Below are 263,663 nucleotides of genomic sequence, written 5' to 3'. Positions count from 1 at the left end.
CAAATCATACATTAATTCTCATAAAAAGAACAGGAGTACTTGTGGCACCTTAGAGATTAACAAATTTGTTAGTCTCTAAGGTGCCACAAGTACTCATGTTCTTTTTGCGGATACAGACTAACACGGCTGCTACTCTGAAACCTGTCATTAATTCTCATAGTACATTATAAAATCCAGCTTCTACATCTGTAGGGTTGGGGTGAAGGGCTCCCAACTCTGGGCTCCAGGAGTCTCCCCAGGAAGGCACTCCTGCTCCTTTTGCCCCAGCTGACTGGAGTTTCCTCCCTTTTAAAGGCCTTCTCCTCCCACATGACTGACAGGTCTGGAGGGGTGGGACTAGCCCTGCCCCCAGGCATCTTGGCATCCACCTCACCAATGTGGGGTCTATACACCCTATCAGTCCCATTTAGCAAGCCACTGCTAGTCTACTGTAGGGTTGCCACCCATCCAGGTTTTACCCAGATGGGTCTGGTTATTGGCGTCTGTGTTTGGATGCCTTTTAGGGTTGCCGGGTGTCCAGTTTTGGGGACCTGGCAACACTAAGTGGCACCTGAACCAAAAGCCCAGTTACTGCAGGACATGGGGAGATGCCAGGTCATTAACCCGTGCCAGCCCCTGATCAGCCAGGGCTACCTCCTACATGCAAGGTGATGGGGGGGGGAGAGAGAGAGGAGCAAGAGATGTGGGCAAGGCCTTGGGAGAAGAGGTGGAACAGGGGCGGGGCCCGAGGAAGAGGCAGGACAGGGTGTAGGGCTTCGGGAATCCAGTTACCAGCAATTAGAAAGGTGGTAACCCTAGTCTATTGCGATACTATAAAAAGCAATATACGAGGACTTTGCCATCCCTACACGAGACCTTTGTCATTATCTTTTAACTATTTGCATGCATGTGATGTGGATTTATATCAACAACCGGCAAGCTGTTTTAGACAGATGAGTCTCAGTAAGTGCTACCTTGGGACAACAGAATACATGAGACAAGTAGTTTCTAGGATCCAAATCGGCTACTTTAATATCACTGTAGAAAGCTAGTAATGTCAAAAATAAAGATGAGGTAACAGTTCACATTGATGTTTAAGTAGCTAACCTAATTCCAACTCTTTATAAACTGATGTTCTTTTCAAATGTGTTTAAGAAAATTAAAGTGTTCAGTAAAAAGATTAGCTTTTCAGTGACAAATCCATCTAGAAGTACATTGAGCTACTTTGATGGAACAAATTTATTTTAGGCCAAATTCTTCAAAGCGGAGTAGCCACTTTGCAATTCACTGCAAGTATAATCCAGTCTCAAAGCTATCTTAACCAGACAAAGGAAGATCACCCCAATGTAGTGGTGATCCTTTTGTGGCATATAATAGATGGAGGGGCTCTTGGGGCCTCTTATCCCTGTACACACACACACACACACACCCATGCTGCAGGTGTAGCAGGAAGAAGGGGTGTTATTGCAGGAGAAGGTGAAGATGTCCTTCCATCATGATCCTCTGCTGCATCTTCAGCCCCTTGAGACCGTTGCTGCCAAAGTACAGTAAGTCAGAGTAGTCCCGTACAGAACAGCAGGAAGATACAGGAGGATGCAAAACTGAGCTTTAAACCAGATTTGCATGAGCACACACACCACTCTCCATTACCAATGCCTTGTGCAGTTGAGTTACACCCCAGGGTCTGCCCATTTATGTGGAAATTAAGTGTCTCTTTAGAAAGGACACAACGGTAATACATGGTTTTAATGCATCCAGGTATCTTACTGGTAATGCTCAGTTCCTGTTTCACTTTGTATTTGTAGTCCTTGTTCCCATGTAGCTGCTAAAATACAGCCATTCAATAATTTTTACCTTTCTTTAATTAAAATTCTTCTTTTAAAAACCTAATTAATTTCTCATTGTTTTAAGATCCAAGGGTTTTAAATCTGTGTTCACCAGGACTAATTGGTGAGGGTATACTCTCGAGCCTACACAGGAAAGGGGTGTAAGGACTTGGGGGGGGGGTGAGGAATTAGTCTCAAATCTGCCCAGAAAATGGCGGGGGGTTAGAAACTTGGGAAATCTTTGGGGAAAAGCAAAGTTCCAAGTGGCTCTCCCCTAAAATTTAAAATACACTTGGTGGTGGCAGCTTACTGTAAACCTAAGCTGGTAAATAAGCTTACGGGGCTTTCATGCGGGTCCCCACATCTGTACCCTAAAGTTCAGAGTGGGGAAGGAACCTTGACATGGTGGTAGCGGTGGGATCATTTTAAACCAAAAGCCAGTAAAAAAAAAAATCTCTCCTTTTTAGCTGCTTAGAAAGCAGAGCTAAAGGTAGATGCAAATCTTATCTCTCTCTGCCTAAAGGCAGAGGTGTTAAGATTTTTTAACAAGGGTCTTTGTTAATGAAAGGTTTCAAGCTGTGAGCAAGCAGCTAGCAAAAGGAATTTACAAGCTGAATTGGTTTTTTTTTCCTTTTGTAACTCTCGGGTATAGCTAGCTTAGAACGGCTAAACACTAAATGCTGTGAAAGCCTCTGTTAACTAAGCAGCCCTGAGCTGACTGCAACCCAGTTTCAGTAAACTGCAGAGAGGGTGTAACCCAGCAGAAGAAAGCAAAAAAATAACTACCAGTGAAGCAGCTAACAAACTAAAGCTGGCTAAACTAAAAGCAACAAAGAAAAAAAACAAACATAAAAAACAAATAAACTAAAACAATTAAAAATTAATGCCAAAAAAAAAAAAAAAGCCAGGAAAAAAACTGCCCACAAAAAAGCTATAAAGAAAAAAAAAGCATAAACTGTCGTGTTTCTCAGCAAAAAAACTGTCTAAAAAAAAAAGCCACTGGTCAATCAGCAAAAGAAAATGCTACGCCATTGTATACGCGCTAAAAAAGCTACGCCCATACGTTTGGGAACGGTGTTTCCAACTACAAACCAACCATGCTGCACTAAAGTGGCTTCATACCGCCAAGAAAAATAACAAAAAACTTCTTCGGTAAAGTTTAGCTCTCCAAAATTTTAAATACAACACATTTCAAAAGCTTCTAACGAAGTGGCTAATGCACTCTCCCGTAAAAGTTTCCCAAAATCAACTGGTTAAAAATTGTTCTTAAAATGTAAAACATTGTTAGTTTTTATATAATCAGTAGTATGTCTAAAGGTGCATGTGTCTTATTAACTCTGTTTTCTCCTAAAGCTCCAGGAAAAAATCACAGCCAGTGTAAAACCGGCTATCCAACACTATCTGTAATTTGGGGGACGTGTCATAACTATAAAGGAAAGGGTAACAACCCTCCTGTGTACAATACTATAAAATCCCTCCTGGCCAAAAACACCAAAAGCCTTTTACCTGTAAAGGGTTAAGAAGCTCAGGTAACCTGGCTAACACCTAACCCAAAGAACCAATAAGGGGACAAAATACTTTCAAATCTTGGTGGGGGGGAGGCTTTTGTTTGTGTGCTCGTTATTTTGGGGGGTGTTCGCTCTTGGAACTAAAAGGAGCCAGACATCAATCCATGCTCTCCAAATCTTTCTAAACAAGTCTCTCATATTTCAAACTTGTAAGTAACAGCCAGGCAAGGCGTGTTAGTTTTATCTTTGTTTTCTCAACTTGTAAATGTTCCTTTTGCTAAAGGGTTTACCTCTGTTTGCTGTAACTTTAAACCTAAGGCTAGAGGGAATTCCTCTGGACTCTTTAAATCTGATTACTCTGTAAAGTTATTTTCCATCCTAATTTTACAAAAATAATATTTACCTTTCTTTAATTAAAATTCTTCTTTTAAAAACCTAATTAATTTTTCATTGTTTTAAAATCCAAGGGTTTTAAATCTGTGTTCACCAGGACTAATTGGTAAGGGTATACTCTCAAGCCTACACAAAAAAGGGGTGTAAGGACTTGGGAGGGGGAGAAATTAGTCTCAAATCTGCCCAAAAAAGGGAGGGGTTAAAAACCTGGGAAATCTTTGGGGAAAAGCGAAGTTCCAAGTGGCTCTCCCCTAAAATTTAAAACACACTTGGTGGTGGCAGCTTACTGTAAACCTAAGCTGGTAAATAAGCTTAGGGGGCTTTCATGCGGGTCCCCACATCTGTACCCTAAATTTCAAAGTGGGGAAGGAACCTTAACACGGTACAAGAAGCAGGTAGGTAGATGGTTCCTTAAACTTTTTCACTTCTTAGCAATGTGCAAGAACATCCCAGTTATGCAGTTCAGTAGCACCAAGACTATCTTGTAAAGCTTAGAATGTGAGGCAAATTAAAAAGATGGAACTGAAAGTAATGTGTTGAAGTTAAACTTTACACTTTCACCGTAATGTGAAAAACACACCACTTACACCTACATAAAGTCAGTCAACCATTTAGTGAATACACTGCCTAGCATTACGAGTTATTTCCTTTTATGGATTTAATGAGGAAGACAATGTTATTCAGCAAGCCCAGTCTTGGGGAATGGAAACTAGCGAAAAGGCAACCCGGGTGACCATGCAGGATGCAATTTCACTCTTCAAACCCTACTGATTCAACTTTGTATTGTGCAATACAGCCAAGCCAGTGTATTCCATGGACAGCTAGCCCTAAATTCTACAGTACCCTTGGAGCAGCACACTGGAAAGTGTGGTAGCGTTATTTAATTTTTTAAAAATAATAATAATAAAAAAAAATCAGTACAGTAGCCCATGCTACTCCTTTGGTGGTTTGAGGGGCTGGGGAAGAGAGAGATGGGACTTTCAAGGCATCTACGGAGGGAGTTCTGTGCTTGTACAGTGCTAAGCACAAGGTCCACGATTGGAGTTCCAAGGCATATTTCATTCTTTTTTTAAAAAAAAATCCTCTACTTTTAAATTTAAATGAAACTGCCACACATTTTCTAGTCTACTGCAAAAGGGTGCTGAAGAACTCAAGGAGCTTATTACATTGTTTCCACTGAGGGGAGCAGCAGTGAAGTAATTAATAATGTTGTCATCTTTAGGGGAACTAGCATAACATATGTCAATATTATAGCTCAGGGGTGGGCAAACTACGGCCCGTGGGCTGCTTCCAGCCCGTCAGACATTGTTATCCAGCCCTCAAGCTCCCATCATCCAATTCATTAACCACAGATCATACTTTCCTTAATTTTAATAAATCAGTTTTTTTTTTAAACATTTTGATAAGAAAAAAGTTTATGTATGCAGCATATTTACGGTACTTTTATTAATAAATATTTGAATTCTGTTTGTGCCTTTTTGATTGACTTTGAATTTCCATTCAAATAAAGTTTACACAAATTACAAGTTAAACAATCAAATAAATTCATCATGCACCATTTTCTAACATAATAAATGTAAAAAGAATAATAAATGTATATTAAGCTACATAATTGCTTAAATAATTGTGTATAATAGTGTATCCTCCTGGTTTGCAACAAGAAGCCACAAATTTAGAAGAATGAAGTCATGTCATCGCAATGGGAAATGGAGTGAATGAAGATGGAGGAGGAGAAGAAAACAGGGTTTAGGAAAAACAGGAGAAAAAGAGTAAGCATCCTCCATCTGGCAGGATGGAGGTGCTGCTTCCAGAGAATCCACATCAGAAAATGGCAAGAAATTCAGTTTTCCCATGATCAATGTCAGTTTTCTCACCTTGGGATAAAAAAAAGTGACAAGTAAATTTTGTACTTTTTAATTTAATTGAACTATAAAGGTTTTCCTTTTGGCTCTAAATATACTTCCCAATTAAGGACCAAGGTTTTGCCACTTTTACAATGCATAGTACTGCTGCTGCATTACTACATGTGCAGTCCCGCTGACTGACTGCAAGGAGCTGTTTGCAGAGCGAGGTGCTACTCACTATGATCGAGTGGCAGAATCTGACCCTAGGAATTTTAACACTTTCTTCCCCCAGCAGTGGATCTATGGAATCAACCTCCCCACCTACCATTCCAATCCCACAAACTACATCTAGGATTTTAAGTAGTGCAGAAGAGTCAGTTCTATAGTTATTTTCTGCCTCTTCGCCCCGCCCTTCCCTCTTATTTCTGTATGAATGTGCTGCAATGCCAGCCCAACAGTACCTACTGAGGCAGGCAGGTTTATGAGGAAAGGAAAACTAATCCATTATTCCTCCCGTCACTCTGATTTGACATCACCCTCAGCTCAATAAGGCTTTTTTGAAAAATCGTCCCCAATATTTTCAGCCTAAGTGCTCCTTCTCAACCACAAGTGGTCTCTGCAAAACAGGGTTGAGATGCTTGCTTTGCTGCTATTCACGTTCTCAGAATAAAGAGGACTTCAGTTTCTAAATCTCAGCAATGGTGGTGCTAGGTCAGCATTTAAGGAGGATCAATTAATTGACTTTCAGGAGTGCCTTTCAGTTCCTTTGCTGTGGCTATTCAATGAAGTTCAGGTGCCTTCCTTGAAATGCTATTGCTGCTTTGGAGCCCTTGCTGGAAAGTAAACCACAATATAGGAAACTGATGCAGTTGCCCTACCTAGGTCTTTCTTCTTGATGACATAAGTTCTACACCGTTAAGTCTGAAGCTAAGAATGACACACATTAAGTGCTAAAAGGGTGCATGGTGCTCTGTAATGTATAGGAGAGCTATGCCAAACAAGTAACAGCGTCCCTATTCCACTTCTTAAAAGCACAAGGTGGTTCTACTTATTATTGTATATATACAGAGAATGGTAATTATCGACATAGAGTGGAATAGGTGGAAGAGGATCTTTAGAAATTCTGTAAGGAAGTAGAGAATGAGAATTTGATAAACAAGGATGTTCCAGTTGTACAGCATAAATGTCAAAGGAGTCTCACAAAGTCAGGCATGGGCAAAGAAAAAAATAAGGGAGAGGTTAGGAGAGAAATCTGGGTAAGGTGTAGTGATTTGAACTGGATACAGTAGAGCAGTGGTTCCCAAACTTGTTCCGCTGCTTGTGCAGGGAAAGCCCCTACTTGTGCAGGGAAAGCTGCTGGAAGCGGCAGCCAGTACGTCCAGTGATGAGCTGCCAAAATATTAACAACCAGTTCCCTCCTCCTCACTCCACGAGGGGGTTGTGCCCCCCTCTGCCCCCCAGGACTCCTGCCTCATCCAACCCCCCATGTTCCTTGACACCCCACCCCCGGGACCCCTGCCCCATCCACCCCCCTTCCCTGTCCCCTAACTGCCCCCTGCCGCCCCATCCAACCCCTCCTCTCATTCCTGATGGCCCCCCGGGACCCCTGCCCCATCCAACCACCCCTTCTCCCTGTCCCCTGACCACCCCCGGAACCCCTGCCTCTGACTGCTCCCCACCGCCCCATCCAATACTCCTGCTCCTTCCTGACTGCCCCCTAGGACACTTGCCCCCATTCAATTCCCCTGTTCCCTGCCCTCTGACCGCCCCGAGTCCCGACCCTAATCCACCCCCCCGCCCTCTATCCAACACCCCCTCTCTGCCCCCCTTACCGCGCTGCCTGGAGATGGGGGCCGTGCCGCCCGGAGTCAGTGCCGGGAGCCGCGGGCGCCGGGCCAGAGTTGGGGGCTGGGCCAGAGCCGTGGGCAGTCCTGGAGTCGGGGCCAGGGCCGATGCCGCTGTCCGGCCTGAAATCGGGGGCCGGCCCGGAGTCGGGGTCCGGGCCGGAGCCACTGGCTGGGCCGGGCCGAAGTTGGGGGCCGGGGGCAGGAGCCGCGGGCCAGCCCAGAGCATCTGGTCGGCCTGGAGTCGCGGCCGGGCCAGAGCCGCTGGCCGGGCCGAAGTTGGGGGCTGGAGCCGCGGGCCAGCCCAGAGCCGCTGGCCGGCCCAAATGCAGGGGCCAGCCCGGAGTCGGGAGCCGCTAGCCGGCCCGGATTCAGGGCCGGTGCCGCCCGGAGCCACGCAGCGCCTGAAGCCCTCCTCGCGCCCCCTGCCCCAGATCACCTGCAGGAAGCTGCTGCTTCCTTCTCAGCCCTCCCAGGCTTCCCGCGCTAACAGCTGATTCGCGGGAAGCCGGGAGGGGGAGACTTCACGGGAGGAGGCAGAGGCGGAGCCGGAGCCAGGTGAGCTGGGGCCGAGGGCAGGGCAGGGAGCTGCTGGAGCTTTTGTTAAATTTAAAAGCCCTTTTAGAACCGGGACAACCAGTTCTAAAAGTGCTTCTAAATTTAACAACCAGTTCCCGCGAACCGGTGGGAACTGGCTCCAGCTCACCACTGAGTACGTCCCTTGGCCCGCGCCGCTTCCAGCAGCTCCCATTGGCCTGGAGCAGTGAACCGCGGCCACTGGGAGCCGCGATCGGCCGAACCTGCGGCCGTGGCAGGTAAACAAACCGGCCCAGCCCGCCAGGGGCTTTCCCTGCACAAGCGGCGGAACAAGTTTGGGAACCACTGCAGTAGAGGAATGTAGATACCGGTATATAGTACTTGGAATTAAAGAGGAGTGTCTTGAAGGCAAGTGGCATAGAACTGGGATGATTGTAAATATATTTTACTTTGATTCACTTCTCATTTTTCTGAGCTGGACAATGTCTCAAATTAGAGCTACCACTATGTCAGTCTAGCACTTTTCATTAACACTAAAATCACTCTTCAGTGAACTGCAACTGCAGAATTCTTGCAAGAAACTGATTTACAGATCTTCAGATTTATACTACCTTCCCAGCCACGATAGCTAGATACAACAGCCTTTGGTTTATCATGTAAATGTATATTCATTATTTAACCTTCTAGTGAAAAATCTGCTCAGAATGGATTCTGCACAATGAAAAATGGAGAAACATGTTCCACTGGAATCAATTTATGACCACTGCTTTAATGCTGTTCTATTCATTTACAAGCAGAGTTCTAAATTATACAGTTCAGTTTATAATTCAACCCACAACTTTGGAGTTTTATAGCACTTTAAAGCAATCTCCAAGTTACTTCTCAGAGGTGAAAAAGGATTCGAACTCCCATCAGGCATGTGCACTGATGCAAATACTCTATTAATCATTTAAGGGAAGGATGGTTTTGTGGCACATCACTAGGAGACGGCAGCAGTATGGGCTCTATTCAAAGCTGTATCACATACTTTCTGGATGAGCAAAGGTAATTCATTAACCCCATAGTTCTCTTTCCCAATCTGTAAAGATAAATTACCTACCTCATGTTAAAGCTGAATGTTTAGTTCACCAATGACACCCATTGCAAATAATCCAGATCTTAACCCAAATCACAAACCAGAGATCTTCAAAGATTGGGAGACCCATGGAATACACACAGTTGGCCAGCTATTCAGTAAAGAAACTTTTCTAACTTATTTAGAAATCAAAAGTAACTTGAACTGGCCCACTCTCCCCTAGTACCAGTACTTTCAAATCAGGCACTGTGTCTCTCAATTTTCTAGAAACCTGTTTTATACAGAAAGCTATCATCATATAAATCAGTTACTTTTTTTTTTTTTTTTTTGGTTTCCTAATCTGGTCAATTAGGAAACAAAACAAAAAAAAGTAACTCATTTATATCCATCTTAGCAGACAGCTTTCCTAACCCACCCCCCCCCCCCACCCCACCCCAAAACAAGTGTCCATGTATCACACACTGGGAAAAGGATGCAGATAGAAAAATTACACTAGAAGAATGGGGATTGATCTGGAAAAGAGCATCAGCAACCTCAGTCTGTAGTACAATAAAAGAAAAATTCTTTAAGATACTGTTTCAATGGTACCTCACACCAGACAGGTTAAAAAATATAGAGAGATTGAATGCAGAAAAATGTTTAAGAAATTGTGGTGAAAGAGGAGATTTTATGCATATATGGTGGACATGTCCAGCCATAAGAAAATATTGGGATGCAATCCGGAAGCAAAAGCATAAATTGTTGGATATTTATTACCAAATGATCCTTTGGTAATCCTCCTGGGGCTTCCTAGTGAAAATGGTCACACAAAAGGAAATGAAGAATTAATCTCTCATCTGCTAGTAGCTGCTTGGCTACTGGTTCAAAAAAATATGGGAGGCTGTAATTATGGAAAAATTAAGACATCAGTTATGTACCAGCAAAACAGCGGACAGATAGATACTTAGACATTTGGTTACCTTTTATTCAGTACTCAGAAAAAGTACATTCATCTGCCTAAATAAATAAATAAATAAATAAAAAGGGCAGCATGCCTGTCTTTTTTTTTTTTTTTTTTTTTTAATAACATCTGACAGCCATATCTGGCCTGTTAAGTGTGTGTGTATAGAGATTTCACTTAACTTAATAAAAATCACTGGAAACAACAAAGGTGTTGTAATGATACTCATTCTGTAATATCGTAACACCCTGTTAAATAGAAAGATCCGATGACTGTATTTCTGTGTAATGTCTCTAAACAAAAGAGAACTGTTGTAATGATTGTTTTGTTTCTGATATTTACATGACAAAGATTTGTAAACGTGTTAAAACTTCCTACATAAATAGTTAAAGAAAAGCTGAATGTTTGAAGTGCATTGAGACTATCTGATGGAAGTCCTTACTATTTGCCCCAGAATTATGTAATACGCTAAAGCAGTTATAGTAAGAAACCAAATATGAACAGTGCATGTTTTCAATAAATACTAAAAGCAAAAACAGTTTAAAGAACTGGAGTTGTCATTTAATTTGAAAGCCTTTCACTTTGAGATTGAGTGTACTAAATATTCACATTATGTTGCTTTTTACTTCTAGGCAGGCTAGGAAACTGTTACTACACTACCACTAATACAAGCGGACAGCCAAATTGCCATGTTTCAACGTATGCCTGATAACTAGATTATGCTTGATGCTCAATCTAATTCTTAAACAAGTCTCAAACCGTTTCTCTATTGTACATCATTGACCTTTGGAACCCAGAGTTTAAAAAAACCTGGATTTGGTTATAAATTAAGTAAATGTGATGGACACAAATGTTACTGTAGATTAATTGCAATGGAAAAGGGTGAATGTATTATAAAGTCCTCTATTGCAAAACATTCCTAGCACATAGTCCTTTGCTTTGTCAAACAGCTTTAACATGATAGTGCACATGCATCTCAATTATAGTGAAGCTAAATTTGCAAAGTAGAATTATTTTAAACCATTACAAGTTAAGAAAGGAATCTGTTTCTGTACAATACTTCAGAATGGTACAGCTTTCCCATTTTGTTCAGCAAAGACTCATGACCCCTTTAGCAAGTAGTGAAATCAATCGCTCTTAGTATCAACTATCAAAACACAAACGGAGGCAAAAAATTTTGTTGAGTAAGTTACTCAGTCACAGCAGCCAAAAATTCATTAATAGACAGAACCACACTGCAGAGATTCTTATCTTCAGCTGCATTATTCATAAAAAGCATTAAAAAGAATCAGTGATATATTTCAACATTTCCTGGTTAGTCTTGGGTTAAGTGCACAGCATATAAATAGCTCACCCAAAATGACAATGAAGGATATTAAAAATGAGTTCTTACCTGTTGAACTGATTACCCCAATTCTTGCTTTACAAGCACCAACAAGTAGGAATTTTATTCACAGTTCCTACAACAACCGGGTGGAGCTACTTGTTAATCACAGCCTTCAAAACTTTTCTTCAGAATACAGCAATAATTTCAAGGAAACTGGTTAAGCAACAACCAGATAAGCTGCTGGCACAGCTCCACAGAGAACGCTAGCTGCTTATGCCCACAGAATGGCAATAACTCTGATGGAATGGGCTTCAGCTGCTGGCAGGCTTGCAATGCAGTAGGTTCATAAGCTTCTCAGATGCTCTCTGTCTCCAGGAGGAAGTCCTTCTAGATCAGACGCTTCTCTAAACTCATGAACAAGAAAAAGTTTATCAACCACCCATTTGTTTTATTTATTTTTTTAAAATAGCTAGATAGATTCTTCAGATAGTTTTAAATGACCTTTTTACATCAAATTCTGGATTCTTCTCTTTAAGAAACATTTGGGTGCAACATTGGTAGTAAAACATCATGACAGAGAGAAAAGGCAGTGCCACATCAGCCAGGAATGTTGGCACAATGCTTCATGTCACCGTATCTTTGTGGAAAACTAGGTCACTAGCCACTTGTCTCAGCAGATATAGGACTTCATAATGATGCGTTGATCACAATTGCACTTTAAATTGCAATAGGGGTCCTGACAATTACTCTTAGTGGAGTACATAATACTGAGGCACAATAGCAAATCTGTACATAAGTTTGCAATAAGGTTCCATTATAGGTTTTATATTTAGATACACATCCCTATAACTATGGCTAGATACAATTGGTTTGGCCTCAATGTTACATTTACTCTGAAGGCTAAATATGCAGGAAGTTTTTTTGTTTTTGTTTTTTAAATAGAAAAATGTTAAGAATTTCATACACTTTTTCAAATTAAGATCATTAATAAAATGTTTATCACAATTTCTTTCTGTCCCTCTGGCACCAAAATGGCTTGTTATTACCCATTCAAGCTTTCCACACAGTTACATTTCTTTGAACTCATGCAAAGGTCATATATGAAGGAGAGAGATTATGACTATTGCTGGACAAGATTTTTCAGCCAAAACTTTTTTTTGATGAAAAATGCATTCAGGTTGACTGAAACATTTCACAAATTCATGTCAATTTTGATTAATTATTTCAGAGAAAAGGAAGAAATGTAGGAAATATCTAATTGGGGGTTCATTTTAACTGAACTATTTTTTTCGGGCTAGATTCACAACACCAAGGAGGAGGTGATAATAGCAGTGCCGCCCCCACCCCACTGTAGTTAGGGCACTCAGTCACCTGGGATGTGGGAGATCCAGATTTGAATTCCGCTCTGGAGTGAGGACTGGAATCCAGGTTTTCCCCCTTCCCATCCCAGGTGAGTGTTCTTATCACTGGGCTATAGGGTGTTCTGGGGGTGGGTCTCTCTCAGGCTAGGTCTACACTACCCGCCTGAATCGGCGGGTAGAAATCGATCTCTCGGGGATCGAATTATCGTGTCTCGTCGGGACGCAACAATCGATCCCCGAATCGACGCTCTTACTCCACCAGCGGAGATAGGAGTAAGCGCCGTCGACGGGGAGCCGCGGAGGTCGATTTTGCCGCCGTCCTCACAGCGGGGTAAGTCGGCTCCGATACGTCGAATTCAGCTACGCTATTTGCGTAGCTGAATTTGCGTATCTTAAATCGACCCCCCCCCGTAGTGAAGACCTGCCCTTAGTCTCTCCTGTTGAAGTTCATTGTGGGTGGGAAAGAGAGAGAGAGACAGAGAGAGAGAGTGTATCTTTATTGCCTGGTGGTTAGGGGACCCACTGGGGGGACACCCAGGTTCCAGTCCCTGGTCCAATACATATTTACACAAGTGGAACAGCTTCAACAGGAGAGACTGAGAGCCATGGCCAATAGTTCGTTCGTTAGGGCACTCACCAGAAAGAGGAGAAACCTGGGTACAAACCCCTGCTCCTGGGCTGGGATTCACCCCTGATTCTCCCACATCCCAGATGGCATTCGTACCTTGGTTTTGTGCACGCCAGAGGTGCCTAAGCCTCTTGTGAATAGAGCACTGTGCTTTTATCTTAAAAAAACAGTTTTAAATAGCCACACACACAAACAATATTTGGCAAGCAAAATGTTTTGTTCAACATGAAATTTTTTTTTTAACTTTTCAATCAGCTGAAAATTAAAAAAAAAAAAAAACACACATTCAGTTCAGGTCAACCTGAAACAGAAACTTTCTGGAAAAGCTAGCAAATCAGTCAGTTATTTGCACAGCTCTAGTTATGACTATGGCAGTGGTTCCCAAACTTGTTCCGCCGCTTGTGCGGGGAAGGCCCCTGGCGGGCCGGGCTGGTTTGTTTACCTGCCACGTCCACAGGCTCGGCAGATCGCGGCTCCCAGTGGCCACGGTTCGCTACTCCAGGCCAACACTGGGAGCCGCGATCGGCCAAACCTGCGGACGTGGCAGGTAAACAAACCAGCCCGGCCCGCCAGGGGCTTTCTCTGCACAAGTAGCAGAACAAGTTTGGGAACCACTGGACTATAGGATTAGGCATTCTGATGCATCTAACACTAATGTTAGAGAGAATATAGGAGTGGTTTGCCCTCTAGTGGATAATCAGTAGTCCTTATTCACTGTTTAAAATTACTCCTTCAGGGCTGTGAAATAACTGTTACAGGAAGAAAAGAAAAAAAAAAAAAAACACATCTCTCTCCTGCTCCCCTAAACATCATTTCACTTGTTTCCTAATTAGTTGCTTCATTTAAGTCACTCAGAGTTCTAGGGGAGTGTATTAAAGTTCGGCTCCCTCTACACACAAATTGCATTGATTTAATTACATTAATTTCTAAATGGATTTAGGTAAAATCAGTGGGGCTTGTAGAGCCCAGATTGGAGCACTCAAGTTGCCAGCAGCCCAGTAGATGGGGAAGGTTTCCTCTGGTGGGCACAGACAAGGGTCTCATGCTGTAAGCAGGGGGTAGTGATTCTTTCCAGACCCATCAGGTAACCCCAAAAACTGTCACAGCTGGAGACTCAGAAAAACGTCTGATTGTTTGGAAGATTCTTCACATTTTGAAGCTGCCTCCCCACAGTGCTCTCTTCTAATCTGTGAGCTTCTAGTATATGGTGCAAAGTTTGGTTTAAAATCAGGCGGCATAAGGAATACATAATCTGCAGTATCCCCGATTGGGGGTAAAAGGTTGATGGGTCAAAGTACAGGCATTGAGATATGAGGGTATGAAGTCCATATACTGGCTATGTACGGGTGTGGAGTATAATGAGTAGATATAATGATGAGGATGGATTGACCCTCATTTGGTGAGATTTAATGTTCAGGGAGTTTATGGTTCCAGTAATTCTCTACAGATTTGTCACCAAGATCAAGGTCTGCAGTGAAAAGACAGCAAGGCCTGTGTGCTGGACTTGTGTGTAGAAGCCGATTCATAAATATTCAGTGTAGTGTATTATATGGTGTCATCTTACATCCTTCCCAAGGGCAAAAAATCTTCTGAAACAATGAAGGCTTGGGCTCATAACCAGTGGCTGCAGAACTTTTGGATGCGCAAGTCCACATTTCTGCATCTGTGTGCAAAACTCACCAAAATAAAAGCTGCACTGACAATGGAAAAGAAAAAAAAATTGCACTATGGGGATATGCAACAACCGATTCTTATTGGTCAATCAGTGGTCTCTCTCCTAAACCAAGGTGGACTGGATTTCTTTAATGTAAGTAGTCACAACATATTGTTAAAGCTCATTTTATGCTCAATGCTGTGTTAAGATCTCTGCAGTCACAGATAATAACGGTCTTCTTGGGGAATCAGGGCACAGTATCCAGTCTGCAAGACACACACACACACACACACACACACACACTCCGCTTGAACAAAACCCCATCCCTCCCGTTTTGCAACCATCCCCCAGAGGAAGCAGACCGTGAGTGTTTTTGACCACAAACCCCATCCCTCCCGTTTTGCAACCATCCCCCAGAGGAAGCAGACCATGAGTGTTTTCGACCACAAACCCCATCCCTCCCGTTTTGCAACCATCCCCCAGAGGAAGCAGACCGTGAGTGTTTTCGACCACAAACCCCATCCCTCCCGTTTTGCAACCATCCCCCTGAGGAAGCAGACCGTGAGTGTTTTCGACCACAAACCCCATCCCTCCCGTTTTGCAACCACCCCCCAGAGGAAGCAGACCGTGAGTGTTTTCGACCACAAACCCCATCCCTCCCGTTTTGCCACCATCCCCCAGAGGAAGCAGACCGTGAGTGTTTTCGACCACAAACCCCCTCCCTCCCGTTTTGCCACCATCCCCCAGAGGAAGCAGACCGTGAGTGTTTTCGACCACAAACCCCATCCCTCCCGTTTTGCAACCATCCCCAGAGGAAGCAGACCGTGAGTGTTTTCGACCACAAACCCCATCCCTCCCGTTTTGCAACCATCCCCAGAGGAAGCAGACCGTGAGTGTTTTCAACCACAAACCCCATCCCTCCCGTTTTGCAACCATCCCCCAGAGGAAGCAGACCGTGAGTGTTTTCGACCACAAACCCCATCCCTCCCGTTTTGCAACCATCCCTGGACCAGTGACAGGTGCATGAGCAGCCAAGTCATTGGAAATAAGCAAGGAGGAAGCCAGTGGAAAAAATGAAAGGGGCCACTCTGGTCTCACCTTGGGCTCAGGGGCATGCTCCGTTCCCCCAAACCCTACCTTCCTTTTCACAAATTCAATGAAAGGGGCCACTCTGGTCAGGAAGCAGATCGGGATTGTTTTTGACCACATACCCCATCCCTCCTGATTCGCAACCCCATGGACAGGCGGTAGCAAGTTAACAAACTGTTTCACAAACTGTCACGTTGCATGGCAGAAACCGCACCCAGTTGCAAAACGGGAGGGTTGCATTTCGTGTTGTTACACCGGCACATCCCTGCAGCCCTGGGGGCGGGGTGTCGCCACGCGCTGCCCCCGCCCCGAGCGCCAAGCCACTGCCAGAGGGGCGTGCAGGTCGCTTTCAGGAGCTGGCGCCACCCGAGGTAAGCGCCAACCCCTTGACTACCTCCTGCACCCCAACCCCCTGCCCTATCCCAGAGCCTGCACCCCACTTCTAAACTCCTTCCCGGAGCCCAAGCCCTCACCCCTCCCACTCCCAAACTCCCTCCCAGAGCCCGACCCTCACCCCTCCCGCACCCAAACTCCCTCCCAGAGCCCGAACCCCCTCCCGCATCCCTACCCCTGCCCCATCCCAGAGCCCACACAGCACTCATAAACTCCTTCCCAGAGCCCAAGCCCTCACCCCTCTCAAACTCCCTCCCAGAGCCCGATCCTTCCTGCACCCATCCTCCCAGAGCCTGAACCCCCTCCCGCATCCCTACCCCTGCTCCATCCCAGAGCCTGCCACCCACACCTAAACTCCCTCCCAGAGCCCGACCCCTCCCGCACCTAAACTCCCTCCCAGAGCCTGAACCCCCTCCCAGAGCCTTAGGCGGGGGGTGGGGGTGGGGAGAGAGACTTGGACCCTTTCTGGGCACCACCAAAAATTATCCAAACCTGCCGCCTCTGCCTGGCTGTGGAAGGCTGCGAGCCCCTGCAATGCCCACGGGAGCCGCAAATCCACCCGCCCGCCCGCCCGCAAGCAAGAAGGGGGCGAACCCCGCTGCTCCCTTCCCGGCGTGCAGAGCCGCCGCGAGGCCAGGCGCCCGGCAGGCAGCAGCCCACACTCCTACAAGCCGCAGTACTCACCATCTCCCGAGTGTGGGGGGCGGGGGAGGAGAAACCCCTGTCACACGCACCCCGCGAACAGTCTCCACCAATCACAGCCAGAGCAACACCCTGAGGGCGGGGAGGCACAAAGGCAGCACTCACTTTAAACAGCTGACCCCAAGCTAGGCTCTTGCAGTTCGTATCCAGCAGGGAGCAGCAGGACCGCAGCATCCTATAGCAAACTGGCGGGGTCACAAATTTTGTAAACGAATCTGTGTATTTGCACCCTGTTTTATTTGTGGCTGTAATTCTGCTGGATGCCTTGGGAGCTGGGACGGGGGGAAATGTGCAATGCAATGCGAGCCGTTCTGCACTGCACAACTTGTTTGTGTTTTGCTACTCCATGGGAAAATGGAGGCCCCTCTGTTTTCATTCAGGTCACTGAAGAGTTATTACTCCAGTCTCTTCATGCACTGCTTTGCCAGCAGTCACTTCCCCTTTTTACTTCTTAAAGGAACCGCATTGGAAAGAACTGAATAGCTGATATGTCCGCAAATATGTGAATTTTAAAAGACCAGTTAAAAATCATGTAGCTTTTTTTTTTACCAAAACTTAGTACTCACAATAAGGACAATATTATTGCAAATGGAAAAAATAAATAAATTCAAGCTTACTTTAGCACAGAGGTCTCAAACTCAAATGACCATGAGGGCCGCATGAGGACTAGTGCATTGGCCCGAGGGCCGCATCACTGACACCCACCCCTTGCTGCCCCTGGGTGCGGCAGGGGGTTGGGGTGCAGGGTGTGGCAGGGGGCTCAGGGCAGGGAGTTGGGGTGCAGGAGGGTGTGGGATGTGGCAGGGGGTTGGAGTGCAGGAGGGGTGCGGGGTGTGATGGGGGCTCAGGGCAGTGAGTTGAGGTACAGGAGGTGTGCAGGGTACGGCAGGGGGCTCAGGGCAGGGAATTGGGGTATGGGGTGCAGGAGGGGTGAGGGGTGCGGCAGGGGGCTCAGGGCAGGGAGTTGGGGTGAGGGGTGCAGCAGGGGGTTGGGGTACAGGGTGCGGCAGGGGGCTCAGGGCAGGGAGTTGGGGTGCAGGAGGGGTGAGGGGTGCAGCAGGGGGTTGGGGTGTGGCAGGGGGCTCAGGGCAGGGAGTTGGGGTGTGGGATGTGGCAGGGGGCTCCGGATAGGGGGTTGAGGTGCAGGGTGCGGGCTCTGGCCCGGCGCCGCTTACCTAGAGCGGCTCTGGGGTGGCAGCACAGAGCCTGCCCTGGCCCCGCTCCGCTCTGCTCCACTCCAGGAAGCAGCCGGAGTCCCGGGGGGAATGGCGCCATGTGCTGCTCTTGCTCCTCCAGGTACTTCCCCCAAAGCTCCCATTGGCCGCGGTTACCCCCAAAAATACAAGTCCAAATGTAGTTATGGTCAGGGCCATCTCCAGGCACCAGCTTGGCAAGCAGGTGCTTGGGGCGGCCACTCCGGAGAGGGACGGCAGGTCCAGCTATTTGGCGGCAATTCGGCGGACGGTCCCTCACTCCCGCTCGGAGCAAAGGACCTCCCGCCGAATTGCCGCCGCAGATCGCGATCACGATCACGGCTTTTTTTTTTTTTTTTTTTGGCTGCTTGGGGCGGCCAAAACCCTGGAGCCGGCCCTGGTTATGGTTACTCGTTCACCTTTGGAGCTTCTGGCCATAGGGCTTGCACAAGAAAATACCAGGCAGAAATAGAAACTTAAAGGAAATGCGACAACTTGTCAAGTCAGTCTGCAGCTTAGGAGTTCTTCTGGACTTCTCACTGATGTTGAGTTCTCACACAGCAGCATTCATTGGAAATGGATTTACTGTCTCTGACTAGCTAAGAGACTGGAGCCCATCCTTGCTGCTGCTGCTGACCTGTCCTTGGTAATACAAGGCTGGTTCAGCAATAGCATTTCAATGTCCCTGGGCCTGAAAGTATTAGCCCTTAGACAACTACAGAATACAGTAGCTTGCATTCACAACCACATCACCCTTTATTGTGCTCATTCCACTGGCTTCCCATAGCTCAAGTTTAAGGTCTCGGTCCTTTATTTTAAGGTGCTCAGATATCATGGCCTGGGCCCAGGATAGGTAAAAGATCAATTTACACTCTGGGTCCTTGGCAGCTCCCAATAACTGGCACAATAGAATTGTCTAGTGCAAAGATGAATCTCACCCCTGCTGCAAATAGAGCCTTTTAAGGGCAGGTCTGAGACTGTGGAACTCATTCCATGGGAACTAAGCATTACTTTAGAACTCACCACTGTTTGGTACAGATCTTCTTTTTCCATGGCTTCACAAAAACAGAACAGAATATCATCTCAAAACACACAAATTTCCTCAGGAGGAGGAGGGGTATGGAGAAGGAACCACACATGACAAATGTCAGGCACTTTGTTTAACTCATTCTTGAAAGATGCTTAGATATTATAGTGATGGATATACGATAAGAACCTGAATTGAACCAAATGTAAAAGATCATTTTGGAAAGAAAAGGGAGGAAAGTGTACAGCTAATTTGAGGATCTGGTCAGAGCTGTCCTGATCATCCCTGTGTTACTATTTCTTATTGACTCACTCTGTAAACAACAGCTCCACCGACAATTACAAAACACATACAATGTTTGTTATTTAGAAGGGAGTGGAAGGTTATCCCACCATGTTTACTAACTTCCCACCTCAGTACTGCAGCCACATTTGTTTAAATACAAACTATAGTTTTCAGCATCCATTGTATTTTAATTCATGTTATCACAGGGTCACAGAGAAAAACTAGATGGGAAGGGAGAAAGTGTATGTGTTTAACAGCCAAGACTGTTATTGTGGCTGAGATTTGTTTAGCTGTTGCTTGAAGGGTAAGTTTGGCTATAATTGAAAGCTAAAAACTACTGACCGATGGACGTAAGAACCACACTTCTCTAAAATGTTACCCTATCTCAATGAACTTATTGGATTTTGCACTGCAGCTTCTTGAAAGTGTTGTTACACATCAACAATGGGGCCTGTTTCACTGTATGAGGAACACTGCTCTAAGGCATACTGAAAATAGAACACCTAAAAATTGCTACAGTCTAGAGTGTATTATAATTGTAGGGTAAATAGTTTGGTGAAAAACAAGGTCAATATTTTATGTCTCATTGAGAAACAATACTAGTATGCTACTCAAAACAAAAAATAGCAACAACAACAACAACAACTTCTATTCAGCTCTGATTGGGAGTTTTGGTTGATTTAACCTTCCTGTGACTGGATTGGCTGGTTCTTGAGCATCCTGGACAACAACTGGGTTAAATTTCTTATTACTACATTGGTCCTTTCCTGATAATCCTCCTGGGTCTTGCCTAATTCTTTCTCAAAGACCAAAATAAGATGGATAATTTTATTGCCCTCTGTGACCAAATTCACCCCTGTATTCACACGCTACACACTATTCTCTTTGTACAAAATATGCCTTGTGAGGTATCATTTGAAAAATAATAACTCACTGGTCAGTAATATCATGGGGAAATATGTATAGCAACATTGTATGTAAAGATATGAACATAAGCTGAAATTATGACTGAAATGTGTTTACCAGACAAGTTTGGGGAAGGGGTAAACCTGTTTCTCCAAGACAAAGGACAGGATGATTCATCCAGCCAGATGTCATCAAAGTTGATTGGCAATCACCAGTCAAGTGACCTTCCTTTGGCAATGGAGGGAAGAAGGAACAGATCAATCTGTGTAAGCAGAGTCTGGATGAGCTCTCCCCTGACATCTAGTGGTGAGCTGTGGGAAAAAAAACTTCAGAAGCTGATCTCGTTTGCATGGACACACCCACCCTGCCTAGGTGCTCAGCACGATGGGACTGCTTGCCCAAATGATCACTTGTGGCTGGTGTTGGATCCCCAGTCTCCTGCAGGAGTAATAAAGGGTTGTTATCCTTGTTGTGTGAACCGAGGGCAGCAGAACTGTACCTGGCATACCCCAATGGAGGGACTCACCCTCAACTGAATAGCACTCACTAGGCAGGAGACATGTGTTCCTAAGCGCAATGAGTTGAGAAAGGGCGGTGGTGATTGTTTGACTCTTTTCATGGCATAATAAAAGAGCTAATTTAGACTCAATTGAGAGACTTGTTATATGCTCCAGAGCTGAAATCACTGATATCTAGATCTAACTCAGGGGTCTCAAACACGTGGCCCGCAAGCCCCTTGCAGCCCCCTGCCCTCCCCCAGTGTTTACCAGAGCGGCCGGACGAGCACCGGGAGCAGGGCAGGCTGCCTGCCTGCCCTGCGCAGCTCCGGGAAGAGGCTGGAACGTGGGGAAGGGGGGGCGGAGGGGCTGTGTGTGGCTGTTACTTTAGGCAGTGCCCCCAGCAGCTCCCATTGGCCGGGAATGGGGAACCACGGCCAATGGGAGCTGCTGGAGGTGGTGCCTCAAGCAACAGAAATGCACAGCCCCTCCGCCCCCCCTTCCCCATGTTCCAGCCTCTTGCGGGAGCAGGGCAGACAGGCAGGCAGGCAGGGAGCCTGCCCTGTCCCCGGTACGTGCCGGGCTGGATCCTGCCCCCCGAAACCCTCCTGCAGCTGAACCCCCTGCTGCACCCCGACCCCCTGCCATACCCTGCACCCCTCCTGCACTCTGACTCCCTGCCTCACCCTGCACCCCTCCTGCACCCCAACTCCCTGCCCTGAGCCCCCACCACACCCCACACCCCTCTTGCACCCCCTGGGGGCAAGGAGGGGGCAGAGTTGGGGTGGGGATTTCGGGGGAGGGGTTGGAATGGGGGCAGGGAAGGGGTGGGAAGAGGCGGGACAGGGAAGGGGCCTCATGGAAGGGGTGGAGTGGGGGCAGGGCTGAGGGCGGCATGGGGGAGGTGTCAGTAATGCGGCCCTTGGGCCAATGTACTAGTCCTCATGTGGCCCTCATGGGTCATTTGAGTTTGAGACCCCTGATCTAACTATTAGATCTACTTTGGGACAGTGTCTATATTGCAAGAAACTGCCCAGTGTGCACCAGCAGTGAGGCTTTCCCACTAACAGCTGAAATCACTGAGAGCTGTATTAAGTGTGTGTGGGGGGGGCTGAAGACATCTTGGTGAGTGGGCAGCTGGTGGAGAGGTGTGGGAAGCGGCTAGGTGGCTGGTGGAGAGGCATGGCAAGCAGCCAGCAGAGAAACTGGTGGAGAGGGCCAGAGCAGAGCCCCACAGAGGCGTGGCAATCGGCTGTTGTGGTGACAAGCAAGTGCCTGAGCAGTGCAGCATGTAAAGTGCCTCCTTATAAATTGCCTAGGGAGGTTGTGGAATCTCCGTCTCTGGAGATATTTAAGAGTAGGTTAGATAAATGTCTATCAGGGATGGTCTAGACAGTATTTGGTCCTGCCATGCGGGCAGGGGACTGGACTCGATGACCTCTCGAGGTCCCTTCCAGTCCTAGAATCTATGAATCTATGAATTATCCTCCCTCCCCCGCCTTCCACACAGCGTGAGAGATGAACTCTGCGGATGAACCTCTGAACTCTGGGGCTGCACTGGCCAAGGACAGCAACTGTGAGTGGGGTACAAAGAAGGGACGGGCACATTAAAGGTACTTTTGGGTTGCTAGATTTAAGACCCTGAGGCGAAAAGGACCCTGCCCAACTTACTTGGGGGTGGGTCTTTTGCTCATGGTTTGTGTTTATGAGCCCTAGTAGCAGGGTTTTCCCAAATGAATGCTGAGTTAATTCCTGCCTTTTATTAAAAGTTTTTGCTACACTCAGACTCTGTGCTTGTGAGAGGGGAAGTATTGCCTCTTGGAGGCTCCCAAGGGGTGGTGTGTAATTGTCCCCGGTCACTGGGTTGGGGCTTGAGCTGGTTTTGTGTTGTATTGTTGAAAAGGAACCCCTAGATACTGAACCCAGCTCTTGTTGCTGCTGGCTTCACCTGGCAGAAGGGTCACATCTGCATTTTAGCAAACAACAGCATAGAACTTCTTTCACTAGGAGACTCCATGTCTCCATCCTCACAGCTGGAAGGAACTTTATCTAGGGGTAACCCTCGGGAAAATGCATTTCTAAGGGTGAGTAAACGATAAAAGTAAGGGGCAAAAACAGCCCACTGTTATCATTTTTCTCTTCCAGTTTTTTTCCCCTCTCTCTCTCTCTTTCACCTAAGAAGACAAAGGAACCATCCTTTTGACTTTGGGAGTGATCCCAACATGAAAATTTGGTTAGCAGTGTTGCTGGGAACATGTGGTAAGGATTTTACCTTGAACCAAGTCTAGTTTGTTATGTTTTAGCTACCAGAAAGTGTTTTATCTTTATTTCTCTTGTAACCATATCTCACCTTACTGCCTATATTTGTACTTACTTAAACTCTCTCTCTTTGTAGTTAAACAAACTTGTTTTATTCTTTAATCTAAACTAATCCAGTGTTGTGTTTAAACTGAATTGTTTGGTAACTCCAATTAAAGTAGCAAAAAGGGCCAAATGATCTCTAATACCTGAACTGTCCAGGAGAGGGTTGGACAGTTCAAAACACACCTTTTAGGGGGAAATCTGGGACTGGGAGTGTGTTGGGATCACCCTGCAAGTGGTAACCAAGGCTGATGGAAGCCAGAGTGTGACTGGAATGTTGCTGATACGCTGGAGCTATACATAGACACTCAGGGTGTGACCTGTATGCTGTTTGGTCCAGGTTGAGAGCTACAGCAGCAAAGCATTGTGAGGCATCCAAAGTTGCAGGGCAGGTGGTAACACAACCCCTCACTAATCTAGATTGCACCACACAAAGTGATGCCCTCCTTATGTCTAGTCCACATTCATCCCTTTGTATGTTCAAACATCACATATCGTCATGGCCTCTCTATTTCCAATTACAGCTAAAAGCTTGACTCTCATAGTACATAGCCAGAGGTTACCCAGCTTCACTAAAACTTTTTATTGGCCCTGGGCTTGGCTTGGTTCAGTCTTGGATAGTATTGATGAGTTGGGCCCAACAGGTGCCTTGCTTAGGTAATCCATGAGCAAGGTGGGATTTCTTCTCCTACATTGCCGGGGTAGAAGAAAACTTATTTTCTGCTCTGGTGGATCTTCCTCATCCTTGGTTTCCTATGCTCCATCATTTGGGTTTGCCTGGATTGTTTCTTCCTTTATTCCAGCCCAGAAAGCCATAACCAGCTCTTATGCAAGAACACTTTCTTTATGTGATGTGATATATCCAAAACCAATAAAACCATTTCCCCCAGGTGCTTTGGTACAGGGCATGGAACCTCCTAGACATGTCTGTCCATTTTACTGCTCTTTCCTTTAGATTTTATGGGGCAACACACCCAGATCAAGTCCCTGGACCAAAATGGGTTACATGACCCTGTATTGATGCTTCTTCTGGAGAAGGAATTCTTCTCTTATGTGCTTACAGGCAAAGTATGCATTTTATTCAATGGGGTTCCATCAAATTATCCTCTAATAGCCATCTGTCTGACAACAGCTTTCTAATGCCCATAGTTCTCTCCAAATACCTGAACAGCAGGCATGTACCTTTTTCCATTGTCTGATATACCATCACCAAGATAGGTAAGTGCACATCCTGGACTCATGATTCCCCTGCATTAACAGATACAGCTGCATCTCCATTGTGTCCTGTTAAGTTATAATGCTTCACTATCACTGTAATAATCCATAAGAGATGCCATTTACAAGGAAATACAGTAGTCCAATTAATTGGATGTCATCATCCCTTAGGGAATCATGTTTACAACTGAGTTGAATGTTAATGTTCAGCATTCCATATTCTAAAAATGTCAAAAGAGCCATCGAATAATCTCAGTAGCTACTCCTCTGATGCCATGTCAGAGATAAATATTAATTTGTGGGATATACATACAAGCAGTTGCCCTACAAAAACCACTTCAAATAATGTAAAATCTATCTCAGCATCCCATATTCAATAAATCCATGCACAGATCATGATATAATGATAATGTGAAATACCCAGTCAAATATCCAGTTAAAATTCATTAAATTTTGTACTTACAGGTACCTAAGGACAAATCAGTTAAGACAGTTTTGATAATGGCTGCTTGTGACAGAAACATTCATTTATCTTTAGATGCCTATAAGTATAAATTAAATAAGCATTTACTGATATTAATTTGCCTGCATATGGGTTTGACTGTTCATTAGCATATGAAGTGACTGTTGCTCATAAATGCGGTGTGCACAAGGCAGTATACTAGATGAGAAGGTTTTCTATCCAGCCTGACTACGGATGTAATTGGTCATACGTTAGCAAGATTGGCAACTAAATATCCACTCCTGCTCCAATTGAAGTCTATGGGAGTTAGCTACTGGGGGAGGGATAGCTCAGTGGTTTGAGCATTGGCCTGCTAAACCCAGGGTTGAGAGTTCAATCCTTGAGGGGGCCGCTTAGCGGTCTAGGGCAAAAATCAGTACTTGGTCCTGCTAGTGAAGGCAGGGGGCTGGACTTGATGACCTTTCAAGGTCCCTTCCAGTTCTAGGAGATAGGATATCTCCATTATTTAAATAAAATCAATAGGAGCAGGATTTGGCCCTGTATCACAAAGAAAAAAAGAATTCAGGACTCATTTAGTTACTAATGCTCTGCTTTCCCCATAATACAGACAAACAATATAAAAGATAATTTTAATATGGGGAAAGAACATTTCATTTTATCAGAACAAAAACAATAAGGACTCTAATTTCATTTCATCATGCAAACATAGCCACCATTGATATTCATAAGAGTTAAGAAGCCTAGGGATAGGAAAATGGACCCCTGATTGTGGTAAAACGTTTTAAGAAAATTCTCTGGAGCTTTATAATAACCACAGAAAGTATGTATTCTTCTTTTCCAGTGGGAGAGGAGTTTGTTCTGCATCCACAAAGAGTCCTATAACATTATTCTTGATATAAACCTAGAGTTTGTAGGACAGAATCACTTCACAACCACATTTATAATCCCCCCTCCTTCCAGCTCATAAAGTGTCACACAGCCTTTTTATTTACAGCCTTTTTATGTATTTTATGTTTAATTTAATGTGCAATTTCAGGATCACATCATTTGAGGCACTCACCTCTAACAAATGTTACTAGAATTTGCATTTTACTAAATGCTTTTGCATGTTTCAGAATGTCAGTATGATAGTGAGTGTCGGGGTATGCTCATTCTCTAACAGCACTAAGTTGGTGTATATTATTTTTGATTACCCACCGAGAAGTATTTTTATTTAAAAAACCAGCACTGAGTATTTTGACCTTTGAGAACCAGAAACATTTGTCCCTCCTAATTTATTTTATCTCCCCACTAGTACATAAAACTATATTGATGTTGTCTTGTGGCATCACAATTTTTATTGTGTTACAGTGAGAGAGAAACCATAGGTAAAATCTTGGCCTCATTGAAGTCGATGGCAAAACTCCCATTGACTTCAGTGGAGCCAGGATTTCACTCTAAATAATTAGGGACAAATCTGGCAAACTACTGTTGAGACAGATCCTTTGAGGAGCTGAGCATGCCCAACTGGAATTTAAGATGTACAACATTCTGCAATATACCAAGTACCAGCTGAACAAGTGAAGTTTTTCCTGAGTAAAAATCCTGGATCTCAGGGTTTTATATATGGTCAGTATTTTAAAAAAACAATAAAACAACAACTGGAAGACCTTTTATAGCCTATAGAATTTCTATTTAAGTATGTTCAAATTCAGGTACTTTATTGTACATATCTTATTTAAGACGCTGAAGTTAAACCAATGCATAAATTTAAGTTCAAGTGGTTCCATTATAAACAAATCAATTGCATAAATCAATATGCAAAATTATTTTAAAGACAGCCTTTCACACTGGGGCAGATCTACAAGAGAACATTTATTTAAAATAAAAACATGAACAGCAGCTTTCTTCTGTAGTAATTTTCTGTATCTCCCTTGCTATTGTTGCAGCTATTTGTGTCTCATTACGAAAATTCAACCCCACAACCAGAGCTGGGAGAATAGAGAGAAAAAATTATTCTTAAGCATTTACTTCTAAATACACACTTTGATTGTCTGTGCACATTTAATTGCCAAAAGCAAATTAAAAGTGCCGTAAAGTTTTGTTTTTGCAAACATTTGCAGAAAGTAAATTTCAAGACTATTGCTGAAATAAAATGTCTTTTGGGCAGAAGCAGAATTAATTTGTAAAGGTTTATTCCATGTGACTTAGGTAGCCAATCATACTATTTGACTGTTGAATTGTGCATACTGAATATTTTAAAGAATATTTGCAGTGAACAGTTGGCAAACAAATCCATAGACTAAAATTTGTTTGGAAAAAGAATACAGTGAGGAAATTGGAATGGCAAATAAATTAATAAAAATCTTAGTATGTTTGCAGACAATTCACAAACAGGAAGAAGGCTATAATGACTGAACAGTTCACCCAACTCTGCTGTCAAACAAGTGCCTTCTCCTGTTATAATGAGAGCATAAAGCGGAGGCTTTGATATCACTGTATTGTCATGGTAATTGTGATGCCATGAATTCAGCATGATGACTTCACCGTTGGTTCAAGTAGGAGGAAATTATGGATTGTGGGAGAAAGGCTTAATTTAAATGTCAGTATAGATAATTGGCCAAAGGTCAAGAAAAATTATGCATAACACATGACATGTAAATGTATTGCATTATTTAAGTGTGATCTATCTGAAAATTTTCCCACATAAAAATCCCTCTTCAGTATCCCTATGCAACATATTTCATGATTAGTGTGCTTAGCACTATCAAGAGAATTAAAACCTTACAGAAATGGAGATTGAATGCCATGAAGTACTGCACCTCCCCTCCCCACACAGACCATAATGTGCAGTGATGGTATTGTTTTTGACAATCTTAGCAGAAAGGCTAGGACTAATTGGATATACAAACTTCTCTCTCACACCAAAATGTGGTTCTTTCAGGTCAGAAAAAAGGTACATTGGAAGGGTGGTATGGGGAAAATTGTACTTTCCTTGTTCATGATGTACTGGTCTGATTCCTGTTCTGTTGAAAAACAGAAGACTTCGCTACTCAGAATTATTAATGTTCATAAACACTATATGTGAAATCCTGGCTCCACTGAAGTCAGTGGCAAAACTCCCCTCAATGGAGGCAGGATTTCACTCTAAGTGCCCGATCTAACCCTCATTAAAATAATTGATTATTTATTAAGTATTGTTTATGAATCACTTAGTCACTATAAAATTACATAAAATATTTTTGAATCAGTCACCTTTGTATGATATTTTTCACTTAGGCCCTGATTCAGCAAGAACTTTAAGCAGGTGTCCCATTGTAAGCACACAAGTAGTCCCATTGAGGTATGTACTTAAGTATCTTATTGAACAGGAGTCATAGGCCCAGATCCTCAAAGATATTTAGGTGCCTGACTTCCATTGATCCCTCTGAAGATCTGGCCTTAGTTCGCTTTAAGGGCTTCATCTCTGGAACCAGAGAGTTTCTGGTCTTTTCTTGCAGAGAAAGCTCTATCTTTTGAGATAAACAAGCCACCCTCAAATCAATTTGAATTTTAAAAATTATGTTTACTTGAATGGGACTTTTGCAGATGAAATGACAGTAGGATGGAACCAGTCTGAATGCTGTTACAGTACTTGTAATTAGGGCCTTCTTTGGGAAGAAGTAAAAAATAGCATGAAAAATTAACTTTTTTTTCCTGCTTCTCATCAAAAAAATGTCGACAAAAATGTTTTGACTCCTTCTGCTCATAATGTATTTGGTGCCAGTATATCAAAATGCATTAATTATTAATATTGGTTTTGTTCTACTACCCAAGAACCCTAATCCAGGATCAGAGAGCCCCATTATACTAACTGCTCTACAAACAAACAACACAAGAACAGTCAGTGCCCCAAAGAGCTCACAATCTAAGGTTTAGTCAAAACCTGACATGTACATAAAGACAAAAAAAGAGACGAAAGATGGAAGAACATGGTTATATGAAAGGCAGGAGTGCATGGGGTATATAAACCCCATATGGGGCAGACAGGGTTAAAGACAGTGCTAGGTCCAGGAAGCCCCACAGAACATACTCGAATTGCAGAAGCTCAGAAGGAGGGAGGTTGGGGAGGACAGACCTACTCTGAAGGCTCGTGACAGGGGTGCTGAAGAAGCCTCCAGGAGGGAGGAAGACTATAAACTGAGCCTGGCTGGTGCTGCTGGTTTGGTTACCTTTTCTCTTTCTTCTCACCTTATCTGGGACTGAGAGCAGGGAGAGAAAAGCAGCAGTAAGAAATGATGCAGAGAGAGTAACTCAGAAGCAGAGGTGAAAGTAAGCTGGTACGGTCAGGTACGGCGTACCGGCAAGAGCCGGTATGCCGTGCCGGACTGGACTGGCTTCTCTGGCGGTGATTTAAAGGGCTCAGGGCTTCAGCCACTGCGGGAAGACCCGGGCCCTTTAAATCACCACCAGAGCTCCGGCAGCCAGGCTTGGGCGGGGATTTAAAGGTCCCGGAGCTCCAGCCCCTGAGGGGAGCCCCAGACCCTTTAAAGCGCCGCCCAAGCCCTGCTGCTGGAGCTCTGGAGGCGCTTTAAAGGGCCCGAAGCTCCCCGCAGTGGCAGGAGCACCGGGCCCTTTAAATCCCCACCGGAGCCCTGCCGGGGTAGCGGCGGCAGGGCTCCCGCGGTGATTTAAAGGGCCCGGAGCGCCGCAGTAACCGGAGCCCCAGGCCCTTTAATTCGCCCCTGAGCTCCCAGCCGCCTCTGCAGCTGGTAGCTCTGGGGTGATATAATTTTAAATCTTAAATCCCACAGCTGAAGCCCCGGGGCCTTTCAATCTTGAAAGGCCCCGCCTCTTCTGGCTGAGGCCATGCCCCGCTCAGGACTCCGGTATACTGGTAAGTCCTTTAAGTTACTTTCACCCCTGACTGCACCTCTGATTAAAGGAGAATCAGGACTGTAAGACCAATCCATCAGGAGGGGATACTAGGTGTGCTAACCACTAAGATACCTCACCCCCAAGGTCTCTATTACAAGTAGAAGAATGATGTGGGTGTATTAGTTGATCACTGGATGACTATGAGCCACCAATGTGATGTGTCTGTAAAAAAGGCTAATGCAGTCCTAGGATGCATCAGGCAAGGTATTTGCACTAGAGAAATGGAACTGTTAGTACCGTTATACAAGGAACTGGTGAGACCTCATCTGTAATACTATGTGGAGTTCTGGTCTCCCATGTTTAAGAAAGATGAATTCAAACCGGAACTGGTGCAGAGAAGGGCTACTAGGATGATCCAAGGAATGGAAAACCTACCTTATGGAACAAGACTCAAAGAGCTTGGCTTTTTTAGCCTAACCAAAAGAAGGCTGCGGAGAGATATGATTGCTCTTTATAAATTCATCAGAGGGATACCAGGGAGGGAGAGGAGTTATTAAAGTTAAGTTCCAATGTGGACACAAGAACAAATGGATATAAACTGGCCATCAACAAGTTTATGCTTGAAATTAGACGAAGGTTTCTAACCATCAGAGGAGTGAAGTTCTGGAACAGCCTTCCAAGGGGAGCAGTGGGGCTTCAAGACTAAGCTTGATACGTGTTTAGAGGGGATGGTATGATGAGACCACCTACCAGAGCTGTCCCTAGGGGGCCCCGCGCTTTGGGGGACCCCATGGTGGCCAGCCCAAATTGCCATACCCTAGGGACGGCTCTGTGTGTGTGTCGGGTGGGGGGGTGCTAGGCTGGCCCAGTGGGGGTGGGTTAGGACACGGGGGGCCAGACTGGCCCGGAGGGTTAGCAGGGGGCCTGGAACCAGCAATGGGGGTCGGGCCCTCACTCACCGGCGGGAAGTGGCAGCAGCAACCCCAGCCTGCCCCACTTTGCCCCGCCCACTCCCAGTGTCACTTGAAGTCTGTAAGTCTATGAGTCTACAAGTGGTCTCTATAGCTAGATCAATAACGTCAAACAGTACTGGCGGAGTTAGTAGTTATCTAATATCTCTAGGCTTGCCTTCAATTAAAGGAGGAGGGACAAAAATAGAAGTTCACTGATTCTTTATTTTTGGAGAGGAGACAGGGAGAGACTGTTTCATCACACACAGTCCTGAACTGCATCTATACCTGCTGCTGTAAGCTACTGTGACTCACATAATTTATTCATACCTGAATACAGTATGCATCTGCTGTTTACTGATGTTTTGGTGCATTTTACTCATTAAAGCTTGTGCTCATAATGAGTAAAGCTTCCAATTTCTGCGGAGTATACAAATGTTGGTTATATATTACTTATGAAGGTCTCTTCCTCATTCCCCACACATAACATCAAAGGTTGAATAATGTGTTTCCTGCCTTTCATGTTAAGCAATATAAACATCAAAAGATGGATTAGTGTTTTATGTCTTTGACAACACTTAATCATTGTGTCAAATGTCACAATCTTCTTATGCATGGTGTTTATATTTTTATTCCTATAAGCAAAGCAGTTGGCCAAATTTTTTATTATTATTTGTATAGTCAGACCCAAACATTTTCAAGTTAAGCAAAATATTTACTCTCAGCCTGAGATTGTGGGTCAAGTTTCATTCTGGGAGAAACTTGTTTAGCTAGGTTATGAAAATTCCAGTTATTAATGTATATTATGTCATTGCTACTTTACTATAATAACTTCAGTGGACTAGATTCAGCCTAGAGTAAATCTGCGTTCTACCAGCACAATCCCACATTCTAGCCTCCTGTAATTAATTGGAAAGGATCCCATGGATATGGCTATGGAGGTGCAAAGTGGCTTGCCCCTGCAGGCCATCGGAGCCCAAAATATGAGTAGCAAGTGAGTGAGAGAGGAGGCCAGGGCTGCCTTGATCCAACACATCCTCTTCGCCCTCTGTTGCCAATCACCCTGTGGGACCCCTTAGAAAGTAAACAGCTTCCCTCTCACAGAAACCCAAAAGAAAGAAGATGACAATTCAAGTGCTTGGTTTCCTTGGGTGAATTCCCTGAGGTTCAGGGGGCCAGGCCCACATAGGGATTCATAAATTGTACCTCTTTGCACCTGCATTGGTAAATCCAGTCCAGCTTCAAGATTATCACAGTAGTAAAGGGTGGAATTTTACCTACCTAGCTAATAACATATTTCCTTTTAATCCATGCCTGTATGAATGTAGACATTGTTTTTGGCAACTCTAAATAAAGGTGATCTTTGGGTGGAGCAATAAAAGAGATAAGCTCGAATAAGAGGCCTTTGAGTCAGCAATACCATTGTCTACTTTGTACAAATTATAATAAGAGCTAGTTAGTATTAAATATGTGATAAGCTTTATTGTAAAAAGGGAAGAAAACAATGTAGGCTGTTGAGAAAAAGAAATATATTCTTGCCCCTCTCCTTTGTGTGACAGTAGCACTTCAGAAGCTGAAGTCAGTATTGTGGCCTGTTGTCTGGGTAATCTCCAAACATAGATCCTGCAAATACATAGGTGCATAATTTTATTTACATGAGGAGTTCCACTAAAGTCAGTGGGACTACACATAGGGGCTAAGTCATGGAGGTCTGCAGGATTGGTACCTTAAAATGAAAGAGAGCCCCTATCCCAAAGAGTTTATAATTAGGACTGGGCAGAAAATGGTTTTCCCAACCCACAAGGACAAAATCAGGACAAAAAGTTGATCTCAAAAAACTTTAGTGAATTGACAAACCAAAACACAAATGGGTCAATTGAAATGTTTTGATAATTTTGAAACAGTGCATTTTGATTTTGGCCTTTTTTCTTTTATTGGTATTAATAAAGTTATAGTCCTAAACTAATTAATTTTGAACCAAAAAATGAAACTATTCATTGACAATTTATAAGTTTTTTGAGTAGGAAAACTTACTGAAACTGACCCTTTCCTATTAACAGTTTCAGTTTTGACAAATAGGTATTTTTCAGAAAAAAACGTTTTGAGAATTTCCAAACAATATCTATTTATAATTCTGCAGTTGAATTCATGTGGTTGAACCCCTGCACCTGTGGGTAGTATTATTTAAATAATCTCTGATAAGTCCTGGCAGACTTTGTACTACACAGATTTTAGTAAAAACCTTTGGGACTCTCTTTTATTTTTCCCTTTTGTTTGCAAAGAGAAAATCAATTAACAATAAAAATCTTTGTTAACAATAAGTTACGGTTGCTTGGTGTGGAGCTCAAAAGCTTGTCTTTCACCAACATAAATTGGTCAATAAAAGATATTAACTCACCCATCTTGTCTCTCTCAATTAAATAAAGGTACAGAAATTCTTGGAATTTAATCATTTACTTCAATGAAAGCAGAGTATGGCCAACATTGAATGCTTCAAGAAATCCCACCTGTGTGGAAAATAAGCTTTCAGATCATCTTCATGCATAATACATAAGCAAAAAAGGTTGATCTTTTTCTATTGCAGGTCACTATTAATGTTGATGATAGTGTCTCTGTAACAGGCTTTACTGCTGAGTAACCCTAAATTGAGAAGCTGAAACTCTTTATAACGATGCAGAGTAAATTAGTACCCTCATACTGGCAGGTGGCTTCATTTAGCACCAATCAGGATAGGAGTGGGAACTTTTATCAAGAGCAGAGAGTACTAGGATACAGGAAGTTTAGATACATGGAAAATTTAGGCATAGTCAATCTCAAGAAGAAAAGTTAGATTGAGGTTTATGTTTTATTGCAGTTATCTGAGTACCTGATAAAAACAAAACCCAGGAATGGTTAAGTTTGGACTATATGCAGTGTATGCATACTGTGGAGCAGGATGGAATCTGCTTACAAGCTCTTTAAAATAACATTTGGAACTGTACTGTAGAACATGGAGTGCAGTTTGCTCTTCTGTTTTTTTTTTAAGTTTGTGTCTCCTTTGATCTAATACTTTCTAAACGTCACAGTCTTACATACGCTTTTAAATTGAATAAAGAGGTTATCATGTCTTGGAGTGTGAAATAGCTCTTTTAATCTACTGGACATTTCCTTGAACTGTATTAATTTAATTTTGAACATTGTTGGAATGGATATGACATAGCCTCACATCTGCTGTATCACAAATTTCAACAATTTCTTAACCTTCAAAATCACACTATTTCATAACCAGACCTGTCAAGTCTCATTGATTTTGGAGAGAGACTCCCTCATTTGAGTTATTTTGAAGACAGTTATTGGAATATTTCACTCTTATAAGAAATAACTTTGCTGTGTATCTCTCAATGAGACCTTTACAATCCCACTCTTAAAAAATGTAACTCTTTCCTCACTTACAGTTAAACCTGGACAAATAATTTATTCATTGTCAATTTTAAATTGTGTTCTTTGCAAAGTGTCTGAACAAATTATGAATTTCTTGAATTAATTCATTATTTTCATTATTTGCCTAATTACGCCTGGTCTATAGCTCATCGATGAGCAATTCATCACGAAGATTCAAAATCCAAGTTGTCTTGACTTTTTTTTTTTTTTTTGGTATGGCAAAAGTAGAACAGTGAAAGGAGCAACATGACAACAGTTGGATCTTAAGGTCTCTTATCCAGTCTAGAGCAGAGGGGGTACCCAGGTGAATGGCTGCAACACCTCCAGGATGAGCATAAATTGGGCAATCATCCGGGATGTGTCCAACAGTTTGCCGCACGCCACAGTCACAGTTCGGCGATTCCCTCACTTTCAATCTATGGAGTAAGTGTGAGCTTACTGTTGGGTGCGGATACGGATTAGTCCATATGCATCATGGGGAGGAGAAGTCTGGCACTTGCACATTTGGGTCATCAATTAGATTTTTGTTTGGTATGTCAGCAGCCGCCCAGGCTTCAGATCATCTTCTGTGAACATCCTTATCTTCCACAAGGAGGGCTGTGTGATGACACCAGAAAGGTTTTCTTGATTTTTAGTTGGTGGTGAGGGGGTGTTCTAGGTCATGGTGTGGAGTGGTAGCGTGAGGGAGGAGATGATAACCTGCTTGTGGTCTCCCCTGCTACGTGCATAAGCACAACAAATGTCATCAAAGTGGTAACCAAATGTCTGGAAAAGGCCTTCTGGTCAGCAAAGCAATGGCAAAAATGGTTGTCTTGACTGAACACAGATCACATGTATCTCTCTCTTCCCTGACTGGAATCTTAGAATAAGATTTCTGGTGTGATTACTCACAGATAGAAAAAAAAGTTCACTTTCCATTAATATTCTTCAACATCTGCTTAAAATGTATTAGTTTCATTAACATTCCTGTAAGTAAACCTGATCACTAGACTATTCACAGAAAGTAAATACTAATCGTATGTGAACACAGAGAGTGCAAATTAATTTATAATTGTGAACAAATATTCAGAGGAAAATGTTTGTAGTGTTCATCCAGCTCTATTCAAATTGCCACAGGTTGGGAACTCTTGTGTAATTCACTTTATTACTTTCTTTCTGGATGGTAAATTTGCAAGACTACCTCTCTGTGTCTCACCTATTCCCTTGTATTGCAGATTCTGTCAGGTTTTTTTTTTTTTTTTGGGTGAGGGTGGGGGGCAGACACTGGATCAGAAGACAAAGCGTGAAGGGAGAAGGACACCAGAATACATATGAGGAGTAGATACCACTGCAAAGCACTACACACCCCTTCAGTGAACACTATTATAATCTTGATATTTACCACTCCTATACCATGAGTTCTCAAACTGGGGTCATAATCCCCCGGGGGTTGAAAACGGGTGTCAAGGGTGCACAAGAACCTCTTCCCTTCTCATTTTACTCCCGGACTTTAAATTTTACATTGTGAGACACCAGCAGCCAAAATGTTTGACAAATAACCAAAATGTGGAACACCTATATTTTATGTGTAACACCATAATTTACAGATAATGGTTTGTAATAATAAAACCTGCTTTAAAGTTTGTTTTCTCACTGTGTGGATTAAATAAAACATTTAAAAATAAGAGAGAACTGGAAATAAAAATTCTATCACGTGCAACCAGAAAGTTCCCTGACATGGATCATCAGCAGAGTTTGAAAGCTGAATTTTCAGATCCCTAGCTTCGACCACTACCACTATAGGAATGACTATTATTGGTTATGTGGTCTAGCTACTAGTGGTTGGAGGTTGACAAACATTTTGCCAGAAGTCACACAACTATTCAGTAGAAAGTTGTAGGATATTGGAGTTCTGGTTCCTATCCCTGACTCTGGGAGGGGGGTGTGATGTAATGATGAGAGGATTTTGAAAGCATATATATTGGGCTCATTTATTCTGAAAGCCAGTATGGCTGGGAGGATAAGATCTATGTTATGTAAGAGATTTGAACTCTAGTCCTAAGACAACGGCTCTGTTTATAAAATGGAGGAGGCCTTCTCATACCCATTCTATGACTACAAGGACTTGGTAAGTAATAAGGACTGTGAAATGCATGGAAATTTAAAGAGAAGCTAGAATAGATGAGATCTAAACTCACGATTTCCTTCTAGCTCAATGGATTTTCCTTTAGGCTACAGGGTATTTGGCTAATAAGTCTCTTTCTCTCCAGCAGTAGAATACTGCCTGCCTTCCTAGTGCAGCAAAATAGGCAGCATGATCCAGCAGAATATGGAATATGCTGCAAAATCCAATACATGTGAGAGGCTGGAAAAAAGGTTTGGGGGAAATGGTTGAGAACCACTGTTCTATCCCATGATATCTGGGGCATTTCCTATGCTTAGGATGGGTGACATTATAGTAAATGTAGCTGCCACAGGCAATCAATCTTAAGATTTTAATGGTACCCACTGTATTGTGTTCTGTACAGATGGAAAGGAAAGGTATCAGAGAACACAAAACAATGAAAGACAAAGAGGGGGCAGAGAAGGAAGAGTTTTGTAAGAGAAAAAGAAAGTCAGGCACCTTGAAGAAAGGTAAGACAAACACTAGACAGGAGGAGAGAGAGGACAAGAAACAGAAAAAGGAAAAAATTTGCTCCCCATTTGGAATCTCACTGAAGTTATTCAGGGTGTCTGCATTGTATTGCCTAGCCCTAGTTAAAAAAGGGGAGCGGACAGACAAGGTGATGGCAGCTCAGGATGGGCGCGCGGGGGAAGGGGAGACTCCAAGCCAACGTGCACTGCAGGAGCTTAGCAGATACAACTGCTACATGAGCCACCCGGGAACAAAGACGATCCTTAATCGCCGCCCCCCCGGGGGTCTTCCCATGTTCCCGGCTGGAGCAGTGAGTACTCAACAGGCACCACCCTGCCCGCTCCTGCACGGGGCAGGGCTGGGGACGCGCGCCCCGGCTCCCCCCGGCAGGCGGAAGGTGGCCCGCGTTTGGCACCTGGAGGAAGGAGCCGCCCAGTGCCAGGCAGCGGCAGGAGTATCGGCAGCGGGCGCTGGCTGCTTCCCCGGGCTTCCTTCCTTCCCGCCTCGGGCTGCGCGCCTCAGACCCACCCTGCCTCAGCCAGGGGCTGTCAGCCCGGCTCCGCGCTCCTTCCTTTGTGTGCGCGAGGGGGGCTGAGCCCGGCTGTCAGCGCTGCCCGGCAGGAGGCGGAGGCGCGGGGCGGGAGGACGGAGCTTGCGGAGGCGGCTCTGGGCACGGCCACAAGGGAACCCCCCGCGCCCCAGGCGGAGAGGAGGCAACTGGAAGCGCCGCGGGGCCTTTTCCCTGCCCTGCTGCCGAGCGGCGTCCGCCAGCTGCACTCAGCAGCAGAGCCCTGCGACGCCTGAGCGGCGCGCAGCCAAGCCACCGGCCGCAGCTCGCTCGCTGGCTGAACAGGAAGCGCAGCCCCGGTGGCGGCTGCTGCTTCGCACCGTGCGGCTCCCGCACTTGGCAATGGGCTGGGGGCAGCGGCGGCAGCCGGCCAGCAGCAGGAGCAGAAGCCGGAGTCGCAGCGGGGCTAGGAGCTAAGGAGGGAGGATGGCAGCGTCCAGTAACTCCAGTTTGTCCGGCTCCTCGGTTTCCTCCGGTAAGTTTCTCCCACCATCCCCGTCTTTCGGTTGCTCGGCAGGAACCTCCCGCCCCCGGCTCAGCAGCCCTCGGGTGCTGCCGCTTTGCAGCGCTTCGATGCAGCTGTTGCCTTTAGTTTGTTTTCATTTGCCAGGGCGAATGTGTGTCTAGTCCCCCGCCCCATCGCCTGCCTGCCAGCCGAAGAGGGGAGCGGGGGAAGGCTGCTGCTGCGGCCAGTGTTTTCCTTTCACTTCGCAGGCAGCGAAAGGAAAGGGGGAAAGCAAGGAGCGGGATGGACACACACGTTGGTCCTGGCTGGCTGCCTCGGTGCTGCGAGGCAGAGCGACGGCGCCTCCCGCGGGTAGCGCGGCCGCGTGAAAAGTCAGGGACCCCCCAAATCCTCCAGCAGGGATGGGACGCTGCGCCCGAGAGTAAAGGAGCAGCTAAGGGGCCTCCCGCTCCTGCCTCGCCTCGGTTTGTTTCAGCGGTTGTTCCGAGTCAGGAACGTACCTGCGCTTTGGCACTCGCCGTGCAACAGGGACTAGTCAGGTCAGCTCCCTGCTCAGGCAACGGGGTCAATGGGGCCACATTGGCAGCCCCTCTTTCTGGGCTTTTTCATGTCCCTGTGAGCGAGGTTTGACGGGAATGGGGTAGGACTTCCCCGATCTCCCCCTGGGTTCGTGGTAATGCCTTTGGATTATTGTGAAAGGCGGATTTGTCATTATTTCTTTATAGTGTGGTAGTGCCCGACAGGTCCTCGGCCCTTCTGAAATGCAGAGGAAGACGAAAGTCTTTGCCCCAAAGAGTTTGCAATATACAAATTACCAACTGAGACTTTAAAGAGCCTGGTTGCTTCTTTCCTGGAGTTCATGGGTTCTCAACCTTGGAGGTTGGGAAAAGGTTTCAGAAGATCATGACCCCCCACCCGCCTTTTTTAATGGCTAGATGGGGGCGGGGGTGTCTTTGAAACTCGGAAAGGTTGTGATCCACTGCTGTAGTTGATCATTTGGTCTAGTGAAGTAGCAGAACTGAGAATGATACAAAAGTAGTACCATTGCTTCTGTCAGTATGACAGTTTTCTAATCACAACAGCATAGCAGGAAAAGAATTCCTTCATACTTTCTTCTTAGCTCATTGAATCTTTATACTGACAAATCTTTAAATTGTGGTTGACAAGAAATTGGAAATAAACCATGTCATGGTAATTAAGAGAGAGAAACATTTAGGGGTAAATGTACTCACTGTACTTGTGGTTTGGTGCTTATGCTCTTTACTCTAAAATATTTTAAAAACCAGAGCCAAAATTCAAGCACTTATTCTAACAGTGAGAGAGATTTTCCAAAGACAGAAAATTTCTTTAGCATGAAAGCTCTTCAAGGCAGGGACTATCTTCTGCTCTGTGTTTGTGCAGAGCCTAGCACAATGGGGCCCAGTTCTTGTTAGCCCTTAGGCACTACCTTAATAAACATGATTAATAATAACAGTCATCAATTATTGGGAGTGGACCACAGCCACCCTGACTGAATTGGCCTTCAACACTGGTTTTCCACTTGTAAGGTAACTCTTCATGTGCCAATATATATTTATGCCTGTACTGTATCTGCAATTTTCACTCCATGCATCTGAAGAAGTGGGTTTTTTACCCACGAAAGCTTATGCCCAGATAAATCTGTCAGTCTTTAAGGTGCCACCGGACTCCTCATTGTTTTTAAATTCATTAAAATAATTAAGCTGTTTTCCACTCTAGTGAGAACTATAAATACTTAGCAATAAATATACTTAACTATGATGATAAACATGATAATTATATATTCCTGTGATGTGTAAAGATGGACTAGTGTGTATCTGTATAACTATATGATATACGTCACCACTTTCATAAAATAATTTACTATCTTTCACTTTCACACCTTAACGCCTTAGGTTGTTATTTTTTGTGTGAAAAGCAACAGAGGGTCCTGTGGCACCTTTAAGACTAACAGAAGTATTGGGAGCATAAGCTTTCATGGGTAAGAACCTCACTTCTTCAGATGCAAGTCTTAAAGGTGCCACAGGACCCACTGTTGCTTTTTACAGATTCAGACTAACACGGCTACCCCTCTGATACTATTTTTTTGTGGTTATAGTTTAAACAAAATTATTTTTTTCTGTCGTCTTGGGTTTTTTTTTTGGTTTTTTTTTTAAAGCCAAGGTTCCTACATACAGTAAAGTGCTCAATATTAGCAGCCCCATCATATCTGACTGTGTGGAGCCACATTTTGGCTCTCTGTGGTTTCAGTTCTCAGAACTCAGCAAGTCTTAGAGCACTTCTTTAATGTCATCTAACCACATATGCTTGGTTTTAACTTTACTCCGATAGAATTATATTTGTCTTCAACTTACCAAGATGAAGTCTTGCAAATGATATATAATTATTATTATACTCAGCGGAAGTGGGCAGGTTATATTATGTTCTAGTAATGGAAGAGGAAATGTAGTCTAGTGGTGATAGCAGAATGCTAGGGGACAAGACTCCTAGCTTTACCAGTGACTTGCTGTTTAACCTTAAGTGAGTCATATAACATCTCTGGCTCGGTTACCTAGCTCTAAAATAAATATATACACTAACCTACCTCACAGGAAAGTTCAAAGTTTAAATAAATTAGTGTTTGTGAAGTGGTTTGAGATTTACCCTAGCACTAGGATAAAATATATGTGCAATTCTAGGTGAATCAGTGTTTGTCTACATTAGGGATTTTCCTGTTGGTTGCTACACTGGTGCAACCCTTCCGAGTAGATGTACTGTGCCAGATGGATACCAGATTCTGGCCAACCTCCGAACAGTTGTTCGGTTGGAGAGAAGGCTTAAGTAGCTTCCTTTCCCAAGAACCTCTGAATGATGGATGCTCTGAAATTTCCATCAAGAATTTGTCCAGCCTGTGCTGTGTGAGCACGCAAGCAAGGGCTGGCCAAAATCTGGTCCATGGGTGGTATTGCATGTTTACAGAGTGGTAATAGTGGAAATTACTGCTAGAAGGATAGATGGGAAGATAAGTTTGCCTTTTTAACATAAATTTTGATGGGACAATTTCCTGCTTTTCTGACCTGCACTTCTAAGGCTAGGTCTACAGTACCCGCCTGAATCGGCGGGTAGAAATCGACCTCTCGGGGATCGAATTATCGCGTCTCGTCGGGACGCGACAATCGATCCCCGAATCGACGCTCTTACTCCACCAGCGGAGGTGGGAGGAAGCGCCATCGACGGGAAGCCGCGGAGGTCGATTTTGCCACCGTCCTTACAGCGGGGTAAGTCGGCTGCGATACGTCGAATTCAGATACGCTATTCGCGTAGCTGAATTTGCGTATCTTAAATCAACCCCCCCCTGTAGTGAAGACCTGCCCTTAGAACATTGCTAGTTCTGTTCCTCAGTGGGTGCCAAACTCTGGGTAAAGAGCTGTCAAGCTGAGCATGGATCAGTTGTAGAGATAACGTAGTTTACGTTCAGCTCTGAGGAAAAAAGTACTTTATACGCACCAGCTCCCGAAGCCTAAGGACACCTGACTGCACTTGACCATCTGCAGTGTAACATTTTCTCTTTCCTATACCTCCATTGCTTGTTAGAGAGAAGTGTAAAATACTGGCTCAAGTACGTTTTGTGTGAAGAAGCTGCAAAAGAATTTTACTATTTAGACATTTTGTGAGCCCTGTTATGCTTTCTGATCTATTCTGTTAGCTTCTATCCACTTCATTAGGAATTGTCGGTCAAAAACATAATTTGGTCTTCTTTAAACAGTCAAACAGTCATTATAAACTTGCTTTACAAACATTAATGAATTAGTACTCGTAACACTGCTGTTGTTTTACCGATGGGGAAACTGAAGTAGAGTGGCATAACCAGGGCTGCAGAGGGACGTAGTTTTAGAGCCATAGTTAGAACTCAGAAGTTCTTTGGTTCCTAGTTCTTTGCTTTAACAATTAGAGAACACCTCTCTTTCTCTTACAGAGAATTAACATTCCCTAATATTGGTCTCCTGTAGTGCTACTGTCATGTTACTAATTATAGTCTCAATATTGTTGGATACTTGCTTGGGGCCTGATCCACTACTACTGAAGTTAATCAGAGTCTTTTCATTGACTTCAGTGGGAACTGGATCAAGCCTTTAATGTAGAAGAGTGGGTGGAAATGGAGACTATTTGTGCTGTATTTCCTCAAATTCTATGTCACTAGGATCTGAGAATTGTATACGCTGCTCTTTAGGTCAATTTTTTGGAAGTACTTAAGTCCCATTGAAAGTTAGTGTGACTTGTGCACTTTTGAAAATGTGGATTATTAGTCACAAAAGACAGCATTTTCAAAAGTGTTTGAGGTAAATGGATAGAGCTATGTGAAAAGGAGGATAGTGGTATTAAGCAGTTCCAGTCAATATTCTTTTCTGCAGCCTTGGTGGATCTGCACAGCATATGGAGTGTTGAAATTACAATTACTTCCATTGTGAATGCCTTCCTAGCTTCCCAGCAAATCTCCCATTCAAAGCACCCAGGTGAACTGCTGCTTTATACCATTCCCGCTCCTGCACCTGCTCTCCTCAGGAGTACTGATTCATTCACTATCATCAGCACCTTTTCTTCCCCTCATCACACCATCCCCTGCTTAGGTTGGCTCCTACTTTTACATTTCATCCTCCTTTCTCTCCTGCCCACTCTCCGCTCCCACTCATGGTCTCTGCATCTCAACTTACTAACCCCTATTCTAACTCCTGGTCTTCCCCTCCCAACTCAACACCCCCATCCCATGGTCTTCCCCCCTCCTGGTCTTCCCTTCCTACAAACCATCTACACCTCCCACTTCATCTCGCAGTACTGTCCTTCCTGCTCTCCCCCAGTTGTACAGGTGGCTGAAGCTTTGTTTATACCTGATGAAGTGCCAGCTCCATTCTCACTTTCTATGGGACACAATTTCCATGGTGTGTGAGCATCAGGTGAAGAGAACTCCATGTTTCCTTTTCCCTGTGGGCTTCCACTCCTCTGTATTTGATCACACATGGATCCTGTCCCAGAAGAATATTTTGCACTATGCTTGTTACTTATCAGCAAGAGGGTATTGCCAGCAAGAGGCTCAGACATGTTAATTTTAATAACTTTTATTAAAATACAGTTGATATATTTAAAAATGTTTCTCATTCTGTGTATATTCAGAATGCTTTGCTGAACAAAACTGGTTATACTTTCCTTTTTTGAAATGAATGAGTAAACTTAGTTTGTTTCTTTTCTTATTTACAAATGTTAAAATACTAGTCTTAATTTTTTTTTATCCATCCTGAAGTTTGGAATAAATATCTTAAAGTATCATTGGCCAGTGGTCCTTCATTAATTAACAATGAAATGTATGATTTATAAAAACAATTCTTGTAATAAATCTAAAAGGGTCAAAGGCTATTTTTATAAGCAAACTGATATATTTTGTATAAAGACAGTCTGATTGCAAACTAGGTGGTTTTACATATAGTGTGCTTTGTGAAAAGGGTGGGAAGGGGGAGACCTAGCAAATAAAGAAGAATATCAGGCAATTCCAGTAACTTAACAAGGTCAAAATAAAATATTAAAGAATAATGACTCCCTGGGGGGCCATGAAGGTGCTAAGATGTGAAATAGGCATATATTGTAAAAATGAAAGTCAACATAAGCTGATTTTAATTAAGATGCTAGCAAGTGAAAAGAAATGAAGTTGGTATTGAACACATATTCAGCAAGATTTTAATAGGGAAAAAGATTAGTGAGTGAATGTAGGTTTATTCTTAGTGATGTAATAGAGATAATGTTATGAAAATGGAACATGAAAATTAGATATTCTGCTGATAAAGTGCTACTTTTGATTGTAAAATAGGTAGTAAAATTCATTTCTCCCTTTTCTCTGTGCAGTGCTTCTGCTAACCGTAGGGTTTAATCTTGACTTTAAGCTTACAAGTCATTTGTCATCTGTGTTTGAGAGACTGACGAACCTGTAATTCAAGAAAAAATACAATAAAAATTCAAAAGAAAAAAGGCCCAAGTGTCTATCATGATCTAATGACAAATCTAAAATTTACTTACTAACTGTATTGATTGCTGACTACTGAGGATTAATATTAATTAGGTAGCTGTTACAAGCATCTCTGCATTAGAATTTAGTTTGTATTTATTTGCTGAATAGAAAAAGTCCATTTTTCTTCATGATCAACTTGTCTCAAAGACATATGCTTAGACTCAGACGTCCAATGTTTCACTCTGTCGTTATGATGAGCATTTTGGATCCCTGTTAAATTGACGAGGTTCTTACCTTCTGTTTGTCTGGTTCTAGGGAGGTTTAGATGTGCCAGAACTCCAAGGGATTATAAGGGACTCTTGAGAGTGAGACCTTCTGCACTACCACATACGTCACTCATACATGGTTTTGCCCATGCTGTTTTTCAAAAGGATTTTTTCCCCCAGTAAACTGGTTTATGTCAGTCTTAAACTGGAATGTTTTAGCTAAAGATTTAGTTAGAAAACATGTTAACAATTGTTTAAAAACAAACAAACAAAAATGTTCCTTATTCTGAAGGGCAATGATGACAATATTTTTCTTTCTGCTCTTTATGTGCTGGCAGAAAATGTTCTCATGCTGGGGGGCCAGTCTGTTGTTCCTCAGTGTCTCGTGCTTTTGTAGAAGAGAAGAACTAGGAGAATTATATCTTCAGGAGAACTATATATTAAGAAATGCCACATAAATATTGCATGAAAAAGCTTTTGTTGCGGAAAAATGTAACAGGATTTGTACTAAAAGCTATAAATCTATAATTTCATATACATCACTTTCTGTACAGGTGTATTAACAATTCATCTGAGAATTATATACAGCAGCTAGCGTAAATGCATACTTTTAGCTTCTATGAATAATAATCCATTCTTGCACTCTTTTTCTGACCTTTGATTATGAGAATATAAATTTGAGTTTTGCATTTAGAGATGGTTGTTACTAACTATGAATCATACATAGTTCAGCAACAATAGTTTCATCACCTTGTTTTACTCGGCAATAATCCAGTTCCTGAGGTGGGAGAATTAGCAGTTTATTCCTGGTACAAGGGAATTAGTGTTGCAATACAGTGCTACAGTAACATTGGTGTGCTTTAAAGTTTGCAGGTAATATATTAGTACGTGACAATATGGACTCCTGCCTTTGGTAAGGTAAATACAATAGAAAAGATTTTAAAATTTAGGAGAATTTGAAGGTGTAGGGTGCTGTCTCACTGCATTGACTTTATTAAAAGGTAATATTAAGATTATCCTCAGAACAGACCATTTTTTCATTGAGCTGATGTTATCAGACATTCTGATTCGCCTTGGTCAAGATAGCTTACTTGTAGCATAATAACAGATAATATAACAAATGCTAGCTGAGCGCCTGTCCGATGATGGGGTGTAATCAATAAATCAAATGCCAACCCCTGTTACTCTGTGTCAAGACAGATTTCTTCATGTCAATCTCTAAGTTGTTACAAACTATTTTCGTGTTGTTATTGCACCTTGCCATCTCCTCAGCTCCCATTTAAGCATTGATGTTCTTAACTCCTAGAAATTGTGGTAAAATACAATTCTGTGTTTTGCTACCAAAAGAAGGAAATGGAATGGTGGAAATGGTAGAGAACACCATTTGCTGACCCTCATTTGCCACCTTATCTGGCTTTCTTAAGGAAAGGCATGCTCAGCTGAGCGGCTGGAAGTAAACTGCCTTTTTTGGTTTTAAAAAAATGACTTGTTGATCATGCCAGTCACTCACCAATGGACTAATTTGAAAATCCCAAAACACTTAGGTCCCTCTCCTGCAAACACTTATGCATATGTTTAACTTCACTCATATAAGTAGTCCCATTGAAGTCAATTTAATGTAAATTCCTTAATACCACACCTTACTGAGCATTGTGAAAGGGAAGTAAGGCTGAAAGATGGAAGGCTGGTCAGAATAGGTGGGCGGAATTAAAACGGATTGGTTGCTCTTAATTGAGTATTTTTGTGCCTTTCAGTATGTGTGTGTTTTTAAATTGAAGCATTTTGCCTGAGAATAAGGTATATGACAGTTTTGTGTAACTAAAAACAACCAGTAGGCCAATAAACAACTAGCTAAATATCTCGTTTTGGGGAGATTTTGATAATGTTTATTCTCTGTCATTTAAGCTTTAAAAATTCTGATGTCATTTGTAGTATGGAGAAGAGTGAGTGTAGGTGTAAAAGAAAAGCCTGTGTTTCTCATGACATATGTGACGTTTAACCTTCCACTAATGCCAGCAGCAAGTGATGTATGGTAAATCTATCAAAGATGGAATTTTTTGTGTAACTGTTTATAAATTTTTTTCTTGTATATGTTTTGATCATAGCAGTGTGCTTGTGTATCAATTACTTTTGTTATTTCAACTTTAAACATATCTTTATCTGCATATTTAATGTAGGTTGCAGTGTAAGAATGAATTAGGAAATTACAATATTTTGACATATTGAAAGATTTTTTGGTTACTCATTCGGGCTCTTTTCAAGGCACATAAGGGAACAGAACAACACTTATCTTGCAGACGTGCTGGGAGGGATCAAGTGAAGGGCAGAGACCTCTGTACAGTATGTTTCCTGGTGTTGTGTGGTTCTTATGCAGAAACACAATGTATTAAGGGAGGTGTGGTCTGCTGGAAAGTGATGGGAGTCAGTCTCTTTAATGTGGAAAATTTCCCTTTAAAAGACATGGAATTTGTTGAAATATTTTTCTGCTCCTCTGAGCTGTACTGAATCAACCTGAAAGCCAAATGGACCACTTCAGAGATGTCATATGAGCACAACTGACAGGGGGAAGACAGTGGCAGCACAGTGACAAGCCAGCCATTTTCAGCATTTCCAAGGTGTCCAGATGACAGGAGAAAACAATTTGTTTACCTGTATACTGCTGAAGTTCTGCAGGATTTCCATTGTGATTTCCTGCAAGTCTCAGGCCTGTTGTGGGGATATGAGGCTATGTCTCCTGTCACTACTGCGTGTCCAGCAGGCCAGTCTCACTAAAGGGAGCATGCAATGAATCCTTAAGAGTGCTGATTGTCTTTCAGATGAAACCTGCACAATTGTGCCTCTGTATGTAGGAAGGGGAGGATATATCCTTGTTACTATTTTTAAATACACGTAATCATATGTAACATATTTTTGCATAATTTATTATGCTCTATTGGTAGTTTAAAAGGCCATAGATATACTGCAATATTTTCACTTGATATTAATATAGGATAAGATTCTGTCTTCCATATTGACACAGAGGTACATGACAATGGCAGATTATTTATGCCTGTATTCTGGCTGGCAATGCCTCTCCCTCTTCTCCCCCCCCATACATATTATTCCAGTTAGCAGGGCCAAGCACAAGGGGGGGCAAGCAGGGGCACAGAGCTCCTCCAGCCCTGGGGCCATGGCAGGGACACAGAACATGCCCCTCCAAAAGTGGTCAAATTTAAATTCCTGCGCATGTCCCTGCCAGTCAGAAAGAAATATAATCTCTGTGTTGTGTAAAGTACATAGTTGTTATTGCTGGGTCAGGTAGTATGCACATACAACAAATGGGCAAGCCCTGCCACAATATAGTCAACAGACCCTGAAATATGGAAAATGTTCTTGGGATTGAAATGTGGGATTTAGAAGTTCTGTCTTGCAGATCACACAACATACTTTGTAGTATAGACAATACTATAGTATGTAATATAGAATAGCCTTGTGGTTAAAGTGGGGGGCCGGGAGTGCTCAGCTTCCTATTCCTAAGTCTGCAACTCACTTGGTGTGCCCTTGAAAAAGTTACTTAACCTCTCTCTGCCTCCATTTCAACCCGAAGCGTAGAAAAAATCATAATAGGCCCCTCCAAATAATGATATATGCTTACAAATCATTAAATAAATGAACAGATGTTGTGTTATTTTCACTTGCATTTAAGTGCACTCAAGTGACTTTTTCAAGCTTTTTTCCCCCAATCATGAGGGCTAAAAACTTACTGTATTTTTAAAATGAAAGCAGAAATTTTCATGTAATCACAGGTTTCAGAGTAGCAGCCATGTTAGTCTGTATCCACAAAAAGAACAGGAGTACTTGTGGCACCTTAGAGACTAACAAATTTATTTGAGCATAAGTTTTCATAGCCCACGAAAGCTTATGCTCAAATCAATTTGTTAGTCTCTAAGGTGCCACAAGTACTCCTGTTCTTTACTTGAAATCCTGTGATTACATGAAATCACAGCTGGGACTTTAAGAAAAATACTAAATATTGCAAGACCTGTAATAAAAATCACAGGAGTTGCCAATACCTCATGGAAAATTATATTTACATATATCCTCTGGAAAATTATATTTACATATTTCACAGAGGTGTTGTGAAGCTTATTAATTGTAAGCGGTTTTGTGTGTGTGTGTGTGTGTGTGTGTGAGAGAGAGAGAGAAAAACCTTATATGAGTGCACACTGTTAGGGCATGACCTACAAAGTGTTGAGTTACTTCTGCTCCCAATGAGGCTGAGGCGGTAACTCAGTTGTTTGTAGGATTGGGAACATATTTATCTATTTTTATACAATCACCATCATAGTAGTATCTACTGTTGTTAAGGGCCAAACTATATTAGGTTTTATGGTGAACCAAAAAGGGAATACACCTCTACCCCGATATAACGCTGTCCTCGGGAGCCAAAAAATCTTACCGCTTTATAGGTGAAACCACGTTATATCGAACTTGCTTTGATCCGCCGGAGTGCGCAGCCCCGCCCCCCCGGAGCACTGCTTTACCGCATTCTATCCGAATTCGTGTTATATCGGGGTAGAGGTGTACTGATACATAATACATTCAATATTTTTTGTATTCACACTATGTGGATGAAGAATAAACCAGTTCCTCTAATAATGCATTTTCAAGAATTATGCACAACATTTAAATTATACGTAATTTGTATAAATGTTTGCTCACTGAAAAAGCAGGGTTTTTTTTCTTCCCATTTCCAGGCAGGCAGACTGAGATGATGGACAGCTTTTAGTGACATGCTGTTTTTATTCTACAGTTTTATTTTGAAATTCGAAACCTCTGGTTAGGCTGGGTTTTTTTTACTGATCAAACCAGTTACTGGGGAAATTAAAGTATACTGCACCCTAGAATGTCTTTACATAAATTTGAGCCTACTGAAGATTAAGTATTTTGATTTCAAGCTTCCTTTAGCTATGAAAGTATGAATTTGACGTATTAGTGGATAGTGTAATTTTTCGTTCAAGCTCAGTGGATAACAGTAAATGATTGGACATGATTTAAACAAGGATGGCTGCCTTGGATAAAACTTTAAAGCTTTGGATCAAGAATGCTTGAGGCTAGGAGAAAAATTAAAGACATGGAAATGGTGATAGATGGGCATGCTTCCCCCCCCCCTTTTCTTTTTGCTGAATACTATGAATAGTTCTAAAGATGGAATACCTTTGAGAAATCAAACAGATGAACTGGAAAACAATCTAGATTAGTAAATGTCAGGTTAGTTGGAGTCCAAGAAATTACGTAGAAAAAGGAGGTGAGATTTTATTTAATGCAATAGGAAGGTGAGGAGAATACATAATTTTCAATTCTCTTACAAAGTGGTGTGGTGAGTCAGACAACAATATTTAACAGAGGTAGATTTATAGACATTTTTAAATGATAGACTCTGGTCACCAGTTTAGTAGCAGCTGAGTATATGTGAGTGAGAGAGAGAAAGTGAAGTCTTAAACCTAAATATACACATGGATTAATATATTACTGAATGTTGTGTTAGTGTAGTCACACAACCTTGTGCTCTGATCCCATCGGATCTTGCTGGGTGAGTACATGAGTGTGAGACCTCCAAAGAACACCTAACGGCTGCAGGAAATTGTGTTGATAGTTTAGTTTAGTATGTGCTCTTCTTCCCTCTGATTGAACCAACGTAGTGTTAGGGGATGCTGATCTGCTGGAGGAAGATGCATTCTTTTGAATGAGATTTTAAAGAGACTTAAGAATCCTATAGCACTCTTGAAAGAGTGGAGGGTTATAATTCGGTGTCTTTCAAAATTCCAACTCGAGCAATTACACTCTGCTTGTTTAAATTCCACTTGAGAAGGCAGAGGGAATAGGTATTCTTCACAAACTGTTGTGTAGTGTCGATGTGCACTGCTAACACTGTTGATGTTGCATTGTTTTAACTCAGAAGTGCCTGTATTTAAATTCTGGATTAAATGATCCAGTATCGCCAACTCCAAGTGTGGTGGTGGTGGTGGTGGTGTGTGTGTGTGTGTGTGTGTGTGTGTGTGTGTGTGTGTGTGTGTGTGTTTTTAATTGCAGATTCTCCTCATAAGATGAGTTTTAAAATGAATGCTTTCACGCAACCAAATTTGGTTTGTTTTCAGCCATTTTTTTTCTCCATTCACTTCTTTATCCTCCTTCTCCCAGTGAAAGACTACTCAATACCTCGCTAGCCTCTGGTGGCACAGATTCTGATTTCAGTTATACTAATGTAAGCCTGGAGTAACTTCACTGAGGTAACTACTCATAATCTGATGCTGTCATTCCTTGATCAGTTTTTTTTCTGATAGACATTTCAGAACATATTAGTTGCTTGGTATCTATTCAAGGTAGTTTGATGCTGTTAATTTCTGACACTATTAAAGTACCATGTGGAGTGACAGCTGCTGAGGTAACAACTTGTGGTTCTTTTACTCTTTGAAAAGCAAAGTATTGTAGACATGCAAAACCTTTGCAAATGAGCAAGGACATATGAGTCCGAAATTTGCATATTTTCTTGTTTTAACGAAAGTATATATTCATGGGGGAATATTATCTCATTTGCAGATACTGAGTCAACAAAAAATATTTGAAACTTTTTTGCATATCTCTAATATTTTTGTTAGCTTCTGAATATTTTCTTTCCAACTCCCCTACCTTGCCATATGGAATAGAACTTTGAGAAATATGTTTCCAATCAGAGAAGCTCTCTGATAAACTCTGTAGTTACTTCAGTTTACTATATCGCATAATTGTCTTAGGAGCTGCATAGTCTATGTAAATACAGGCATTGGCCCTCATTTGATCTTGCTTACACTTGAATAAAACCAAAGTAAATCCTTGGAAGTCCACAAATGAAGTAATTAAAATCCACTTAGTCATATCTAAATACTGGTAACATCATAGCAGAATTTTCAGAAGCCTTCTTGATCCATCGCTAACTTTGCACACTCAGCAGTTGACCTCTCAGTGATCTGCTGCACACCATCTATCCATCTCCTTGCTGATCATCCCCTTACTATGATGTCCCACCACTGTTCTTTTTCTGATAACATTCATCAGGTGTACAGATGAAAATAACCTCATGTGACCAACATGCATAAGTTTGTACCTGTTGATTTCCGAGAGCAAAGTCTGCCTCGTGCCAATATTTCTAATATAAGGATTAGTCTTCTTTTCCATCCAGAGGATACAAAAGAGTCTTCACCAACTTCACATCTTAAATGTATTAATTTCCCAAGATTCACATTCATAAGTCGGTATGGAAAAAATTAAGCTTTTTACCAGTTGAACCTATGTACCTTTCAAGATGGCACAGTTTTCCCACACTTTCATATGGGAGGCTATGGCTGAGCGAGCCATCCCTAGTCATCTTCTGATTTCTTTGGAGCAGTCTTCTTGGTTGTGTTTGGTCCAAAAACTACAGAAGGGAAAAACTAGTGTATGTGATATCAGGCTCAAGGTCACTTTACAAAAAAATTGGATGAGAGGGAGTTATTTTAAAGCCAAACACACAAATTTGACCAGTCTATCCTGACCTCCAAAAATCAAATATATAGTCTTTAAAATCTATACTCCAGGAGCCAAGTTCTCTTTTGGGAACTTCATTTGAGTTAACAGATCTATTCTGATACTCCTGTTTCTCCCCAGGGTGGGGGGGAGAAGCCAAGTGAGACTTAGGCCTGATATAATTTTCTTTCAAATCAATGAATATTTCTACTGGGACTTCAGTGGGAGTTGGATAAGGCTCTTAGTTGCATTCTTGTGAGCATAAGTTTTATGTATGCTATCATTAACTAGGTCACCTTGTACTAACCTAATGGGCTTTTATATTCTTTCAGTGTGACACGCGATGAGGTTAAGGGGAAAATGTCTACACTAATCTTTAAATAAATGCACAACCAATTACCCATTTTACTTTTGAGTGTCAAACCCTTGTACACTTTTGTTTCAAAATGTATTTGAACATAAATATTTAGATGATATGTTATAATCTACTGGTTACATATGATGAGATTCTTTATTTTATTTTTTGTTTTGCCATTGACGTTGTACACGACTGTGGCCAGATCACAGTTGCTACCCTTTTAGTGCTCTGGTTCCTCGAATTGTAAATCTGAGTAGAAGATCTTTGTTAGATAATTGTGTTTTTCTATTGAGATTCCCTAGCAATAGTACACTGTGACAGTCTGATTCTTATTTACACTCGGGTACCTTTACATCACTCTGGCAGTGTAAAGGTGCCTTAAAGTCGTTGTTATAATTTATTACTTCACACTGCCAGGATGGTGGAAAGGGGCATTCATGTAAATGAGAATCAGGCCCCCAAGTGTTTAATTTAAATGAGAATTAGTAGTCTATTGTATACAATATATACACTCTCTCTCTCTCTCTCTCTCTCTCTCTGTTTGAATTTTCCTTTGGACACTTTTGATTTTTCTTTCATTAAAATATTCAGGGAAACATCAATTCTTTTGTATGCAGTTAGCTGTATGGAGCAGATTGGGCTTGGTGCACTATTGGAAAGTGGGGGAAGGGCGTGTGCTCCCATGCCTTGCATCCAAACCAGACCAGGCTCAGTCTTGGTCCTTGCACTCCCTGCCTGCGTCAGTGCTTGACATCCAAAAGTGGTATTGAGAGGCAGGCTGGAGTGCAGTTCTAACTAGCAAAGCTGGCCCAGCACAGTGCACCTGTAAAATGAGATTGCAGACATTACATTTTCCCTGCTTTCCAAAGCAATTGTGCAGACAGTGCCTCTTTTTGTGTGCTACTGCTGGAACCCCATTTTCCACCCATGAACTGTGGCTAAAAGCCATAGGTTATGTTATGTGTGACAACGGGTTCACTTAAATATTACTTTTCGAAGGTTTTACTGGTTCTACCCATATTCCCCATTTTATATGTATACAATTTTCAATCTGTAGAAACATTTAGTGTGTGTCCACTATTGATGAGGATAGAGTGAGAGAGTTTAGCAGAAAGAATAATTTGTACATGTAGGAATTGGGAAATCATACCAGAGTTTTTCAGATTCTAAACTAGCAATATTATGATAGACTCTGGAGGAAATCTTCAATAAACTCATATCATGTCTAGTTAGCGCCTTTTAAATAAAAGTGTAGACATGTGTAATAGTGTGTTCATAGGGCCAGGCAGTCTAGTGGTTGGCATGCCTGACTTTCGGTCCCTTGCTTCCCTGGCTGAGATGCCTCAGTTCTTAAGGAGGTGTGGGAGGGGATCTCTCCATCTCCACTGGGTCCCAGCCCAGGGCCCTATGTGAAGCAATGCCAGTAGGTTTCAGAGTAGCAGCCGTGTTAGTCTGTATCCGCAAAAATAACAATTTGTTAATGCCAGTAGGGTCTTCATAGCAGAGTCTATGTCCACTGCCCTATGCTACTTCCTATCTCTGTCTCTAAGTTTGGGGCATGGCCCCCATAGTCCAAACAGTCTGTAGTGGTTTGCTTGAGTACTGTCTCCTTGTGGACATTTTGCAGCATTCTGTCGCGGCCTCAGGTCCCTCTGGGCAATTTGGATGTAAGATTGGAGGGGCTTAACCCTGCAATGTTTCTAAAGTTAAATCACGTGGTTCACTCACTACTGGGTGCTCCTCAGTCCTCTCAGCAATCTCCCTCCGTCAGGGATGCAGTGTTTTTTCCCCACTGGCTATCCGGTGCCTTGTGATGCTCCCCTCATATACGGAGGGAGCTAAGTCCTGCCTCTTCATCAGTTAGCCCAGAACTGAGCCAGGTTTTCTCCTTTTCTTCCCCTTCCAGGCCTGGCATTGGCTGCAAGTCAATTCTAGTCAAAAGCTAGTTTATAGCGGGGTGGAACTAGCTGGGCCCATAGGCTCTCTTTAACCCTTTTCATGTTGGTGTAAATTTTCTGTTCTTCATCATAATATTATTATGTATTGATTCATTTTTATCAGATACTTATGGTAAATATTAAGTCCATAAATATCAATTGTAGTTAATTTTATAACCAAGCAAACTTTGCCCTCCATCCTTTGCCTCTGTAGTAATCTCCTGTAAAGAATTTATAATGGATAGACCATACAGTAGATTCTGGAAATAGAAAACAAAGTTGAAGCAGGTTTCCCATTGTGAGATCTTATTTGATCAGAGGAAGAAATTGAAAAAGGTTATCCCTCAATTGCTACTCAGCAAGGCAACACTACATTTATTTCTTTTTTAAATCTAGCTAAGATTGCTTTTGTGTCCAAGCAATCTCTGAAGCTTGCTCTCGAGTTTGGTTTACTTTTAGGTCTTTGGAACTCTAAGATGATTCTATTAGTATGATATTCTACTTATCCTGTATTGTTAGAAATATTATTCAGAGTTGAGGGTGGGTGTCGAGATTTAATGTTTTTCTTGGAAGCATGAGACCCCCTCTCTTAACATACAGATTATTGCCATATCGATTGCTAAGGCTTCAGCAATCAGATCAGTGTCTATTAATAAAGGCCTTTAATCAGCATGGCACCTACATAGTCTAAATAAGTTTGGTAAGGTATTAGAGGATTGTTATTTAAGTGCTCTAAATGTATCCATATATACAAGCTTATAGACATTTAAACATTTTGAGGATTTTAGATCAGGATGCATCTATTGTTTGTGTGTAGTTTATTACCTGACAATTTATAAAACAGTCACAGTGGTGCTCAAAAAGAAGAAAATAGTAAGCCATTTAAAAATATTGTAATTCAGTGGAGAGAAAAATTTCTCCGATACCAACTCATCAAAAGATTAAACTTAAAACACATTCTTTGTGAAAATCAGAATGATACCATTTAAACAGGAAGTGATTGCATAATTAATATGTACCCAGAGTCCTCTGCCATCTGATCCACCATACTTAAATCTTCATGATTTACCACTGGGGGCAAGAAACACACACTTTTTGAAACCTCTTTAAAAACCAGAAACATTTACCTAAAATTAAAACTTCAGCTGTCTTTATGTTTCCACAATTGGTTTCCGTTCTAACTTGCATTCCCTTATAACTTTCTGAAACTTTCATCTTTTCAGCTGTTGTTCACAGAATTGGTCTTTGCCAGAAGATGAATTTTGGTTTCAATGCCTCTAGAACGCCAACCGATTCAAGGAAAAAGAGGGAAAATACATTGTTAAATTATCTTAAGAATTTTACTGTTGCGTAGATTAAAAGAACCTGAATTTTTCAAGCAATACTGTAGTCGTCGTCTTTTTTTTTTTTTTTTTTTATCCATTTTGAAACAGAGGACCAAAAATTACAGTGTTCTGTGAGCTATAATTTTTTTCACAAAGTGGAAAAAAGCAAGATAATCAGAATGAGGTACTTGTAAAAAATTGGGGTTCATCTAATATGGGAACAACATACACATACTTTTAAAACCTGTCAATAGTTCAACAAAATTTAAGTTTCTGGGTTCAAGATGATCTGGAATGGCTTGATGGAATGAACTGGGGCACATGCTAGGCTTTCTTTCTAAATCTGATACATTCTCCACTTTGATTCAGTGAGCCATTTTTCATGCTCTTGATCCCTGAAAAAAGAACTGCTTACGACAGTAGCAGGACGGACATAAAATGGCCAGTTGGATTTTATAGGGAGAAGGAACTTAAGAGACTGCATAGATATTAACTATTTAGGTCTTTTGGAAATAGAGAGAATTCAAAAATAAACTTAAAAAACAAAAAAAGTGAATAATGAAATGTCTTCCAGAAAACATTTTGGTAGACCAGTAAAAATATTTTCAGGGTTAGTAAACTTTCTTGGGAATTGGTTCTGGAAAATAGACAGATTTTGATCTTGTCACCAGGCCATTCTACCTGGTCTGTGCTTGCATTTGCTGTTGCTTCAGTTTTCCCTCTTGGGTGCCTCAATAATCCCACAAAAGGTGGTCTCTGTACAGTAAACCAAAGGTCAAAATGAAAACAAAACGCCCTTTGGCGACTGTGCCCTCTGACCAGGTCTCTCAGAATCCTGAATAAAGCCTGACACCACAACACAATGTTCATGGACTCAGGTTTGCCATTGTCTTGGGGACGGGGTTCCTCTTCAATACTAGTCTCTTGATTCTCCTTTATCTCAGTAGCAACTCCCAGGGCATTTCTGCCTGGAGTCTATCCCTGCTTGTTTGCATGCAGCCACTTCCAGAGCTTTCTACCTGGAGTCTTTCTTACTCCAGAAGAGGATCCAAGACCTCCTTTCTCTGGGCCCTTCCACAAAACCTTGCCTACCTTATGACTCTCCCCGTTACCCTGAATGCCTTCCCTTAGCATCTCTCTTATGATTCAGATGCTAGATTTTCTAGAGCTGTAAATGCTAGTTTATATACAAGAGAGAGCACACTGTCTAGTTCTGATTTAAGTTTTATATTTTTAAAAAAAAATTGCAATTGGAGGCAGAGACATAGGTGAAATAACATCAATGCTAACAACATTTGTGGCTAATCCAAGAAAACTGGTAAAGGAGGTGCTTTCAGTCGACTCAGTTGTCAGCAATTTCTGGACACGCTGAACAAACTTTAGGTCCCAATGACTTCAATTTAAAGTTCTTGCATTCCATGTTTGCATCTTGCAGGGGCTATAATTTTAGCATTTTAAAACGATTTTTGTTAAGTAAGATGATTAACTACTTAAGTCTCCTATTCATTTGTAAGATAGCAGCTCTTAAACAAAACAACTTCTATGGACAAGTCTGACATTACCACACGTTTAATTGATAAGGGAATTAAAGCACTTCACTGACTAGAATTCAGCATAAAAGGAATTTTGGGGTTAACTGCAGCCATAGTTTTTCAGCATACAGTAAGATCATGCAACAGGTTAATAGGGGAAGCAAGAAAGACTTGTATCTTCTTTGAACTACAGAGGGGGTTGTAAGTAGGCAGAATTTTGGGTAATTGGCAAGGATATTGCAGTTAACACCTCTTGTGTAAAAGGGGTCATGAAATCTTTAGTGGTTCAAAGTGTTCTGTGCCTCTGTTTTATGTTTTGCTCAAAAGATTGACACATCCAGCAACACAGTGCCCTCTAATATCATGTTGTGACACTGGTTCAGTAATAAGTCAGAAGGAAAATACCACCTACTGAATCACCACCAATCCACGGACACTGGCTGGCTTGTCTTTCATAATTTCCCATCCAAATGCTCACCAGGACCAACTATTATTATTTCTTGATACTTGGCAAGGTCAATGTTCATGGTGTTATGGCTGCATGAATAAGGTAGTATTAACTATAATATTGGAGGTAAAAGTATCTAGCAAAGTACTCCATCTATATAAGTTTTTAGTGGCTCATGCTTCAAAACAGAAATATGTATTTATAAAAATTGCAGTACAGCATATATTTCCAGGATACCAGATTGTAACCTCAACATTTGAATTAAAAGCATGGATACTCAGGCACTGTAGTTCATAAATGTATGTAAACATACTCATATTTTGGCAAAACATCCACTTAGAGGGTGTAGGGTATTCCAGGGAGATTTTTTTTATTACTCTGAAAATAATTTTATATATATTTGTGGAACATTTTATTATTATTTTGCAATTTCTGTAAAGTGCTGTAGGGCTTTTCACTAATGTCTTGAATCTGATCATTAGACCTGTGGAAAGCTGCAAGCCTGGCCTGATGTTATCTCCCCATAATAACGCCACCAGGGTATTATTTTGTTACATTGTTTAGTACAGGAAACTGCTTTGCCTTTCATCTATAATTCTAGCCTTTTTAAATGTTTTGTTTTGAAGTCATGTTAGTTTTGAAATATCTATTAAAAGGGATAAGGTTATAATCAAATATTTCTTGGTAGCCTGTATTTTTCAGTTAGTTCTCTCGTGTGAACTTTTGCTTTAGTTACACGCACTGTATGTTCAAGTGTGGTTATGGTCAGAAAAGTAACAACATAAAAATAGCACCTTTTTTCTCAGCAGATTGTTCTGTGTTTCTTCAAGTCACGTCTACAGTTTTTACTGATTATTATCTGAAGTTTTACACTAACACTAGCACTAATGAGCCAATTCAGGTATGTAAAAGTGAATTTAGGTCTGTTCTGTTTGCATTGAAAACGAAATAGTCAGCCATTGTGAAATGCAGAACCTTTGTTACTGGTGATGGTGGAAGAGGCAGAAAGAACAGAGAGAGTTTGTCTTTCAGATTCCAGTTTGAGTTATCTCCTGATTTGCTTACTGAACATAGTTGATTTGGAAGTAATTAAGAATAAATATAGATGCTTTATTATTATTAAAATGGCATTAGATAATAGTAATATTTTTATAGCTCATTGTGGGTGAAATTATGGCTTCACTGAAGTCAGTGGCAAAACTCCCATTGACTACCATGGAGCCAGGATTTCACCTAAAATATTCAAAGCATTGTTTTACTTAATTAATTTCACAAGTCCCCTGTAAGCTGGGTGGGTAAGTACTATTACCCTCGGGTTACAAACTGAGATAGGAAGATGAGGTGACTTGCTCAGTGCCACACATGAATCAGCTGTGGCGCTAGGATTATAACTCCCGACCTAATGACTCAATCTTGTGCTCATTCCTGCATACTACACTGTCTTTGAGAGAGTAACTTTTCACAGTGTAAATGCGTGTTTTCTGGCTTGTTTATTTTTCTTGACCTTTTCATTTTATCATGGACTTCCCTAACATTATTTTTTCTAGTTAATTTACAGCCGTTCTATTTCTGACTAACAGATATACTCTCATCCTTTTATGGCTATAACCGAGAACACTTTTAAATCATTCTCCTTATTGAGTTGGCTGCCTTCTCGCTGCAAGATGTGAGCATCTTTATCCTTTCACTTTTGTACAGTTACATTTAACAAATGTAGTTTCATTGCTCTGGTATCACCTTTTCCTTAAAACTTTATAAACTTTTGTTTTGTTGAGTAATTCTTTTCTGAAAATAACATTACTTATATTAAATCTATTTTCACATAGTTAATGTTATCAATGTGTAAATATTTGTTGAAGCACTTTCCTTCATATAGAAATAAGAATTTACCCAATGTCTGTATAGACTTATTTTTATAGTGCTGTAAATTGCAGACAATTCAGTTGTATAATGTGAAATTCATAGACATGGTTTGGTTCTACATTGTATCCTGTACAAGAGCCTCAGTTATTCTTATAACAAAGATATCGTAACAATGGTGGAAGTGGCAGCTCCATCCAGTATCTTCACTGTGTCAATGGAAACTAATAATTTATCTTTAAAAAATTCCTAATTATTTCTCCAACCTATGTCTTGCCCTACGAGCTCTCAATTTTAATGTCCTACAGTCTCCTCTATCAAATAATGGGGTTTTTTTTGGTTTGGTTTTGTTTTTTTTGAGCATACTGTCATATTATTGTGGTTTAATAGGTATTAATTGCTTTTTTGAGGAAGGAGGTTTAGCATATCCAATGCTCTGAGGTACCTCTTTTTTCCCCCTGCCCCATGCTCAAGTCCCTGTTCTTTATCAATCTTTCCCTCAAAGGATAAATGACCAGGGTCTCCCTTTAGAGCCAATCAGCCTTTCTTGTTAATTGGCATGAGGGTTGCTATTCAGTAAAATAAGGTACTCCCTTCTCCAAGGAAGAAACATAATGATCTGCAACAGTTTCGGATGCCTTTGGGGTGAGAGATCTGAATAAAGTTTTGAACATAGGTTTCTGTGTGTAGTACAAAATACTACTACCAAGCCATTCCTGCATGAGTGTTTCTAGCATTGTATTTCTCACACATATAGCATGGTTGTGCTATAGTATGGAGTTTTAATTCATTATATGCAAATATTAAAATCTGAACATCAGTTGTTTTCCAATAAACATTGTAATTAGAGATGGGCCAAAAGTGAAAACTTGATCCTGAACATTTTTGAGTTCTGGAGGCATTCAGATTTGAATCCCTGGCTACAAACCTTCCCCAGCCATTTTGAACCTAGGTCAGATCCAAAACCAAGAAGGGCCTGTCTCCTGATTCCAGTTGGGTTGCAGCCAGAATCTCAGGAGGTCAGCCATTTTTACAACATTTCAGCCAAAGGTGGTATAAATCTCATGAAAACAGACAATTCTGTGAGATTTCTGCCATTAAAGATAGGGGAAGTCTCTCATGATAAGCTGTTTTCACAAGTTTTCTGCCACTTTGGGCTCTTATCTTTTAATCATAATTTGGCCTCAAACCTGAACCTTCATTTAAAACTAATACAGATGAGTATTCAAACACCCCCTTGTCCTATCTCTAATTTTAACATGATGACACTACTAGTACGTTACTTTTCAAAAGGATAGGAAGAGGGAGAACAGAGCAAAAGCAGCCATCTGTGACCTGCTTTTTATATTTATAATATAATGAATTTTATGACCATTCTCTCACCTCTATGCCCTCTGTAACAGACTGAGTCCTAACCATGATAATCAACCACATATGTGGAGAGTGAGATGATGCTCAGTGTGATAGTCTGCCGTCTCCTTTCAGCCTGATGAATGCTGCACAGAGGACCTATAATGTTTAAAAACTGGGAAGCACTTACCAAATCTGTGGGCTATTCCAGAGTCACATGCAGGGCTGTGAAAACCCCTGGGATTGGTACCATTTCCTTACTTAGAATCATAGAACTGGAAGGGACCTCGAGAGGTCATCTAGTTCAGTCCCCTGCACTCATGGCAGGACTAAGTATTATCTAAACCATCCCTGACACAGGTGTTTGTCTAACCTGCTCTTAAAAATCTCCAAGGATGGAGATTCCACAATCTCCCTAGGCAATTTATTCCAGTGCTTAACCACCCTGAAGTTTTTCCTAATGTCCAACCTAAACCTCCCTTGCTGCAATTTAAGCCCATTGCTTCTTGTCCTGTCCTCAGAGTTTAAGAACAATTTTTCTCCCTCCTCCTTGTAACAACCTTTTATGTACTTGAAAACTGTTATCATGTCCCCTCTGTCTTCTCTTTTCCAGATTAAAGAAACCCAATTTTTTCAATCTTCCATCATAGGTCATGTTTTCTAGACCTTTAATCATTTTTGTTGCTCTTCTCTGGACTTTCTCCAGTTTGTCCACATCTTTCCTGAAATGTGGCACCCAGAACTGGACACAACACTCCAGTTGAGGCCTAATCAGCGTGGAGTAGAGTGGAAGAATTACTTCTCGTGTCTTACTTACAACACTCTTGCTAATACATCCCAGTATGATGTTTGCTTTTTTTGCAACAGTGTTACACTGTTGACTCATATTTAGCTTGCGATCCACTATGACCTCCAGATCCCTTTCCACAGTACTGCTTCGTAGGCAGTCATTTCCCATTTTGTAGGTGTGCAACTGATTGTTCCTTCCTAAGTGGAGTACTTTGCATTTGTCCTTATTGAATTTCATCCTGTTTACTTCATACCATTTCTCCAGTTTGTCCAGATCATTTTGAATTTTAATCCTCCAAAGCGCTTGCAACCCCTCCCAGCTTGGTATCCTCCGCAGATTGAATTGCATTGAATACAAAATAGGAGTTTAAGTTCCTCAGTTACACTTGCTAATGCCACTGACTATAGTAGGTTTGCATGGGCGTAAAAGGAGGAAGAATTTGACCTCAACCGTATGTATTCCTCAAAATGTAGGGAAAGCATCCAGATAGTGTTGTCCCACAAACTTATACAGGATCGTTTTAGGGGTCAAGGCAAAGATGCCACATTTATTATTAATCTGTAACTATTAGCAAATACCTCAATGCTTATACACATACACTCACACACACACACACCCACACACCAAAATGTTCTGCAGCTGCTGGATAGTTACCAGTCCTGATTGTAGTTTGAGTTCGCAGCTTGGGATCGGAGCTCGTGGCAGCTAACTGGCCAGGAAAGCTGAGCACGAGGAGGAGCCGGGTCTCTGTCGGGCACCCACCGATGCTCCTTGATGTTGATAGCAGAACTTTACCCAAAGTCTCTCATCTCACCCTTCCTTTTTTATAGGAGTTTAGTTTGGATTCAAAGTCTCTAGGTCTTGCTGTGTCACGCCGCCTCTGGGTTTGGTGCTTGATCACCCGTCAATTGCAGGCGTGACTGTCAGCCTGGGACCTGGCTTTGATCTTCCTTCTGTTGTTTCTTTTTAGGGTGGATGCTTCTTGCATGAGTTAGGGCTGTTGTCTAGTTCTTCAGCCATTGGTATTTGAACTTTATCTCATCAGGACAGGCTGGTGCTGGAGGTTGATTCTATCACCCATGCATCCCTCATTCACACATCTCAACTAGACTAATAAAATTACAGCAGGGTTTGCAAAAATGAAGGTTGCAGCAAGCCCTTACAAAATGGAGTAAGCGTTTTAAAATGGGGTTTGAATTACAATATGGCACAGAAGTTACAATGTAGGAAAAATGGCAAGTGTAATGAAAGTTACAAGGTAGGCAAAATGGCAGGTGTTATGAAATGGTGAACAGAAGTTACAATGGTACAGGATAACTAAAAACAATTTCATTCATGAGTCCTACAATAGGCACAGTCTTTAGATCCAGCATTCCCTCAATAGATTACAAAAATATTAGCCAAAATATTACAGAAGTTGATAACAGGCTTCATTCCAAAATTGTGAGTAATCATTTAAATCCAAGTGTACTTGATTTTTGTGGAGAAATGTAATGTTATTGGAAAACCATTTACATTCATTCTCACTCTTTCTAAATTGTGAACGGGCCAGATGGCGCTGTGCTATATATGAGGAAAGCAATAATTGCAGCTCTGAAAATGAATGACTGCTTTTGGTGGCATGACACCAGTTTTATATGAAAATGAGCCCCAGTTTATTGACTGAAGCATGCACAGCGAAACCACGGCACAGGGAAAGAGGGGAGTGCACTTGTGTGTCTGCTTCTCCCTCCTGTTATTCTTTATGTATTTTAACAAATGTCTTATGTAAATAAGAACCATTAAAGACATGTATTTGTTTTCTGCTGACGTGTCAGAAAATCCCCCCATCTCCTCCCAACCATTTTAGAAATTTGACGGTTTTGTTTCATTACTCCTGCTCACAAGTTGTACCTTTTGGTAATTTGGTAAAAAGTGTTGTATAGGTTTCTTCTCTGCATTTTCAAGGATATAACCCCTCATCAATGGTGACTGGTGCCCATAAATAAGGGCTGGGGCTGGAAGTTAGATACCACCCTCTGCCCCACACCAATTATTTCTGACCCCACACATGCAATCATTTCTGATCTCCCAAATAAAATCAACCTGCTAAAGTATTTACTCCCCCTGTAAATAAATTCTGCTCCCCCAGCTCCTCTGCTGTAATTCCCACCTCTGCTCCTACTTAGCGTGAGCAGGCACCCACCCTCTAGAAACTCTATTTCCTACCTTCCCAGGTGACAGGCTCCGTCCCCTTTAATATTCCTCCCCATGTCACAGGTTCCCTGTTGCTCCCACAGGTCATAGCTTCCCCCTTCTTCCCATTTCCCCTCCTTCGTCAGAGGGCCCTAACTTCTGTCTCCTTGAAATTAAGACTGGCCAGCTACTCACTCCGTCTGCCTCAGCTTTCCCCTGCTTAGGGCTTTGGTACTGCGCCTGAAGTAAGGGTGGAGCTCTTCCCTGAGGCTTCCCATCCTCTTTGAGGCTTTCCTGTTTCACAGAGGCTTGGAAAGGCAGGCTGTGAGCACGTGCAGTTCAGTCCTGCTCTGTACTTTCAGTGGAAGGATGAGTTCTCATGGAAGTTAGGCTTCCACCAGCCCTGCCTGGCCCTGACTGCACTCAATGGTGCATTTGTGCTGCAGGTGGGAGTGTGACTGCAGCACTTGTATGCATATCTGAGCTGGCTTTAGTCTAGCTAGCTCAGGTACCAATAGCAGTGAAGAAGTGGCAGCATGGACTTCAGCACAACTTAGCTGTTCAAGTAAGTACCAGGGGCCGTGACGGGCTTGTACAGCCTATGCTGCTGTGGCTTCCCGGCTGTTGGTACCTGAGATAGCTTGATCAAGCTACCTCAGCTACCTCTACATGTGCTGCAGTCACACACTACCCAACTACAATGTAGACACACCGTATGGTGTTGCACTGAAGGGCTAGAATCTGCCATTTCCTAATCCTTTCCCTGACACACCCCGGCTGTTCTATCCTTTGTGCTGTGCAAAACGAGGGAAAAAAGAAAGGCATATCTTGCAGAAAGATATTTGTTTGTTTAGAGAGAGAGAGAAAAAGAAGAGGGGATTTAATATATGGGACTAAGCCCCGTTCATCCCTCAGGACCAGGCACCACGGTTAGGCCATTTGATCTTCAGGATGTAACTTTTATTAAATTAACGTTAATCAAATTGGGTGAAATTGTGCAGTAACAATTTCAATTTGGGAGAGGCTATAAGCCTTATTTTTCATGGTTTTGCAAGTTTTATGTAAAAGCTAATTTTTAAAATATATTTTACAAACAGCCAAAACAAAAGTAAAATATACCTCTAACTTGAACAACTTGATATGCATCACAAGTTGTTCATCTTTTTCTCTTGTTACTTTTTTCAGAAGTTAGTCTAATTTTTAAACTATTATAATCTTAATTTGCTTGATTTAGCAGTTTGAACTACAGAATTGAACTGTGTATTGTAATGTGACCAAACAGTAGAGTTTACTATATGGGTAGATTTGGAATACTCTGTTTTAGATTATATGGGGAAAATGCTCTATATGGGACTTTTCTGTAAAGAAGTCAACCTTCTGATAAAATTATTCAGGTGTATTAAGACTTTATTTAACTTGGGTTCCAAGTGACCAATCTTATCTATAGCTGAAAGGCAACACTGAAAATTTGAGTCACAGGCCTTCTGTTTGGCCAGTGTCACAGTGTTACATTAGCAAACAAGTTTTAATCTCATGGTTGTCTGCTGCAGGGAGAAATTAGTTTTTGAGTTTTAACCTTAAAAGCAGAACTCCTGCTGAAAAGTTATTTTGTTGGCCATATTTAGAAATATGTCATGAAGAAAAGAAGATGTTTAATTAATATAATACTTATGAAATATGTAAAACACCTCCATGCTGATTATGACAGTGTAGATGTCTCTAATTATTGTGGGTAGAATTCAGCAGGTGAAATACACTGTATAGCAAGATTGCCAAAAACAGATGTAAGTAACATTAAATTTCACTGATGAGGCGGGTTGTGAATATGCAAATCTAGTGTTAGCTTATCTATTCCTCCTGGTGGTAATACAGTAATGCGAAGAAGTTAGGAGACATGATGTAGCAGGAAAAGAATAATAATTAGTACTTGGCGTGTTTCGGCTGAGGATCAAAGTGTTTTGTGAATATTAAGTGTTTAGATGGCCACATTAGAAATGCTGATAAACAGTGTTATTACAGACAGACAGACTGAGGCACAGAAATGTTTAGTGATCTATGTGAGGCAGTGGAAGTGTACAGCAGAGCCAGGAATGAAACCCACATTTCCTGACTCCCAGTCCTATCCCTTAACTACAAGATCAATAAGATGTTGCTGATTTAAAAAAAAAAAAAAGTGTGTGCCTGATAAAAATAATAGCTAAGCTCATGCAAAGGTGCTGTAAAGCCACCCAAACATGATCAGGGTGCAGGTAAAAGCACCCCTCCTCCACCTTCCCTCTTTCTTAAAATCTTTAAATGCACCATATTCTATAAACCATCCTCCGCAAACTCCCTCTCTCTCACACAGTTATATGCACGCGCACAAATATATATACACACACACATTAGGGAGCCCACAAAGAAGCTGTTGTGTTCTAGGAAACAGGAACACCTTCTTCCAGGAAGTAGCCCTGATATATGTACACTACTCGTGGAGTAGATAAGCAGTAGGGCATAATTTGGGAAGCATTCTGTACATGTGGCTTCAGCAGCATCATGAAGATCAGTTTCTGACAAAGGAAGCATCAGTGGGCATGTAGATGTAGGACAGATGCATCTGCAGGTGGAGATGATGAGTTGTCATCTTGCCTTGGTTGCCAGACCAATGCCATAGCTTGTCATAGCTCTGACATTTGCTATGTCAGGCAGTGCTTTCTCTGAGGACATTGCCTCATGAGTTTCTCTGGTGTGTGTGTATGTACATGATGGCAACTCTACCTTGCATCAGAGCTTCAAATATTAAAATTGTTGGGTTTTTTTATTCCTGCAAGTAGGAGTTGAAATATTAAAAATACATTATTGTATGCCAGATCTCTCCCAATAAAGGCTGCCATAGGTTTTTATTTTGTTATGAAAATAATTAAAAAGTTTATTAAATACCAGGTTATTGCATCTGGCAGTCTTTAGAAACTGGAGTATGAATATGAATTTTAGCATGTGTGTCTATTTGAGCTGTGCAATATTTTTACATGAATTTAGCTGCAAGTGGAGACACCAGTTAGTTCAATAAACAGACATCACTATACGATGCCTTAAGAGGGAATAAAGAAAACAAAGGCAGCTGTATGTACTTATAATAACACCTTCATTGATATCAGTATTATTTTGAGTGTCCTTTATCTACATTACTAAAATTAGATTAGGTCTCCATTACTAAAATTAGACGGGTGATTCATTGGATTAGAAGTGCATTTTCTGATCCTTAAATGAATGAAAGGGGACCTCTTTTGATAAATCTGTAATAGAATTAAGTGTTCTATATCACATCTCCTGAAATCTTACGGATAGAATATTAACTTTGTTATATCCACCAGATTAAAGAACATATCAAAAGATGTGGCTGGGACAGGATTTTCTGAACTGGAGTTAGTTGGGGAAATAAGAGACATTACTCAGATAACCTTTGTTTTCATGTCACACATTGAATCCTGTATTGGACTCCGTCCTGCAGTTCTTATACAGGCAAAACTTCCACTGATTTCAGAAGTTTTGTCTATTTAGGCCTTGACCCTGCAACATGCTGAGTACTTAGGACATTGATTTAGGTGGGACTACTCTAATGCTCAAAGTTAAACTGTGCTTCAGTCCTTTGCTTGGTTGGAGCCAGAGTGCAATTTCAGTATTGGCCTCTTAAGGTATTTCTACACTGCCGCTTTGGTCGACAGACTTGTGCTAGCGAGGTTTGAGCTAGCATGCTAAAAATAGTCCAAGCCACAAGGTCCGCACTGCTAGTTTTAATATGCTAGCTCGAGTCTATCTACCTGGGCTGGGAGAGTTGCTCCCAACTGCAGTGTAGACACACTCTTAGGAACTGCAGATCTGGGTCCATTTTCAGGAATTTTACACACTCACAGGATGCATTCATTACAACAGACCATATATGCGTGATACAGTATGTGCACACATTTAAAACATTTTTTACATTACTGTTCCTCTGCAAATGTCATTTCATAGTTGAGTCATGCCCTAATTCTTCTCTGTTTGGCTATCTGGAACATAGATGCAGAGCAAATCCCCAGGAAAGATTTTACAGAAAAAAGGTCTTACCCCAGCATCTGTACGGGAGCAGTGTCTCCTGTCTTAGTTTGCTGTCTCTTCTACCATGCCAAAATAAAAACAAAGAGATATTTCCTTGATTCTCTCTCCATTTGCTACCACCATTGTAATGGTCACCATTTGGGTTAGAGGGTAGAGTGCATGGCCTCGTCTCATATTTTGCTGTAAGTTTTACTCTGTTAATTGGTCTGTTGGTCATAGGGATAGGACCAGCACTCAGTCTTCCTCCCTAGGACCAAGTGGGGTTATATTTAGCATGAGAAAGAAATTGTGTGTTCCATGGGCTTTCATGTAACTGGGTCATCAAGCTTGAGCTGTGTTGCTAACAGCTCTCAAATTATTATTTTAGCATTATGCAATGCATGCTATGTAGTGCAAGCCAGTAACTTTCACATCTGTTGTATTGCATTTTACACAATGTAAATTGTGACACATATATTTCAAAATAAAATTTTATTTACAGTTCTCATGACTGAACCTTCTTTTATTGGTGGCTGTCACCAGGTGAGCTGGCCTTTAATGGGGGTTGGGCTCAGCTTCAGGAGTAACTTGAGCTAACCGTTTGTAATGAAGACCCAGCCCTTCAGTTACCTTCTCCTGTCACATGATTCTGGAATTTATTGCTGCCACCTGGGGAGGTGGGGTAAACTTGGTGCAGGTGGGCTAACACTGCGGGGAGTCCGTGCAATGAATATGCAAGCCTCCATGCTGTGAAGCACCCATCCAAGGAAGAGGCTTTGACTTGGAGAGGAGGAGGAAAGGGGCAGGTGGATCAGAGTTAACATGCATGTCTAGCCAACCCATCCTGTGGAGGGGTCAGAGAAATAGTGGCCACAGGGTTTATTATATCCTAAGGCTGTAGTAGTGGCTGTGGAGTAGCTCTGCTAGTGCTCTGTGACCTGATGTGAGGAGAACTTCATTCCCTGCCGCTGGACCTAACAGTCAGACTAGTTAGGCTATGTGCTGAGAAGAGGATTTGCTCCTTAAGAATTATTTTTTTTTCTTATTAGCGTTTAAATATAGCATTTTAACTAATTAAGCCCCATAACCATATCATCATACCCATTTTATAGATGCGCTTACTGAGGCACATACCCTGTAGCCAAGGAACAAAAGTGAATCTATGATAGAACCAAGAAAAGAATCAAGGAGTGCAGATCACTAGAGACATCAATGCTTCCTCAGAAGAAGGCACAGAAAAGACAGGTTTTGAATTAAAAATGTTATTTTAAATATGATTTTCAGTTTATATGTATGGTAGGAAGCACTGCTTTCTTTCAAACTTGGATTTGTGGGCTGGGTAATATGAGTGCAATTTTCTGTTTTAAAAGAAAAAACACTGCACTTTCTAAAATGCATGTTTCACAATATGTATCGTTGAAAAATTAATTCCATTTAACTTCATTGAAAGAAATTTGAGGATCTGATGGTGTAATAAATGTCTGAAGTGTAGTTCTCTTCCAAATACAGTTAAATTCAAATTCAATCTTCTTTCTCTTGTTATATCTGGAAAAGTTTGACAGCTGAACCAGGTATTTCTAAGTCATCCTTTTTCACATATTAACTTTTTCTGTTACAATAGATTGGACTACAATAGAAAATTTTCTAAGTTTCTATTTTATTATTATGACAAAAATTACTAAATATTTCTAATGTAATAAGTGCTAATATTACAGGATTGTACATATGTTAAAAGTGGGGAAGATTTATACCTCACTTTCAACATACTGCTGTTAAACTTGCAATACGTTTCTGTTTGTCAGTGACAAAGTTCAAAATGAATAATGTCCACTGGCGAACTAGAATATACCTTTCTAATTTGTAGAAGGGTAGGGTAACTCTTCCCTGGAAAAGTATTTTGAGAATATGTGTTGCCTGGTACAACTCATGAATCCCAGAAGCATGAAGTTGCTCTTTGGAAGTACAGTAAATATTTGAGATTGGAATAAAAGCCATTTCAGGCAGATATGGATTAGCTGTATCTAGAGCAGGGAAGAATTCCACTAGATGCACCTTGCCCTTCTCCTTCAGTTTGAATATTGGTCAATGTAGCACATAGTTAAACACTTAATTATGTAAATTTTAGGGGAAAGGAGAGGTATGTTTGCCATACTTAATTATATTACATGGAAATCTGCATGCCTGGCTTGTGCACACATGTTGAACATAGGGAACCTGTATGACAGCTTTTCATTATGAAACATGCAGACTGTTGATCATGCTACAATACTTAAAGTCATATTCATCCCTGGTATAATTGCTTTAGCGTCAGTAAGTTGCAGCAGGGATGACTTTGGTCCAATGCACCAAATTCAGCTCTTGAATACACTCGCACAACACCACTAACTTGATCTTTGCATAAACACTACAAAAACTTCCTGCATAATAATAATAATAATTAATGGAGATATCCCATCTCCTAGAACTGGAAGGGACCTTGAAAGGTCATCGAGTCCAGCCCCCTGCCTTCACTAGCAGGACCAAGTACTGATTTTGCCCCAGATCCCCAAGTGGCCCCCTCAAGGATTGAACTCACAACCCTGGGTTTAGCAGGCCAATGCTCAAACCACTGAGCTATCCCTCCCCCCCATAAACATAAGGATCAATAAAGATTCCACTGATGATGTCTTGACATAAGCATTGGAAAATATTTCTGCAAATGGACTTTTTACTCTTAAAAGATAGCTTTTAAAAATAGATACGTTATTTATATTTTCCGATGCTTGGTGAAATGATAAAATGGATGCTGGATTGCTTTCCTTTAGTATCATCTAGCACAGGAACAGATTGTAATTAATCTTTATGTTGGATGTCTATGCAGGGGTGGTGTCTAGGTAGATGTTAGATGTCTGTGAAGATGTCTAGGCAGGGATGGTGTCCTTAGCCTCTGTTTGCCAGAAGTTGGGAATGTGTGATGGGATGGATCACTTGGTGATTGCCTGTTTTGTTCTTTGCCTCTGGGGGCACCTGGCATTGGCCGCTGTCGGAAGACAGGATACTGGGCTAGATGGACCTTTGATCTGACCCAGTATGGCCGTTCTTATGTTCTTATTATAAAGTGGTGGTTCTTCGTGTAAAAGGCAGTTAAAGACTCACAGATCTAGTTTATTTCAGTAAACTTCTGTAAGTTCTGGTTCTTTGGTTCTAACTTAATTACAAAGGGTCCATGCAACCCAAGCATTGGGAGATTGTCCATGGAGCATGGGTCTTGGGGGGAAAAAAAACAGTTAACCCTTTGCCAATTCAGTAACTGGACAGCTGTTGCAGTTAGATAGTATAGTGATGTACTTGTTGCTATGTTTGTTTATCTTCCATCACAACTTCTGCTATTGTTTAGATTTGTGTTTTTAGTTAGTCATAAAATAGTTATTTTTCCAAGCAGGATTGTTCCTTAGGGTAGAGTCTGTGATCATCCCACCATAAACATTTTGCCTATTACAGAGACATGAACAGACACACACGTAAGGCAGTGTTTGACATATAGAAATCCATTTCAGCACAAAAAACTATTAAAGTCACTGAATCCCAGAGGCCAAAAACCATTAAAGAATGATAAAATGTTGCATAACACTTTTAAAACCAAACCCAGGGTTTCATTTCTAACTAGCATATTTGAGGCAAGGCGTTTTTCATGCTAGAACCTGTGGATAGAATTAACAGAAGAGGTAATAGCACTTGAGCAATGTACATGCTAATTTCAAAATGCTTGAAGCTTATTCCTTTTTCTTCCTTGCTAAGTCTTCTCAGCTGATTAGTGATAAATCACTTTTGAGCTGGTGCACAGGGGAGGGTGGTACAAAAGTAAATGAAAGAACTGCAGGCTGATTTACTGGCTTAGTCCGCCAACACATCTGATGTACTGCCATTAGCTACCTTGAGTCTGGAGTTCAGAGTGGCACTTGTCAATGACTTTCCAAAAGGATATGAGGTTCATTTTTCATGATGATGATAGTGGTGACAGCACAAGCAATGGAGACCAGAAGGGAAATAGAGCAACCTCTTTGTGCCTCTTTCAAAGAGGGAAATATGATTTACAGATACTAGATGCAGTGATATTTAGTAGTTAATGAATAACTACACATTGCATTGCCCCTAATCAAAGATTGGAACCATATTTTGAAAGCAGAGATCTGGGGAGCAATCATCCAGACTGCCTTCACCCAAACTCTGTGCTGCATACCTCTCTCTCTGTGAGGAGCTCTTGTGTTATGCAAGAATTCTTGTCCTATTTTACTGGAAAGGTCAAATCTGAATTATCTTCCTGGGCCTGAGGAAACAGGTCAGAACACAAAGCAAGAACTGTTCTGTCTCCCTTGTTGGTGTTTGGCACAAACTGAGGCTCTGGAAACATTGAGACCACTATATGTGAAACCGACCCTTGGCTAGTGAAGAGGACTGGTGTCCAAGGTCATTAGTGCTTTTTTTCAGAGAGGGCAGCCACAATGTACCGTGCAACAGCCTGCTGTTCTCAGTTGGAGCTGGGCAAGATTTTTTTCAGCCAAAACTTTTTTTGTTGTTGCAAAAACCAAGGTGCTCCGATCCTCATTTAAGCAAGTAACAAATCCTGCCAGAGCTGATGCAGTGTAGTGTTGATTGCATCAAGTAGCGATGATATCCTTTTATAATGTTCGACATTGTTAGAACACCCATTTCCAGGCAAATCGTTAATTTAATCTGCTTGTGAAAGAAAGATTCCATGGCTGGGGGAGATCTTGGGAAGGTGGAGACTTGCCCACACTCATTCTCATATGGGTAATAAGACATTTTTTATGCCACTAGTCTTTGTGCTTTAAATTTTGCAGTATGTTAGTATTGGATGGCATTGTGTATGCTGTTTGCTGATTGTATTTTTCCCTATCCAAGGATGAATTTGACTGTGAAAGTAGAATTTTCGTTATGTTAGTATACCATTTAGGAAGAATCCCTGCAGGTGTAGTTTTATAATACTTTTACCAGACACTGTTGCTTTGCTGAACTAAAATATAAATATAATTTAGTTTGTGTCAGAGTTAGACTCTTCCTAGATAGGTAAGATTGTTTTCAGCTAAAGATATATGAAGTCAGTTTTTAATTACATAGACAAAATTGGATCAGAGCAAATACAACATTTTTTCTTATTTTATATTTAGTATAGTACTTCTTGGAATATAGTGGCCAAATTTATTTCTGAGTACGAAAATTTGTACCTTTCAGAGCAAAAAGTTAGTATATACTTTTATTAATGGAGAAACATTTCTGTAAAAGCATGAAATAGGTAAATCATCAAAGCATAATTTATACCAAACTAAGAAAAATCTCCAAGGGGATAGAATGTGAAGAATTCCCAACACAGAGAGTGGAAATCAAGAGAAGCCCGATCTATGTGATTTCAGTTTTTAGTTATTTATACAAGTTATAGGAAATAGGCTATGCTAATAAGGAAGTCAGCCTTTGAAGTACAAAGCATATGCAAATGTAGGAACCAAAATATGGAGTTTGGAATATAATTAAATGAACAGAAGAAATATTGAGAGTGCAGAAATATTTGTGTGAATCCAGATGGCCCACTTTAGCTGTACAGTAAATCCTATTTAGAAGAATTACTGATGGGAAAAAATGAACTTTTGAGGTATGATTTCTCTGTCCCAAATCACTTTTATTCCTCTGGATTATAATTGCAGTTGTTAAAACAATATAGCAAGTTATTTCAGTTCAGGGATGGATCTAAAGGGTGACATTGTTGCCAAATGCTGAGCTCCCTACTGCTTATGTAAATCAAAGGGGTGCAGCACTTGGCTTGCAACCCTTAGATCTAAGCAAGCACAGCTGGCTGTGGAACTACTCTGAATTCGTTAGCTCTGCTCCTTCCCAGCTCCTCTTCTCTTCTCATCATGAGACCGCTCCTCCTCAACATCAGTGCTGAGCCCCTTAGAGGATGAGTGAAAGAGGAGGAAGAGTGGAGGGAATAAAGAAACCAGGAGAATGGAAGAGAGAAATAGTTAGAAATATTTGCGGAAGGGGAAGAGACAGGAGGAGGAGAGAGGGGGAATTGAGACACTTATAGAAAGGGAGATATAGAGAAGTGGAGGGAGGAAAAGAGCTGAAGATGAAAATGACTCAGTGAGAGAGAGGAGAGACGAAAGTAAATGAAAAAGCAAGAAATGAGGTATAACTTTAAGGCTAAAAACTTTTTATGCTTGTCCTCAAAGTTCACAGCAGACCTTACTAGTTTATTTACTTACTGAACCTTCCCTTTAAATCTGCCTGTGCTTCAGCTCAGGGTTTTTTTTTTTTAAAGATTTTTTTTCCCCCCAGGCTTAGGCCCACTCCCACACTACTTGCTCTTGTGAATAGTCCCAGTGACATGAATAAAGGTAGTGAGTAAATGTGAGGAAAAGTTGCAGGATTGAGCACTTAGGCTCTGATCCTGCAAACTGTTTTGCATGTGAGTAGTGCCGCTCACACGAGGAGTCCCATTGATGGGACTGTTCACAGGAGCGAGTGCTGTAGGATTGGGCCCTAACACTAGTAAGCATGAAAAGTCTACAAAAAATCAACTGATGATGCTCCATAGGACTACTTATATGAGTTAAGTTATTCCCATGCCCAAATGTTTGCAGCATTAGGCCCTAAGTCAGCAGTGGGCAAACTTTGTGGCCTGAGGGCCACATTGGGGTTCCAAAACTGTGCGGCGGGCTGGGTAGGGAAGGCTGTGCCTCCCCAAACAGCCTGGCCCCTGCCCCCATCCACCCCCTCCCACTTCCCGCCCCCTGACTGCCGCCCTCAGAACCACCCACCCATCCAACCCCCCCTGCTCCTTGTCCCCTGACTACCCCCTCTTGGGACTCCCCACCCCTAACCGCCCCCAAGGGACCCCACCCCCTATTGAACCCCCCCGCTCCCTGTCCCCTGACTGCCGCGACCCCTATCCACACCCCCGCCCCCTGACAGGCCCCCTGGGACTCCCACGCCTATCCAACCCCCCCTGCTCCCCATCCCCCCCAGAACCTCTGCCTCATCCAACCCCCCCCCCCGCTCCTTGTCCTGTGACTGCCCCCTGGGACCTCCTGCCCCTTACTCAACCCCCCCCCTCCCGCTCTCCGCCCCCTTACCATACTGCTCAGAGCAGCATGTCTGGCAGCCATGCCGCCTGGCCGGAGCCAGTCACACCGTCGTGCTGCCTGGCAGGAGCTTGCTGGCCAGAGCACTGGCAGCACAGCGAGCTGAGGCTGCGGGGGAGGAGTGACAGCAGGGGAGGGGCCGGGGGTTAGTTTCCCCGGCCGGGAGCAAAAGGGCCAGGCAGGACGGTAGTTTGCCCACCTCTGCCCTAAGTAATGGTTCCAACTTGTCACCAGACTCTGCCATTGGATGCAAACACATGGTTTCCGTCTTCTTTAGTGGATGACACATGCAAGCACCTGAAGGCAGAATTTGGTGGTAGGCTTTTAAGGTAACACCTAAGTGAGGTGATTAGGCTAGCAAAGCAATAGATTTTTATCTTTGGGGTAGTGTAGCTTAGGGGAGGAGTGGTCTTTGCAACTGGATGGCTGTGCATTGGTTTACACTGTAAACTTTTTTTTTGTAAGATAGTAGAGACTAGAAAAAAATATTAAATGAAACCTTATCCTTCTGAAAAGGGATATATGAATAAAATACCTTGTCAATTTTTAACCCTTACACTGTAAGTGTGTTCCTTTTTATTTCATTTGCTCAGTAAAATAAAATCTTTTAAAAACAAAATTGAAACATCTCTGGAGATGTTTAAGAGTAGGTTAGATAAATGTCTATCAGGGATGGTCTAGACAGTATTTGGTCCTGCCATGCGGGCAGGGGACTGGACTCGATGACCTCTCTAGGTCCCTTACAGTCCTAGAATCTATGAAACAGATTGAGCAGTAAATGTCTCACTTGCAGGTGTCTTACTAGAATTTAGAGATATAAACCTCAAAGGGAAAAGAATCTTCAAAACGATGTCATGTTTAATTAGCTGATTACAAGCATTTGACCTCCAGAAGAATAGAAAGCTCCACATTCATAATCCTGGAAAAACTTCATAAGGTGTAACAAGAATGTAGATTTAAGAATAAAAAGCTGAATCTCAGGTACTAGCTGAACTAAATCTTTAATAACACTGAGGGCAATTTCATGAAATGTTACTATCAAAATGACTAAATCATTCTGATTTTCATTACTAAATGTCTGCTCTGAATTCTCAGTGGTTAAACACTTTGAAACACGTGCTGCGTTTGTTCTTTACTGCCCAGTTACTTTAATGCTTCTGTGCTAAGGAAATTGTATAAAAGTTCACTCCCACATACTTGCAGTCCCCTTGCAGTACATTCAGTTTGTTTGCATCCTGTTTTGTTAAACAGATAATGATTAAACACATTTTCAAAGGAGTACAGCACTTTCACAGAGGCTCTTACTGCTGCACAGTGGTCTTTGAAGATCCAGCATTTTAGCTCTGTTGAAAGAGATTTTAAAATATTTCCATACTTCCTGTTATTGACAAGTATTTGGGTTTAGTTGTTTCTTTTACTACTACTGATTATTTTGTATCATCATATGGCCCAAAGGCCCCAGTTAGGATCCGGAATCTCTTGTGATAGGCACTGTACAAACACCCAGGGAGGCACATTTCCTGCCTCAGTGAACCTGCTTTGTGCTTAGTCTGTCCTCAGAGATACATAAGTGCACAGACAGCTTTCAGAGGCCAAAAGTGAACACCTTGGATCCATGAACATGAACAGGCTGTGTTTAAAGAAGATTATGCTCCTTATGAAATGAACTTGTCTCTGTCTGTAGTCTCATCTTCACAGACAGAAGAGTGTGGAGTGCACAGTATGTTTTTAAATGGGCACATTTCTATTGAGAAAAATTGACTGGAATATTCTCCCTCACATAATCTGTGTATTAGTACTCTTCAGACCAAATTCTTTCCAGATGCTACAGTGCTATTTAGAATCTATTATGAAGTCACAAGGAATATGGGATTGGGCCCTTTCTGTGTTTGTTTTTTGTTGCAAATATGAAGCATGTAAAATAAAGTTGAACAGGGCTTTAACTAACAGAGAACACTTGTGGACTGAAAAGCCATAGCAATTTCTTGATATTTACAGCCATAATATCTAGAATGGGGTTGGAGAAGAGTTGTAGTGGTTTTGCTGGTTTGAGCTTGCTACACAGTCCAAAGACCTAGGTTTATTCCTTGGTCTTACCTTTATTGTCTGAAAGTCTACAACCTTTAGTAAAAATAGTTTCGGTTAATTTTATAAAGCATCATGATGCTATATTAAATTAATAAATAAGACAAATATAATTACTTCTGGGGATATTTGTCTTTCAGAGTGTGCTTTTTAAAAAACATTAAAAAAAATATCCCGGAGAAAAATGAACTAGTGTTGACACACATTAATAAATTAGATTTTTGTGGGAAATACTTTTATGTCACACAGCCTCAGTTCCAAAGATGCACCCTGAAGCTAATAGGAAGCCAGTGTAGATCCTGGAGAACTAGTGTAATATGTTCTTTGTGGTGGTTACTGCCTATAAGGTAGGTAGTAACATTCTGTACCTTTCAAATGGTGGATGCAATAATCCGGTCCAGAAGTGATAAAGGCTGTAAGAAGCCTGAATCCAAATGAAATTGTTATAATTTTCTTGTCAGATACTGGTGAAATATGCGCTTGTATCACTTGGGGTTCCAGAGCAGATGTGGGTGCAAGAGCACTCTGGAAATGTTTGCTTGGTGGACAACTCCCTTCACCAGTGGGGCATCCGCTTCTCTTCAATACCTTCAAGATTTGTACACCAATTCACTTGCACTAGCACTGTTGTGTTCAAATGGTGCTTTGGTCAGCTAACTTTCAGCAAACATGCAATCTCAAATAGGCACGGGGAGTGCACAGGTACAGCACCATTTGAGTCTGGTGAAAATAAAACATTTGGTGACATATTCTAGCTCCTGCTCTATCTAGCACTAGGCGAATGGAGAGCTGGCTTAAAGAGCCAGCTTGGGATTCACCTTGGATGGGTGAATCCAAGGTGAATCCCCAGGTGGTGTAAAACTGGCATAGCCGGCTCTATGCCACCTTTTCCTGCTACTTCCCCCATGTAGTGGACAGGAGGATGCATAACTGCACCACGCTGGTTCCAGGGGTCCTGGCCTAATGGAATGACCCTTGCAAGGGGGGGTTTCCACTGGTGCAGGATAGAACAAACCTGAGACTGCTCTAGTTTAGTCAATAAAAAGATTCACACATTTTTTTTCTTTGTGGGGGTAGTTAGTATAGGCTTTAAATAGTAATTTAGAATTATTAAAGAGTTGAATGTTTATTATGTTTTTTATATCTTATCTCCTCCTCATTCTGCAAGAAAGATATCTCACAATATGCCACTATGCCTAAGCCTATCAAGAATCAGGAGGTAAGAGACTGTTAGTCACCCAATCCTGCAGAGGATAAAGCTCGGCCCACCACCTGCAGTTCGCATATTTCCAAAGTCAATAACCCAAACTCAAAGAAGAGATTGGCAGTCTCACTTGATATAGAGGTGAATGACTGACTTTCTAACCATGTAGTTCTTGGTGCGTGTAGTCGTATTAGCACAACTATAGTGCATCTTTCTGACAGGATGGGCAAAATCATGACGAATCAAATTCCTGGTGAATTGTTTTCCCTTACTGGATGTTAGAGTGAAAAGTTCACTTCTCTTCCTGAGTTGAAAGCTTAAAAATACAGGTAAGCTGAACTATGATTATTTAGACAAAACTGGGTCAAGCAAACTCTGGTTTTAGTCTCCTCATATGGTGTGGCTGAGGTAGTCAGCTTGGAGTTATTATATTAATCCCTAATTGTTATGCAGTGAAAGGAATGCTGCTTATAATAGACTGACTTCAAATTTCCTACATGTTTCCTATACAATCAGCATTTACATTTAAGTCTATAATTTGTTCTTTAATGTCTGTATTAAGGAAGCATGACATAACTGTACTGACTCTCTGAGATTAGAAGTGCAGAGTGAGTATAAATGTATTGTGAAAGAAACCACCCCATAAACTTTGCAGACTAGTAATTAATTTTTTTTTCTATTGTGCTGCCTATGCTTTAATTTACTCTGCACATGAAGGATTTTTTTTATTAAGGAAGCTTGAATCTAAAGGTAATGAAACAGTTGCCACTACAACATGATTGTTTTGAGAGATGCTCTGAAGGTTGATACCCCCAAATTTTACCTAGTAGTCATTTATTTTTATGGACTTGATCCAGTTTAGACCTGCCTCTAATTCTGCTGGCTTCAAAGCTTCCTGTGCCCAACCATCACCTTGTTCTGCCCTTTCTCCTCAGGCTGCATGGCTGCTTGAGACTGCTCTTTATTTATAGGTTGGAATATCATAATGCTGATTTCTGTATTCCACAGCCATTCAAGACTTTTTTCCACATTTATGAGAATGAGGTTAGGGACACAGCGCGAAGGGTCAGTGATGGTGGAAGGAAAGTACCCACTGTGATCATAGGCCTATGTCTGTGAAGGGGGGCAACATCACCTACAGTTATGAGAAGGAGCCACCCAAACCAACAACTTGGATAGTGGGAGAGCATTCCTACTAATTTAAAGTATCTAAAATGTAGATAGTTTAAAACAAATATCAAATCCAAATATTATTCTCACTCAAGCAGAGTGAAATTGACTAGCAGTCCAATCTTAAATGCTGGTGCTGAGTGTCAGAGATCTGAATTTTAGTGACTCTTAAGGGGGTATGTTGCATGTGTACACAGAGTAAACCAAACAAGGAAACAAAACTTTAGGGATTGGAATGTGAGAGGAAGAACTCCAGTCTGGGGAAGAACGGTGATGTGTGAATGGCAACCCTTGCCCAGCTCAGATAAGTGTTGGTTGGTGAAAGGTGCAGATATTGCATCCATAAACTGATGGCATTATACCTCTAGATAGGGAGGCTCAAATATATTGCGAGTGATGTTACTGGTGCAGCCAGTGGAAAAATAAAAACTTCATGGAACAGTTTGCAAAAGTAAGTGATTTGGGATGCCTCCATTTTTGGGTGACCAATGTGAGACATCATAAAAGGGTCTGATTTTCAGAGTGAGAATGCTCAAGTGTTTTTGAAAATCAGGCCCCTTTAAGGCAGAGGTCCCCAAACTGTGGGGCACACCCCCCTGGGGGGGGGCACAGAGGAGAGTTCGGGGGAGGGATGTGGTGGGCCCTGGGCCAGCCTCCATGGGGTGCAGGGAAGGAGCACCACCCAGCCCTGCTCTGCTCCCTGCTCTGCTCCAGCCCCGCCCCCAGCCATGGCCCCAGCTCCCAGCCCTGGTCCTGGCCCCAGCTACTGGCCCGGGTCCCGGCCCCGCCCTCAGCCCTTGGTGGTGGCTCTGTTCCTGTCCCTGTCCCCTCACCCTCCCCCAGATTCGGCCCCAGACTCAGCCCCCTTACCGCTATCCACCACCACCCCTGATCCACAGCTCTGCTCCTGGCCCTGTGGGGGGGAAGGGGGGTCAGAAGTGTGGGACAAGCGTAAGGGATGGGTGCGCAACCCTGAAAAGTTTGGGGACAACTGCTTTAAAGTATCTTTATTTGGCATCCAAAAATTGAGGCATTCAGAATCACTGACTGCTCTTGAAAATGTGGCCTAAATACTCAACTGGTAGGGAATTCATGGCACTGTTTATATTAATTAGTATTTTAAAAATACTTTGAGATCTCCTGTGAAATACAAAGTGTTATCATTATGCTGATGTTTATACCAAAAAAGAACTTAGAAGAAAAATGCCGCATTGGTGTAAAAGTGCAACATTTGTGTTTAATTAAATAAGAAAAGGTTAATTTATTTACAACCTAATGTTGTTTTGGAAGGAGTTGCACACTTTGTTCTTTTCTATTTGGTTCCAGGTTTTAATTAATATAGAAAAACCTGCAATATTTTTGACTCAAATTTCTGTGGTGGTTCTTTAGCTTATTCCCTCACATGATGCTTGGAGGGTCACACTTTAAAGAATGGGACAGAGCAGCTATACAGATCTGGTTGGAGAGGGCACCTTTTAAGCTTGTGCATGCTTATCATGTGCTTCCCTGTCAGAAGAGGAGGATTATGGCAACTCATAACAATGAGTCACCTGGATGACAGGTTAAATGCAGGTTTAGGCATGAATATGCCAAGGGTGGATAGTGGGAGAGCATATGCTTCTAACAGGTGGTCAAGACTAAAGACAATATCAAATTATTTGGGTAGATAAAAGATGGTGCATTGAACACTATCACCAGCGAGGACAAATATAGTGCTTCCTTGGCTGGGTAACCCCCATGATCAAGGAAAATCCAGTTGTTTGGAAGATCGTTTATGTGTGGGGTTTACATTTAGAGAAGAGATGGTCAAACAGTTAAGTCCTACCCTAGGACTTGAGAGACCTGGGATCAGCTCCCTGCTCTGCCACAGAGTTCCGGTGTGACCTCAGGCAAGTCACTTAGCCACTTTGGGCCTCAGTTCTCCATCTGTAAATTGGGGCTAATAATACTTCCTACTTCATAGGAGTGTTGAGAATAAATATAATAAAGATTATCAAGATGGTCAGATACTATGGTGATGGGGCCAGATAAGTTCAAGTTGCAGTTGATAAAGGGAAGGTGACCACCTGAAGATGCTCTAGAAGAGATACTGGCAATTACATGCAGGTGAGCCTAACTTCACTATTGGGCAAATTGGTAGAAACTATAGTAAATAACAAAATTATCAGGTGCATAGTTAAACATGATTTTTGGGGGGAAGAGTCAACACTACTTTTGTAAAGGGAAGTCATGCCTCATCAATTTGTTTAGAATTCTTTGAGGGCATCAACAAGGGGAATCCAGTGGCTATCGTGTTCTTGGATTTTCAAAAAGCCTTTGACAAGGTCCCTCACCAAAGGCTCTTAAAGAAACTAAGTAGCCATAGGATAAGAGGGAAGGTCCTCTCATTGACCAGTAACTGGTTAAAAGACCAGAAAACAAGGCTAAGAATAAATGGTCAGTTTTCACAATGGAGACAGGTTAACAGTGGGGTCCACCAAGGACTTGTAGTGGGACATGTGCTGATCAACATATTCACAAATAATCTGGAAAAAGGGGTAAACAGTGAAGTGGGAATTTTTGTAGCTGATACAAAATTATTCAAGATAGCTAAGGCCAAGGCAGACTGTGAGGAGTTACAGGAGGATTGCACAAAACTGGATGACTGGGCAACAAAATGGCAGATAAAATTCACTGTTAAGTGCAAAGTAATGCATGCTGGAAAAAATTATCCCAACTATATATATACAATGATGGGTTCTAAATTAGGGGTTACCACCCATGAAAGATCTGAGTTACCATGGAAAGTTGTCTGAAAACTTCCATTCAGTGTGCAGCAGTGGTCAAAAAGGATAACAGTATGATAGGAACTATTAGGAAAGGGATAGAAAATAAGACAAAATATCATAATGCTGCTATATAAATCCATGGTGCACCTGCATCTTGAATACTGTAGCCAGTTCAGGTCACCCCATCTCAAAAAGGATATAGCGGAACTGGAAAAGATCTGGAGAAGTGCTCATTTTGAAAAGGATGATTTTCAGCATATAGGGCTCTTGTGGGATCATGAGGTTCTCCTACAAGCTAATGGGCACTCTCAACTTCCTTTGATTTCAGTGGAAACTAAGGGTACTTAGCTCCTCCCAGCACTGAACTTTCTATGTATAAGTACAGAGATGTTTCTATTTCCTATTACAGTACTCAGAGCTTCCACAGGGGTCCGAATGACAAAATACACAGTATGTTGAGCTTTTTTTCCTCTATCCGACATCTGCCGTCTTTGCCTTGTTTGACCCTTTTTAAAAAGCAATTCTTTTTAAAAGCCAAGAAGAGGCAACCCAGCTAAGCAAAAAATCCCTTCTGACATCTGCACTGCTGCTAACAAAGAGAATTTAGCCTTCCCCATGATGGGATCATTGCTTTCATTGATTTGCACTCAAAACTCCCATCACCTTCAATGGAAGCTTTTGCATATAGGGATTGCAAGTTCAGGTCCAAGAGTTAGCCTACAATAAAAACATATGCTCACTTGTTATCCATTTGTTCCTGAAATCCTTTTACTTTGGAAGAAAACAAAATAGAAACAAAGGGTAACATTTTCAAAAGCACTGAGTTGGCCTAACTTTGTGCCCATTAAAAAATAAGGCCAATGTCGAGTGCTTTTGAAAATCTCACCCAAAAACACTGCAATACTCAGAAAGCAAAAGAGTTTTGGGGAAAAAAGTCACTAAACTCATAGCCTAGTACTGAAAAAAAATTTAGTCCTTTAAAATGCCATTGTTCAATCAATGTTGTTGTTTTTATAAAAAGCAACAATCATTTTGTGAAAATAACAGGAGTACTTGTGGCACCTTAGAGACTAACAAATTTATTAGAGCATAAGCTTTCGTGGGCTACAACCCACTTCTTCGGATGCATATAGAGTGAACCATATATTGAGGAGATATATATACACACACATACAGAGAGCATGAACAGGTGGGAGTTGTCTTACCAACTCTGAGAGGCCAATTAAGTAAGAGAAAAAAAACTTTTGAAGTGATAATCAAGATGGCTCAGTACAGACAGTTTGATAAGAAGCAAGTGTGAAAATACTTACAAGGGGAGATAGATTCAATGTTTGTAATGGCTCAGCCATTCCCAATCCCTATTTAGCCCTGAGTTGATTGTGTCTAGTTTGCATATCAATTCCAGCTCAGCAGTCTCTCTTTGGAGTCTGTTTTTGAAGTTTTTCTGTTTTAAGATAGCCACCCGCAGGTCTGTCAAAGAATGGCCAGACAGGTTAAAGTGTTCTCCCACTGGTTTTTGAGTATTATGATTCCTGATGTCAGATTTGTGTCCATTAATTCTTTTGCGTAGAGACTGTCCGGTTTGGCCAATGTACATGGCAGAGGGGCATTGCTGGCACATGATGGCATATATCACATTGGTAGATGTGCAGGTGAACGAGCCACTGATGGTATGGCTGATGTGATTAGGCCCTATGATGGTGTCACTTGAATAGATATGTGGACAGAGTTGGCATCGGGCTTTGTTACAGGGATAGGTTCCTGGGTCAGTGTTTTTGTTCAGTGATGTGTGGTTGCTGGTGAGTATTTGCTTTAGGTTGGGGGGTTGTCTGTAAGCGAGGACAGGTCTGTCTCCCAAGATCTGTGAGAGTAAAGGATCAACACGGCTGCTACTCTGAAACCAATCATTTTGTGAGTTTCACTTGTGTATTTTGCCCTTCCTCTGTTGGCTCTGCAGTAGTGTTTAACTAAAAGCTTTTCTAGCGCTGTGCTGATACTAAACAATTATGTCAGTGAACAAACAAAAGTGTTCTGTCAAGATAAGATGCTTACAGTACAAACAGAAGACATTGTTAAATAGAAATAGGTTTAGGTCCAATTTTTAGACATGGGCACAAATATGTGAGCTGAACTTGTTACTTGAGAATATTAAATAGGACTTTTTGAACCCAAGCGATGCTATTTGATCTGGACATTCTAGTCATAGAGTTTCGTCATGATCATCTAGTCTGACCATGTGTATCACAGACCATTAAATTTCACCCAGTTATCCCTGCATTGAGCCCAATAACTTGGTTGTCTAAAGTATAACTTAAGTTTTAGCAAAACACATCTTCCAGAAAGGCATCCAATCTTGTTTTGAAGACAGCAAGAGATGGAGAATTCACCACCTCTTTTGGTAGGTTTGTTCCAATGGATCATCACCTGCACTGTTAAACTGTGCCAAATCTCTAATTTGAACATGGCTGGCTTCAGCTTCCAGACATGGCCATAAAACAGGAGCCATTCTCTACAAAATTAAAGACCCCTTTTCGTGTCGGTATTTTTCTCTCCATGAAGGTACTTAGACCCTGTAATTAAGTCACCTCTCAATCTTCTTTTTTGATAAGCTAAAAAAAAAAATAAAAAAAATGGCACTCTTCGAGTCTCTCTCAGTAAGGCATTCTCTCCAGCTTTCAAATAATTTTTGTGGCTCTTTTACTGCACCCTCTTTACTTTTTCGTAGGGCTGTTGATTAATCGCAGTTAACTCATGCGATTAACTCAAAAAAATTAATCGTGATTAAAAAAATTAATCACGATTAATCGCAGTTTTAATCATACTGTTAAACAATAGAATGCCAATTTATATTTATTAAATATTTTGGATGTTTTTCTACAATTTCATATATATTGTATTCTGTGTTGTAATTGAAATCAAAGTGTGTATTATTTTTATTACAAATATTTGCACTGTAAAAATGATAAACAAAAGAAATAGTATTTTTCAGTTTACTCTCATACAAGGTAGTGCACGCTCTTTGTCATGAAAGTGCAGCTTACAAATGTAGATTTTTTGTTTTTGTTCCATAACTGCACTCAAAAACAAAACAACGTAAAACTTCAGCGCCTACAAATCCACTCAGTCCTACTTCTTGTTCAGTAAATTGCTAAGCCAAACAAGTTTGTTTATATTTACAGGAGATAATGCTGCCCTCTTCTTATTTACAATGTCACCAGAAAGTGAGACGAGGTCTTTGCATGGCACTTTTGTAGCCGGCGTTGCAAGGTATTTACATGCCAGATATGCTAAACATTCGTATGCCCCTTCCATGCTTCGGCCACCATTCCAGAGGACATGCTTCCATGCTGATGATGCTCGTTTAAAAAAAAAAAAGTGTTAATTAAATTTTGTGACTGAACTCGTTGGGGAGAATTGCTCTGTTTTACCCTCATTCTGCCACATATTTCATGTTATAGCAGTCTCAGACGATGACTCAGCACATGTTGTTCATTTTAAGAACACTTTCACTGCAGATTTCACAAACCGCAAAGAAGGTACCAATGTGAGATTTCTAAAGATAGCTACAGAACTCGACCCAAGGTTTAAGAATCTGAAGTGCCTTCCAAAATCTGAGAGGAGCGAGGTTTGGTGCATGCTTTCAGAAGCCTTAAAAGAGCAACACTCCGATGAGGAAACTACAGAACCCGAACCATCAAAAAACAAAATCAACCTTCCGCTGATGGCATCTGACTCTGATAATTAAATTGAACATGCGTCGGTCCACACTGCTTTGGATTGTTATCGAGCAGAACCTGTCATCAGCATGAACGCACTTCATCATGAACGGAGGTTGAAGCATGAAGTGACACATGAATCTTTACTTTAGCGCATTTGGCACGTAAATATCTTGCAATGCCGGCTACAACAGTACTGTGAGATCGCTTGTTCTCACTTTCAGGTGACGTAAACAAGAAGCGGGCAGCATTATCTCCTGCAAATGTAAACAAACTTGTTTGTCTGAGTAATTGGCTGAACAAGAAGTAGGACTGTGTGGACTTGCAGGCTCTAAAATTTTACATTGTTTTATTTTTTAATTAAGTTTTTTTTTGTACATAGTTCTACATTTGTAAGGCCAACTTTCATGATAAAGAGATTGCACTATAGTACTTGTATTAGGTGAATTGAAAAATACTATTTCTTTTGTTTTTTACAGTGCAAATACTTGTAATCAAAAATAAATATAAAGTGAGCGCTTTACACTTTGTATTCTGTGTTATAATTGAAATCAATATATTTGAAAATGTAGAAAACATCCAAAAATATTTAAATAAATGGTATTCTATTATTGCTTAATTGCGCAATTAATCGCGATTAATATTTTTAATCGCTTGACAGCCCTACTTTTTCAACACCCTTTTTAAAATGCAGACACCAGGATTTGAGGCCATATTCTAGTATTGGTCTCACCAATGCCATATATGGAGGTAAAATCACCTCCTTACTCATATTCGTGACTCCCTTGTTTATTGATCCAAGGGTCACATTAGCTCTTTTTGCCACAGTATCAAACTGAGAGCTCATGCCGATTTCCTTGTCCAGTATGACCCCTAAATCCTTTTCAGAGTTACTGCTTTCAAGTGTCTAGTCTCCCAATTTTTATGTATAGCTTATATTCCTTGTTCCTAAATGTATAACTTTGAATTGGCTGTATGAAAATGCAGTTTGCTTGAATGGGCCCAAGTGATCCACATTGCTTTGTATGACTGCCCCGTCCTACGCATTATTTACCATTTCGCTAATCTTCATGTTATCGGCGGGGTTATTCAGGAGTGATTTTATATTTGCATCCAAATCATTGTTGAAAATGTTGAATAGTGTCGGGCATAGCACTGATTCCTGCCGAACCCCCCTAGAAACACCCTCACTGAATGATGATTCCCCATTGATAGCTACTTGGAGATCTGTCAGACAGTTCTTAGTCCTATTAAGGTCTCCATATTTGAATATTTTTTCCCTTTCAGCTTCATCTACATTCAAACCACAGTGAAAAAAATAATTCACAGAAGAAAAAAATATGTCAGTGCTTCTTGAGTGAGTATTACCGACAGCAGAAAGGCTGGTATTCCATTGTGACTCCTTTTTGCTGCTCTGGCTATGTTAAACACCCCTATCCCCATTCCTACTCAAGAGGACTCTGGCTGGCATACTGCCAGTAGAATAGCTCTGTACTGAGTGCCCTCACAGATCATAGCAAAAGACACATGCTAAGGTATGACTAGGGACAGAGAGAGGTGCAGCTGGAATGCAATTATTCTTTGCTGTGGAATGACACTTAATTGGCCATTTCAGCAGAGTGTTAAGTTAGAACAGGCCTGAGGCTGCTGTAACGTTCATTGCAGATGACCTGGCCCCCAGATGGCCTAAGAACAGAGTGATGCACAAGGCTTAAAGGCAACTTTGCACTTCTATGTCCTATGCCAAGCACAGCTCAGCTGGAGTGGAGAACTGGATCCAGAGAAGTAAATAAACTACTGCTACTTCTCTATACTTCATGCTTAATTTTCACCTGTCGTGAACGGATGTGGCAACTACAGAGTTTGTGTTGGAAGATGGTCTAGTTTTACTGTAAAAATAACGAGGAGTCCTTGTGGCACGTTAGAGACTAACACATTTATTTGGACATAAGCTTTCGTGGGCTAAAACCCACTTCATCAGATGGATGGAGTGAAAAATACAGAAAGCAGTATAAATATTACAGCACATGAAAAGATGGGAGTTGCCTTACCAAGTGCTAATTAGGCCAATTCAATTAAGGTGGAAGTGTAATCTGTAATCTGTATCATGCCCAATCTTACAAAGCAGCTGCTTGTGATCATGGTTCATGTGTGGCTCACAACAGATATTCATCCTTATACCTACTCCAGCATCAATACATTGAAATAACTTACCCATGCTTACTTCCAACAGCAGGGAAAAAAGCTCTCATGAAAGCTTTGCTAAATAGGGCTAACAGCCCATTGTATGTTGATACATTGTTGATGATTTAGGCCCAATAATGTGTAGTGCTGAGAGTCCTCAATTCCCATGGAAGTCAATAAGAGTTGAGGACCCTTCTGCATCTTTCAGGATTTGACATTTAAACTGTAGACTGAAACAGCATAGCCTAGTGGATAAGGCATTAGATAGAGAGCCAGGTGACCTGGGTTCTAGTCCCAGCTTTGTTGCTGACTTGCCATGTGACCATGGGCAACCACTTCACTTCTTTGTGCCTCTGTTTCCCTTTCCATATTTTGCCTGTCTTATTTACAATGTAAACTCCTTTAAAAAAAAAAAATGTTACATTAGCTACCATCCAGTCATATGGTACAGAGGCTGGTTACGTACGATAGTTAGTAGTTCTATAATTTCATATTTGAGTTCCTTCAGAACTCTTGGGTGAATACCATCAGGTTTTGGTGACTTATTACTGTTTAGTTTATACGTTTGTTCTAAAACCTCTTCTGTTGACTCAGCAATTTGTCTACCAAAAAGACTAGCTCTGATGTGGGGATCTCCCTTACAACCTCTGCAGTCAAGACCAATGCAAAGAATTCATTTAGCTTCCCTGCAATGGCCATGTCTTCCTGGACTGCTCCTTTAACAACTTTGTTGTCTAGTGACCCCGCTGTCTGTTTGGCAGGCTTCCTGCTTCTAATATACTTAAAGAATTACTGTTCGTTTTTGCATCTTTCCTAAGTTACTTCTCAAATTCCTTCTTGGCCTGTCTTCTTATACTTTTACATTTTACTTGCCAGAGTTTGTGATCCTTCCTATTTTCCTCATTAGGATTTAAGTTCCAAAATTTAAACCATCATTTTTTTGCCTCTAATGACCTCTACTATGCTGTTGTTTAGCCCTGGGGGCATTCTTTTGGTCCTCCTCCTGTCTTCTTTTTTAATTTGGGGTATACATTTAGTCTGATCCTCTATTATGGTGTATTTAAGTAGTCTCCATGCTGCTTGCATACATTTTATTCTTGTGACTGCTCGTTTTAATTTCCTTCTACCTAGCATCTTCATGCTTGTGTAGTTTCCCTTTTTAAAGTTAAATGTTACTGTGATGGGTTTTTTTGGAAATTTCCCCCCTACATTTAATTACATTATGGTCACTAACTAGAGCTAGACCTCTTGGTAATATCTCTTGGACGAGATTCTGTGCTCACTTGGGACTAAATCAAGAATTACCTCTCCCCTTGTGGGTTCCGGGAATAGTAAACAGTCATTTATGGTATCTAGAAATTTTCTCTCTGCATCAAGCCTTGAGATGACATCTACCCAGTCAGTCTGAGGATAGTTCACGTCCCCCATTATTATTGTGTTTTTGTCATTTTAGTTTCTCTGATCTCCCTGAGCATTTCAGCATCACCATCCCGGTCAGGTGATCAGTAGTATATTCCTTCTGCTATATTCTTCATGCATGGAATTTCTGTCCATAGAGATTTTATGGTAGTTTGATTAATTTAAGGTTTTCACCTTATTTGACTCTGCTTTTTTTTTTTTTTTTTTTTAAACATGTAGTCCCGCTCCCCGACCAGTTCAACCTGCCCTGTCACACCTATGTATTTTCTACCCTGGTGTTACCATGTCCCATTGATTATCTTCATTCGACCAAGTTTCCACAATACCTGTTATATCAATATCCTCATTTAATGCCTCGTTTAGTTTCCTTTAAGGAGCCAGCACTTCTGGGGGACTGGAAACTAACTGGACCACATACTGAGCTCTGTACTTCTGTTTGTTCTCCTTCCCCATTGTAGTGGAACAAGCCAAAGGCTGATAGATACTCCTATAAAAAGACCCTCTTGGGAGCCACAAAAGGGAAGCTCTGCTAGGGATTCAGTAAGAGAAAGGGGCTCAGTTTAGATGGCTCATTGTGGTATCTGCAAGCCCACACAAGAGCCAAGCCTCCTTTAGAAACATCTCTGTGAGGGTGAGTCCATCTTTCTCATCTCTTGGGAAACAAGTCAGACAATCTTCACCAACCAATGACTCTTCGGGGTAAAATCAAACAGCCCCTGAAGAAGAAAAAGAAAAACTCATAACACAAAAAAGAAATGCTTTTCCCTGCCGCCTCTCTGGGATATTGCTTTATTATGCTGGCTTCTGGTTGCCAGCCCTGCCCCAAACAGCAGTTAACTTGGTGGTTTGCCCTATAGGGAGGCGAGTAGCCTTCCATCCAGAAGAAGCTTTTTTCTGTCTTGTGCAGCTTGTTTCTCATCCTTCCTCCTAATTGCTCAGAAGAGGGGGTTTTTAAAGGTCATCAGCAGCCTCTAATTGGACTTAGGTGTCTCTAGTTATATTGAGGTAACCTCTTTTCAGTTCATAGGGAAAAAGGCCTTCACCATTCTAGGGCTGTGATATACACCTACTTTCCACTACTCTCTTATAGCTGTCAGGTCTGACTTTGTCACAAGAGTCAGTACTAAAGAAAATACGTGTTAATGGGCATAAACCAAATGTTGCCATACATCATAGATTCAATTACACTTGGTAGCATTTGGGGTAAATAAACTTGTTTTAAAGGATCTAAATAGGGAGTAAATACAAAAGTGAGAATTCCATTCTACTGGATAGATTTAACATTGTCTAGAAATTACATTGACATGACAGACTAGCAGTTTCAACTTTCTTGCAATTTCATGTTGGGGATGTGTGGTGTGGTTTTTTTGTTTTTGTTTTTTAAATAAGCTAGCATTCATTGCTTGGAGAAAATGCACCCAGTACTGACCAAGATACTACTACTACCTTGAGTGTTACCAATTAAGAGTACACTGCTGAATATCTTCATTGTTCAGAACTGGTAGTGGTGATCTGCAGAAAGATTTCAAATAACTAAGGAACTGAATTTTAAAACAACATTAAGAAGTTTCAGGAAATGGAAGGTGACTACACATGCAGAAAATGCAAGTGCATACCAAGGTGAATGCTGGTGCACACTCATAAGTCTGCTTTCACTTTTTAAAAATTTGGCCCTAAGGGTCTGACTCAAACTGGCAAAAAACAATAACCAGAGTAAACACTATGATTTCTATCTTTAACTTCTCAATTCTGCTACTGCACCCAATATGTTAGGAAAAGGCATTCGCTGTTCACATTTACTAATGTGTTTAACTTGAATACAGTAAGTCACATTAACACTGGAGTTTCATACTCAATTTGCTAGCTTTTGTAGAGTTAAAGGAGGCCTTTAATCTTCACTTAACATTCCCGTAACATCTGTATACTTTTGAATGAGCTGAGTCATTATCTATCAAATGTTGCTCACAAGGGAAGCTTCTTCAACTCAGGATATAGAAACTAAAACATGGTTTCCTGTCTGTGTGTCAAAAGAAGTCACTTTAATTATTTACATTTCTGTTACCATTTCCTACCTTTGTTTTAAATATGTTTGAACTGAATTAAGTACAGTTCTAAAGATACATTTTGAACAGTTTTATACAACAGCCAATTGTCAATTTTTAAATATGACCCAGATAAGTTCTTCACTGAACACGTTGCTAGATATTTAAGGCAAAATTCTGCTATCAGAGACAGCCTGTGGAACTGTTCTGCATATTTTCCATTCTGCCTCCTTGCAGATCTACTTTTGATGTCAGTGGGTAAACTTTGCTTGCGTAGGAACTGCAGAATATGCAGCAGAGATTGTACATCGTGTATTGGAAACAATTTTGCCTTTGACTAGAAACAGCAAAAAACAAACAAACGAACAAAAAGCCGCCCCTCCACCCCCCTTACATGTAGTCTAACTACATGTTAGACTACATTCTCAGGGGATGTTACTGAACTTTCCAAATGACTATTTATGAACAGATTATTTTTCCAAAGTACTCTTATTATTGATCTTTTTAAATAAATAATAAGAGTACTTTGGAAAAATAATCTGTTCATAAATAATCTTCTTTCCTAAGCATATTGAAGACCAAATCTTGCACTGAGGTGAAATCAATTGTATTCAAATGCATATATCTAGCGACAGAATTTAGCCAAAACCTGTTACCACTGAAATCAGTGGCTAAACACCTAAATGAACAGGCTTTGGTCCTACAAGATTCTATTTGCCATCAACATTCCTTAAATTAATTTGTGAATCTACAATACTTGTGCCATATTATTTCACATCAGTATTTCAAACATGTCTAAGAACACAAATCCAGCTCTGAGCTATATAGTTACAGGGAGGGTGCGTGTGAGAGATGTCTATTACTCCTGTGCAAATATTGGAGCAGGATCTCTTCATAGCAGTGTAAATGACCACTAGTGTGTCCTCTTTATATATTTATGCACAACAGTATTGCTGTCAAACCAGCCATTCTTTCAAATAACTGAAGATTTCAATGATCTGTCCAGTAGCCATTTCACTTTTTCATTTCACGAAGGCCCGCATCTTCCGTTCAATGTACAGCTAGAATATCAGACTCCGTGCTGGAGAAGCAAGCAGATGGAATCTCCCTCCAATCCTTTCTCACCTACACCTACCAGTTCTGCAGCTCAAATGTACCCTCTGTGTCCTTAAGGAACGTCCCACAAAGGGATAAGTACAGGAAGAGTCATTTAGCAGTGGATCCCTGGGAACGCTTTGATCCATCCTTTGTGTGTTAGTACACAAGGAGCCACCATTGTACTGAGCTCTGTGCTGGCATATGGGAGAGGCAAGCACACACCTTGGTGACACCTTGCCCACAAATCCTACACAGCACAGCAGAACCAGTTCCACTGGAAGGGGCCCTCCTTTCTTCCTCTCTCCCATCCCTGTGGGGGAAAGGATAGGATTTGCCCCAAGACGGCGAACATATATTAGGCATTTAGTTAAATGTTTGATAATAAGGAGTAAGTAATTGATTTCAGGCCTAAATTATACTACATTCTGCCCTCACAACTTGCACAACCCCAAAGCCAATGGAGATGTATGAGATGAGGGTGGGGTAAATTAGTACAGAATTTGCCTGAGTCACTAAATTAAACCACCAAAGGAATAAGTGTTGCATTTTAGATACTGCCATAAAGATCCTCTGTTATCCGGTAATTGCAAAAGCCGGGTGGGTTTGTATCAATATGTACCTACGTACTGATGTAGGCAGGTGTAAATGACTTCCCTCTGCAAATACATGTCAGCTTCACCTTGTTTCTCTGGCCGATTCAAGAAGCCACTGTCACTGCTGCTTGTACTCCTCTGGAGCTTCTACCATGGAAGGGGCGATTTAAAATCCTGTGGGGTATTTATAGGAGTCATGTCACTGGTGCTGCTCAGGGAATGTACTAAGCACTGCACCCTTTGGTGGCTTCCAGTGGGCTTTCTTCCTTGGAGGCTGTCTGCCAGTGTTATACTTCAGAAGTCAACATAGACTTCAGGCTAAATTTAATTAATTATCTGCTACAGTGCAGTAGCTTTTAGAAGCATTTACACTTCCTGGCATTTTGTCCTCAGCATCTACATTTAGTGAATTCTTGACCCACAGTGGAAGATTCTTGTTAAACAGCCTTAATCCTACTTTATCTATTTTAAGTTTTTATCTAGCATCTATCACCATGGTATCTAAGTGTGCTTGAAACGAAAGAGCACAAAAGTCCAGTGCAAAAGATGTTCTTCTCTCTTTCTCTCTTCAGGGGAGAGGGGTGTTGAAGATACAGTCTTCTCAAGATTTACATCATTTCAGTCAACCACTTCTGAAGGTGTATCTCAAACAGGTTACGAGAAAGCATTCGCCTCCATATCCCTGATAGCTGTATGATATACACCGCTACCTCGATATAACACTACCCGATATAACATGAATTCAGATATAACGTGGTAAAGCAGTGCTCTGGGGGGGTGTGTGTGTGTGTGGATCAAAGCAAGTTCAATATAACGCGGTTTCACCTATAACGCAGTAAGATTTTTTGGCTCCCAAGGACAGCGTTATATCGAGGTAGAGGTGTATTGTCTAATCTATTTCACTGTGCACACGAGTACTATATATTATAGAATTGTAATGTAAAGTTGGGCCTATTACTCTGAGCCTGATTCACCACTGCACTACTTCATTTTACCCCAGTCTAACTCTTGATTTCAATGGAGTAACACTTGCATGAAACTGGAGTACCATGGTTGTAAATCAGCAGCAGGGTGCCATGTGTACCTTTCATTTGAAAGGATGCTAATGGCATCGGATCACATTTTGATGCTTAAAAGTAAGGACTCTCGTTACTCAGTAGTACTGAATGCCACTAAGTAAAAATAATGCAGCCACTTCTTGATTGTTCCAGGCAGATGTCGGGATGGAGTTCATTTTGTTTTATGCCTGGGGAGATTTCTTGAGGGCAGGGCCGGCTCCAGCGTTTTTGCCGCTCCAAGCTTCGTTCTTCGGCGGCAATTCAGCGGCAGGTCCCTCCCTCCAAGAGGGACAGAGGGACCCACCGCAGAATTGCCGCCGAAGAGACGGACGTGCCGCCCCTTTCGGTTGGCCGCCCCAAGCACCTGCTTGCTGCGCTGGTGCCTGGAGCCGGCCCTGCTTGAGGGATATTTATAGTGTCTTGTGGGTCTGTTTTATCCTGTAGATTCTAGTGGGGGTTGTGATTTAGCTGTTCTGTTTTAGGGAGGGAAGAATCTTTTAACTGTCTCTGATGTATTTGATTCAAATGCATTTGGTTTCAGGTTCCTTTTATTCATAACTAGATATTACTGATGTTTCCATATTATTTAATATTTATTGCACCACTTTCAAGTCAAACTTTTGGCATCTCCGGTTTTCTCTATAATGCATTTAGTGTCCCTGATATGTCATCTGCAAAAATGACAGAACAACAAATATACACTGTTTCATTCAGTGTATCTGCTTGAACAAGAAACACAATGTATTCCTGGATTAATTCTATTACCGGAATGCCCAGAAAGAAATGTTGACCTTGACCTTTTAAAATTATTCCGTTTACCCAGTATGTCATCAGTGTGTAAAGTCTATTGCACAATTGTATTTCAGAATTATGTCTCTTAAGATGATATCTCAAAGGTCACCAGGCACTTCTCAAAAGATTTTTCAGTGACAAGTTGTTTACAAGATAAAATACCAAAGCCATAAATGAATAATGAATAGAGATAGAATTGAATTCATAATAATTGTGTTTAAAAAAAAAAAAGTGTGTGTGTGAAGATGACTTTTTTGTATTTAAAAAGAAAAAAAATGCATCAGATGAAAAACTAAAGTGACATACAGACATGTAGTGAAGCAAGTTGAGAATTCTGTTCTTGAATCGAAGATAATCTTCTCTTCTGCAGCAATCTCTCCTATCCCTGTGATTCTTTTCTCTTTCTTAGGTGCTTTGTCCTTGCCATGAAGGATTCACCACCTCCCTTAACTTTATGAAAAATCCTCAGGTGTCCTACAAGGGTTAAATCCTTTCTCCCTCTCTTTGGGCCTGTATTGCATCACTCCCCATTTCAGATGAGCAGGGCTGAATGTAACTCGGAGGTTGTGACAGGGGACGCTCACCTCCTGAGTGCCTCCTGGCAGCTGGGTGTGGTATTGCAATCTTTCCCCCCACTCCTGTATTCACCCTATAGGTTGCTGACCTCACTAGGCAGGTCTTCAGTGGCTCAGCCCACCAGACAAGTCACAGCCTTTCTAGGAAGGCCTGGAGGACCCACCTTCATTGCTCCTTTCCTGGGGCGGGGTGTTGTAGGACCATGGGGACTCCAGTAGGGGGCCATGAAGGGCCTACACAGTGTTTCCCAACCTTTTTGCTACCAGGGACTGGCTTGCTGCCTTCCTAAACTGTGTCAGGGAAATCTCAGGGACTGATGCTGGTCCATGGACTGGTCACTGAGAAACACTGCCCAGCACACCCTGTCAAAGAGCCCCACAATGCTGTTTGTTAATCATAAGGTGTTTAAACCTTCACTCAGCAACCTCCATCCCCCAAGAGATTAAGTGGCATTTTTCCAGGTAAATTTCTTCAGTGCAGACAAGATCTAGACTTTGAAGTTTAAATATTATTGTGGTGAATAGGTTTAAGGATAGCAGACTTCATACTTTATTGAGGTGAAAAAGAGAAAATGCTTTTCATGCATCATCAGGACATCAGTAAAGGTACTGCACTTACACAATGGTATTGGACTTCAGTAGTGTGGTACAATGAACGCCGAGGTCCTTATCCAGGCCCACTGGCATCAATGGATTCATTGATTTCAGTGGAGCTGGACCATGGCTTGAGAACATAATTGGAAGACAGTTATGTTGCACAGGTATAGCTGAGGGCTTAATTTGACCTGCAGCATCTAACTACTAGATGATGCATGAGAAGGGAAGATACTCACTTTGAATTTGCAGGGCTGGCAGTTAATTTCTCTACGGGGAGATGGAGAAAACTTGCTATGGAATCTGTGAGATGCAATATACAGCGAACTCGACAATACCAGTTTCAGGTCACTTGTCAGACTAGAACTGTGCTTTAAATTTAACAGGATTGAACAGTTCTGTGAGAAGTTGCTGACAACTTTTCCAGTGTGATGTTACATATTCTGTTCGACTCCAATTTAGTCCTCTGATGGCGTTAGAATCTGCTATCTAAGCCAGTACATTAATGTTCATTTGTCTAATCAGTACTATACAGTAGGATCTAATAAATCTTGATTTAGTTTAAAATCAGAAGGTGATGTTTTGAACGTGAAATTGCCATACTTTTTATTAGAATATTGATGTTTAAAGGAGTAGTGCACTTCAGCCAAAAAATAAGTACTGTCAAGTAGTTAGTCATTTTATTTCATTGAACAGAAGTGGTGGGCTTGTTTGAAGGCATTTTAATTACCGGTAATTGGTTTGTTTGACTAGTGAAAAGGCTACTTAAAGCAATACTAGCCTTCAATGTAAGGTAGATGTAGTAGGGTGAAAAGGTACAGCTCAGGGTCTGAGTTTAAAGCCACGAAGGTGAGCAGCCTAATGGCAATAAGTATATGTGCTGAAATGTTTGCAAGATCAGGCCCTAAGACAAACCATTTCAGCATGATGGCCAAGCGCATGATTTAAAAAATATCAAGGGGCCATAATAAACAGTTAGTGGCAGATTGCCTACCCTGACTTGCTGACAGGCAGCGTTAGGGAAGCAGAAACCATATGAAAGTCTCCTACTAGGTTTTAACCCAGCATTCAGAAGTCCCCAGTGGGCATAGATCTTGCACAGCCACCTCCTTACACCTTCCTCTGTGCAGCCCTGGCAAAGGCACAGCACCTACACAAAGGTATGGGACTTCAGTGATGTTTGTACAATGAGCACTCTGGGCCTGATCCAGTCCCCACTGGCATCAGTGGAAAGACTCATTGATTTCAGTGGAGCTGGATCAGGGCACATAGGGAACTCTGGGTCTTCTCAGCTGCATATGGGTCTTGAGGCAGAGTTGCCAGCTGGAGTAAATTAGAATAGCCCTGAGACTGTTCCAACCTGAACCAGCGTTTTGCAGAGAAGCAGGGTGCTTTAACTGGTTGGTGGTTCTCAGGCGCTCTTTTACCCTGACTTTCCAGGGTTGTCCTGTGTGGAGAGGGGAGCCATCTTCACTAGGTGCTCCTCCAAGTTCAGGTACAGCCAGTTGAGCTACTGTTCTGCTCTCCTTGGGACATCCACAGCCTGGCAGGGATGCAGCAAATGGAGCAGCCAGAGCTACAGTCTCTTCCTTTTCCCATGCAGCACAAGACCAGCTGAGGAGCTGCTGAACAGCTGCAGCCGGGAAGGGGAAGCGCTTCTCCTGGGGCTGCTGAGGAAGTAGTGGAAGCCAGGGATGGATGGGTGAGGTGCTCTCACCTATCTTCTCCCCACAGCGGTGGCCTGATTCGAAGACTTCAGTTTTAAAAAATATCAAGGGAAAGCTCATTTTCAGTTCTCGTAATCAAATAACAATTTTCTTCTTCATGCAGTCACTGTCAATTGTCACAGTTTAGAGTTATGGTGGCCACTGTAGCCCTAAAATGTTATTTTTATGGAATTTTATATATTTAACCCTATGTTTAAAATATTATTGAATGAGCCTTGCATTGAACATTGGATTTTCTTCCCCCTCCGTACTGAGTGGCTTGTTTTGAAAATGCTTATTATTATTAATAGCAGTAGTAATATTTATTATTGGTATTACTGTAGGGCCTAGAGGCCTCAATGGTAATCAGGGTCCTATTGTAGTATGTGTTGTACATATTCATAGTAAGAGACAATTCCTCTCCCCAGGGGTGAAAGTAACTTACAGGACTTACCGGTACTGCCGGAGTCCTGAGGGGGGCGGGGCCTCAACCGGAAGAGGCGGGGCCTCTCAAGATTTAAAGCCCCTGGGGCACCGGCTGTGGCTGTGAGCTCCCGGGCCTTTAAATCATCCCGGGGCTCCCAGCTGCAGCAGTGGCTGGGAACCCCCGGGGCTCAAGGGCAAATTAAAGGGCCCAGGGCTCCGGCCGCTGCGGAGCTCCGGGCGGGATTCAAAGGGCTCTGGGCTCCCCACAGCAGCAGGGACCTCTGAGCCCTTTAAATCCTGGCCCCAGCCCGGGCGCCGAACTGCAGGTGGGATTTAAAGGGCTCTGGGCTCCCTGCAGCGGCAGGGAGCTCTGAGCCCTTTAAATCCCGGCCCCAGCCCCGCTGCCGGGCTCAGGCGTGGATTTAAAGGGCCCGGAGCTCCCGCGGCTGTGGGGAGCCCTGAGCCTTGCCGGGCTGGGGCCGGGATTTAAAGGGCCTGGATCTCGCCACTGCAGGGAGCCCCGAGCCTTTTAAATCCCGGCCCCAGCCCAGCCGCTGGAGCTGCGGGCAGGATTCAAAGGGCTCTGGGCTCCCCGCTGCAGTGGGAGCTCCCGGCCCTTTAAATCCCGGCCCCAGCCCGGGCACCGAGGGCAGCAGCGGGGAGCCCAGACCCCTTTAAATCCCCGCCGCGGAAGCTGGTGCGGTCCGGCACGGCGTACTGGCTCTTGCTGGTACGCCGTACCTCACTGTACCGGCTTACTTTCACCTCTGCCTCTCCCCAAAAGTGTACAGTCTAAATAGACGGGAGAGGGAGGGAGAAAGGAAGTGTTATCTCCATTTTACAGAAGGGAAACAGAAAAACTTAATCCTTTAGTGACTTACCCAAAGTGATACAGTGTGTGCCTGGCAGAACCTGGACTTGAACCCAGATCTCTTAAATCCCAGTATAGACCCTTAACTGCAAAACCATCCTTCAAGTCTTAGTGTCTTGTTGATAAGTTACTTTTTTTGTGCAATTAAGGATGTGAAAAATTAGTTTAAAGCTTTCAATAGTTATGCAATGATTTTATTGTTGTACAATTTATTTTGCAAATCAACTTTAAAAAGAGAGGAGAATGTACTGATTCTTTCAGCCAGTCAGTTGTTAAAAATCAACTTGAACTTAATTTTTTTTTTCAGACAGCAGCATTTAGTGTGGTATAGTTTATATCTAAACAATATTCTCAAGAATAAAAACTGAGGAACATCTTGTTTGTATGCACATGTACATATATGTATATATGTGTGTGTATATGTATACACACACACATGCTCATAGGATATTTCTCCATTTTTATTCTTAAAAAACAAAATGTAGTGTGTGACTGTTTTTCATAGAATAATTAACAGGTTTTCTAATTATTGTAGTCCCCATTGATATAGATTCTACTTGTTAGAAAGACTATAGATCTTGCTGCTTGATATGCATCTTTACTTGACTTAGGATGTATTGCTCCAGCATTGGTCTTTAGAGCTGTAACAACAGGGGAACTTAATTCTGTAGTTTGTGTCCGTGATTAAAAGGATAAACAGCTTTTATTCTATTTTCAGCTCCAATATTAGATGTAGTTCAGCACAGCCTGAAGAGAATTTTAAATGTCTGCTCAATTCTGCCTGTGAAGCAGTTTACTTCACAAACTAATTGCTAATATTGTGGTCCACATTTATTCAAGTTGTGCTTTAGTCAGGATTGCTGAATTTATTTCTATTTGCAGGGCCGGATTAACTTTTTGTGGGCCCGGCGCCAAACATATTTGTGGGCCCCCATTGGGAAAATAGGGCATGTGATGGGGGGCGGTCCGCAGAGCGAGGGGCCGATTGGGGGCAATGAGACGCAGCACAGCAGGAGTGCCCCCACTCAGCCCAGCACAAGGGCACTGTTTACAAACCCCAAACTGCTAGACGCACACTGGCCCGCCCAGCCCTGCGCTGTCAGCGTGCCCCTTCCACACTGTCCCCCTGCCCAGTGCCCTGCCCTTATACCAGTGCCCCCTCACCCAGAGACTTCCCCCACAGATCCCTATGCCCAGCTCCCCCTGCCTAGAGACCCCTCCCGCTGACCTCCCACCACAACTGCACAGCACCCTGCACACCATACCCCCTGCCCAGCTCCCCCACCCACAGATCCCCTACTGTCCAGCACCCCCCTCACAATCCCACCATCACAGCTGTACAGTGCCCCATATTCCTGAGGGAATGCTGCATCAACTTCTGTGCATAATATTTTAAAATTCTGATTTTTTTTTTATAATAAATGTGGAATCTCCACCATGGCAGTGGGGAGCACAGGCCACTGGCTGCATGGAGGTGGGAGAATACCCTGCAGCCTCCCCCACCCCCCTGGGACAGGGACTTGGCAGTGAGACTGAACCTGACCCTGACACAGCACAAGGGCCATGCCTGCCACAGAAACACCATGGGGCCCTGCCCCTTTTGTGCCAGGCACACCAGGTGTGGGCAGGGAGGCTCAGCCCAGCAGCAGGATCCAAGTGCAGAGGGACTTAGTGTGGGGGTATCCAGATGGGGGTAAGAGGGTTCTGTGTGGGGGGTAAGAGGGTTCTGTGGGGGGAAGTCTGGGTGCAGGCAGCTCAGTGGGGGATCTGGATGCACAGGGAGGTGCCAGGTGCAGGGGCAATGAGAGTCTGCAGGGGGGACCAAGTGAAAGTGGTTGGAGCTCAGCGGGGGAGGGAGGGTCTGGGTGCAGGGGATGTTGTACTTAAAGTACTGCACAGGATCTTTTCAGGGGGAATAAGGCAAACACCACATTCATTGGTAATACATGCATCAATCAACACTGTATTATATGCATATGATCTATATTACACTCATGCACTCACATACACACACACACACACACAAACACACTCCCTCTTGTTGTTGTTACCAACCAGTTGCTCCCCTTAACTTCACTGGCCAGGTGAGTTAGATAGGGGAGGGGTGGAGCCGGGCTTCTGCCGATCTGGATCAATGCTCCCGTGTTGACAAGACCCAGGGTCCTCTGCAAGACACCTCACATTTATAGCAGCTTCCCTCTCATGCAAATCTATACCAGATTCAAAATCTGTGTCCCTTGGTCCTTTTTGCTGCTTCCTTCTGGGTGTTGTCCCAATACTGTTCAAAGAGGTTGTTTCCAAAAGAAGGTGCTGTTCAAAAAGGGTGTTTCCATAAGAAGGTGCTTGATTCTAACTCTCCCCCCCCCCCCCCCCTCGAGGCCGTCAATATGTCTGCTCTTCTTTAGTGAGCCCACTTGACAAGTTTGATTGTCCTTGGGTCTGGCTTCCATCCCCTCTCCAACTAGCAGTCTGGAGGTGCTTGCCTTCCATGCCTTGCTCATTCACACCTCATTCATTCAACATGCCAATTGATTAAGGGAGTGTGGGGAGGGGGAATCTTATTCTACTCCTAGCAAAAAGACATTTTTCTTCTGCTTTAACTATCCTTAGATGCTATAACATTATACCAAGGCTTAACACAAAGTTTTCTATAAGTTTTTCTACATAGGGATCTGATACAAAGTTCCTATTTCAAAGGACTTGATACAAAGTTGTATGAAAATATAACAGGGTTATATGAAGAGGCATAATACAAAGTCATATGAAAGTTAGAGGTTATATATGGATAGGCTTAATACAAGGTTATATAGAGAGGCATAATACAAAGTCATATGAAAGTTATGTGAAGATGCTTAATACAGAGATTTATCTACAGGGTTCATTTGGGTGGAAGTCTAGGTGTAGGTGGTTGGGGCTCAGTGGGGAGGGTGTCTGGGGGTGCTCATCGGGGTGGTACAGATGCAGGGGAGGTGGGGCTTGTCAGGGTGAGGGTTTGATGGGCCTGCTTAACAGGGGAGCCCCAGCTGCTGCCAAGGGGATCCGCATGCTGGGCCCCCATTTCCCCTATACCAGGGATCGGTAACCTTTGGCACGTGGCCCACCAGGGTAAACCCCCTGGTGGGCCGGGCCGGTTCGTTTACTTGCCGCGTCCACAGGTTCGGCCGATTGCGGCTCCCACTGGCCGTGGTTTGCCGCTCCAGGCCAATGGGGGCTGGTGGGGAAGGGGCATGGGATGGCATGGGATGGGGAAGAGAAGGGGATAGGGCAGGGATCGGCAATCTTTGGCACGCGATCTGCCAGGGTAAGCCCCCTGGTGGGCCGGGCCAGTTTGTTTACCTGCCGCGTCCGCAGGTTTGGCCAATCACAGCTCCAGGCAAATGGGGGGCTGCAGGACGAGGGATGTGCTGGCTGCGGCTTCTCGCAGCCCCCATTGGCCTGGAGCGGCAAACCACGGCCAGTGGGAGCCGCAATCGGCCGAACCTGTGGACGCGGCAAGTAAACAAACTGGCCCGGCCCACCAGGGGGCTTACCCTGGCAGATCGCGTGCCAAAGGTTGCCGATCCCTGCCCTATCCCCCTCCCTTCCCCATCCCATGCCCCTTCCCCACCACTCCATCTCCTCCCCATCCCACACCCTTCCTTCCCCACTGCCTCTGTCCCCCTGCCCTGCCTGCCCCACCATGGGCACTCACTGTTGTACAAGATGAAGGATGGCTCCCAGCACACAGAAGGGAGCTCAACCAGCACTAGGACCCAGAAGGTGGTGTCCAGCTGCAAAGTCCCGGGAACTGAGCAGCATCTTCTTTTTTCAGCCTGGCTGTGCAGCTCTGCAGTCAGAGTAGGTCTGCTCATTCCACCCCCCTCCCCAAGGCCTCTCCCCGCCTCTTCTCTGCCTCCTCTCCCCAGGTGAGCATGCTGCGGCTGTGCTCCTCCCCCACCCTCCTGCTGGCAAACAGCTGATCGGTGGCAGGGAGAGGGAGGGCGGGAAGGGAGCAAGCTGTGAGAAGAGGAAGGGGAGGGGGAGCTTGGCTGCCCTACTGCAACAGGAGCCTCATTGCCAGGAGCACCAAGCTTCTGCCCCCCACAGGAGAGAGCGGGGGGCCGAGAAGAGTGGGCCTGGTTGGGGCCCCCCTGGAGTGTGGGCCCAGCTCCATGGCGCCAGTGGCTCCATGGTAAATCCGCGTCTTCTCATTTCTGAGAAGGGAAGATTCTCCTCACAGTATTGATGTAGAAACAAGTTTTAAACAGGAAGTGAATTAAAAAGTGCTTGGTACTGCTTCTTGCTCTGGGGTGCAGGTAATTTTTGATTAAGATTTCCCAAGAGAATGAATAGATTCTCATTAGCTCAGATACTGCAGTGCTCAGCAGAATCTGTGCTGATCAGCTGAATAGGCTGAAAAGTACTATTGTGGTGTGGACAATTTTAATCATTACTAATACAGCAATTATTAATTTAATCTCTGACTAGAAGAGAGTGCCTGCTGTGTGGTGTAACTGTCATTGCTATGCAAGGCCATGGGGTGTGGCTGCAGAAACCAAATGCTTTCATTCTGGAAGGCAGAGCTCTAGATTGTGGCAGGGAAGGATCAGACAATGGCATGTTGCAGCTTACAACAGGCTCTGGTTTCTGTTATGAAATACTTGAATACAAATATTATTATTGCTGTTAAATACAAGGTCTTGTAAAGAACAACACATCTGATCACCAACCCTGAGATCCCTGAGAGGAGTGTGTGAACCTGCTCATATTGATGCCAATGGAGTATGGCAATTTACACAAGCTGAGGATCTGCCTCACCCACCTCCCCAAGTTGAAATAATAAACCAAACTTCTAATGTGATTGAGGTCTAGTTCAGTAGCAAGTTACTCTTTTTGCATACCCAAGAAATGGCAGTTTAATGCTAGTTACGTTTTACCACTTACTCCCATTTACCTCCATTTTCTGACTAATTTACATCCAGTATGTAACTTAAAGCATGATTAAATCATCAGTGAGAATTTGAGGCAGACTTTGGACAGAGGTAAGGAAAATTAGAGCTCAAATTAATTGAGACAAATTCAGAGCTGCTTGAGCATGGAGCTGCAGGATCTGTACTGGTGGTAGGAGGAGGAAAGAGTGGCATGCTGGCTGGACAGATATGTACAAGAGCAGAAGCTGGTGTGAGAACATTTATACCAAGAGTGATATCACTGACTTACAGGGATGTAGCAAAGGGTGTGGCTTCTGGGAAATGTTGAATGGTTGGGACACAGCCAGGTAGGTCACATTCAGAGCTAGTACAGAAAGGCAGCTAATACGCAAAGGGTGCTGAAACTTAGGTTTGGCTATTTTTACAGGAGTCTAATAAGTTGCAAAGATCTCATTCATAGCAGACATCTAATGTCATTGGTACTGAATCAATCATCTATTGTTACAAAACCAGTGGGGCATTTTTTAAAAGGCAAGTGAGCAAATGCTGTTGGGTTAGCATAGTACTCTTATTAAAATTAAAAATGGTGTTCTCTACATAAAATGTAGCATCCTTTCCAAATGTTTCTGTTGTATTAAAGGTGCCTGTAATACATTTCCTGAGATGCTACCATTTGCAGCACCGACCATAGAACACTACCGCACGCTGATATTTTGCTGGTAATTTTGGAGTACACACAACCTCTGTGCCATTTAGACAGCAGATTGCGTTTTAAGTCTGGTTTTGAATACTGCTGTGTCATCATACATTGCCTCTGGTGAAAACTTGTGTTTCTCCTGTATTCCAGTATCTACTTACAATACTTAGGTGAAAAGAATGAGGAGTACTTGTGGCACCTTAGAGACTAACACATTTATTTGGGCATAAGCTTTCGTGGGCTAAAACCCGCTTCATCGGATGCATGCAGTGGAAAATACAGTAGGAAGTTATATATACACAGAGAACATGAAAAAATGGGTGTTGCCATACCAGCTATAACAAGACTAATCAATTAAGGTGGGCTATTATCAGCAGGAGGAAAAAAAACTTTTGTAGTGATAATCAGAATGGCCCATTTCCAACAGTTGACAAGGTCTGAGTAACACTAGGGGGGGGGGGGAATTAGCATGGGGAAATAGTTTTACTTTGTGTAATGACCCATCCACTCCCAGTCTTTATTCAAGCCTAATTTAATGTTGTCCAGTTTGCAAATTAATTCCAATTCAGCAGTTTCTCGTTGGAGTCTGTTTTGAATTTTTTTTGTTGGAGTATTGCGACTTTTAGGTCTGTAATTGAGTGACCAGGGAGGTTGAAGTGTTCTCCGACTGGTTTTTGAATGTTATAATTCTTGACGTCTGATTTGTGTCCATTTATTCTTTTGCGTAGAGACTGTCCAGTTTGGCCAATGTACATGGCAGAGGGGCATTGCTGGCACATGATGGCATATATCACATTGGAAGATGTGCAGGTGAACGAGCCTCTGATGGTGTGGCTGATGTGATTAGGTCCTATGATGGTGTCCCTTGAATAGATATGTGGACAGAGTTGGCAACAGGCTTTGTTGCAAGGATAGGTTCCTGGGTTAGTGTTTTTGTTGCGTGGTGTGTGGTTGCTGGTGAGTATTTGCCAGTCCTCACTTACAGACAGCCCCCCAACCTGAAGCAAATACTCACCAGCAAGCCCACGAAAGCTTATGCCCAAATAAATTTGTTAGTCTCGAAGGTGCCACAAGTACTTCTCATTCTTTTTGCTGATACAGACTAACACGGCTACCACTCTGAAATACTTAGGTGGTGGGCCTCACATTTCTCATTAATCTTTTGCTTCTGAATCCGGCCCACAGATTTGGGGCCTAATTGAGTGGCGGGGGTGGGGGGATGAATAATTCTGCTTGACAATAAATCAATTTGTATGAGAAGTAGAAGGAAGGAGAGTGTCCCTTTTAAAAGTATCATCATTTGGGGGCACTGAGCTACACTATGTGCAGCCACCCAATGGCAGCCGTATACCTAAATTAGCAGGCATCAGTTAGACCAATGTACTGAAACTGAGATGCCTAAGCAGTAGGACATGTGCATCTCTTTGGAAGAGCAGTAAGGTGGGTGCCTTTTTCTGACACCCATTAAGCTATTGCAGGGAATCTTCTTCGGGGTGTGGCAGCACTGTGCAGTAGTTGCCCTTTGAATAATCCATCCTTCAATAGAAATTGGTTATCAGAAGCCCGTGTAAGGTCATTTTGTTATATTTTTACTGAAGTGAGATACAGCATAAATAAGATGCCATAAATTAATTTAGGAACAATCCCACATACATAATAGTTTTAAAAAAATGCAATAGTGGTACTTAATGATTCTTACATTTTTGTGTTTTTAGCTATTCTGTAGCTGTCAGACATAGTTGTATTAGCTGATTTTTTTTCAATAGCTAGGCAATGATGTGCTGGACTGCCGCTTATTATACTAAGCTGAGTGGTTTCACTATCACCCTTCTCTTCCTCCTATTTGTTTTTATTCACTTGTCTCTTGTTATATGCTAAACTTATAAGATCCTTGGGGCAGGGACTAAACTAATCTGACTATGCAATGAACAAATACTAGACGGACACAAATTAAATATTACCACTGGGTAAAACCACTGAAATACTAATACTGACTTTTATCTAAGATGCATAAGCTTTTTCAAGAGTTCTAACTATTACTTAAATTATGACACATTGCTGTAAATGCATCTTTTATGGCAGACTTGTAAAACATTACTCGTAACTTTATATTTGGAAGGCTGGGAAACATTCTAAAGGGCTGATAAGTTAAAAAAATCTATATAGCTAAAATTAAATTGATCTAGGCCAGTGATTCTCAATCAGGGGAACACATACCCCTGGGGGTATGCAGAGGTCTTCCAGGGGGTAAATCAGCTCATCTAGATATTTGCCTAGTTCTTCGAGTGTTTGCTCATGTCCATTCCATATTAGGTGTGTGTGTTCACCACATGCACCGGTGACGGAAGTTTTTCCCTCAGCAGTGTCCATAGGGGACCGGCTCTGGTGCGCTCTGGAGTGGCGCCCGCATGGCGCAGTATAAGGGGCGCTGCCAGCTCCCCCCATCCTCAGTTCCTTTGTGCCGCGAGTGACAGTGCTGGAACGTCCGCTGCTTCGGCTAGCATTGATTTCTTCTCTGTTCTTGCGATCTTTGAAATCCTGTAAAATAGCTATACATAGTTCGTAGTTTTCTTAGGGCAAGTCTTCACTACCCGCTGGATTGGCGGGTAGTGATTGATCTATCGGGGATCGATTTATCGCATCTCGTCTAGACGCGGATAAATTGATCCCCGAAAGCGCTCCCCGTCGACTCCGGAACTCCAGCTCATGAGAGGCGGAAGCGGAGTCGACGGGGGAGCGGCAGCGGTCGACTTGCCGCCATCCTCACAGCCAGGTAAGTCGACCTAAGATACACCGACTTCAGCTACGCTATTCGCGTAGCTGAAGTTGCGTATCTTAGGTCGACACCCCCCCCCCCAGTGTAGACCAGGGCTTAGTTACCCTTAGTAATAGTTCTCAAATTCTCCGTTAGTCCCAAATGGGACCCAGCTGGGGGTCGGGGCATGCCCCGGTCCCTAGGCTTTAAGCCCTGCGATCGCTGCAAACAGTCTATACCCATCAGCGATCCACATACCAGCTGCCTAAGGTGCTTAGGAAAAGAGCACATAAGTGACAAGTGCCGTATCTGCAAGTCCTTCAAACCTAGGGTGAAGAAGGAGCGTGATATCCATCTAAGAACACTCCTAATGGAGTCGGCACTCGCTCTGGCACTGGAGCAGCGGTCCAACTCCGCACTGAGCACCATGGCCTCCATGTGCAGTGCTCCTCCGGTGCCGTCCACAAACCAGTACCGGTCTCCCTCCACGGCTCCGGTCAAGAAGCCGAAAAAGACTGTGAGGGGAAGATCTCCTACCTTCCGCAAGGGAAAGGATAGGGCAGGGAGCAAGCCAAGACCTGTGTCGGGCAGCTCAACATCCCCCTCGGGAAGTCGGGCCCCAGCTTAAGTCGAGTGGTGAAGCCCATGCCTTGCCTGCGACTCCAGATAGTGGTGCAGGCCCTGGCCAGCTTCAGGTGCCATCGACGCCCAAAGCCCTTCAAGCAGCTCAGGAGATCTTGATGCTCCCAGTGCCGCCCTCACCTGCTCCTGTGGTAACCTGGTCTGGGGGAAACCCGCGTTGGGACCTATGTGTGTGTGTCCCCACCTTAGTGGTACCATTCCCCATTGAGAGGGATGTCCCCCCCCCCCCCCAATGTTTGCCCACCCACAGCTGTCACACCTCAGGACGGGAGAGGCAGACTCAGCGGAGCCCTCTTCGGTCCCTGCACCACAGGGGCACCAATCAAGGGACTAGAGATGTACCTCGCCGGTAGATTGGCACAGACCCTCTGAGGCACATGCCACCTGGCAAGAACTCCGGGACCGGCTCCGACCATCTTCAAAGGCTTGGTACCAATCCTGGTACTGATCAGGTACCAGAGACCATCCGTCGCGGGGCTGTCATCGTCTGTATCCGAAAGGAAGGTTGCCGTAATCAGGAGGATTCTCCCGGCAACTGGCTCATAGTAGCTCCCGGGCCCGCTCAACGTACCGGTCGAGCAGCATGAGGCGTGGATCGCCAGGTATCTGATGCAGATCCACTGAATGCTGTCAGTCCCCAAGAGCCTGACCAAGACGGTCTCACTTGGACAGGTCTGCTTCAGGACGCAGCGACCAGCACTGGTTGGACAAGAGCTACCGCTCAGCCTGATCCTGGTCACCCAGTACTGACTGCTCTGCTGGTAGCTCTGGCTCAGAGCGAGGTTCCCTGACTGTGGGACAAGCCCCGTTACCAACGATGCTGACTACATTATCAGCACCAAAACTTGTCCCGTGGCCCCAAGCACGGTGGCCTGTGCCATGGTACCCATGGAACCCTTGGGGGTTCACCCAGCCTTCCCAGGGTGCCGGATAGGTGTCGGGAGCCTAGGAGAGGCCAGTGTCAGTATCCTGTCCCCCTCTGGTGCCTGAGGCTTTGGGAGGTAAGACCCTGCAAGTCCAGGACGACCCAGGGGAACAAGCTGCTGGACCACCAATGGATGTGGAGGTTCCCACGGCACCAGCATTGTCCTCGTCAACACCAGACAAGGCTATCATGGGGCCCCCTCACCCAGTTCCTCAGGCTGATGCCAAAGTGCACCAGGAACTTTTGAAGAGGGTCGCTTCTAACCTGGGGCTTCAGGCAGAGGAATTGGAGGAGCCCTTGGACTCTCTGTTTAACGACCTCGGGGAGCTCCTGCCGGGGAGCTCTACCCGTTCATGAAGGGGTTTCTAAGATCACTAATGCCCTGTGGCAGACCCCCTCTTCCCTGGCCCCTATCTCTAAAAGGGCCGAAAGCAAGTACTTTGTGCCAACCAAAGGACATGAGTGCCTATACTCTCACCCAGCCCCCAATTCCCTTGTGGTCGAGGCAGTTAACCACAAGGAGAGGCAGGGACAACTTGGGGCCACCCCCAAAAATAAGGAGGCGGGATCTTTTCAGATGTAAGGTTTATTCATCTTCCAGCCTTCAGCTGAGAGTGACCAACCACCAAGCCCTCCTTGGCCAATATGACTTCAATATGTGGCAGGCCATGGCCAAGTTTGAAGGGTTGCTCCCTGAGGCTTCCAAGAAGGAGTTCTGAGTGATCCTCGATGAGGGCACAACTGCAGCCAGGGCGGCCCTCCAGGCGGCGTCAGGTGCCATGGACACTGCTACCTGCACCATGGCTTTCGCTATCTCCATGCGGTGAGCCTCTTGGCTGCTCTTCTCTGGGTTGTCCACCGAGACTCAGCAGTCAATGCAGGACCTGCCCTTCGACGGCCAGGCCCTATTTGCAGAGCAAACAGACAGCAAATTGCATGGCCTCAAGGACTCCTGCACCATCCTCAAAACCCTGGGTCTCTACGTCCCAGCCCCGGCGTGTAAGCGGTTCAAACTGCAGCACCTGCAGGGCCAGCGGAGTCAGCCTCAGCAGGACCAGCATCATAAATGAGCCAAGGGCTACAAGCATCACCCAAGCCACCGGCCTCCATCCTCTGCCCGGTTGGGCTCGACCCATAATAAGCAGGGGGCCAAATGGTCGTTTTGAGGGTGTGCCTGAGGACAATCTACCAGACTATTCCCCGGATCCATCCTTCCCTGTGTTCTCCAGCTGCCTTTCCCTCTTCCTCCCTGCCTGGACGGCTATAACCTCGGACCGATGGGTCCTCAGCATGGTGGAACCGGGTTCTACCCTCCAGTTCCTTTCTACCCTCCAGTTCCTTTCTACTCCTGCCTTCCCCGTCCCTCTTCAGGGACCCCCTCACAAGAGTCCTCACGCAGGAGGTAAAGGGGTTACTACTGGGTCACATGGAAGCGTGCACTTACATGGTCCGCCATGCCAGGCTCTGGATGCAGTCCCTGCAACAATGGCTGGCGATGGTCTATTCCCAGTCCCGGGACCCCCTGGAAAAGATTGTTACCATTCCCTAGGCGATCCTTACCTTGCTGCGATGGTGGACTGACCACAGGAGAGTCCTGGAGGGGGTTCCGTTCGACAACCCTCCTCACTCCATCAAGTTGGTGTTGGATGCCTTGACTGGGGTGCGCATCTCGGCGACCTCCAGACACAGGATGTGGTCCCCAGAGGAGACAAAGTTGCACATAAACATCAAAGAGCTCTGAGCAATCCGGCTGGCGTGTGATGTCTTCCTGCCCCACCTGTTTAGCAAGGTGGTACAAGTCCTGACGGACAACACAGCCTTGTTGTCTCTCTGTCAGCCATGAAATGCACCTGGAAGCTTGTCACCTTCCCAGTGTCAGGAATACGCTGGTGGACCAGCTCAGTAGGGACTTCTCCTCTCACCACGAGTGGTCGCTCCATCCAGGGTAGCTTGCATGACCTTCCAAAGGTGGGGAACATCCCAAGTGGACCTGTTTGCAACCAGACAGAACAGGAAATGCCACTGGTTTTGCTCTCGCAAGGTCTGAGCAATGGCTCCCTCTCTGATGCTTTCCTCCTGTTGTGCTCAGGGAGCCTGATGTACACGTTCCCTCCGATTCCACTCATCGGCAGGGTCCTGGCAAAGGTCAAGAGAGAGACAGCTCAGGTTGTCGTGATTGCCTTGGCATGGCCTCGCCAACATTGGTTTGGCACACTCATGAGCTTGTCAGTGACCCCTCCCTGGCCCCTGACCAACCTCCTGGACCTGCTGTCACAGGAACATGGTCGTCCCCTACACCCCAACCTCGAGTCCCTCCACCTCTTGGCGTGGATGCTGCGTGGCTGAACCCTGAGGAACAGACCTGTTCGGAAGGAGTCCAACAGGTCCTCCTGGGGAGTAGGAAGCCCTCAACCAGACTGATTTACCTGGCCAAGTGGACGAGGTTTTCCCACTGGGCATCCGAGCATGGCATCTCTCCCAGATTCCATAATATATTTAATTTGTCTTCATAACCAATTGACTTTAACCTAAACTATTTTGGTAGGATAAGTGACAGGGTCTGCTGGAAATTGTAGCTTATATGCATATCTTAAAAAAAAAAAACTCACAAGAAGAGGGTATTTTTCTTACTGTTAACTAAACTAAGCTTATGATAAAAAATCTGATAGATAAGCTTTTTAAATACTTACTTGGCAGTCTTTTGTGTACATGTTCAGAATGTACAAGTTTCTTTTGAGAAACAACTTTTCAGTCATAGAAGTGTTTTATTCAGCAACTCACAAGGGGAAAAACAACCAAAAACCTGTTATCATGAGAAATTGTAACTTCTGTTTTCTTTCTAAAAATAAACAATCGCTCTCTAACTCATTATAAAGAAGCAAAATCCAGCTGTATAGTTGAGGACCTTGTTTTGAGTCTACTTTATTTAAATGTAGTCATCTACCACAGAGAATCTCTATGCATTCTAAAATAGCTAAATGCGTCATATACTTGGCCTAGATGCACCTTTTATACTTGCAAAACAGGGAACTAGGATGTTAAACTGACTTCACACTGCAATCATATTCTTGCTTTACATATTCATAATGGCCAAATTCTGCCCTTACTTGCACTCATGCATGCTACTGAAGGCAATGGCATTACCTTTTAACTACAAATACATAGGCACAACTGAGGATAGAATTCAATCCTCTGAGTCAAATTTTGGATATACTTTGATTTGAAAGTATAGTGTTATATCATGCAGGTCAGGTACAGAAACATTGTTCAGGCATCTCCCTTTGTTATAAGAAAACAATCTAAATGAACAAATAAAGTCATTTCTGACTTTGAATTCTATAGGTGATGAGCACCTTCAATTATCATTGAGTCAGTGGGATCTGAAGGTTCTCAAGACCTTGCAGGATTTGTCCCTAATGACTTTGAAATGCATTGTGTCATTGCTGATACAGATGAGAGTTGATCTGAAGCATTTTCTCAAGATGACATGAGTTAATTTTCAATGTGAAATTTTAGGCATGTGACTCCCATTAAACCGGTTAACATTTTGGGTAGCACTTTGACAATGAGCTCTCTATAGCAAGTGACTAAAACAAGAATGAATGGTGTTACAGTTCTCCCTCTATAGTCCAGCAAGGGCACCCAAACTACGTCCCAGCTTCTCAGCTGGCATCTCTCTCGGGCAGAGAGAGACCCAGGTCTCTCTCCCTTCTGACCAGCAGGGCTGGCTCCAGGCACCAGCCCAGCAAGCAGGTGCTTGGGGCGGCCAAGGGGAAGGATGGCACGTTGGCTGTTTGGCGGCAATTCGGCGGCGGGTCCCTCTGGGAGGGAAGCACCTGCCGCCGAATTCCCGCCAAAGAAGAAAGCGGCGCGGTGGAGCTGCCGCTGGAGTGCCTCTGATCGCAATTGTGATCGCAGCTTTTTTTTTTTCCCCCCGCCGCTTGGGGCGACAAAAACCCTAGAGCCGGTCCTGCTGACCAGTGTATTTCCAGGATGAACAGTTCCCTGCCTACACTGTGTTACTTCCCAAAATCCTTCTCTCTTCAGGGATGTGAGACAGGGTAATTGCCAACAGTTATAAGTAGAGTGACCAGACAACAAACGTGAAAAATTGGGACAGGGGGTGGGGGGTAATAGGAGCCTATATAAGAAAAAGACCCCAAAATTGGGACTGTCCCTATAAAATCGGGACATCTGGTCACCCTAGTTATAAGTTACCACACATCTCTTTCTAAGCAAACACTTCTTTTCCTAAGGTGAAAACATTATAGAGAAAACATATTAAAAACAATAAAATAACCTAAATTCATGCTAATAAGCTTAGCAGAGATCATCCCCTAAGTCCAGCAAGGGTTCTAGTTGGTTATAGTCCTTCAAATCCCACAGAAGGGTCTTGTGATCATCAGTGTATAATAGCTTTAGCTCTGCACTAACTCCCAAGTCTTATGGGGCTCAATGGACCAAAGCCCTTCAACCCTTCCCTAGCATTGGGTCCCCGCTTTGACCAGAGGTCCTGTCCGTTTGCTGGATCAGAAAGCAGGCCCTGAGTCAGTTTTAACTCAGGCTATTTAATCAAAAATCATTTCTTTGTTTGATGATCCCTGGAGAATTCAGTTTGAATCTGTATATTCAAGCTTCTCTCCAGGTGGTGGTAGCTCTCTGGAGATGTTACAATCTGAGTGCATTTGCTTAACACCCCCCCCCCCCAACTTTTCTTAGAGCCTGGAGGGCTCCCTTTCCCATGGAAATACATACAGTCTCTCAATAGTACATAAATACTTGCATTTTTAATACAATGAATTCCTAAAAGGCTTACACTTTATTCAATAAGAATTAACTTACTTCAGTAAGGTTTGTCAAGGATATTGTCATATCTGTCACAGATAGTTGTAAAAAATATGAGAATACTGGTTCCTTTCAACTACACTTTCAGAAAACATTAGATAAGTGTATTCCAAAATTTATTCTGCTCAGTTCAGGAGAAGGCATATTGCTACATTATAATACTATAAGATCTCTTTAGCAGTAATAAAAGTGCTGTTCAGTAGTAAAAGGTTTCTGAAAGAACTATAGACTTTCATAAGGCAATTAAAATTACTCCTGAGTAAGGAAACTATGGGATAAACTGTTTTTCCAAAAGGAAATGGTGTGTGATGCTGTTCTAACAATTTTCCAATATATTAGTAGTTTGATTGTTATGATTGTATGGAAGAATATGTATTCATATTAACATTTTTATGACATATGTTTATATTGACTAGGATCTTATTATTGGGTTTAGGTTTAACAACCGGCTATAGAAATTTTAGAGGTACTATAGGAAGACTTGTAAAATTTTCATTTCCATCTAAGAAAGTATGTGGCTCAGGTTCAGTGATAGCTGATAATGATCAATCAAATACAAACGTTAACTCCACATTAACTAATAATTAATTTAATTGGCTCTCAACTTGATTGATCCACTCATACAAAATTGTACATAAAAAAGAGGAATTACATTCCATTTTAATAAAATAAAAAGGTAAAGTGTGCAGAAAGGTACTGCTAATTTACGATTCATGAGAACTCATCACATTTTAATAAAATAAGTTACGAGACACCTACTACAGCTTTTCTCTTCCTAACTGTTACAGGTTAGTTTACAGAAGTAAGTTCAATAAAAAAATTACAAGATATTCCCATGCAAAAGAAAGTCAAAGGAGGACCTTCTTCTGTCAACCTTTAAAAAAAAAAAAAAAAAAAAAGTTTGTCATTAACTGTGGGGGGTGTTGTACCTTTCATCTCTGAAGACCTAGGTTTGAATTCTTATTAAGCCCCCCAGTTCAGCAAGGTACTTCAGCATGTGAATAATCTCATTGAGATCAGTTGTTTTTGCCAAATACAGTATATTCTGTGATCATTGCAAATATTGAGTGAACAAACAGTTAAGCAAATTCACTAATTCATAATGGGTCTCCCAGTCAGTATGAATTAGTAAATTTCCACTGTATTCTGATTACCCTAAATCTGCAGTGCAGGTTTTTAAAAATATTTGTATGTGTGCATCTAGAGAATGGTAAATGCAGGGGTGGGTAGGAGAGAGTAAAAGGTTCATAATCTTTGAAAAGCTGTTGGCTAGCTTACACAATCAATTACAGGAATAGGAGGACCCCCTCATTTACCCTAGAATAGTAAGAAGAAAGAATGTGCCCTTGGTGAGAGAGCTGATAAAATGACACATGGCAGACATAACAGAGCCACCAAAAGCAATGATTTGGATTTTGCTAAAGGTTAATAACTTTTCAGGGAATGTATTGGCTCCTTTGATGAGCCAGATAAATGGGCACTGTGTCAATTTATGAGTGCATTTCTGGAACAGGGAATATGCGGACACTATTTCAACAGAAACATTTCTAATTGCAATATTTCACCCTGACCATTGTGAATATTTGTTGGCACTATTGCAGTTATTTCAGTCAAATGTTTTTCAAACAGTACATGGATACTTTGTTGGCTTCTTTGGGCATTTGCTCTTTTTTGAGTTGCAATATGTAAATGACTGAAAATACAGTGCCACATTCTCAGAGATGATAAAATGGCATCAGTGGGGCTATGCTGATTTGCACCATTTGATGATCTGGTCCTGATTTTTATCCAGGAACTAACTGGTTATTAGTTAGAAAGAAAACTAGATGTGCTGTCTGCTAATGTGATGTCATTTGTTTATTTCTACTAAAATGATGAAAGTCTTTAATTCTTGTGAGGCCTCAGATATGTTTTTCTAATTTATTTTGGCCCTCAGGTTTCTAGCATTAGACTATGAGGTGAAATATGCTACATTTTAATCATTCTGGCTTTAGTTGGAAAATTAAATAATGGTACCGATCATCAGGCTTAATGTTTGATGACCATATTGAGTGTAATGACAGCCATTAACTAAAACAGATGTTTGCCCAATCAAGCAGTAAGGTAGCAATTCATATAGCATTTTTTTGCATCTTCATATCTAATTTCTCATGGCCACCAGGTTTTTATAATTTGTCTTAGAATGATGTTAATTCTGTATACTGTATAGCATGAGCAGAGCTTTCAAAAGGCCCTAAGTCACTTAGGAGCTTAAATTCGGTGAAGCTCAATGAGACATAGGCTCCTAAGTGCCTTAGACACTTCTGAAAATGTTACCCTCTGTTCTTTCTGTCTGTCCATCCATTGAGGCATTTATACGGTCCCTCTCACTATTAGATGCTCAGTGTTGTCTTTGACACTTATACACTGAAAGTTCAACAGTTCTCCACAAACTTCATAGTTTATGCAGAAAAGCAAATAAGATTTCAAAAGAGCAATATTTTATTTACTTTTTAAAAAACATTTTTACAGTCAGATGGATATGATCATTTGAACAAACACTGAGTACACTGACAATTCAGTAAACAGATCATCTTGCAAATCTTCTTCTGTCACAGTAGGGCCTTGTTGCCTTTCCTTCTAATAGGTTTGTACCATTGTTACTTATTTTACTACACCTCTACCTCGATATAACGCTGTCCTCAGGAGCCAAAAAATCTTACTGCGTTATAGGTGAAACCGCGTTATATTGAACTTGCTTTGATCCACCGGAGTGCGCAGCCCCGCCCCCCCGGAGCACTGCTTTACCGCATTATATCTGAATTCATGTTATATCAGGTTGCGTTATATCGAGGTAGCGGTGTATTTAGACATTGACAGCATTTTGCCATTTGGTGCTTGGTAATTTTTATCGTTACTGCATTTAATTCATTCACAAAATCCGTATTTTTAATCTGTATTTTTGTAAAATACATCTGATCACTTTAGATTACATTCCCTATAGAACTGTTTAGCAGTGTTTTATGTTAGTGAAAATACTTTTACTTTTTAAATCTGAAGCAGAAGGATGACAAAGTGAATGAGAAGGGAAAATCTAGAAAGACTGTACTTAGTAGAATGAGCCAATATGCGTGATATATACAGCAGTATAATGCCAAGTTTATGGTAGGCTTAAAAGCAAAAGATACAAAATACTTGTCATTTTATATTGTTCTTATTAAAAGCTTATTGTTTCAGCATAATGACTGTGCAGAACAGAACTCCACCCCTTTTGCTAGAATTTTTGACACTTTAAATTATACGTTATTGCTGATTTTTTTTTAAAAAAAGGAAACAGCACAGTAGGAAACATCTAAAGTCAGAAGGAACATGCTAATTTTTAAACTGTGCTGTAAGTAAACAGATTTGGCGCTTCTTGTTTGGTACATTATGCTGGAGGTGAAACTCTCTAATAGCCCAAAATATAAGTTAAAGCATGTTCTCATAATTTAAATGATTTTTTTTAAAAAATGGCTGTTTTCTGATTAAAAGGAAAGTTTTGCAATAAAGCTGACAACTGCTGGCTTCTGCATGGGCATCCCTGTGTTCTCCATGAAACATTAAACAGTGTTCATGACACATTGAAATCTTTCAACAGCTCCATTGCTAGTTATTAACTATGGGGGGAGTTCATTTTGCTCTTCACAGCACAGTCTGATTTAAGAATTCAGTGAGACTCTCATATGATTGTGTGGTTTATTCATTATTTAAATAAAAGAACTGCCTTTCTTAAAATGCAAGTCAAATAGGATTATAACAGCTGCTTTAATATAAGTAAAATAATCCCCCAAATGACAAAGTAAAATCTGAAAATATTGCATATTTAAAATAGTTTCCAACGTTACTGAAAATGGTACAGTGATATGGTGAACTGAGGTAGTTTTGTGTGTGTATACAATTTGCGAGAGACTCCAAAACAAACAAAAGGATAATAAGCACTCACCACCTTCTGTACTCTCATTAGGGATTTAGATAAGAAGTGAAAAATGAACATTTGTTATTGGTAAGTAGTAAGTACACAGTGGAAAACAAATAATGCAACGATGGCTTTCATGTTGGAAAAATTATGCAACTGTCTCCTCTTCACGCCCCAGCCCCTCTTCAATCATTTGTATATTATAATTGCAATTATTTAAAAAAAATCTGTCAATAAATACTACTGTTTAATCTCACTGTTCTGAAAGACAGCCTTTTAGTTAGCAGTTACATGACAATGTAGATATATATTTAATGTGAAAAATATTGTAAACAAGAAACCCTGAGTTTAATCTTCATCCTCATTTTGAATAAAAAGTTTTTTTTAAAAGAAAACCCCAAGATTAAATAATACACTATCGTAATGCAGGTGTAGTATATAGTGGAACTGTATAAAATCTATCATTCATTCACAGGAAATTTATATTCAAAAGCTGGATCTTTGAGATTGAACAAAAAAATTGTGGCCCTGGTTCAGAAGACAACAGTAAAAAACAAAAAAATAGTAACCAAGAGACTGAAGTAGTGGATCGTGTGGGTTGGTATAACTGCATACTAGCCCCAGTCACTGACCCAATGACTCCTAATGCCTCTTTCTTACCATTGCCCACATGTCACTGTGATTCTCAAATTACATGTCAGATGAAGAGGAGGACTGAAGTTGGAGCACTGATGGCAGAGAATTCAGGCTTAGGCAGACAGACAGAAGTACAAAGATTTTCTATAAGCCTGCATTGAAGCCATGGCAAAGACAAAAAGATCCTTTTCCCCGCCTTCCATAGTACCTGCCAAAACATGGCCAACAAGCTATTCAGGGTGACAAACCCATGATCAACCCAGATTGCCGGTATTCCACAACGGAGCCCAGTTCTACTTTCTGGGGAAAACTAAGATTTCAGAGTACCTAGGTTTGGACACTGCATAGAACCACTGTGAGCTGGAATGTAGAAAGAACGATATTACTATGCCACTTATACTTAATGCCGCATCACTTGTGAGAATGATACTGCCACTATCATTTAGGCGATATTGTCAGTTTTTAAGCAATCCTATTGACAGGACCTCTGGATAGAAATTAGATAAATTGTAGAACTAATTTGAAGTGGAACTGAAATAGTTACAGTGGATTTATCTTCATAGCTAAGAGTCCAGTGCACTAGAGAGTAAATCCTGATTCTATGATGATACTCAGTAGTAGTAACTGTAGAATTTAATTTTGATCCATTACGAAGCACTGATTTTAAACTGTTAATATCAAACTATTTGGAGGAAGTACACTGAATTCTTTTCAATACTCCTGACAAGCTGCAACGGCAAGACATCTTTAAGTAAGAAATGTTTTCACTCACTACATGTCATATATGGATCTTAGCAGTTAGAGCTCTTTTCCAATGGGTCATCAATCCTAAAATTTAAAAGAATCAAGAGAATAGCTTGATTTCCATTGGATTAGATGTACTTTGACTGCACAGCGCTCGGTATTTAAACTCCTGTACACCAAAATCGAAGAGCAATAAAAAAAAAAGCTGATGGACTTTTTTCTGAATCTTGACAATTGATCATCATCTTTGTGAACTGCAATAATTGATTCAGATTAAAACTGGATTAAAATAACCCTCAAATCCTCTTCTTCAACCACATTCCAATGAATAATAGGTGATGTCTTTGGTGGCATAATAAAAATCTGGGCCATGCTTGGAAAAAATGAGACTTGAAGTCCATGCATTATAGAACATACACAGTTGTGTGCCTTGCATAATTACTACAGTTGCCACAAAATAATTATTTAGGTCTATAACCTATGGGGTGGTGGTTGCTGTGCAAACAGAATTTGAATATGGACCTCAGGTCTTGTTTTTCACAGGTTGTCCCTCATTTATCAAACATCATTTTTTTAAGATGATGGCCCTTTATTTATTTTTCTTTAATTGAAAAAAATCCTTGTTACATGGATCTTGTATCTTGCATCTTAAAGCTGTCTAAAACCTTTCATACGCTCTTTCACTGTAAGCTTCATATTTATTCAACCGCTATTCTTCTCCTTCAGCCGTACATGAAAATATCTATCTTAAGCAGTTTTTTATTCTATTTCTTCTTTGTGAAGACTAAAGCAAATTAACTGTAGAACTAATCTGCCGTTCCTCATTCCCATTTTCCAATTTTCCAGTATCATTTTTACTTGACCAATTTTCTCCACTATTTTTTCTGCCTAATATGACTGAACTGCTGTATATTGAGAATTCTTTGATTTGTTGAAATATTTTCTGAAGTTAGCATTCAGCATTTCTTTTGTTCTCTCTATTATCCATTTAACTAGCTTCTAGATAGTTTTTTAGATATACTGTAATACAACCAATTTGGAAGACAAATATTTATTTCAAAGCCTTTGATAAACAATATTGTTGTTAGTATTCTTTATGTGAATATCTGTTGCCATTTCTAGTCTTTCCAGCTCTTTTTATTAAATTATGTTCCTCTTCTGTAGTACATTCCCAATATAATAAAGAATTCAAATAAAATCCTCTGCGCATTTTTTAGTCTTTCAAAGTCATCCTTTCTAAACTCCAAAATGTTTGTGTTAGAGTTGACCCTCTGACATTTTGTGATTGTTTCACATTTGATGTTTTATGCTCACTGGTTTTTAAGTGATGTCTAGTGCCAGCCTTATTTGTAACACAGTACTTGGCTCATTTTCTGAAATTAGGTCCCAAATAGTTGTTGAAAGTGTGGGTCATTCAATAAAACAGCAATAGGAAACAAGCATGTACTATGTCTAGGAGTATGTCAGCACATTTATTTTTGCATATTATTATTATCCAATCAGCACCTAATTACTATGATCAAAGCTAATGTTAATAGGCCCTCACCTTCCTTCAACTTGGGCACTATTTAAAAAAAATGACATGAAACCTGGACTCAGTGGCCCCTCTTCAAACCACCTGCATCTATACAAAATAGACAAAAACAAAGGGTATTAAGTTGTCATAAAGTAACTGAGGGGATCACCCAAAATCTGATGGACAATCTCAGTATTCCAGTGATCCAAACCAGGTTTCACCTGATGGTGAAAAGTGAAGAACAACCCAGGTGATTTCACTTCACATACGAAATAAGGGGGGGAGGGAGGGAGAATCTGCAATATGTAAGGTCTTAATCAACAATCAAATTTTGAAATGTATCTCTTGGATTGCTTACTGTTTGTGGAGAATGGATATGAACAGTTTTCCATTCTGCTAAATAGAGGCAGAAATGATGTAGCTAATGGTATGAGTAGCATCCAAGGGACCAGGAAACCAAAAAGGAGTGAATTACAGTAATCTTGTCTGCAAGTGATGATGGGAATTGTATGACTACAGTTGGGTACATGGAGAGGGGGGGACTTTCCAAATAATTCAGAGATAGAAATAGATACCCTGAGCTCTTGTTGAGAGCAGCCTTGCATGATACCTGCATTCTGCACCTGTCCCATTAGTAGTGGATTCACCCCCTATTAATGGGACAACAAATTATACCTGTGAGTTCCATTACATGTTTCCCTGAGCCATAAACAGGAACATTGTCGCTCTGGATTGAGTTTAAACCAGCTGTCCATCACTTCCACATAGATCTGTGCCATCAAATACCATCCATGATGGTTTGACAGTAAATAACACTGATAGCATTTACACTGTGTGAATGGTAGATATTATTATGTGAGTCGTATACGATATACACCTGGAGAAGTAGGATGGAACCCTGCAGTGTCATGCGTTAGAGTCTCTTAGTAATGGCACATAGGTGCCCCTCACCACTTGTTGAGAGCTCCCACTCAGGAACATTTTCATCCACTGAGGAGTGAATCCATCCCCCGCCCGTCAGGGCCACAGCCTGACAGATCTGACATAATCAGCAAGTGAGAAGATTGTCCTTTACAGTGACTAATGTTCTCTCCATACCACAAGTCTGTCTGAAACTAGACTGTACAGTGTCAAGCAGTTTATAAACATTTATAGCCTCATTGATGTATAAGAACATAACCTGATTCACTTTGCTTTTTCTAACTGCTACAACTAACATTCATCTGTAAGCAGGGGTGCTGGAACAATTGATATGGGGGGGGGGGTGCTGAAAGACATTCTGTAAACCCTGTATATAATGGAAACAACTTCAAGACCTGGGGTGCTGCCACACCCCCATCACCCCTAGTTCTAGTACCTATCTTTCCATCTGTCCAAACTGTGTGTACTTTCTCACCCGACAATTCATAGGCTTTCTTTTTCCCAGATCAATATCATAGATAAACCAATAATTGCTACCTTAATGGTTAAAGAGGTTAATGGAAAATATTTCTCAATTAGTAAAGCAGATTTTGTTGTGTTCTGGGAAATGCAGAAAATTTTTAGGAAGCAAGCCATGGAGGTGGGTGTAAACTCAGTAATAAAATGCCTGGGGCCAGATCCTCAGCTATTTTGTATGTCAGACAGTGTTTCTCCACTGACCCTGTGTATGCAAAGACCAGAGAAGAGAATAAAGTTTTTGACAACATATTGTATGTGGCTCATGTTATTAAGTTGCATTGTGTTGAACAATATGTGAAGAACCAGTTATACAGAAGACCTGGAAAAAGAATGTATTGAGAATTGTAATCTCATAGGGAAAAATGAGTGTTTGTCTCTACTTGAAAGTTTAAATACATTTCACTGTTTTCATATTAATGTCTTCACATAATATAAAAATAATTACCAATTATGATGAAGCAGAAAGCTAGTTACCCTCGGATTGCTCTAATATAAGTACCTCTTTTGGTTTGAGAGCCCTTTAAATTTGGCAGTGTTGTCTACAACAGATGAAGTGGATTTATTTGAAATTCAAGTCTAGTGGACTTCATGAGCAATATATCTGCAAATTGTTACAGATTATCATCCCAGGCAATAACTGTGATAATTGCTAGGTTTTCTCTTTTTAAAAACAAAGTAGTTAAAAGTGGCATACTGTAGTTAATCATTAACATTTCCAGTAAACAATTTTTTTCATGGAGGTATATAAAATGTGTGTATTTATAAATAGACATGGAGAGTGAGCTATTAAAATGTAATTTAATTACATTAGCATAACTCGAGTGGGAGTTTAGTAAATACCAAATACTTTAATTAGCTTGCATCTTTTTATTTGGAAGATTAATGATATGCCCCTACATGACTGTTTACAGTGTTTAGCAATATGACAGTTTAGTGCCAAACTAGTATACGTGACCCTTTTAGAAGTAGCTGTTTATTTAACTGTTAGTATTCAAGCTGGGTAGGTTGTTGACAGTGAGGTATTCTGGGATCTCTGGATATTAAAGCATGAACCTTTAAAACGTGAACTAAAATACACAAGTCTGTTAGCCCAGGGTGTAGCTGGCTTGCCCAGTCAGTATCGCACTCTGTCCTTGGCAGCTGGTGGCTGGGATATTTATATGAGCCTACTACAGCCTTTAGTTCAGGTAGTAAAGGCTCATGATTTTAGATCTTGAAGTCTAAGGTTCAATTCCCACTGCAAACTTTCCTGGGGGCATCATGTAATGCTTTTGGTAACACAGAGCATCAGCTTTTTGTCTCCTGTGTTTGTCTGTTCTTTGCATCAATGGATAATAATTTTAGTCTTTTACATTCAGTTGCAGTTTTTCCACTGTACTTTTTTTTTTTTTAATTGCTAATTCAGTTTCTGGAAAATTTGTAAATCACACATTGGATTAAAGGTAGGAAAATTAATTGAATCATCCATGTTGGAATAATCAGATCTGAACACATCTGAGTCCAGTCTGAGTCACACATGTTTATTGGCTTGTTACTTACTTTTAAAGCCTTGATAAATAGGTTAAAAACGTGATCTGAAATCAAATTATAATTTGTTTTATTATGCCAAACCAAGTAAATACTGTTTGAACTCCCTCCCTAGCAGACCAATCAAGTTAATTACTTTAAATATATTTGAGCAAAGGAGCTATATGAAAATTGGTAAGAAATTAATTGTCATATTTAAATAATTTGTAAAAATGGTATTGAGTCCATAAGTAGTGAACGTGATATTCTTCTCTAACTTCTCTAACATGATATTCTTCTCTAGAACTGTACTGTAAATAAACATGCAGTTCTCTTGAGAAGGAAATGTGAATATTGCTGACAAGCTGTGGTCTCTACAGAAGACATATGTTGACAGTTTGACTGACTGGCCAATTGATTGATTTCTTCTTCTTTTTTTTAATTCTAGATGCTGAAGAATACCAGCCTCCAATATGGAAATCCTACTGTGAGTATATCAGAAATCAGAATAAATATCAAAATCATCTTAAAAGAAGTTTCAATGGAAGGTGTTTTCCCTCTCTCTAAAACAATTACCTAAGTGCGTTCAGCTCTTGTGAAAGTAGCTGCATTGGCAAACTGAAGTTTTCTGTTTATTCAGATAACAGATACAATATGGGTTGCAGCAATGCAAACTCCTGCACTCTCCCTCACTGATGTGAAGTTCTATAGGGGCCATTTTTGTGGGTGACAGAGTAGTTCGATCTCCCTATCCATTCGGATTTGGTTTCCTTGCTGAGGCTGCCAAAAAGGATTCCTGTTATGGCAATGAGTTCTTCACTGTACACTCTTGCTGAGCCTGAATTAGACTGAGTGAACCAAATTTTTTATACAGGCCACAAAGCTACCTTCAGGTGATAATCGTTTTTGATCCCTAGCAATTTAATCTGGTTTTAAAGTGGTGGTTTAGAAGTAAAAGGCCCAATATACTATTTTCAATCTTCTGGACTATCCAGTTCTTCTACTAAAATATCATTTATATGAAATGTAATGCAGAAATATGTTGTATGCTGCTTTTATTCCAGTTACGCTGTACTATGATGTAGCACTGAGCTGATACAAAGCAGTTGGCTTTTACAATCTTGATTAAAATTTGATTTAAAATAAAAGATTAATTTTAAAAACTTCACTGAAAATTGTAATGAAACTAGTGGTGGTGGTGGTGTTTTGTTGTTGATTACCACATCGTTATTTAAGCATGCTCATAACTTTAGGCACACGAGTAGCCCCATTGACTTGAGTTGCATACAATCTTAAGTACCTTGCTGACTTCAAAGATGTCTCCTTAGAATCTAAACACTATACATGAATGAGCTTAGAAAAGTAAGAGTTGTAGCCCTGTTGGTCCCAGGATATTAGAGAGACAAAGAGGGTGAAGGTATTGTCTTTTATTGGGCCAACTTCTGTTTGTGAGAGAGACAAGCTTTTGAGCCTACACGAAGAGCTCTGTGTGGCTCAAAAGCTTCTCTCTCTCATCAACATAAGTTAGCCCAATAAAAGATATTACCTCACCTACCTTGTCTCTCGTGGAAAAGTAATACAGCCCCAAAATGCATTGTTTTTCCACAGATTTGGTAGAATTATAAGATTATTGCTGGGAATACTTATCCCTAGACTTCTGTTTTGCCGCTGCCTTGTTTTTTCTGAGAAAAACTAATTCATTCTAACTTAATAGAAACTGACAATGTGATAAATTAAGCCTCAGCAAGATTATATTGACTTCAATGGAACTAACTTATGCACACACTTAGTAGCTTGCTGAATCGAAGCCTACATTTGCTACTTCCCGTCCTAATCAAGCTGTACTGAATTTTATTGTTTTCAGAGACAAAATGCTTCCTTTAAAAAAAAATTGCAAAATTTAACAATTTTGGGAGAGGTAGCCTGACTATACTTGTAAAGGAGTGCTTTAAATCAATGTTTTTTAGAGAGAAATCCTGGCCCCGTAGAAGTCAATGGAAAACGTCCATTGACTTCAGTGGTCTCAGGCATTTTGGTGTGTGTGATACAGCCTTTTTATGGAAGAGTTCGGGACAGAGCATGAGCTTTTCACATCATCCCAGAGCTGTATCACTTGTCTTGTGTTGACCAGATTAGCACAGTGCAGTGAAGTATTTTTTCTTAGTTTTGTTTTCATGAAACAGCCCATGGAAACTTTTAAGCAAACATATCTAATTTACAGAGCATGATAAATAAGTTATTGTTAAGATATATTCAAGATCCGATTTTGTGGTTGACAACAAAGTCATCTCAGCATCTAAACTTCATGTCTGAATGACTCTGGAAAAATTAACTCAGCCCCAATTTGCATTGTCTTTAAACACATTTGATAGTAGTATAAAATTACAAAGATTCCTGTTGAGAATATTTCTCTGTAGACATATGTTTTTCATTGCAGTCTTGGTTTCTTTGAGGAAAAACTACTACTTTATTCTTTCCAAGAAACTGACAATATGATAAGTTAAACATCAGGAAGATTACGCCCAGTGGCGGTATTAACCTATGAAATGATCTATCATTGTGTAACATCATAGTTTTTGTTTAAATTAGCGTATGTATTTCTCTTGAAGTGTCTGTATTCATTGATATTGATCATTATTCATGTATTTTAGTTAATTTTTCCCTTTTTTCAGTTTGTCAGAATACTACTAGAATATCCTGTATATAATTTTTAGTTTAAAATGTCTTTAATTACTGAGACAAGATAGGTGAGGTAATATTGGACCAAATTCTGTTGGCAGAAGTAATGTTCAGAGCTTTGTGAAGCTCAAAACCTTGTACCTTCCACCAAGAGAAGTTGGTCCAGTAAAAGATATTACCTCGCCCACCTTGTCTTTCTCATATCCTAGGACCAACATAGCTGCAACACTACTGCATGTCACATTTAATTTCTGTATAAGTTTAGAGACACTATGTTGTCTTTTGATATTTATTGACATACTAATCAAGCTCCCAATCCTGCAATCTGTACCACACTGGCCCTATATCCAGGCAGAGCCTCATTCAAGTTAACAGTGCTCACGTGCGTGCAGAGGTCCACCCATATGGAACAGCTTGCAGGATCCAGGCCTTACTTAATGACATAGCCTAAAAAATTGTTTTAACAATATTTGGGATCACAGCTGTGTAGGTCTGCTGCAGAGAGGATGCCTATTTCTAATGTCTGAAAGGTCTTCGGTCAGTGATTGCACTGTCAGAAGATGCACCACACTCTGTTTCTTCATATATTAGGGGATGGAGAGGACAAGTGACCATTACTTTGATATTACTAGTGGGAACCCTGGTTCAAGTTAGAAAGTAGCTAGCAGCCAGTGAACACTGAGCTACATCGTGGATTAGATTTCTATCTCAGTAATCAGCCAATAAGTAAACATGTTTCCAACCACTAAATTGTTTCTGTGTTCTGTGGCACATTAGGAAGATTGTATTAAAAGATGTCTTTTCCCCTTCTGCCATTACTAAAGAAAGGAAAATAAGAACTGTAGTGTAAGCTAAACTAGTCTCCATGCTCTGTTTCATATGTGAAGCAGACAGTTATTTTTATATTTGAAGTAGAATAGGAACAGTTTTTATTTTGGCTCTCTAGCAGCACTGTATATGTGTGCTTGTGTCCTGGAGAGGAAGAGGACCCCAGTTTGTTCTATTCTTACCCTAAGAACATATCAATCTTGAACAAGTTATGACTACACTGCAATTAGACACCTGTGGCTGGCCCACGCCAGTTGACTTGGGTTTGTGAGGCTTGGGCTAAGGGGCTGTTTAACTATGGTGTAGACTCTCAAGCTCCAGGATCCTCCCACTTTGCAGTGTCCTAGAGCCCAGTCTCCAGACCGAGTGCAAACATCTGCACTGCAGTTAAACGGCCCCTTAGCCTGAGCCCCGTGAGCATGAGTCAGCTGGCACGGGCCAGCCGCAGGTTTTTAATTGCAGCGTAGACGCACACTTTCATTCAGGCTTGCTCTGTGACTAATTTCAGCGTTTGGAAAGATTGTCCTTGTCATGTTGGTGTTCACCACACAAGATGCAGAGGGCATATCCTAGCACCAGCAGACCCCAGTGGTCTACTCCCTCTGAAACGCTTACTTCCTACCCCTGAACAGCTGGAAAAGGTAGAGTAATGAGGCAGAACATCTGAGTCAAGGCTCAGTCAAAAACTAAGGCTCCCTTTCTGCCATGTTCTTAGACATGTGTCTGAGGCCATATCGATACTACCACTTATGCCGGCAAAACTTATGTCGCTCAGGGGTGTGAAAAAACACCCCTGAGCAACTTTAGTTTCGCCAGCATAAGTGGTAGTGTGCACAGCGCTATGTCGGTGGGAGAGCTTCTCCCACCACATAGCTATCTCCACTCATTGAGGTGTTTTTATTATGTTGATTGGAGAGCTCTCTCCCATCAGCATAGAGTGGCCACATGAGCGATCTTACAGCTGCATCAGTACAGCTGTGCCACTGTAAGCTTGCTAGTGTAGACAAGTCCTAAGTCTAAGTAAGTGAGTAGTCCCACTAAAGTCAATCAAACTACTGATATGCTTAGGTAGACATGTGCTCAAGTACTGCTTAAATTGAGGCCTAATGGCATAAATCAAGGATCTTTTAAAAACTTCTCCAGAAAGGAGGCAGTGGTTTCTATAGGTCCTTAAGTAAAAACAAAGATGCACATATTCCCTACCCATCAGAATGTAACTGATCATTAATCTTGTACAGTTTAAGAGGGGAGTCTTGAGTTCTTGACACATTACAGAATTTAAAAGGCAGCTGGAAGTTGGTCACTTTTTCTCTAACAGAAGGGGGGTGAATATAAGGTTTTCAAATGCCACCTGGGATGGGATCTACAGATATCACACAAAACACAGGCAGGCAGTGGTTGAGAATCCACCTTTCCTGCAGACAGGAAAACCAGCCCTGCCACTGCTCAGTTGTGAGAAATTTCAGTTATGGGAGAAACCTCTCAGCTACTGTGGGCAAGCCCAAGTATAAAGAGGGAGAAACAAGAAGAGAGAGGACTGAAGAGTTTGGGACTTCAAGGGAGCAACAACTCTCTGCCACAGGAGCTAATATAATGCCGACAGACACCGGTCGTCGACGATCCTGGGACCTTTAGAGCTAAATGCATGAGCCTCTACTGTATGAGCCAAAAGCCACATGGCTCTTAGCTAAAGTCGTACAGCAGACTCATTAATCTCTCTCTAAGTGGTCTCGGTGCCACTAGATGGGACAGAGCACCACACTCAGAGGTGTGTGAGTTACACTAGCACCAGGCTGGTTCTGAGCTTCGTAAAGCCTCCTGGAGTACAAGGAAAGAAAGTACATAGGGATGAAAGCCCTGAGGGCCAAGGGCTTTCTTTGGAGTTCATTTATGTTATATTTATATACTCTGCCTTTTTGTTGATTTTAATTTAAGCCACCGCTGCCTTGGTCAAGGACTGACCCAGACCATTTGAATTAGGATTTCGCCCAAGGTGGTGGTATCCTTGACCACTGACACCATCATTTTGTTGCTTGACCTCAACAGGTTTCACGGTTAGAGAATAGGCTCTCTTGAAAAGGAACTCCAGAGTTTCCCTTATTCATTCCAAAAGACAATTCAAGCCCTGTCCCCTAGCTGTAACAAAATAAGAGATGTGCATGCCCTCTAGTGCCTGTACACCAGAGCAAGTGATTATTTAAAGTTTTGTTAACCCTTAGAAGATGCTTAGATTGGCTGTAGTGCACACCAGTGCCAGACACGCCACTTACATTACAAAGTTATTGTTCAAATGCCTGCTGTAAAGCCAATTTTTTAACTTTGAGATTGCATTTTAGACCCATTATTTTTGTGACATCAGTGTGCACTTCATCTGTGTTTCATGCTGGAATAAAGAGCCACTGCCAGTCTGTGGCAGTCTCTAAGTAACAATGAATCCACTTTTTCCAAAGGTTAATTTTTCCAAGGCAAAAATAATAATGAATCACTTTGTTGAAAGCATCTCCTTTTTTTGATCAAGGAGAATTTGTCTCTAACCTGTCTGTCAGCTCTAAAGGTAGAGGTAGACTGGGTCAGATGCAATCACAATTTAGTACTATCACCAGCAATTATTTTGCTGGCACTTCAAGGCACCGTCGTCTTGTATATTTCAAGACTTTCAACAACAACAAAAAGTCTGGATTTTTCTCAAGTTGTGAGCACTGAGCAGCTCCTGCTAAAGGGAATGTCAATCAGAGTGCTGAGTGCTCAGCACTTTTGAAGATGTATTGAAGTTAATGGGAGCTGCCGGGTGCTTATGACTTCTGAAAATTAGATCACTTAATCAGCCATCTAAATACGGTCATAGGAATTTAGCTGTAGGTACCCATTTTGTAAAATCTCGGCCATAGTATTTTACTTGTATTTGTATCACATCCGTAGACTTAAAAATAATAAATATTTGATATGTGAACAAGATAGAACACCTATAGAAAAGGACACAGCTTTTGATATCATTGATCGCTCTCACTCTCCTCCTTATCATCTTCTCTTTGTTTCTGAGATGCTGTCCTTGGCCACTGACACTATCAGCCTCTTTCTCCAGCAGCTCCTCTGGGTTGTCTTGCTGTCAATTTAAAGTTAACGCGGCCAAAACTGAACTCCTTGCCTTTCCAATTCACAACATTTCCTTGTTATTGTTGAAGTGGCCTGCTTGCCACCATCCAGCAAGTCATTCAGGCCTATGACCTGGGGTCATTTGCTACTACTGCCTCTTTGTGATGGGGTCCTCCGCTCACCGCTGGAATGGCTCCTTCTCCTGGGGTTTAGCGCTATATGGCCAATGCTCCTTCCTGTAATTGCAGGCCATCTCTCTCTCTGTCTGCAGCCTCACTTTCACTGCAGGAGCTGCTGTTGCCTCTTCATGACTTGGCCCTCTGGCCAGGTCACTCAGCGTTCCCCCGCCCCCTTCTGGGGTGGAGTTGTTCAAAGTCTCTTCGTTTCAAAGAGCATCCAGCAGTCCTCACATGTGGTGCCCTGACCCTGTCACTCCTGGAGTGACCCAGGCACTCTTCCAGTTCACTGCTCTGCCATTACCACTTTCACTGTGAACCAGGGCCTGCCCTCTATTCTGGATTCCAGCCCAGGGACCCTACAACACGCAGTCTGTTCAGTCCCAAAATTTGCTGCTTCCTACCCTGCTCTCTTCTCCAGCCTGCTCTCTTCAAGGTATGCCCTTCCTTCAGGCCCAGGCCTCCAGGTTCTCCTCTTTCCCTGGGTTTCCTCCATTGCTCTCTACTAAACAGAGGGTGACTACAAACTTCCTCCCAGCGGCCTTTGCTGCTGCCAGCTTCCTGGCTTTATACTAGCCCACCCACCTCCGCACAGGTGAGCTTCCCCCTAGTTAGGGCTTTTCTCTCCCCCTTAATTCTCCTGCATTGCAGCCTACTTGGCTGATTGGGCCCACCTGGCCAGCTCAGGCCTCTCAGAGCCAGTGTGGGACGTACACCCCACCACACTCTTCCTCACCCAGAAGGAAGATCCATTCCTTGCTATTCTGAGCTATAGATCAATACCAATAGCTGCTACTGGAGAAAGTCCAATACAGTTCCCGATGGGAAGACAACTCAGATTCTTTTCCAAAGTCAGAACAGTAGTTCTATCTCCAAAGTGGCCAGACATGAAGAGAGTAGCCAAATTGGGTAAAAAGGCAAAAAGGACTTACAAACACTTCTATACTAGACATCACTCAGAGAACAGCCAGATCTAAGGAAAAGGAATTCATTGACCGGATCATATGTGATTGAAACTGATGAAACTGGTGGAGAGTTCAACGGAAACCATCAATATCTTCAGTTTGTTTCTCAGAAAGAACAATCAATAGAGCAAACTCTACAGATGGCAGATGCAGAACAAGAAGACGACTGAATGATTCTGAACTGACCACACCCAGTCATTGCAACTAATGGATAGCCGGATGGACCAAGTTGTTACACATTCAGATCTTGTATAGAAAACCAGTAAGATTCTGAGACACTTAATAGACTGATACGTACTCAACATTAAAGATAGCATGACAGTATGATTTTTTTTTTAAATGAGGGAAAGGTAAAACTAAAAGAGGGAGACATGATGGAATGCTAAAACTGTATTCGTGTTCACCCACTAGGTTGCACCATGTGCAACATAACTTACCTGAGCTGGTAACAGCCATACTTGGCAGTGCATTAAAGAATCTTAAAAGAGAACAGATCTCTTATACTGCTCTCCATGACGGAAGCTCTGTAGCCAGTCCATCTCTGGTACAGAAGCCTAACCTACTAGTAGTAGCCTTGTAACCTACTACTTCCTCCGTGTACAAGGAGCACATGACAACATCAAAGCAGTATCCAAATTATTAATTATTATTATTGGTGCATTACAATTGACTTACTGCTTCTTCCTCCATGACATTTCTAAGATCAGAGCTCTTTTCTCTCCCCACCCAGATAAATCTTTTCCAGACCCTTATCTTCCATCTCATTACTGCATAGATGAATTACCTAAGGCTCTCTGAAAACCACATCTCCCCCTTCCACTCTGCACAAAACATAATCTTTCTTGCTTTTCATTCTGATTGAACCTCTCCACTGATTATTCTCACACCACCACATCAACCTCAAGCTTCTTATTTGGCTTTCAAGGCTTCTCATCACTCTGCGCCTCTCTACTGTAATTATCCTCCTTGAACTGTTGCTTTATCCCCCTCTCTTTCCCCTCTGCTCTGCCAGTGATGTCAGCCTGAAAGCCGCATTTGTCTACTTCATCGCAGCCACTTCCACGCTGTCTTCCAAACTGCTTCCTATACATGGAACACCCCTTGCTGAGCTGTTCCGCAAAGCCATTACTTTGTCATCATTTAAATATTTGCAGAAGACCCACTTCTTCCACAATAGGTACAAAAAACAAGCTTTCTAGGTCATGTTATAAATTGTTTCATTTATTTACCTTGTTAATATGGCTGATTATTTTTTGACAGATTTTTTTTTTGGAGTTGAAAAATGGAATTCTATCCAAGACTAAATTTGTGTTTGACACAATTTTGATCATTGGAAAAAACCTTTAAATGAAAAGTTCTGGAAAAAAAATCACCCCCCCCCATTTTGAAATAATAGAAAAATTTCCATATTCTTGTAATATTTTACTTTCCTAATTTCCCCCCACCCCCCGCCTCCCTCTCTCTTTTCCACCAGAGGAAAAAAAACTATTACTTCCCTCTTGCCTACGTCTACATGCCTCAATTGTCTTTGTCGTTTTAGACCAGGGGTCGGCAACGTTCGGCACGCGGCTCGCCAGGGTAAGCACCCTGGCGGGCCGGGCCAGTTTTATTTACCTGCTGACGCGGCAGGTTCGGCCGATCGCGGCCCCCACTGGCCGCGGTTCGCCGTCCCGGGCCAATGGGGGCGGCGAGAAGCGGCGCGGGCGAGCGATGTGCTGGCCGCAGCTTCTCGCCGCCCCCATTGGCCCGGGACGGCGAACCGCGGCCAGTGGGGGCCGCGATCGGCCGAACCTGCCGCGTCAGCAGGTAAATAAAACTGGCCCGGCCCACCAGGGTGCTTACCCTGGCGAGCCGCGTGCCGAACGTTGCCGACCCCTGTTTTAGACTGTGTATTCTTCTGTTCTTTTTAGGACTATGTCCTCTGTGTTTGGAAAGTGCTTAGCCCACTGTGGGTGCCAGCGCAATCAGAGTAAATAATAATAGGTATTAAATAAAGACACACATTCAAACTTGACTTACTCCAACAATACTATTTTTAAGTATCAGAGGGGTAGCCGTGTTAGTCTGGATCTGTAAAAAGCAACAGAGGGTCCTGTGGCACCTTTAAGACTAACAGATGTATTGGAACATAAGCTTTCCTGGGTGAATGCCCACTTCGTCAGACACATGTAATGGAAATTTCCAGAGGCAGGTATAAATATGCAGGCAAGAATCAGTATGGAGATAACGAGGTTAGTTCAATCAGGGAGAGTGAGGTCCTCTGCTAGCAGTTGAGGTGTGAACACCTGTACAGAAGCAGTTTCTCCTCCCTTGGTGTTCACACCTCAACTGCTAGCAGAGGACCTCACCCTCCCTGATTGAACTAACCTCGTTATCTCCATACTGATTCTTGCCTGCATATTTATACCTGCCTCTGGAAATTTCCATTACATGTGTCTGACAAAGTGGGCATTCACCCACGAAAGCTTATGTTCCAATACATCTGTTAGTCTTAAAGGTGCCACAGGACCCTCTGATACTATTTTTAGATACTTAAAGATTTTATATTTGAATATTGATTGTATTTAGTGCTCAACGGTGTTATCCCATATCAAGTTAAATGCCATGCTATTTTTAAACATGCTTCTTAAATTCTCATAAGGCCTTGACTCAGTAACTAATGCCTAACTTCAAGCACTTGAATAGTTACAATTAAAGTTAATGGGACTGTTTACATAGATATGTATAGATAGGAACAAGTAGCTTGCTGAGTCAGCAGTATCTCCAACTCCAAGCATTCAAAATCATGAGATTTTTTTAGAAGATACAGTTTGGGTTCTTTGTAGTTTAGTTTAGTATTAAGTCTTTAGGGTATGCTGGGGGCCACAGTTTTTCATGTTCTACTGTGTAACCATGAGGGTTGCAAAATAGCTTTTTTTCTTTTTAAATGAAAGCTGAGATCCTCACTTATTCACATGACTCAAGGAGCTTTGAAAAACGCCATTTATCATGAGACTTGTGAAAAAATTATGGGAGCTGGCAGCACTGAATCAGGCAGGTCCATATACTAATTCATAATATTGTGTATATATTTATGGCCAGATTATACCCCTGTGCATAAAAACCTATATAAGAGACAGGAAATCCTGAAGGGTTCTCCATTTTCATTTTCCATGCGATTTCCCAACCAGGGAGGGGATGGGTTTTTCATCCCCTGCTTCAAAACTAGCAGGGGGCACAACACCCAAAACTTGTATGTTCCCGAAGACTAGCAAAGAAGTCAAAGGAGTTACAAGTGGTGGAGGTGTCTGTGTGAAAGTCCAGTACCTCCACACTTTCCAAGTTTCTTCACAGTTCTCTTCATCCCTTCTTTTAAAGGGTGATCTATGGCACAAAGGGGCTCTGAACAAGAGGTAATACAACCACCAACCATATTAGCTTTTCAGTAGATACTCCACAGTTTTCCAAGGCTGAGGGAGTTCCCCATCACTTGTTGTCTTCCCACAACCTGCCATCTTGCTGATCCACAGCCCATTGGGATCTTGGACTGGGGATCACAATACCATAGAGATGGGATGCCCATCTCCCCTCTATATGTGTATAGAGGTCTACATACAGAGGACTTCTCTTCAAGGGAGCAAGCCAAGCTTTGGGATTTTTACTAAAGCTGAGAAGAAAGGCACTCTATTTGCATTGTAATTGCTTGCCGTTCATCATGTGTCAACCCACATTCACTACTTGTGGAATAGAAAGAGGAAGGAAGAAGCCTCCTTGAATACATGAAGGGAGAGTAGTAGGGGTCAGCTATAAGGAACGATGGGAGAGGTGAGACCCAGAGTTCACTCAGTTGCAGTCCCTCACCTTAGAACCCGCAGAACGAATTTGACTTTGGGAACCCTTAGGATGAGCAAAGTTGATCTGAAATAAATTTGAGGGTCTTAGGTAGCACATTAAAAGGAAAAGGAAAGTGGGGAAATGTTAGCACGTGGAAGCACTAGGGGTCTCATTCATTCATAAATAGTTATCACTCATGTCTTCAGTATGCATTGATAAGATTTTAGTGAACTTTCTTGGTAGTTTGTTGCAGTTCTTTCCTAGCCAAGTCAAAGACACTGGAATTTTATTTAAAAATTCTATTATTGAGCTCTTCAGTAATACTATCTGCAACAGAGGAGTTTTATCTTGAAACATTCAGAAGGATTTGTTATATCTAGTCTTGCAAGCGAAGTATGGAAATACACAGTGCCAGCAACAATACAAAACTAAATTGGGATTATATGAATAAATAACTAAATAAATGTTACCAGTGTACAATTCCATGACTAATTTCCATATAAATGACTTGACTTGCATGCATTCTAAAAATGTCTCTGTACCCCACCCTTTTTTATATTTATTTGCATTTTCTCAGAAGCATCTGGCTAAAAATATCTGAATGAAAGTTTGTGTATATTGCAGTCCTCTAATTATTATTGCTTTTTTATATTTGACAGTGTATCAGTTACAACAGGAGGCACCGCGTCCCAAGAGAATCATTTGTCCTCAGGAGGTCAGTTCTTCTTTTACTGTATCTTGTAAAATCTGATGAATTGTCAGTAGTGTATTCATATTAGGATCTTTCCTATATGCTGAGAGCAACTGTCTGTTTCCATTTTCTAAAATACTGTGAAACATATTTTCTATAATTGTTTTCAGATTATAAGGTGGGTCTTTAAAAATGGATTAATATTTGTTAAATCAGCACAGAGATGGGAATACACAAGATTTAACCATTACAGAGACCCCTTTCCTGTGGAGATGCTAATCAGGGCATTGTATGACTGTGCTCTATGCAATATCTAAATGCTGTGTTTCCCTTTTTTCATAGTGTTGTAGGAGAAGATCCATATATTTACATATTTAAAGATATGCAACATGTCTTCACTCAATTCATGCAGTTTGTTCACAAAAAGCACTTTTTCATGAAAGAAGGCTCGCCTGTCCAATGTTAGCAAGAGCGTTCAAGATAAAATATTGAATTAATAGCATTAGAACTTTTGTTCTGGCATGTCATGGAAACTTTAAAGTTTGTAGAATGTAAGAAATCTATGGAACTGAAAAAGATTGCTGAATCAACATTTTCATGCCTGTCTGCTTATTTTTTTTATGCCATTCATCTCTCCTAGTTTATCTAGTTAACTTTTGAATATGGTAATACTCCTTCCTTCCGTACTGTGTCTTGGTAATTATAAAAATAGGATATTGTAAGTATATATTGATTTCTCCAATAAATCAATAAAATTGGGATGGTTTTGGCTTCTAACATGTCAAGGACAAAGTGGCTGCAAGCTCCTACAATACATATAGTTACAATAATAAATATTATGATTATTACTAATAATACTGAGTTCTTCGCTATATAAATTTTATACAGTAATCAAATGCAATTAAAAATATACAAGCTGTGATGTTAAAACCCCCTGAATATATAAGAAGAAATACATAGAAATGTATCAGTGTGATATTCCCAAAAGTCTTAATTATCTGCTTTGCCCTCTTCCACCATGCTATTGTCTCTTTAAATAGCCAATATCAATGTAGTATCCGAGTGCCTCTCAAACATTAAAACATTTATCCTCACAACACTTCTGTGGTGCAAGGAAGTGTTGTACTGAGGCACAGACAGCTCAAATGACTTTCCCAAGGTCACATAAAAAGTCTGCACCAGAGCCAGGAATTGAATGCAAATGTCCTGATTCTCAGCCCAGTGCCTTAATCATAAGACCAAGCTTTACACTTTCTCTCATAGATGCCAGCTAGCAGTTATCTGAGAGTAGGGCAAAATTTTGGCATAAGAAGGAAAGCCTTCATGCTCTGTCAGCTGAGGGTGTAAGCTGAGCGTACAAGATCATAAAAGGGACAAGCAAATGTGTTTAAAGTCTCTCACTCTGTCCCTGTCAAAAATGCTGCTCAAGAAAGACACCAACATGGTGTACATAGGCCAAAAGGCTTTTACAAAACTTTTCTCTTATTTTCCATACAAAACTGATGATAGCTAGTGCTCAAGGGCTGTAGCGGTTTTCAAAAGGAGAGCCCATTAAGATTTTTATTAAGTGAAAATCCAGATAATCAGTTCTTTCATAGTCATTCAGTATCATATCTTCAAAAGAGCCATGGATAATAGGCATGGAAGAGTATCACTCACTCCCCACTTCTGCCTTATCTACACTCATGACTCAGTTGTAGGTTGAAGAAATACAACTTAATCAAGAAGCATAGCAATTAAAAGGATACTGCTAGTGGAGTAAATGTGTAGGCAAACAGGCCAATCAAGAACTCTGCAATAGCATACTGTCTCAAGCATACTGCCTTGCTTTGGTGGCTGATGACTCTTTTGGCAGGCGAAGTGCACATCACAAAGTCTCATAAATTCCAGTATACATCTTCCTCCTTACAGTCCTGGCCGGGGGTCTCTGCTCTGCTCTGCCCCACCAGGACTGCAGCTTCCCTCCTGCACCTGGTACCTGCAGGGATCCAGGGCCATGCAGGGAGTTCTCTGCAGCTACACTGTCATGGTCCCAGCTCTCTCACTCACCAGCCAGGTGTTTGGGAGCCCTCCACAGGCAGGAACTGTTCAGCAGAGGGGTGGGTTCCTCCATGGCCAGGGACTCCTCATTCTCCTCATAGTCCTGGCCGGTGGTCTCTGGCTCTCCTCTGTCCTGCCAGGACCGCAGCCTCTCCCCTACCCATTGCACCTGCATTACGTAAACAGTTTGTGTAAAAGTTAAGACAGGACTGTAAGTAATTTATGGCTCTGTATCTTTGAGTTTTCCTAATTACACTCTTTTCCCACTACCACCTGCATAAAAATCTTGTCAGCAAAAACAGGTCATCACTCCAGTGAGATACATGCTGAACTGTTGAGAGTTGGGATATCTAATGATTTCTAATTAATAACCACCGGCAGTGTGAGTACTGTGAATATCCTGTCTTTCCAATAACATTAGATTTCTGCCAGTATCCTTGCTTTTTCTAGATTCCTTCCACAATATTTTAATGATGGGCATCCTTTACAAATAAAAAGTTTATTTTAAAAGCAATGTTCAGCTGGAATGTGAGTTTCTAGACAGTGTGCTGGTGTTTGCAGGTATAAAGATATACAATAAAGAAGTGTATTCTTTTATTATAGAAAGTCAATGTATGTAGTGGCTCTCTGGGATTATTCTACTGAAACGGTGGTTGAAAATGGCACATTTGCAGTAAAGAATTAAAGCAAGATGTGCCACTTTTTGTTTTTATACCAGAATAATATTTTTAATAGCATTCAGTTTGAAAATGCCATTTCAACATGTTATTTTTAATTTAAGTGAGTCTTTTTTCAAAAATATTTTAGTGTTAATAAAGTAAGGAATTACAGGATGAATGCTGACAGTGTTTGACTTGGGGACATTTTCAGTAACTATGGGTAAACCGTGAGTTTTACAGTTTTCTTTCTTTTCTCTCTCTCTTTTTTTTGGGGAAGAGAGTGATGGGGGTGTGTGTGTGTGTGTCTTGCAATGAGTCTTGAAATATATTATATTTTGTAGTAGGCTACATATTTAAAGCCTCTCTATTTAGTTAGCTTTTACTGTTCTGCTCAGAGCAAGTCTTATTGACAAAGTGCTGATAACAGTGTGCAGGTTAGTGGGCTTATCTACATTAGGGCTTTCAATATTGTTAACAGTGGTTCAGCTGAACCAGTGTTAGCAACAGTGAGAAATTTGTCTGAAATTTCCCTAGTGTAGACAAGGCCTTCGAGCTCTAACCTATATTATTATGTAGAGAAATGTCAGCTAATTGCTATGTTCATTGTTCTGAATTCCAGCTGGGTTGTGTCTAAAGCAAGCAAAAAATATGGTTCCTAGAAAAAGCAGTTTCCTCTCTAATTTTGTATGATAATGAAAGGGAGAGGGTTTTTTTTCTCTTGCAGAAATGCCTTTTTCTCAGCTGAAATGTGAGACCTAGGATTCTAAGGGAACAAAATAATATAATAATAATAATTAATAATCAATACTAGAGCTGTCAAACGATTAAAAAAATTATCGCAATTAATTGTGAGATTAAAAAAGTAGCCGTGATTAATCAGAGTTTTAATCGCACTGTTAAACAATATTAGAATACCATTTATTTCAATATCTTGGGTGTTAATTGCTTCTGTGCTGCTGCGGCTTGTGGTGCCCAGCACTTGGCCTGCAGCTCAAGGCAGGCTCCGTGCTGTTGCACAAGAGTCGCATCTTGCCGGACCCAACAGCCTGGCTCCTCCTCTGGCTACTCCTGGCTCAGTCCAAGGTGCCATTTCAGATTTTGGTTTGGGGGGGGTGTATGTTTGGGGGAGAAGGGGGGGAGTGTGTGTGTGTGTTGGGGGGCAGGAGTGCTGTCTCTTTAAGCAGAGCACTCAGGAGCCTGAATGCATTTTCAGCCAGCAGCAGCTGCTGGCAGCAGCACTCATTCCTGAGCCAGCAGCAGACAGGTTCCTCCAACTCAGTGGCGACCAGGTATACAGGCAGGGGGAGGCGGACACCTCGACATCAGCCTACCCCCTACCCCTGCTCTGCGCAGCAGACAGGAGGCAGACTTCCAGTCCGTAGCAGCTTGGCCAGGGGCGGCTCCATGGGGTAAGGGGGGGAGGCAGGAGCAGTAGTGGAGCAGGGCGGCAGGAGGTGAGCGGGTTCCCCTGGGCGGTGGCTCCCCCACTTACCCCCCCTCCCCGACTTCCCTCCTTCATAAAGCCATTCGTTTCACTTGGTCTCCTGATATCCAACATGCTTTTGACCACCTCATTACTGCGTTCACCACGGCTCTGATTCTGGCACATGCCTCAATATGGCTATTGGCGTGGTACTCTCACAGCAACTTGGACCCCAGCCAGTTCTGCACACATGTTCCTACTACACTTGGAAATTCACCCCCATAGTAATGAACTATGAAATACTGGGCAAGGAGCTGCTTGCAATCAAAATTGCTTTTTGAAGAATGGTGTCACCACTTTGAGGAAGCTTGGCACCCGGTACAGGTTTTTACTGACTAGAAGAACTTCATGTACCGCTGCAAGACCTGAACTTTGAACCAGAGGCAATTAAAGTGGGCCTTGTTCTTGTCTCAATTCGAGTTTACTATCACCTACCGCCTGGGAAACCAAAGTGGGAAAGCTGATACTCCGTCACGAAAGGGGGAATACTACCAGGAAAACAAGGTACCTACCTTCAAGCCCCTCTGTCTCCAAGCCTACTAATTTTGTTAATGCCACAATTAATTAAGAACTGGTCTCCCACATCCAGTCCACCTCAAAAGAAGACCCATTCACCCAAGGAACCAAGTCAACGCCATTAGGGGCTAATATGCCTCACTCCATGGGGGACAGGATAACATCCTTCCCATATATGTTCACCTGGGATGCCCCCAACTGAAGGTGCTAGAACTGTGCCACAACACTCCATTGATGGGTCACTTTGGCTGCCTTAACACCTCCTGCATGGTTGCCCTTCATTTTTTCTGGTGGCCCCACATGCGGGTCAAAGTCCAAGTTTACATAGACTCCTGTGAGTGCTGTGCATGTACCCAGATGCCCCGGACTAGACCCCAGGGCACATTAGTCCCTCTGGAGACTCCAGTTAGGCCTTGGTCCACCATCACCCCAGACTTCATTGTGGAACTCCCAGGACCAGTGGTCACACCGAAACATTTAAAACTTATCATTTCGTTACCTAGGCAGGATTGCTTAGACCAGGGATTGGCAATCTTTGGCCCCTGGCCCACCAGGGTAAGCACCCTGGCGGGCCGGACCAGTTTGTTTACCGTCCTATCGCGGCTCCCACTGGCCACTGTTTGCCACTCCAGGCCAATGGGGGCTGCAGGAAGCGATGCAGGCCGTGTGCCAAAGGTTGCCAATCTCTGGCTTAGACTGTAAACTGTTACTTTGATCATAAGATCTTTGGGGCAGGGACCATCTTTTAATTAAATGTGTGTACAGTGACTGTGTGTAAAATGGGACACTGATTCCCAATTGTGGTCGCTAGGTATTACTAGTACTAATTTAAATAGTCTGACAGTGTCATGAGATAATTCTTTTAGCAAAACCAAGAGTGGATATTTTGATCCCTCATTGACTGACTGACTGACAAGTAGGTAACAGTTCAATTATAATAAAAAGAGGTAAGTAGACTCAATCACTTGCTAGAATTGTAATATTGTAGTTACGTTTTTTTCAAGGTTAAGCTACTTAGGAATCATTGTAAAATGAGCTCTCCATTTCTTCATTATGTTTAGAAGGACACTTAGTCTCGCTAGGTCTTGTGAATATAAGATTTCTAAATAGGTGTTTAAAATGATTTGTTTGAGGTGAGAACTTTACATTAGCCAACTGCTGAGATACTACACAAGACTTTTCTGTTTTGTTTTAAAGGGGCTTACGATCTTGTCTAACCTGTTGCATTGATGAGTCTCTGAGATGCAGTTTGTGGTTAGCTCATAGTGGTAATCCAGCCATAACATGAACTAATCTAAAGATTAACTTCTCCTTTTTCTGAACCTTCACATCTTACTAGGCTTTTCTCTTGGGGTCGAATTGAACTGAGTTGTTTTTATGGATGGTAGACTGGAAATGATTATAAAATCATTAGGCATAATTCTAAGTGCAAAAAATATCTGGCTAAACTTTTAGAGAAATTGTCTTCATTGCCAGAAATGAGCACACTGACATTGTTGAGTCTAAGGTCTTGATTCTCCACTCTGTCCATGGATTGGAGGGACATGTGAACCAGTTCCCTTATTTAGGGCTGCCTAGCACTGGTGTAAGTTAGGGAGGTAGAGGAGCAGCCCTAAATTCCCCAGAATGCAAGGTCCATGAAGGATCCTATGTCATTAGGATACAATATTAGGTATAATGGAGCTCCACTGTGCTATGGCTCCCCCTTCCCTGTCCTACCCATGACCCACTCCCAACATATGATTACTGACACCGGGAAGGTAGTGTCCCAGAGAATCAAGTCCAAAGCAGTTGTTAATCTTGCCACACATGAAGGATTGTCTGTCATCTGGAATACACCTCTACCTCGATATAACGCTGTTCTCGGGAGCCAAAAAATCTTACCGTGTTATAGGTGAAACCGCGTTATATCGAACTTGCTTTGATCTATCCGAATTCGTGTTGTATCGGGTCGCGTTATATCGGGGTAGAGGTGTATATGTATCGTTGTACCTTTTTGGTATACACATAAGGCCAAAACCTGTAGTCCTTACTCAGTTAAAACTCCCATTGACATCAGATGAGGGTTTTGATAAAGATCGGAAGATTTGATCAATAATGCAATTAAAGTAGCACTATTTATTCTCTATGATTTGAGAATAAATGGCTCTTACCTCCCTGACCCCTTTTTACTTTAAACATTTAGCTCTTTTTTAATGGCTAAATTAGAGTGTATTTCTCATAGAATAAAGTAAAGGAGAGAGAACATTTATTGAAATTAGGAGTGTTATTTCTGTGACAGTACTTAAATGGAAAGAACTCTTCAGGGTGTCTTCTCATTTCAGTGCAGTGTGACTTGGATGCAGATGATATACATGAAATGACAATCTGCCATTTTAGGGCATATTCATCTCCCAAACGCATGATTCCCAATAGTTTTGTGAAGAATTATCCTGCACAGTGGCATAGGACTTTATTGCAATATGCTGTACACTGAATATCACTCCTGGTCTAAAAAGGAATCACAATTTCAAGGATATTAAAATGTAGTAAAGCTTTAAAATTATTTAAAAGAACTATGCATAATTAGACAAGTTAACGAATAGATTTAATGAGAGAGGTTAATTTAGTTCTAAGTATTGAATATAAACTTCTGGTACTACTCCAGACTGTGTTTCGGAGAATATGCTGTAACATGGGGGGAAATCATGGACCTAGAATAAATGTTCCAATAAGTGTTTTGGTAGGGGGATGTGAGAATGTACTTTAACCATCTAGGCATCAGGATTGGAATGCCCAGACTCTCTGAAACCTGAGCTTCAGAAGGACAGTTCAGAAGTGCGGTGGTTGTGTTGGTTTAATTTGAGTTTAAGCATAGGAAGTCTCTGACTCTAAAATTAAATTTGTTTGTCCAGCTTGCGTATGGATCCTGGAATAGTTACGTTTACAGGCTACTCCACTACAGTTCTAATTTCCTGATTGAGTTAACAAATTGCTTATCTACCCTGGTGTTGGAGTCACTGAGGCTTATTGCCCTGAGTGATTTTAGCATCCATGCAGATGATGACTCTTCAAGGATCTCATGGCTAAAAGAATAACCTTGGAACTATTCAGTATGGTTTCTGGCTCATTAGACAATAGTGGTCACTCTGAATTGTGGGAGGGGGATTGGTTTGGGATTGGTGATTGCACACTTCTTAGATCAGATCATTATTGCCTACAGTTGGAGGTTAGGGCTCATGCTTACTCTTATTGTAGAGAGGTGACCGTTTTTATTGGTCCAGACTGGGTGGTTATGATAATCACCAATTTTGTATATTGGCATAGTGGTCCTGAGTGCTCCCTCTCTCTGCACTCTCCTCACTGGTCAACACTTTATAATGCTGATCTGGCACAGATGATGCATGAATGGTGGAAACTGTGTTGGTCAGTTGTGAAATGCGACTGTTTCTTCTTCTTCGAATGATTACTCATGTGTATTTCCACAATAGGTGTGTGTGCTTGCCACGTGCACCGGTGTTGGAAGTTTTTCCCCTAGCAGTACCTGTAGGGGAATGCCCCTAGCGACCCCTGGAGTGGCACCTCCATGGCGTGGTATAAGGGGCGCTGCGCGCTCCCCCCACCCTCAGTTGCTTCTTGCCACCAGTGAAGGTGCTTCGGAACTGCTCTGCTCCAGCTTTGCTACAGCTCTTCCCCAGAACTCTTGTTCGTTCAGTGTATGGTACCTGTAGTTTGATTAGTTTTAGTTAGTGCGCCCGTGCCGGGGCATGCCCCGCGCCCCGGGTTTTAAGTCGTGCGACACTTGTAGGCGACCGATGCCAGTGAGTGATCTGCACACGGACTGTTTACGCTGTTTGGGTGAAACCCATCTCAGCGATCGCTGTAAGTTTTGCAAGTCGTTCAAGCCTCGGACCAAGAGAGAGAGAGAGACATTAGGCTCTAGGCCATCCTGATGGAGTTGGCGTTGACCCAGACTCCAGTGCGCCGCTTCAAGTCAGCACCAGGTACCGTGGTGTCGGTGTGCAGCTACCACCCGGCGCCATCTACCAGTTGGCACCGCTTCCCATCCACAGGCCACGCCAAGAAGGCTAAGAAGAGGCCTCCTCCGCCGCGTCACCGGAGCAAGACTGGGGGAGAGGCTAGACCCATGTTGGGCAGTCCTCAGTCCCCATCGGCCTCTAGGCCTCCAACTCAGGTCAAGCGGAGTAACCAGGCCCATTCGGAGCAGGTTTCCCCTGATGTCCGGATGCCCTCCACGCCAGAGGCCCTGCAAGTGGCTGGTACCAGGAGCACCGCCAATGTTGGCCCCGCAGTCCAGAGGCAAGCCGCCGCTGGGATCTCCGCAGTCCCCACCCCCGACTTGGTACTGGTCACAGTCGAGGGAACGTTCCCGATGCCCTTTGCCGCTCAGAGACCGTCCCATGCGTAGTCCAAGCAGGTCGCCGTCAACTCCCACCAGGTTGCCTGGCTGGGTTCCAACTGACAGAGACTCCAGGCACTGCTCCGCCTCGAGGAGCGGACACTGATGGGACCGAGGTAGACGCCGCTGAAGGTCCTCGTCTCAGAGGGGCTATCGTAGCCAGTCGTGACACAAACGTTGATGCCATTCCTGTTTGTCATCTTGCTCCAGGACCTCGCCATGGCACCGCTCCCGCAGCCCCAGGCATCGATCACCGTCATCTTGTCATTGCGGAGCAGCAGCTACCAGCAGTACCATTCCTCCATGTCGGGATCACAGTCTTGTGGTTGGCACTGCTCCCAGCACCGCCACTCCTCCAGGTCCAGGGACAGCGGCAGGTTGTACATCAGCCCAGCCTACCTTCGTAGTCGTCCATCGATGGGTCAGGCCAGCCAGGCCGAACAGCCTGCTCTGCCAGTGCCACTGCCGGTGCAATGGCACCGGGCTCCGTGGCCGGCACAGTGGGGGCTCGCTCGGTGGCCGGAGCCTGAGAACGGCCGTCGGCCTCCCTCTCCCAGCCTCCAAGGAAGGAGTTGGTGGAACGTGCACCTTCAGCACTGTGCCCAGAGAGCGACCAGGTGGTGGATTCTCCGGTGTCGGTGGACAAGCAAAGTACTGTGCCTGCCTCCTCACCCTCCCCTGATGAGGCGATTATGGCCCCTCCTCCCTCCGTCCCGCAGGAGGACTCTAAAGCCCACCAGGAACTATTGAAAAGGGTGGCGTCAAACCTGAACCTTCAGGCAGAGGAGGTGGAGGAGCCCTCGGACTCCCTTTTTAACATCCTGGCCGCCTCGGCACCGGGCAGGGTGGCCTTGCCACTCCACGAAGGGGTGGCGAAAATTTCAAATGCCCTGTGGCAAACCCCGGCCTCATTGCCCCTCATCTCTAAGACAGCGGAACGCAAGTATTTTGTACCCACCCTGCTCCTAACTCCCTGGTGGTCGAATCGGTCAACCACATGGAGCGGCAGGACCAACCAGCCCCCACTCCGAAAAATAAAGATTCAAGGAGGCTGGATTTATTTGGGAGAAAAATGTATTAGTCCTTGAGCTTCCAGTTATGGGTGGCAAACCATCAGGCTCTCCTGGGCCGGTATGAGTTCAATCTGTGGGGCTCTCTGCCCAAGTTCGAGGACTCCTCCGGGAGCGTTGCAGGAAGGAGTTCAAAGCTGTGGTGGAGGAGAGTACAGCGGCTGCCAGGGCAACCCTGCAGGCAGTATCGGATGCGGCGGACACGGCTGCGCGGTCCATGGCCTCCGCGGTGTCCATGAAAAGGGCTTTGTGGCTCCTGCTGTCTGGGCTGTCCAGTGAGGTGCAGAACTCCTTGCAATACCTCCCGTTTGATGGCAAGGCCCCGTTTGTGGAACAGACGGGCATAAAACTACATGGCCTGAAAGACTCCCGTACTACATTTAAGGCCTCTATGTTCCGGCTCCAGCTAGACCTAAGTTTAAGCCATAGCAGGCTCCCACCCAGGCCACCCACTCTAAATACAAGTCCCCTTATAAAAAGTCGCGGGACTATAAGAAACGCCTGCAGAGGCAGTCTCGGTCTGCCCCCCAGCCTGTGTCTTCCAAGAGCAAACAGGCAGGGAAACGGCAGTTTTGATGGGATGCCCGGGGAAGACCTACCAGTTCACATCAGGGATCCACCCACAATAAAGCTTCCCTTCTCCAACCGGTTGTGTGTTTTTCTCCCCGAGTGGTCGCGGCTGACCTCAGACCGATGGGTCCTCAGCACCATCTCCCGGGGCTACACCCTCCAGTTTACCTCTACCCCGCCCAACCACCCTCCACCCCTGTCCCTCCGGGGGGACCCCTCTCACGAGGCCCTGCTCGAGCAGGTGGTGGGGCTGCTCCTTGGCCTAGGAGCGGTGGAAGTGGTGCCAGCGGAGTTCAAACGCAAGGGGTACTACTCCCGCTATTTCCTTATCCTGAAGACCAAAGGGGGACTCGTGCCCATCCTGGACCTGCAAGGCCCGAACCAGTATATGGTGAAGTTCAAGTTCCGCATGGTCTCCCTGGCCTCCATCATTCCCTTCCTGGGGAATGGTACGCTGCCCTCGATCTGCAGGACGCGTACTTCCACATCCATATATTCGAGGGGCACAGGCGCTTCCTCTATTTCACGGTTGGACAGGAACACTACCAATTTACGGTCCTCCCATTTGGCCTGTCCATTGCCTCCAGGAAGTATGTCTGTGGTGGCGGCCCACCTCAGGCGCCGCGGGGTCCAGATCTTCCCCTATCTGGACGACTGGCTGGTCAAGGGCAGCTCCCGGTTGCAGGTGCAGGATCACGTGGCGCCATTCTGGGCCTGTTGGTAAATGACACCAAGTCCACATTAGTCCCGGTACAACGCATAGAGTTTATCGGGGCAGTCCTGGATGCCACGTCGGCCAGAGTCTCCCTCCCACTGGACAGGTTCGAGACCCTGAAAGGGCTTATCAACACAGTCACAAGGTTTCCAGTGACAACAGCCAGAGTGTGTCTCCAGCTCTTGGATCGCATGTCGGTGTGCACATATGTGGTTCGCCACGCCAGACTCAGGATGAGGCCCCTCCAGCTCTGGTTGGCCTCGGTGTTCTCCCAGGTCAGAGACAGGATGGACAAGGTCCTCACTGTTCCCGAACCGGTGATTGCCTCCCTTTGATGGCGGTCCTCCCTGGGGAACATGCTCCACGGGGTCCCATTCAGAGGCAGGCCCCCATTGATGGAATGTCCGTCGCATTGGACCTGGGTTGGGGAGCCCATGTGGGAGACCTTCAGACCCAAGGTCTGTGGTCTGCGCAGGACCTGGCCCTCCACATAAACGTCAAGAAGCTCAGGACGGTGCAGCTGGCGTGCATGGCCTTCCGCTCACACCTGGAGGGCCGGGTGGTCAGGATTCTCATGGACAACACGGCCTCGACGTTTTACATCAACAGGCAAGGCAGGGCCCGATCCTCTGCCTAGAAGCCCTCAAGCTGTGGGACTTCTGTATAGCCCACGACATTTGCCTACAGGCCTACCACCTACCCGGAACTCATGGGCGGATCGCCTGAGCCAAGACTTCTCCTCTCAGCACGAGTGGTCTCTTCACCCAGAGGTGGTGCACAGACTTGTCCAAGTGTGGGGAACTCCCCAGGTGGACCTGTTTGTGACTCGACAGAACCGTCGCTGTCCCTGGTTCTGCTCCGGGGGGGCCTGGGATGGGGCGCTATCTCCGATGCCTTCCTCCTATCCTGGTCAGGCCAGTTTCTCTATGCCGTCCCCCCGTTCCTGCTGATTGGCAAAGTCCTGGAAAAGATAAAGATGGACAGGGCCTGGGTCCTCCCGATTGCCCCGGCATGGCCCAGGCAGCATTGGTACACCCTCACACTGCCCCACCGTGGCCGTTACCATCCTGCCCGGACCTGCTCTCCCAGGACCAGGGCCGCCTCCTCCACCCCAACCTAGCGGCACTCCACCTCACGGCGTGGCTGCTCAATGGTTAGGCTGGGAGGAAAGGATGTGCTCGGAAGGGGTTCAGCACGTTCTCTTGGAAAGCAGGCAACCGTCCACGCACTGAGCCTACTTGGCAAAGTGGTCTCGGTTTTCCCGATGGGCGGCTGAGTGGGGCATTTCCCCCGTGGCTGCCCCAATCCAGCTCATTTTGGACTACCTACTTCACCTTAGAGCCCAGGGCCTGGCGCCCTTGTCCGTCAAGGTGCACTTGGCAGCCATATCGGCCTTTCACCCGCCAGTGCAGGGGCACACGGTATTCTCCCATGCCATGACTGGCCGATTCCTTAAGGGATTGGATCGTCTCTTCCCGTATGTTAGGCCCCCAGTCCCGCAGTGGGACGTGAATTTGGTGCTGGCCCGGCTGACGGGTCCCCCGTTTGAGCCGCTAGCTACGTGCTCCTGGTCACACCACTCGTGGAAGGTGGCCTTCCTGGTGGCGGTCACGTCGGCTAGGCAGGTCTCGGAACTCAGGGCCCTGACCTCCGAGCCCCCATATACGGTGTTCCATAAGGATAAGGTCCAGCTCCGCCCACATCCTTCATTCCTCCCGAAGGTGGTCTCCGTCTACCACATGGGTCAGGACATTTTCCTGCCAGTCCTCTGCCCCAAGCCCCGGGCGTCCAGTGAGGAGCGCCACCTCCACATGCTGGATGTGAGACGAGCTCTGGCTTTTTACCTGGAATGGACTAAGCCGTTCAGGAAGTCTTCACAGCTGTTCATCCCTCAGCCGAACGAATGAGGGGTCGGCCGATCTCCACTCAGCGGCTCTCCAACTGGATCACCTCGTGCATCCGTACCTGTTATGACCTGGCGGGAATCCCTCCACTGTCAATTGGAGGGCACGCTCGACTAGGGCGCAAGCCTCTTCGACTGCCTTTTTAGCCCATGTCCCCATTCAGGACATTTGCAGGGCTGCCACATGGTCTTCATTTCACACATTCACTTCGCATTATGCGATCATCTCCCAGATTAGGGAAGACGCCGGGTTCGGCAGGGCTGTGCTCCGTCCTGAGAGTTTGTGAACTCCTTCCCACCTCCAGCAGATATTGCTTGGAATCACCTCTTGTGGAATACACATAAGCAATCACTTGAAGAAGAAAAGACAGTTAGTTACCTTTTCCGCAGCTGGTTTTCTTCAAGATGTGTTGCTCATGTCTGAGGGTGCGGGGAGCGCACAGCACCATGGAAGTGCCCCTTATACAGCACCATGGAAGTGCCACTCCAGGGGTCGCTAGGGGCGCTCCCCTACGGGTACTGCTAGGGGAAAAACTTCCGACACCAGTGCACATGGTGAGTACGCACACCTATTGTGGAATAGACATGAGCAACACATCTCAAAGAACACCAGTTATGGAAAAGGTAACTGTCTTTTCCATAGAGAAACTGTGGAAAAGTATGTTGTGGCGCCAATGGAGATGGTGAGAGCGTTCTTCTCTGCTGTGATTTCTGTGAAGTCCAAGTAAGCAGAATGGTCCTCAAAGTGAGCTTGTTTATTTTGGGCTCATTCACATCAGGTGGGGAAACGTAACCCCAGTCTGAGTTTCAGTCAGTCTTGCTCACTGAGATATATGGAACTTCCCTTGAAGTTGATGCACAAATTTCAGATAGTACAAAATATTACTACAAGATTCCTCAGGAATGTAAACCTGTGCTCCATACACATCACTGGCTTCCTGTTTGTTCACAGGTGTACGCCAAGGTGTTGATTTTGATCTATAAATTCTAATATGATATAGCTCTTAGTTACCTTGAAACCTCCAATCTTGTCATGCTCATTCCTGGCGGCTGAAATCAATGAGGATCTTCTCAGTGATAGGCCATAGATTGATATAGCTGCAGTAGAACATTTTCAGCAGCTAGGTCATCATGTCTGCAATGTGATTTCCTCACTGGTCTGACAGAACCTGAGTTTATGGGCCCTCAGGATAGGTTGCAAGATCTGTCTGTCTATTCAGGTTCCTGTCTAAAGAAATGGCCTGGCAGTAGTTGAGTGTCTGAGGTTTGTGGAGGTATTTTTAGGTTGATTGTGTCATTCTAGTGTGTTACGTTCTTGAAAATGATCCTGAGATTCTACAGACAACTGGAACTCATGCAGCGGGGCTGGGCCTGTAATTGTGAATTACGCGCTATTGATTATTGTGTAGCAGAGGCCACCCATACTGGTTATATAAGAACTCAGCAAATGCTGGTCAGTGTTTTCGCAACACAACAGCTGCCTGGCTCTTTATCCGCTAGGTGCAGTGCTTCATTTGTGGGATAAAGACTGACACGGCTTCAGTTGAACCGGAGTCTGTTGTGAGTGTTATCGTGTCCCATGCTGACTAGCCACTGCGTCCACCTAAGAGGTTGTATTCAGGGGTTTCGCATGCACCTGGGGCCACATTCTGATACCCTTACTCAGGTTGAGTAGCAAATTATCAGAGTCTGGCCCATAGGTTTATTAAGATCCTCCAAGAAGAAAGGTGCTATATGTCATAGTTCAGGGCAATTGCACATGTATTTCCCCTCCATGGTCCACCAAGGGCACCAATTCTAGGCCATCACCTCTCTTGGGTGGAGACTCACCTCTCTCTCTCTCTCTCTCTTTCCCCTCCCCCCCACCCCCGACCAGGATTTTTCCAGGCTGCACAGTTCCCTAACTACATTATGTTACTCCCAGAAAGCCAGAATGCCTAAACAGACTAGTGTCTTTGCTTTCTGTTTGAAGGCTATGAACAGCTGTAATAGCCAGCGGTCACAAGCTCCAAATAGTCCTTTATAAGCAAGCACACTTATTCTTAAGATGAAGGCACTAGGGAAAAAACATAAAAAGCAAAGTTCCTGTATACATGCGAAAAGCTCACCAGAGGACACGCATCAGTCTTATGGGGCCTCGATCGGCCAAAGTCCTTCCAACCCTTCCCAGGAAGGAATAGGGTCCACCATGGGCAGGAAGTCCTGTCCATTTGCTGGATCAGAAAGCAGGCCCTGAGTCAGTTTAAACTCAGGCTATTTATCCAAAAGTCCCTTGGGTTTTTTGTCTGTTGGTCTCTGGAAAATCCAGTTTGACTAATATACGTGAGTGTCTCCAGGTAGGAGTACTTCTCTAGAGGTTTACTACCCAAGTGAATTTGCCTAATCACCTCATGCTGTTCTTAGTTCCTGGAAGAGCTGTGGTCACTCTCCCCGATGGAATTACATACAGTCCCTGGCCCACAATGGTACATAAATTTAATACAATAAGATCTCACAAAGATATTGCAGGAAATTGCCATGTCTGTCACACTATGTAAATGCAAAATATGTTGCCATCCTTCTCTCATTATCAGAATTACATTATTTTGAGATTTACTTTTCTCTAGTTTTATGCTTAGGTGCATGGGTGGCGTGTGAACACCCCTTTCGGGGAGGCTAGCTCACCTGGCCCCCACCCCTTCCACCTGATTCCCCCTCCCCCTCTTCCCCTCTCCCTTCTCCCCACACCGTGGCCAGAGAAGCCCTGGCTGAACCGCCCCGAGCACTGCCCAACCGCCCCAGCTGCCCTGATCCCCGAGCTGCTGCCCATCCCAGCTGTCCCAAACCCCAGGCTGCCAGCTGGCCTGAGCACCTGCCCGAACCACCCCAAGCTGACGGCCGGACAAACCCTGAGCTCCAGGCCTCTGGCCCGAGCTGAGCTCCCGCCGGCTTCGGGGAGATGGGGAGCAAGGGCAGGGCCACGTCCCGGGTTAGGGGAGTCTTAGGCTACGTCCTCACTACAGGGGGGGGGGTTGATTTAAGATATGCAAATTCAGCTAGACGAATAGCGTAGCTGAATTCGATGTATCGGAGCCGACTTACCCTGCTGTGAGGACGGCGGCAAATCGACCTCCGTGGCTCCCCCGTCGACGGCGCTTACTCCTACCTCCGCTGGTGGAGTAGAAGTGTCGATTCGGGGATCGATTGACGCGTCCCAACGAGACGCGATAATTCGATCCCCGAGAGATCGATTTCTACCCGCCGATTCAGGCGGGTAGTGTAGACCTCCCCTGGCCTACTATACCTGCTGCCCATGCTTAAGTGTATGTATATATGGTTTCACATGAGCAGGTTTGAATGGTAAATATTTAACAAAAGAAACTCAACATCCTGCACATTTCTGTATTTTGCTGGTTACTTTAATTTAATAAGGGTAATGCCTCCCCCCTACTCCCTTCTTTCCCTTTCATTTAACCCCTGTCTGCAATCTCATCAGAAATGAGCTAGGGAGGTTAAAACCAAAATTCTAACTAAAAAGAACAGGAGTACTTGTGGCACCTTAGAGACTAACAAATGTATTAGAGCATAAGCTTTCGTGGGCTACAACCCACTTCTTCAGATGCATATAGAGTGAAACATATATTGAGGAGATATATATACACACATACAGAGAGCATGAACAGGTGGGAGTTGTCTTACCAACTCTGAGAGGCCAATTAAGTAAGAGAAAAAAAACTTTTGAAGTGATAATCAAGATAGCTCAGTACAGACAGTTTGATAAGAAGCAAGTGTGAAAATACTTACAAGGGGAGATAGATTCAATGTTTGTAATGGCTCAGCCATTCCCAGTCTTTATTTAATCCTGAGTTGATTGTGTCTAGTTTGCATATCAATTCCAGCTCAGCAGTCTCTCGTTGCAGTCTGTTTTTGAAGTTTTTCTGTTTTAAGATAGCCACCCGCAGGTCTGTCATAGAATGGCCAGACAGGTTAAAGTGTTCTCCCACTGGTTTTTGAGTATTATGATTCCTGATGTCAGATTTGTGTCCATTAATTCTTTTGCGTAGAGACTGTCCGGTTTGGCCAATGTACATGGCAGAGGGGCATTGCTGGCACATGATGGCATATATCACATTGGTAGATGTGCAGGTGAACGAGCCCCTGATGGTATGGCTGATGTGATTAGGCCCTATGATGATGTCACTTGAATAGATATGTGGACAGAGTTGGCATCGGGCTTTGTTACAAGGATAGGTTCCTGGGTCAGTGTTTTTGTTCAGTGATGTGTGGTTGCTGGTGAGTATTTGCTTTAGGTTGGGGGGTTGTCTGTAAGCGAGGACAGGTCTGTCTCCCAAGATCTGTGAGAGTAAAGGATCATCTTTCAGGATAGGTTGTAGATCTCTGATGATGCGCTGGAGAGGTTTTAGCTGGGGGCTGAAGGTGACAGCTAGTGGTGTTCTGTTATTTTCTTTGTTGGCCCTGTCTTGTAGGAGGTGACTTCTGGGTACTCGTCTGGCTCTGTCAATCTGTTTTTTCACTTCAGCAGGTGGGTATTGTGGTTTTAAGAATGCTTGATAGAGATCTTGTAGGTGCTTGTCTCTATCTGAGGGATTGGAGCAAATGCGGTTATATCTTAGAGCTTGGCTGTAGACAATGGATCGTGTGGTGTGTCCTGGATGGAAGCTGGAGGCATGTAGGTAAGTGTAGCGGTCAGTAGGTTTCCGGTATAGGGTGGTATTTATGTGACCATCGCTTATTAGCACAGTAGTGTCCAGGAAATGGACCGCTTGTGTGGATTGATCTAGGCTGAGGTTGATGGTGGGATGGAAATTATTGAAATCATGGTGGAATTCCTCAAGGGCTTCTTTTCCATGGGTCCAGATGATGAAGATGTCATCAATGTAGCGCAAGTAGAGTAGGGGCGTTAGGGGACGAGAGCTAAGGAAGCTAAGGAAGCGTTGTTCTAAGTCAGCCATAAAAATGTTGGCATACTGTGGGGCCATGCGGGTACCCATAGCAGTGCCGCTGACTTGAAGGTATATATTGTTCCCAAATGTGAAATAGTTGTGGGTGCTCACCCACAACTATTTCACATTTGGGAACAATATATACCTTCAAGTCAGCGGCACTGCTATGGGTACCCGCATGGCCCCACAGTATGCCAACATTTTTATGGCTGACTTAGAACAACGCTTCCTTAGCTCTCGTCCCCTAACGCCCCTACTCTACTTGTACCTACTCCCACCTGTTCATGCTCTCTGTATGTGTGTATATATATCTCCTCAATATATGTTTCACTCTATATGCATCCGAAGAAGTGGGTTGTAGCCCACGAAAGCTTATGCTCTAATAAATTTGTTAGTCTCTAAGGTGCCACAAGTACTCCTGTTCTTTTTGCGGATACAGACTAACACGGCTGCTACTCTGAAACCTGTCAAAATTCTAAATGGCAATCCTGCTAAAAATTCTCTGACCATCTGCACTGTTTAAACAAGATGTGTATGTATGTGTCTAGAAATTGAAAACCTGTGCTCAGATGTGCCTCAGATTTTGCTCTGGGTTCAATCTACGAGATTATTCTCTTTCTTTTATTCCTGCTTCTCAAATATCCAAATTACTCTGCTCTGTTGTAGCAATTTACTGTTCTGAGGTAGGGGATTCAAGGGCTTGATACTGCTGTTGGACTATTGAAAGGAAGTAATTTCTAACACTAATTTCTTTATATCATGTCTGAGATGCCTAGCCTCTGTGACCTCAGGGTACCAGGTCAGACATCTCAGTACAGCAGTGTATGGATTATTGCACCAGCAGAAAATTACTTTTTCCGTAATTTCATATATTTGTTATTTGGAAGTATGGTGCTGGCTTCCGGTGCACAATAGAGCTCATTTGGAAAAAAAATAGAGCTTATTTGATTTTTATTTTAAGTTTACAAGCCTACATTCTGGTTCCAGTTGGATTTTTCATGCCATATAAGAGGGAAGTGTCAAAGGCTACAGCCAAAGATCATAGCTGGAGAGAAATTATAGTGCCAGTCATGTAAAAAAAAAAAAAAAAAAATCCAGCTGTATAAAATATCCTCTGAGGATTTTCTTAACACACTATAGATAAATTCAGGTAATAAGTGGGCAGTAAAAAATTGACATTTTATAAATTAATATTCAAAAAGAAAATATTTTTCTATAAATGTTGAGCAAACAAACAAAACCCTTGAGTATGAAACCTTGGAAAGAAGTGCCCCCTGCTGGTGTAGTGTTTTTCACTTGTAAACTACTGAAAAATGAGTGTGTACTTCAGGGTTCTCTGGTGCTTCTTATGCTGCATCATATTTCTGCTGTCTCCACAAAGTCTAAGATAAACTATTTTGTAAATCTGTTCTTTTTGTCTGTATATAAACCAAGTCCATGAACTTTGAGGATTGAGGATTTTTAACTTCATGTAACTTTTTTTGTGGAACTCAATACCTAGTATACACCACACAGTGGAACATTCAGAGAGTAATACTAAACCAGTTTGTTTACAGTTGGTAAAGAAAGTCAGAACTGAAATCGGATCCTTCTCATTATACAGAGCTACCATACAGTTGTCTGTGGATCGCATGCTGAAATTGAGACTATGTAATAATTCAGATAAAACAGGCAATTAAATAATACAAACGATTAAAACAAAGGCTTTAGATAAATTAAGGCCCCCCAGCTCAGAGTTCATTGCAGGATTGCAGCCTGAGTGGTAAACCAACATGTCAGAATATTTGAAGTTTGAGTATAGGCGTGTTACTCTACTAGGGCTTGGTCCAAAGCCATTTGAAATAATTGGAAGTCTTTCCATTGACTTCAGCAGTGTACTTCAGATCAGGCTCATGCTTTGCTGAGACACTAGGAATTTCAGACCAGAATTAAATCTATAAACCCTGGTGGGTTTTTTGTTTTGTTGGGGTTTTTTAAAACCTTCTGAGAACATTAAATTTTTCAGCTTTAGACATTTGCCATTTATAGGCAACAATGTCTGAGAAACAGCACAGGATAAAAATAGTCTTATTATGTAGTATAAATAATAGATGAGAGAAAAAATAGTAAATTATTCTTCATCTGTTTGATCACATCTAATACAATTGACTCATGTTGCCCCATTTGTTTCACCATTCACTATATTTATAGTCATCACAAATTCATGAAAATAAAACCGCTTATTTTTATTTTTTATTTTATTTTTCACCATATGTTCTCTGTGTACTATAACTTCAGATTAACATAACTTCACGTACCATGGTGCTCTTGTTTATCTTTTTTTGATAGCTTAAGCATATGCTCTGAATTTGATGCTGCAGTCTTCATTGATGATTGGTATTTCATTTGCTTGACTTTTATTTTAACGTTACTGGTGTAATTTTGAGTATATTGTTGATATTTTTCTTTCTTTTCACATTTAGGTGGAGAACCGACCAAAATATTATGGAAGAGAGTATGTATTATACTATTCTATTTTTAATTATTTGATAAATAATCACTTGAGGTATCATGCATTCCTTTTGAAATTATTAATACAGAAATAACAATACCATCGTGGAGGTGTTATGACAAAATATTTCATTTCACTTTCCATAATCCTAGCATGAAAATGTTTTGAATGTCTAATATTCCAGTTGCACATAGATTCATTATTGTTGCCCAACAGTGCATGGCCTGTACCATCACTTCAGCATGTATGTCAACTAGAGTAGGTCAAAACCATGGATGGTGACTAAAAACAAATCTGGGGTTATTTGAGGAAGAACGGTTCAGATTGTTTCAGCTCTCCCATCCTTGATCTTTTTTCGGCTATAACTTATAACCCCCTATTAGTTTTACTGTTTTTCTCAATCTCGTTCCTCCTATTCTTCCTTCTTTTTGATGTGTGCTTACTGTACTTTCTTCTCACTGATACCCGGTATTACAGTGTCAGTGAGACTATGAGACTGCTTCAGGTCTAAAGGCTGCCTTACCCTATGGGCATACGAGGCCTGAAATGGTGTCCAGTGCAAGGAAGGGAAAAGGGCAGGCAACTCCGAGGCCTCAAAAGAGGGACTCCATTCTCCCACTGTGCAGTGGGAGTGTTATCTCCAAATGGCTTGTATGTACATTGACCCAGAGCCCTGTATAGATAGTGTTCAAGGGCCACAGCCATTGTTACAGCTCGTTCGAGACCCTTTACTTGAACTGTGTGCATAGAATGAGAATTTCCCCTTTAATATGGTACTTTTCTGAGGCCTGCTGTTTAGCTTGCAATAAGGATTAACTATATAATTTCATTTTTAAGGGTTTTTTCACACCCAGGGCATAGCAGCTGTCAAACTATCAAAGAGCTCCTAATTATTATAGTTGCATTTTTAAAATATAACCTGTGACAATAGGGAATTCAGTCATAGCCACTCGAGTACAGTAGAGTTTGAAAGACAGCACCTAGCTAATTGAACCACCATGCTTTCTAGCTCTAGATCTTTTAAAACTATTATCACTGTCTTTTGTCCAATGAACTGGTTGTTATTGATAGTGTGTGTATTACAGCTAAGAGCCTAAACTCATTCTTGTTAACTGGACTTGTTTGACATTAATGACAGTGAATTTATTAATAAAGATGCATTTAAATTGTGTAATTTTAGAGATGTTCATTCTAATTGGCTGTAGTAGAAAATGCCCGTGGTTCATCAGCATAGTAGGAAAGTCCAAATCAATCATAATTTTAAAAAGGAAGTATGCCTAGTAATGCTTTGGAAAGGTCACCTAGAACCTAATGCTTCTAACATGTATTCAATATGAAAAAGTGACAAGTGCAATTGCTGTTCAGTTCTCTTTACATCTAAAATGTTTTTCCTCTTCTTTTTCCCTACCAAACCAGAGGCAGCATTTTAAACCTACCATTTCCGACGTATTATGTCAGAAAAAAGACAATGCTTAGGGCTAGAAGTTTTTAACATATTTACTGTATTTTTAGACAGCAGCATTTAAAATAGAAGCTTTTAAAAGCTCCAAGGAAAGGTTTAGTGAATCAGCTAGCAAAATATGTGCACAACATAGTATTTAAACTACTCTAAAGACTGTATTTTGTCCTTGTTTAAAGGTCATAGGTGAAGAACTGATCAATGTAAAGTCAGCTGTTTGTCTTAGGGCCTGTTCCTTTTGTCATGGAGGAATGAATCACAGAAAGAGTCACTTTCTGCAGAAACTGGCCAAGGAACTTTATTGAAATGAGGAAAACAATATTCTCCCTAAGGCTACTCTTCGTCTATTTCTCTATGTCACTATAGCACATCTGACTAGAACCTTCACCAGCGCCTTTCTGCCACACATTTAAAGAAGCAGTGCAGATATCCTCACTCCTTTTAAAAACCATATATATGAACAATAAAGGCAGATTTGTAATAAGGATACTATCTAGAATATGTGCATTAATTTTAATTTATCTCTTTTTATTTGAAGGTGCCTTCATTTCTGCTCTTGTTTCATTCCACTCATATAAAGTAACCATTGTAGGAAACTCCAGGCCTGATCATGCTCCCTCTTAGAGCTGGCTTAAAAAAAATGCTCAGAGTCTAACTGATCACTATATTTGGGGTTGGAAAGGATTTTTCCCCCAGGTCAGATTGGCAGAGACCCTGAGGTTTTTTCTGCCTCCCTCTGCAGGGTAGGGCATGGGTCTCTTGCTGGTTTGAAAATGGTGGATTCTCTGTAACTTGAAGTCTTTAAATCAAGATTTGAGGATTTGGCCTTCATGTTTTTTTCTTGTTCTTCTATATCTAATTGTTCCTGCTCCTTGAGCTGCCAAGTATTGTGATGGTAGGAACGTCAGAAGATTCACACACCATTTTTACCTGCTCTAAAGTCTTTACTTAAATTCAGATGGTCATGCCCACAGTATTTTCCGGTAGCTGGGGTTAGACTTTCCTGGGCCAAATTGAAAGACATTATTCTAAAATCACCCAGTGGAGTTACTCAGGTAGTGAACAACATTTTCTCTTTGCTCTGTCATTTCTCAGTTCAATCCCATCACCTGTGTGAAGCTTGATGTCTGGGGATGTCAGTTTGAGAATTGGGGACCTGAAATTGTTCCCAGGTTGTTTCACTGATGCAGTATTTAGTGTTGCTATCCTATTATGATCTACTAGTAGTCACATATGTCTCACTTAAATCAACCATGATTTCTTGTAGTTTTATTTCTACTTATGATTATTCCGTAAATTGCTGAAATTTCTCCCCTCAGGTTTCATGGAATTATTTCTCGGGAGCAAGCAGATGAAATACTTGCAGGTGTAGAAGGAGCATATATTCTTAGAGAGAGCCAGCGGCAACCTGGATGCTACACTCTAGCTCTCAGGTAAACTCAGTTTTAATAAAACATTTCTAGATTAACTAGACATTTGGAAGGGATGGCGGAGATAATACCAGTCCCTTTGATTGAGAGACCCCTCTGCCTTTAATTGCTAGGGCTTGCAACTAAGCGTGATTTTAAACCTGTTTGACAATCACATTACTTCAGTAACCTAGTAAGCTTTTTACCATCTGCATCTGGCTAGGAGTTTGCAAACTTTCTCTGTGGATGTGTACCTTGCCATTATTATGCAGGCTTTTGTTTCCTCAAGCTTAGACCATTGCAGTGCTCTGTACATGGAACTACTCCTTAAAACCATTTTGAGACTGCCGCTGGTGCAGGATGCAGTAGCTTGCTTACTGATTTGGGCATCATGCTGGGAACACATGACACTAGTGCTCCTCCCGAATCTGCACTGGTTGCTCATTGGTCTCTGGGTGGAGTGTAAGGTCTCTGTTATGATCTACAAAGCCCTAAATGAGTTGGAACAGGCCAACCTGAGGAGTTGCCTCTCTCCCCATGCCACAACTGTGGTCAGAAGGGGCACATGACTGGATCTCGCTCAGTATAAATGAGAGGGGGCGGTTGGCAGGATGCCCTCAGTGAAGGCTGCAGTACTCTAGAACTAGCTTCCTCTCCCCCCCCCCCCCCCCCCCGGTCTGATTTTGGTGACCTTCCAGGCATACTGCAAAAGCTATCGGTTTGACGGGGTTTTTTAGAAGGTAAAGTTGTGCTCCCTCAATGATGGCGTGGAAAGGGGTCTCTGTAGGTGGCTCGCTGAATTCCTGTGGAATGATGACTTTTATGCTGCTGATTTTGATTGTGAGAGTAATAATGGTAGGGTGCCTCAAATCTTGGATCGGGGTCCTTTTATATATTGAATCTAAATAAAATTATTAGAAACCTAAAGCTTACTTTAGCATCTTTCTTTTTAAAGAGACAGCAAGCTACTCAAGTGCAAAATTGTGTACATCATAAAACTGTCATAGTTTCGTGGGAAATATCCTTCAGATCCTATCACCTTTAATAAAATAAAATAAAAATAAATTTTTAAAAACATTACTATGTTTGTGGGACCTGCAAAAAGAGTCTCCAATTTTATACTCCCTTTGGTAAATCTGTAACAAAAATTTCCTAGAAGAGATTTCCTAGAGCTATGAACATTGTACTGAGATCATCCTGATTAGTTATATTGGTGCACAAATGTTATAACAATAGAATTAAAAACCAGCAGGATCTTATTAAGAGGGATAAGGCAAAGATGCCACATTTATTGTAAATATACTGATAAAGCAAAAGATAAAAGTAAACAACGTTGTTTGACTACTTATTTCTTATACACACACACACACACACACACACACACATATATATATATAGAGAGAGAGAGAGAGAGAGAGAGAGAGAGAGAGAGAGATTCATTCACACAATCATTCATTCAAGTTCTGTATAGGTGTTATAGTTACCAGCCTAGAAGTTGCTCATGCCAAGTTACTGGCCAGGTATCTTGGTCATGAGAATGGAGCTGAGTCTGTGTCAGGTGCACCTGATGCTCCTGGAGGTTGGCAGCAGAACCAGAGACTCAAAGTTATCAGTCTTGAGAGTCCATTCTTATAGGAATTAATTCTTATGTTAGTCTATGGGAGCTGTTTCATTCTGCTGTTGCTGACTCAATCAGCAGATGGCACATTCCTGGTGGCTCCACACTGTCCAAAGTTTGTGTTTCTCATCCTTCCAGGTGATGGGGTGGATCCCAGTTTACCCTCAAGGGGTTGTCTGGTGGTCCTACTTGACACCTTCTTCGGCCGATGGATACGCCCTTTCTAGGCTGGCACCTCCCTAACCATTCATGTATATCAAGCATTCATCAGCATACATTCCATATCTTAACCATATTTTAATTTACTGTCTCCACCACTTTCAGGGTGTGTGCTAATTCATTTGAGACTCCCGGCCCTTTAATCACAGAGGGTGGGGGTCTGTCCTAGGAGCCGTTGATGAAGTGAAAGTCACTTAACAGCTTATAGTGTTTGTTTACATTGTATCAATTACTTCAAGAACAAAGTCAATTAACTTGTTTGTAAGTTTTAGGCCTGGTCTACACTTACCCCCCAAGTCGAAGTAAGGTACGCAAATTCAGCTACGTGAATAACGTAGCTGAATTCGACATACCTTACTTCGAATTTACCGCGGTCGGCAGGCAGGCTCCCCCGTCGACTTCGCGGTACTCCTCTCGCCGAGCTGGAGTACCGCAGTCGACGGGGATCACTTCCTGGTTCGATTTATCGCGTCCACACCAGACGCGATAAATCGAACTCGGAACTTTGATCCGCAGCCGTCGAACTACCGGGTAAGTGTAGACTAGCCCTTACATAGTAATAAAGTATCTTTCACAGGATAGATATAATCAATGGTTTCTACAGACAGTAGCTTACAAGTTTTAACAGAAGACCCAAGAGATTTTTGTACTTGGTGAAACTGTTGGATTTTAAAGTGTGGGGGACAAATTATGAGGGAGTCACTGTCACTTGGGGGAATCACTGTTAGTACCTTCTTTTATATCCCTACACAAACAAGGCCGTCAGCAGTCCAGTATTTAAAACCATTTTGAGACTGACGCTGGCGCTTGCTGTGTGAACAGTGGAGGAAATGAATAGCAGTGTTTGTCAAATGGAAAAGAACAAAATAGGAGATTTTCAAGGTTCTTAACAAAGTATTACAAAATAAAGAGTAAGAAAAGTATAGTATTTGATTGTCCTTATTAAATATAGATATGTATAGTGGTTGTAACAGAATACTTCAGTTGCTAACATCAAGAGCTAGATTTTCAGTCTAATATCTAAATTTACCTATGTAAATACTTGTCGATTCAAAAACGTACGTTTGTTTGCAAATTGGGAATTTATATGAAAAAAAAGTTATAGCACAAATCTAGAGACCATTCTGGAGCTTTTAGCCTGTAACCCATTTAACAAAGAAAACATGTACATTTGGACTGAAATGCTGACCCCACTGAAGTCACTGACAAAAACCTTCCATTTACCTCAGTGAGACCTGGATTTCACCCTTGATGTGCTATAAAAGAAACATTTTAAGATACTTTGTTTTTAATATATATTTTTTAAACCGTATACTATACATGCCATAAATAGCACTCCCCAGAATAGGCTTTTGTCAATCAGTATAAGCATACCTCTGATGTGTTGTGCCAGCCCCTCAAGATGAGCACATACTGACTAACTGCACATGTTTTTGGGTGCTGGTGCTTGTTAAACACTAGGTGGCTTAATCCTTCAGTCAGACCCACATGAGCACAATGAGGTTTTGTGGGATACTCATCCACACAGATCCATTTGCAATATTAGGACCTAAAAATGTATGTATAATCAGCAAGATTGTCTCCTGGTTGTTCTGATATTTTGTATTCTCTTTCTCTTCTTTTTTTTATGCAGGTTTGGTAATCAGACCTTAAACTACAGGCTTTTCTATGATGGGAAGCACTTTGTGGGGGAGAAAAGGTTTGAATCTATCCATGATTTGGTAACAGATGGCTTGATAACACTGTATATAGAAACCAAGGCTTCTGAGTATATTGCCAAAATGACCAAAAACCCCATCTATGAGCACATTGGATATGCTACTCTGCTTAGAGAAAAAGTATCCCGAAGGCTGAGCAGAACCAAAACTGAATCAAGAAAAGCTAGTGTAACAAGTGAAGAAAATACACCGGTTGAAAAGGTAACTATTCAGTATTAAATGGCAACCAATCTAATGCTTTCTTTATAGTCTATAATCTAAAAAGAAACAAGTGTTTACTTAATAATAATAATTAATAACTATTAATTTTGCTGTCATTAAAGTGTTCCTGAGCCATTGAAATGTTTATATCCTGTTAACTGACTGATAACCAATCATGTGTACTTGAAATTACTATTTAATTGGGGCTTTTGAAAAGATAATAAAAACTTCCCATCCACTACCAACACAAATGATTTTATGCATGTAGTGTGGGACCTGACTACCATAGAAACCGCTTTTCCTTATGCACCATCACAATGGCTGGGACAAGCTGAGGTGTTCGCTTGTCCATGTGCATTCTAAAGTCATGGCATTCTCAGTGGCAGGTCCCAGACTGTGAAACTTGTGCCCATTGGCCATTCACCAGAGCTCAAGTTTGTTAGCTTCCAGTGCATGGTGCAAAGCTCCTCTTTTCTGCCAGTCCTTTGGTGAATGGGTCTGAAGTGGGGTATTGTCTTTGCCTTCTTTCTTTCTCTTTCTTTTTCTGAGTTAAAATGGATTTTTCTTGCCATCTCTTACCTGACCATATGCTACAGCAGTGTGTGAACTAGAACTTACTGACTTAATACTTTGAGAACTCCATCCGCTTAGTAATCAGGTAAAAAAATAAAATTAAGAATTACACCATATATGATAAACACTGTTGTAAACAGTGATGTGTGAGTTTTCCCATTTCTAGGTGGACTGTGCACTAAGTATCCCAAACAAAATTTTCTTCCTGGTGCAGATGTTTTGGATGAATTAACTAATTCTCATTTGTGGGAGGACTGCTGCATCATGATTTAGATGATAGTTGATATTTGGGAAGCAGTGACTGTATTTGCTGGAAAATAACATTTATCACACATGTGAATATAGCAGAGATAATTATTTTCCTGATGCCTCTGTCTGTCCCACTGAAAGACATTTCCAGGCAAGTTACTTTCTGTGATGGGTTACATATCAGCGTTGACTGAACACTTACTGGTTTGGATTTCTGACACACAGTAAAACAGGACAAATATAGGCAAATTGCAGCAGTTTAGGAATTGTTCTCCGTAGCAGCTCTTATTCTTGAATAAGATGAAGTGGCATCCAAACATAGTCATCCACAGTAGCAAATGAGTTGGATTAATAATGATGGCTTTTTAGTAAAGTCACACAGCCTGGAGAAGATCTTTGGACAATAGGGTTGTGAAAAAACCTGATTCAGATTCTATTTCAGCACAAATCCAGTGACAGGGATACAGTAGAACCTCAGAGTTATGAACACCTTGGGAATGGAGGATGTTCGTGACTCTGAAATGTTTGCAACTCTGAACAAAATATTTTGACTGTTCTTTCAAAAGTTTACAACTGAACATTGACTTAATGCAGCTTTGAAACTTTACTATGCAGAAGAAAAATACTGCTTTTAACCATCTTAATTTAAATGAAACAAGCAAAGAAACAATTTCCTTACCTTGTCAAATCTTTTTTAAACTTTCCTTTTTTTTTTTAGTAGTTTGTTTAACACAGTATTGTACAGTATTTCCTTTTTTTTTCTTTTTCTGTCTCTGCTGCCTGATTGCATACTTCCTGTTCCAAATGAGGTGTGCGGTTGACCGGTCGGTTCGTAACTCTGGTGTTTGTATCTCTGAGGTTCTACTGTATTATTTGGAATAACTTAGATGGTGTTTTAAAAAACAAAATATGGAAACAACAGAATTTGGTCCAAATAAAAGATATTACCTCACCCACCTTGTCTCTTTAAGATATGGGAAGGAATTATAGAGAGACAAGCGTCCTGCTCATTCTGCTGATTCCTGTGATTGGATGCTGGCTGTTTTGGAATGCTAAATCAGGCACAAGAGTCTCTATTTTGACTTGTTTGGGGTACAATGAGTAAGACGAAGCAGAGTTTAGTACAGTAGGACTTTTCTCTGTAGGGGTGGGTCAGTAACACCCCTACAGATGGATGCCCTACAGATCATGCTCTGGAAACTAGCAGTTTCTTTTATGTTGAGAATATATTTGACAAACAGTATTGTGACTTTAAAACATTGGTATGTGCCATTAGTGTAATAAGAGGAATCACTACAGTCTTAAATCCTAGACACATTCCTTAACTTATGGAAATATGGTATCTCTAATTAGAAACAAAACCAAAGCTATTAAAAATTTTTTTAATCTTAGTTGCAATTCTTGTCACATTTTTATTATTGAAAATCTGTGATTTTTCATATGCTGCAATGCCCTTGAGCACTTCGAAGGGTTTTATTTTAATCTACTTATCTTTATAACTGATCATATTCTCTTTCATACTGGGACTTTGGCTGAAATTTTCAAGTTTTGGTGCTTAAGGTTAGGTACCTAAATAAAAATGGCCTTTCAGAGGTGCAAAGTGATGAGTGCTTGCTTAGCAGCTCTGAAAATTGGACTACTCTGATTTAGGGGCCTAAATATTAATTTGCACCTACATCTGAACATTTCTGACTTTGGGTCTGAGCCAACTCCCAGTGGAATCAATGGAAAAACTCCTATTGACTTCAATATGGGTAGGCTCGGGCCCTTTGTGTACTAAGACTCAGCTAAGTAAAAGGGGCTGGGGGAGGAGAGGGAGCAGGAGGAGGAGCTGCCGTCAGAATCCTTTTCTAGCTGTCAGGAGCAGGAGCCATTAATGCCAAAGAGTGGGGGGGATGCGGGCTTCATGAGCAGCGGGGTTCAGGAGATGCTGTTGCAGCAAAAGGGTGCCTGCTCTCTGTGTGACCCCAGGCATGCCCATAATGGGACAGAAGATTCCTCTACGCTCCCCCAGTGCTTTTAAATCTGAGACCCCCAACACGGAGGACTTGAGCTTTGCAGCAGAGGCATTCATCCTTTGGTCGAAACCAGGTAGTATTTTCACCATGACCACCACATGCAGGTTTCCACCAGGGAAGGCTACTTTCCACCCCTATTCTATTCTGTGTATGTGTTGAGACACAGTGCCCATCACAGTAGCATCTGCTCATCACTACATTATTTGGACAAGTTGATGGGCAAAACTTCAATGATTGGTGGAGTTTGGAGGAGTACCTCCACCTATTTTTCCTCAGCCTGACTCCTGATAAAAAGGGATTGGGCTGTGAAATAAACCAGCAAAATATGAGTTTAGTTTTGTAGCAGCATAATAATAATATGCTAGATTCCCTTTGGCTTGCTCGGTTTATTTCTATGCTACACCTAAAAAAAAAACTTTTTTTCAAGGAAAATTTCTTGGGGAAGTAATAGCTCATGGTTGGTTGTACAAAAGACTTTGCTTTTGTTTGGGGTTTGTTGCATACCATTATAGATACAAGGCATACGTCTCAGTTACAGATTAAAACCCACCCAAAGCGCTAATAAAAGGTAGGCAACCAGAAAGAACTAAAGTAACATTCAGGTTGACATATTTCCATGAAGTAAATTACTTGACTTGTGTGTGAATATAATTGAATTTTGTACAAGATGAGTTTTCTTTGGCATTTTGGAGTGAACAGGTGAGGTGAAAGTTTTGAATAATTGAACTGTCTTATTTGATTGGCCTGCCAGGAATATTTTGAACATTTCTGAAATGCTTGGAAAGAAAATAGTGGAGAGAGGCTTTCATTATTTCCCCAAAAGGGCTTGAGAATTTGGCACAGTACAGGTTATGCCCCAGTACTCATATTATAGATTAGGTTTTTTTGAAGTGAAATTTCACTTCATATTGATACCATTTCCAAAACTGTGAAACTGGTGCTCAAGGCATTCATTTCTTTAGTAGATTTGTTATGCTATTTAGGAGATCTATCCATTCTTCCTTGTCCTGTGTTGACAACAGAAATTATTAAACATCTCAGTCATTCCAGAAGCCCTTTTCCCCTTTGGGTAGGTCAATGGAAGGTTGTCACAGAGGCACTATCTAGAAAGAAGATTCACAAATTTGAATAGAATGACTTGGAATCGCCTGAGGTACCTGTCTACTCCCATGATGTGGATTCTTGGAGGTTGTATTAGTGGAGTACTGCCCATTGCAGTACAAGAGAGGTGGTCCATATGCCAAATTAAGCTGTTTTTGTTTGTTTGTATGTTTTTACGAATCATGTTTGGAGTAATCCCGAGAGACTGTTTACCTTTGAGATACCTGATAATGACTAAGTATCATGCAAACCTCTTTCTGTCTAACTGAGTAGTCATCCACTCACCACATTTTATTATAGTTGGTTAAAACATGTTTAATCCAAACGGAGGTTAAATACTCTTTAAGAATGAGGAAGATAGGGGATATAAATTCTGCAAGATACTGGTTTAGCAAAATAGGTAATAGTGACAGTCATTTTAACCTGTTTACTTGCATAGGGATTGTGAAGCTGGTATTGCATGAAAAAATGAACAAACCCTTATTGGAACATTATATAATTGAGCATACTTAGGGTTCCTCTCCAACCCATACTGGGGATTGTGATTGCATATTCTGCATTTGTTCTGTTCATCGTACACTCTTCACATTGGGCAAGTACAGAATATGCAGTAGCAAGATGCAGATAAACAGCTCACAGTATGAATGCTGGAAGAAAAGTTTGCTTGCTATAAGCAATTAATCTTCTTTTAAAAGAAAAAATTACAGTAGTCATTCATTAATAAAATATATGGTTCTGAAATTGTGTATTGCCATGATCACAAGACAGTTTTTATTACTCTAAGTGTTCTGTATATTACTGCCAAGGAGAACATTTTTTCCTCTAATACTATACTGGTAGTACGAAATTTAGGAAAATATCTTCAAAAGGTTTTGCATTTCAAAATGATGGCAATAAATTTAGGTGTCTCTTTCCATTGCAACTATCTATTTCAGGGGTAGGCAACCTATGGCACGCGTGCCGAAGGCGGCACGTGAGCTGATTTTCAGTGGCACTCACACTGTCTGGGTCCTGGCCACCGGTCCGGGGGGCTCTGCATTTTAATTTAATTTTAAATGAAGCTTCTTAAACATTTTAAAAACCTTATTTACTTTACATACAACAATAGTTTATTTATATATTATAGACTTATAGAAAGAGACCTTCTAAAAACGTTAAAATGTATTACTGGCACGCAAAACCTTAAATTAGAGTGAATAAATGAAGACTTGGCACACCACTTCTGAAAGGTTGCCGACCCCTGATCTATTTGATAGAGGACTAGTTGTAAGTAACTGCATTATTAGAATGTGTCTGCCAAGTTATAATGCCCAGTCTTCCTCTTGTTGCACGTGGTGGCAATACACCTGTTGACTTCAATGAAAGTAGGATCAGGCTCAGTGTGTATAAGTCAATTCAAACATATGCATTGTTTGTATATGGAATGTTTGTTTGTTAGAGTCCAATCACAAAATGCCTACAGACTGCTCTATGATTATAGGCAATTGGTGAGATGTGCTTCTAACAATAAGGAGCCCACATAATCTGTGAGGAAAAACTTGGCATTTGGAACAAAGATCATGAAGGGCTGTGCTCAGAGATTTCATTAAACAGCAGGATAGTAGCAATCCCTGATTGGTGCTCTGTTTCATAGAAGCTGAAATATTGCTGCTTGACATAGTAACCTTTTTACCCATTTTGCTGGAAGCAAGTGTCAAGCATTTATGTGCAAATGACACAGCCCAAAATTAATATTGCAATAGGATTGAAGAGCTGAAATGACAATTATATTATGGAATCTGGAATGTCTTAGATTACCTCAGGAGAAAAAATCCCACAAAAATAATAGTGAGATAGATAAGACAGTTGCTCTTATTCAAGAACAGGTGACAAAAAAGGAAGAATAATTTTGCTGGAAAAAGTAATGGGTGCTATTGTGGTCATTAGTCATGCTGCTCTCACATGCCTTCCCACAGAAAATAGTAAGGTAGTTTGAGAACAATATACCTCAGTCTCAAAGTATATTTGATTTTAGATGTAATCTGATTATGGAACTAGATCTCATTGAGATCAGTGTTTCATTACAATAAATCAGAATTAGCTGGAGATAGCCAAACTTTGGAAACCTCTGGTTTGATTCAGTTTACAGAACATCCACACGTGCATTATTATTCAAAGCTCAGCTGACTCTTTTGAAAGCTTCTCCACCTAATCCTTCCACTCCTCTTTCCCCCCCCCCCTTCCATGGACTACTCCCAGGTCCCACTCCTGACCAACACTAAACAGGCCCTTCTGGCCTTCTCTTCCTTCTTTATCCTTTATTTTCTGCAGCCCCCTGCTAGCATGAGAGTCTATCACAGGATTCTAGCTGGTCTCTAGTGTCTCTGCTGGAACAGATGTCCAGATAGTATTTCATGTACATTGAGGATTTCCTTTCAGAAATGTCCCAGATTATGCTGTATGTTTCTAACAGGGGGACCCTCCCAATCCCCCCGCCCCGCCTGTATAAGATTTGAACTGTTCTGCCAACCTGGGGCCACAACAGACTCTTTAAAAGACTGAGAGGGAGTGATCTTTACAAGATTGTACAGGAGGGAGGAGATGCCTACCTGAATCTGTCAAACCTTACAAAAGGTTCAGATGCAATTTGGGGAAGGAGCTGATTTTCAGAATGGCTTGCTAGCTTTGTCTTAGGTACTGTGACAATTCATGAAGAAATGAAAATCTGGTAACTGTGAATAAAGCCAGTTTCTCTAATTTTTAAAATAATTTTTGTTGATCTAATTAAATGTATAGAACTAATTTACATGTTAGGAGCAAAACAAAAACAGATACATGATAAGACATCTACAGTATATTAATCTAACATTACCGAGAAGTTGATAGATCTCTCCTACGCAGAAGAAATAAGTGGCATAAATTGATATTGACTCAAACTAATGTTGTGGTATTGTGCAAAAGAAAAACGATCACTTTAAAATATGTTCTGCATAAAGGTAGTTACTAGTTTAGCTTTGAATTATGAAGTTCCTAAGCTACCTCTATATATGTAACAAAACTCAGGTATAAGACTAAAATCTGTCAAAATTCCATTTTTTGAGGTCAGTCCCCAAACTCACCTTCATCCAGTTTATCCTGCATCCCAGTTCTTAAGTCTTACTCACATTATTCTCCATTGCCATTCATCTTCCTCCAATGGAAAGTGGGTGTAAAATTCTACCAAATTAAAATGGTTTTGTTTCACACTCACTTTGCACATGTGTAAATCACTTCACAAAGTGTGGGACAAGGCGGAATCAGACCTGAGAAGGTCCTCACTCCCTACTCATATAAGAGCTGCTCCTGTGGGTGAGATTGCATTCACAACAGCTTCTACAAATATTTCTATCTCATCAATACTACAACCATTTCAACACACAATACGTATGTGAACAATAACTTGTCTGAGGTTCTGATCCTGCAAAGGTCAAAGGATCTCCATGTGAGCAGAAGGGTCTGTGGATGCAGATCCCTTTGCAGGCTCTGGGCCAGAATAGCATTAGTTATTTGAGTCCAGCATATTGTTATAGTTCCTTAATTCCCCTCACCTCTTACTCTGAGCTACCTAGTAAGAAGGGTAAGTTAAAATGATGATAGAAACTGTGAAGACAGGCCATCAGCACCTCTTTTATTAGGGGTACATTGCCAACTACATATGCAAGTCCATGAAGTCCACTAGGGACTTTGCTGATGCTATTGATTTTTACATGGAGGACGCTCAATTACTATAGTGATGGGTGGCAATATAAAACCCTTAGACAGATATAGCCGTCAGCTGCATATCGTCCACGATTATAGTGCTGTTCCTCTGAGACCTAGTGAATAAGAAAGAGAATATTATTATTATTTTATTATATACAGTGACAAAAATGTATTTGGCATTTTTACAGCTGCCAGGAGCTTACAATCAAGCTTAAATATCAAAAAACAAATAGTGACTTTTTGGTGGGGGGCGGAGGTGGGATTAAGTTGTCTTTCCTTCTGCCTATCGTCATTACTACTGCTCTGCCTATAACAACAGTATTATAAAGAAATACACACACTGGCACCTGGTACTGCAAGATGCTACACATGTATATCTAAGGCTGCAGAAAAATAGATCTATTATACTAGTTGAGAAATAATACAGTATATGATCATGCAGCCCTAATTATAGCATTTCCTGATTTGAGCACTTGAACATGCAACCTTAAGCTTTTCTTTACATATTTTTTTATGTTTAATGTTCATTTAATATAGCTAGATTCTTCTTTCACATTACATTACAGGGTGTTAGAGGGGGTATGCATGCAATAGTTTTAATAGTATATTAATTTTAGCAAGTCGCTTTATATTTTCATTGTAGTCAAGATAATGCCTTATTGAAAACTTACTGATTCCACAGTTGGGTAGTGAATTGTTTTTTGCCTTTAATATAAACATCATGTTTTGCATTTTACCTGTTTTTTTGTTTTCTTGTAAAACAAATATTTATTTTCATTGTCCCTGTGTGGCTGTGTGCATGCAGAAGTAGGGAAGCTTCTCTGAAGTCCTCTTCAGCACTCTTTAATCAGGCAAAACTGGGGAGTTTTGCCTGTCTAAGGAGAGCTGAAAAGGGCCCTGTGTGACTCACATTAACAGTGATGGAAGTTAAGAGCATCATAAAGAAAAGAGATTCCATTGTAGATTATTTATTTGCATTACTTCCCTGAGCTGATAACCTAACTTGATACTCTCTGCATAATAATGAAATCAGCTGCTGTTTTCATTTTGCTGGCTCATAGATGTCAGTGCAGGGTTTGTCTCTAGTGCCTTAAGCTGAATCAGTGCTGTGATTATTCCTTCAGTCACTGTGCAAGTTCTAGGAAAGTTAATGTTACTTTATGTGCAACCACCCTTCACAAAGCTAACATAACAAAATGATAATGAGCCCAATCCAACGCCCATTGAAATTAGTGGAAAGACTCCCACTGATTTCATTGTGCCTTCGATCAGGTTCAACGGGGTGGGGGTGGGGGTGGGGGCTGTACTTGTAGTACAGGTATCTATATTGTTTTTATAAAAGTCTTTCTTAATCCAATCTTTAAAAAAACTTAATCAGATAACACAAATGAGGTGTACCTTCCAAACCTAAACAAATCAGCTGTTGATAGATATTTCCTGAAGTCAAAATATCAAAATAATTCTGCAAGTAAACTGATACATCTACAGTGTTGGGTTTTTTTAAAGCTTCTAAGCACAACTCCATTGGCCATTGTTTACCTTTTCAAATACCAGCACCTTATCTGCCTCTGTGCTCTGTTGAACACATATATTGATCTTTTCCTTTTGGCCTTTTTCTGTTTCAAACACATGAGTGATTAGAAAGATTCCTCAAAAAGTGAACTGTACATTATATGCAAATATGACTACATTGGTGATTGTTAAAATAAAATGCATACCTGAGTCTTGAATTGTAAATGGTTCAATGCTATTAAAAATTGCATAAGCTAATTCCCATAATGACAAGGGTGACATGTACTGGGCAGCAGCCTCCAGCTTAAGCATTGCATTTGCTCAGTCACTGGAAAGTAAAATGCAGCTTTGTAGCTAAAAATCCATATTTGACTATCGTGCATGAATATCTGGGACATTGTATATGACTATTCACTAAACTTTTACAAGTGTCCCTGAACTACTGCCTATTCAGTTTTAGGGCCAGATCCTCAGTTGGTGTAAATTGGCATAGCTCCATTAAAGTCATTAGAGCTACCCCAGTGTCCAACAGCTGAGGTTCCAGCAGTAGTGTCAAAATGAGCATGTTTGAACAATGGCTAATATTTAGATATTTCAGATTTTATTTTGAAAGCAAATATTGCCAATGACTTCTTTTTTTATTGTAACTTATTTGGCTATCCTGTAAGTATCTCAGTATCTCCCTGATCCAACTCCTGTGCAGTTACTTATGAATATTCTTAAACTGTATGATCTTTAATGTTGGCTTTCCATGGGGTCTTGCCATATTGACATTCATTTCACCACTTGCTAGATGTCCTGAGTTTTGGTCCTAAAAGATGCATGTCTAGTTCATCATATTGTGAACTGAGACTTTTTAAAAAACTCATGGTGCTTTAAACAACTATTGATAAAGTTTGGGGAAAGAGGAAAAAGTAAAAGTTCAAGAAAAGCAAAATGTAGTACAGGTACCGATTTTCAGAAAGGAAAGGAGTAAACCTGTTGCTTACTCTTCTGTAAGGCTTAGTCTTCTTCCTTAAGAAAAAGTTATACCATATTAAAAGAAAAAATAACTAGGTATCTGATCCAATAGGCTCCTGTTTTTTAAAACGGTTGGCCCTACAGAGTAACAGAACTGTGAACAGAAAGCAGCAAGTGTTTTTAAAGAATAAATATTGCAAGGCAGACTTGATTGTTTTGGGTTTTTTTGATAGAATAACAAAACTAGTAAATGAAAAGAAAGAAGCAGATACAATCGTGCATCATCATGTTCTGTGTGTATGTATGTGTGTAATCTCTGGAAATTTATAAACTATCCATAACAACTCTAAGAGTATCTCCTGATCAGTATAATTATGCAGAAGCAATGGCTAACTTGCTAGATTTTATGCACTAGAATATGGCCCAGGTCACAGTATACATTCCCAGGCCACACACACGCAACATATCTACTACTTGTATTGGACTAGTCAAGATCTGTCTGTCCTTCTGTATCCATAGGAACAGATTGTAGTGTTTGAGCCACTTGCCACTATGGGGTGAGGAGGGAGAATGCTGCAGCAGCAGCCCCAGGAAGATTCTGGCTAGATAGAGCTCTAAGAAGGACACTTAGGGTCACTCTTTGAAAGGCCCCTTCCCCTATCTACCTGTCCTTTCTTCCACCTTGGTTCTTATACCGGTGCCTATCGCCATGGTACCTAGTCATGCCCGTTCAGAAAGCTGGGGCTGCCACAGCCAGGAGCAGTGTTTCTGCTTCTGAAAATGATTGTGCCCAACCCTTATGCAGGGATGAAGAAATGGAGAAAAGCTCATTGCGTCTTCTATCTCCTTCCTTCCCCCTGTGCACCCATGTGCAGATGGACACAATTTAGCTCATGGTATTGGTGACCCATGCATAATGCCCAACCTTTTATTAGTTAATCCAGATTTTTTAAGATTCTTGCTTCTCAAAGTGGAAACGTTGGCAGCCCTACTGCCATAATTGGTCTGTCACATGTTTAAAGAGACCTCTTTAAATTGCTAGCCACAACTTTTGGCCTAGGAAGAGAATGCTAGATTGGGGAGTTTGGATTGATTGTACGGAAGAGGTGTAGTGCAAGTCAGTCAGCCTTTAGGAAAGAGCCAAACAGTTGCAGAGGACATCCAGAGAAGAAGAAAGTGAGCAAGGAGGCCAATTTTGATAACAATACAAAAGTCTTTCTAGATAAATTTATTAATTCCCACATGATGCACAAGTCTGAATCTCCTATGTAATAGCTTTGTAAGAGTCAACTGAGATGACTTATGAATGAGACAAGGGGGGTGAGGTAATATCTTTTATTGGACTAACTTCTCCTGGCAAAAGAGAGAAGCTTTCGGGCTCCACAGAGCTCTTCTTCAGATCTGTGGAGCCTGGAAACCTCTCTTTTACCAACAGAAATTGGTTTAATAAAAGATATTTACCTCATCTGCCCTGTCTGTCTCAGAATCCTGGGATCAACACAGCTTCAACAACACTGCAAACATAATTAATGAATGTAATTGCACCAATTAAACACAAGGTGGCAGCTTTACTTAAGAGTTTTCACAGACTTTACTATTGCTTAATTCATTTATCAGTTGATACCAGTAGGTGTTTGCCCATTAGCAGCACGGATAGTACAGATGCAAAAATATGATTAATTGGAGTTGTGGCTATGTTACATTTTTACCAACAATCATCCCTCCACATAGCTTATTTCGCTCACCACTGACCCTGCTTAAAATATAATGCTTTGACAAACAAGAATCTAAACAAACATATAGTGCCTTGCTTTGACCTTAAGGTCACTGTTCAACCTCAAAGTTGGTTCTAAATTAATATTTAGTTATTTAAAGATACTATGATCAGAGATGTGTATGGTAATCATCTCATGCAAGAATCCAGCCCCCAGATAGTTACTTAAACAGTGAGGGCAGTCACACACAGGGGCATTATTGTAGTTGATTTATTTCATTTGTTTGGAGGGTTGCATGTGTGAAGACATAATCTGTCCAAAACAGCTAAATGAAGGAGACTTACTTGCCCTCCTTAATTCACTTCACTGTGAAAGGAAGGTACAACTATTTGGTTTCTGATTGGATGTTTAAGATGGTGTGGTCTAGTAGATACAGCACAGTACTGTGAGTTGGGAGACATGTATTTTATTCCAGGCCTATTACTGATTCATGGTAACTCAGGAAAGCACTCAGCCTTCCTGTGCTACAGTTCCCTGTCTATTTAAAAATGAGAATAAATACAATTAGCTTATCTTTGGAAAGTCTGTGCATAAAAACTGACAATAGGAAATTCTTTTTCATAGAGCGTGCAAGCAGCCTGTGAAACTATTGCCACAATTATCACTGGGGCTTGGAGCTTAGCCAGATTCAAAAAGGATTGGGTGTTTATATAGTAGAAGGAGTTAAAAATAACCTTTTTTTTTTTTTTGGCAGGGATATATAGGCAGATACTTCAGGGCACAAGCCAACTTCCCATTAATGAGGATTAGGAAGAAACTCTCCTTGTAGGCAAATTACTCCAGATCTGCCTTTCGTAGGGGTTCTTGCCCCTTCTTCTGAAACAGTTGGTACTGGCCACTGTTGGAGAGAGGCTGCCGGGCTGGGTGCATCACTGTCTGTTCTAGTATGACAATTCCTATGTTTCTACAGTCCAGAATAGTGTGGCTGCTTTATTAATATTCATCTTTTAAAACCAGGTCTGACAAAAGTATTTGATGTATGCAGTGCTGGCTCATACGAACAAAACAGGCTACTCTAAAAGGTAGTAGAATATTTAGGGCTAACCTGTGGCTTTGTCACACAGTGTGTATATGGGACAACATGTTTATTGTGCTGTCCCAGGAGCAGAATGGGAGGTAGACCCTGCTGTGGGAGAGGGTTAGAAGGTGACATACCCTGCAATAGCCCTGTGTCTGACACAGCATACATTCCCTGGTGCACTGGCGAAGGTACACTGGCCATTGCTTTGGAAAGGCCTGGTCAAGGCTCTGCCCATTCCCCACTCCTTTCTGCACACTGCTTGCCTGGGGTGGGACATAGCTACCAGCTGACATAGGGGACTAAGAGGGTGAGAGGACTGAACATTTTCCACTTTGCTTAAGGACATCACAAACCTTAGAACTGATGTTCTCTCTGCATGAGAAACCAGAATGGTTCATATTACAAATAGGAATTTATGCCTGTTTTCAAACATAGGCTTTTAGTTCATGTTCGGTAGGTTTTCTATGTGTATTATTTTACCAACTGATCAATAAAGCTGTAAGAAATAAAGGACCTTAGCAGACAAAGGCTAGAATGCTGACAGTGAAATAACATCTGCTCCCCTTCACACACACTTCACATATCCCTAGTTGCTCCTAGAGCACAATGCTTGCTTGCCTTCATAAGACTGGTGTGTTTAAAATTAGGTCTATGGAGAGAGTTCTGGGGCACTCCTGCTGTTATAAATAATCTCGTTTTTAAGCTTTTTTGTTAGGTATTAGAGAAAACATCTTCCTTCAATTCCAAAGTAGTTCAATTAATCCAGTTTCCCAAATCCATCTGGTCTATAATGCACTGACAAACTATCTGTCCAGCCAAATGGCTTTAGCTCTAGAGTTTAGAGCAGAACCAGTATGGCTGGAAATAAAATCTGCTGGCAGCAAAACAGCAAGATCAGAGCAAAGAGAATGTGCTTTAAATGACTGTGGTCTAGCCATCTGGTTACTTTTAGACCTTGAAGTAGTAGTAAATAAGAAAGTGGGCTGTTCCTTTGCTTACTTGTAGAATCTAGAATGGATCAAATAAGCAAAGTAATAATTTGGTATAATCTAGTGCACATAAGAAGTAGTATGCAATGCACTATTTGTATTGCTTTGATATAATGCTGCTCAGAAGATTGTTAGTGTGTTTTCCACTTTACAATAAAGTGGCACAAGTTCTATTTGCTTAGTAATGTAAGTGGTACTTAGACCTTGTACTGTCTCTCTGCACTTAGTGAATTTCACACCAAAAGCATTAGACATGAGCAAGATTTTTGTATTTTTTTTCCCTACCAGTTGGGGTATGTATAACATGCTCACTTTTTTTTTGCAATATGTACTAGGCACATGACATCATGATATGACCCATTATATTGACTGATTTGATGCCCTAACTTTTTTACCATCTATCAGGTAGAACTAACTTGACACTTTTGAACTACATATCTGTCAACGAGTTAGACTGAGTCCAGAATTCAGAGGTTTATTGATATAAGTAGAACATAACATTCCTTTGAACTACAGTTCAGTATTATACTTGAGAATGGAGTGTTATAATGTCTAGGGTTGGAGATAGTACTGTGTAGTGAATATTTATATGTACTCTACTTCAGAAGACTCCTTTGCAGTGCAAACAAATGCGACTCTGCAGCAGTTTTTAATTATGTTTGAGATAGAGAATTTCAAATAAAAAGAAAATGACCACATTTTAAATGTTGTCATATCTTATGGCCCATCTGCATTACACCTAAAATGTGAGTCCTTACTTTTAAATAAAGATGAACATTCTGTAAATGAGGAATATGGGATTTTAAAAATTCTTTTAACCGAAACCTGCCATTTTCCATTGCATGTAATATTTGGGTTATAATTATCAATGTCTGCAAAATAAAAACAATATCAATTTTTCTTACCGGGGCGTCTAAGGTTTTGAATAGTAGTATTGTTTCAAGTGCACACAAGAATCCAGCAAGGTCCCGATATATTAATTATTCTAATAATCACAGAAAGAAGTAAGGTATTCTGGTAGTTGCTACCAATTTCACATCAATATACAGACACACAAAAAGCTAATTAACTGAATATCTAAAGTTATTCTTGAAGAACCAGCTGGAAATGTGTCTAAAAAACTAGCATCAGTGTTCTTATCTGCATACTATTGAAAACTCAGTTATTGAATATTAAATTCTGTGTCCTTGTCATAAGCAACAGACAGAAAGGAAGTCAATACTAAATATATTGAAAAGGGCAAATATAGAGCCCATCTATAAAAAGGGAAATAAGGACAACCTGGGGAATTACAGACCAGTCAGCTTAACTTCTGTACCGGGAAGGATAATGGAGCAAATAATTAAGCAATCAATTTGCAAACACCTAGAAGATAATGAGGTGATAAATAGCAGTCAGCATGGATTTGCAAAGAACAAATCGTGTCAAACCACACTGATAGCTTTCTTTGATAGGGTAACCAGCCTTGTGGATGGTGGGGAAGCAGTAGATGTGGTATATCTTGACTTTAGTAAGGATTTTGATACTGTCTTGCATGACCTTCTCATAAACAAACTAGGGAAATACAACCTAGATGGAGCTACTATAAGGTGGGTGCATAACTGGTTGGAAAATCATTCCCAGAGAGTAATCATCAATGGTTCACAGTCATGCTGGAAGGGCATAATGAGTGGGGTCCTGCAGGGATCGGTTCTGGGTCCGGTTATGTTCAATATCTTCATCAATGATTTAGATAATGGCATAGAGAGTACACTTATAAAGTTTGTGGACGATACCAGTTTGTGGAGGGGTTGCAAGTGCTTTGGAGGATAGGATTAAAATTCAAAATGATCTGGACAAACTGGAGAAATGGTATGAAGTAAACAGGATGAAATTCAATAAGGACAAATGTAAAGTACTCCACTTAGGAAGGAACAATCAGTTGCACACATACACAATGGGAAATAAGGAACCAGTACTGCGGAAAGGGATCTGGGGGTCATAGTGGGTCACAAGCTAAATATGAGTCAATAGTGTAACGCTGTTGCAAAAAAAGCAAACAACATTCTGGGATGTATTAGCAGGAGTATTGTAAGCAAGACACGAGAAGTAATTCTTCCGCTCTACTCCGCGCTGATTAGGCCTCAACTGGAGTATTGTGTCCAGTTCTGTGTCCAGGCAAAATGTGGACAAACTGGAGAAAGTCCAGAGAAGAGCAACAAAAATGATTAAAGGTCTAGAAAACAAGACCTATGAAGGAAGATTGAAAAAATTGTGTTTGTTTAGTCTGGAAAAGAGAAGACTGAGAGAGGACACAACAGTTTTCAAATACATAAAAGGTTGTTACAAGGAGGAGGGAGAAAAATTGTTGTTCTTAACCTCTGAGGATAGGACAAGAAGCAATAGGCTTAAATTGCAGCAAGGGTGGTTTAGGTTGGACATTAGGAAAAACTTCCTAACTGTCAAAGTGGTTAAGCACTGGAATAAATTGCCTAGGGAGGTTGTGGAATCTCCATCCTTGGAGATTTTTAAGAGCAGGTTAGACAAACACCTGTGTCAGGGATGGTCTAGATAATACTTAGTCCTGCCTTGAGTGCAGGGGACTAGACTAGATGACCTCTTGAGGTCCCTTCCAGTTCTGTGATTCTATGATCCATTGCAATAATGAGGATATATTTTTCATGAGACTCTTCCCATATCCTACTTGGACTGTAGTTTTGTTAATAATAGTCTTTTTTAGCTGCAAAACAGAAGTCAACAACTATGAACAGTTTTATAATAGCCCATGTGGGACCATGGAAAATTTTGGATTAGCTATGGGTAAATATCTTGTTGTTGTTTTGTATTTCAAGATGCTATCCCTGGCCTTTTGGGGTATAATTACATTTTTCACTGGATATATAATTTAGTTTCTGGAATAACAAGACAAAAGGTTATTTAGAATCAGAACTGACAACCAGGAAGCTGAAGTGCTGACATCAGTCTACCTCCTGACAGGTCTATAGCTCAAAGTACATTTAAAAAAAAAAAAAGTCAAGAAACCTGGCAGAAAGGATTTTCAGCCCACATGTGGGTGCAGGTTCACAGCAGAATACCCATCACCCAACAGTCTGTTTTATTTTCAGTTTCATGATTGTTTTGTTTGCTCCCTTCAGATCTAATATGAGTGCTTGTAGTGAATAGTGCCAAAGGATGGGCCCTTAATGTTGAAAAACCTATTTAACTTGCTCACTCTCATTTTTCATTTTATTGCTAGAGTATAGGACTCTATTAAATATTCAGTAATAGTGTCACACTGATTTTTCTCTCTTCATCGTCCCTCCCTCCAAGTCAGTGATCCTGTTACCTAGCAAACTGAAAACCTGAGAGTTACTGCTATAGTTCTGTACTTACTGTGACTGAGCCAAAAATGCCAGAGATTTTACTTTATTTTTTGGCATGGTATTCTTCACTTCCTGTCTTTTATGAATGTATAGATTTCTGTACCTTGTTAAGTAGCTGCTGCATTTCAGTAGTGAGTGCGGTTATTCCTGTGGGCCTGGTTTTTATTGGGGCCTTGTCCCAACTTTTGTTGCATGTGCACAAGTTTACACAAATAGTTTTACATATGAAAATTCTCTTGCCTGTGCATACAGACTCTAGGGCTGGAAAAGGGCAGATGTGCGAAGGTGTACACACAAAGGGGAGCTCACGATCAGTGCCAGTATCTTTTTAGAGTGGTAAATCTCTACAGTGCTTGGGGATTCTTAGTGCTGAATGTGCTATGTAAATATGTGATTGCAATGATTTAAGTTATTTAGAATGCTGATATATCTAACCTGAGGTGCAATTGTTTTTCTTATATTGTGATGCTTATTTTGTTACATTTAAACAAAATACTTGAAGAGGTTTTTTTATCTGTGTCTGAGGAACATGAGCCCTGTTCTGCCGATAACTTCAATGGGAGTTTTATGTGCAGTTTGGCAGGACTAGGTTTTAAATTGGCACTAAAAAAACAAGGCCAGTTAGGTTTTCAGAGAAATTATTTTGTCTCTGAATCCAGCTGACCCAAGCGCCTGTGATAGATGAGATGGCATCCAAAATTGAAATGTAGAATCTCCAGCAACTTTTCTTCTTGTTGTGCCCCTTTACCAATTTCAGTGGCAGATACAGACAGAAAAGACAATTACTATGAGAAAGCTGGAGACAGCCATTGGTAGTATATCTAATGAACCTTTCTAGTAGAAAACTGTAAAACTATACACTCTATTTATGCTGGGCAATTCGCAGCCTCCGTCATCAAAGATTCTGTTTTATTACTACATCAAAGACCATGATGCTTTAAGGCTTGACCATGACTTCACATAGCATTTAGAGCAGTCTTGAATCTATTGAATCTCATTAGATTAAACAACCTTTCTACAAGCATCTTTAAATGTAATATTAGAGCAAATCCAAAATACATAACTCTAGAACTGTTCCTAGATTTATTTTTCTAAAGCATTGTACAGATAATAACGAATCTTCATTAAGACCTTTGTGAGGTAAGCACATTACCTTCCTTTAAGAATGGCAAAATTGAGACAGCATAAGTGACTTGGCCAAAGTCACACAGTGAGTCATTAGCAGAGCCTCCGTTAGCACACAGGAGATTTGGGCTCCTAGTACTATTCTAATTCACTAGACCACACTATCTCATACTTAAATGTTTTAGATCAAAGTTTCGCAGAATCAAAGGGTGAGGTTAGAAGAGCTATTCAGTGTGATATCTTGCATTGTATGGCATTTTCACTTGCAACTTACCTAACCTCATCTTGGGTATATCTCCAGTGATGGTGCTGCAACCTGTATTTCCTTTTTAGCCCAAACTTCTCCTTCCTTTGCTTTGGGCTATTTCCTTCAAGGTTATCTTTCCTGTTTATATTGCTTTCCTCTTCTCACAGAGCCAAGCTTGAGACCTTTTGGTGATGTAATAAAGGAACTCAGGGAACTGGTTTGGCAAAGGTGGCTTTCCCACCCAACAGCTGATGAGTCTTTTAAAATTATGGCCTCTAGGAAAAATGTTAAGGGAGTGGCTAGATTCAATCAGATGAAAATTGAAAGATTTTAAAATAAGGAAACTGTGTTGGATCTACAGACCATTGTGGTTTGTATAGGAAAAGTGTGTGTGTGTAAAATGATACAAAATATGTATTCTTTTTTATTTTGTTCTATTTTCAGTCTTTACTGATCTGTCCCTCTAACTTCTTAAAAAACAGCAGCAACCCAGTTGTGACTTCAGAAGAGGTTCCTGCTGCTCAGCTCACCAGTCACAGCAATGAGAAACTTAGCTTTACCTTTCAGCAGCTATTGCTGCTGCCATCTCCACCTACCCTTCTCCTTCTCATGGTAGGTTGAGCCCAAAGAGATGAGGTGTAGTGATTTTAATCAGCCCATCTCCATTCCCGAACTGAAGGATAGTAAGTATCTGGGCAAGACTCAAGGGACACTATGAAGCCCCATATGTCTAACTTCTGCCATTGTTCACTTTGACTTTTCCCTGCAGGGTTTGGACGGGGAGGAGAGGAAGTAGGAGTAACAACCACTCTTCCTCAGAACAAGAGCTGCTGGGTTACTGATTCCCATGTTGGAAAAGAAGCCACTCCCTGTGTTAGCCTGCCACCATCCCTCTTCAGCAGAGTAGGACCTCTGGGCAGGCGGAGAAGGAGCCACTCTACTACCACTGCCTTGTAGCAGATGAAGAGTGATCTGCCTGCTTAGCCTTTGGGGAAGAATTGGCAGCCAGGTGTTCCCTCCTTTTTCTCACTCCTGGGTAGGCAGCAATACATAGCCTAGTACTCACATAGGGAGATGATCCATAGCTCCATTTGGTATCACTCCTTTCCATTTCTGGGGAATTAGGATTGTGCTGGCAGCAGTTCCTGCAGGATACATCATTGCTGCTTCCAGGTTATTCCCACCATCTAGATATAGTCCTTCAGCATCATGATCCAGTCCCCATTCTGCAACCCAAAGCCCTCCTATGGTCTGAGTTGCTGAGGGAAAGAAAGGGTAATCTTTGGAATAAAGTGGCATTTTTCAGGTTCACCCGAGTTCCATGGAAATAGAGAAGCACCATCAATTAGAAACTGAAGTTCCTATTACTTCTACTAGGGAACAGAGCAGCAAGACCCTCTTCTGATATATTACAGCAGCTACTAAAAACCAAAGAGGATAGAGGAGTAAACACTGAGAATTTATAACAAATCCCAAGATATGCCCTTATACATCCAGTGACATTTCTTAATATTTAAATGTTCGTATAAAGTAAACAAAATCTTAAAAACTAAAATTACACAATGCCTTTTGCCCAGAGTGTTTTTTAATGCAGTCAGACTGCAAGAAAATATTCTTATTATATGAACTCTGATTTAGATAGTTAATGAAGACGGCATCTGCCTTGTTAATCTGTCATTAGTCTTGAGTGACCTTACAATGAACTTTCAATAAGGTTTGAAGGGGGATGAAAGTTTTCCAATTTAACTGCACAATTTTCAATCTTAATAGATAATCATTGGCAGTTAAAATAACAATAATAATAACTACAGGCTCAATCCAGAAAATATTTATTACTAAGCTCATTGTTTATCAAGAATAGTTCCATTAAATTCAATGGGAATGGTAGTAAGCACTGTGCTCACTAGTGTTTGAAGGATCAAGAAGAAACTACATTGAGTCATCCTGATAACATTACAAATGATGTAAGATGAAAGAAATTCTGCTTTAAAGAAATATTGGGCCTGATTCTCCATTAAGTTACACCAGTTTTAGGCCAGTGTAATGTAATCTACTAGCACAAAGCTAATATAACAGAGTGGAAAATTGAGTGTAAAACATGTTTAAGGGCATTTTTAATATCTACAGTAAAGAAATCTTTACTTACGTCTTCACTACAGGGGGGGGTCGATTTAAGATACGCAAATTCAGCTACGCGAATAGCGTAGCTGAATTCGACGTATCGCAGCCGACTTACCCCGTTGTAGGGACGGTGGCAAAATCGACCTGTGCGGCTTCCCGTCGATGGCGCTTACTCCCACCTTCGCTGGTGGAGTAAGAGAGGTCGATTTCTACCCGCCGATTCAGGCGGGTAGTGTAGACCTGAAACTAGAGAATTCCACCCCCTTATGTTTTCCTTCCCTGGCAAAGTGAGGTTTGAAAACAAGCCTTTTTAAGAATTTTATATTCAAATTATGCATTCGTCGTCACTCCAGAAAAAATATTGGCGTAGGTATCATCATGTTTTTACTTCTCCAGCACTTTTTATATTGTAATAGATTAACTGTAGGAACTCTTCACTGTAGGTGATGCCCAGTAAGTTACTTTGGTAGTTTTATTATACTTTGAAGATGTTTTGCAGTCTCTGTCTCCTCTTCCTATTAGGAGATGGCAGGTAGGGATATTGCTCTGATAGCATCTGTATCAGGGAAGCTCCAAGCAACACCAGAGGAAGAGACAGGCAGAAACACATCCCGGAGACTCTCCCTGCCAAAAGGAGCCTAGTTTTGGGGTCAGGGGGCCCTGCCTTCCCACGGGTATTGGGCTACTGCAGGTGAAAAGGCAAAAGAGAAGCAGTGGAACTTGGGGCATAGCTGAGAGTCAGAACTGAAAAGAGCACAGGGAATACAAAGGTGCTGGAACTAGGGGTGCTGCCACACACCCTGGCTTGATGTGGTTTCCATCATATATAGGATTTACAGTTTGGTTCAATGGCTCTTAGCAACCCCATTATACAAATTGTTCCAGCGCCCCTGAGGGAATAGTACTTTCCCCAGTATGTCTCTTGGCCTCCTTCCCGGACATTGGGGCTCACAGGAGTCGTGCCTGCTTTCCTGCTCCTAAAGCTGGTGGCTGCAGCTGCTCTTTTGGCTCCCCTGGAAGAAAAGGCAATGGAAAGGAGAGGAGGAGAGCTGGTGAGCTGGCAGCCATAGCGTTTGAATGAAGGAGGCTGATCTATGAAAAAACGCGATTCCTGCTCCCTTGGAGGCTACTTGGGTGCCATCCTGGAAGGTGTTAGGAGCCTTCATTGACATCAATGGGAACAAAAGGTGCTTAGCATCTCTGGGATAAGGCTCCCACGCAGCATCTTGCAGGATAAGGCCCTGTAGTACCATGCAGACCCACGCTTACTTTCACTTCTGCCTCACACCACCAATACCCATAGTTTCTCCTCCATTGCAGTTGTGGTACACTCCCAAGGGGCGTTTTTGGTCCCACCCTGGGATTCTGCCTGTCAGTCTCCCAGGTGTGGCTCTAAAGAGTCCAGATATAGATGCTATTGGAGAAACATCCTCAGCCCCAGTCTCCTACAAGAAAGGGGAGGTAGAGGCTGAGAAATGTCTAATTCAATCACAAATTAGAACAATTAATTTTTAAAAGCATCCCCTATTGGGGAGGCTCACTGTAGCAATCCCTCAGAATTTAAGAAGGGCATTTTTGATTAAAGTAACACTTTTTAGAAGCAACTATGGTGTTCTTTGATCTGCTGTACAGAAATATCTTTTTTCCCTGTGTTTCTCCTTCGGTCAATACCTTTCGGTACCCACGCAGAAAAATCCTCCCGTAAAACACTCCATACCACCTTTGTTTCCTCATTATTTCCCATCTTCCCTTCCCAGGACAAGAAAAAGTCTTTCTCTTGGCTTGTACCCACTTTATGCATCTTCAAAAATTCCACTACAGATACTCTGGTGTCTACCAAAGGAACGTCAGCACCACAAAAGAAAACAGTCACGTTCCACCACAGCACAGAAGATGCAGCAAGAACCAGCAGCAAAGTGGCTAATGGAAGTCCTTTAGCAAAAATTTGCAATGCTTTGAAAATGTAGGGGTTAAACTGCAGGCTCACCTGGAAGAACAAATATTCTAAATAGAATTGTTCTTGGCCAATATAGTACTCTTGGTACTGCTTGTTTAGGAAAGAAAGGGATTGAAATTCTCATTTTTTAAATAATTAGGTTCTAAATTTCAGAAGCAAAGCAACCCATAGAGAGAGACAGAGCTTTGCATCATTATAAGTGCAAAAGTAGTTGTAAAACGGAGTATTTAAGAATCTCTGGGTTTTTTTGCCAATATGAACATACCCAATGTCATAGTATGTGTTTTACCCTGATGTTTTAGCATCCATGCAAACTACTTTATTGCAGTGGTTCCCCAGTTCTGCCACCGATGCCACACAGACCATTTACTGGTGTTACATAGAGAGGTGGCTAGTCATATGGCATCGCCTCATCTTATAACAATACATTGTGTTAAAGATGGCTAAAAATATGGTAAGCACTGTCCTAACTTCACTGCTCCATGTGAGCAACTGCTGCAGTTGATGGCAATTACTGTTAGTTGATGCTTATTGGGTGGGGATGTGGTCTGCACCATTGCAAATGAGGGGAGTTGATCCATAAAACAATCTCACTGTTCAGACAAGATCCATGTTACGAAAAAGCCTGGGGAATCTCTGCTCTGAGGGTCTCGTTTAAGCCTACAAGGAGCAGGCTGCTTGCAGCATGAGGAAGTCTGCTCCGGAAGCAGGTGGCTGTCTGAAGGGGCACCCAAAACCAGCTGCAGCCATTTGAGTAGGCTGAGGGAAAGGAGTTCCCTCACCCACTGCTAATGCTCCTTGTTTACCTGGGGAATGAAGGTGGCTCCCAGTCTGCCCACACGGACTCCTTTTTGGGAAGGCTAGGAAGGAGGGGGCACCCCCTTTCCTTGTCTGGGTAGTTGGGAGTGGGGCACTGCACCTGCCACTCCAAGATTGGTTAGGGACATCCGCATCTCCTGGTGTATAGGACCCAGTGGAGGAGCTAATCTCCTGGAGCAGAGGTCCCAGCAAGGTGGCCCCACTACTACTACTTCTCCTAGAAGACTATTCCAGATTGATTACATTATAGGTGGTGCGGTGTAGGTAGGCTGCCTGACATGATCCATTAAAAGACCCTGTTTTCAGCTGCTTATAACTTTGCCCAACCTCAGCCATTTGGGCTGAAGTTTTCCATCTCAGTTGTCTGCCCCAGGATGAATTTTGGGGGGAAATTTTCAGCAAAAACAGCTCCTCTGTTTGTCAGAGTAACGTTAAAGAAAAATACGTTATTTTGCCTTTGTTAAAAAATTCTTATAATGAGGGGTGATTGGGAATCTTTTCACAAATTTCTCATTTTGAAAAGTTTCAAATAAAAGTTTCAGAAGTGTTGAAATGGGCTGTTTTGACATTTTCTGAACAAAATGTTCTGTGTTTTTTGGTTCAAAATGACAGTTTGTTTTGAAATTTAAATTTAGCTAAATTGTTAAATTAAAATGTCAAAAAAAAATGAAATGTTTTGAAATAATCAAAATGATATGATTAGTTTGAGCCAAATTGAATTTTTTTTCAGTTTGTGAAAAATTTTGAGATTTTGATATGTCATCCCAATTTAGGAGAGGGAAATATTTTGATATCTTGAAAATGTTCCCAGGATGGGAAACCTGTTTCCCGGCCAGCTATACTTACAGCCATTTCATTGAGAAGCTCTTGCATCTCCATGCTTTGGAGCACGGTTTGAAAATTGGCCGTGGGATGGCTTTTGTGTGTCACATGTGACTTCTGCCAGCGCTGTGAAAAAATCAACCCAAATTTGACCAAGTTGTAAGCTTTTGAAAAATTCCAGTTTGCACATGCTCAGTAGAGACTGGTTAGTTTGGTAACTAAATTATCCAAAAAATTCCATCTGCACTGAAGATGTTCAGCCCGGCCTCCTGCAATTTTTTTGACCTGTAATTGCTTTTTCAGGTTGCTGCAGCTCCAGAACTGACGGTAGGGAGAGTCTCTTGCTATTGTTCTCATTGGTCCCTCTAATGGCACCCAGGCAGCAAGGAGGAGGAGGAAACACTCTGACTGAAATGAGGAAGAGTGGAACTAGGCCAAGAGGACAGGAAGGGGGTAGACTGGCATACAGATCTTGAGGGAACTGGGATGAGGATGGAGCGCTGGGGAAGGGACTAGGAGCTGGGGCATAAAGAGGATATTGGAACTGGGATGTGGAACTGAGCAGCAAGAGAGACAAAGAGCTGAGCGGTGTTGCAAGGGCATTGAGACACTAGCAGTCTAGAGGCACCATGGGCAGAAGGGGTCAGGTGTGGGGAGGAGGCAGTGAAAACGGTGCAATCTTAATTCATTCCCTGTGTGCATTCGCATTATGATACACTCTTTAATTACATGATCGTATATTTTTTTCCACAGGATCCTTACTTCATTCAGTGCACAGGATGGATGGTGCTCAGGTAGTGAATTAGGGTTGTGTGGTTAATGAGCCTCCTGTGTCATTTGTTGTGAAGCTGGAAGGTGCACAGTGAATGAGGCAGGGAATTGCAGGAAGAAAAGGGTGGTCTCAAGGTTCAGGGGGATGAATGCTGCATAGAGAATTGGAATCTATCCCTGCCTCTGCCACAATGTTACTGTTTGATGCTGGCCAGGTTACTTAAACCAAACTTTTCACAGGTGGATACTAATTGTGTGTTCCTCCTTTTCTGAATGCCCACATTGAGATCCTGGGATCTGATTTCCATTAGTGCTAAGCCCTCAGAACTACAGCTGAAGTCAATGGGAGCTGTTCTCTGAACATATAAAGTGCTATAAAATGCTAAATTCTCTGAAAAATTATGCCCCAGGTTTTCAAATAGGGAGTGCAATGTTAGTGCACACTTTTGACATTAATCTCTCTCTGCTTCAGTTCCCAACCTGTAAAATGGGGATATTCTCACCCAGCCCCTTATCTCACAGGGTTGTGAAAATAAATGAATTAATGTTTGTGAAGTACTCCGATATAGTAGTGATGAGCGCCATAGAAAGGCCCATGAGGAAACTAGTAATTCTGTGTTCAGAACAGGGTTTGGATGGTGTGAATACATACATTGAATAATGAGGCTAATGAGCAGCTATTCAGTATTTCATTTTTAGTGAGGACTGTCCATCCTGTACACTGAATGAGGCAGAAGTGCTGTGGAAAAAATAGTCTTTCATTACATGATCACAAACTATCTTAATGCATAAGTGGTTGAATTAAGGTAGATTTTTTTGGATGTACAGCCAATCGTAAAATCCTGCCCCCATCAAGTCAATTACAAAACTCTCAGACTTCAGTGGGACCCAGGATGTCACTCTAGGTCTGAAAAGTAAATAGGAAATTATTTTTTTAACTTTGCTTTGCAAAAATGTACTGGCTTGACAGTGAGTAATCAGTTGTTCATTGAGTGCTCAACAGCATGACTTTGGAAAACAGCCCCTGGTCTATTTCATTAACCATTGGAAAGAAACAAAAGAAATAGGGAGTGTTTGTGTTTTTAGATCAAAATGTGACTGAATATACCATTCCTTACCACTAGGACAGAGGCCTGCCAGCTTCATGGCTGACACAGGCATAACTTTGAGTCCTATTATTGTAATAAAAAGGGAGGGAAATGAATATTACGCAGACCTCTTTCTCAGAAAATGCTTCCTCCATTAGACAAAACATATCCCTTTTGTGGTCAGTTACTTTCCATCAGCCAGAGGCAGGAGTCTTGCTGATATGCTGAAAATTCTTATTAACATTTCCTCCTTACTATTAATAGTTATTATGGGTAAAGTTCCTAGTGTGTACTAGACACTTTACAAACAAATAAGGGGACAAGGTACTTGCCCTGGGCAGAGGGAACTTGCAGTCAGTAGGAGTTTTCCTGAAGTAAAATGAATATCACTGGGCCATTTTATTTATTTATTATTATTTTTAAGGATTTATCCAGCATGCATAGGCCTTAGTAGTTACTGCAGATGTTGTTTTCCAAAAGTTAGAAATGTCATAGGCAACCCACAATGGAATGCAAATATGACCATGGGTATGTTAAGAACTAGATTTTGAGTAAACCAAAAAGGAAACCCCAACAACCAAGAAAACAACCTCAGAAGTTAAACCAAACAGCTGTACCTTTATAATTCCCTGTGGGTTGCCAAACTCCAGCTCTAGAAAACCACGAAAAGGACTAAATTCCAAACATAGGGAGCCAGTAATGAGAAGTTCCCACTGCCAATCCAGAGGAGTTCCACCCTGAAAACTGACAGAGTATTGTCGCTTATTTTAATTGTCATGTTAGGACAAAGAGTGAGGTATAACTGCACTTTAAAATTAAAAGGAAGCTAGAACAGAGAGTTCTTCAGCACAGATGATCGGTGCTTACAGCAGCCCACCACCACTGAAGAGGCTGACAACTACATTTTGTATCGTATGGAACTTCAAGTTAGCTTTCAAGGTTTAGCCCTAAGCAAAGCACATTAATTTAGTTCAGTTTGCAGGTGACCAAGGCATGGATGACCTTTGCAAAGTCTGCTTTAGAGAGGAAATTTCACAGCCTCATGGCCAGGTTAAATGAAATAAGATGTTACGGGCCAAAGTTTTTACCTGACAGTCCAGGTGCAGTATTGGTGGAGGAAAAAAAAAACATTTTGGCAAAAGCCACATATGCACCCTGGATAGACAGTGCAGCACCACCGCTGCCCTGTTCCACCATATGCTTCCAGTGATTCTCAGCACAAACAGTAGAATGCAACTGCATGCTTCTGCTAATTCTCAATACAAGCACTAGCACTATACAAGCTAACACTGTTTTAATATTACATTTTCTAATATCTCTTTCCAACACCCTCTGGTATTTCAAAAGTACAGTGGAACACTGAGGGTGGCACTCTGAGTTAGTGCCATGGCTTTTTTTATCTTTGGAGACTTGGTCCAACAATGAATTAAATACAAATGAAAAATTTGTTCAGTGCTTTCAAACTGCCATGCATAGCCTCACATATCCAGTCCAGATTAAAAAAAAATTGATTCTATTAAGTGAATATAAAATCATTATAACAATCAGATTTTGTTAATCTGAAACTCGTTATCTGAATGTTTCTGATATTCCATGAGACATTCAGATGGTCATAGTTTACCTGTACACAGTTTGGCAATGTTACATCAATCTAGCAACCTCTGCTTTAGAGAGGCCCAGGACTCTTGGTAGCCTGGGAGTTGGAAATAAGGATGAATGTTCTTCGGCAGATCCATGGGGGCGCATGCTATGCATGGCTTTACCTGGCACAATTGGTCCTTCACTTTCATTAGCCCTTTACTAAATTCAACAACTGTATCCAACTAATTAAAAATACATATACTATTGTGCTGTGCAAGTCTATGAATTAAAGTACTGAAACGCTATATTATATGGGCATAATAGTGCATAAATAGTAAATACTCTTCTTATACTTGGTTTTTCAAATAGATTGGTGGTGCAGCATCACATGGACTAAGGCTCCCTGGATGTTGCACAATGAATGAAACAGCTGTTCAATATTTATTTTTATCTTCACTGTTGAGCGAGTGGACCCCCTGTTCGTTCATTACACAGTCCTGGGCTCATTTATTGCATGCTGTCTGTCCTGTCCTAAGAGCCCAGATATGAGCTCAGTCAAAATTAGGTGTTGATCCACAACACCTGTGTCTTAATCATTACACCTCTTCCACCCTGTACACTAACTGACAGAGGGATTCTGTAGAAAATAAACTCTGCGGTACATTTAAAGTCTGTCTCATCATGCACACAAGGGGACAGAGTTCAGGTTGCACAAGTAGCCTTAACTTAGGCATTTCCTGATTTCTGAATGCTTCACTTTACAACCTTACAGTAGTTTTTTAAAATTTTAGTTTCCTAAGTTAAAACAAATAAGGAAACCGACATTCTGTGATATGGAAGTACAGCATTTTTTAGACAGCAGTGCCACTCAATATTGTCTAAACCTTTTTTTGGTTGAAGTTCCAAAAAGCTTTAGCCAGCGAATGTTACCCTGAAAGGTAAATGTTTGTCAAAGTTATAAGCAACTGAAAAGGCTGTTTTCAGATGAAAATGTTAGGCAACTTTAACTGTGGCTGTCAGTATAGTCTCCAGCAATATTTTCTCTCATTTATAAATTCATGTTTCATGAACATACATATGTGGTGTGGACTTGAGCTTTTACAGCAGCAAGGTTTGTTTCCCAAGTAGGCTGGGGTTTGTCAGGAATTACAGCTGAGGATTTCTGATTATAAAATATCTAAAGTTCCCAATTCAAGGGAAATTCTAGGCTTTAACAAACAAGCTAAACAAATTCTTTCTGTTTTTCAGTTTATAAAAGGGTTGGGGCTTTTTTTTTTTTTACTAGAGCCAATCGATTTTCTGAAGAAATAGGGGGGTTTGGTTACTGTGGGTGAAACATTGACTGTGGGCAAAATCTGACTGAAAGGCATATTCCTCAGTGAATTGGAAGCAGGGTTCTCCCTTCCCCCCCCCTCTTTTTACTTCACATGTTAATCACTTCATCACTAAACTCATGTTAGTCAGTTCTTAAAGGAATTTTAAGTATTTCATCTAATATACTTTTCAGAACACTATGAAATACTTTTCGGTATTCTAGTGCTGGGTCCTTACCGCCAATGTTTGTAATTTTTCATTAAAATCTTGAAAATAAAATGTCTTGTTCTTGAAGGGTTTTTTTGTTCCATTTTATTAATTTTGACTCCTACCCCCTGTGATAGTAAAGAGAAAAACTTATTTGTTATAAAATTAGATGCTGAAAATAGGGGCTGCTTGCCAGCCTGTCTATTCTTTGCGGCAGGGATGATCTTTTTTGTTCTGTGTTTGTACAACACCTAGCACAGTACGAACATGGTCTATGACTGGGGCCTCCTGCATGCTATCACAGTATAAATATACCGGTTGAACATCTCTAGTCCGGCACTCTCTGGTCCAACAACATCCGTGGTCCAGCATGATTTTAGTTAGCCGGATGTCCGCTTATCATGCGTGGGGCCAATTTTCTCGCAGTCCGGCAAAGTTTGTTTACAGCCACCAGTCCTGGCTCTGTGTTATTTAGCTCTAATTTACCCCTAACTATGTCTTCTAAGAGACCAGCAAGCAGTGGAAGTGTTGGTAATGCTGCTAAGCGTAAGCATATGTCAATATCCATACAGCAAAACGTGGAATTGTGCTGTTTTCCAATTTCTGCAACATCTGTACGTTGTTCTGTTTATTCGCCTCAGAAAAATAAAAATAAAAAGAGACTCGCTTGCTACAATACTACTCTGACCTCCCATGGTTTGGCAAATTCTCTGGTTTGGCACTGGTCAGGTCCTGAGGGTGCCGGACTAGAGAGGTTCAACCTGTATAATATAACAATAAGGGTCTGACTGCACAGTGAGTGGGAGTTTTACTTGAGTAAGGTATGCCTGCCCAGTGCAACCTGTGCACACGGTTCAACACTCTACATTATGATTTATTTAAATGACTACTGTAGTTTCTTAAGTGAAAAATACAGGTGGCTAGCAAATTCACAATCTCTGGAACACTAATTGATAATAGATTACTTTGAAGTTGATGGGATTTATTGTTCACAGTAAATCAGTGGTTTATTATGGGTTTAATAGAACAAAGGAAAAATCTTCTCACTGGATGATTCTACAGTTTCAAAAAGCAAAAGTGTGCCCAAAACTTGAAGTGCTCCTATAATCATAAATGAGTATAAATTGCTAAACCGCTAATGACATGTACACTGAAGTGCTTCTAACAATTAGGAGTGTTCTGCTCGCTCACTTAACTTTGTGTCACTATTTAGTGTGACAGACCCAGACCAGTGGGGTACAGGAGTCTGGTAGAGGGCAAATATACTGGTCACTGGATGAGTAGTTTTCTGTTCCCTGAGTGACCAGAGCAGGGACTGCACTAGAGTAATCAGGAACCTGCTAGAACCAGTTAAGGCAGGCAGGCTAATTAGGATACCTGGAGCCAATTAAGAAGAAGCTGCTAGAATCAATTAAGGCAGGCTAATCAGGGCACCTGGGTTTTAAAAGAAGCTCACTTCAGTTTGTGGTGTGAGTGTGAGGAGCTGGGAGCAAGAGGCACAAGGAGCTGAGAGTGAGAGGGTGTGCTGCTGGAGGAATGAGGAGCACAAGCGTTATCAGACACCAGGAGGAAGGTCCTGTGGTGAGAATAAGGAAGGTGTTTGGAGGAGGCCATGGGGAAGTAGCTGTCATGCAGCTGTTACAGGAGGCACTATAGACAGCTGCAGTCCACAGGGCCCTGGGCTGGAACCCGGAGTAGAGGGCGGGCCCGGGTTCCCCCCAAATCTCCCAATTGACCTGGACTGTGGGTTCTTCCAGAGGGGAAGGTCTCTGGGCTGTTCCCCAACCCACATGGTGAATCTCTGAGGCAAGAAAATCCGCCAATAAGCGCAGGACCCACCAAGATAGAGGAGGAACTTTGTCACAATAGTTAAGAACATCATTTCACTGTTGGAGGGTTGTGTTTTATTTATTTATATATTTTAGAAAGGCTTCTTTTGGCAACAAGTCAGTGTGATTAGTGATTCAAGACATATTGCAGATTTGAAGAATAAAAAGATAACTCTCCCAGAGGCATTAGCTAACTAAGTATTTTATCCTTTCATGCTTTATGCAGTTATAATAAGAGTGCCATCTCAACTTAATATGATCAAGGAGTGATTGGAATGTTGATAGCAATGCTATGTCAAACTTTGTAAAACTATAGAGAAAATACTGGTCTGATTGTGCTCAGTCGGATCGCCCACTCCCAAGAAAAGACAGGCAATTACACAGAAGTGGGAAGCAGATGATGAACACAAAGTGAAAGCACTGTCATGATGGGGACTTACACTAAGAACCATCCCAATGATTCTGAACTGTACTAACATGTCATCAGAATATTCACTGACTTCTTCACGTCCAAGAGCAGGCTTTCTCTGTCCAAAAAAAAAAAAAAAAAGAAGAAGAAGAAGAAAGATGATCCTAATAGTTGTACATTTTCTTTGACATTGCATTTTGGGGGAAAGAATATTCACAAACAGATTTATTGAGATGCCCAAGAAAAATTCCTAATCGTCAATTTGTATTTTTCTGATTCAGAGATGCATTGGAAAGATTTACTAAAATCTCACCGTTTCTTTTAACTTGGAGTATAAACTTTGCATGACATTGTTTCATGATAAGTTAGTGAGCTTATCTCTTTATTTGTCCCTGTTTGATCTTTAAGATTCTTTAGAGCTGATTTTTGTATTAAGCACTCAGCACGGGCTTTAAGAAGCAGTGCAAACTCCATTACAATGCCTTACCAAAATCTGGTTAGGTGACACTACTACACTGGTACAGACAACTGGATATCTGGATGTCACATATCTCCATGGCCTGTATGAATCTGGGCAAAGATCTGTGGGTGTCACTGATACCCCCATTGGTAGCGTTGGTAGATGGTCTACTTCTGGTGATAGATGACCAGACATCATATTGTGTTGACCTGCCTATATGAATGCTAATAGGAGTAGGCAGAGGTGCTTTTTGGTGGCTTCATTTTCATGTATGTAAGAGATGCCAGTGGGAACATTTCCAATAATTACATCTTTGCCCCTAAGCGCTCCCTCAGAGAGGCCTCCACAGGGCTCATCTTGCCCCTCCTCTTCTTCCATGAGTGCATGGGATTATTGGGTTAATGAGAAAGTATGGGCTATAGTGCTTTCTCTGTCTTGATTATATCCAGTTCTTTTTTGTTTCATCTGATCCAGCCAGTGATGTAGATCAGGGGTTCTCAAACTTTTTCTTTCTGAGGCCCCTGCCCCAACATGCTCTAAAAACTCCACGGCCCACCTGTGCCAGAACAACTGGTTTTTGGCCAGTGTTAGGGGGTAACAAGCGGTGCAATTGCCTGGGGCCCCTGCAAAGCTACATTGCTCAGGCTTCGGCTTCAGTGCCAGGTAGGGCTCGGAGCCCCGAGCTGCAGTCCTGCATGGCAGGACTTTGGCTTTCTGCCCTGGACCCTAGCAAGTCTAATGCTGGCCCTGCTTGGCAGCCCCCCGTAACCTGCTCACGGCCTGCCAGGGGTACCCCGGACCCTTTGTTGAGAACCCCTGCTGTAGAATACCTTCCTCTGTGCTTGTTAGATTGGTAGACTTGGTGAAGCAGCCAGAAGGCTCATTGAGGAATATATCTGTCCCTGTTGAAGAGTATATTCATGTGCCTGACATTTGTTACTAGAATCTGCAGCCTGAGAGTGGTGTTGGACCCTGAGCTGCTGTTTGACGTTCAAATACAGCCATGTCTAGCAAAGCTTTTTTTCACCTACTTCTAACTTGGACATTACAATGGGTTCTTTTGGAAGTGGGTCTTACTAACCTGATCCATGCCTTTGCCACTGCCACATTACATTATTGCAATGTGCTCTGTGTTGGGCTACACCTTAAATCAAGCTGTAAACTGAGGCCTCAGCAGAATGCAGCAGCTCATTCAGTAGGTCATGCGCTCTAAGACATAGGTGCACTGAGAGCTGCATTGGCTGGGTGCCTGTTAGTTTCCAGGTAGAATTCTTAAGATTTTGAGTTTTGACCTCTGAAGCCCTCTGGGTATGTCCACACTGCACCTGAGAGCTGTGATTCCCAGCCCAAGGTAGATAGGCTGGCCCTAGCACTGCTTACAAAACCAGTGTGGATGTTGTGGCACTGGCAGCGGCTTTGGCTAGTTGCCCGAGTCCCAGTCTACCCAACCCTCTGGACCCGAAGTCAGGCGGCTTGCCCAAACTCTGCCAGTGCTGCAGTGTCCACACTGCTATTTTTAGCGGGCTAGCTCGAGCTGAGCTAGTGTGAGTCTGTCTATCCGTGCAGTGTAGACATACCCTTAGTGGCTGTCTTGCCCACTAAAGAGACCGCCTCTATCCTTGTGTCACACTGCCAAATGTGCAGTCAGTTGAGGTGCTCGAGCTGGATTTTCTTGGTAGAAAAAGAGAAGGTGCTCCCAAGTCGGGGGCTCTCAGCTTTGGAATGTACTGTCCCCTTTTGGTCCAAAACAACCCATATCTGACCCGTAGGGTGTCCTCTCTTTACCCAGGCTTTTGGGTCAGGGAGGGGCATGATATGAGCTGGTAATTGTGGAAAATGCAGAGTATAGTTTGTGTGTGATTTGAGTTGGCTATTTTCTGGTTTCCATGGAAGCTGCTGGCTTTCTTTTGTCATTGGTCTTTCAGTTATGTCAGAGAACTTAAGAGCCCATATAGGTTTTTTCCAAAAATATTTATTATAGGTTGAAATAAAACAGGGGTGAGACAAGATGGCAGTCCCCTTACTGAAATTCCACTGTATTACAACCATAATAGGCTAATTTGTTAAGCTTCTTAAAGCAAAGCAGATGGCTTTAACTGTAAAAAAAACAAAATACACTTGAACCATGAGGGAATTAACTTATTTGAATTGTGTCTACAATATAAATTATTTGCAGCCTAGTTTTTAAAAATATGGCACCCAGGAGTTGTAATTCCTAGTGCTGTGGTCTTAAAAAAATGTTTTTGTTTTCCTCCTAATTTATAAATTTTCTTGATGGGAAGAGGGTAGGTATAGAATGAAAACCTATTATCCAGTGAGAATGTGCATACATCTAGAGTTTTCTTTAAATGCACTGAAGTCTGATTTTAATTCCTTTCTTGCACACTGGAATGCTTTTGTGTCAGCCCCATGCTGAGTAAATCCTTCATTAATACCTTCTATAATAAGTATGTCTCCCCGTCCACCAGGGCTGATGTGCTACATGTTACAAACAGCTGAGAGTCTAGGACACTGAAGCTGGGAAATGTATCTTGAATAGGCTCCAGCAAGGACGTGACTGTGGTGTGCCTTTCTCTGGTAATGTTTAGATTAAATCTGTCTTTCAGTTGACGTCTTTGGAGAGCAAAAATGAAACCAAGAAAGGGCTATGATTCATATCAGACCACTCAAAACCGGTTTCTTTTCTTATTGCTCATTTTCAGCCATGAAAATAAGTTTTTTATTTTGTTTCCAAACATACTTTTAACTGTTTGTTAACTAGCAGTGCTAATAATTTCTAGGCAAGACTGAGGTTTTCTTTGTAGTTTAACAGAACATCATGGAACACCTGATAAAACAAAATATGTGTGTTTGTGTGAAGTGTGTAATTGAAAGCACAATCTCTCTTGAAATTCTTCGGCAGAATTCCTCCTCTAAAACTGAGAGTTTATCAGAGCAAAGTACTGTAGTATGTATTGCTTAATGTGCAACTAAGTAAAACTGACACCACCTTACTGAATAGATCCTGATCCTATGTGCATAGAGAGTCATATCTACTGGCCCATATCTATGAGATGTCAAGCACACTCAATTCCAATGAGCTTCATTGAGAGTTGAGGGCTATCTCTGGTAGGATTAGACCTTTAAAGAGACAAAAAAAAAATCCCTAAGGTTTGCTTTGTTTTGTTTTGTTTTCTCTAGCTCCTGTTAGCACTGTAGAGACAGTACAGTTAAGAGGGAGCTTGATACACTCTGTTACTTTTTGTGTTAAGCACTACCACAATGTAAATGTTTAATAATAAACATGTAATTCCACAATGCTATGTTTAGAATCAAATCACAAATAGAAAGAAAGACAGCTAATTTTACAGTTGCTTGTGTCTTTAATCTGCTTGCCTTCCTGATTCATTAATAGTGGAAAACTTTTTCCAGTGGGCTATAATTAAGGTGCCGTTACATCTAATGAATCATTCTGCATATTTTTATTCTCTGAAGAGAGGCTGCCTGTTCTTCATTATATATGTAATGTGCTAAGTAATAGCAGTACATATGTGATTTACAAGCTTGGGTGAACTTATGTTTCACTAAGTTCAGCAGAATACAGTAAAATCATCTTTAATCTTTGTAAATAATGGCTCACTATGATGCTCAGTACCCTGAATAGAAAGAGGCAGGAATGGTGGATCATCTCCCTAATCGGAGATACTGGATTAGGATCTGATTCTGAGTGGTGCTGTGTGCTCTTAACTTCCAAGTGGCTCCAGAGGAAGCTGAAGATGCTCAGCATTTGCAGGAGACAACCAGTGGCTCCTAGGGTCTACCTTTTTATTTGCTGTGATGTGCACTCCTCTCCAAATCCCAACATTTCTTCATATTTACTGTCTGGCAACTGTTTTGTCAATGGTGATGCAGGACGGTTACGACCATCCCCCTCCATGATAAATGGAAGAACTGAGGTGCAGAGAAGTTAATTAACTTTCCCCAGTTCACACTGCCAGATACAGAACCCAGGAGTCCTGGCTTCCAGCCCCTTGCTCTGACGACTAGATAACATATCTATTCATTACAGCATCATATTTTTAAAAGTCCTCTTACATGTGCTACTAATGTTTTCTTGCAAGTTGTCCTATTAGAAATATTTGATTGTTAGGTCACATTTAAAATCACAGCCTTTGATTTCATGATTTCTTGGTTTGTTTTTCTTCCGAACATATCATATATATATGCAACATCTGCACACACATCTTTTGCTGAAGAAATATGCAGAATATAATGTACTATGTGTAAATACTGTAGGTCAATTTTCTCCCAAAGAACTAATTAGTGAGATTCTAAGAAGTATGTTGATTTGTATAAATATTGTCTATAAAGCTGCTAAAATACTTTAATTGGACAAGATCTGGTGCTCTGCTATCTGCATTGCCTCCCCACTGAATACAGAGTCCAGCTTTAGGGCTCTGACCTGATATTCAAAGCTCTCCAACGGACTGAACTTCATAACCTGGAAGATAGTCATTCCCTTTGCAACTATGACATCCTGCAATAGCTGCATTCCATTGACACAGGGAAACTATTGACCAATAGTGGGAGGCTCATGAGTGCTGAAGACATATTAGGAGTTGGACCTAAAATATGTAACTCACTCTCACAAGTGAGAAGAATGACCACAGAACTAACCGCTTGCAGAAGTGAGGCACCAATTGTGCAAAGACCTAGGCACTTGCTTAACTTCACGTGCTGAGAGTGGCTAGTCCCATTGACTTCGGTGACGCTACGCATAGTGTATAAATTTAAACACATATGTAAGTCTTTGCAAGATTGCTGCTTAAGTGCAAAACTAAGTTTAGTTTTTAATTTCCCTTAGTTTCTACACACACACACACACACACACACACACACACACACACACACACACACACACACAGAAACAAAAATCAACAAATGAGCTATAAACAAATCAAACTATTTATCCTCTAGGGTGGGAAAGATGAGAACTAATAAGAACCTCAAAATATGTTTTTAAATATTTGGAAGGTACTCGGATAGATTCTATGATCACAGGACTATATAAGTACCTAACCAGATTAGATAGAACAGCTGTAAAACTATATTGGAATGGTGGCAATTATGTATTTCAAAAAAGGCTTCATTACATTTGCTGTGCAATTTAGAAATGTTTGTGTTGAGGAAATGGAATTTACTGCATTTTTGTTGTATCTTGCTGCTAGTGCCATAGAGGTAGTGGAATAAATTTGAGGCAGAGTAGTGATGTCATTCTCTCTTTTTTTTTTTTTTTTCCTTTTTTTATTTAATCCCTTTTTTGTATTGAGAGCAGCCATCTGTCCTTCTTAGAACAATCACTGAAGCAGCTGTGCATGTAGTGCCATCAATAACAAAAGCTTCTACTTCATACCAGAGGGCAGCAGACTAGAGGTCGCGGGGAGGTATAAGAACGATCAGGGTCAACTGACACCTGATGCCACGCTGTATGGAAAAATAAAACTAGGATTATGCAGCCTTTATGTGCGCATTGACTAGTAGATCAGTAGGGTCACCCTTTTGTTTGTGCTTTGTCTTTAGCAGCTATGGGAATGCATGAGTGTGTTATGTATATTTCCCCATTACCACCTTCAGGGTTTAAAAAAAAAAAAAAAAAGGCAGGGGGGGAGCCGCAAGCAATGAACAAAGCAATTACACAGCATTTCTTTTGAAGGGACAGAAAAGGGGCATTGGCAGTCAGTACTTTATAATAGTTCAAAATAGACCCTGTCAAACATTCTGCGTATTCTATAGCAAGCTGTGCCATACAGTGCAACGAATCATGATTTTGATGTTGCATCTGCAGCATAGTGTAGTTCCCTTGGCTGACTACGGGAACAGAGAACCTGATCCAGGGCCAGCTTCTGATCAGACATTCTAGAGGTGCAGAAGCCTCAGAGGGCTACATAAATAGGCTGCATCTCAGGCTCACCTGTCCTGGGGAGTTGGGCTTTGTGCATAATGGGGTGGAGGGAGAGGAAGCGAATGCACATGTTACATAGGATGGACTCGCCCATTCCCTAAGTAGCTGCTCAGATCAGGTAAGTGAGGCCTTCTTCCCCCTAAGCAGCCCTAATCTTATGACTAACTTTTACCTTCCTTGTTCTGGGTCCTTATAGAGAATAGGCGGTAATACAAATCTGGGCTGTAGTAACCTCCTTATATACAGCCAGGAGGAGGAGAGGAATCTATGGGGCTCGGTTCATTTTTATTAAAAATAAAAAATATATACCTTGTGGAGTGGTGGCCAGTGAGTGCAGCATCTACCCTCTTTTCCCGAAAGCCAGATTGCTAAATAGGGGACAGCTTTTACCTAATATGGTGCCTCTTGTCAGGCTGAATTCCAGTTTTAAGCCATCTGCCAGAGATACAGCATGCAGCCTTGCATCTCCTTGGATAACAGTCATCTAGGGAGGAGTCTGCTCCTTACCACAGACACAGGGAAAACATTCAGTGAAGCCTGCTTGGGTGGAGTCTGATTCCACAGCTGGAAAGCTACAAACACCATATGCAGCCACCACAGTGGGATCCAGCTTTGGACACAGAATAGTGTCCATAGATGCAGAACGCAGGCAGGCCACATGGCAACCACAGCTGCAGAAGCTGATAGGCACAGGAATAGGCCCAGAATAATAGTTCAACACTTGGCTTTACATCTGCCTGTCTTCTCTACACTAGACTTAAAATTACACATATATATAGTTTCCCATGGCCCTCCCCTTGCTTCCAAGCTGTAGAAAGATGCTGAAACAGCAGGTTGTGATCATATCATAAAACACAATTCTGCAGCAAAACTAACCTCCTCTCCCTTTCTCTAGAGACATGACTGTATTAATCTGAAGCTGTTTGTTTTGTCAAGTGTAATGGTTAAGGTTTGTTAAATTGCTTTTGATGACAATACTCCTTTCAGCTGTGTTCTCTGTGTTCTCTGATGCATCATGCTCTGCTCTCCACTAATTGTCCACTTCATCTCCTAATTTGTATGTGTAGTTGATGTCACCATGTACTTGGCTGCATAGTTTGTAATTTTATTACAAGAAAAAGTCACAAGACTTTGTGGAAAAAATGTGAGCAGCAAAACAGAATAGAAATGGATAACATGATGGAAAATATATAAACAGATTTCTAGTTCACACCCTTGGTATTATACAGTGACCCCACAATCTCTGTAGGCTGGGTAGATTAACATTCATATAAGTGTTTACAAGAATAAGGCTGACATTTTTTTGTCTCTAATGCACAGCCTGAAAATAGCAAAAGCTGAAAACAAAACAGGGCCGCCCAGAGGGGGGAGCAAGTGGGGCAATTTGCCCTGGGCCCCGCAGGGGCTCCGCAAGCCCTGGCCCAGCGGCAGTCCTGGTTTTCGGCGGCGGGGGACCCTTCAGTCGATCCATGTCTTCGGCAGCCACCGAAATGCCCTGCGAGCCCTGGCCTGGCGGCGGTCTGGGTCTTCGGCGGCATTTCGGCAGTGGGGGGCCCTTCAGTGCTGCCAAAGACGCGGAGCGATTGAAGGGCCCCCCGCCGCCGAAGACCCAGCCTGCCGCCGAAGACCCAGATCGCCGCCGGGTGAGTACAAGCGCCGCAGCTCCCCCGCTTTGCCCCAGGCCCCCTGAATCCTCTGGGCGGCCCTGAAACAAAATCACATAGCACTGGATGCTTCAAGGCGCTAATCATTCTCAACTCCCAGTGAGGACCATAAGGGATAAGACCTGTAAGGATCATCTCCTGATAAACTATGTTTTATAGATTGCCAAATCCATATAGTCTCAGCAAGTTATTTATGCTATTTCACTTTATATCAATCTTTTCTTCAACTTGTGACCTTCAAGTTCACTCACATTTAGCTACCTTGCGCTAGGGGAAAACTCATGGCAATATTTGCTGTTAGTTCCAGAGAATGCCCCAACAGGCTTTCCATTCGGGCAGCTCTGCCAAAGTTACTTATGCAGTCCTTTCAGAGGTCAGCAGACTCTGATGAGTGGTTAGTGGCTCAGAACTTCATGGCTATTTTTGTCTGACTATGTGATTTCTGGGAAACGTCTCTGAAAACTATCCTCCTCCTCCTCATTTTGTCATAAACCCACAAAGACTGGATTTTTGGTTCTCAGCATGAACAGCAGCACTGACTTTGGTACATACTGTTCAAAACAAGCCTACAGAATTAGGCCGCAATATTGATTTAGTCTCATCCCGAAGGAAGATTATTCCCCCCATCACAATACAGTATTAGAACTGCTATGACAAGAAAGTGAAATAAACAAGTTTTTCTTCAGCTACAGAAATTTACATTTTAAATTTCACTGTCTATGCCACAGCCAACAGATGATTACAAGCCGTGTGTTACTGTCCGATAACGCCTACCTCTAGGGCAGGGGTGGCCCACCTGAGCCTGAGAAGGAGCCAGAATTTACCAATGTACATTGCCAAAGAGCCACAGTAATACGTCAGCAGCTTCCCATCAGCTCCCTCCCACCCACCAGCAGCCCCGCCGATCAGCACCTCCCCCTCCCTTCCTCCCTGCACCTCCTGATCAGCTGTTTCGTGGCGTGCAGGAGGCTCGGAGGGGGAGGAGCGAGGGCATAGTAGGCTCAGGGGAGGGAGTGGGAAGGAGTGGAGTGGGGGAAGGCCCTGGGGCAGAGCCAGGGGTTGAGCAGTGAGCACCCCCTGGCACATTGGAAAGTTGGCACCTGTAACTCAGCCCTGGAGTCGGTGCCTATACAAGGAGCTGCATATTAACTTCTGAAGAGCCGCATGTGGCTCCGGATCCACAGGTTGACCACCCCTGCTCTAGGGCATTGTGACCCTTGAGACAGAGAAATTATAATTATCCCATAAGCAATAATACATGACTTGGTGTGTGTTTATGGTGCCATATGCACTCCTGGACATGTGGTGAGATATGAGGTTAAACATCCAGTCCCTATGTCCATTGAGCAGACATGCTAGCTATATACTCTGGAGTTTATTATTGAACTCACTTGTTTTAATGTTCTGGCTGGCTGAGTTCAGCTCTATTCAAATATCATCTCATGATGTCATAGCTCTGAAATGTTGTAATTCAGAGCTTGATCTGTGATTTAGCTCAGTGGGAATTGAGGACTATCAGCACCTTACAGGATCTGTCCCTCAGATGGCTTCTTCAAATCAGAGACATTATCTCATGACATTATCTCATTATTACTCATGACAACTTCAACTTTGAATTATCCTAAAGGACCCTAACACTAAAACATAAATTGATCAATAACCAAATATATTCTACCAAAAAGGAGTTGTGATTACTAATACTTAATATAGAATATCAGGGTTGGAAGGGACCTCTGGAGGTCATCTAGTCCAACACCCTGTTCAAAGCAGGACCAATCCCCAGACAGATTTTTGCCCCCGATCCCTAAATGGTCCCCTCAAGGATTGAACTCACAACCCTGGGTTTAACAGGCCAACCCACTGAGCTATCCCTCCCGCCATATTTAGTCCAAGCTTATAAAATACAGAAGCACTTACTTAATTTACTCTAAAAGATGTATAGAGAGATACTAAATGTCTGTTATTTAAAGAAAATACTGTCACAGCTTTGGCACCTATAGAGAACATTGCCAATAGGATAACAGGATCATCTAGGACTTTTGGCAAAATTTGGGTTAACTACTGTATCTGGATTCTGGTTAAACTACAGAAATAATTATCACTGGTACTTTTATTGTTTATAGCTGCAATAATTGTACACTGCTTTACAGATGCACTAATTTAAAATGTGCCTGTCCCAAAGAGGTTACAGTCTGACTCAGTCAGATGCAGTACACGGGATAACAGTTCAATCATAATAATATGTGCTATGGGCCCCTATAGAGAGCAGGAGGGAGTACAGATACAAATTTAGTGAGAAAGTCCCAATTTTCAAATGAACTGGGATCCCAAAGGTAAAGTCTTCTATTAAGATTGCTTCAAAGCCCCCCTCCAGGACTTGGGAGGAAACATGGGAGGTTTATTTTTGGATATATTGAATTGGAGGTGTCAGAGACAGTCAGATGTGAGACTGAGATGTTTGGGAGGTGAAGGAGACAGATCAAGAACAGAAAGATAGATTTGGGTGTTCTGAACATCAGATTGGTAGCTGAAACCCTGGAAGCAGATTGGGTTGCCAAGGGAACCGTATAGAAGGGCAAGGATAGGGGACTGAGGACAGAACTCTGAGGGATACTGACACAGGGGCCGGGATCTAGGCCCACCAAAGGAGATGCTGAAAGAGCAGCCTGTGAGGTAGGAGGAAAGCAGAGACTCACAGAAGCCCGGGGAGGAGGAGTGATTCACACTGTTAAGGTAGCAGGTAATAAACACTAAGTACAAAGAACAGGCCCATCAGCTTGGCCAGGTCATTAGTAACCTTGACACGGTTGGAGCTGGATTGGAGAGGATAAAAGAGAGAGTGGGAGACAACAGGAATAAATAGACTAGACCTGCTGTTACCATGTTAATCTTGTGACTCTTCAGGGCTACTCAAGGAGAGCATAGTAATACTTTCCTCCTTCAGATCCCTCTTCAAGACCCACTTCTGCCATGATACCTACAAGATATTAGCTGACTTGTATTGGCTAGATGGAGGGGCATTTGGGGCTTGATAATATTTATTTTCTTTGAAAAACATACATATACATATATATATATATATATACTAATGATTTTGTTTTACTCCTGTCTTGTACCTTTTCCTCTTAGATTATGACAGGGACCATGTCTTCATGTATACGTGGGCAGTACCTAGTGCATTGTGGGCACAACCATAATATAAATAATAAGATTTATAATGAGAATTTTGCTTGTGTCAACCAATCTAGATTAGAAAATACTGAAATCTTCTTTGGATTAATTTATATTTAACACATGGCACATCGCACCTTCAAAGTGCTGAATACAGACTTAAATGTAATGTTTGTAAGAACTAAACAATGGTTTATTTTAAAAAAACTTAGAAATGAAAATACTATAATAGACTCTTACTGGAGTATAATAGTTGTTATAAAATATATATCTTAAAACAGTAAGCAACACATTTATATAGCAGCAGAAAGAGTTCTCGCATTCCAGTGCCCATTATTTTTAATTGGAGATGTGTATGTGATCACACACCACTTAAGAATTTACCCACCAGTAGTTGTTCCAAAATTTGTGTATTACATTAATACTCCATAAGAAGCTTACAGCACATATTATTTTTAGTAATGGTCCCTCTAGTCTCCTCCTGAATCCACAACATTTCATCTTTAGCTATCATAGTTTTGTTCACTACATTGTTTTGAGAAAAACAATCAGAGTATATTAAGAGAAATCTGATTAGGGAGTATTAAAATAATCTTAATTCAAATTTTCTAATAAAGAGTATGTCTTTCATTTGGGAGTTGCAGGAGGTAAAGTGTGGTCTGCTTTGCAGTAGCTAAAGTGTGGTCTGTATCTATAGCTGAATCAGTACAAATATAGGGGTGGAATTGAGTACTGTCAGAGGGGAAGTGAATATACACCTCTACCCCGATATAATGCGGTCCTCGGGAGCCAAAAAATCTCACCGCCTTATAGGTGAGACTGCATTATATCAGGTTCGGTCCGGTACAGCATACCAGCTTCCCCGGAGGTGATTTAAAAGTCCCGGTGCTCCAGCTGCTGTGGGGAGCCCTGGTCCCTTTAAATCACCGCTGGAGCTCTGGCAGCGGGGCTCGGGTGGGGATTTAAAGGGCCTTGGGCTCCCCGCAGCGGCCAAACCTCTGGCCCTTTAAATCACCGCCCGAGCCTGGCTGCCAGAGCCCCGGGCGGTGATTTAAAGGGCCCAGGGCTCCACACGAATTCGGATATAACGCAGTAAAGCAGCAGGGCTCGGGTGGCGCTTTAAAGGGCCCGGGGCTCCCCACTGCTTTACCGCGTTATATCCGAATTCGTGTTATATCGGGTCGCGTTCTATCGGGGTAGAGGTGTAAATGGAAATTGATCACTGTCACGCTAACTTGTACGTTCAGGAGGTGTGGAAAAATTTTAATTAAATTCTTGGAGTATGTTTACTGCAGCTGGAGCAGCTGCATTCCTCTTGCATGCAAAATTTCCATTGACATCAACTAAGTAGTAGGATGGCGGATGGAGATTAATGGTAGCGTCTCTGGTTTGCTGAGATTATGCTCATTGAAGCAGGGGGAGGCACTCTGTGAATCTCTGCTTTGCCCTGATACATGTTAGAGCAGCCAGGGGGCTGCTCTAACTGGCACTGGCTTGCAACAATCCCCAAGGGACCCTTCACAAGCCCATCATAACTAGAGTGCACCATCGTGCCCCTAGTATGCCCTGGAATGGAGGGTGGCATAGAAGCCCACCCTGCTGGCTCTGCTGCTGTTGAGGACTCCGCTGGGGGATACAGCCAGTCTTCTCTTTCCTTGTGCCATCAGAGAAAAGTAGTGCAGGGGGATCGACTTAAGTGGATTGGGGAAAAAGTCACAGCCCTAATCTGCTGCTTTGTGCACTCAGTATATATTATTGATCGTGACATGGGGAAGGGATCTCTGTGGAAAAAAATCCAAATGCAACAGGTAAACTCCTTTATAGTGGTCCCCAACCAAAAAAATAAAAATAAAAATGCAAGTCTTAAATTAGAGCTATGTGGGTAGGGTGTGGGTGTTAAAAAGAAAGAGAGAGGGGAAGAAGCAGACAGCACATAAACAGAAAATGGTGCTGCTACACACAGCCTGGACATGCATAGTGTGGTGCTGTCTGAAAGAGGCTTGGGGTTGTAAGCAGATGAACGGTCTCCTGTAGTTTTGGTCTTCCTGTGTTCAGGGGAACAGGACTTTGTACATTCCTTGTAAACAAACAAGATTGCATCCCTGGTACCTGATTCCATTGTAAATTTCTGCTCCTAACTGGAACAGCCTGCAAGATCCCAAATTTTTGGCTGGTCGCTCAGGCCCAAAAAAGTATCTTAATACGTTGAAGAACCTAAAGTCCCATTCCTACAGTTCTTACACAAGGCTAGAATTTGCAAATGTTCAGCTCATGGAGCTCCCGTTGACCTGAAAGAGAGTTGTGTATGGATCCGCTACAGCATTGCATCCTTTAAGGGGGAGCTCACAGCCTGGAGGAGCTCAGAGCATCTTGCATTCAGGCAAAATTTTTACTGATTTCAGGAGGAGTTTTGCTTTAAAAAATAATAATAATAAAAAAGGACCGTAAGTGAGGGCATCAGCTGATCAGTGTTCTCAGGGCTGGTCTACACCCAGCCGCTAGTTCGGCGGCTGGGGATCGAAGTTCTGGGTTCGACTTATCGCGTCTGGTCTGGACGCGATAAGTCGAACCAGGAAGTGCTCGCCGTCGACTGCGGTACTCCAGCTCAGCGAGAGGAGTACCGCGGAGTCGACGGGGGAGCCTGCCTGCCGCGTGTGGACCGCGTCTGAACCGCGGTAAGTTCGAACTAAGGTATGTCGAATTCAGCTACGTTATTAACGTAGCTGAATTTGCGTACCTTAGTTCGACTTGGGGGGTTAGTGTAGACCAAGCCTCAGTGCCACAATATTTGACTACATAGTTATTTCCTCAATATTGTTTTGTGCTCCTCTCACAGCACTGGTGGAATCTAGATTAGCTGGTGTGCAGATAAATTATTTCCCTTCTGATGGAAACTTCCATCAAAAATATTCCAGAAAAAGTATGTTCTGCTTTGATTTAAAAAAGCAGCAGCAGCAGACAAAGTTCCCTATACTCTGCTCTAGTTTCCTAACTTGGAGCTCAGTTCTGCAAAGCTTCACTCACACGAGTAATCCCTACTCACACAAGTAGTCCTGGTGACCCTCAGTGAGAGTAACAGTTTCTTATATTATTAAGAAGATTGCAGGACCAGGCCCTGAAGCACCCCATCATGTAATGCGCAATGTCTACCGCTGTTTCTCATGGAGAGCTTGTAACAACACAGAAGCCTCTTTTGAACGTTCTCCTTTCATTCTCTTTTGCAGTAGGATCAATGTACTGATTTAATATTTTGTAAACACAGCCTTTAGTTCAGTAGCCCTCATGACCATTTCTCTGGGCTCCTTTGTGACTTGTGGCTTATTATCAGTGCACTTGGAATACTGTAGCATCCATGCTTCTTTTGAGGTGGCTGCTCTGAGTGTCAGAGGCAGAACTCTTAAGGAGGAAATTAGAAAAAAAAGTCAATACAGTTTGCAAGATTAACACACTGTGTGTCATCTCCACATTGTCTTTTTGACTCAGGCAAGAATGTACCATCCTGCGTACTGTAGAGCATATCACACCAGCGAGGAAACAGGCAGCACTTTGTTTATTAAGGGCTCAGTTGTGGATTTGCCACAACACCTGGGCATGGAGCAAGAAGTGGTTGCACCGCCCCAGGAGCGGCCCAGAAAAACAGATTGTGACTCAGAGAGGCATGATTTGCCTTCTGGTTCATCTCCTCCTCCTCCAAGGCCTGCACCGGCCTTATAGCTGAACCAAAGTATGCCCCTCGACAGATGAGCAGGTGGAGCCAGGGCTCCCCCACTTACCCACCCCGCCTGCCCATCCCATACACTTGCATGGGGGCTGCAGAAGGAGATGCAGCAGACCCATGGGGGCTGTTCTCCCTCCCATGCATCTACCCACAGTATGGCTATCTAGTGCAGGGGGCTAGCAAAGCATTTTTTGCTCCTTTATTCCCCTGCACAGGCATGCAGGATGAGCCACAGCCTGGCCTTTACTTTCAGCAACTCTTGAGAGCTCCCCACACAGCTAAAATTGAATTGATGCAACAACAACAACAACAACAAAAACTGAAGATTTGTCTATAAATATTTATTCTTTCCTAGCCCCCAAGTCCTTTTGTTAGCAAACAAAGTTAGTCATGTTTTGTGGAGGTTTCAGTTCAAATCATTCAATAATCTCATTCTAAAAAGGCATGTTGAAAATGCTGCCACAGCTAAACAACACTTTCCCTTCCCTTACTATCTAATTCTGGTTTAGTGATATTTACTGTACTGTAAATGCCCAACTTACTGTACAATGCACATGGCTTACTGAGCGACTAAGCAGCTAAAATCCTACATTCCATGGAGATCCCCTGATCCTCTCTACATCTTACATTTGGTTTTCGATTGTTATCAATGTAAATATTTTGTTAAAACTAGCAACATATTTTCAGCCATCAGGAGCCTCCATGTTAGCCAGAGGTACGTCAGCCTTAGCAAGAAATGTTCTTTAAGTTAGTTGACACAATGTCCTGTACAATAGATCTTTTAAAAAGAAAGGGGGAGGGGGAAATGAATAAAATGAATTGCTTTTGAACTCTTGGACTGCATTGGGGCATGGGGAAGGAACGGAGCATCAAGGTCCATTACTTTGAGAACAGTTCAACTTGTTTGATTTTGCTGCTATTTGTCCTTTAAGTAGGGGGGAGGGGAAAATTTGTGTCCTATAGTATTGTGCCCTGAATCAGATCAGTTTTCAGCATCCTTTGTTAGACACTGAATCTAGTGTGGCTTCATATGATCAAGCCTGTTAAGAGAATGCATTTACTGTGCACCTGCCTGTTATACATCCTGTGTTTGTAGTGAATCCTATTAAACAAATACCTGACAAAGGCATCAGCATGGTGATAAAGCAACCTAGTGGATGAATACGATTTCAAATACAATAAACAACAAATACTGATCTGCCCTAGACGTACATATGAACTGGATTAGCTTGGTTCTCCTTCTTTAAGTGAATTAGTTTAAACAATCCTATGAGAAACGCCTGTATTTCCATTAGGTACTATGTCTGTCCTTAAGATGACATGTAATATTTTAAAAGTAATGTATACTAATATGTAGATATTTTAAGATGTACACTATATCATCATAATCCTGTCGTTTGAGTGTCACATCCACAATGTTATGTAAAAATATAGCTTATATAATGGGATTTTTATCAGTGCAGTGGCATCAATGCAAATGCTAAAGCATTATGAGGAAGCTGACCTCTCTGACCTTGATTCAGTCACGCTGGATATCAGAGAGGAACTATTTAATGTTTACGTTGAGGGTTCATAGCTACGTAAGTGTTTTTAAAAAAAATTTCCAAAGTTAGTTACTGGATTATGATTTTCTCTGTCAATGTAACAGATAAATTTGAACTCATTTGAAGCTGAAGTACTGAAATATAACATGCTGAGTGTTTAGGACAAAAGCCTTAAAGTGATGTGTTGATGCCCTAAGCTTTCTTTCCTAAGGGCCTTATCCTGCTCCCATTGAAATCTATCCCTCTGAGGAGATCACTGTTATCCTCATTGAATGGGAGCAAGAACAGGTCTTAAACGAGTGTTAACGTGATTCCCTGAAGTAGATGCTGAAGATATTTGGGACAGGTATAACATTCCTCTGGATCTAAGCCCCTAATGTCTGCTGGGGCTAGATACATGCATCAAATTGTACGTCCTGTCCTAAAACACTAAATGTCTGATTAAGAGCCGATCCACTGGAGAAGATTTTTTTGGGTTCAAAGCTCTGATTTCTGATCTGGCAGTGAACAGGATATATTAATTGAAGGATGCACAGAATAGCACCAGACAACACCTCTGGGCTGAGCAATATCAATGCAGCATGTTTAGAACTGCCTGCTGATCAGTTAACAGTGCCACTCAGTTGTGCTTTCAGTTGGAAAAGAGGGTGAGAGTGGCAACTGCTTATTTAGCAAGAGGAGCCTCAGTGGAAACAATAACTAACTACCAAGGCTTCTAAATCAGATAGGAGGGAGAGAGTTATGCTGCCAATTACGTGGAAAAGAAAGGGAAGAGAAGTACATTCAGGATAGAAACAGTTACGTCATGTCACGTTTGAAAAGCTGATTTTGCAGGTTACAGAACTTGTTAAATGCCCTAAGTAGGGCACTATATGAAATTACACAGTCTGATCTTACTGATGGTTGGCCATCTGTCCCTGCGGGCTTTCATATCAGGAGAGCATAATTTTTACTGAGAGCATGTAAACTATGTAGTGGTATTGTTTTAACTCAGTAAATTAGATGAACCCCCTAGGATGTCTAAGGGATTGGGGTGTGGGTAGAGCCAAAGGAAGAAACGACTTCATAAATTAACAAAAGTAAGTCTGTTTAGATCATTTAATTTGCTATTGTCTTTGGGTTCAAGTGTGGAAAAGAATGGGCATAAAGGCAGAAACAAAGGGTGGCAGGGCGACTCAGCCGGGGGCGGGGAGGAGAAAGGGGACAGTGGGGGGAGTTTGGTGGGCCTCAAGTGCGTCTTGAGGGAGCCCGGCCGGGGCAGGCCCTGGCCTGGCTGATCACACCACTCCCAAGGGATCGGAGCGAATCCTGGCCCTGGGACCAGCCCCGGCTGTGCTGCCGGCTCAGCCTTGCAGACACAGTCACCTCCCAGCAGGGCCAGTGAGTGCGGCCAGGAGGCAGGGCCAGGGGGAGTGGGTCTCTTGGGGGTTTTGGGGGGGGGAAGATCTGTGTGCTGGGGCCCTAGGGAGTGGGGGTTCTGTGGGGGGTGCTGGGCAGTTGTGATGGAGCTGTGGGCAGGGGAGGCGCTGGGCAGGGGTGGTGTTGTGCAGGGCGCTGTGCATTTGTGTGGAGGGAGCTGGGGGGGGGCGCTGGTCATAGCGGGTCCAGGGCAGCTCTGGCCATAGGGAGTATGGGGGAGTTGGGCGGGGGGGCTGTGTGGCACAACCCCCCGAGGGGAAGAGTCACGTTGGCAGCAAAAGGCCGGGCAGGCCATTGTGCATCTGGCAACTGCCGGTTTGTAAATAGTGCCCTCGCACTGGGCTGGGTGGAGCGGGGCCGCCCCTGCTATGCCCCATTGCCCCTGGCTGGCCCCTTGCTCTGGGGACTGACCCCTCCCCCCCTGCGCGCCATGGTCCACTGCCCGCATGGGGCCCACTAATATGTTTGACGCCGGACCCACAAAATGTTAATCCGGCCCTGGCTATTACTGGTCAGTTTCAGAAGCAACTCTCCTGGTAATATTGTCCACCCCTGTAGTACCTTCCCTCTGAGCATGTCAAGCACGTTACAGACACTAGAGAATGAAGCCTCACAATATCCCTGTGAGGTGGATAACTATTATCCTCATTGTACTGATAGAGAAACAGAAATGAAAAGATTGTGACCTGCCCAAGGTCATTCAGAAGGCTGTGGCAGAGATGGGATTAGATTCCCTGTACTGGGCTTTAACCACATGTTATCCTTTCTCCCAAAAATATATACTACAGAAACTAGAGTGGGGGAACAGCTGGACTAGTGCCACTTAGGCCCCAGACCTGCTATCCGATCTGTGCAGGATGCACCCCTTGCATCTCTGCAGAGCTCCGTTGTCTTCCATGAGCCTCTGCACAGGCTAAAGGTCTCCCCTTGTGATCAGATTGAATGGCTGGGGACTTCGTTTCCAATTTTTACTGAATGTGATCTAATTGCTCACTGCTAAGTGGACCCCAACAAAATGCATGCCACAGAAATGCTATTAATCTTTGGAGTGCTACTAGGTTTTTCACTTGCACAGGATATGAAAAAAGAGATTTTAGCCCTGCAAGATTAAACAATCATCAGGGTTTAAAGGGTTTAATCCATTGGTGTTCAGACCAGAATGGCTCATAAGTCTCCAGGTCTGAGTGTAATTGGATGCAGCATCAGAGCCATTTTTTTTTTAAACATGCTACCAACTAGAAGTGATCTTTCCTTTGAAATTTGTTGTGGCATGAGGCCGTAAAGCTGTCTCCCTGCCTGTATTTCTTCAGTCTCTCGCTGGATACCATTGCTGGGGGGGGAGGGGGAGTTTTGTTCAGTACATGAATTCCGACTATTGTTTCAGGCACACGTCTGCCTTAAGAAATAGCACAAAACAGGCCGTTACTTATTCAGATGCAGAAGCTCCTTCCATCACACAAGACGGCCCATTCAAGTCACATGCCAGAGGTCTCCGCAGAATGGGCTGCAGCTGCTTCAAATCTGCTGTCTAACATTAGAAGCAGTTGGACAAACCTGAGTACAGTAAGCCTCCCAGCCTCAGAGGAAGACAGGGAAAAGATCTGGGATCCAAGCATTATGTTCTCTGAGGATCTGTGGCTTGAAAATGAGAAAAATTGTGCTGTTGTTCACAAGTCTAAGCGAGGAAGGAAACGTCAAGAGCTGCTGGCAGTGGCATTGGGGGTTAAGGCGGGAGTAAAGGGGGCACTATTATGGCAACCTCTGAAACTCTTTGCCTATTCACAGATCACCTCTTTGGTCAGAAGAGCAGCTTTAACTCAAAACGACAACCATTTCAACTATGAAAAAGCACACAATTTTAAGGTAAGAACAGGTTTGGAATGCTTCTGGTTTAAAGATGTGTTTGTTTTCCCTGTGTAAAGTTTTGCACTGAGATTATATATTTCCATGTAACTCTTTATGCCACATCCAAGAGGAGTATTTCAGAAAGTAGTTTTCTTCCTGTGTTAAGATCCATTGGTTGTATAATTCTTAACACATGTTGACAGGGCTATTTAATATGGATAACAATCTCTCTCTCTCAGAGCACAAGCAAAGTCAAGAATCTACTGGATCCTGCCAAATGACAGATTTATATTTGAGCTCCTTAGACCCAGATGTATTATATTTGTTTCATGGAAATGATACTTCAGATTGGTCATCTTAATCTTAAAATGTGTCAATTTTGATAATAAAAATCTGACTTCTGAAAATCTAGATTTTTATAGTGTGGTGGTGTTAGTGCCGTTTTAACAATACACATTTGTGCTATTTCTGTTTGCACGAAGTTATGAAAGCCCCAGTACCTACTAACAATAAAACAAAGTGCTGTGGTGGTATTGTCTGATATCTTTTGTTCATGCACCGTATGCCAAGGAAATGCTCTTGGAGTCCCACTGAGCTATTGGATATAGGTTTGTGCTTGCTTGTGAGACTAAAATGAATAGCTATACAAACTCAAGGATGCTTAAACAGATTGTCTTGTTGCTAGCTTATAGATACAAAATCAGATTCTTTTTTCAATCACAGCGTCTGGAATGCTGTGCGCGCTGGGGAAGTGACTCAGTCTTTGAAACTAAGCTCCCAGTCATCTTGCTCTAACATCTTTTGCCAGAAGGACTGAGTTAGTTCCAGAGTGTGCCAATCCCCAGTTATCATGGTCAGAGCTGTCAAAAAGTGGTTTGATGGTAATTGGGAGTGGATACAAAGTGTCTGAGGGGAATGAAAAGGAGATAAACAAGAGAAGAGAGACATGCATTATACTCCCTTAATTCCTCTATTTTCTTAATGCTCCCTGGGGATGATAATCTAGGTCATTGTCAGAATAATTTGACTCATTATCAGAAATAGTATTTTATCATGCTGACTTCTGGACTTTTAATAAAAGGGAAATTAATGTTAATTAAAATTATTTAGCAAGTATGCTTTTCTCTTTGTTCATCTATTAGGCTTTTCCCTTAAGAAATTAAATGTCTGTGCTGTGGTTGGAATTTATCAATAATTCAGTATTCACGAGTAAAACTTTATAGTCAACATTTTATACTCCTTGCCATTCCCCCTCCTTAACACAGCACCCACATAAAAGTCAATATTTATCTCACTCCTAAATACTGAAAGAAATAAGAGAAATATTCTATTCTTTTTTCTTGAATAAAGAATCTTTTATGCTTTCTGGTTTTAGCCTCATTATCATTTAAATATGAAAACTGTTTTAGGTTAACTAGAAATATTTTCTCATGACTGGGACTTTTTTCCCACTTTGACCTATACATTCTTTCCTTTCCTCTTCAAAATTCCCCTTGTTTTGGCTTTGATTTATAACTGGAAATGTGCCCAGCAACATTGGATTTTCACAATCTAGCTGTTATATACCCTTTATTACTTTCTGTTTGAAAAGAGTTAAGTTTAGCTGGTAAATCACATTATTTTTAAATATTTAAATGCATTGCTTGAAAACAAATTTTGGATAATTATGTTAATCTATAAACAAAATATTAAGGCTGTCAAGCAATTAAAAAAAATATTGTGATTAATTGTGCTGTTAAACAATAATAGAATAACATTTATTTAAATATTTTTTGATGTTTTCTACATTTTCAAATATATTGATTTCAATTACAATACAGAATACAAAGTGTACAGTGCTCACTTTATATCTATTTTTGATTACAAATATTCACACTGTAAAAAACAAAAGAAATAATATTTTTCAATTCACCTAATACAAGTACTGTACTGCAATGTCTTTATTATGAAAGTTGAACTTACAAATGTAGAATTATATACAAAAAACTGCATTCAAAAATAAAACAATGTATAACTTTAGAGCCTACAAGTCCTCTGAGTCCTACTTCAGATAAACAAGTTTGGTTACAATTTGCAGGAGACAATGCTGCCCGCTTCTTGTTTACAATGTCACCTGAAAGTGAGAACAGGCGTTAGCATGGCACTGTTGTAGCTGGCGTCACAAAACATTTATGTGCCACGTGTGTTAAAGATTAAGATGTGCCTTCCTGCTTCAACCACCATTCCAGAGGACATAGGCACCAACTTTCCCCGGCGTGGGTGGGTGCTCACACCCACGGCCCCACCCCAACTCCACCCTTTCCCCGCCCCTGCCCCACCCCATCCCAACCCCTTTCCCAAGGTCCCTGCCCCAACTCCGCCCTCTCCCTGCCCCATTGAACCCCTTCCCCAAATCCCCGCCCCAGCCCTGCCTCTTCCCCGATCGCGCTGCATTTCCCCCTCCTCCCCGCTCCCTCCCAGCCGCATAAACAGCTGTTTCGCGGCGCAAGCGCTAGGAGTTAGGGGGAAGAAGCGGGCACGCGGCATGCTCAGGGGCGGAGCGGAGGCAGAGGTGAGCTGGGCGGGTGGGGAGCTGCCGGTGGGTGCTGAGCACCCACCAATTTTTCCCCATGGGTGCTCCAGGCTCGGAGCACCCACGGAGTCAGCACCTATGCCAGAGGACATGAGTCCATGCTGATGATGTGTTCTGCTTGATAATGATCCAAAGCAGAACAGACCGACGCATACTCATTTTCATCAGATGCCACCAGCAGAAGGTTGATTTTGTTTTTTGGTGGTTCGGGTTCTGTAGTTTCCATATCTGAGTGTTGCTCTTTTAAGACTTTTGAAAACATGCTCCACACCTCGTCCCTCTCAGATTTTGGACGGCACTTCAGATTCTTAAACCTTGGGTCGGGTGCTGTAGCTATCTTTAGAAATCTCACATTGGTACCTTCTTTGCGTTTTGTCAGATGTGAAAGTGTTCTTAAAACAAACGTGCTGGGTCATCATCCAAGACTGCTATAACATGAAATATATGGCAGAATGCAGGTAGAACAGAACAGGAGACATACAATCGTGCCCCAAAGAGTTCAGTCACAAATTTAATTAATGCATTATTTTTTTAATGAGCATCATCAGCATGGAAGCATGTCCTCTGGAATGGTGGCCGACACATGAAGGGGCATACGAATGTTTAGCATATCTGGGACGTAAATACCTTGCAACACCAGCTACAAAAGTACCCTATGAACGCCTGTTCTCACTTTCAGGTGAGACTGTAAATAAGAAGCAGGCACCAGTATATCCCATAAATGTAAACAAACTTGTTTATCTTAGCGATCGGCTGAACAAGAAGTAGGACTGAGTGGACTAATAGGCTCTAAAGTTTTACGTTGTTTTGTTTCTGAGTGCAGTTATGTAACAAAAATAATCAACATTTGTAAGTTACGCTTTCACGATAAAGAGATTGCACTACAGTGCTTGTATGAGGTGACTTGAAAAATACAATTTCTTTTATCATTTTTACAGTGCAAATATTTGTAATCAAAAATAATAATATAAAGTGAGCACTGTACACTTTGTATTCTGTGTTGTAACAGAAATCAATATATTTGAAAATGTAGAAAACATCCAAAAATATTTAATAAATTTCAATTGGTATTCTATCGTATAACAGTGCAATTAATCATGATTAATTTTTTTAATCACAATTAATTTTTTTGAATTACTCGTGTGAATTAACTGAAATTAATCGACAGCCCTACAAAATATGAATTTTAAGAAAGAAACATTTTTAAAATAAAATGTAACCTAGAAAGCTAGGTCACTCTGAAGTGTTACATTTACTTAACAACACAAATATTACCCATCGCTCAAAAATCTACAGTCTTCTATAGGATGATACTAAGATGCACATAGTGGCTAAAAAAAATCGTGAACAATGTGCTAATAGTGGAATATTTAAATTAAACAGTCAACCACTTTAAGTTTTAAAAAGAGAAAATTGTTGGAGGGTTTTTGAAACTTAAGTCCTAGTTGTCATAGACATGTACACAATACTAATATGGGGCTGTGGAACCTAAGTAAAATATAATGGGCTATTTCATAGGGATGCAAAGAGGTGTTTTGCCCTTTTTTATTTTACTGAACACTTAAAATGTATTGTACTATATCTTCTGCTGTATATGGACAGGGATTTCATGACAGAGTCCCTCAGAATGTTTGGCATGCGTTATTGTCAATAAATGCACACTAAAAAAATCTTTACCTTGGCACATTTGAACCTCTTGGGATGATGAGTCTTTAAAAAAAAAAAAAAAAAAGGCTACATATTTGGTATAACTGATTGAAACATTGTGTAACAGAGTAAAACTGGCAGAAAGGGAAGAAGCAGAAAAAAGAGATGGGTACAAAATTCAGAGCCAGATCTAGACCGCCTTGTGCCCTTTTAAAAAGGCACACCTGAGACACTGCTATGGATCCATCTTTTCTGATTTTGACTCTTCGTCTCCCAAAGTTCAAGGTGTTCAAGCCAAATAATTAACTAAAAGGATCTAGGATGTGTTTTGCATGTTTAATACCCATTTTGAATTTTAAATCGCTATATGGGTGGGTTGGTATAAAAGTTACAGCCTGTCGTGCACTTTGTATTTGAATAATATTGTGAGGAAGGTCATGCCAGATGCTAGTGGAGATATGTGTATGTATAGTGGTGGAGGGAGTGGAAAAGAGCAAAACCAGACTTTCTGTCTTTGCCCCATCAAAGTAACTGCACGAGCAAGGGGATCGCTCCTTCTTAGTGGCCTTGGAGAGGCACAATTGACCCTGCACAGGCTGGGGAAAATTTTGAACCAAGACCCTGCCCTCCTACTCATAGGCCAGCAAAACTGGCCTGCTGTGGGGAGCACGCTGCACTATACAGAAGGATGGTTTAGTATGCACATCCTTCCTTTGCTCCCTGCAGCTCCTCAAGGGATCGCAGGCACAATCTCTTCCAGAACTTGCCCTGGAGCAGTGCAGCTTTGTAATGCCACAGTGTGGAGCAGTGTAAAAAGCAGACCATCTAACCCTGTGTTAGGGCAAACTGTTGAAGTCCTTCCCATGACCATTCTTTTTGGTCCTAAACTATGACAGCAAACGTCCTATATTTTTTGGAAATGGCTGAACAGTTCACATTGTATCAGACTAGTGTTCAGAAACTGAAATTAAAAATGGAGTAGATTCATTAGCTGGCACATCTGGGAGTGGAGAGGACTTATATATCAGTAAAGAAAGTAAGTCCTTGAGGCCAGGTCTTGATGGACAAAAAGGTGCTTTCTTCAATTGTATTAGCTCATTTGAGTTAGCTTAACGTAACTGGAAAGTTCCCTTAACTCTCATTAAGGTCCTGATCCTGCAAACACTCATACAAGTGGTTAACTTCACTACCTTGAGTAGTCCCATTAACTTCAACAGCACTACTCATGGTAGTAAAGTTAAGCAGGTACGTAAATATTTGCAGAATCGAAGCCTAAGGGCATGGCTACACTGGAGTTGGAGGTGTAACTTCCAATTTGGGTAGACATATGGATGCTAGTTTTGATCAAGCTAGCATGTTAAAAATTGAAGTGTCTCTGCAGCGGCATGAATGGCAGGAGTGCAATCCTACCCTGAAACTTGGGTACTTATTTGAGCAACTAGCCCATCTTGCTGCCCATATCACCATGGCTATGCTGCTATATTTAGCACGCTAGCTCATTCAAAGCTAGTGCACGTATGTCTACGCAAGCTGGAAATTACACCTCCAGCTCCACTATACTCTAAAGACACAGGCTAGCACCTTTTAGAATGTTTCCACTCCTTGTGATATAGACTCAGGAGGGAGTTAACTCAATTGAGCTAACATAACTGAAGAAAACGTTCGTTTTGTCCATTGAGACGTGGCCTGAGCTAGTCGAGTCACAGCAAACGTGGAATGGCATATACTCTAGAGTTACCTTTTACAAAACAAGATCTCACTTTTTATAACAGAAATTAACATAGGACCAGATTCTGCCCTCACTTCTTATTAGACTACACAGTCTTCTGCATTTCCCATTACCACAGATTTCAAGTGGTATCGTGCCCGATTCTACATTGATAGTAATGTTTGTTGAACCCTGTGCCAGCACAGAGTTCCAGGAACATCAATGGGGACCAAAGGAGATGCCTCGGGACAACAGCATGCAGTTTATTGTAGTATCAGGGCCCAATGCAGGACAGAATTTGGCCCATTATTATTGTAGAACCTTAGAAGTGACCTCAGTGTTCATTGCAACATATAAAATTTAGTGTTTTTTCCCCATGAGTCTGTTTTTTTTTTTTTTTAAATTATGCCTTTGTGAGAAGTAGTATTTTCATTGTCCCAAAACAAAACTGGTAATGGATTCAATTCTGTTCCCACTGAAGCCAATGGGAGTTCTGACATTGATTTCAAAGGGATTCAGTTCACGCCCCAGAGCTGAGGTAAAGTGTTCCTACTTTCAACTGAAAGTCTGAAAATCTCTTCTTCTCTTTTTGATACGAAAGAAAAAAAAGCTTCAAAACCAGGTCAGATAACCAAAAAATTATCTGAAAGCAGCTCTGCATATTTCATATGAAGAGCACACATGTCTTCCCAAGGCAGTTCTTCATTTGCTGCTGTAGTGTTGTTATTAATGGATTCACTCTCTGTGGCTTTGGTGAAATCACTTAACTTTTCTGCCTTATTTTCCTCATCTGTGAAATAGAGAGAATACCTACTTCAGTGATATTGCAACTATTAATGACTGTGTAAAGCTTTGTACACATGCAGATTCTCTTTGTACACAGAGAAAGATGGAAGGGACATTAAAGAGACAGTATGGAAGCAATGGTAGTAGAGAGGTGAAAGTAAAGGAAACAGAGAAGAGCATCACTAATGAAGACAAAATGTAATATGTGTGTGTGAGAGAGAGAGAGGATTAATATGAAGAAGAAACTACTTTTCAGTGAAAGCACTGGAGAGAGAGAGAATAATACAAAGAAAGGAGATATAAATACGGAAAATGAAAGGAGATGGCATGGAGATGAATAGAGAGAGTCAGACAGTGGGAGAGGGGAAAAGAAGAAACTAAAGAAGGGAATAAGAGGAAAACACATTTTTAGACTAACATTTTGTTGAACTATCTCACAGACAACTCATATCTCTGGACAGTAAGTTTGGAGCAAAGGGATGGCATTTTGAGCACTTACGCAATATTAATACTACGGAGTCCCCTGCATTCTACAGCTAAATAGTGGTGGGAAAAGACAAGAAAAAAGTTTACCAGAATGTACATCAGACCCCTTCATTATTGGGGTGAATAGGGGATATTGACCCCAAAACCTCAGCTAACATCGAGAATTGCCCCTTGCTGTTTCTTTTTAAAGGTTGGCAGTATGCAAGGACACCAGCACAAGCAGCTCAACACTAACTCAACAGTCCAAAAATTTGAAAGGGGGCGGGAGGACTCAAAAAGTTATCTTGATGATTCATCAAAAAGCCTATGCCCAATTCAGTAGATAGTGGTGTGATCATAGGGACGTGGGTACAAGACAAAAAATATCATCCTATCTCAAAATACTATGACTGCCTCGGAACCCTTGCACAGTATAAAATAGCTCCGGGATCAGTTCTGCAGTCGTTTCTTAGGCAAAACTCTCATTTACTGTGACCAAAGTCTTACTTTCAGCATCCGCCTTAAGAGTCAGTCTGAGCTGAAGTGTTATTTTTAAGAATACAGACCCTTCTTTTTTATTGACATTGAAAGTAATGGTCAGCCAAACTGAAGACACAGTTCAGATATGTATCTTAAATTACATTAATGTTTATCCAAACTTCCTGAAATTTCATCTAGAAACCTCAAAAGATCATGCTTTTTACTTGTGAGACAGCAGTATTTCTCTGTTTCAGCTAGACCAGAAATGCTGCAAGACCAGCCTTTCTCATGTAATTTCAGCCAAAACATGGAGATGTGAAAGTAACATGAAATAAATAAATTTAACTGACATTTTGGGGCATCAAAATCAATGGTAGATGAGGATGCTCAGCAACTCTCAGGTTTGGGTCCTCGCTGAAAATAATAATGACCACTTCCCATTTGTGCAAGAGATACTGAGAATCTAAAGTTTAGCGATATCCCTCAAACAGACAATTTCACGCTTGTAGTTAAATGTAAGTGCAGACCCACACATTACATAGTTACACATCTAAAATTGGTAGCATTGCAGTCATAGATAATTGTGTCTGCAATTTTGTACCTACAACATTATGTTGGAGGCCACATTTTAAAATTTAAGCCTAAAACTCAAAGGGCAAGATTCTCAGCTGATGTAAATCAGTGTCAATGAAGTTATGCTATTTGCACCAGCTGGGGATCCAGCTTTAAATGCATGTTAACTGATCCCTGTAAGACAACCTATGAATTGAACAAGAAGTGACAGAAACACATACATAATAATTTGAGTTGGTCAAATGTTCCAGTTTAAGCATTTTAGTACCAAAAGAGATGGAAAAATTAGCATTGCTTTAAGCTAAATAGCGATTGCTTTACAGCTGCAATTAGTTACATAATTATTGACTACATGGATAATTAGGAGTAATTTGTTGTCAAGCTATGCTAAGTGAAAATGTAGTTTTTAATCATCAAACTAGAAAGATAGTAAGATATTTAAAAATACTTCATTTTGCAAAGGAATAGCAATGTTGTTATCAATTAATACAAACTCGTTTCAGAAAAAAGTAAAGTGAAACAGGAAAATGGGGGGAAAAGCATTAGTTTGGTTTATTAATTAATACATGTTTTCCAAGACAAATGGATGGAAATATTTGAGTATGTTTGTAGCTGTTCATAGAATCATAGAATATCAGGGTTGGAAGGGACCTCAGGAGGTCATCTAGTCCAATCCCCTGTTCAAAGCAGGACCAATTCCCAACTAAAACAAGTTCTGTTACCACTGAACTTGAGAGCAAATGGTGCAATACCATTGAAGCCTTTAGTTACACAAGGGATTGATTTTTAGGGTGACCAGACAGCAAATGTGAAAAATCGGGACGGGGGTGGAGGGTAATAGGAGCCTATATAAGAAAAAGACCCAAAAATCAGGACTGTCCCTATAAAATCGGGACATCTGGTCACCCTGATTGATTTGGCCAAGACAGTTAGTAAAATCTATAAGGTATGTTGTGTTTTTGTGCAATTTTGTTTGGTATTATTTTCAGACTAATACCTCTGATTTCATAATAACATGACAAATCTTTTCATTGCATGAGCTGTGATTTCCTGATGCAATACACTAATGCAAAATGCAATAATGCTGTAAGTGATGCTGTAGACATAGCAGGGCCATGATATTAGCAAGCTGTCTGTTTGCTTGAAAATTGTGTATCGTTTATTTGGAAAAGGGCAATAACTGCACTTTTCCCATCTAAATATACTTTATTAAAAATTAAAGTAAGAAACTTTTTCCCCAGCCAGTAGTGACCTTTCAACAAAGTACCCAGGGGATTTTAAAAAAAAAAAAAAAAAAGAAAGAAAGAAAGTAAAGGGTTAGTCAACAGAGAGGAAGCTTTAGCAGCCTCAGTGTGCACAATTTATGTTTTGTTAAATAAAGTCTCTAGGCAGATCTAGCCCATGCTGTGTCCATTTACACAGGACTATACTTGACTATTTACCATGCTGTTCAATGAAAATTAAGTGCACACTGTACCAGACCAATTGCAAAGGGCTCGAAAGGTGCCAGTGTTAATTTTGCACTAGATAGCCATATTTTAAATAACAAAAAGATCCCCCATTATAGGTTCTTTAAAATGCAGTTGGTGAAGCAAGTGTTTTGTGCAAAAGGCAGCTGAGGAAACTGTCTTCTGTCTGCTCTTTTCATGCCATTTTCCCCTTATTGTACTGATATGTGGATTGTAGTAAAATGAGACTGAGTGTGACTTTATTGAATAAGGATCTATTTTGTTTGTTTGTTTTTTGGTCTATGTGAGATCAGTTTAGTTATTGAGGTGGTTTGGTAGGGGGAGTAGTTTGCCTATGACTGTAATTGATTCAGTCGTGCAAAAGCAGATGATTGCCCAACTTTTGCCTAGAATGTCTAAACAAATTGTTCATTACTCCTTTTGATTCCCTTGGCTTTTGCTTTATTATTCTTTTTTTTAAATGGTGCAAATGCCCACATGACGGAGCCATGCCATAATCCTATTGTACGAATACCTATGCGATATTCAAAATATTAGAACTTTGAAGCTGCATGGGGGGGGCAAATTTTGCCCTCAGTACCCTAGTCAAGACCCCCTGAAATCAATAATAGTTGTGAAAGCATATTGGAAAGCAGAATTTGGCCACAGCATGAGAGCGGAGAGAATTCAGTGGAAGAAAATATCTCCCTCTCTTTCCAATGGTCTGTTGCAGAGTGGGTGAATCTCTGAAGCTTTCTGATTTTATTTTAGCTAGTCCAGTAAAAGGAATGACTACAACTCCTTGGATTATTTGTTTTATTTTTGACTATTTTGATAGTGGACTAAACCCAGTTACCACTTCTGCATCGGCACTGAACTAAATGTAGGTGATACAAAAGATACACATCAACTGGCACACAAAAAATGTTTTAAAAGTAATTTGTTTCTATGCCATACAGTATCCAGTTCTGTGTTATGATAGGCCTATTGTGAGATAAGAGAACATAAAGATCAAAGCACATTTATTTTCCCAGGATTTATTTCATACAGACTTTGGAAAGACGTGTGTACTGTATGCTGAAAACTTACTCCTACTGAGTCCTTTGTTGTTTATCTCTTTCACTTGTTCCATCTGTCAGACCATCTGCCTCCTGATGACCCCATTTTTTTGATTGTATTACAGGTCTACACATTCCGAGGTCCACACTGGTGTGAATACTGTGCCAATTTCATGTGGGGGCTCATCGCTCAGGGAGTCAGGTGTTCAGGTAGCTTTACACATTTAATTTATCTTGGTTCTTTCTTCTGAAAAATAAAAGGGTAAGCTCCGTGAGGGAGGAATGGGGGACAATTTCATAAAATGTAACAAGAAATTGCTATCTAATTAGTCCAAAGGCTGAATTTGCTGTAGTTTAGCCCTTTTCAAGAAGTGCTGAGCACTAGGTACACATTTTAACAACAACCAATAAGGAATGGGAGTTGCACAGAAATCAGGATCCAGTCCCAGTGTTTGCAAGGGAGAATAAGGGGGGAGAGGGAGGGAGATCTTTCCACTTTTCATATTTGAAGAACAGAGAAATTAGCAGCACCAGTTTTGGGGGTTTTTTTAAACTTATCCTGCTTGTTTCTGGACTCCTGTAGGGAGGACAAAGGACTTAGAAATATTGTCCTGTTTATTTTTCCTGCTTAGTTGGCTTAGAAGTAGAGGCATCTCTCCATGGACATCTTTATAACAGTACGTTGGCAATGTGTATGCCCCAGTATTTTGGTTTAGGATTTTCATCAGCATCCTGTAAATCATCTTTCTTATGGTAGTGCCAGGCTTTGGTTTATATGTTTTTACATCTTAAGAAACAAGATCTGAAGATGGCACAAAGCCAGCCTCAGCTAGACTTCATAATTCATCTTTTTGCCACTCACTCTTGAAAAATGTCCTCCTCTGGGGAAAGATGATCACCTTTGACCAATAAAAATACCATATGTTGCTACAAACCTCAAAATATCCTACCTCGTGGAAAAGAAAAAATGTTACCCTCATTTCCAAAAGAATTAATTTCCTGGTTTTTCTTTTTCTTTGTTAACCTTTTAATAGGTTTTAAATTTTATTTTTTTTCCATTTGTTTGCTACATTGCTACAATAAACCAAGAACCATTACTCCATGATTTTGTTTGATGCAGGAATGGAAAAAAATGTTGATGCATCACATGCAAATTTTGGTAACTACATTCTGCTAATCAAAATTCTCCTTCCACTTTCAGTTGAAGATAGCGCTCCCTCTCACTTCCTGTCCTAACCTTATGGGAGTTACAGTGCACCGATTAACAGCAGCCACTTGCAACCCCACATCAGACTGTATCTGAGGGGTGGGTGAAGTGACGCCACATAAAATTTGTATAGCAATTTGAGGGTCCTTTAAGATAAAAGTTGATTTATAAATTTAAAGTATCAATACATGCATGGCCCACTTATTGTACTTTACTACTTCATCTTCTCTACCTACAGATGGGTCAGAGGCAAGACAAAGAGTATAAAAATGAAATTAAAAAAGGAAAATGAATAACCATTACTGATCAGGCTATTTAATCCTCAGTGTAAATGGGTAAAAATTGACCGTGTGGATCTAATGAATATTGTTGGATTTGTTCCCCTAATTTAAAATATCTAACCTATGAAAAGGCTTATTTATTTAGTATGAAGCTTAACACTTTCCCGCATTAAATTACCAACATTTAACTCTAAGTAGACAAACAAGTTTTTTTTTAACCTCAGATGAAATGTTTTGCAAGAACATTGAAAACAATAAAGGGAGTATCCTAAATGCAGCTGGCCAGATTTACTTAGATTTCACTGAACAATAATGCATTATGCAGTAGTTTCTGTCTGAAGAGACCAAATAAACTAAACTGATTCCATTAAACTTATAGAAGGTTTGATTTTTTTTTTTTTTTTTGGTGACAATTTGATTTTGTTTGATTGACATTTTGTGGAACGTAATATTGAGATCTGTTTCAAGTAGTTCAGAGAGTTGTTTAAAATTTTAGTAGTTCAGCCAGTAATCAATATGCAAAAGGTATATTTGCCTTACCAGTGATAATTTCAGGAATGTTAAGGAGGAGAATGATTATAGCATAAGGGCCTTGGTTAATAACAAGCACACTTTTGCTTTGCTCCTCTACACACACTATCAGTGAGAAGCAGAACTGGAAATGCTTTGCAGTAGAAAGCAAACTTCTGTGAAAAGTACATTGGAGTGTAGTCCTTGTTCCTGACCCTGTTTTTTTCCTAACACGCTTTGGGGCTGATGCAAGATAATCATCTTCTGGGCTCTTCTCACTAACTTTTTTCAGGGATCCTCCATCCTCTTCACAATCTCAGCATTGCAGTGACCCTCTCGTCCGGGTGTTGGATGTCACCAAGTCCTGTCAATGTTATTGAGTGAGTCAGCCACAGGAGTCACTAGAGAGCGATGTGAAGTGGTTTTGTGTTTGTTCTGGTTTTGTCTGAGGGATGAGGATTTTCCTGTTTGTTTGTATAGGCTCATGAAACCATTATTTAGCAAAACCTATCAATGGAATCGTTAATTCTGGCAAAACTTTATTCACAGACTGTGGGTTGAATGTACACAAACAGTGTTCCAAATATGTGCCCAATGACTGTCAACCAGACCTCAAGAGGATCAAGAGAGTCTACTGCTGTGACCTCACTACACTAGTGAAGGCCCACAACACACAGAGACCTATGGTTGTGGATATATGCATTCGAGAAATAGAAGCAAGAGGTTTGCATGATTTTCTTTGTTTGACTAGAGTGGAATGTCACTAGATCTATAATATTACATTAATTGTGATCAAGGAGTAGCAGATACACACAAAAATTAAATCAACTTTGAATTGCATGTTAAGTTGGGAGAAAAAATAGGCCCAAGTAAATGGAAGAGTGGACAGAAGTAGTTTTTTTAGTAAAAATTCTATTGTTTTGCATTGGCTAGTAAAGTACAGTTCTGTCATTTCCGAATGCAAATTATTTAAATTGCTTTTTAAAAAATATATTAGATATCTCTTCTAGAATGAAAACTATTCATGTCATACTTTTTAAAAGGGCAAACTTTAAACTCATTTATGTGTCTTTTCACTTGGTTCATTTACCTTTGGCAGATATATGGACAATATTTTTCATTTCAAAGCAATCAGAGTTTAAATTCCGTGAAAGTTATGAATAGTTTTAATTTTAAACTATTTCAGAACATCATATGCGAGAGAACACAAAAGAAAGGAAATGGCTCATACAAAACGTGAAAGAGGAGTGCAACATTTTGTGACCTGTGGCAAGCCTCTCTTCTAGTGAAATTCACATTACATTCTGTTTCTGACTGATGAATGACATAGCCAAGCAACATGTCACAGCCAAAAAGCCAGCTTGTGATTTGTCTTTTACTGCACTGACATGCATTCCACATTTACAAATTACAATAACACCAAGTACAAAATGATTACAAGCTAATGATCATGTATATGTTATTGGTGGCTTGCATGTGAGTTGTGCCACCTGATAAGCCATGTTTTTTTAATTTTTGACATGATTGTAATCTGCATGGTAACACACTGCTGCCAGACATGGGGATTTCAAATCAGTGTAGGGAATTTAGCCACACATCTTCCATTAAAATTAATAGAAGATCTGCAGCTAAATCCTCTGTACTGCTCTGCAAATCTCAGCCAGGATTATATCATCACTGCAAGAACAAGTGGAGAGAGAGGATGGGTTTGAGAGAGAACAGTTTTACTGAAACATAAGTATCTATGATAGCAAAGGACACATTAGAAAGCTATATTGCATTTGATATATAAATATTCTTTCTTTTACAAATGTCAATTAAGACTAAATTGGTTGTCCTCTTTCATTATCAATACCTTAACAGCTGTAAGAACCTTAAAAATCCCTCCTGTTGGGATATTGGTTTTGGTCATGATACAGGCTCAGTAGCTAAGAAAGGCTAGTGTCTGTTTGTTGGGTGATCATATGGGCATGGTCACAATAAGGAACTGGTGAGTTAAAACAAATAACAGCCATGTAAGCCACTTTGACTAGTTGTATCTGCTGTCTTGGACCACCCTTCTTTCCTGTAGGGATGGGAACAGTGCAAGAAGATTTGTGGAGGCTAGCAGCAAACAGATCTCCAGTCAGGCAAAGAACAGTGGGAGGGATGTGTTGTGCGAAAGAACAGTGCATGCTGCACGTACCAGTTAAGATTGACAGCAAAATCAGAGAGCAAAAAGGGTCACAAGAAGGTAGAGTTAATTGCTGGCATCGCTATAGGTAATTAAAAACACAGACATAGGGAAGGCAGAATTTAAAGCTATAGTAATTACAGACCGAAAAAAAAGAGACCAAATAAGAAGTGATCACACCATGAGCTGCCAGTATAGGCAAATTGCAGTATTTTGTAGCTGATATTGGTATTCCCTACCAAACTAATAAAACCAGAAAATGTAACCAACTTGTAGTCTTTAAAAATTACCTTAATTCTTCTTTAAAATATTCAGAAGTTTAACATTAAAATTATTGCTCGTGTCACATTTCATATATGGGATTATTAACATAACATAAAATAACTGTGACTAGATTTGACAAGATTGAATATTTGTTGATACATATCTGTTGATAGCAGAAATAAAGCTAAATCAGATGTTTACCTTGCAGGTTTAAAGTCAGAGGGCCTTTACAGAGTCTCGGGGTTCACTGAACACATTGAAGATGTCAAAATGGCTTTTGATCGAGGTACAGTGTGTTTTAATATTAGATGGGTTTTCAGCTGAACTTTTGGTTTAAAGAGAGACTGTTCTCAATGATATCTGGGTGCTCAAATACCATGGAGAGGAAACTGGTCTATAAGCAGAAGCCCAAAATGTTACCTATCTTTTTTTTCTGATGTTATTATTTTTTACCAATATCTGTAACACTTTTCACATGAATAAAATCATATTTCATAGTTGGAATAAAGTAGATAAACACACAACAAATAAATGTAGCTAGGGAGGTGAAAGGTTCAGATGACTGGTGATGGGCTAGAGCCTTTCACCTCTAGGTCACCACTCCAGACATTCAGGAATGTCCCTGTCTGAAAGGCATCTAGCACATAGTGGATGCTACAATAATAAATAATAATAAACAATAATGATCTTTGTCCAGGAAGGTAGACTGCAGTTGTCATTGTGCTGAATGTTATACTCTGTGCTAAAATGGTCAAAGTGCAGTTGTCTTAATAGGCAAGCGGATTTACATCTTATATGGGAATTCACAACAATGGTCCAAAAAACCTCTGCAAAATGTTTAGCTAATTTTATATAAAGAATGCTTTCTTAAAAACTCACAGGATTCTGCAAACCACATAGGCCCCACCACTTAGCTAACATCACTGTGTCTGTCTGTCTGTATGTGTGTGTCATAGGGAGACAAGGTGGGTGAAGTAATATCTTTTTTTGGACCAACTTCTCTCGGTGAGAGAGACAAGCTTTTGAGCTTACACAGAGCTCTTCTTCAGGTCTTCAGCTCTGTGTAAGCTCGAAAGCTTGTCTCTCTCACCAATAGAAGTTGGTCTAATGAAAGATATTACCTCACCCACCTTGTGCCTCTAATATCCTGGGACCTACAACAACACTGCATACAATGTGTGTGTAATTCACAGGCTACTTCTGTGTTTGCATGCTTCCCTGGGTACTTGTCTGTGTACTGAATTGCACGTGTATACCATACCTGTGCTGAGTGTTCACATATGCTGAATGGGGAACAGGTACATGCTGTGCACAGGGCATATACCTGTGTTCATTCTGCCTCTTTTTTGTCCGCCACGGTAGTGCTAACGTTTCAGGGGCAGTAACCCAGAGTCCTGTGCATCACAGGAGACACTCCGTGAACCGCCTTGCTACGTGTTGCTGGTACTGTACTCCGCCTTCACACATTTGGCAATGGCAGCTCCCTCTCGCTTCTACCAAACTGTGTTGGAGACATGGAGATATGGTTCTGCTCTTCCTCACTGGACAAATGTTCCTGCGGTGCAGTACTGGATACTGGACAGAATCAACCCACACAAATTTGAGTCAGCAAAGACAGCTTACTGAGTGGGGGGAGAGGGGGATGAAATCCAGTAGGATCCCAAGAAACAGGTGTGTTGAGTGCTGGAAGTGCAATGGTATGCCCATGGGAGGGCCACCGCTTCTGGTCCTGGAGAACTGTCATGGTGTGGTGGGATCACTTTGTTTTGGAAAGCTGGGCTGATTATTAGTGGCTGCAGCACTTCAGAATGAGGAGGCAGACCTTCATGGAATTGCACAAGAAGCTTGCACCAACTCTCCAATGCCAAATCACTTGATTTCGGAAACCCATACCCCAGTGCAAAAGTGGGTGGATATCACCCTTTGGAAGCTGGTAACACCTGACAGCTACAGGTCAGTTGCAGACCAATTCAGGGTTGGGAAGTCAGCTGTCAAGGCAGTGGTTGTACAGGTTTGCCAGGGTATCAACACTGTGATCTACCCATGAATGGTTGCCAGAGCCAAAATCCCTGAAATGGTAGGGGGGTTTTCAGAGGGTGGGGTTGCCAAACTGTGCAGGAGCATCAATGGAACACATATCCCAATACTTTGCCCACCCAAAGGGGCCAGTGACTACATGAACCACAAAGGTCACTATTCACTGGTTCTCCAAAGCTTAGTGGACTACAAGGGTCAGTTCGTGAACGCGAACGCTGGGCACATAGGAAAGGTCCATGACACCAATGTGCTTAGAAGGTCAGGGCTGTACCACAGAGAGGAAGAAAGGACTTTATTCTCCTGAAACTATGTGATTCTATATGGTATTTCTGTGCTGACGTTTTTTCTGGGGACCCCACAAACTCACTCCTACCTGTGGCTCATGGAACGTCAACCTGACATCACCAACCCCAGAAAAAGAAAGTTCACCTACAGACTCGGTAGCTGCAGGATAGTGTTGGTGGCATGCACCTTTGGGTGCCTGAAAGCCCCTTGGTGATGCCTGCAGACCTGTCCGGCTAGTTTTGTGGCCAGCACATTTCAGTTTATCGTGGCATGCTGTGCTTTGCACAATGTGTGTGAGGCTAAGGGGGAATACTTCTGCAGCAAGTGGGCACAGGACACCTCTGTTGTTCAAAGCCTGTACAGGCAGCCAGATCCTTCCCCTGTGTGCACAGCTCCTGGTTCCCGGCGAGCCAGGGAAATTAGCGATGCTGTGTGCTCATACGTCATGGAACACTGGGGAGCCAGAAGATTCTGCCAAGTGATGTTAATGTGACCCTCTGGTGCGACTGGAAAAGCTCAACAGACCATTGCCATATACTTACATTGTGAGATACCTCAGTGGGTTTCAGTCCCCTGCAGTTGATGTTACTGTACTAACTGAAAGCAAACAACTGAGGAACAGCCCTCAAGGTTAATACCTTGGGCCGTGGTTTTGTGAGGTGAGCTTTAATGCAATTTAAAGGCATCATCGAGCAATGTGTTTGTTATATGTTAACTGCTGCATTTGGGGTTGCTGTATGGGGTGTACTTAAGCATTGTTAATGTTATTTTTAAAAAGTTCTGCAATATTTAGGGAGGGAATTCACACATTCCTTGCACAAAAAATGTTTTCCTATCAGCTGTTATGCATGAGTACTCCCATGATTTCTAGTGGTAACTATTTGGTGTGGGGAGGGGTCTTAAATGCACTGCTCAATGTCCTATATTTTCACTGCTAATTTATTTTTGTTTCTTTTGTCTGTATTATCAATTATAACAAAGCCATAAAGACGACTCAGGTGACTCCTCTTCTGTTTTTTATTGTGGCGCTTTTGGACAGTGACAGTTGTTTCACAGTTTACTTCACTGTAATGAACCCTGGTTGTTTTGTTTCTTTGTTCAACATTAGGAAATTTATGGCTGGTGAGGGCCAGGGGCGCAGGAGGGACAGAATTCATTGCGTTGCTTTGGCCCCACACTTGTAGAAATCACAGGCAAGTGCTGGGAATCCTGCTGACTCCTCCCTAATGTGTGGAAAACTTGTTAACCATACTCAGAAAGCAAGGTGCACACACAAGTGATGTGAACTGTAACTTTTATGGACAAACATAGAGCTAAAACAGTTCGTAACAAGATCAAATACACAACAACAACAGGTCAGATTCCCTCAAAGGTGCTCAAACATTAATTGCTTCAAATATGTCTCCTCGCCCTTCCCCTCTCCCTGACAAGGGAGGAATGGCTTCAAAATATTGGAGGGTGTGGGTGGAGGGGGACAAATGGGGATGTCTTCAGTGTGGGATTTGGGGACTGTACACAAGCTGGTCTACCGGAACTGGATCAGGCTCATCGTTCCCCTCCTGAATGCTCTAGGGGGTTCCCCTCCCAAGGGGTTTCAGGTGCCTGCGGAGGAGGATGTGCCAGGCATTGAGCATGTTCCTTCCTGTCAGGGGTGGTGGTGGGATTCACTGCCTCAGCAGCAGCCTGGCAGGCCACTGGAGGAGGACTAGGAGAAGGAGGGGCTGCTGTTTGTTCATGCAGAGGAGCAGGTGCTACAGCGGTAGGTAGGGCCTAGAAGCATGCCGCCAGCGACTGGACTATGGATTTTCTGAGTGCATGATCCTGTTCCCTCTGCACATATTCCCTTTGCCTGTGCAACTCTCCATTTTCAGGAAAGCCTTAACTGTGCCTAAGAGCCCAATCCTTCCTTGCTCTAAGAAACTTGAACTGCTCATGACTTCCATCTATGCTAATGAACAGGTCTTTCTGTGTCTTTCTCTGCGAGCTCTGTGGTGCCACTTCTGCCTTTCCACTGGAATGGCTTCTTTGTTGGCATCGGAATGTCCTGCCAAGTCAAAGACAAGGGTAACATTATATTGCATTTTTCCTTGGAAAGTAACTAAATCCCCCCACATCATGCAATTGTGCTATGGAAGCCACAACACTGATACATTTTAGAATCCCAGGAATGCAGCTGTTACAACCCCCTTCCTTCAGACTACTTTTGCAGCCCATTAGGAAGGAGCTGAGATTAAAAAAATAGTAAGATGCCTGCAGTACTGTTGTTAAAGTGTTATAAAGTTTACAGTGCATGGATGGACCGCTTGAGGTGGCGTTTGGTTCCTTCAAGGGTAATGTTACCAAGTCACCTTTCTGTTCTTTAAAGGCTGGCCATCACTTGGAGAACATAGCAGTTTTTAAGAGACTGGAATGGAAAAGAGTAGTGGCTTTCCAGTCCTGTGGAGGACACCTGGCCACCTATGCCAGAGAGATGTTTCTGATAATGGTGACCCATCTACGTATTACTGAGTGGTGGGGTTTAGTGAGCTACAAAGTTGGACCAAGCCCATTTGCCCTGCTATTAAACATGAAGAACCATCTTGAATTTCTGCTACACCAAAAATTTGCTGAATTATGCTTACAGGACTGGGTGGCAATTCAAGAGAAAATGGACTGTATTCTGTGCTAGCAGATGGAGTTGCTATGGAAGAGGAACAGAGAACCACAGAAAACATCCACCCACCCCTTAATCGCCTCTGCGTCACAAGAAAGTCCAGCCCCTGTGTCTAGTGAACAGCATTGAAAGGGACAGAGAAACAGAGAGTGACTCCAGAAGTGTATTTTCTTCCCTAAACTTTTGGATTAACACCACAAGTCAATCACCTCTCTGCTGCTAAGGGGCCTGGAATTTGTGCAACCACTGGAGTGGATGCTTCATTCACCCTTGCTTCTCCTGGCTTCTGCAGAGCGGCTCAGCATGGGGAGAGGCTAAACACCAGGGAGTGGGAATGGTACAAAGCATCTGAAGTGGTCACAGGGAGAATGGACTGCTCTGACATTCCTCGGACAACCAAATAGTTCCCTTTGTCTTCCTGGACATAGGCAGGCCTGCACACAAGGAACTAAGCACCCCTACCCCCCTTCCATTTGGCTCCCATTCATAAGAGGAAGGAAAGATGGGATATTGGGTGGGAGAGGAATGATGTTGGGTCATTGCACAACCATACGTGTCATGAAACTGTTCTTTCCCCACTTGGGGCCTTTTAGCATTCAGCCTCCCCCCTTCTTCCCTCTCCCCCCTCCCCCCCGTTTTGAGCAGCACAGGGACTATTGCTGTCAGTGATGGCCAAGAAATGCTCAGACACAAGGGCACAGGGACTGCTCGTTAATAACCTGTTATGGCTTCTGCTAAATGCTTTATAGTGGTTCTTGGGATTTTGATAAAATCATTGGTTTAAAGCTGTGCTGCTCCGGGACCATGTTGGGGTGGGGTGGAGGGCTGGGCTGAGGCATGTATCACCAGAGCAAGAGGGGATATTATCAGAAAGGGTGGGAGTCTGTTGTAAAACTTACCAATGTCAGATTCTGGGGTCCTCAGGCTTCTTGGTGGAGGGGCCTCTTCAACCAGGACTGCCCGGTAGAGGTGCAGAATCACATGCTCCTCTTCCTCTGTCTCTCTTGGGGCTTCCTCTGGGAATTCCTCTGAGGTCTCCGCTACCTCCTCACCCTGCCCATCATCAGTCCCAACTGATGATGAGGCCAGCAGGATTGAGGAGGGGCTTATGAGTCAGTTCAGGCTCTGTACTTGCAATCCTGGAGAGCTCCCAGTCCAGCTCATCGTAGCATGGGTATGTGCTAGGTCCACTCCTGGAGCAATTGCTGGAGTCCTTCACCCTCCAGTACAAGAGCCTGGTGTGCTTCATGTGCACCCAGCACTGGGATGAAATCCAGTGAATGGCAGCCATCTCCAGCCTCTGTGAAATCTCCTGGTACAGGTGAGTGTTCCTGCCAGCTGGTGAAGGTGTGAAGGACAGTCTTCTCAGAGCACGCGATGAGCACCCAGGTGTGCTCCAGAGACCAGGCAGTTGCTCTCGAACCATGATCACCTATACTGATCAATCGATTTTAGCAGAAAACTGTTCTATGGGAGTCAGGATAGGTTGCTACTACTGCTGGCAAGTGGGTTTCAGGGACCTTCATACTTTCCATTAAGGGTCATGCAGCAAAATGATCAGTGTACTGTGGGAATGGCCCTGGAGTACTATCGCTACCCGTATCCTGGTATACGTCCCTTGCCCCGTCTACGCTACACTGTAGAACAAGTACAGGGTCATGCCACACCGGAGGTGCTTACATACCCACACCCACCCTCAGGCGTGCTAGCTTTCATGCACTAGACTGTCCATCAGGAATGTGCCTCAGGGCTTCAGATGTGGACAATAGAGGGGTTATGGCACAAAAACACACATGTATCTGTGTTCAGGCTCAAGTGTAGATGCCCCTACATACACACACAAAATGCAGCTTTCCTTGTATACCTATCATCTTACTGTATTTGGGAGAGGATATTTCCTTTCTTTCCTTGTGTATGATATATCATCCTAATCCTCTCCCATATATGGTATTTCCCTCCTGCTTTGTTTCTTCAAATATTATTTTTGCATTTTATACTGTTTTGTTTTGTTTTTTAAACAAACATTTAAAATGGTGTAGATCACATTATCTTAGAAATACTTTGTATCTGAAGTTTTCCTTGTTTGGAAGAAAATTCCTGTAAAGGCTACACTAGCTAAGGAAAACTAACCACAAAAGGAGGGATTCTGAAGTGATCATGCTCAAAGTATAACTTACAAACATTAAGAGGATGGCTTATTGTTTCTGTGTTGGATGCTGGCATCCTTTCTGCTGCCACTGTTCCCACACATACAAATCTTGTTGTTCTGTGTGAGCTGTGTCTCCACATCATGACTGTAGCAGCCTGTATGGAACTTGTAGGGAGAAGCACAAGTTGCAGGAGGGAAGAGTTTGGAGGAGGCACCAGGAAGTCAGTCTGTGTGCACATGGCTAGAATGTTAGCTGCAATAGCGGCATCTCTGTAAATATTTCTCTTAAAAAACACCGTTAGTTTACACACATGGAATCTGTGCATTTAATTAGCCGGAACACAGTACTAACAATGATCTAAGAGGAAACTATTTTACTAAAACTTTTAAGACACACATCATCTTCGTCAGGCTATAGGAAATGAAATGCGATAGAACGTTATAGAAAATCTTGATTAACACTATGTGTCAAACTCCGCCATAGAATAGCAGAGTTCCTGTTGACTTAAACTGGACTTGCAGGGGTACAATGAAGGCAGAATTTTACCCCCAGTGCCATAGGATTCTTAAAGGGACAGTGTCTTGTTCCTACAAAAGCATTACAACATAAATCAGAAAGGAAATTGAAACTTAGAAGTTAAAGTCACTGGCAGAGAATGTTATCTCTGGATATATTATCTCAGGTTGATAAATGCTGATGAAGCTGGGATATTAAACAGGAGATGTGCCTAGTTCTTACATACAGTAAGTTCCTTTATACAGCCAAAGGGTGTAAATGGGCCTTAGTGTAAATGAGAATTAGGCTCACTAAGGTTGTGCCAATGTTCTGTTTCAGCAATTTTTAACTAGAATAAGAGGAATAATAAGGATTTATTTAATCTAATGAATGTGGATGCTGTAGCGCAACAGTCGTTCTCTGTACTGCTGTTGACCTGCTGCATTCTGATGGCATAGAAAACACTCATTGTGCAATTTGTCCACAGAGACGCCATTGTAGTAAATGCATTTTTGTCCTTTTATTTGTTATTGTTTCTTTGATTGGCTGGCACAACACATTTGTTATAGTATTATGCTGTTAAATATTACTTGGACCATTCAAAAGCACCCTGACTTTTATTGGCATTCGTGTAAACTGTGTGCAAGTGTCTTTGTTTTACTGGATTTGGAGTTTGACAGTTTTTTCAAAGGATCAAATCCTAAAGTCTTTAACTTGGGCAAATCTCACAATGACACTTGATTTGGCATAATAAGACCATTGGGCCAAGGACCTTTGAAGGAAAATGTGTTTTTAGTGTAAGTGTAATTCAACACTGAATGTGCATAGTTTAGATTTGTGGAAGATAATACCAGTTCTGATCTCTTTCCCTATAAATTATTATTTATATCCCGTCTAAAATGTGCTGTGCCCTTTATACAACAAAGAAAAGACATGGTCCTTGACTTGAAGAGTCCAAATTTAGACATAACAGGTGGTTTGGAAGAGCAAGGAACAAGGGAAAGAAGAGTTGTTGGATGGGAAGAAAGAACAGGAAAACTTAAGTTGTGCTATATTACTGTGTGCTAAATTAATTAATTTTTTACAGATTAGTACACACAAACTTTTGGTATTGACATCATAACAGCTGCTATATGGCAATTTATCTTATTGCAGAGCTGTGGACAATTTTGGTAATACAGAAAGAAAAAGGTATCATTGTAAAATGAATTAGGTTCCTTTAAGTTAATAGCACTGATGCTCTTCTGTTTTACATTTTGTCCTTGACTCCACTTGCTATGAGTTAACACTTCTTCCTTAATGGCTTTGAACGTTTCTAAAAATTTTAAATACAAATCCAGCCATCCTGGGAAAATAGAAAATAAGTGTAGCTTGCCAGAGTTGCTTTAAAAGGGGGGCGGAGGGGACATCAATACGTATCCGTTGGAGAAGATTTTAAATTTGTGACTTTTCATACAACAGAAATGTATTTTATTCCCTTATACTTTCAAAAATTTTCTTCAGTTGCATTTTTTATAGACTTACGTTAATTTTTGAAGTGCCACAGTCTTTTGAAACAACTCATTTTGTGATTCATGGGCTAATACGCTTTCATTACAGTGATCTCCAAGCAAAGATATAAATAAAATGCATGTTTGTGTGGCATTTGATGCAGCTAGAGTGCCAGTTTAAGGATGCTTGCTATACTACACTGTAAAAACATTGACTAAATAGCACTTCCATTTAGTATACTAGTGACCTTGCTGTTAAATAAAGACAAGTAATGGATGCAACATTCAGATTTGCCATATCTGTTTGATGCAGCTGCTGACTTCTTGAAAGCATCTGTTTTCAGTGTAGCATTTTTAGCATTCAGCATACAGCAATTAAATAGAGCTGTCCAAACAATGTTTTATAATACTAATGCTACTGTGCCAAGTATGTGTGGATAAACAGGAGATTGGGGCAGAGTAAACATTCTGTTAGGGGTATGGATGCTGTGTTAAATTAAATACTGATGTATGTGTTCAGACTACTCAGCTATATCAAAAAAGGCTGTTTATTTTAAACACTAAGCATATAATCTCCTCTTGATGAGTACATGTAGCTCCTGTTAGTGCTAATGAGAGTTATGTGTATGCATTAGACAGAAGAACAGATTCCTTCAAGATTAATGCCATAGGTTTGTACAGAACGTCTAGAATCAACACAAGCTGTTTTCTCCTGCAGTGAAAAAATAAACAGAAGCATGTTTACAGTACATTCCCTCTTAAGAAAGATTGTCACCAGCACCTTAGGAGCAGTACACAGGACATACACACATTATCTATTTTAGGTACTTATATGGCCCCCATTAGTATCCGAGCTCCTCACTATGTTTCATGTATTTATCCTCACAACACTCCTATGAGGCAAGGAAGTACTACTGTCATTACAGATGGGGTACTGAAACATGGAGAAAATAAGTGTCTTGCCCAAGGTCATACAGTGAGTCTGGGTGGAGCAGGGAATTAAACCTGGACCTCCCAAGTCCCAGGCTGCCACCCTAACCACTGGACTATCCTTCCTCTCTCTTGTGGATGGGCATACTGGGTATGGCATATTCACCTTTCACTGGGCTGGTTGAAAAAGGCAAAGAGGAGAGCAAGCATGTCACTTTCAGGTGCAGGGCAGAGAGAGAATGCCATGAGTCCTGAGCAGTTCTCAAAGTGAAGAAAAATGTGGACATTGTGGTACTGAAAATAAGGGTGGAGAGAGGAAGCCACACACACATACCCCGGAGGTGTCCATATAATCTGACACGGGTGTGGGCAGTTTCTGAGAAAAGGAAGGGGTGTTTCTGATGCACAAAAACTAGTCCTTTTCTCCAACTCTTCAGTGGGATGGAAGGAAAAGTGGTCTTTACACACATAACAAATGCTGACTTTTGGAAAAGTTCAAGTCAGTGCCTAATAGAAAAATGTCTGCAAATAGTCATTTGAACTTGGAAACTAACTTTGATTCAGCTATGTTTGCAATTTGTTCATTTTCCTTTTCAGCAGGCATTTCATTGCTCAAGCTTTACTAGCATCAACTGAGTGTTAAGCTAAAATGATTGAAAGGGAGTTTTGAATCATTCTGCTGCAATATATGAAATTCAAAATTCATGTAATTTTGGTTACATAAGTTACATAATCATTTAACAGAAACAATACCACATGACTTATGTAGCTAAATGCCATGGCGGGACTATTTAAATTGAGATATTTACCAGAAACTGTTCACCTGCTGTTTGGATAGGAAAACAAATTTAGAAGACAACAGAAAATTTCAAAGCAACAAGCAGAGTCCGTGATCTGTTGCCCCAGCAAATAGATCATGTGATTATGATTCAAAAGAGCAGGGTTCTTTTCCAAACTGTTATTTGTCTGCTTGGTAACCTTGAGCAAGTCACTTCACCGCTGTGTGCCTCGGTTTCCCCACTTGTAAAATACAATTATCTCCTTTGTAAATGGCTTTGAGATCTGTGTGTAAAAAGTGCTATATAAAAGCTAGCTATTAGAATGTTATTGTCAACATTTAACAAACAGGCAGAATTCAGCAGTTGCATTATTCATCCTGAATGTTTGCACTCAGCGTTAGAAATCCTACGTGGGATGATATGCTGTAGATTTTGGTGTTGTATTTGCCAGTTTATATTGAAGCTATGAACCATCAAGACTTGCAAAAAGTGAAGGAAATACTACTCATTGATATACTGGAGAATTGGTGGTTTTATGTTTGTTTCAAATGCTGTCTGCAGATTATTTCTTGTAAGGATGGAAGGAATAAACCTTAATCAGTATTAAGGAGGCCAAGCCTTGCTGAAGTAAAATTATGCTATTTTAACAAAAGATTTCTTGCTTCTCTTCTAGATGGTGACAAGGCTGATATCTCTGCAAGTTTATATCCAGACATAAACATTATTGCTGGAGCACTGAAGCTATATTTCAGAGACTTGCCGATTCCTGTAATCACCTATGAGACCTACTCCAAGTTTATGGAGGCAGCAAGTAAGAATTGCATAACAATTCATATAATTTTTTATTATATTTTCTCCTAAAAATGTTTTTTTATAAAAAAAAAAAAAAAAAAAACTCAAGCCTTTCTAACAAAGTGGAAGCAAATACATTGCTTTGTTCATTGCTCTTTCATCATTTTCCTCTTTTAAATGGAATGTTTATATCAGTGTTGATATAGAGCTGTTCCCCTGCAGCTATGTATGGCTGTGTAAATCAGGGTAGCTTCTCTGGAGTCAAGGGAGCTACACCTTACACCAGCTGAGGATCTGAGCCAATCTGTTTGCTGTAATGGGAGCTGTTTATGCAGTTGTCTTAAAAAACACAGTTCTGCTTTAAGGGATTAAACCTTTAGGGATTAAACCTGCTTTAAGGCATTGGGAGATCCCTAGGGACAGGAAAGGAAGCATCTTTTCTCTATTCTATGAGCTACAGAGTAGTAATGGAGCCGTTCCTCAGCTGCTATTCTATTCACAGGGCAGAATAGCTGCTATTATGCTTGTTCCTTTACACACCCAAGACTAGAATAGTCAATGAATCCACCAGGTCCTGCTTTTCATACCCCAGGCCCAAATTGCCATTGTGAGGGAGCATGCAGTGAGCCCCTATGAAGCTGGGCTTTATGGGAAGCAGTGGATGCACATCCCCTGTATTAGTTCTCATGTTCTCTGCTCCCCTTGTGCAGCAGAACAGCACTGGCTCCAAAGCAAATCTGGCAGAGGAAGAAGCAGGATTTGCCCCCAAGAGTCTTTGTTAATGGTACTGTGTTACACATGATGACATTCCATTATAAAAACTTGCTGAAATGGAATTGCACTGGAACTAGGTTAGTGCATAACTCTGAAAAGATTCCAGAATAAATCCATTTAAGATTTCAAGTAAGAAATCATGCATTTTTTAAATAACTGAGTCCCATTGACTTTAAAACTGTACTTTAGAGCAAAGAACATAACGACGGACATACTGGGTCAGACCAGTATCTAGCCCAGTATCCTGTCTTCTGACAGTGGCCAATGCCAGGTGCTTCAGAGGGAATGAACAGAACAGGTAATTATCAAGTGATTCATCCCCTGTCGCCCATTCCCAGCTTCTGGCAAACAGAGGCTAGGGCCACCATCCCTGCCCATCCTGGCTAAAAGCCACTGATGGACTATCTTCCATGAATTTATCTAGTTCTTTTTTTGAACCCTGATATAGTCTTGGCCTTCACAACATCTTCTGGCAAAGAGTTCCACAGGTTGACTGTGGGTTGCATGAAGAAATACTTCCTTTTGTTTGTTTTAAACCTTCTGCCTATTAATTTCATTTGGTGACCCCTAGTTCTTGTGTTATGAGACGGAATAAATCACACTTCCCTATTTACTTTCTCCAAACGAGTTATGATTTTAAAGACCTCTATCATATCCCCCCTTAGTCATCTCTTTTCCAAGCTGAAAAATCCCTGTTTTATTAATCTCTCCTCATATGGCAGCCGTTTCATACCCATAATCATTTTTGTTGCCCTTTTCTGAATCTTTTTCCAATTCCAATATTTCTTTTTTGAGAAGGGGCAACCACATTTGAATGCCGCATTCAAGATGTGGGCATACAATGGATTTATATAGAGGTAATATGATACTTTGTCTTATCTATTCTTTTCCTAATGATTCCCAACATTGTTAGCTTTTTTGACTGCTGCTGCACATTGAGTGGATATTTTCTGAGAATTATCCATAATGACTCCAAGATCTTTCTTGAGCGGTAACAGCTAATTTAGACCTCATCATTTTGTATGTAACATTGGGGTTATGTTTTCCAATGTGCATAACTTTGAATTTATCAACATTTGTTGCCCAGTCACCCAGTTTAGTGAGATCCCTTTGTAACTCTTTGCAGTCTGCTTTGGACTTAACTATCTTGAGTAGTTTTGTATCATCTGCAAATTTTGCCACCTCACGTTTACCCCTTTTTCCAGATCATTTATGAATATGTTGAACAGCACTGGTCCCAGTACAGACCCCTTGGGGACACCGCTATTTACCTCTTTCCATTCTGAAAACTGACCATTTATTCCTACACTTTGTTTCCTATCTTTTAACCAGTTACTGATCCATGAAAGGACCTTCCCTCTTATCCCATGACAGCTTATTTTGCTTAAGAGCCTTTGTTGAGGGACCTTGTCAAAGTCTTTCTGAAAATCTAAGTACACTATACCCACTGGATCATCCTTATCCACATGCTTGTTGACCCCCTCAAAGAATTCTAATAGATGGGTGAGGCATGATTTCCCTGTACAAAAACCATGTTGAATCTCCCCCCAACAAATCATGTTCATCTATCTGTCTGATAATTCAGTTCTTTACTATAGTTTCAACCAGTTTGCCCAGTACTGAAGTTAGGCTTACTGGCCTGTAATTGCTGGGGTCACCTCTGGAGCCTTTTTTAAAAATTGGTGCCACATTAACTATCCTCCAGTCGTCTGGTACAAAAGCTGATTTAAATGATAGGTTACATACCACTGTTAGTAGATCTGCAATTTCACATTTGAGTTCCTTCAGAACTCTTGGGTGCATAGGCACTGACTCCATGGGTGCTCCAGGGCTGGAGCACCCACGGGGGAAAAAAATGGTGGGTGCTCAACACCCACCGGCAGCCCCCATATCAGCACCTTCCCCTCCCCCCAGCACCTCCAGATCGCCAGCGGCCCCACCAATCAGCCCCTCTCAGCCCCTCCCACCTGCCATGGATCAGCTGCTCCACAGCATTGAGGAGGTGCTGGGGGGGGGGGAAGGGGAGAGAAGCGAGGGTGCAGCCCGCTCAGGGGAGGGGGCGGAACAGGGCGGGAAGAGGCAGGGTTGGGGTGCAATCTTGGGGGAAAGGGTAGAGTGGGGTGTGGCCTGGGCCAGGGCTGGGGTGGGGGGCAGCACCCTCTGGTATACTAGAAAGTCGGCACCTATGCCTGGGTGAATACCATCTGGTCCTGGTGTCTTATTACTGTTTAGTTTATCGATTTGTTCCAAAACCTCCTCTAATGACACCTCAATCTAGGACAGTGCCTCAAATTTGTCACCTAAAAAGATTGGATCAGATTTGGGAAACTCCATCACATCCTCAGCCATGAAGACTGATGCAAAGAATTCATTTAGTTTCTCTGCAATGGCCTTATCGTCCTTGAGTGCTCCTTTAGCATCTCAATCATCCAGTGGCCCCACTGGTTGTTTAGCAGGCTTCCTGCTTCTGATGTACTTTTTTTGCTATTACTTTTTGAGTCCTTGGCTATTCTTTAAATTCTTTTTTGACCTTTCTAATTATATTTTTACACTTTACTTGCCAGAGTTTATGCTCCTTTCTATTTTCCTCAGTAGGATTTGACTTCCACTTTTTAAAGGATGCCTTTTTGAAGCATGGATAAGCAATAAGCATAATGTTCTTAACTATTGGCCATTCCCTTCCTCCTCGCCACACAGTCTTAATAATATCACAGGCCTCTCATTTACGCTCCTCTCTCTTTCTTCCCTCATCACATGAAATTCTTCAAGCTTGGCATTAATCTTCTAAATAACATGCCCAGATCAACTTACCAGCATCAATTTACTAATCTTTTAAAAAGCATGACAAAGATTTTTAGCCTTCTAAGGTTCAATCTGTTTGTGCTCCTACATTTTGATGAAAAATTATGTAGCAAATATAACTTTGACTTGTTTTGGAACATATAATGCCATATTCTTCTTATATAATTCCTGACTAGATAGTTGGACTTTGCCAAATAATATTTTAAATTACCATCACAATTCCCACATCACATTATCTACAATACAATACATGATTTTGTGATGTTGTTTGATTTTAGTTTCATTAGCAAATTTTTAGTACAGTCCAATATATTTGACCACTGCCTCAAAGGATATATTTAACTTAAATTTCCATTGCAAGGAACTCATGCAGCCTGTGCAGGGCTTGGATGTGAATTAGTATAGCTTACCCCCCCGTTGGTCATTGTGTACCGGAGGCCACCCATGCTGCCTATATAAGAACTCTGATCAGCATCTGCTCAGTGCAACGGCTGCCTGGCTCCTCACCTGCTAGGTGTAGTGCTGTGTTCTTGGAATAAAGCCTGATAGTGCTTCAGCTGAACCTGAATCTGTTGTGTTATCTTGTTTCATGACACCCATCTTTCTTTGACGGATAGTCCAGATATCACATAAAATCAGAGTCTAGATGAAGGGTAGATGCAAGTCAGAATATTAAAAATACTATAAGAGAAGGCTCAGGTGCTGTAGGCAGACATGCAGGCATAAAAGTAATTACACCAAGTCTCAGTTGTTGATTGCTTGACAGGTTAAAACCATTTTATTAGCTATCTTGGCATCCTTGCAAAAACGCTCCATATATAAATGTAATATTTATCCCCAGCTGCACATTCAAGAACTGGACTATACCATCTGTCCTTATAAATGATTCTGTAACATTATTGTAGCTTCTTGCATTATTGCCTATTTATATGTGTGTAAAACTACTGATGTTAATTCGGTTTTGTGTTTTACAGAAATCTCCAATCCTGATGAACGATTAGAAGCTGTCCATGAAGTATTGATGCTACTTCCTGCTGCGCACTATGAGACACTTAGATATCTAATGATTCATCTCAAAAAGTAAGTCAGTTTGCATGCAGCATAACCCTTGAACAGCTTACATCTTTCTACTTTGACACAGAGATATAATAGAAAGCAATTATAAGCCTCCAGCCCAAAGGTTAAAACTACACTGCTACAAATAAGATGAGAATAAACAAGCAAGAAGAGTAACTTTGCACTTACACAGCATAGTGCCTTCCATCAGCAAATCTCAATATATGTTAGAAATGTTAATTTAGTTTTGTAATGACCACACACAGTCACAAAAGAACAAAATACAATAATTTTCCTATGTGAGACATAATAAATAATTAGGTTACACTTTGTAATACAACTGTAGTTACAGATGTAGTTAACAACTGTTCTTTGTGTATGTGTCAGGGTGGACCTCATTGTAGGGGATCCATGCAAGACTGGAATTTCTCTAAATAGTTGTGTCCATCAGGGCCACACAGGGTCTCCTTGGGCTTCCATAAGTGCATTAAGGGTAAACCTCCCTCATTTTCCTCTTTCCACCAATGGGAGTCAGATGGAACCTGGCAAGTATCCGACCCACTAATTCTTATTTTTGACTAAGCCTTCTGAAAATCCTCTTTAGAACTCTTCTGATGACCTTGATTTTTGACTGCTGTGATCACTTCGACCCATCTGGACTTGGTACTGACTGACAGCTAAACCCCTGTACAAATCCCCCTGTAGAGGGGTCCTTAGCATGGTGGACTCAAAACCTGTGGTCTTCACATACTGTCCATCCTATGATGGCCTAATTCTCTTAAAAGATGGCCACAGAAAGTTCCTCAGCTGTCTAGGAAAGTCTCACATTCTCAGCAGATGCTCAGTGTGCATGTCATTCTCTGCTAGGACATGTGAGACATGAGGCTGAAGCTCCATCTTCTGGAACAATCCATGAAGGTCTCCTCCGACCCTGAGGAGACGAGCTCTAAAATCCTGCTAGTAGACAAACCAACATCATCCAGTGCCCCATTTAGCAGACAAGCTACCTTGAAGACTAGCACAGAGAAAACAGCACTGACACCCCAGCACCGAAGCTGACCTCAATATCAACAGCATCAAAATGGGCACTAAGACCTCCAGTGTTGAAGTCCAGCATGTAGAGGGGCTTCTTGAAACACAGAGGCAAAGACTCCAGATGGAGCTTAGCATCCTCCCATAAGGACAGACAGCACGAAGCCTCTGGAGATAAATCCATCAAGCCCAGCACAGTTCAAGGGTCGGGGAGAATGAGCTGCCTCCAGTGCCAAAAACCCCGCTGGCACCAATCGGGGCTCCAGTGATGCAACCCTCAGCATCAAAGCCAAACACAGAGAATGAGCTCAAGGGAGAACTGGAACAGCCATCAGTGCTGAAGCACCTGTAGGTACCAATACAGACCCTGGTAGTGGGAGTGCCATACACTTTGATGCTGTCTCTGGAGATCTACCCCTCCTCACTGTCACCAGGGCATACGTTCTCCCCCTCTTCAAGTAGTAAGCCTTCTCTTCTGAGATCAGCAGTCAACACCACAGAATAGTTTGCTGGCTTCCTATGCAGGACCCTGCCACTATCAGTCACCATGGCCCTACTGGTGTTACTGGGGTCCACCATCTCGTGCATCAAAAAGCCAGTCTCCACTACACTCAAGGAAGAGGTCACTCTCCCCATCAGCATCTCTAGCCAGACCACCTACACTGGAGTACCAGGAGGAACCAGATCCAGGGACAGAGCAACACCAGTTCCCTGTATCACCACCAAAGGCCCTCATCTTCATCTCCTGACAAAGCAGTATCCTCAGCACTGGTACCAGGAGCTCATGACTATAAACACTCCAAAATTTCCATGTGAAGACTGTTGAAACTCTGGCGATGGAGATGGCAATGATAATCAGAGAAATCCCACAAGCTATTTGATATAGTGTCAGCTTCTGGTCCAGCCAGGATTGTCTCTCATAAATGGAGGACTGCTTGACCCACTTAAGGGTTTATGGCAGATGCTGTCTATGATAGCATCCACTGCGAAGCATATCAAGAAGAGGAACCAAATATCTCCAATGGGATTTGAGTACTTCTATACTCACCCATCCTGGGTTCTTTAGTTGTGTCAGAGGTACAAGAGAAATCTAAGCTGAGCAGGAGTACCCCCAAGGATACCAAATGGCTCACCCTATTTGGGAGAAAGTCATACTCCTTTGCTTCTTTACAGCTGCGTGTAGCTAACTGCCAGGGATTTCTGACACAGTATGACTTCCTAACATTGGGCAGGGTGTCACTCTTCCTTGAAAATGTCCCACACAAGAGCAGGGAAGAGCTAAGAGACATAATTAAGGAAGGTCAATTAGCAGCTATGATGGATGCTTCCAACACCTCAGCAAGATCGTTGGCCATTGCATTGACAATGCAGAGAGAATCATGGTTCCAAGCATTGGGTATTCCAAGAGAGGTACAGGACCCATAAATATATAGCAAGTGCACAGACACTGCTCTGCAGAAGCAGCAAAGAGTCCTGTGGCACTTTATAGACTAACAGACGTATAGGAGCATGAGCTTTCATGGGTGAATACCCACTTCTTCGGATGCATGTAGTGGAAATTTCCAGCGGCAGGTATAAATATGCAAGCAAGAGCGAGTAAGGCTAGAGATAACGAAGTTAGTTCAATCAGGGAGGATGAGGCCCTCTTCTAACAGTTGAGGTGTGAACACCAAGGCAGGAGAAACTGCTTCTGTAGTTGGCTAGCCACTCACAGTCTTTGTTTAATCCTGATCTGATGGTGTCAAATTTGCAGATGAACTGAAGCTCAGCAGTTTCTCTTTGAAGTCTGGTCCTAAAGTTTTTTTGCTGCAGGATGGCTACCTTTAAATCTGCTATTGCGTGTCCAGGGAGGTTGAAGTGTTCTCCTACAGGTTTTTGTATATTGCCATTCCTAATATCTGATTTGTGTCCATTTATCCTTTTACGTAGGGACTGTCCAGTTTGGCCGATGTACATAGCAGAGGGGCATTGCTGGCATATGATGGCGTATATTACATTGGTGGACGTGCAGGTGAATGAACCGGTGATGGTGTGGCTGATCTGGTTAGGTCCTGTGATGGTGTCGCTGGTGTAGATATGGGGGCAGAGTTGGCATCGAGGTTTGTTGCATGGATTGGTTCCTGAGTTAGAGTTACTGTGGTGCGGTGTGTGGTTACTGGTGAGAATATGTTTCAGGTTGGCGGGCTGTCTGTGGGCGAGGACTGGCCTGCCACCCAAGGCCTGTGAAGTGAGGGATCGTTATCCAGGATGGGTTGTAGATCACTGATGATACGTTGGACAGGTTTTAGCTGGGGACTGTATGTGATGGCCAGTGGAGTTCTATTGGTTTCTTTCTTGGGCTTGTCTTGCAGTAGGAGGCTTCTGGGTACACGTCTGGCTCTGTTGATCTGTTTCCTTATTTCCTCATGCGGGTATCGTAGTTTTGAGAATGCTTGGTGAAGATTTTGTAGGTGTTGGGCTCTGTCTGAGGGGTTGGAGCAGATACGGTTGTATCTCAGTGCTTGGCTGTAGACAATGGATCGTGTGGTGTGTCCGGGATGGAAGCTGGAGGCATGAAGGTAGGCATAGTGGTCGGTGGGTTTTCAGTATAGGGTGGTGTTAACGTGACCATCACTTATTTGCACCGTGGTATCTAGGAAGTGGACCTCCCGTGTATATTGGTCCAGGCTGAGGTTGATGGTGGGGTGGAAGCCGTTGAAATCGTGGTGAAATTTTTCCAGAGTCTCCTTCCCATGGGTCCAGATGATGAAGATGTCATCAATGTAGCGTAGGTAGGGAAGGGGTATGAGTGGACGAGAGCTGAGGAAGCGTTGTTCCAGGTCAGACATAAAAATGTTGGCATATTGTGGGGCCATGCGGGTGTCCATAGTGGTGCCACTGGTCTGGAGGTATATATTGTCATCAAATTTGAAATAGTTGTGTGTGAGGATAAAGTCACAGAGCTCAGCAACCAGTTGCGCTGTGGCATCATCAGGTATAATGTTCCTGACAGCTTGTATTCCATCTGTGTGTGGGATGTTTGTGTAGAGAGCCTCTACATCCATGGTGGCTAGGATGGTGTTTTCTGGAAGGTCACCAATGCATTGTAGTTTTCTCAGGAAATCAGTGGTGTCACAGAGATAGCTGGGAGTGCTGGTGGCGTAGGGTCTGAGTAGGGAGTCCACATATCCAGACAGTCCTTCGGTGAGGGTGCCAATGCCCGAGATGATGGGGCGTCCAGGATTTCCGGGTTTGTGGATCTTGGGTAGTAGATAGAATAACCCCGGTCGGGGCTCTAAGGGTATGTTGATTTGTTCCTGTGTTAGTGTAGAGAGTGTCCTGAGTAGATGGTGCAGCTCTGCACTTGCTAAAAGACTCAAAAGCCACAGAGACTGTCCCTTACAGGTTCATCCAAATTCTCATCCAAAGCAGGAATTCAGCACCAGGAAGACTGACGCCTCCAAACAGAAAAGACAGTCTGGAACAATATGGACCCAGTAGAGGCACCAATACTGAAAATCCTCAATTATATGCAGCTCCTAAACCAGGCTGGACTAGCATTTGGTTCTCTCAAGGTCCATTTAACAGTTCATTTCCACCTGCTATCAGCTGGCTGGAAAGTCTCTCCTTCTGAACATCGAGGTGCACTCTATCAGGGCACAGGCTGTTAAGCATTATACCCTTGACATGGCAGTCATGGAAGACACCATGTTCAGGAGGGCAGTGCTACAATCATTGTGGCTGGAACTCCTCACTTCAGACGTTCTGAGAAGACACTCCTTGCCAGTCACCTACAGTGGGATCCACACTGACACATACTTGAAGAAAGAACGGTTACTTACCCTCCAGTAACTGTGTTTTTTCTAGATGTTGTAGTGTGTGTTGCTCCAACGACACATCTCCAACACCACTTTTGAAGTCCTAGGGTAACGGGTTTTGAATTGCAAGGGAATTGAGGTGAGAATTGCAGCTGCTGCACCCTTTATGCCCTTGAGGAACGAGTACAAGGAGTCACAGGGCTCATGTATGGCCCTGACAGACACTGCTATTCAAAGAAATTCCAGTCTCACGTGCCTAGGTACATGTGCACCGACGATGGGATCCACACTGATTACATCATCTCAAAGGACCACAGTTACTGGAGGGTAAATAACCATTGTTTACAGTGTAATTATCCTGTGATTATTCTTTTTGATAAAATAATTACTACTAATTCTTTCTAACTGGAAGTTTAACCACATGACTGAATCACTTCAGTGTCATTCCTAATATATATTTTAAGAATCCACATATGGCAACTATATTATATTTATACTGGAGTTATCAGTTTTGTGGTGAATTTTCCATTTATATGAATAAGTAGCATTTAAAAGTTTTCCATAAGCAAAACCACGGTGAAATTGCACTGTAATTGCTGTGTAACTACAGTGAGATTACAGTCACTAAAGTGTAACCAAGATTGTATGCTGCAACAATGTCATTATCTAACAATGCTTGAAGCAAAACAGTCCCATAACATAACGCTACTATATATTAGATTTTTCTAGTAAAGAAATTGCTACTTACTTATTTTATTTTTTCCTACTTTAGGGTTACCTTGAATGAAAAGGAGAATTTTATGAATTCTGAAAACCTGGGAATAGTGTTTGGACCTACTTTAATGAGACCTCCAGAGGACAGTACTCTTACTACCCTGAATGACATGCGGTACCAGAAGCTAATTGTGCAAATTTTAATAGAAAATGAAGATGTTTTGTTCTAAACAATGAAGAAGTAACTTCATAGCCACCTGCTTTGAAATTATTAGTTTAAAGGAAAACCAACATTTCTTTATAGTTTAAAAAAAAAAGAAGAAGAAGAGAAAGTTCCTGGGCTGCACTTCACTTTCTGCGATATTGCAGATGAATGCCAAAATGTTTAATAAAGCCTATGTCTTATAGACATATGCCTCTTTTTTAGGGAAAAAAAAAGTCAGAAAAAATCCTTTACCTTGTATCTTTTGCCTTGCCTCATATGTATATTTGTTTTGAGAAGCTGCAAACACTTTTACTAACTTAAGGAACACAAAACATATTTTAATATGACTAAAGAAGCAAAAAGGTACTTAATCAGTGTTACTTATATACAGCTATACATTTCCCCACTCTGTAAGACATAATTGTGTGTGTCAATTGTGAAACAGAACCTATATTATCAAGATATTTTACTTTAATTAGCTGCTAGAATGGCATTTTATTTTAGCAAACAATAATTCAATGTGATGCATTTTTTCCATATATCCTCTCCTGCATTTTTGTTATGATATACTGAAAACATTTACCACTAGTGCAGTATTATCCTGACATACCTCTTTTATTGCAAATGTTTTAAAAGAAAGACTTCTTTTTTTAAAATGTGTATTCTAACTTTCTTTAGGTTTTTGTTTATATTTTAGGCATTCTAAGATTGTATAGTACATTTTTAGTCATTTGGTATTTCTAACAAGTATAGTCTTATCATTTTATTTTTTCCCATCCAAAATGTGGTGTTGAAAGTTTTCAAAAGTCTGGTGGTAGTATCAGTTTCACATGCCAGATGTTTCTTGGAGTACAGTAATGTGTAAGTTAAGTGATGCTGGGACACTGGATATTTTCTGGCCTTGTTGAAAAGTTAGCACTTTTGTTTTACTTAATTATGATTTTTTTTGTAAAAAGCAATTTGTCATGTTTCTGTATTTATAAATGTACAGTAAATCTGCTGAAAATGTGAGTATTTCTCTTGAATGTGTTTTCTGATGGTTTGTTTTTAAAAACAAGAATGTGTAAGAAGTATGGGAGTTGGTACATTTAAATTTATTACCAAATTTTTTATTTTCCTCCTCTCACAAATATTGACCTACACGGTTCGTAATCTAACTGAAACATATTTCTAATGTTAAAATGGTTTCTCAGCATGAGATTTTTCTAAAAACATAGACAGGCAGCATACTTTACTACCAAACTGAATTTTCAGTATGAAAAGCTATAAACTCTCTTTGTGATTGTATGGATCACATGCTTGGTAACTCAGTGATAGTTTTCTGAATTATTTCAGGGAGCATAGCTTTCTATTCAAATTGAAAAATGAGTGTAACTATGATAATTAAGGGGGGAGGGAATACTGTAAATGTGTTGTTCTTTAGAGACATTTTCAAGGCCTAGGTAGATTAACCCAGATTGCACAGCAGATGCTAAATAGTTCTGATTTGCTGATACTACTATAGATTTGCCTAAATTGTACAGGTTTATTTGTTGTAGGTTCTGTACTAAATATTGTCATAAAAATGATCTGGAAATGGCTTTATTTTGTGAAGTAAAATATGCTTTGTAATTTATGATAGTGTAAATGGAAGGAAAATCCCATTAAATGTGTTAAGAGTTCTGGCGTCTGTTGTTTTGACCATATAGTAACCTGGGAAACAAACCAAACTCAGTTTCTGTCAGTCCTCCCATCATTGCTGAAAAGTTCATTATTGGTAAAACTCAAAACTAGTTTTACTGTCAATAGTTTTGAACTGGTAGTGGGATGCTCATACTCCTGCAGCTTCCTTTCTGAGCTCTGCCACCAAATTTCTATTCTTAGAAGGTCAAGTAAGCAGAGAACCAATATATCCCAATCAACTATACACACAATGCCTAATCCGTGACACCAAAGCAATTTTTACTCTACTCGCTTGCATGCAAGAGTTTGAAGATGACAATTTTCCTTCATTTCTATTCAGACGGGATTTTGTTGTTTAAGAGAGCGCTCTGTTTTACTGATCCTTTTGAGTTCAAGAAAAGGTGAGCGAAGGTCTGCAATCCTACCTTTGACTGCTTCACCTCTCCCTACATAGTGTGAATTGGTGCCTTTGATATACCTCATGCACTGAGTGTCAAACTATTGTAGAAGGTAGTGCCTTTAGAAATATCCATTTAAAAGCAGCTTTGGGTGGAGAAGGCCTCTAATTTATACTATGGATGTTACTTTAAACGAGAGGGAGGTGGAACCAGAGGGAGAGGGGAGTGCAATTATTCTTCTACACACTCCTAATGCTAATCTGGAATTGATGGTTGGTCTCTGCCTCAGCTGGATGACAGGTAGCATCACCTATGGAATGTGAAACTCCAGCCCCCCTCCTGCCATCTCCCTGGTTAGAGTTCTAATTGAAGCAAATGAAAAACAAGCAGAGCCTGCTCCTGTGAAACAGAATGTCTGCCAAAGAACAGAGCCTGGCAAACAAACTTCCGGAAAGCAAGAGTATGCGCCAATGTGGAGAGTGAGCTGGTTCTGACTGGATTATACCAAGTCTCTTGGTCTCCTCTCACAGAATACAGCAGAGCCTGATGCTGTGATGGCTCCCTCACCAGGCACTGCTAAAGAGTGGTGAGAGCAGTTTGCAAGGTGTCCCAGAAGATTCCCCTGTGGCATGCATCACTTCACTGTTGGACCATCTCCCCTCAGGGGACACTAGAAGCAGGTGAAGCCTCTGCTCTAATAAGAGTCCGTTTCATCAGCAGGTGTTGCGGAGGTAAGAACAGTAGCATAGCTGAGGGTAAACATGGGTAAAGGAAGAGGACCTGCTTCTCACTGCAGGAGTAGGGACTTCAATTTAATTAGTTTATCCACTTTTTTTTAAAACCACAACACCACTGGGCGTGACCTTGCACATGTCCCTGTCCCTGAAGAAAGCTGTTGTTCAACCTCCGTCTCCTTTAGTTCAGAGTGCTCTATCAGCTCACTGCACATTCACCAGTACTGCAGGCACTACCACTCTCAGGTTTCTGCCATTCAGATGCCCTTGTGGCTTCTACTTGTATATGATTGCTGCTACTCCGCCTGCAGCCTACACCACTCCCCAGCCTCAAGTGTCTTTCCTGTGTGTTAGCAGACGGGGCAGCAGTCATGTGACTCCCTACAATAATACTAATGCATATTGGACCTACTTACATCAGCAGAGAAACGTTTCATTTTTTTCCCTTCTGTTTCTTGGTGGTGGTTAGTACCTGCTATGGATCCAGTAGAACAGTGTTGCATCCTACTCTTTAACCCTGCTCTTGTGAGGCTCATTGCCAGCTAGTTCCAAGAGAGGGAAACTGTGGAGGCAGTTGTATGAAGAACTAAAAATGAAGCTACTTAGCAGTAAATAGTATTCACATAAGAAGATACAGGGCCCAGTTCTCTGCCAGTGTAAACAACTGAGCTAGTTTTAAGATGGAACTAGATAAATTTATTAACGGAATTATATGATACGGTTGCCTGCATTAGCAGGGGACTAGACTCAGTGACCCAGAAGGTCCCTTCCCTATGTTCCTAACTCCGTTCAAGCTGCAAAAAGGTGTAACGGAGGGCAGAGCAGGGCTCATTGGCATGGCTCCACATTCAGTTTCTCCCTGTTTTCAGTGGCTATCCTATCCCATCAGCAGAGGAAGACTACAGACCAGGGTGGAATCTAAGGCATAGCTGGAAAGATAAATGACCCTGTGACACACTGATTACAAAGAGAAATATGACCACAAATCTTTCTTTAAAATCCCTTGTCCTGCTAGGATCAGTGACACGCCACGTTTGCTACAATGGGTCACACCACAATTGTATGTGCGAGTCTGGTGAGGAAGTAACTGCAATTCATCAGACAATGGGCAAATCAGAAGATGGTAGGTGGTATGTCCAATCTGCTATAACATGTATAGCCCCCTACCACCAGAATATCTGAGCCATTCTGCTTCCTCTGGGCCAAATTCTCAACGTTGCCCACAGCCCATATAACTAGGAGTGTGCACAGGGGAGAAGGAATACTTCCAGCCCACAGAGCCTCACCACAGCTACTACTGCATCCTAGGGGCTACAATAGGTCCCAGCAGCTGTTGCATCCTCGTCTCCATATGGAGGAAACGGCCATAGCTCTTGATCCACCAGCCATTCTTAAGTGCCATGCTGAAACATACAGGAGCCCCTTTAGAGTTTTGTTCTGTAGAACATGTGGGTTGTAGACCGCTGGCTGAGGCAGTCCCCCAAGCTCTGACAACAGAAGACTGGTTTTTGGTCCTACATGCCCACAAAGAAGGGACAGGAATTACCCTTTTTTGTATCCAGTAAAGTATCTAGTTTTGTATCTAGTTTCATTACTGTAGCATTTAGCTAACATACACTAAAAGAATTAAGGCATCAGTTACTTTCCTATTTCTCTTATATGAACTCCACAACGGTATGCAGAAGCGTGCTGACTAACTGCAAAGAGAAAATGCTCTCTGACCATGCAATCAGCAAATGCATGAGTCAGCATTTTGAAAGAGGAGCGTAACAGCAGCATGTAAAGTTTTCACTTCCAGAGAAGCTGTTTCTATGTAAACACTAACCTTCGTAACAATCTTGTGTCAGTCAGTATTTTGTGACTCTGATATGCACTGATGACTTTCAAATACAGAACAAGTTTTAGTGTTCCTTTGGCCAGGCATGCAACCACACACATTCACACAGAGTTCACTTCCTTCCCCGCTCCCTATTAGAGAAAGGTGTGTGCCTCAAAACTTCATAGAAAATTTCAGACAGGCTGTGTCTTTCTCAAGAATGGACAGATCTTTCACTAGATAATTTTAGAAACAGACCTGAATCAAAACCCCCGATATGAATAACTGAATTTTGGGGAAGTTTGAATCTTTATCTGAATTTAGCAATTCAGGCCCATAATAATAAAATAATAAGAAAAGTAGCATATTATAATTTGTCTGAGAAAGGTATGGAAACCATTATTACTGGTTGATTATCTTAATATAATACAATGGTCAGGTTATCTATATGAATGCCTGGGGATTGGGAGTAGGATATTCTCATTGGAAGGCTCTTGACCCTGAAATTGGTCTGATAGAGCTCAAAGCCATGATCCTACAAACACTAAAACAGGTTAGTTGATTGCTAGGATCCAGTGCAACACGCATCTTTTCTCTCAGGTTACTTAAGGGGAGAGTCTATCTTGTAGGGAGCATTTTATAAAGGATTACATATACACACTTGGAGTCTGCCCATTGTGCCTCTCTCCCCCACTAATACATACTTATTAATGCCCACATAGCTTATCCTGATGGGCACTGAGGGGAGCAAATGAGCCTTAATCAAGCATAAAACCATATGGGGAGACTATGCAGAAGAGAATTGGGCTGCAAGGTAGTATTCCATGCCACCATGCAGCAATCACAAACTCATCCATATTCCGTGGGACAATGAGGGATGTGGACAGCCTGAGTGGGGAAGAATCAAAGGACACGTGCTACATGGCATATTCCTCCAACCAACAAGTCACCATTTTGAATCCTAAAAATGCTGCTTGAGTTCACACTACTGTACTTTCCCACCCTACCTAGACCCTGAGCCTTCCAACAATTAGGCATGTACCTTAAACATTGGGACTACTCACACACATGCTTAACTTTATTACTGTAAGTGTTGGAAGGATCAGGGCCTAATGAGTCCCACTGGAGATGTCACATGGGCAGGATTGTTAGAGGTGGGGAGAACCAAAGGATGACAAGGAAGATAGCCAGTTTTGCGAACAGGGGCTGCTAAAAGGGAGTTTGGAAGGGGAGTGGGAAGGGGGTAAGATACACTTGCCATTCTTTAAAACCTTTAAAACTAAACTATAATCAAAACTCCTTGATTTAAACAAAAACCCTATCATTAACCTAGGTAGCTGTAGGAGAGAATGCAGGCAGAAGCCCAGCAGCAAAGTGGGGGCTATCCTCTTTATTGCGCTCAGTGTAGCATGTATGATTACCTGCCCTGTGGGCAGGTGGCGTATGTGTGCATTGGGTGCAAGGAGCTCCTGGCCCTCAGAAACCGCTTCCAGTTCCACGCGCAGGGCCAGGTAGGCAGGCAGAACTTCAGAGACTTGATGCGTGGATGAGACAATGGTGTAGGGAGGAGGGGGTTAGATTTATTAGGAACGAGGGAAATTTTTGGGTTAGGAGGAGCCTATACAGGAAGGATGGGCTCCACCTAAACCAAAGTGGATCCAGACTGCTGGCACTTAACATTAAAAAGGTTGCAGAGCAGTTTTTAAACTAAGAGATGGGGGAAAGCCGACTGCTGTAGAGGAGCACATGGATCGGACAGAGACTTCTCTTAGAGGAGAGTCTATTGATAGAGATTCTCTAGGTTTAATCAGGAGGAGAGGATGGAATAAGAAAGTATGGGCCAGATCAGACGAGAAACATTCACATAAAAAAGAATCTGATGCATCAGAAAAGGGCAGACAAATAAACAGTGACAAGTTTTTTAAAGTGATTGTACACAAATGCTAGAAGTCTAAATAACTAGAGTGCCTTGTATTAAAGGCATCACAGAAACCTGGTGGAGTGAAGACAATCAATGGGACACAATCATTCCGGGGTACAACATATATCGGAAGGACAGAACAGGGGGATGGGGGGAGAGAGTGGCACTATATGTGAAAGAAAATGTAGAATCAAATGAAGTAAAAAATCTTAAATTAATCCACATGTTCCATAGAATCTCTATGGATAGAAATTCTATGCTCTAATAAGAATATAACAGTAGGGATCTATGATCGACCACCTGACCAGGACAGTGATAGCCTCTTTAAACTCCCTTAGCATTTCATAGTCACTATCAAAATAAAGAACTCAATAATAGTGGGTGATTTCAATTATCCCCATTTTGACTGGGAACATGTCCCCTCAGGATGAAATGCAGAGACAAAATTTCTTGATACTTTAAATGACTGCTTCTTGGAGCAGCTGATACAGGAACCCACAAGGGGAGAGGCAATTCTCGATTTAGTTCTGAGTGGAGTGCAGGATCTGGTCCAAGAGGTAACTACAACAGGACCGCTTGGAAATAGTGATCATAATATAATAACATTTAACATTCCTTTGGTGGGAAGAACACCTCAGCAGCCCAACACTGTGGCATTTAATTTCAGAAAGGGGAACTATGCAAAAATGAGATTAGTTAAACAGAAATTAAAAGGTACAGTGACTAGAGTGAAATCCCTGCAAGCTGCATGGACACTTTTCAAAGACACCATAATAGAGCAATGGGACTGCCATGTGCTCAGGACAGAATAGAGAATTTGAACACAGAGTGGAATATCATACGATGGATGAATGAATGAAGATTTGACTTCAACTTCTTTTTTATCATCACTAGTGGCTCAACACGATCTTTATGCTAGGTTTCCTGGGATGAAAGAAGTAGGAATTCATCTCTTGCTACTCCTAGTCACAACAGCTACAGCTGAGCATTCTTTTTCATCATTTAATAGAAATTTGTGTTCTGAAAGAAGTCGCCTTCTGCCTGATCATGTGAATGAACGAATGAACCTATCAATTGAAGGAATGGAAGTACCAGACACATGAGAAGCCACCAAAGATGAATGCACTGCATTCAAGAAGTTCATTAACAGAGTTGTGCAAAATTATAACAAGAAACCAAGCAGGATGTAGATGCAGTGCTTCGTAGAAGGCTTGAATAGCCAACTTTAATTTGTGTGATGATTTTAAAACATGAGTTAAATCTGATCAAATGGTAATGAAACATTTTTCAGTTTTTACTATGGTGCCATACAGCCCACCCTCACCCTCACGGTCTCACCCCTCATCGGGCCTGACCCCCCCTGTAAATTCAAACACCCCCCCTAATTTCTATTCCTGGGAGAAACACTGATTATAATGGTTAACGCACAGCGGGGCTTGAATGGAGCCACTGTACTATACATGGTAATCATCAGGAACATTTTCATTAAACATTTGAGGGGAGGGGGGGATTCTACTTTTAAAACAAAAAAAAAGAGAACATTCTTCCCTGCGACTGGCATGATGCGCCCTGTAGCTGCGAAACCAGGGCCTCTGCTGGGCTGCACTGCCTAGCAGCTCCAGTCCTGCCTCGGGCTGATGTAACCCTTGGCCGGCCACATTCCCTCTCCCAGTCACAGCCGTGGCGGGAGCTCTGTAGGGCAGGAGCGGTCTCTCCCCACGTGTTTGCACCGTGCTTAGAACTGGGGCCCTGCTCTCAGCGCAAACAAACCCCGAGGCCCGGCGCCCAGGGCTGCGCTGTGCCGGCGGCAGGCGCAGGCTGGTCTCTGGAGGCAGCCCGCGAGCCACAGCCTCTCCCTCCCTCCAGAGCGGCCCTGCTGCTGTTCCACCCTGCCGGGCCGGGCTCCGCAGCAGCCAATGAGCTTCCCCGCCGTGGGGGAGCGCCAATGGGCTCACCTCCACCTGCCTCCTGCTCACACACTAGGTACGCGGCCAGGCAGGCTGGAGAAAGCGAGGCGGGCGGGCCAAACCAAGTGTCCCTTGAAACGCATCCGCCACGCAGCCGGTCTCGGCCGCCCCGGAGGGATGGTGAGGTGCAGGGTGGCTTCTCTGGCGGACGTTGCCCGAATGGCCTGTTAAGGAGCGGCTGGGAGGCTCACCTGCAAAGCGGGCGGGCGGGCGCCTGAAGGTCGGCCCCGGGCTCTTTCCCCCGGCGCCGGCAGCAGCAGCCTGTTGCATTGGCAGCGGGAGTTCCCCTGGGACCAGAGCCGGCTACCTGCGTTCTCCGCCCCGCAGGGACACTCGCCGCGGCTCCCCCCTGCAGGCGCGGGCCCCAGGGCGGAGGGAGCCTCGCCGCCGCCGGCCCTCGCAGATTCCCGCCAGGTGAGAGCTCGGCCCGGCTTTGCCCCCGCGCGCAGGTGCCTCCCTCTGCTTCCCGCCAGGCTCCTTCCCTGCTCGGCCCCGGCCCCGCTCGCTCCCCGCCGCTGGCCCCGAGCGACGCGCTGCCGGTGGGGCGCTCGCTAGGTGGGGGTCTTGCGTTCAGCCCAACGCCCTTCCCGGCCGGGTTCGGCTCAGCCCGTCTGCCAAACTTTCCCCGGCGCGGCCCCTGGCGTGTCCCGTCCAGCCGGGGCCCGGGCAGACGCGGACTTGTCTCTTCAGGTGACTCGTCTCATGGAGCCAATTGCCGCTGATGACCGAACTCAGCTGCACCTGGCTGGTGCCCGGGGACACGGGGCTCGCTGGCTGCCCTGCCCCGCGCGCCCTTACCAAGGAATACGACACACTGTGCCTGCAACCTGTGGGCGCGGGGGCAGCTCCTCGGGGCGCGCTGCAGGCGGGGGAGCGAGGGATGCAGCCACTTGGCAGCGGATCCTCGTCTGCGCCTTCCCTTAGCCTCGCTGGTGTCCGGCCTGAGCTGCGCTAATCCCAGGCTAGCGAACAAGGAACCTGTCCGTTCTTAACCTTTCTGTTCACGCCACTGTTAGAGGCCAGGCAAGCCTCGTGCTGCGGTCCTGGTGGGTTTGGCGGTGTGCGCGCTTGCTGGGGCTAATGACTCTCTCTTTCTCTCTCTCGGTGGCTCTGGCGTTGCGATGTAAAGCGGGAGGGCAGGATCTTGTGGGCCGGGGACCCTCAGGGCATTCTTGGGTGTGCAGTTCACCCTATGTGCATCCAGAGGTGAATAACCTTTGGAGGGGGATGAATGGCCCAGATAGGGGAGGGGGAGCTTGGCTCGGATCAAACCTGAATAAGAAACTCTGAACTGAATTTTGGATGGATTTATCTGGCCTGTGTCTGCACCTGCCGCTCTGGTTTGGGGGAAGTACTGAAGTGTTGTGAGAGGAGCTATGACTTGTGAAATAGTGGCACACTATCACAAGACCTTTGGCTTCGCTCTCCCAGAGCAAAGAAGCACTCATGATTCCCGCTAAGCATCTGATACTCTGGTTGAAAAGTTAAAGCAAAGTCCCCTCTCCCCAGTTACTAGTGATCTGCACACGTGCAAAACTTGGGGTAGGGTTAACTCTCCAAAGCAGGGGCTTTTATTGACTCCAAATGAATGAGATTAATCGGCTCATCACTACTTTGTGTTTAGGTTAGTCAAGGGTCTAAATCTGTATCAACCCTGTCTTTTACATCGGGGAAATGGTGGTGGTTTGCGACACTGTGAGAACTTCTGGGGTTTATGACCGAATAGCAGGGACTTGTCCGTCCTCAGTCTGGAGTTGTTTGCAGCAATGTTGTAGCCCTGCCGATCCCAGGGTATGAAAGAGACTAGGCAGGTGGACGAGTTGGTCCATAACAAGAGATTACCTCGCCTACCTAGTCTGTCCCGACTGTCATACGAAGATCCCTGCAAAATAGGGACCGGTCTGGAGGCCTGGTGTGCTCCTAATTCTTAATGACTTAGTGATGGTTGCTTGATCCATCAAGAACTGCAGGAAGGGGCCCGCTGGAAATAAGCGCTTTCATTGTGTGCTGTGATCGTGAGTATCTCTGAAAACCACAACCCCCTTCACTGAGGCCGCTCACCCCAGTGTTATTCCTGCAGTTAGTGTCCCCACTCAGGTGATAGAGGCACCTGGGGCTGAAAGGGCTCTCAAGCCCAGCCCAGTTCCTGTGGCAGCGGCTGGCATCTAGTCAGCAGGTAGGTTCGGGCTCAGAGCCAGCCCCCGGGTAGAGAACACCCTGTCTGTGTGACTCGGAGCAGGGCAGGCTGCCTGCCAGCCTGGCCTCGGGCCCTTTCCGTCTCCTCCTGAGTCCTGCCCAGCCTGGTCAGTTGCTCCGCTCTCCTGCCCCGGCAGCTCAGTCACTCACTATCCTTTCCTCCCGCACAGGAGCCGCGCCGCGAGCGCCCCGGGGAGTTCCCCGCCTCGCACGTGGTCGCAGCCCAGGTGAGCCGAGCCGGAGCGGGGAGCGGCTGCCTCCTGCCCCGGCGGCGGTGGCTGGGCGCCGGGAGAAGATGGCTGACAGCACCGCGGCCACGGGCTCCTGGTGGAAAGCGCTGACCAGCAGCAGGAAAAAAGCCAAGGAGGGGCCGGTGGCCGGAGCGCCGCCGCCCCCGGCTGAGCCCGCCCTGCCGCCGGCGCCCCCCGGCCAGGACTCTCGGGAGAACCAGCAGCCCAACTTCAGCAGCAGCGAGCCCAAGTTCGGCGAGAAGCCCGGCGGCGGCAGCAGCAGCAGCCGCAGGAACCTGAAGATCTCCCGCTCCGGCCGCTTCAAGGAGAAGCGCAAGGTGCGAGCCCCTCTGCTGGCCGAGAGCCCCAAGCTGTTCGAGGGCAGCGCGCCCAGCCACGCCAGCGAGGAGAGGCAATAGCTGGGGCTGTTTGCTGCCGTACAGCCTCCGTCTGACCGAGACTGACCCCTGCAGCCAGTCCCCCAGCTCTCGCTCCTCCACCACCCAAGGAGCCGTGACTCCGTGTGGGCTAGAGGAGGAGACACCTGCTGCTTTGGAAACGCCTCGGGTGCCTCTCGTCGCTAGGAGGAGGCCTTCTCTCCCCGGGGGGCGCGGTGACCCCGCTGTAACCAGGGCAGGGATGAACCTATTCTCTCGTTTGGATTCCAAATTTTGGAAACAAAAATAATCCCAGCGCCGTGTGTCTCTGTTCCTGGCTGCTGCACTTTGGACTGGAATATCACCCTCGCTGGCTGGAGCTGACCAGCGCTGCCCTGCTGCTTATTTTAGGGGGTAGGGCGGGTACCTTTCTTGATCAAAAATAGATCAAGCAAATGGGGATGAATTTTAATAATGAAATAAAGCTGAAATGTAAATGCAGATTTCCTTGGTCGGAATTAGAAGGTGCAAAGACGCTACAAGCGTGACTAAGACAATGCACTGCCATAAATTACTCTCGTGCTGTGTAAATTAACAACGCGTATAAACCAAAGTCTAGGAAGAGGATAGGAACATATTCAATTACATTCACAATACAGTAGACTATAATATGTTGTAGTGTCAGCACCAGGGCAACCTATGTCCCTC

At 42.3% G+C, this 263,663-nt stretch overlaps 2 protein-coding genes across 2 annotated transcripts; both read left to right on the top strand.

Annotated features, from left to right (window-relative positions):
- Positions 1-37,760: 37,760 nt before the first annotated feature.
- On the top strand, positions 37,761-253,315 carry CHN2 (chimerin 2). The gene is made up of 13 exons (XM_065400226.1): positions 37,761-37,910; positions 123,950-123,988; positions 135,715-135,770; positions 156,507-156,538; positions 159,314-159,427; positions 162,874-163,159; positions 214,432-214,509; positions 225,354-225,438; positions 227,776-227,949; positions 229,872-229,949; positions 241,156-241,293; positions 245,825-245,930; positions 251,508-253,315. The coding sequence occupies exons 1-13, from the start codon at positions 37,862-37,864 to the stop codon at positions 251,677-251,679; spliced, it is 1,407 nt and encodes a 468-aa protein (XP_065256298.1). The 5' UTR covers positions 37,761-37,861; the 3' UTR covers positions 251,680-253,315.
- A 9,328-nt stretch (positions 253,316-262,643) lies between these two features.
- PRR15 (proline rich 15) lies at positions 262,644-262,997 on the top strand. The gene has a single exon (XM_065397718.1). It carries the CDS (start codon positions 262,644-262,646, stop codon positions 262,995-262,997), a length of 354 nt encoding a protein of 117 aa, XP_065253790.1.
- The last annotated feature ends 666 nt before the right edge of the window (positions 262,998-263,663 follow it).

This window comes from Emys orbicularis, chromosome 2 (genome assembly GCF_028017835.1).
Source record: "Emys orbicularis isolate rEmyOrb1 chromosome 2, rEmyOrb1.hap1, whole genome shotgun sequence".
Lineage (NCBI taxonomy): Eukaryota > Metazoa > Chordata > Testudines > Emydidae > Emys > Emys orbicularis.
This window is presented reverse-complemented; position numbering and strand designations above follow the sequence as displayed.

Coding starts and splice junctions, on each gene's coding strand:
- CHN2 (XM_065400226.1), top strand. CDS start 37,862: ATGGCAGCGTCCAGTAACTCCAGTTTGTCCGGCTCCTCGGTTTCCTCC. Junction 156,539..159,313: donor CCAAAATATTATGGAAGAGA/GTATGTATTATA, acceptor TTCTCCCCTCAG/GTTTCATGGAATTATTTCTC. Junction 227,950..229,871: donor TCGAGAAATAGAAGCAAGAG/GTTTGCATGATT, acceptor TTTACCTTGCAG/GTTTAAAGTCAGAGGGCCTT.
- PRR15 (XM_065397718.1), top strand. CDS start 262,644: ATGGCTGACAGCACCGCGGCCACGGGCTCCTGGTGGAAAGCGCTGACC.